The sequence below is a fragment of the Saccopteryx leptura genome, chromosome 1, assembly GCF_036850995.1.
Source record: "Saccopteryx leptura isolate mSacLep1 chromosome 1, mSacLep1_pri_phased_curated, whole genome shotgun sequence".
In the NCBI taxonomy this organism is placed as follows: Eukaryota; Metazoa; Chordata; class Mammalia; order Chiroptera; family Emballonuridae; genus Saccopteryx; species Saccopteryx leptura.
The window spans coordinates 248,252,953-248,496,907 of record NC_089503.1 but is presented as its reverse complement, the minus strand read 5'-3'; the positions used below and the strand labels follow the sequence as shown (position 1 = coordinate 248,496,907).

The window sequence follows — 243,955 nt, the reverse complement described above, 5'->3', positions numbered from 1 at the left end:
CACGGTTCTCAGCACCCCTCCCCATCACTACACTTGAGGATCTGGCCTTACTGTCAGACCCCCGGGTCCTGCCTGGTTCCCTTCGGAAAGCAAGGTCCCAAGGAGTCCTCTCACCAAGGAAGCTCCTGAAGGGAACCTTCAGAGCAGCACCCCTTTCAATTAGCTATTTCCCCACCTCGCTGCAAATGGCCCCACACCATTGATAAATCCGAGGCTCCCAGACTATTCCCCACATACCTCTCGGGACAATTAAGAGTCACAGTACTTCCCCCATCCCACCCCAGTGAGGATTGTGGTCCTGCCCCAGGCCTTCTTCTAGAAAGTTAAAGAAGCCTCTCCTGAGAAAGCCATTGTAGAAAGAGAACTGAAATTCAAAGTTTTTCCCTAAGACAGCAAGTGATGCCCCTAAGACAGACAGAGCCACAGAGCCCCCATCAAGTGGCAGTTCCCTCCAATCCGGTCTTAGAGCCCTGCGGGGTGGTCCCACCCATGGCTCGGGACGGCGCCCTCCTGGGCACCAAGATCCAGCGCTGCTCCCCAAAAGCCAGCGAGCCCAAACCCACCGGGTCCCGTCCCCGACGGCTCTGCGTTCCCAAAGCGCCCCCTGCCGGCCCCAGCTGACTAGAGGGACTGGATGGAGGGGCGGGGTGGGTGGAGCTGGAACCGTGGTGGCCCCGCCTCACCCCGGCCTATTTACCGAGAAACACCGCCCTGCAGCCCCGCCTTCGGTCCCTAGCACTCTGGCTTCTCCCTGCGCTGTCTTGGCCTGAGCCTGTGTTCTTGGAACCTGGTGCTCAGGTTTCCCATGCCCGCCGCCTGATTTCTTGGAGCCTTCTCACTCTGGCCAGGTTGCCTGCATTCCTCTGATAACAGCAGCTCAAGGTTATGAGCATTGGGCTCTCGTAGAACCCCACTTCCCACCCCCAACACACACATACCCCTGAGGCCCATACAACTTGCGCTACTGCCCAGTGTACAAGGTGATGGGGGACACTAGAGCAGACTCACTCCGTTGTACTCGAGCTTATACAAGTTTGGGACGGCTGAATGTGTGCACAGCGCGTGCGCACATGCAAGCAGGGATGTAGGTGAGAATGTGATTTGGGGGGCATGAGAGTGTGTTGGTCAGGGTAGTGGTGGAACCCTGGCTGCCTTGTTCCAGTCCAGGAGGGAAAGGACAGGGGCCTGTGCACTGTGTGGTTTTGAGCCAGTACCTCTCCTCTCCGTACCTCAGTTTCTCCATCTGTATTATTAGCAGATGCTCACAGCGTTGTAGAAAGGACCTGTGCCACGCGTGTGGTGAGCAATGTCCAAGTGTCCTTCATTATTGGTGTTGCCAAATGCTCAGTCCCAAAGACACCCACACCCTCAGGAAGGAAGGGCGTGACTCCATTGGCCATTCACACAAAGATTCCCCAAACCTTTGTTCCGGGCAGGGTCACACCCACTGCCATGCCTGTTCTCACTTAAGCACCATTCTTCCACACACAGTGGTCACAACCATCTACATACTCCCACGTGGACATGAGCTGATGCTCACATTCATACAGGTATTCTCACTTCACTCCCATCTGGACACACGCACACAGACACAAAGCTAACACTGCTGCAACACACACACACACACACACACACACACACACACACACACACACACTCACTTCCCCATAGTCACAGACCCACATGACATTCATACACTTTTCATCATCACTGGCCTTCAGAGCAGCTGTAGGGGGCAGAGTAGGGTTGCTGATGCACATGCTCACACACACTGTTACATACTCCCATGCTGCCTGGTGCCAGTACACCCGCTAGCACACACAGAGCTCACATAAAAAGCCATGACACTCACACACCATCCTGAGCACACGTTGCCTACCCCACAGCCACACACACAGAGGAATCATGGAGACTCTACAGCGTGTGCACACACACGCACTGGGCTAGTCTGGGAAGTACAGCTTCCCTACACACATGAAGCCCTGCCAGGAACCCCCCCAACTCCCCAGCCACATTAAGCCATCACCAGCTGCCCTATGGCCTCCTCCTGCTCAGCCCACACTGTCTGTGTCCCCCTCCCCCTTGCGGTTGGGGGCCTTGGGGGAGGGGGCTTGCAAGCACATGGGGAGCAGGACACGCACATGTGCCCACCATGTGGATGCTCATAAAATGGTTGTCCTGGCAACAGTGACTTGAAAGACTTGGTTCTTCCTCTGAGGTAGGTGGGACAAAAGATAAGAGGTGGGGACACCAGTATCTAGGCCCTCCTTCCACACGGGCTTGTGTATCACACTCATAGATACACACACTGCCTGACCAGGTGGTGGCACAGTGGATAGAGCGTCGGACTGGGATGCCGAGGACCCAGGTTCGAGACCCTGAGGTCACCAGCTTGAGCGCGGGCTCATCTGGTTTGAGCAAGGCTCACCAGCTTGAGCCCAAGGTCACTGGCTTGAGCAAGGCGTTACTCAGCCCGCTGAAGGCCCACAGTCAAGGTACATATGAGAAAGCAATCAATGAACAACAAAGGTGTGGCAACAAAAAACTGATGATTGATGCTTCTCATCTCTCTCTATTCCTGTCTGTCTGTCCCTATCTATCCCTCTCTTTGACTTTGTCTCTGTCTCTGCAAAAAAAAAAAAAAAGATACAAACACATATGGAGTACACCCCATTGCATTCAGACCCCCAGAGAACTGGTCCTCCTCAAAGCCAGCCCCACGTGGGTACATGAGGTATACCTTCACACACCAGTTTGCCACCTCACACAACCCAGCATCCCAGCCACTCTCTATCACCAACCCATACACTTTTTCACCCCTTTTTCTTTGTTTTTTTAAAAAAGCATTTACAATGCTTTATTTATTTATAAAACACTTGGAGGCATTTATTTTGTTTTATTTATTTGTTTATTTATTTATTTATTTATTTATTTACAGAGACAGAGAGAGAGTCAGAGAGAGGGATAAACAGGGACAGACAGACAGGAACAGAGAGAGATGAGAAGCATCAATCATCAGTTTTTCGTTGCGACACCCTAGCTGTTCATTGATTGCTTTCTCATATGTGCCTTGACCGTGGGCCTTCAGCAGACTGAGTAAACCCCTGCTTGAGCCAGAGACCTCGGGTCCAAGCTGGTGAGCTTTGCTCAAACCAGATGAGCCCATGCTCAAGCTGGTGACCTTGGGGTCTCGAACCCGGGTCCTCAGCATCCCAGTCTGGCGCTCCATCCACTGCGCCACCGCTTGGCATTTTTAAAGCTTCCTTGTCCCACACTGGGGCCCTTGTGAGGCAGAATGGGTGGAACCAAGCCTTGAATATCCTACTCTAAAAGTGTAGCCCAAGGGTCAGAACTGTGGCCTTCTTAGGGCACAGATGTGTGGAAACTGAGGCTTAGTGAGGGTATGGCTGATTTAAGCTTGCAGGCCCCATGGTCAAGGCTGAGGCAGGGGTGGGGCAGTGCAGGGAGGGGTAGCTGGAACCCAGGCACCTTCACCTGCCTGTGCTCAGGAATTAGTTCTGCTTCTTCACAGCTTCCTGAGATGATTCCCCCAGGTAGCTCCAGGCAATGCCTCCCCCTCCTCAGTCTGCATTGTGCCCACTTGGCAGTTTTGAAACTCAAAACTCAGAGAGGTCAAGATGCTAGCCCAAGGTCACATGGTAAGGAAGAGGCTCAAACCTAGGTTTGGATGACTCTAGAACATTCTGTCACTGCCCTCAGCCACTCTCCTCCCCAGCCCCCTGGGACTGGCTCCCTGCCTTCCCTGGCCAGTCACTGCTCCCAAGGGGAGTGTTCTGTTCAAGGGTGGAGACCCAGGCGGAGGTTGTGGGAGGCTGGCAGCCACAGGCCAAGACTTGAACTTGGCTAGTAGAAAAGTTTCCATCTTAGTGTCAGGAGTGGGTCCAGGCCCAGGACTGCACCTCAGGACCCCCAGGGACCAGCTGTATGGGGGTGGTAGTGGCCTGGTACCTTCTGTGCCCTCTGCCCTTCCAGCTGTCCCCAGCTGGAGTGTTGGCTATTCTCACACACTAAGAATTGCCCCATACCCCAAAGTGCTAGTGACCTAGCTAGCTGGGCCTCAGTTTCTCCATCTGTGAAATGGCTCTCATTTCTGTTTGTGCCCAGCACTGGCCCTCCATGGTGTGTAGTACCACTCCCCAAGAGGCTCTCCAAAACCAGGCTTCAGGGCTCTAGCCCGGAGCTAGATGATGCTGTGTGGGGAGAAAGGTCTCAGTGTACTGATGGGACAGGTGACAGCTGGACACACACACCCAGCTTGGGTCAGAGCAAGGGCCCCAGGGGCCAGAGGAGGAGCTGGCTGGCCTCAGCCAGGATGAGGCCTTTGAGGCCTGTGGGCAGTAGGAAGTTGACTGGTTCCAGGCAAGGATGGGAAAAGCAGGAATAGTGGCTGTCCTCACAGGGCCATTTACAGCCTCAGGTCACAGATTCCAGGTCAGCAAGGTGGGAAAGCCATCATGGTGGCTGTAGGGAGCCAAGTGGGGACAGGGCCTCAGACTGTGTGGGCAATGGCAGGGCAGGGCTGGAGTGAGGAGCTTCCTAGGCTCACAGAGGCTCAGATCCTCCCCCCAAAAGCCACAAATGTGTACACACTGTACACACACAGAGACATACAACAGGCACACCCCAAAGTCACTCGTACTTAGCAGTAACAGCTGCAAATATGCATATACCATCACACACACAAACACACATATGCAAAAGCCACAAATGTGCATACACCATCACAACTCAGAGACACGTAAACATGCTCATAGACACACATGCAGACACCTCCCGAATTCATTCATGCTCAGCAATCACAGCTGTAAATGTGTACACACCATCACCCCCACACACACACACACACACAGCAGCCCCAGCTGCTGAGGTTCAGCTGTCCCGCAGCACATAAACCCTGGCATCCGGCTCTTGGTTGTCCGCCTGCCCTGCTGTTTCATGTCCTTGGCCCCAGGCTGCCCTAATCCTGGTCTCGTGTCCTGAAGTCAGAAGATAAAGAGCAGCTGCAGCTCCAGATAAAGAAGGTGCAGCCACAAATCCGGAGCAGCCCTGGCAGCAGTGGGCACCAAGCCCAGCCACACCTGCCTCAGTGATGCCAACCCCATCTGGCCTGCCAGAGAGGGTCAGAAGTGACTGAGAGAGGGCAAGGGGAGATGGAGGAGAGGGATCAGGGAGGAGGAACAGAGAGATAGATGCAGAAACAGAAAGAGAGATGCCGAAAGAGACACACAGAGAGAAAGAGAAATATGAAAACAGATGAGACAAACATGAAGGGAAAAAGAAATGTAGAGAAATATAGAAAAGAGTCAAAGGGACACACAGATGAAATACAAAGAGAAAAAAAATTTGAGACATAAACATGAAGAATAAAAGACAGGCAGAAAGAGCTAGTGACTGAGTGGAGTGCCAGCTGCCTTCCGCAGGCCCTGACTCACCCCCATCTGGTGCCTCAGTCTCTCCACCTGCCTAGGGCCGCTTCTGTCTTTTTAAAAAAAATTTTTTTTTAATTTTTATTTATTCATTTTAGAGAGGAGAGAGAGAGAGGGAGAGAAGGAAGGAGGAGCAGGATGCATCAACTCCCATATGTGCCTTGACCAGGCAAACCCAGGGTTTCGAACTGGCGACCTCAGCATTTCCAGGTCGACGCTTAATCTATTGCGCCACCACAGGTCAGTATTTTTTCACCAGTAGCTAAACTATTATTGAGCACTTACTATGTGCCCTTTTCATGCATTAAGTAACTTATTCTCTCTCTGACATTGCATGGAAGGAACAGGAATTCATCCTATCTCCACCTAAGTCCACAGGCTGCAGTGGTCCCTTGCCCAGGGACTACTGTCTCCTTCTTGATTTGGAGAATGACCCAGGCTTGGTTCAGGGTCACCTTCCTCAATGTCCCTACCTTCTCCAGGGTGACACCTGGAAAGGCCTCAGCCCCAGCTGGCCTCAGTGAAGGTGGGATCCCTAGAGCAGGTCCCCCCGTCTGTGTTTCTGTTTCCCCAGCCATGGTAAGATATATTCACTCAGGAAGTGTTCATTGAACACCTACTGTGTGCCAGGCCCTGTACTGGGTGCCAGGAACACAGAGCAACTGAGGTAGACCAAAATCGACCCTCTCTGGGCTCACAGTCCAGTGGGGAAGATAGGTGTGGCCAGGTAGATTCCAGAATGACCAGAACAGTGATGGGGGACACTCAGGCAGCTGCAGAGTCTATTAGGGGTGCTAGACCTACCCTGAACAGGGGACCATCAGAGAAGCTTCCAGAGAAAAAGGTGAGAACTAAAGTGTAAATGTAATTAGCAAAGTGACTGGGAGCTGGGATCAGACTTCCTAGAAGAGGGAAGAGCGAATGCAAAGACTAAGAGGTAAGACTGGCTCATGGAAAGTCTGGCATAAACGTGGTGCTTGAGTTTAGAGAGTGAGAAAGTAACAAGGGATGAAGCTGGGGAAGGCAGCAAAACTGGGTCATGCAGGAACTTGGGGGCCATGGTCCAGGGGTGGGATACTAGAGAACCATGGAAGGTTTGGGAGCAGGGAAAGGCCATGGTCAGATGCATTTTAGAAAGAGCTGTGGTTGGCTGGGTTGTTGGGGTCAGGATGAGAAGACATTGAGGCCTGGAAGGCAGGGTGGGAGAGGAGACTGACTGGAGAGAATTGGAAAGTGAGAAGGAAGCTGTGGGGGGAGAGGCAGGAGGGGAGGCTGATGCACTGGTCTCTGGCTCAGGAAGGTGTGGTAGTCCCTGGGCAAGGGACCACTGCAGCCTGTGGACTTAGGTGGAGATGGGATGAATTCCTGTTCCTTCCATGCAATGTCAGAGAGAGAATAAGTTACTTAATGCATGAAAAGGGCACACAGTAAGTGCTCAATAATAGTTTAGCTACTGGTGAAAAAATATACTGTTAAAATAATATAATAAATAATAAGCAATTACTATTATGTTGCTAATATTAATACCATGGTTATTAATGGCTGGCCCTACACAGAGCGGGCAGGCCATCTCAGGGCAGAGCCAGGGAGACATAAGAAATCTATCCTTAGAGGCTGAGGCCCAGAGAGGGGAGGCCATATTCCTGAGGTTCCTTGCTGTGGGCCTCAGTTTCCCCACTTGTCCAATTGTCTCTCCAGACTGGTCGTGCATGCCTGTGGGACAACAGGCAGAGACTACTGGTAGAACCTCAGACGACCATGGGACAGGCACCTCCGGAAGAAGAGATGAGCTCTGTTCCTGGAGGTGGGTAAGGGTGTCTGGGCAAGAAGTCTCCCAATTCCAGTTTTATTCCCATATTGACCTACAGAGGGCAGCCGAGGCCAGAGATGGAAGACAAACACCCCCCCCCCCCCACCACCACCACCACCACCCGCGCTCACTTCCATTTTCTCCTCGGTCGGGTGAAAGCTAGTTCCGAGCCTACTTCGGCCTCAGGTAAATCCTTCTACTCCTAGGTCCTCAGTTTCCTCATCTGTTTCGCATGGAGTACAATCCCTGTGTCACGTCCCTCCCCAGGGAAAGCTCTTATCGAGTTTAGCAGTGAAATGCAAGGGAACCAAAGGGATTGGTTGTTCCCATTTGGCACTGTGTCCACGTAATTCAGGGCAAATAACAAAAATAAAGTAAAAAGAACAGTAGTCGTTAAGATTTATTGATTGTTGTTTATTAAGTTTACCTTCTAAAAGAAGTTTTGTGTTTTTTTTTTTTCATTTTTCCGAAGCTGGAAACGGGGAGGCAGTGAGACAGACTCCCACATGCGCCCGACCGGGATCCACCCGGCATGCCCACCAGGGGGCGATGTTCTGCCCCTCTGAGGCGTCGCTCTGTTGCATCCAGAGCCATTCTAGCGCTTGAGGCAGAGGCCACAGAGCCATCCCCAGCGCCCCGGCCATCTTTGCTCCAATGGAGCCTCGGCTGCGGGAGGGGGAGAGACAGAGAGGAAGGAGAGGGGTTGGGGTGGAGAAGCAGATGGGCGCTTCTCCTGTGTGCCCTGGCCGGGAATCGAACCCGGAACTCCTGCACGCCAGGCCGACGCTCTACCGCTGAGCCAACCGGCCAGGGCCTAAAAGAAGTCTTTTTAACAGTCCAATTTTCTGATTAGGAGATGGAGGCAAAGAGAAATGAAACAACAAACGTCCCAGCTGGTTAGTGGATGGGCTGGGATTTGAACCTGGCAAGCTTAGTACAGCGTCCTGAGGTCCCTGTGCTGCATCAAGCTTCTTCCAGAAACAGGGAGAGCTGTAGGTGAGGCACAACAGGACAGAATGGGAACTGTCACTAATAGTGACTTGATTCTGCCCTCCTTGTCTGATAGTAGATCCATTTCCTTCGGAGTAAAAGCTCAAGTCCACCCTGCAGTCCACAAGGTCCTGCACGATCCATCCTGCCCTTACTTACCTCTTCCCTCTCTCGCCCTCGCTCACTCTGTTCCAGCCACGCAGAGCTCGCTGTTTCTCCTACACGCCAGGCGCAGTCCTACCTCAGGGACTTTGCACTAGCTGGTCCCGCCACCTGGAACACTTTTTTAAAAAAACCCCAGCAGGAAAACAAAACACTTCTGTGGGCCGATTGCTGTCCGCGGAAGGCCAATTTGTGAGCTCCTTCAAGAATCACTGAACATTTCCAACACTCCCCCCCACAGAAGGGTCCAGTAGTAAAAGGGACCGGGGACTCCACCCCCACGCAGGCTCCGCCTCTGTTACGTAACGCGCGTACAATGGCGTCACTTGGAGCGACCCAGGCATGCGCACTTCCCCAGCACAAGCGGTGAGGACACAAGCGCGACCCGGAAGGCCTTCTCGCTGCACGACAAAGCAGGCGTGAGTGGGGCTGATGGCGGAGAGTGCAGCAGAGGCCCCAGCCGAGAGTGGGAGCAGTGGCGACTCAGGAGCGTGCTTGGTGGAACGGGGAGTGGCACCCATTAAACCTCGGTGAGTCGCCGGGACAGGAGGAGAAATAAAAACCTCACGGGGCCTTCCCGGCACCCGTAGGGCAGCTCGAGTGGTGCATGCCGGGAGATGGGGCAGCCCAGGGCGGGAAGCTCGCAGGCTTCTGGGCTGTTCCTCTGTGGCGGTACCTGATAGTGCACGTTGGCGGCTGTCATGAACATTAAGGAGGGCACAGGGCATCCAATCGTGGGCAGGGTTTGAGGCGAGGGTGGCAATGCAGGCTGGGGACCGTAGTCTCAGCGTATGTCAGGAATAGTGCATGTGCACCTTCAGGCAGCTGCAGTTGTATAGGCTGGAACTTGTGTCTGAAGCGATTGCCGCGAGGCGGGCTGGGGCTTGTAGGGCAAAAAGGTGTGCTGCCCAGTGGAAGCTGTGGTCCCGTTGTAAGGCATGCTGGGACATGTAGTTTTTTTTAGCCTAACGTGGCCAGGGACGTACATGCCTGATACCTGTAATTGGGGCAGTGGGAACTCAAAGACGAACTAGGCCCTACCTGTGGTCTTGAGGTGCTCCCAAACTGGCAGATGTCCAGTTCTAACTAGTGAGCTAGATCCCTATTAGCAAAAGCATGTAAGCAGAGGCAAGTGTTCTCAGTCCCTTTCCCCAGTGTCAGTTGAGTCAACTAGCGAGGGAATACATCAACAAGCCTTCTTTTATCCTACTTCTCTGCTGGCAGTTATCTCACCACCAAGGAGAAGTTCCATGAATTCCTGGAATCCGGAGGGCAAGAGAAGCCTAGCCGGGAAACTGAGGCAGGAAATGCTTATGGCTCTGACCTGACTGAGCCTGAGGCCAAGCGGATCCGACTGGAGGACAGGCAGCCAGGAGAGGGCCCCAAGGAGGAGGAAGCTGAGCCTGATGAGCAGCCTGAGGTTCAGAAAAGAGCCCGGGGCCAGAATAAGTTGCGGTCTCACATGAAACCCACCCAATATGACAAGAACAGGCTCTGCCCCTCCCTGGTGCAGGTTAGTATCTTTGTCACCAGAAAGTTCCAGAAGCCTTCAATTTGAGCCTCTCTGTCCTCCGATCATTCCTCATGGTGTTGTGATGTAAATATCATTATTGTTCCTTTTTCCAGTTGAAGAAACTGAGGCACAGTGAGATTACTGACTTTTCCAAGGGCACACAGCCAGGAGGGGAGAAATCTGAGGTTCAAAGCCTGGCTGCCCCCAGCCCATCCCTCTCCTCCCTCATTGCCTCCCTGTTTCCCTGCAGGAATCAGCTGCTAAGTGTTTTTTTGGTGACGACTGTCGCTTCTTACATGATGTGAGCTGCTACCTAAAGACCAAGCCAGCTGACCTGGGCCCCCGCTGTGTATTATTTGAGACCTATGGCAGGTGCCCATATGGTGTGACCTGCCGCTTTGCTGGGGCCCATCTGGGGCCCGAGGGCCAGAACCTGGTGCAGGAGACCGCAGTCCAGGCCCCTCCAGTCCGCAATGTCTTGGACAAGGCTCTGCAGCAGCAGTTGCGAAAGCGCAAGATCCACTTTGAGCGTGCTGAACAGGCCCTGTGCCAGCTAGGCAAGGGCCACCTGTCAGGCCCCACCCCTTCTGCCACTGTCCCGAAGGTTCCAGGCACTGTGAGTGCCCAACAGCAAGACAACTCTGACACCAAGCAGGCCCCCCTGGGGCCTGGCCCTGGTACCCCTCCCAGCAGCCCTGTGCAGACCTGCGGGCCCCTGACAGATGAGGACATAGTCAGGCTGCGGTCCTGTGAGAAGAAACGGGTATGTGTCACTCATGCTTCCCGTTGAGGACACTAGCATTGTGGGGAGCTGAAAGAGCTGGACACGCACTCCCAGAGTCAGAGAGTCAGGGCTGAGGCAGAAGGAAGCAGTGGGACTGGAGTTTCGATAGTTGACTAGACGCTATCCAGGAGAGAACATGGAGAAAAGAACATTTCTCACAGAGGAATTGATTGTCACGTACAGAGATCAAGAGATAAAAGGGGGCAAGGCCGGTGGGTCAGAGCAAAGAGTATTCTAGATTGTGAGAAGAGGCTGCAAAATCCACATTGGAGGGTAAAGCCTCACTGTGTTTTCTTTCCTTCTAGCTTGACATCAGTGGCAAATTGTACCTGGCCCCCCTTACCACGGTAGGACCCATGTGGGATGGTCTGAGTGGTGGCAGGGTGGTCACCTTGACTGCCCAATGCCTACCAGTTTCAAGGCTTTCAGCTGAGGACACTAGCTGTGGGGGGCAGGTGTTTGAGGTCCCTGCCTGTCACACCCTCATTTGTTTGTGTTCCTCATTGCTCCCAGTGTGGGAACCTGCCCTTCCGGCGAATCTGTAAACACTACGGGGCTGATGTGACATGCGGGGAGATGGCTGTCTGCACCAACCTGCTGCAGGGCAAGATGTCTGAGTGGGCCCTACTCAAACGTCACCAGTGTGAGGATATCTTTGGTGTCCAGGTTGGTGCTGCCCCGAGAGAGGGAGGAAGGGCTTTCAGCTGCCAAGATTTGGAGCAAGGTTCAGGGTTGGCTCTCCTGGATCCCAGGCCTGCTTTAATCACCTCTCAGATCCCTCTCACCTCCGCCAAGCACCTCCAAAGGCTGAGGACCTTGGCATGGGGCCAGGAAGGCATGGCCCCTCACTCTCTCTGCTCCAACACCTGCCACAGCTGGAGGGCCCCTTCCCTGACACTATGACCAAGTGTGCTGAGCTGCTGAACCGCACCATCGAGGTGGATTTCGTGGACGTCAACGTAGGCTGCCCCATCGACCTTGTGTACAAGAAGGTAGCAGCCATTCAGTTCTGGATCTCCAGAGCAGGCAGAGGGTGGGGTAGACGCCTGGGACCTGGCTCTGTTTCTGCTTGAGTCCTTGGGAACCTGCGGGGGCCCTGTGTCTCAGTTTCCCTATTTGCATAGCAAGGGCAATGATGTGCGTCAGGCCCAGCCTGGGTGCTGTCCTCCCTTGCTCCAGCCAGCCCATCTTTTCCAGGGTGGGGGCTGTGCCCTCATGAACCGCTCAGCCAAGTTGCAGCAGATCGTTCGTGGCATGAACCAGGTATGCCCCAAGATGTCCCCACCTTTTCCCCACCCAACCCTGGGCTCTGCTGACCATACTCATCCCTGTAGGTGCTGGATGTGCCTCTGACAGTAAAGATCCGCACGGGCATCCAGGAACGTGTGAACCTGGCACACCAGCTGTTGCCTGATCTGCGGGACTGGGGGGCAGCCATGGTCACGGTGGGTCTTGGGGTACAGTGGGTATCGGAGCCTTGGAGGTATACCAGCGACCCTTTCTAATGATCTCTCTTTTCTTCTTCCCTCTTTATCTCTGCTCTCTCTGTCTCCTGTCTCCGTCTGCCTGTCTGTCTGTCTCTCTCTGTCTCAGCCTGGGTCTCTCTCTATCTCTCTCTTTCTCTGTTTGATGCTCCACCTCCCTGGACCTTCCTACCCTCCCCATGCGGCTGCTTTTCCTCCAGCTCCATGGCCGCTCTCGGGAGCAGCGCTACACCAGGCTGGCTGACTGGCAGTACATCAAGCAGTGTGTGGCGGCAGCCAGCCCCATGCCCCTGTTCGGTGGGTGCCCTGCCACTCAGTTCAGACCTCCATGCCCTATCATCAAAGGCCACACAAGCCTGGGCCCACCCCTCTACCTGAGACCCCAACTCCCTACCTAAGATACCTCCCTGCCCCAGTGGGGGCTACTGGGCTGGCAAGAACTCCTCAAGAGCTGGCTTTCCTGCCTGCATACAGCTTCCTGAGGCCACTGTCTCTGTTCCTCAGGAAATGGGGACATCTTATCTTATGAGGACGCTAACCGCGCCATGCAGACTGGAGTTGCTGGAATCATGATTGGCCGGTAAGAGCGCCCAGTGCCTGGATGACTATAGACAGTTGAGGCCCAGCCTGCAGCTTAGGGAGAAGGAGAGTGCATCTGAGCTTTGTCACTCTTGTCATGGCCCAACTGCTTCACCTCCTGGTCCGTCTGTCCCCAGCAGGTGGCCCTGTCTGCATAGAGATGCTCGGGTTGCAGCTGGCAGGGGCAGGAAGGACTAGAAATTTCTACATTTGTAGGCTTGTGGTTTTGGGTTGGAACTCTTGGGCTTTGAAGGTTGTGTGAGCACAGCTGGAGAGTCTTAAGACTGGGTTTGGCAGCCTCTGACCACTCCCTGCCCTACAGTGGTGCCCTGCTCAAGCCATGGTTGTTCACGGAGATCAAGGAGCAGCGGCACTGGGACATTTCATCATCCGAGCGCCTGGACATCCTGCAGGATTTCACACATTATGGCCTGGAGCACTGGGGCTCAGACACTCAGGGCGTGGAGAAGACCCGCCGCTTCCTCCTCGAATGGCTCTCCTTCCTGTGCCGGTGGGCATGGAGCAGCTAGGGTGGGGTGCTGGTGATGAGGCCAGCCTAGTCCAACCCTGTCCCCACCTTCCCACAGGTATGTGCCTGTGGGCCTGCTTGAGCGGCTCCCACAGAAGATCAATGAGCGGCCCCCCTACTACCTGGGCCGTGACTACCTGGAGACACTCATGGCCAGCCAGAAGGCAGCTGACTGGATCCGCATCAGGTGCCTGGGGACCGAGGAGTGGGGGTGGAGGGTGTGTGGGGGTGGGGGTGGCCCAGGCCCCAGACCTGACTGGCCCTGCCCTCCATTCATTCTCCTCACAGTGAAATGCTGCTGGGACCAGTGCCACCCAATTTCGTCTTCCTGCCAAAACATAAGGCCAATGCCTACAAGTAGCTGCTGGGGTGGGAGGGGATGCTGGAGGGTCCCCATAGTGTGTGAGAATACAATAAACTTTATTCTTTTAAGTTTTTATTTATTTATTTTAGAGAGAGATGAGAGAAACATTGATTTGTTCCACTTATTTATGCATTCATTGAGTAGTAGTTTTTTTTTTTTTTTTACAGAGACAGAGAGTCAGAGAGAGGAATAGATAGGGACAGACAGACAGGAACAGAGAGGGATGAGAAGCATCAATCATCAGTTTTTCATTGCGACACCTTAGTTGCCCATTGATTGCTTTCTCATATGTGCCTTGACCGCGGGCCTTCAGCAGACCGAGGAACCCCTTGCTCAAGCCAGCGACCTTGGGTCCAAGCTGGTGAGCTTCGCTCAAACCAGATGAGCCTGCGCTCAAGCTGGTGACCTCGGGTTCTCGAACCTGGATCCGACGCTCTATCCACTGCGCCACCACCTGGTCAGGCCACTGAGTAGTTCTTATATGTGCCCTGATCAAGGATCAGACCTGCAATCTAGGCATATTGGGATGATGCTCTAACTAATTGAGCTACCTGGTCAGGACCTAAACTTTATTTTAAAACTCAGGCTTTTTTGTGACCCTGATGCTGCCCTTTATCCCACTCCCAGGAGCTCTCCCTGGATACCTGCTCATCCCTGTCCCTGTCGGCTCCTTACCTCTTTCCTCACTCATTCACCAAAGTTTCCTGATCTCTCCCAAGGTGGCCTTGACCACAAAGAAGCCACTGGAGCTTAAGGGGGGGGGCCTCGCCTGACCAAGAGGTGGCACAGTGGATAGAGCATTGACCTGGGATGCTGAGGATCTAGGTTTGAAGCCCTGAGGTTTGCCGGCTTGAGCATGAACTCACCAGCTTGAACATGGGATCACTGGCTTGAGTGGGGGATCATAGACATGACGCCATGGTCACTGGCTTGTGCCCAAAGGTCGCTGGCTTGAGCAAGGGGTCACTGGCTCGGCTGGAGCCCTTGGGTCAAGGCATGTATGAGAAGTAATCAATGAACAACTAAGGTGCCACAACTAAGAGGTGATGCTTCTCATCTCTTTCCTTTCCTGTCCCTCCCCCCACCTCCACTAAAAAAAGGGAGGGGAGGCTGGCCTGTTGTGTTATGGATCAGGGTGGGCTGCCTAGAGGAAGGGGCCTCAGCTGTCAGATTGGCATTGCTGGTAAAGGCAGAAGGCAGCATCCTAGGCCCAGGGTTTGTCCCACACTTTATGGCAGATGTCTTTGGTTACCTTAGTTTCCCCTCTGTCCCTGCTCACCAGCCCCCACACCTCCAATATCCGGAATCCTGACCAGTGGGCGGGCCACAGGCTGGAACCTGCTGCCCTGAGTAACCAGGCAAACAGAACTCTGCGGGACTTCTGAGCCTGTTTTCTGCGTGGGCTGCCTATGCTCCCACCCGGCCTGCCTCCTGTCTGGGCCCACTGCTTCCCCATGCAGCACCCCAAGCCCTTCTACACACCTCTAGCTCCCCAAGAAAGTTTCCTACCTGGAGGCCTGGATGGCAGCGAGGGGCCTGGCCGCCAGCCCGCTCCTTCCTGCACAGAGCCTCTTCCCATTGTGGGTACGAGTCAAGGAGTGGGGGGGTGGCCTGCTGAGGGGATGAGGACCTGAGCTCTACCCATTAGCTTTAGGACCACACGCACCCGCCGGCCTTTGTTCACAGGTTCCTCCAACCTGTATCCCCCAAACCTGGAGAAAGAGGTGTTTCCAGCTCCTCCAGCAGGTACTGGCCTCTTCCCAGCCCTTGATTAGGCCCCAGGAGTGGGTTGAAGTGGGCAGGGCCATCTTGTCTCCACCGTGTCCCTTGACAGCTCCCAAAGGCAAGGTTTGTGTACCTGTTTCGCGGAGGCACACACCCCATCTAGACAAGAACCTGATGACAAGGCCTGTGGCTCTTGTCCCCTGATGGGTCTCCCAACCAGGCTCGCCCACAGGCTCCCAGAGTTTGGGCCGTGCCTCCCCCACCATCCCACACTGCCTCCCCAAGGTAGGCGGGTCCCAGCCTCGTCCCTCTCAGGGCTGCCCTTCCTGGGCCCGCAGGTTTCCAGATGGCGCCCTGCGGCTGCTTCTTTGACCCCCGCATTTACCGAATTGAGTGGGCCACCACCGACTTCGGCCAGTCGTCCCTGTACAAGCTGGCAGCAGTGGGTGGCGGGATGCTGGCTGGGGGCCCCGCCTCACCAGGCACCTATCTCCTAGAGCCCCAGCACTACCTCAAGGCCCCAGCGCCACCTCCGCCATACCCCCATTTTCAGCCAGTGCTTGGGGGACCCCAGTACCTCATGCCCTACTTCCAGCCAGACAGACCTGGGCCCGAGGCCCAAGGCTTCATGGGGGATGGGGGGGGCCCTGCCTTTGTCGAGCTGCCCCCACCCCTGCTCAAGGAAGGCCTGGTACCCCTGCCACCACAGCTGCCCTGCAAGGAAAACAAAGGGCCTCCTCGTCTCATCACGCTGCCCACTGAGGCTGCACTGCCCCCTGTGGCCTATGGCCACCTCAAGGGTCGCCTGAACCAGTTCCAAAGGCCTGGGGAGCCCCTGGCCTTTCCCACCAAGGACCTGCAGGGCAGTGGCACTGGGCCGGGCCTGCTGTACCCGCTAGGCCCTGGGGACCTCAAGGTGGCTGAAGCAGAGGCAGCCCCACTGGGAGCAGGTGAGACCAGGTCCCCCGAGGAGGCCAGGGCCTTTGTGCTGCCTGAAAAGGTGCTGCTAGAAGACGCCATGAAGCTCTTTGACTGCTCTCCAGGGGTTGCCGAGCCTGAGGGTTCCTTGTGCAAGGCCCCTGGGCCAGCCCTGCCTGACAGCGGGGGTGGTGGGGATGACTCCTCTGGTGACATCCGCTCGCTACACCTGCCGGATGAGTTGCTGTCCTTCGACTACAGTGTGCCTGAGATCCTGGACACAGTGTCCAACGTGGAGTACTTTTTCAACTTCAAGGCCCTCGACGAGGAGCCACCCCCCTGCCCAGGCCCCCCTGCCACCACCACTGTGGCCCCTACACTTCGGGCTGACCCCTCCAGCAAAAGAAAGTCCAATGCCTCTGCCAGCAAGAAGGGGAGGCAAGGAGGCAAGAGTAAGCAGGCTGTGGGCCTGGCCAGCGCCCCACCCCCAGGACCCAGGCTGGACCTGGGAGCCACCCCCCATTAAAGCAGATTTGATCTCAGCCCAGTGTCTGCTCAGTGGCAATGGGACACATTAGGCTGGGGTGGACATGAAAGGTGGTCCCCCCACCTGCTCCACCATCCAGTGGGTCCTGAACCATGTAGGGAGGCCCTCCCTGCAGGACCGCAGCACCTCTTAGGTGCTAGGCTTCTAGACTGAGCCGAGAAGACCTTGATTCTGGATTCTGAATCCCTTGTTTTCCTGGCCTCTTGCAAAATCAAGAGTCAGCCAGCAGGGAAGGGGGGCTTTTGCAAGTTGAGGAGACGCCAACCAGGTTCCTGTAAGGATTCTTCACATTTATGTTTGGTGGGGGAAGTCAACACTGCCCAGACACAGGCAGAAACTTGCCTGGAGGGAGACATACAGCAAAGAACTCCCCCTCTTCTGTCCCCTTGAAGCCATAACCAGTAAAGGGAGGAGACCTTCGAGGGGTTTGCAGCCAAGCTCCACCTCAGTCTACTTGCCAGGGGTGGGTGAGAGGTATGGGTTGGGGGCATGGTGCATGAGAAGGACCACATGCTGGTTCATGCAGACACATGGGGCAGGGGCTGGATGGAGGTAAATGTACCAGGTGATCTGCACGTGGGGGCTGGTAGGGAGGTCAGAAGCAGTGCATACTTGGCAAACAGGCAACCTGAAATGGGCCGACCCATGATGGGGACTAGCAGAGTGCACCTAGGTGGTGGCCAGATACTAGAGTGGGCAAGTCTGTTCCAAAAAGGGAGTCCAGCCAAGCCCCAAATGCCGGGTTCCCCCACTGGGCCCCATGTGTGGCTTTTGCCTTTTAGTGGCAGAAACAGGAGAACCCAGAGTTTGCACGTCTATTCCTCACACCTGCACCTTTTTACCCTGTCTTCTCTTCCCCATGGAGCTTGTCTTCTGCTTGTCTGGTCTAGGCTGTCTTCACCCTTTCCAGATGGCCTCACCTTGGTCGAGAAACTGCAGCTTGCGAGCCACATGCGGCTCTTTGGCCCCTTGAGTGTGGCCCTTCCACAAAATACCACATATGAGCGCTACCTCAAAGAATGTACCTATCTATACAGTTTAAGTTTGAAAGATTTGGCTCTCAAAAGAAATTTCAATCGTTGTACTGTTGATATTTGGCTCTGTTGACTAATGAGTTTGCCAATCACTGGAGGGGCAGCTGCTGGCCACATCCTCCCCTGAAATGCTCAAGGTGAGCCTGATGGGGCCAACTTCATTTGCCAGGTAGCATGTAAGGAATTGGGAAGCAATGGGAGATGAAGACATGGCTCCAACCTGCACCCCTACCCCTTCAGAGTCCTTGGGCTGGGTGGTGGAGGTCAAAGGCTTGATTAAAACTAGGAGGTGGCTGGGTATGGAGAGGGCAAAGTCGGAGCTGAAAACTGGTACCTTCCAAGTACCCAGCACCATGTCACGCTACCTACCTGTGGTGTCATGGGCCTACATGGCCCATCTCCCTGAAACCTTATTCCTTTTTTTTTTTTTTTAGTTCTTAAAAAATTGATTTTTAACCCTGGCCAGTTTGCTCAGTGGTAGAGCGTCAGCCCAGCGTATGGATGTCCCAGGTTCGATTCCCAGCCAGGGCACACAGGAGAAGCGCCCATTTGCTTCTTCACCTTTCCTCCTCTCCTTCCTCTCTCTCTCTCTCCTCCCCTCCTGCAGCCAAGGCTCCATTGGAGCAAAGTTGGCCCGGATGCTGAGGACAGCTCCTCAGGCACTAGAATGGCTCTGGTTGCAACGGAGCAACAACCCAGATGGGCAGAGCATCGCCCCCCCTGGTGGGTATGCCAGGTGGATCCAGTCGGGCGCATGTGGGAGTCTGACTGCCTCCCTGCTTCTAACTTCAGAAAAAATAAAAATAAAAAATTTTTTTTGAGTTTTAGGGAAAGGAGAGAGATAGAGAGAAAGGGGGGAGAAACTGGAAGCACCAATTTGTAGTAATTGCTTCCTGTATGTGCCTTGACTAGGCAAGCCCAAGGTTTCAAACTGGCAACCTCAGCATTCCCGGTCGATGCTATATCCATTGTGCCATCACAGGTCAGTGAAACCTTATTCCAAAGCTCAGAAAAGTGGAGACAGCTGTGCTATTTGGGTGCTGGCCCTCCATCCCAGAGACTGTTTCACAGGCTATACTGTCATTATTTACATTTGTTCCCACCTCTTTCCATCCCATTTCTGTTCTGAACCAGACACAGGCCTAGAGAAGCCTGAAGCCCACTTGCCTTGGCTTCCCTTTGAGCCTTAAGGTAACATTTGGGGTATTTTGAGATAAAAATCAAGGTCCTGGCCGGTTGGCTCAGCGGTAGAGGATTGGCCTAGCATGTGGATGTCCCAGGTTCAATTCCCAGTCAGGGCACACAGAAGCTCCCATATGCTTCTCTACCCCTACTGCTCTCGCTTCTCTCTCTCTCTCTCTCTCTTTCTCTCTCTTCCCCTCCTGCAACCATAGCTCAATTAGAGAGAGTTGTCCCCAGGTGCTGAGGATGGCTCCATGGCCTCTGCCTCAGGCTCTAAGAAGAGCTTGGTCGCTGAGCAATGGAGCAATGCATCAGATGGACAGAGCATTGTCCCCTGGTGGGCTTGCCAGGTGGATCCCAGTCGGAGCACATGTGGGAATCTATCTCTCTGTCTCCGCTCCTCTCACTGAATAAAAAAAGAAATTAAAAAAATAAAATAAAATAAAATCAAGTGTCCCCAACAAAGGGAAGGTCCTGACAAAGGAGGTGATAGATGTAGGAGGATGACCTTGTTTTCCTTGAAGATGAACGCAGACCAAGGGACAGGAAGCCAGTGTGACCTGACAACCTAATAGGTCCCCTACAGAGAGACTGCAGGAAGAACAGGGGGCCCATCCAGCTCAACCCTGGAGGGCAGGGTTAATGGTCACTGCACTGTATGTGGGAGTGGAGGTTTCGATGATAGGATTGAGACTGCATTGGGCAATTTTAAATGATCATGAAATATGTCTTTTTAACTTAAGAGTAATCAGGAGAATGATGGGACCACCTCAGTTTCCATGTAGGATGAGAAGGCTGCTGTGTGTCACCTGGATATCTGATGGAGTGTTGTCCTCCCACTGATGGATAGGTAGATGGATAGAAAGAATATACATGTACACTGTATGAATACAGGGTGGCAAAAGTAGGTTTACAGTTGTGGGTATATGAAAGTTTATTCTTATATTATTACTTATTAATTATTGTATTATTTTCCATACAAACTGTAAACCTACTTTTGTCCCATCCTATACATGTAAACATTATCTATACATATGCACATATAGTCACATGTAAACATATCTACATGTGCACACATACATGTTTATCTATGCATTGAGTGCACATGTATATATTTTATATACACACATGCATGCATGTGTACACATAGCCTGTATACATTGTCTACATGTGTGCATGTTCACATGTGTATTGTTATTCTACACATACATGTGTGTACATGTGCACGATATTCATACAGGTGTGTGCACATGCACATAGGTATGCATGTTTATACATGTAAATATGCATACACGTGCATGGTTTTACGTTACCTATAGGTATATATGCATACATGTATATACACATCCATAATACAGTATGTATTTGCAAACATAGATATGTTTATTTATACACACACATATACTTGTATGTGTGTACTATATTTGTATACATATGTGTATGCATATTACACACAGGTATACACATGCATTGCATACATGTTATGTGCAGTATACCTTTTATGTATACACTTGCATATATGTACACACATAAGCCTACATATCATACACACATGTGTACATACATTCATATATGTACATAAATGTGTGTTCATATAGTCTATATGCATATGTATAAGTAACATGCATGTAATAAAATATATGCTTCCACATTTTTATTTGTGTGCACACCAAATACATGTATATGTCTGTACATGTGCTAGGGTTTATAAACATAGATATGGAATCCCATCAATCTGTCTTCTACAGACTCCCCTGCTTTCCCCTGGGCTCTTAATATTCTCTAACAGAACATGTTGCAGTTTTATCCTTTTCTGGGGCCCGCCTGTCACTACACTGTGTGCCTATGCTGGCCTCTTTCACCCACTCCCCTTAGAGGTTGGGTAGCCCTGTTCTGACTGTTCCAGCCCATGGAGGGGCTGTCATTCAGAGGGACTCTGGCACCAGCATGTTGAGGGAGGCAGAGCAGGGCAGGTAGGTGTCAGGAAAACATCACCCATAACTGATGCTCGTGCCATCTGCTTGTTTTACATACACTTTATTTTATGATAACTCTGAGCCTCTGGTGCACACTCAGTGCCTGCATCAGAAACGCACCCAAGACTCTCTACACCTTCCACAGAGACTGACTAAGCACCCTTTGACCCTGTTGCCGCGCTGTGTGTGTAGCAGTTTGGGGATCATGTAGGCCAGACATACAGACAGCAGGATGGAGAGCATGAGCAGGATGATAGAGGCCTCTTGCGGGATGCTTTTCAATGGGAAAGCCCCGTACACGTAGATGCTGAAGGTGGTCTCCAGGTGACAGTAGCTGCAAGTGGTGGATAGGGAGAGGCCATGGGGCACTGCCTGCAGGGGCCCTCCCTTCACCCAGTAAACAGGTTAAAACTGAGATCAGGGCCCCAGGCCAGTGACCCAGGGCACCAAGTTCCATCATATCCACTTTAACTTTTATCCATTCTGAGTCTGCCTTCCTCTTGTGTATTTTGGCAGCAGTCACATCCCCCCCCCCCCCCTGGGACCCTTGCACTCCTCTCCTCTAGGGACAGGGGGTATGTCCCTCCATGCCCAGGTTCCATCACAGCATGAAAGTGGAGTTGGGACAGGACAACAGCCACAGATGTCCAGAGGCTGGCAGCCAACAGGGGTGTGGCAAGATGCAGGATGGGTAAGAAGGGCATCACAGGAGAGGGCACCCAAGGGATGGGACAGCTCACTGAGGGCTCTGCCAGAAGCAGGGTGCAGAAAGAAGAGGTGACAAGTCTCGCAGGTAGTCCCCTCCTCTGGATGTCCCCACCTTGTGCCTTCTGCCCAGGGCCATCTCATAGCTAGGCTAGTCCCTCGAGTCTACGAGCCAGGACCTCTAGGGAAGGCATGGTCTCCACTGCTTTTGGGGGTGGAGTTCGTACCTGTCTTGATGGGATAGATGATGGGGGGGGAGTGGCCTCCCATAATCCCTCTCCCAGTGGGAGATGCCGATGATCTGGACAAGCACACTGCATGTGACTTAGGAGCTCCTCAGCCCTTGTGGGCGGTAAGTATTTAACAACTAGCTCTGGGGTAGGGGTGGGGGAGGTCTGGTTGGTAGTGTGTGCCGATTCTCCTGACGTAGATACAAACACCATGGCCGATTGTAGGTTAACTGGCTTGCAGAATCCCTGAATATTCCCAAGGCAGCTCCTTCATACCATCAGACATGGCATAAAAGGGTGACTCTGGTCCCCATGGGCAGGCCTGTGGCTGCTAGTTACCAATATTCCCCCAGTGCCTAGCATGGGCTCTTCATAGGATTTATTTAGTGAGTAAACAGATGTCATCCATTACTTAAAATCTCTCTCCCCCAGGGACTGTCTGGGCTATTTGGAGAATCTTGGTTTACACAAGACCTGCCAAGGTGAGGGGAGAAAGTGGGCCCCCCGCCCGTGTGTGACATGCCCCAGGAGAGCCAGCCATTCGCAGAGGCCCCAGCCTCAGGGCGGTTCCCCCAACCCACTTACCTGTAGTACGGATCCACGATAGAAATGAAAAAGATATAGATTCCATTCCTTTGGTTGAAAATGACCTTGTTTTCTGTTGGGCCTCCCAAGATCTGATATGGGGCATTTGGCCATTTCAAGGGGGCATTGTTGTTGGGGTCGTGACAGCTCACATAGTTCTGGAGAAGAGAACAGAAATATGTCTACTGGCCCTGGGGGTTGGGGAAAGCCATGCCAGGACCCACAGACACCCTCCACCCTGAGTCCAGCCCCACCCTCCCACCAAACCGCCATGGTTGGAGTCAGGGCCTCACGCTCGCTGGGTGAGCCAGTTCTTGATTCCCGTGAAGAGGCTGTGGACACAGTTTAGCCTACATCCCTCCCTGCATAAGATGCAAAAATGAGTTGTGCGCTTTTGAATAGTTAAGTGTTATGTGAATCACATCAGTAAAAAAAAAAATTGCATAGCCCTGGCCGGTTGGCTCAGTGGTAGAGCGTCGGCCTGGCGTGCAGAAGTCCCGGGTTCGATTCCCGGCCAGGGCACACAGGAGAAGTGCCCATCTGCTTCTCCACCCCTCCCCCTCTCCTTCCTCTCTGTCTCTCTCTTCCCCTCCCGCAGCCAAGCCTCCATTGGAGCAAAGATGGCCTGGGCACTGGGGATGGCTCCTTGGCCTCTGCCCCAGGCACTAGAGTGGCTCTGGTCATGACAGAGCGATGCCCCGGAGGGGCAGAGCATCGCCCCCTGGTGGGCAGAGCATCGCCCCCTGGTGGGCGTGCCCGGTGGATCCTGGTCGGGCGCATGCGGGAGTCTGTCTGACTGTCTCTCCCCGTTTCCAGCTTCAGAAAAATACAAAAAAAAAAAAAAAAAATTGCATAAAACCAATGTCACCAACAAAATAGATGATCAAACTCAAATGACAAAAGTGGGTGTAAGGAAAGGAGCCAAGAATTCCAAGGCAGGACTGGTCTCAGGTGCGGGGAGCGAGAGTGGCCTATTGGTAGCATTGCTACATTGCGTTGTGTTTGTGCCTTCGGTGCTGAAGGGCTCCGTTGATGGAAACTATGAATGTGCATCAGAGGCTCCCAAGAGGACTAATGTGATTTCTTCCTTTAACTGACATTGTGCCCTTATGTGTCAGTCATGTATAAACCAGTGTGCATGATAGAAATGTTTACTGAGCAGAACAGACGGTGAATTTTTTTTTTTCTGAAGTTGGAAACAGGGAGGCAGTCAGACAGACTCCCGCATGCACCCGACCGGGATCCACCCGGCATGCCCACCAAGGGGCGATGCTCTGCCCACCTGGGGCATTGCTCTGTTGCAACCAGAGCCATTCTAGTGCCTGAGGCAGAGGCCATAGAGCCATCCTCAGCGCCCGGGCCAACTTTGCTCCAATGGAGCCTTGGCTGCGGGAGGGGAAGAGAGAGACAGAGAGGAAGGAGAGGGGATGGGGTGGAGAAGCAGATGGGCGCTTCTCCTGTGTGCCCTGGCCGGGAATTGAACCTGGGACTCCTGCACGCCAGGCCAACGCTCTACCACTGAGCCAACCGGCCAGGGCCAGATGGTGAATTTAATCAGCCCCTTAGTAATGGGCATTTGAATGGTTCTAGAACATTATCAACAATGCCTACAGCTCTGAACATTTGGCCAATGCCCTTGGGAGAGATTCCCAAAGGATTCACACATCTTACATTCCCAGGTGCAGCCCACGACTTGCGATGTCTTGACACCCTTGCCTTTGGACTGAATGTTAGTGTCCCCCAAAAATTTATATATTGAAGCCTAACCCCCAAGGGGATGTTATTAGCAGGTGAGGATTTAAAGAGGTGATTACATCATAAAGATGTGCCCTTATAAAAGGGACTCCAGCCTGACTCATGGTGGCATAGTGGATGAAGCTTTGACGTGGGATTCTGAGGTTACTGGTTCAAGAGCCAGGGTTTGCCCAGTCAAGGCACATATGAGAGGCATCTGCTGCAAGTTGATGCTTCCCTCTCCTCCCCCCCCCCCCGTCCTCTCTAAAATTGATAAAATAAAATCATTAAAAATATATATATTAAAAGGAATTCCAGCCTGACCAGGTGGTGGCACAGTGGATAGAGCATCGGACAGGGACGCTGAGGACCCAGGTTCAAAACCCCATTACGCTGGCTTGAGTGTGGCCTCATCTGGTTTGAGCACAGCTCACCAGCTTGAGCCCAAGGTCGCTGGCTTGAGCAAGGGGTTACTCGGTCTGCTGTAGCCCCCCAGTCAAGGCACATATGAGAAGCCAATCCATGACCAACTAAGGTGTCTCAATGAAGAATTGATGCTCTCATCTCTCTCTTCTGGTCTGTCTGTCCCTATCTGTCCCTCTCTGTGTCACACACACACACAAAGATTCCAGAGAGCTCCCTCACCCCTTTGGCCATGTGAGGAGACAGCAAACACCAGATCCACCGGCACCTTGATCTTGGACTTCAAGCCTCCAGGACGGTGAGAAATAAATGTGTTGTTTTATAGGCCCCCAGTCTCTGGTATTCTGTGATAGCAGGCCAACCAGACTGAGATAACCTCCCAAATGGGTGCAATCCATTGTCACCATCTGACCAGTGACTTATTTTGGAAATAATTGAAGAGTAACTACTACCTCTCGGTCCCAGGAGAAGGGCCCCCTGTCACTGGTATTCTCCATGACGGTGGTCCAGTTCTGTGGCTGGGAACTGCAGAGTGCAGTCTTGGCTGTCAGGGAGTACGTGTATGTGAACAGCCCGTTCACCTCTAGCAAGACATACTCTGCCTTGATAACCTCCTGGAACTTTCCTTCCCGCCACCTAGGACACACACAAGGAGTGGCTGTAGGAGGCTGGCCCAGGGAGGCATGGCGGCCCTCATGTGTTAGAAGACCATTCTGGGGGGGGGGGGGGTGAGCAGGCAGAGCAAAGCAAAGCCCCCCACCCAGCCCCTGGCTGACACTTCATGGACAGTCAACACGAGAACACACAGCAGTGGCAGGTGGGGACAGAGCAGGGAGAAGAGATGGAGTGACAGCGGCATTGAATATGTTCCATGCAGAGGCAGATTTAAAGGCGGATGTACCAGGCGCGCACCCTGGGCCCCGACTTCTGAAGGGCCCACAAAACCCCAACTTTACACTTTTTTCTAATGACACCAAGTTTGGTTTCACATGTGCAATTTTAACATTAATAGTCATAATATTTTTTATTTATTAAAAAATATGGTTAAAAACATATGGTTAACATGTATTTTTATTTCCCTGTCTCTCTCTTTTTTTAAGGGGCCCAATATTTTCTTCTACGCCTGGGGCCTCAACTGACCTTAATCTGCCTCTGGTTCCATGGGGTGGATATAAAAGGCATGAGAAGGTGACAAATAAGCAGAGACTGTTGTGATGTCCTATAACCAAATAATGTCACTCATAAAGAAATTGATAAACTGAGGGGAGGAAGAAAGGGGAGTAAAGAGGGACAAATATATGGTGACGGGAAATGATTTGGCTTTGGGTGATGGGTATACAACATAATCAACAGTTCAAATGCTATAGAGATGATTACCTGAAACCTATGTACTGTTATAGATAAATGTCAGCCCATTAAATTTAATTTTCTAAATAAAATTTAAAAAAGAAATCAATAAGTTAATAAGCAAATAAACAAATAAATTACACCCTTCACAACAGTCCTCTGATATTTTTCTGATGAACGTCTGCAAACACACAAAAGGTATACATTTAGGGCTGGTAATTAGGGTTGTTTTAAATCATTTTGATGTGCGTTCTTTTGTCTCCTGCCAGCTTGGAACTTACACCCCTCCTCTAATGGGACCCTTTTCTGTCCCTCACCTGAGCTCGCACATCCCCCACCTGGCAGCTCTGAATTAGGGGGTTAGCCATTAGACCATGGATTCAATCCTGTGTGCCTGGCTTGTCATTCTACCTGGGCATGGGATTGAGGCCTGGTGGGACTAAGGCATGATGTTCTAATGACCTAAATGCTTACAGGTGTAAGCCTGTTCCCACCACCCTTCAGTCAGTGAACAACTATGTAGTCACATGACATGCCAGTCACAGAGCTGAGTCACTCATCCTTATGTGCCGATTTAATTAATTCCTATTAAAAAAAATGGAAAGCCAGTTCCTCAGGCCACATTTCCAGTGATCAGTTGCCACGTGGAACTCCTAGCTGTCCACTGGGTGGCCAGAATTGTGGAACATTTTCACTGCTGTAGAAAATTCTGGGGAGCGCTGGTCTGGAGCTACAATGTATTCAAGAAGGTGTGGTTCCAGCCCCCAAGAACCTGTGAGGAAGTTTTCCCACTGGATCCTCAATCACCCACAAAAATGGAGAAATTAGGGCCCTGGCCGGTTGGCTCAGTGGTAGAGCGTCGGCCTGGCGTGCAGAAGTCCTGAGTTTGATTCCCGGCCAGGGCACACAGGAGAAGCGCCCATCTGCTTCTCCACCCCTCCCCCTCTCCTTCCTCTCTGTCTCTCTCTTCCCCTCCCGCAGCCGAGGCTCCATTGGAGCAAAGATGGCCCGGGCGCTGGGGATGGCTCCTTGGCCTCTGCCCCAGGCGCTAGAGTGGCTCTGGTCGCAACAGAGTGACGCCCCGGAGGGGCAGAGCATCGCCCCTGGTGGGCAGAGCGTCGCCCCCTGGTGGGCGTGCCGGATGGATCCTGGTCGGGCGCATGCGGGAGTCTGTCTCTCCCCGTTTCTAGCTTCAGAAAAATAAATAAATAAATAAATAAATAAATAAATAAATAAATAAATAAATAAAAATGGAGAAATTACACTGAAACCTGTCTCCGCAAATTCAGGTGTTGGAGCCCTCCTAACCCCAGTGTGACTGTATTTGGAGGTGGGCCCTGATCCTATAGGAAAAGGAGCCTCCAGAGTGCACTGGCTCTTTGCTGGTTGAGGACACAGCAGGAAGGAGCTTGTCTGAAGGCCAATGAGGTAGCCTCATGGAAAACCAATCCTGCTGATTCCTTGATCTTGGACTTTGGACCTCCAGGACCATGAAACAATCATGCCTATTGTGTAAGTCCCCCAGTCCCTGGTATGTTGTAATAGCCACCTGAACTGAGACAGTGGGCAAGGGAGGGGCTGTCTGAGCTGAGAGCTAAGGAGGGAAAAGGCAGGATTGGTGTTGCAGGGAGAGGGCACAGCATGGGCAAAGGGCTGGTGAGGCTGGAGAGGGCCTGGGGTGTGGAGAGATGGGGTGGAGAGAGTGGTGGAGAAGAGTGAGCATTATCAAGGGTGATGGAGGACTTGAAAGTCCAGGCTGGGAGCTGGGGAGCAGGAAATGTGCCCCGGCTGCCACCCCCCAGCCCCACGGGAGCTTACAGTTCCACCACAGGCTTCCATGGGGTGTTGTAGTAGACAAGCAGGGGACAGCCCAGCCTCTCATAAGGGTAGTACACCAACAGGTCCTTGGTGGCCTTCTGTCCCCGGAAGTTGGGGTCGTAAGCTTCCCTAGCAGAGAGGGGCAGGGGCTGAGGTCCCACCAGGCAGCCCAGACATTTCCCCACTCTCGCACCTCCCAGGATCAGCTGCTTCCAGTGGAGGGGTGTCTGAGGTGGGGGTTCAGAGCTATGATCAAAATGACCTGGGACCCCCTGTGATGGTTAACTTTATGGGTCCACTTGGCTGTGCCACAGTACCTGGATGTATGGTCAGACATTATTCTGGATGTTTCTGTGAGGGTGCTTTTGGGGGGATGAAATTAGCATTTAAATAAGTAGACTTTGAGTAAAGCAGTGTGCTCCCTAATTAAAGGGCCTAATCGAAAAAAATGTATGAACTCTCTCTCTCTCCCTGCTCCTCTCCGTCTCTCTGTCTCTGTCTCTCTTTCTTTCTCTATCCCTCTCTGTCTCACACCCTCTCACACACACCTCTTATCATCTTTTTCTGAGCCCTCTGACTCACACACTTCTTTATGACCCCATGAAGTATGACTGCAGCCACACTGGTCAGCAAGCCCAACAGTGCCAGTCTTGGCTCATCTGTGGCCCTGGACAGTTGACCAACTTTGGCCTGTATCCAAGGGGCCATGTCTTCCCACGGGTTGGGGGAAGGACATGCACCATCATGATTCCCTGTGCCCAGTGGCAAGAAGGGCCGAGCCACATCCCATGCCTGCTTGGTGGCAAAAGGGACCAGTCCACTGCATAGAGGTTAACCTTGGCTCCACCCCCTCCTTCCTTGGTTGATAGTGTCTAGCCAACTCTGCTAGCTCAATCGAGCAGGTGGCCAGGCTCCATGAGTGAGCAGCAGGCTGGGGGGTGGCCACAGGAGGGAGGGGGAAGGAAAATCTCTGCTCACTTCTCGATGACATAGCTGTAATTGTCCTGAAGGGCCACAGGGTTGAGGATGCCTTTGTAACAGGCTGAGATATCGCTGCAAGCAACAAAAGGTGGTGAGAAGCTGATCACGCAGAACTGAAGCAGCATGAACTCTTCCCATTGGTTCGATGTTCAAGCACTTTCTTACTTTCTGGTTCTCTGAGATGCTCCAGGCTTATCTTGCGTCTTTCTAGCCCAGTCTAGAATCAACCATTTTTTTCAAGAAACCCTAATGCCTCATATTGGAGGCCAAGATCTCAGTGCTGGGTGTCCTGACATTTGAAACTATAATTTCCTTGTTCTTCTATGTACTCTGCCACCTGGGCATGCATCCCTAAGCTGTATAGTTGATTTTTGCCTGGTTTTGATTGCTAATGACTAGACTCATGCTATGTGTGTTCTCTTGTGTCTTTCATGCCATCTCTATATTTGTATGATCCACCTGGCTCATTCTGCCTCATTTATTTTCATTGCTACATTAGTCCAGTGTATCAAAACATTGTACCTGGTCTACCCAGCCTCCAGTTGATGCACATTTGAGTTGAAGGGCTTCCAGCTTGGCACTATTAAGAATGCTGCAGGCCCTAGCCAGTTGGATCAGTGGCAGAGCATCAACCTGGCATGTGGAAATCCCAGGTTCAATTCCCAGTCAGGGCATACAGGAGAAGTGACCATCGGCTTCTCTACCCTTCCCTTTCCCCTTCTCTCTCTCTCTTTTCCTCTCTGTCCTACCTTCCTTAAGCCATGGTTTGAATTGTTTAAACAATTTTGCCTCAGGTGCTGAGGATGACTCCATGGCCTCGCCTCAGGTGCTGAAATAGCTCAGTTGCTGAGCAATGGAGCAGCAGCCCCAAATGGGCAGGGCATCGCTGTGTAGGGGCTTGCCAGGTGGATCTTGGTCGGGCACATGTGGGAGCCTGTCTCTCTACCTCCCGGCCTCCCACATCACACTTAATGAAAAAAGAAAAGAATAATGCTGCAGGCCCTGGCCAGCTGGCTCAGTGGCAGAGCGTCAGCCTGGCATGTGAAAGTCCCAGGTTCAATTCCCTGTCAGGGCACACATGAGAAGCAACCATCTGCTTCTCTTCCTCTCCCTCTCTCCCTTCTTTCTCTCTTCCCCTCTCAGAGCCGGTGGCTCAACTGGTTTGGGCATTGACCCTGGGTACTGAGGATAGCTCTGTTGATTCAAGCATTGGCTCCAAATGGGGTTGTCATGTGGAACCCGGTCAGGGTGCATGTGGGAGTCTATCTTTCTATCTCCCCTCCTCTCACTTAAAAAAAAAAAAAAAAGAATAATGCTGCAGAGAACATTCTGGAACCTATGCCAGTGCAAATGTGCATGAGTGGAAATGCCAGACTGATGGATGTGTTCTTCCATAGCAGCTGAAAACTGTGCATGCCCATCAGCAGTCTGTAAGTTCCAGAAGCTGCCGGAGGATGGCGGGGTGGGGGGCATCCCTATCCTTCCCAGGACTTGCCACTGGCTAGGTTTTGCTAGATCCACCATGCTGGTGGGTAAGGGTCTCAAATAACAATTTTCATTTTCTTTTTTTTGTGTGTGTGTGACAGAGACAGAGAGAGAGACAAAGAGAGGGACAGATAGGGACAGACAGACAGGAGGAGAGAGAGATGAGAAGCATAAATTCTTTGTTGCGGCTCCTTAGTTGTTCATTGATTGCTTTCTCATATGTGCCTTGATGGCGGGGGGGGGGGGAAGAGGTGGTTACAGCAGAGTGAGTGACCCCTTGCTTGAGCCAGCAACCTTGGGCTCAAGCCAGTGACCTTGGGCTTCAAACCAGTGACCTTTGGGCTTGAGCCAGCAACCATGGGGTCATGTCTATGATCCCACGCTCAAGCTAGCAACCTGCACTGAAGCCAGATGAGCTCACACTCAAGCCAGCGACCTCGGGGTTCGAACCTCAGTCCTCTGCATGCCAGTCCAATGCTCTATCCACTGTGCCACCGCCTGGTCAGGCTAAAAGTTTTCCTTTTTATTTTTATTTCCCTATTAAGCGAGGTTGATCACCTCTTCAGCATCTTGTTTATCAACCTCCTTTTTTCTTTTCCTTTTTTAGTGAGTGAGAGAGACAGACAGACAGACAGATGGAAGGAAAGAGATGAGAAGCATCAGCTCAAAGTTGTGGCACCTTAGTTGTTCATTGACCTTAGTTGTTCATTGATTGCTTTCTCCTATATGCCTTGACTAGGGGGCTCCAGCTGAGCCAATGACCCCTTGTTCAAGCCAGAGACCTTGGGCTTCAAGCCAGAGGCCTTTGGGCTCAAGCCAGCAACCATGGGGTCATGTCTATGATCCCACGCTCAAGCTGGCAACCCTGGGTTCAAGCTGGTGAGCCTGTGCTTAAGTGGGTGACTTTGGGGTCTTTAACTTGGGTCCTCAGAGTCCCAGGCTCTATCCACTGTGCCACTGCCTGGTTAGGCGATCAGCATTTTTTCTTTTTTTGAAGTGCCTGTTCAAGCCCTTTGCCCATTTGGTCTTTCATTTCTCTTTCTCTCTCTTTTCTTAAATTGAATTGTAGGAATTCTTTATAAATTCTGGATTCAAGTCCTTTGTTGGTTACATATGTGGCAAATATCTTCCCACTCTCTATGGCAAAAGCTTTTTAAATATTGTGTTGACAAACTTTCCTGCACATATGTTCTAAATATATAATTTATTGATTCAATAAAGTGTTTCCATTGTGGAGGGAGAAGTCCCATCTAATCATCACCTGAGTGTGTGATTGCCTTGTGCAGGGAGCACTAAAGTCAGCTCCTTCCGGATTCAGGAGCTCTGTGGATGGGTCACGAGGCAGCCTGACATTGACACCGGAGGAGCATTCACACCATGACATTCGGCAGTGCTGCAAATTAGGGCTCCCTCTCTACCCAGATCCTGCTTGAAGGGCAAAAGGATGGTGGTTTGGCTAGTCTTCAGGCTTTGTTTTTTTCCTGGCCTCTCATGGCCTCACTTTCTGGGGTAACAATGGAACTGGAGGAAAAGTTCTCATATATATATATTTTTTTTTTTTTTTTTTTTTTTTTTTTTACAGAGACAGAGAGAGTCAGAGAGAGGGATAGATAGGGACAGACAGACAGGAACGGAGAGATGAGAGGCATTAATCATTAGTTTTTCATTGCGCATTGCAACACCTTAGTTGTTCATTGATTGCTTTCTCATATGTGCCTTGACCGTGGGGCTACAGCAGACCAAGTAACCCCTTGCTGGAGCCAGCGACCTTGGGTCCAAGCTGGTGAGCTTTTGCTCTAACCTGATGAGCCTGCGCTAAAGCTGGTGACCTCAGGATCTCGAACCTGGGTCCTCTGCATCTCAGTCCAACACTCTATCCACTGCACCACCGCCTGGTCAGGCAGTTCCCATATTTTTCAGAAAGCAATTTAAACAGAAAACCCTGCACGATGTTAACCAAAATGAGAAATTAAGGGATTATAAGGGAGAAATAAGATGAGCAAAATGACTAGGGAGGAGGGATTAAATGTAAATATCAGGCCCTGGCCGGTTGGCTCAGTGGTAGAGCGTCGGCCTGGCGTGCGGAAGTCCCGGGTTCGATTCCCGGCCAGGGCACACAGGAGAAGCTCCCATCTGCTTCTCCACCCCTCCCCCTCTCCTTCCTCTCTGTCTCTCTCTTCCCCTCCCGCAGCCGAGGCTCCATTGGAGCAAAGATGGCCCGGGTGCTGGGGATGGCTCCTTGGCCTCTGCCCCAGGCGCTAGAGTGGCTCTGGTCGCAACAGAGTGACGCCCCGGAGGGGCAGAGCATCGCCCCCTGGTAGGCAGAGTGTCGCCCCCTGGTGGGCATGCCGGGTGGATCCCGGTCGGGCGCATGCGGGAGTCTGTCTGACTGTCTCTCCCCGTTTCCGGCTTCAGAAAAATACAGAAAAAAAAAAAAGTAAATATCAGCGAATCGGTGAAGGAGAGGAGGTCACTGTGCCAGAAACTCAAACTTGACCTAATAATATAAGTTACTTATTATGTAAATAGTAAACCTACCAATTGCCCACTTCAGCAATTGTGAAGCAATGGTGGCCAATCTCACCCCATTCCTACACCCATTTCCCCCTACCCCACCCCACTGCTCCCCAATATCAACAACATACTTACTTCTGAATGACAATCTTTTTCTTCAGGTCACAACCAACTGAAATGAGTGCCGTCTGTAGAGAGCGAGACACACACAGGTGCTGATGGGGTCAGTGAGGGTCCTGCTAGCCCAGCCACAGTGCAGACCCAGTCCGGGGACACACTCGCACCCAGGAGGGACTACACGTAGTGCACCTGGATTCCCAACAAGGTGACCCAGGCACCTGGGACTCACTATGACTGTGCCTGGCCCATGGAGCTCATGCTGCCCCAGCACTGGGGCACAGCTGAGCCCCTCCCCCCACTGCTGACGACCTCTTAGCAGTTTCCCAGAGACCAGAACCTAATTTATAAACCCAGCACAATGCCTGGTATACAGAAGAAAGGGAATGAATGAATGAATGAATGAATGGGCTAGAATGAGCAAACAGAAAAGAGGAAAGAGAAAGAATGACTTGGGGTTAGCCTGACTGTCTTAGGGACATGCTTCTCAAACTGAGGTGTGGTGGCACCTCCAGAGAAATATAAGGGAGTCTAAAACCACAGGACAAGGAGACTTCATTGTTTGAAAAAGCAGCTTTATATTAAAACAAACATGGATTTACCATACAACAGAATGCAAAACTTGTATCATTTTTTTTAATTTATTTTTTTAAGGAGGAGAGAGAGAGGGATAGAGAGAGACAGAGAGAGAGAAAGGGGGAGGAGCTGGAAGCATCAACTCCCATATGTGCCTTGACCAGGCAAGCCCAGGGTTTCGAACCGGAAAACTTGTATCATTTTTAAAAATTGTAGTAAATAAACATAAAATTTACCATCTTAACAATTTTTTAAAAATAGGTGTATTTTATTTTATTTTATTTGTGACAGAGACAGAAAGTCAGAGAGAGAGACAGATAGGGACAGACAGACAAGAAGGGAGAGAGATGAGAAGCATCAATTCTTCATTGTATCTCCTTAGCTGTTCACTGATTGCTTTCTCATATGTGTCTTGATGGGTGGGTGGGGGGCTACAGTAGAGCGAATGACCCCTTGCTTGAGACAGTGACCTTGTGTTCAAGCCAGCGACCTTGGGCTTCAAGCCAGTGACAATGGGGTCATGTCTATGATCCCATGTTCAAGACAGCGACCCTGCGCTCAAGCTGGCGACCTCGGGGTTTTGAACCTGGGTTCTCTGCATCCCAGTCTGACGCTTTCTCTATCCACTGTGCCACCACCTGGTCAGGCCCATTTTAATAATTTTTAAGTATATACAGCTCTGTGTCATTAGCTACATTCTCAATATTGTACAACCATCCCCACCATCTACCTCTAGGACTTTCTTATCTTCCTCAACTGAGACTCTGTCCCCATTAAACTTCCCATGCCCCTCCCCAGCTTCTGGTACCCACCATCTACTTTCTGTCTCTATGAATTTGACTCCTCTAGGGACCTCCTATGAGGGAATCACACAGTATTCATCCTGTGTCTGGCTCATTTCACTGAGCATAATGTCCTAAGGGTTCATGTATGGTGTAACGTGTCCATATCAACTTTTCAAAGCAGCCACAGATCTTCAAAGGAAAGTCCTGCTATCTGACTGGTCCCACCCTCTGAACCCTCTCCAGGATGGTCCCTCACTTCGTCTGCCCTTAGGAATGCTTTGCTGGAACAGCTGGGAATTGCCATTTAGAGGATTCAGACCAAAGCCAAGGATGCATCCCCTCTCTGTACTATGCAGTTAGACAGAGATGAGCAGAGTAAGAATGATGGGCCAGGTACAGAAGGTCACCAGAGCGGAGAGCCCCAGGTGCCTCGCAATGGGGGAAACTACAAGCCCTTGCTCAACCACTCCCTTAAGCATGGATATGACATCTAGTTGTGTTTCAGCTCCAGGACCAGAAAAGCAGCAAAACCAGGTGGAACGCCTCGTGGTTGACATCAGGACTAGCTGCGATGACTAATGACCCCTCCCCTGGCGCCGACCAATCAGTGGAGGCAGTGACCCTGAGGACACACCTGGAAAGCTAATGAATATTCTATTGAGATCCTCCCCTGAGACCTCAGATAAAAGCCCTCAGGATGGTGGACCCAGCTAGGCTCTCCCAATAGAGTACTCCTAAAACTCTCCTCCCTTTTTTGTCTCTCGAGGCGCAATCTCTCTTTCTCTGTCTCTCTGTGTCTCCCTATCTCTATCTATCTCTTTCTTTCTCCCCTAAATTCCAAGGGCCCTTCTTTTGCTGTAACTTGTTTCCTGAGCCCATTTCTTCTACAGTTCATGTATGGCCAGTAGTTGCCGCCATGGTGGCCATGCACATGCAGGTTCCCATTGAATTTGGACAGATGGCAAAGAAACAGTGCAGCCAAAAAATGGTGAGCCATTCCTTTATTAAAGTGTCGCACTGGCCAATGAGCAACACACAGGGAAAACACTTCCCTTTCACTCAGGGCTCCCAAAGCCCTGACGCATTCTCTGGTTCTAAAACCATGAGAATCTTCTCCCGTTTCTCCTAGAATCAAAGGCCCTACCAGTCTCAGCAGAGCTCGCAAAAGCCCCTCAGCTCTGGTTCCCCATCTGCACACCTTCTCCCTTCTCTGCCAACATGGCTTCTCCTTCAGCACTCTGCATTCTCTCTGCTCTCACTCTGCAAACATGGCTTATTTCTCTTCTCTCACTCTGCAAACAGGCCTTCTCCCTCTGCCTCTCCTTCTCTTTCTTCAAAACTTTCTGGCGGAAAAACCTCTCCTCCAGCAAACATTAGCAAAACAAGAGCCCTTCCCAAGCAGGAAAGCAATCCACATTTGCAATCAACTGCCCTGCTCACACGTGTATGCCCAGCGCCATTTTCTAACAATAAAAGTGAGTAAACTAAAAAAATACAAATTTTACAAACTCATTTGCCCAACAGCTCACTTCTTCTATCTCTGTGCCTTTTTAAGTAAACTTTCCTTATAATTTGAGTCCTGGCTTTTAGTTCTTCTCTTAGCCAGAACCCAGCAACTGAGGTTGCTGAATCGAGGTTACCACCTGGTGCTGCTTTTCCACCCCTAACCCGTCTGCACCCAGAGAAAGGGGGTAAGACATGGTGGTGGGATGGAGGGTGGAACCCAAGAAGCCAGCTGGCACCAGTGTGTGGCTGAAAGACAAGGGGACTCCTGCCCCTGCCCCTGCCCCTGCCCCCATGAAACCTTTGGGCATCAGCCCAGCAAATGACATGTCCTCTCACCTCCACATGGCGTGGATGGTTCTGCAAGGGGATGTTGGTGTGGCCTCACAAACAAAACACTTCTTTCTGGTTTGCTCAGAGGTGGCTGTAGCCCAGATGGCCGTCCAATGGATAGCATCCAGCACCCAACCTCCCCTGGGGACCAAGTTGGCCAGGAGTACACTTCAGAGAGGAAGACAGTCCAACCCAAGGAAGGTGTGCTGTTTATCGGGTCCACCTTCTTCATGCCCTCACCCACTGCAGTAACTGTATTTTTTTATTTTTTGTAATCTTGATACTCTGGCACCTGGGGCCTTGCTGACAGGAACCTCCCTCTCCCAGACTGGCTAATTCATAGAGATGGTAAACATTCTCCTGAGAACAAAACCCTCCACTGTAAACCAACCAGCTCAGAACATACATGTTTTTCTCTTAGGAGCACTGAGGAGAGCTGTCACCTGAGTCAGCCAGAGGCTGACCATCTAAAAGCAACAAAGCCCAGAACTGATACACCTGTTCCGGGGATGGTAAGTCATGAGTGGCAGCCCTGGGGGACAGTAACGAAGGAGGGCAGTGACCCGGCAATGGGGAAAGGATCACCTGAGTTTCTATATGCTGAGTGTGGCCTTGGCCAGTTCCTCAGGGAAAAGTCAGCCGAGGTCTGCTGTCATTATTCTTAACACTAATGACAAAGAATATGGGAGAGCAGAAGTTTGGGACATACCAGTGGCTTGAGGTCCACACATGAAATTTCCTTGTTGGCTATGTCCAGAGTGATGGTGGATAGTGTGGGTCTCTTTATGCTGTAAGGCAATGGGACAGTATGTTATTGCACACTGGCATCACTGAGGAAATCACTGCTGATCCATTTATCTTTTCATTCATATTTTTCTATCTATCATCTGTCTATTTATCTATCTATCTATCTATCTATCTATCTATCTATCTATCTATCTATCTATCTAATCTATCTATCTATCTATCATCTATCCATCCATCTGTTCTGGAATGCCAGAATATTGTGTGTGTGTGTGTGTGTGTGTGTGTGTGTGTATAACAGAGACAGAGAGAGGGACAGACAGGGACAGACAAACAAGAGGGGAGAGAGATGAGAAGTATCAATTCTTCATTATGGCACCTTAGATGTTCATTGATTGCTTTTCTCATATGTGCCTTGACCAGGGGGCTACAACAGAGCGAGTGACCCCTTGCTCAAGCCAGCGACCTTGGGCTTAAGCTAGAGACCTTGGGCTCAAGTCAGCAACCTTGGGCTCAAGCCAGCAACCCTGGGGTCAAGCCAGTGACCATGGTATCATATCTATGATCCCTCGCTCAAGCCAGCGACCCATATTCAAGTCAGATGAGCCCACACTCAAGCCGGCAACCTCGGAGTTTTGAATCTGGGTCCTCCACATCCCAGTCTGATGCTCTATCCACTGTGCCACCACCTGGTCAGGCTGGAATGCTAGAATATTGACTGAGAACCTCTGTTTACATCTGGCAGCCCCACCTTCCCTGGCATTTCTACCTCTTCTTGAAATCAGTTTTGTTAATTTATATGTAATAACTTATTGAAAAGAACATCTGACATTCTTATTATCACTTAGCTGCATACATTTTCATCATTTTTTGAATAGCTTCTGTATTCAGAGGCAGATTTAACTGCGGATGCACCAGGTGCGCGCCCTGGCCTCAACTGCTGACGGTCCCCGCAAAACCCCAACTTTACACTTTTTTCTAATGACACCAAGTTTGGTTTCATATGTGCAATTTTAACATTAATAGTACACAGTATTTTTTATTTATTTAAAAATATGGTTACCATGTATTTTAATTTCCCCCCTCTCTCTTTTTTTTTTAAGGGGCCCAATATTTTCTTCTGCGCCTGGGGCAACTGACCTTAATCCACCTCTGCCTGTATTTATCCTTTTTATCTCCCTTTTCTATTCCTATTGTTCATCTTAATTCTGTTCTTTCTCCTTCATCAGGATGGTCTGATTTTCTTTATTACACCGGTCTTCCGAGGAGCCAGATTCATGTTTCGCTTTGACTTTATGTTGTCCTTTTGCATTCTGTTTAATACATTTCAGATTGGATCATTGTTCATTCCCTTCTCCTAATCTCTCTGTTGCCCCCCTGGTTCCTGAAGTTAGAGATTTAGTTCATTTATGTTTAGTCCATATCTTTTCATAATGATAAAAAGTGCTTGGGGTATAAACTTTCCTCTGAGTATAGTTTAGCTGTATTTCATGAATTCTTTTATTCAGGTGTTATCTCTAAGGGGCCTTCTTAATTTCCAAGTAAAGGGAGTTTTGTTATTATTATTATTATTATTTTGGTTGTCGGGTTCTAGTTCTGTTGGATTAAGGAATTTCTACTCAGAGAACTTATTTTTAATGGCCAAGTACATTAATAATTCAGTGGTGTTTAAACAAATTTACCATAAGCAAGAGAGAGAAGAACATAATCCTATATGAATAATATACAGGGTTTTTTTGTTTGTTTTTGGCAGAGACACAGACAGACAGACAGATGGACAGGAAGGGAGGGAAATGAGAAACATCAATTCTTCGTTGCGGCTCCTTAGTTGCTCATTGATTGATCTCTCATATGTGCCTTGACGGGGGGGGGGGGGGGGGGGGGGGGGGGGGCTACAGCAGACCGAGTGACCTCTTGCTCGAGCCAGTGACTTTGGGTCCAAGCTGGTGAGCTTTGCTCAAACCAGATGCGCCCGCGCTCAAGCTGGCGACATCGGGGTCCCAAATCTGGGTTCTCCACATCCCATTCCGATGCTCTATCTGCTGCGCCACCACCTGGTCAGGCAGTATACAAAGTTCTTTACTTTTCATTTATATTTTTCAGCTTTGTTGAGGTATAATTGACAAATAAAATGGTAAGATATTTAAGGTGTAGGATGTGATGACTTGTTTGATATATGTACACACTGTAAAAGTTAATTAACACATCTATCACCTCACACATTATTATTATTATTATTATTTGGTTAGAATATTTAATTATGCTCTTAAAAAAATTTTTTTTAATTCATTTTAGAGAGGAGAGGGAGAGACAGAGAGAGAGAGAGAGAGGAGAGACAGAGTGAGAGAAGGGGGGGAGGAGGTGGAAGGATCAACTCCCATATGTGCCTTGACTGGGCAAGCCCAGGGTTTTGAACCGGCGACCTCAGCATTTCTAGGTCGACACTTTATCCACTGTGCCACCACAGGTCAGGCTAATTATACTCTTGACAAATTTCAATTATATAATATAGTGTTACAAAGTTCTACATATAGAATTAAAACAAGTTGTTGAAATGCGTATATACTCTGGCAATGTCCTACAAGTGGAATCAAACAGTATTTGTCCTGTTATATTGGGCTTATTTCACTGAGCATAATATCAAGGTTTATCCACAATTTAGCAGGTGTCAGAATTTCCTTTGTTTTCAAGGCTAAATAATATTCCATTGTGTAAAAAACCCACATTCTGTTTGTCTATTCATCTGTCAATGAACATTTAGGTTGTTTCCACCTTTTGGTCATTGTGAATAATGCTGCTGTGAACATGGGGGTGCAGATAAATCCAGGACCTTGATTTTAATTCATTTGGGTATATACCTAAAGTGGGGTGCTGGATCATGTGGTAGTTGTGTGTTTAATTTTTGTGGAACTGCCATTTGTAAAGTATTTTAGCTATTCTTGCCTTCTCCTCCTCCATGGGAGAGTGTCCACCTCAGCCTTAAGGGAACCCTCCCCCACCCCCGCCATCAACAGCCTGGGACTGCCCACCACGGCACAGGTGATGACATACTTGGAGGTGAAGTTGCTGTCAGCCCTGCCCCAGTGTTGCTGCTGCTTCAGGGAAATGTTCTGTGGAACAAGAGAGAAAACCAAGCTGCCACCGTGGGTCAGCCAGGGTCAGTCACCAGATTGGGGTTCAGGGAGAGATGGGAGGATGGGGGTGTGCAAGGAGGAGCCCGGAAGCTGTCCAGGCCTCTCCTGGTTCTAATTCCACTGCCCAGGAAAGGCTACTGGAGGCCGTGGAAATGGCCACCCCAAGCTCCGTCATTCCCATGCTGCCTTTATCCTGGACCCAGTGTGAGGTGCAATTGCAATTTTGTTGCCTTTCTTATTTCTCTAGGAAGTGACAAGGACTGGTCCAAAGAGTTGCAGCCAACTCATGCCTCGTCCTACAACTCGATCCAGGCTTCTGGGCTCAAGTCCAGCTTCTGTGGTATGACCATGGGGCCTGGCTCAGCTCTCCAGATCTCCCAGACCTATGTATCCAAGCCGCTCCTGGCCCTTCTGGTTCCCCCCAAGCTGACCCCTCAGTTTGTCAGGCTAGTACAGATCTCCTGCCTTCCTTGGGGCTGAGTTAGGTTTCCTGTCACATCCTCTGTGCCTCTCCTGTGTGACATCGTACTGATGTCACTCAGTGGGGTGATTGCTGCCTGCCTGTGTTGGGGAAAAGCTGGGATGTGTTTCCTCCAAATTCTGCAGCACGTAATGCAGGTGCATGCAAGGAGAGGAGAGGAAGAAGGCGGGTCAGGCCCAGGAAATGACCATAGGCACTGGACCTGGCCAGGCTGATCAAGGTCATGCCCTTCACCTCATTGATCCCAGTTTGGGGCGTGGGCGCAGCTCACCATCCTGTGTTTGGTGTTCCCATCGTCAGTGTAGCCATCCTCGTAGATGATGGTCTGCAGCCCCAACGAGTGGGGATTGCTCACTATTGCCTGGGGTGGGAACAGGAGAGGCATTAGGATTGCCTGGAGTGACACCTGCACGTGACCACCATGCACTCTCAGAGTCAAATCCAAGGTTGCTCTGCAAATGCATCTGCCAGTGCTATCCCCAAATGTTCCCCCGCCTTATCCACAACCCCTAACTGTGGCCTCTCAGCCTCATTCTGCAGATGGCCTGGAGCTGTCGAGCTGCAGGACTCAGACTCGTCCCTCATGTGGGGAGAGGCCAGGAGGCCTGTCCTGCAAGGGAATTCAAGGTGGGAGACCTCTGGATGAGAGCTGGAAGCAGCCTAGTGGTCCGGGTCCTGGTTGGCTGGACTTTCTCTCACATCCTTACATTAATCTGCCCCCCAACTCAGTTTCCAAGCTTGGATGTTTGGGTTCCAGGCCCAGGACACCTGCAGTTTCCCAGGCACCCCAACTGCCTGGGGGAAGGCTGTGTGAGTCTACTAAGAAGAAAATGAACTTGTAGAAAGCATAGGGGTAACTCAGAAGGTAGAGAATGAGGTGCAGAGATAGCATGAAAGGAAGCTGGGCACATGGCTCTGTCTGCCCAGACATGTAGAGGCTAGTTGAGGAGAAAGAGACAGTTTCTACAGGCATCCTGAGTGAGTGTCTCTCCATACGAGAATGCTGGGGAGTTTCCAGAGTCTGGGAACAATGGGCACAGGGAATAAGGCCAAGGACACTGGGAACATCACGCATCAGAAACACTTGTCTGGCAGATAAGGAGATGTCCTTACGAGTGGGACTGGTGACGTGCCCGGCCTCGGTATCATCAGGGCAGTCAACTCCAATTCGCTGTTCATATCAATGATATACATTTTGTTTTCAAATTCTCCTTGCAGAAATTCTACCTAGTTAGAAATGCAAAAAATAAATAAATAAATTCTCATTTAAGTAAATTCTCTGTTCCCCCAAAAGAAAAGGGTAGGTAAGTGGGAGATGGCACATTCTAGTTTCATGGGTACAGCAGCCTGGGCTTCCCTTGTGCCTCTTCCCCTCCAGGTCCTGCACCCTCAGGGTGCCTACAAATTCCCCTTCTCTCTTCAGAAGTACCTTCTGCCGGACTTCTGTACTGATTGCCTTTCTCCTGTGGGTTGTGTGTGTGTGTGTGTGTGTGTGTGTGTGTGTATGTGTGAGAGAGAGAGATACAGACAGACAGACAGACAAGGACAGACAGACAAGAGACAAGAGATGAGAAGCATCAATTCTTTGTTGCAGCTCCTTAGTTGTTCATTGATTGCTTTCTCATACGTGCCTTGACTGGGGGAGGGGTGCCTCCAGTCAAGCCAGTAACCCCTTGCTCAAGCCAGCGACCTCGGGGTTTTGAACTTGGGTCTTCAGCACCCCAGGCCAACGTTCTGTCCATTGCACCACCACCTGGTGAGGTTCCTTCTGTGTTTCTTTCTAGAGTTATCACCACGTGAGCATCCCTAGATAATATATCTTAGTTTTGCCTATTTTCAAACAGTGTTACGTCCTTTAAATCTCTTTCCATACACAGCTTCCCCCTCCAGTTCAGCTGCTGGACCTGCAGACTTCCAACAGTGTGGATTTTCCTAGCACAGCTGACATATTCCTCTGCGCTCTGCATTTCCGGCAGACTGGTGGCGGGACACATCAGGTTGGGTTGAGTTGTGTTGGCAGGACTCAACAGGCGACTGATCTCACACGATGGCACATAATGGCTGGCTGCCTCTTTTTATTTTTTTTAATTTATTCATTTTAGAGAGGAGAGAGAGAGAGAGAAAGGGGGGAGAAGCAGGAAGCATCAATTCCCATCTGTGCCTTGACCAGACAAGTTCAGGGTTTCGAACTGGCGACCTCAGCATTCCAGGTTGATGCTTTATTCACGGCGCCACCACAGGTCAGGCCTGGCTGTCTCCTTTTTGATGTTGGTGGCCATTGATGCTCCACGCCCACACCCATTAATTTGCTGGGGTTGCCATGTAATGCTATCCCAGCATTTTGTTTTCAGAATAATTTTATCAGGAGACTGTCTCTGTCTTCAATTTCTTGGCCCAGTAGAACAGCATGAAGTAAAGGTGGGTGAAATGTCTGCGTGTTGCCTTTTTTTGTGTGACAGAGACAGAGAGAGATAGAGAGAGGAACAGACAGGAACAGACAGACAGAAAAAGAGAGAAATAAGAAGCATCAATTCTTTGTTGCAGCACCTTAGTTATTTATTGATTGCTTTCTCATATGTGCCTTGACTTGGGGGGCTACAGCAGATGAAGTGACCACTTGCTCAAGCCAGCGACCTTATGCTCAAACTGGTGAACCTTGCTCAAACCAGATGACCCCACACTCAAGCTGGCGACCTCAGGGTTTCGAACCTGGGTCCTCCTCATCCCAGACTGATACTCTATCCACTGAGCCACCACCTGGTCAGGCTGTGTGTTGCCTTTTATTTCTCCAGTTTTTAAGACAATGAATTGCTTTGCTGCCATGCCAAGAAGATGACCAATAAGTTGCTTCCTGGAGAAATGGCTGATTCCAGGTCCAGGGGGGAGAAATGGACAAGACACACTGGGACATCTTATCATAGTGACATGACTGTCACTGTCAATGTCAATCCTGATATGACTCTAACCAGTTTTGCAGTTTTCTCCACTATCAAGCTGCAATTTCTCTTTTCAGACTATTCTTCATTAGCAAGTCACTAAGGCCAGACCCCAGGGGGCTTAAGCCCAGCTTCCCAGAGAGGGGAGGATGTGGCCATATTATCTGGAATTCTTCTGTAAGGGAATGTGTCTCCTCTCCCTTTATGTATTCTACCATTTATTTACATCTGTATGGACTTGTGCATATTTATTTTATAGTTTGGCTATTATCCAAAATTTGGTTGTTTATTTTTGTTGCTTAAGTTGTTCCAGCTTTCATCCGTGGGTTTTTGTGGTGCTGTATCTTTTTGGTAGGGTTTTGGAAAAGTACTTGCTATTACCACAGCGGTCTTCCTCAGAATAGTTTAAGGGGCCAAATATTTGCATAAAAGTCTTACTATTTTCTCTCTCTCTCTCTCTACCCCTTCGACCTGTGCAAAAGATCAGCAGTTCTCACTTGTGTGATCTCAAGGACCCAAAAGAAAATCACAACGGCTAGGGAGTGACATCTTACTGTGGCCAGTAAGGAAAACTAGTACCATCCATTAGCACCATCATCTCCCCAAGCTCGCTTTATGGCACAGTTGCTTTTATTATCTTCTCATTTCACTCGGTGTCATCTATTCAAAGGCCATTTGGGTATGGACACTCTAAGATCTTGATCCCTTCAGAGGGGGATTGGCCCCACAGAGATACGTGACACTGAGGCAGCCTGGGCTCTGTGGAGCCCAGGACTCAGCTGATTTAGTGTATAAGAGCATCGAAGGGTAGGATGAGGTGACTGGACAAGACAGGCTCACCGATAGCATTCCTTGGGTATGTAAATGGCTGCAGCCACTATCAAAAAACAGGATAGAGGGTCATCAAAGAATGAAACCTAAAACTACCCATGACCTGCAAATTCCACTTCTGGGTATTTATCTGAAGGAAATGAAATCACTGTCCTGATGAGATGAATGCATCCCTGTGTTCACTGCAGCACGACTCTCGATACCCAACATATGGAAATATTCTGCGTCTATTAGTGAATAAATGCATAAAGAAGGTGTGGTGAATATCTCTCTATATCTACATCCACAATGAAATATTGTTCAGCCTCAAAAAGGAAGAAATCCTGCTATTTGTGACAACATGGATAGACCTTGAGAGTATGATGCTGATTATGCTGAGTGAAATAAGTCAGAAAGACAAACACTGTATGACCTCACACATATGTGGAATCTATAAAAGCTGAACTCATAGAACCAGAGAATAGATTGGTGGGTGCCAGAGGCAGGGGGCTGGGGTGGACGAAATGAGGGAAAAGGGTCAAAAGGTATAAACTTCCAGCTATAAGATACTGGGGATGTAATATACAGCATGATGACTAGAAGTAACAGCAGTTATTGCATATTTGAAAGTTGCTAAGAGGATAGGTCTTAAGAATTCCCATCACAAGAAGAAAATGTGTAACTATATATGTGTGCTGTTGGATGTTAACTAGACTTATTGTGGTGAGCATTTTACAATATAAACATATATCACATCACTGGAAACTAATACAATGTTATATGTCAATAAGATCTCATTCAAACTGGAAAAAAAAAACTTTAAAAATGAAAACTAACTTAGGAAAATCTTTCCTGTACTTTTCACCATGTGATTGCTAGGAACTGGGGGAGATGAATTCTGGAGGAGCCTAGTGAAGACATTTTACTATTTCTGCCCAGCAGCAGCTGCTCCCCCTCCCTAAGAGTCTCCCCAGTTTCCTTTGGGAAGATCCTGTTTCCTTTGGCAAAGTACTCTTTTGCACATTGTAAAGCCAGTAGCCGCGGCCACCATCATAGCCACTTTGCCCGTGCAGGTTCGCATTTGATTCTGACAGACAGTAATGAAACAACGGAGCCAAGAACTGGTGGGCCATTAGCTTTAATCCTAGCTCGCACCCGGTGGGTGAGAAATACACACAGTGGGAAAACACTTCCCTTTCCATTCAGGGCTCCCAAAGCCACTGACTTATCCGAGTTTCCTAGAATCAAAGATCTCTACCTCACCAGCCTTATTCACTTCTGTTCCCTATCTCCTCTCTGCACAAACTGGCTTCTCCCTCAGCACTCTGCCATCTTGGCGGCCTCTCCTCTCCTCCACGTGGCCTTTTTCTGCCCTCCTCTAGCACGGGCTCCTCTGCCCCATTTTATAGTGTAGAAATCAAAATCTTTAATCTAATATACAAACAAGGAAGTCTTTGATACAAAGTCACTTACCTGAGGCATAATGGGATTCCTCATGAGAGTGCACTACCCCCTATCATGCAATAATTAAGGGTGTGGGGAAAAGCTTAGTCTTAAAACTAAGCCTTAGGCTATAACAACCCTGCCAGTTTACAGCCTGTCCCCCACACCCAATGCAAACTATAAGCAAGCAAACATATATATCATACTTACAAACTTATTGACCAACACACATCCTTGGACATGTGTCCTGGTAGGTAAACTGACCAGTCACTGTCTCCAGGAGTGGGTTCTGATTGGCTCATCCCCAGCCATGTGATTGGTCCAAGAATGGGTGTGTTATCCTCCCTGAGCCAATGAGATGTGAGAGAAATGCTGGGATTTCTCCTGGCTTCTGTGGGGCTCTGATGAGACCCTCTCTCTTGCCTGGGATATAGTGGGAGGATGCTAGGTCTTCAGGGTCGGCTGCCCTCTTGCTGCCACAATGTAAGGACCTGGGGCTTCCCAGGGACATCTAGAGAGAGCTTCAGGATGGTGCATGAAACACCTTGGCAGGCAAAGTGGAGAAACGGAAAGAAGCTGGCTCCTGATGGCATGATTTTAATTACCAGCGCAAGCCTCACTTGAAGTCTTCCTCCTTTGAACTTTTTGGTCTTAGAGTCTGTAAAGCCAGTACCAAGGCCACCATCACAGCTGCCTGGGGTCCATGCAGGTTCGCATTTGACTTGGACAGACAGTAATGAAACAATGGAGCCAAGAACTGGTGGGCCATTAGCTTTAATCCTAGCTTGCACCCGGCAGGCAAGTAAAAACACACACTGGGCTCCAAAACCCACTCATTCAGTGCTCACAAAGCTACTGACTTATCGAGTTTCCTAGAATCAAAGGTTTCTAGCTCACCAGCCTTATTCACTTCTGTTCCCCATCTCCTTCCTTCTCTCTACACAAACTCTGCACAAACTGGGTTCTCACTCAACACTCCACCATCTTGGCTGCTTATCCTGGCCTCCTCCACGTGGCCTTTCTCTGCTCTCCTCTCTAATGCTAATCTCAGGAACCGAGAGAGCAAGCTCCCGTTCTGTCCCATTTTATAGTGTAGAAATCAAAACCTTTAATCCAATATACAAATAAGGAAGTCTCTGATACAAAGTCACTTATCTGAGGCATAATGGGATTCCTCATAAGAGTGCACCACCCCATATCATGCAACAGTCAAGGGTGTGGGTAAAAGCTTAGGGTTGAAAAGATTAAGTATTAAAAGGGTGGGAAAGGTTTAATCTAAAAACTAAGCCTTAGGCTATAATGACCCTGCCTGCTTACAGCCTGTCCCCCACACCCAATGCAAACTACTATAAGCGAGCAAACATATACATCATATTTACTGATAGATATATGAATTTACCAGAACTCCAACTGCCCTTCTGTTGTCCCACCAGGCTGCCTGACCTCACCCTTACTTACTGGACAATCGCCCCTGAGGTAGAAAAGTTTCAGAAAGCTGATTAACTGCCCAAAGAGGAGCATTGCAGAAAGCTGAAATCCTAAAACTGTAAAAGGGAACATACCAGAACTTCTGACTCAGTATCTCCTCAGGCTCTCCCAAGCCCTATAATATTTGCCTCATAGTCTGTAACTGGTGCCCTTCTCCCCGGAGAAGTGCCGGCAGGGTTCCTTTCTTCCTTTCAATAAAGCCTGTTACTCTGGTCTTTTCGGACTCCCATAGATTCCAACATTTGGTACTGAAACCCGGGACGGGGTACCGAAACCCAGGACAGGGTACCGGTTGCCTGGACGATCCCTCTTTGCTGTCCAAATGAAGCCTGGACAAGCAATTGTAGGTCAACTGGCCAGCAATCTGACCCTGTCCCGAACCCCTGCCAGACCAGAAAGGTAAGGAGTTTCTCCCTCTCCTTCCCCGGTTGGCCTCCAAATTTCTCTCTAAAAACACTCCCTCCTGGTCGGACGGTTTTGACTTCAGACCCCATATCTATGAGTGGTCTGCCTCTACTCCTTTATGGACTTCTACGAAAGTCTAGGCGCGCCTAGCCAGGCCCCTCTCCTATGTCCCGGGATCTCAGCCTTGGGATGACAACCTCCTGTCTGAGACTCTCTTTCTACGGAGATTTTCTCCTCTTGGAACTGTGACTGAAGGCGGGGATGCCCCCTTCTCTCACCAGTCTCCTCTACTGTGGGCTCCTCTCAGTCCAAACCATCCAGCCAGGCTCCCCTTGGAACATGGGCTCCTCCCAATCTCAGGCCTCAGAGACTACTCCTCTACTCCTTCGGGACTCCTCTACTCCTTCAGGACTCACTCTACTCTCTGAGGTTCACAGTTTGGGAGGTTTCTACTCTGAACAGCCTGCTTCTATGGACTTCCTCGAAAGTGTAGGCACCTAACCAGGTTGCTTTCTACTACTATTACAATATCCTAAGAGATCTTGACAATTTCTGCCACTGGACAGGGAGGGCATCAGAAATTCTTTACGTGCAGGCTTTCTTCTCCCTTCGCTCCTGTTCTTAATTTCTGTGCCGTCTGTTCTACATGCAAGTCATTTTTTGGCCAAAGAAATCTCACCTAAAGCTTCTGCTCCTAATCTTTCCTTCTCCACAGACTCCCAACTCTCTCCCCCTCCTGCCTGACCCCTGGGGGCACCCCTTTCTTGGGATCCCTCTTTGGTCCCTCTGCAAATTCCTTCCACTTGAGTCTCTTCCCTCCAGAAAGCCCCTCCCCTCTCTTTGCTGAATCCTCTTTCTCATTCACCTGCAAATACCATCCTCTCTTTCTCCTCCCCTGCTGGCCAGGGGCCCCTCCCTTCTCCACTGTGTTCTTAAACCCCTCTTCCCTCCTTACAGACAGGTGGCTCTTTCTCTTTTTTCTTCTTTGACCCATTTCCCCCTCCTCATCAGCTTCAGCTGTATCTTACCCATCCTCCCACCCCACCGGCCTCGGCTACAGCTATGCCCTTCTCCCCCTCATCCTCTCCCCTCTCTTCAGAACTCCTAATCTTTTTTTTTTTTTTTTTTTTTGTATTTTTCCGAAGCCAGAAATGGGGAGGCAGTCAGACAGACTCCCGCATGTGCCCAACCGGGATCCACCTGGCACGCCCACCAGGGGGCAATGCTCTGCCCATCCGGGGCGTCACTCTGTTGCAACCAGAGCCACTCTAGCACCTGAGGCAGAGGCCACAGAGCCATCCTCAGCGCCTGGGCCATCTTTGCTCCAATGGAGCCTCGGCTGCGAGAGGGGAGGAGAGAGACAGAGAGGAAGGAGAGGGGGAGGGGTGGAGAAGCAGATGGGTGCTTCTCCTGTGTGCCCTGGCCGGGAATCAAACCCAGGACTCCTGCACGCCAGGCCGATGCTCTACTACTGAGCCAACTGGCCAGGGTCAGAGCTCCTAATCTTTTTGACTCCTCTGACCACGTGGCATCACCACCAGCACTTTAACCTCCTCTTTCTCCTCCTGCAGATTCTGACCCTCTTCTTTCCATCCAGCTGTTCACACTGTCCATCTGTCTGCTTCCTCTCTTCCTCCCATCTATGCTGAGAACTGCCTGCCATCTCGAAAAGCTTAAAAAAGCACAGTTGTCTATTGAGCTGTGTGAATGAGTAATCTGTTTTGTCTCTTTGTTTGTCAGAAAATATCTCTAGTATAATTTTAATTGAAACAAGTAAAGCGTGCTCATTTAAATTTCTTAATTTATAATTTGTATGTGAAGTCTTTGTTTAATGTGTAACTGTGTCTGTTTCTAAGGCCTTAAACCAATAATTACCCACCTCTTCAATCAGGGGTCAGGAACCTATGGCTCACAAGCCAGATGTGGCTCTTTTGATTGCTGCATCTAGCTCACAGACAAATCTTTAATTAAAAAAATAATAACGTTCTCCCGCTCAGCCCACCCAGTGTAATTATAGCTCCCCGGTGAGAGGGTGAGGAGAGGGATTGGCAGTGTGGGGGTTGGGAAGGAGAGATTGCTCAGGAACCTTCCCTTCTGCCATTGTTGACCTTGTTAACTGCTGTGGTCACTAGTGGTTCCCCAGCCAGTGTCTGGCGTGTATCTCCTCTGCAGACTGTCACCTCCCTGAGCAGACCTGGCCCCAGCCTTGGCTGTTACACCCTCAGAGCCATTCTTTAAGCAGCTGCTACCACTTCTTTAAAAATAATAATAACCTAGCGTGCGGAGGACCCAGGGTCGATTCCCGGCCAGGGCACACAGGAGAAGCGCCCATTTGCTTCTCCACCCCTCCGCCGCGCTTTCCTCTCTGTCTCTCTCTTCCCCTCCCGCAGCCGAGGCTCCATTGGAGCAAGGATGGCCCGGGCACTGGGGATGGCTCTGTGGCCTCTGCCTCAGGCGCTAGAGTGGCTCTGGTTGCAACATGGCGATGCCCAGGATGGGCAGAGCATCGCCCCCTGGTGGGCAGAGCGTCACCCCATGGTGGGCGTGCCGGGTGGATCCCGGTCGGGCGCATGCGAGAGTCTGTCTGACTGTCTCTCCCTGTTTCCAGCTTCAGAAAAATGAAAAAAAAAAATAATAATAATAACGTTAAAAATATAAAACATTCTCATGTATTACAATCCATTCATTTTCTACCGTTCATGTTCATGGTTGCAAGTGGCTGGAGCCAATCACAGCTGTCCTCCAGGACAACACCAACTTTTTATTGGATAATGTGTAACGTACACGGGTTGTTGTATGGCTCTCACGAAATTACATTTTAAAATATGTGGTGTTCATGGCTCTCTCAGCCAAAAAGTTTCCCAACCCCTGTCTTAAATCAAGGCTTACTCATCCCCATTGACTCTCCCTGCAATACCCCCATCCTTCCTGTTCGAAAACCTTCAGGGGCTTATCACCTTGTACAAGACTTATGCCTAATCAATGAGGTGGTAGTTCCCCTCCATCCAGTAATCCCTACTCTCTCACCCTGACTCTCACTTTCTGTTTGCCTTTACCTGGACACTAATGCAGCCAGCAACTTACATGGACTGTCTTACCCCAGGGGTTCAGAAATAGCCCAAACCTGTTTGGGCAGGCACTAGCTCAGGATTTAGCAGCATGCTATCTTGAAACTAGTGCTCTCTTACAATATGTAGATAACCTACTCCTCTGCAGCCCCTCCCTGCCTGCCTCAAGGAGATACACTGCCACCCTTCTTAATTTTCTCACCATGAAAGGATATCCTCTCTTCTCTATTAAGGCTCAACTTCACTTCTAGTCCGTAGTCTATCTGGGCATTGCCTTAACCTCCACCACCTGAGATCTCACCCTAGATCAAACTCAGACCCTCCGCAGTCTCCAGCCACCTACAACTGCAAGTCAGATCCTTTCTTTCCTCAGTCTAATAGGCTTCTTTAAACACTGGATTCCCGGCCCTGACTGGTTGGCTCAGCGGTAGAGCGTCGGCCTGGCGTGCGGGGGACCCGGGTTCGATTCCCTGCCAGGGCACATAGGAGAAGCGCCCATTTGCTTCTCCACCCCCGCCCCCTCCTTCCTGTCTCTCTCTTCCCCTCCCGCAGCCAAGGCTCCATTGGAGCAAAGATGGCCCGGGCGCTGGGGATGGCTCCTTGGCCTCTGCCCCAGGCGCTAGAGTGGCTCTGGTCGCGGCAGAGCGACGCCCCCCGGAGGGGCAGAGCATCGCCCCCTGGTGGGCAGAGCATCGCCCCTGGTGGGCGTGCCGGGTGGATCCCGGTCGGGCGCATGCGGGAGTCTGTCTGACTGTCTCTCCCCGAATCCAGCTTCAGAAAAAATAAAAAATAAAAAAATAAACACTGGATTCCCAATTTCGCTCTCTTAGTCAAGCCCCTCAGTGAGATCTTCTGAGCATGGCTTTTAAGGTCTATATGGCCAAGGAAATAACAGAAAAGGCAAATAAGGCCCAAAAGAAGTCAGGAAATACCAGCTTTTGGCATATGCTCTTAAAGGCTCCAGCACCCTAAAGGGCTTCATAGGATTCCATCACGGCCCTACTTCAAGAGTAGAAAGAAAGGTCATTGAACTGAAGCGTGCCAGGCTTCCCAGCCCCACGGTTGACACGTCTGTGCTGTGGAAAAGGGACACGAGAAAGTAAGCTGCCCCCTTGCTCCATGGAGGGAAGGGTTCAGTCTCTTCTAACCCTGCTCTAGCTACCTGTGACCTGATCTTGCCCAGCATGCTGGGAATTGCCACTGAAGGCTCAAGGACATTGTTCACGGGCCTAAGGTGTTTCTTCCAAGTAGCAGATAAACTGATCTCATTTCTTGTGAACACAAGGGCCATCTACTATGCCTTGCCTGGATATTTGAATTTTATTTATCCCTCAAAGATCTCTACTGTAGGTATTGACAGTCTGATTTTGCTGCTTTATTTAATGCAGGGGTCCCCAAATTTTTTACACAGGGGGCCAGTTCACTGTCTCTCAGACCGGTGGAGGGCCGGACTATAAAAAAAACTATGGACAAATCCCTATGCACACTGCACATATCTTATTTTAAATTATTTTTATTTATTTATTCATTTTAGAGGGGAGAGAGAGAGAAAGAGAGAGAAGGGGGGAGGAGCAGGAAGCTTCAACTCCCATATGTGCTTTGATTGGGCAACGCCAGGGTTTTGAACTGGCAACCTCAGCATTCCAGGTCGACGCTTTATCCACTGTGCCACCACAGGTCAAGCCTGCACATATCTTATTTTAAAGTAAAAAACAAAACGGGAACAAATACAATATTTAAAATAAAGAAGAAGTAAATTTAAGTCAACAAACTGACCAGTATTTCAATGGGAACTATGCTCCTCTCACTGACCACCAATGAAAGAGGTGCCCCTTCCGGAAGTGCGGCGGGGGCCGGATAAATGGCGTCAGGGGGCTGCATGCAGCCCACGGGCTGTAGTTTGGGGACCCCTGATTCAATTTTTTTTTAATTTTATTTATTTATTTTTTACAGAGACAGTGAGTCAGAGAGAAGGATAAATAGGGACAGACAGACAGGAACGGAGAGAGATAAGAAGCATCAATTATTAGTTTTTCGTTACACGTTACAACATCTTAGTTGTTCATTGATTGCTTTCTCATATGTGCCTTGACTGCGGGCCTTCAGCAGACCAAGTAACCCCTTGCTTGGAGCCAGTGACCTTGGGTTCAAGCTGGTGGGCTTTTGCTCAAACCAGATGAGCCCACACTCAATCTGGCGACCTCGAGGTCTCGAACCTGGGTCCTCCACATCCCAGTCCGATGCTCTATTCACTGTGCCACTGCCTGGTCAGGCTGGGGACCCCTGATTTAATGTATAGTATCTCCTTTATTCCTCTTGTCTCAATGCCCCATGCCTATTGTAGGCTGGGACCTGCTGCTAATTCCAGCTAGAAGCAGTGGTCACTAGGACTTAAACTCTAACTACAAAGTGTAGAAACGTAACCACCCTTTTCCTAAGTACTTGCAGGATTTACAGGTTACTCAGCAAACTGTTCAAAACCGTCCAAGAGCCTGATCAGGTGGTGGTGCAGTGGATAGAGCGTCAGACTGGGATGCGGAAGACCCAGGTTCGAGACCCCGAGGTTGCCAGTTTGAGCGCGGGCTCATCTGGTTTGAACAAAGCTCACCAGCTTGGACCCAAGGTCACTGGCTCGAGCAAGGGGTTACTCGGTCTGCTGAAGGCCCATGGTCAAGGCACATATGAGAAAGCAATCAATGAACAACTAAGGTGTCGCAATGCGCAATGAAAAACTAATAATTGATGCTTCTCATCTCCCTGTTCTTGTCTGTCTGTCCCTGTCTATCCCTCACTCTGACTCTCTATCTCTGTAAAAAAAAAAAAAAAAAAAAAAATTAAATTAAATTAAAAAAACAAAACTGTCCAAGAGGCGCTTCCAGCACTATAGCACCCAAGGACTGACTTTCACCTGGACAGGTCCACACACTGTGATCCTGACAACTCCCACTGCTGCTAAAGTAGAAAAAACAGCATGCCTTACTCCAACCACAAACCGGAAGCTGGTTGGTCTACATATGGTGAATAAGGACTCTTTTAATCAGGCTTTGGGAAAATGGAAACTAGGGGCAGCTCTTTCCTCCACCCTGACCATCTGGAGCTCAGAAACAGAGAAACAAAACTGACCCCTTGTCCTTCTATTCTCTATTCACCTCTCAACCTGCCTCACCCAATCAGGGGCTTTCTACTCGTGTGGGACCAACACCTATATGTGTCTCTCTACTAATTGGACAAAAACCTGTACCCTGCCTGACCTGTGGTGGCGCAGTGGATAAAGCGTTGACCTGGAACACTGAGGTCACTGGTTCAAAACCCTGGGCTTGCCTGGTCAAGGCACATATAGGAGTTGATGCTTCCTGCTCCTCCCCCTACCTCTCACTCCCCTCTCTAAAAATGAATAAATTAAAAAAAAAAAAACCTGTACCCTAATCTATCTCACCCCAAATATCAACTTAATCCCACCCCAGGAGCCTCTTCCAGTTCCTAGTACACTACTCGTCAATCTAAGGACCAAATGAGTTATACAGGTAACTCTTCTTGTTGCTTTAAAATTTTCTATAAAAATAGGTCTAGGGGCAGGGGAACTGGCCACTGCCCTGTCTTATTCCACTCTCTCTCTCTGAAGCCCAGCAAATTCATAAAAAACAAACCGAGTCATGGAATCAATGGTTTCGCACAAACTGGGTGTCTTGACTATTGCCTTTCATTGGTGCACTCACTCTATTTATTTTTCTAACTTTTGAACCCTGCTTCTTACGTTTGTTCACTAGTTTGTTACAGAACCGCATGCAGACCTTCACCACTCAGAAAATTGGAAAAACCCCATGTTTTTGATGCTAACACCAATTATAAGACCAAGCCTAATTTTGTGCCTAATTTTTAAAAAAATTTTTTTAGACTTTATTTATTCATTTTAGAGAGAGAAGACAGAGAGAGAGACAGAGAGACAAAGAGAGAAGGGAGGGAGGAGCAGAAAGCATCAACTCCCATATGTGCCTTGACCAGGGAAGCCTGGGGTTTCAAACCCGCTACCTCAGTGTTCCAGGTCGATGCTTTTACCCACTGCGCCACCGTAGGTCAGGCTGTGCCTAATTTTAATGCTTGCCTCTTTCTTTATCAAGTTCCAGCAGGCTCGAATGAGGGAAATCTCCAGGATTACCTACAATCAAATGCTTTTACAACCCCTACTCCAAGTGCCCCAAGGGGAGGTTCACGAAGGGGCCCCCAATAGGTATAACAGCAGGAAGTAGCTCCAGAAGATGGCCAGTCTGAGACAAACCTCCTTCCTGAACCCCATACCCTCTCCTTCTCCCACCTCTTAATCATACCACAGAGTTGAGAAATGATAGATATATGAATTTACCAGAAATTCCAACTGCCCTTTGGTTGTTCTGCCTGGCTGCCTGACCTCACCTTTACTTACTAGGCAATCGCCCCTGAGGCAGAAAAGTTCCAGAAAGCTGATCAACCGCCCTAAGGAGGAGCGTTCCAGAAAGCTGAAATTGTAAAACCGTAAAAGGGAACATACCAGAACTTCTGACTCAGTATCTCCTCAGGCTCTCCCAAGCCCTCTAAAATTCGCCTCATAGTCTTTAACCAGTGCTCTTCTCCCCAGGAGAAGTGCCCGGCAGGGTTCCTTTTTTCCTTTCAATAAAGCCTGTTACCCTAGTCTTTTTGGACTCCCATGGATTCCAGCATTTACAAACTTATTTGACCAACAGGAGACTCTCCAGATAAGTTTCTGTGGAGCTATAACTGTTCACTTGAATCCTTGTGGGCCTTTCACTTACTTTTCTCTTCTGAACCATTTTGATGGTAGGTTGACTTCCTTGTTACAAAGTGCATCTACTAAAAGTGAAATGTGTTTCTCTTTGTATTGGTCAAATAAGTTTGTAAAATATGATTTTTATGTTTTCTGGCTTCTAGTTTGCATTGGGGGCTGGGCAGTGCCAGGTATCTGTGATCTGTGAAATTGCAAATTACTTTCCTATTTGGGAAGGGCCATTGTTTTGCTAATATTTGCTGGAGGAGAGGATGTCAGGTCAGAAAGTTTTGAAAGGAAAGAGCAGAAGGGGAAGAGAAATTCTGTCCCCACCCCTGAGAGGTGTGGTAGGATTTCTTTTTTCCTCCCTGATCCCTTGCCCTCCAGGGAAAAAGCTAGTTTCTGCATCTCCCTTGACTTCTCTTGTGGCTTGCCTGTCTTGGTGAAACACCAATAAACAGAATGGCCCACCATCCTCTGTCTCTGCTGTTTCTTTACCGTTGGCCGGAATCCAATAAGAACCTGCATGTGAAAAAAAAAAAAAAAAAAGAACCTGCATGTGAACGGCCACGATGGCGGCATCCTTTGGCCTTACAGTTTGAAAGAACAGAGAAAATTGCACAAGATTTACCAGCCTTTGGGGAAGTGGTGACTGGTTACCAAATTCAGTTGCTTATGTGAAGTTCAAATTAACTGGGAATCCTATGTTTTATCAGGCAACCAACCCTACTTGGAGTTCTACATGTGGTTGCTGGCCACAGATGGCCACTCTGGGTCTCTGGGATTTGATTTTTTTTAAAAAAGGAATGTCTTGCCTGACCAGACGGTGGCGCAGTGGATGGAGAGTCGGACTGGGATGCGGAGGACCAGGTTCGAGACCCCGAGGTCGCCAGCTTGAGCGCAGGCTCATCTGGTTTGAGCAAAAGCTCACCAGCTTGGACCCAAGGTCGCTGGCTCGAGCAAAGGGTTACTCAGTCTGCTGAAGCCCGTGGTCAAGGCACATATGAGAAAGCAATCAGTGAACAACTAAGGTCTCACAATGAAAAACTGATGATTGATACTTCTCATCTCTCTCTGTTCCTGTCTGTCTGTCCTTGTCTATCCCTCTCTCTGTCCCTGTAAAAAATAAAATAAATAAATAAATAAATAAAAATAAAAAAATAATGTCTTGAACATGGAGCTAAACAGTTACGATCACATACTTTGCAGGCGTCAACTTGGAGTTTGGTGTCCATGAGGACTGCCTGGATATTCACAGGACACTTCTGGAAATCAAAAGCTGGAAAAACCGGATCGGGAAGTGGGGTCAGAATTTCAAGCATTCCCAGGTTGGTGAACATCAGGGCTGCCTCTTGGGACCAGATGTTTTGGTGTGCAAACTAAAAAAAAAAAAAAAAAAAGTGATTTTTGAAATCAGGTCATTCTAATTCTTTTTTGAGGATTTAAATTTTGTCTTAGGATTTAGGTTTAAAGAAGATAGATCAAACACAAAAAAAGTAAAGTCATGATACACTTTGTTGAGACACCTACTTATCAGTTTCATTCATCCCTCAGTGTTTAAATTAATAATAAAAACTGTGTTTTATATCAGAAAGGATACTCAGGAAATTTATTTACAGGTAGGTCATGGACCTCTTTGGAGAGTCTGTAAAGCTACAAAATCTCTCTCAGAAAACAATGGTCATCAGAATGTCAGGGTTAAGACTTCAAAGAGTCAATTCTCATGCTGATGACCCACCCCCAGAGATCCTGTCCTAATTCCATTGTCAGGCAACTTTCAGGAAATACGTGGCTGTAGATCTAACAGGAAAAACAATGAAGTAGCAATCAGCACAGCTCGGGGACTCTTCTGGCTCAGTTTGCTAATGGAACCTTAAAAGAGAGAAACTTTAACTTAAGTTTTCTCCCTGTAAAATGTTGTATGACATTGACTCTTTCACAAGGGTTGTTCTGAGGATGAAATATAATTAAATATGCATGATGTATATGATAATGTGAGATACTTTCAGTGTCACTACTCACTACCTCTGTAACCTTGGACAAATGACTTTACCTCAGTTTGTCCATCTGTCCAATGTGGACAATATAATTGGTCTACTTTTTAAGACGATAGGGTTAAATGGGGTAACAGAAGATAGTTAGACCAGTACCTGCCATATTCTAAGTGCTCAGTAACTTTTAGCTGTAATTGCTGTTATTTTAATAACTATTAAAATTATTATTATGACTATAATTATTAAATTAATGTTAATAATTTAATATTAACTAAAACTATTATTACTACTACTATTAAAAATATGGTTACTATTTTAATAGCTGGAGCAATTTCTAGCCTTCAGAAACAGTACTGAAAGTTTGAGAACAAGACTGTTAACCTGACAAACCCAGCGATAACCCTAACTTTGATTTTACCTACTTTGATCAGGAAATTTGTCAGGATTCCTAAGCTGCCATAATACAAATCATCCTCCCGAGTTAAAACTGCCATTTCATTCTCACCTAAAAAAACAAACAAGATGAAACAAAAATTGAAATGAGGCTTGTTTCAATGGACAAATATATTAAAAATGTAAACAGATTTTTTTCTTAAAATTACCCCAAATTCCATCAGCTAGATTGGGGGTCAGCAAAATTCTTTTGTAAAGGACCAGATGGCAAATATTTTCTGCTTTGCTGGTCATGTGATGTCTGTTAGAAGTATTCAACTCTGTGAAAGCAGCTCTGAACAACTGGTAAATGAATGAGCATGACTGTGTTCCAATAAAACTTTATTTACAAAAACAAGCCATGGGCCACATTTAGCCCACAGGCAGGGGGTTACTGAGTCCTAACATAAATAACCACTCTTAACATTTTAGTAACATCTTTTCTGATAGTTTTATATACATGGGATATTTTGTAACCCTCCAAGCTGCTTTGTAATTTAATTTTTTTCATTCCTTTTGTGTACATCAATGTAATTGGCTGGTTGATGTTCTGGTGTCTGGATGAACTATAACTGATTTAACCAGTCCTCTGGTGATGGACATTGAGGTTGTTTATGATCTTTTGCACATACAAAGTTCCAAAGAACAAAGGATACCATTAAAGGGTTTTATGAAAGGGGGCAATGAGATCCAATGTATATTTTTATTCTTTTTTTTTAAAAAGCAACCGAAGAAGTTACGAGAAAAAGTGAGGCTTAAACTGAGCCTTGAGAACAGCATCTGATGTAGAAAAGTACAGTGTGCTTGCAGAGCAAGGACCAGACTGATGTTGTGGAATATTTCTCAACCTGGGCTCCACTGACATTAGGGGCTAGATGGTTCTTCGTGGTAGGGGCTGTCCCGAGCATTGTACAATGTTGGGCAGCATCCATGACTTCTACCCAGAAGATATGAGGAGCATCCGCAGTTGTGACAACCACAAATGTCTCTATACATCACCCAGTGTCATAGGTTGAGAACCATGGGGTTAGGTGGACAATAGGGATCCCTAAGGGCAGTGATGGGCAGTCAGATGAGGTACACAGACCTGAATGGCATTTTTTAAATGATTTTATTTATTGATTTTAGAGAGGAAAGAGAGAGAGGGAGAAAGGCAGGGATGAGGGGGGAGAAGTGAGAAACATCAACTTGTAGTTGCTTCCCGTATGTGCCCTTTTTTTTTTTGTTCCCTGTATGTGCCTTGACTGGGCAAGCCTGGGGTTTCAAACCAGCCATGTCAGCACTCCAGGTCAATGCCTTATCCACTGCACCACCACAGTTCAGGCTGAATGGCATTCTTGCAAAGATAAACTTTATTCTTTTTTTTTTTTTTTTTTTTTTTTTTTTTTTTTAGGTGAAAAGAGGGGAGATAATGAGGGAGACTCCCGCATGCTCCCTGATTAGGATCCACCCAACAAACCCATCTGGGGCTGATGCTCAAGTACTGAGCTATTTTTAGTGCCTGAGGTTGATGTGCTCCAACTGAGCTATCCTCAAGGCCCAGGGCCATACTTGAACCAATCAAGCCACTGTTTGTGGGATAGGAAGAGAAATAGAAGTGGGAGAGGGAAGGAGAGAAAAGCAGATGGTCACTTCTCCTGTGTGCTCTGACCAGGAATGGAACCCAGGACATCCATACACTGGGCTGATGCTCTATCCACTGAGCCACTGGCCAGGGCTAACTTTATTCTTTAGAAAATAAGAAAATATTAAGAATTCTAGACATGGGAAGTGATATGTGTGCAGTGGTTTTAAAAAAAGGAGTGAGAGCCCTGGCCTGTTGGCTCAAGTGGTAGAGCGTCGGCCTGACGTGCAGGAGTCTCGGGTTCGATTTCCGGCCAGGGCACACAGGAGAAGCGCCCATCTGCTTCTCCACCTCTCCCCCTCTCCTTCTTCTCTGTCTCTCTCTTCCCCTCCCGCAGCCAAGGCTCCATTGGAGCAAAGTTGGCCCGGACACTGAGGATGGCTCTGTGGCCTCTGCCTCAGGCACTAGAATGGCTCTGGTTGCAACAGAGCGACGCCCCAGATGGGCAGAGCATCGCCCCCTGGTGGGTGTGCTGGGTGGATCCCGATCAGGCGCATGTGGGAGTCTGACTGCCTCCCCATTTCCAACTTCAGAAAAATAAAAAAAATTAAAAAAAAAGGAGTGGGCCCAGCCTGACCAGGCGGTGACACAGTAGATAGAGCATCAGACTGGGATACGGAGGACTCAGGTTCAAGACCCCGAGGTCGCTAGCTTGAGCACGGGCTCATCTGGCTTGAGCATAAAGCTCACCAGCTTGGACTCAAGGTCGCTGGCTCGAGCAAGGGGTTACTTGGTCTGCTGAAGGCCCGTGGTCAAGGCATATATATGAGAAAGCAATCAATGGACAACTAAGGTCTTGCAATGAAAACCTGATGATTGATGTTTCTCATCTCTCTCTGTTCCTGTCTGTCCCTATCTGACTCTCTCTGACTCTCTCTCTCTGTCCCTGTAAAAAAAAAAAAAAAAAAAGGAGTGGGCCCTGGCCCAGTAGCTCAATTGGTTAGAGCAGTGGTTCTCAAAGTGTGCACCAGGGTGCATTGGTGCACCCTAAAAGATTTCCAGTGCGTTCTATGGTATTCCTGAGAAATATGTGCCTGTTGGGAACCAAAAAACCAACAGAGTTTTTGGAGTTTAGATTTTGGGGGGACAGAGATGTGGGAAATTGGCTGTAAGCTGACAGTCTGCCCAACCCCCCACCTCACTTGCCTGATTAGGTTGCAAAAGGCTGTTAAGCTGTAGCGCTAGATTGTTTACACTACCCCCCATGTTCCCTGGAAAAACTGGAGGCAAGTTTCTTCCATCCTTTGTTTGATGTAAAGTTAAGATGATATGTATGGTGGGGGTTTTCTGCACTTGGTAAAATTCTTGGGTTGCCTTGGAAACGTGATCAGAGACCATTGATTTGCTAATGGGCTCACTTTGTCCTATAAATAAAGCAAGATGCGGTTTTTGGGCAGCTTTGTTCTTGCCAGCAGCAGTTACAGGGCCCTCTGACTCCGTATTTTCTTAATTCTGCACCATTCCCACTCAGGACCTGGAATTACTAGCTGTGCTGGTTCACGGCATGTACCCAGATATAAAAATAAATATAGTTACTCTATTATACCATTTCATTATGAAAATACCGCTCCTTTTGTTAACACATCATTATTATATTTATTATTAACACATCATTATATTACTTTTAGATAAATACACCCAAATAAAATGGATAGATTTCTCAAAAAGAAGAGTGATATTGAAGAATCCAATTCTGGAAGTGAGCAAAAGTTAAGTGTAAATAAAATAGGACTTGAAGGCTGATGGGCAGACTTTATAGCATTTTCCATCACTTAACACTGAACAATACGATTGGATTAGAAACTCATTCATGGAAGCTGTAAGGTCAGTGGATAATGAGGGATGGTCACGTGGGGAACCCAGACCCACGAACTTTGGCTAGGACTGCCCACAACCAAGCGCGCCAAAAGAAACTTCCCAGGAGCCCTTTGGAAAAAAGTGACCATCTGCCAGCCAGTGAGATTTTACCACTTCATATTAGCTCGACCACCCTAGGGACCCTTTAAATATCTCCCACACGGGTCACCACTTGCAACTTCCCTGGCCTCCATCTTTCCTCGGGGCCAGGGAACCTCATCGGGCAGGATGTGCGCTGTACTCAATAAACACTTCGAGGCTCCGGCATCCTTCCTTCCTTCTCTGTGGGGAAAAATACCTTACATTTTGGTGCTGAAAACCCGGGAGGAGTTGAAATCCGCAAGAACCGCTCCTCTTCCCTTCCCCTCCGAGAAAGAACCAGGATCTCTGACCTTCCACCCACTTCGGCGCACGGTGTGGTAAGTCCCCTGCCTCCAGCCACCCTGAGTTCTTTCCACTAAGACTCCCTTCTGAAACCGTAGCTATGTCAGGGAAGTCTTTCTGTTCTGAGTGCTTGTGCTCGTGGAGACGTCCTGAGCATATCCACTTTACCTTATTCGTCCATGGCCAGACCTTGAGTTTTGGAACACTGATGCTCAAATCTGACCACTCCGAGGACTGAGGCCGGCCATGGGGGGACAGGAATCTCCCTCCTTAAAGAAGAAGAAACTGTTCTTCTTCTCCACTGTGGCCAAGCCACAGAACCCACTGAATTAGCCTCCTGAAGGGACTTTTGGTTTTAACACCCTCACCAATTTAACTATCGCCAAAAAACTGGGAGTTGGTTGGAGATCCTTTACATACAGGGCTTCTAGTTATTTGCGCTCCTGTCCTTAATCTCTGTGCCACCTGTTCCACCACACAGGCCCATTTTCTGACCAGAGAAACCTCACCTAAAACCTCCACTCCTGATCTTTCCTTCTCCGTGGACTCCCAACTCTCTTTCCCTCCTGCCTGACCCCTGGGGTTGCCCCCTTGTCTCGGAACTTCTCTCTCATCCCTCTGCGGACTTCTTTCACTCAGGTCTCTTCCCTCCGAGAGCCCCATCCCCTCCCTTTGCAAAATCCTGGGGTTTTTTTTGTTTTTTGTTTTTTTTTGTATTTTTCTGAAGTTGGAAACAGGGAGGCAGACAGACTCCTGCATGCGCCCAACCGGGATCCACCTGGCATGTCCACCAGGGGACGATGCTCTGCCCATCTGGAGCGTTGCTCTGTTGTGACCAGAGCCATTCTAGCACCTGAGGCAGAGGCCACAGAGCCATCCTCAGCGCCTGGGCCAACTTTGTTCCAATGGAGCCTCGGCTGTAGGAGGGGAAGAGAGAGACAGAGAGGAAGGAGAGGGGGAGGGGTGGAGAAGCAGATGGGCGCTTCTCCTGTGTGCCCTGGGCAGGAATCGAACCTGGGACTCCTGCACGTCAGGCCGACGCTCTACCACTGAGCCAACCGGCCAGGGCGCAAAATCCTGTTTTTTATTCACCACTACCAGTGTCTCCTCCCCTGCTGGCCAGGGGCCCCTCCCTTATCCACTGTGTTCTTAAGTTCTTCCTTTTTCAGGCCGGTTTGCAGGACCCCAAGACCCAACCACAATTTTTTTGCAGGAAGTTCTGGCCCTGTCCTGTCTGGCTCCAGCGTTTCCTGCCGGATCTGGGTGCCAGGCTCCCTATGAGCCCCCTTCCTCTTATTCTCAACCCCCAAACCCCTATCCGGAACCTGTGAACATGGCATTTAAAGTTTTTAACAGTCCCAACTAGTAGAAACAGGCTAAGGCTGTTGCCAGGCCCGCATGCAGCAGAAGGTAACGCTCCAAACCCTGGCTCTGGTGGCAACCCTGAGGTCCGCAGAGCAACAGAGGCAAGGCACAGGAGATGCCCCAACCCAAGTCCAAGCCTCAAAGAGAAATCCCAACAGCAGCTTGCTTTAAGTGTGGCAAGCATGGTCACTGGTCCTGGCAGGGCCCCTGCCCGCGGCTGCCCACTGAGCCCTGCCCTGACTGCAAACAGCCCATTCACTGGTGGAGCAATTGCCCCTTTGGGCAACAGGCTTTTCCTCAGCACCTCTACATGGAGGACAAGCCGCCCGAATGGGAAGGCCAATCCAGCCAGGTGGGTGCATCGCTCAAACTCCTAGGACATGCCTGGACTCGAAGAACCCAGGGTATGCTGCAATGAGTGGGTAAGTCCATCTCATTTCTTGTGGACACAGGGACTACCTTCTCTGTTTTGCCATCACACTCTGGACCTCTCGTTCCCTCACAGGTCTTGGTTATGGTCCCCTTTTACGCCACTCCTGACATGCAGTTTTGCCTCAAGGTTGCCTCCTTACAGGACCACTGGCAGTTGGAACCACTGGACTCCATCCATCTCCAGCTCACCAAAAGGCTGGACCCTACAAATCCCCCTTTTTAAAAAATCCTTACAGGACCGCATCCGCGAAGTTTCTCAACTCACAGCAAAACAGATGTTCCTTCTGACACCCTCAAAACTACCACCTTCCAATCTCCCCTTCCCCACGACACCCCTAATCAGCAGGAAGTAGCCAGACGAATAAATGGCGCCCCTATTCTATTTAACACAAAAGGTCAGAATGTAAGGTCAGTGGATAATGAGAGATGGTCACGTGGGGAACCCAGACCCGCGAACTTTGGCTAGGACTGCCCACAACCAAGCGCACTAAAAGAAACTTCCCAGGAGCCCTTTGGAAAAAAGCGACCATCTGCCAGCCAGTGAGATTTCACTACGTCATATTAGCTCGACCACCCTAGGGACCCTTTAAATATCTCCCACACGGGTCACTACTTGCGACTTCCCTGGCCTCCATCTTTCTTTGGGGCCAGGGAACTTCGTCAGATGGGATGCATGCTCTGGACTCAATAAAGCCTTTTATTATTCCACACTTCAAGGCTCCGGCCCCCTTCCTTCCTTCTCGGTGGGGAAAAATACCTTACAGAAGCTTCAAGTGATTTTGGTTTAACATTAAGAAGAAGAACTGGCAGCTATATCCACTGATCGTGGATTGATGATTAAACATAAGGAATTGTCTCTTGAAGACTTTTGGATTTCTATAAAAGAAGAATATGTGGCAATATCTAAAAAAGCTTTGAACACCCTGGCCGGTTGGCTCAGTGGTAGAGCGTCGGCCTGACGTGCAGAAGTCCCAGGTTCGATTCCCGGCCAGAGCACACAGGAGAAGCGCCCATTTGCTTCTCCAGCCTCCCCCCTCCTTCCTCTCTGTCTCTCTCTTCCCCTCCCACAGCCGAGGCTCCATTGGAGCAAAGATGGCCCGGGCACTGGGGATGGCTCCTTGGCCTCTGCCCCAGGCGCTAGAGTGGCTCTGGTCTCAACAGAGTGAAACCCCGGAGGGGCAGAGCGACGCCCCTGGTGGGCGTGCTGGGTGGATCCCCGTCGGGCACATGCGGGAGTCTGACTGTCTCTCCCCGTTTCCAGCTTCAGAAAAATACAAAAAAAAAAAAAAAAAAAAAAAAAAAAGCTTTGAACATTTTACTACAATTTTCAACATCCTATTTATGTGAATTAGGATTTTCTACCCTCAACACAATTAAGAGTAGAAAGAGAGGAATTCTTCAATGTATTGACGAGGAAATGAGAGTTTGCCTTTCAAATATATGCCCAAACATTGAAGAAATCGCTATGACACATCAGGCTCATGTTTCTCATAAACACAAGAATGAAAAAACTTAACACATTCATGCTGGGACTTGCCAAATTTACTAAATCTTACTAAGAATGTATCTATATATATAAAAAGATAACTTTTTGGCCCTGGCCGGTTGGCTCAGCGGTAGAGCGTCGGCCTAGCGTGCGGAGGACCCGGGTTCGATTCCCGGCCAGGGCACATAGGAGAAGCGCCCATTTGCTTCTCCACCCCTCTGCCGCGCTTTCCTCTCTGTCTCTCTCTTCCCCTCCCGCAGCCGAGGCTCCATTGGAGCAAAGATAGCCCGGGCGCTGGGGATGGCTCCGTGGCCTCTGCCTCAGGCGCTAGAGTGGCTCTGGTCGCAATATGGCGACGCCCAGGATGGGCAGAGCATCGTCCCCTGGTGGGCAGAGCGTCTCCCCTGGTGGGCGTGCCGGGTGGATCCCGGTCGGGCGCATGCGGGAGTCTGTCTGACTGTCTCTCCCTGTTTCCAGCTTCAGAAAAATGGAAAAGAAAAAAAAAAAAAGATAACTTTTTATTGTTTTTTTATTTTTTAACCCCTTTTTAATGAATTCTAAAAATCATAACTCAAAAAATGTAACATAAAAATGTTTTTTAATGTCAGAATAAATTTAATTTTATTGTATTTATTTTGTTTAATTACCATAAAAGCACACTTGGACTTTATATTTTTTCCTTAATATTTGACTTAATTATTATAACATATTTCTCAGAAATTTGTATATAGTGCGACTACAGTTATTTGTAGGATTTTAAATGCGCCCCGACTTCAAAAAGTTTGAGAACCACTGGGTTAGAGCATCATCCAATACACCAAGATCATGGGTTCAATCCCTGGTCAGAGCACATACAGAAATCAACCAGTGAACACATAAATAAGTGGAACAACAAATTGGTGTTTCTCTCCCTCCCTTCTTCTCTCTCTAAAATCAATAAATTTAAAAAAATTTTTAATAAAAAAGAAAAAAAGGAGTGGGAAAAAAAGCCACTGTCTAGAGAAAACATTTGCAGAGCCTATTTCTTTTATTTTTATTGATTGATTTTTAGAGAGAGAAGCATTCATTTGTTATTTATTTAGTTTTGTATTCATTGGTAGTTTCCCATATGTGCCCTGACCTCAGGGATTGAATCTGCAACCTTGGTGTTTTGGGAGACGCTCCAGCTGACTAGCTCTAGTTGGCCAGGGCTTTTCAGTTTATTTCTGATAAGAGACTTGCCTCTAGATTATATATATAAGGAAAACTTACAACTCAACAATAAAGAAATAAACAGCCTAATTAAAAAATGGGCTGAGGACCTAAATAGACATTTTGGCTAGAAATCTACTGGTAGGTTGAGCACGCACCGGCAGCCACGCTGTGGATGGTGATGTTGGCTTCCACAATGGAAGAATGCAGTGTGGTGCGTTTTTTTTTTCACCTGGACATTGTCGATGAGCTGACCTATGAGACAACAGGGCAGAATCACAAGACCTGAGCATGTGCTGGAAGGGGGTGTCCCCTGCTGAGGTACCACCCACCCCACCCCTTAGTTTGTGACTCGAGTGATAAAGATTCAAGGGAAACATAACATTGAGATGCAATGTTGTAAAACATCCTCTGAACATGCTTAGGTTTAAGGAAGATTTTTCACTGTCTGGAGGCTTGAACACCATGGTGCCTTTTACCATACAGGTTACATATATAAGGAATAGGACAGAGCTCTCTTTCTGAAATGGGGTCTCAAAACAGGTAGGCCAGCCCTGAGCCCTTTCCCTGTATTACAGGGAACATGGTGTTCAGTGCTGGGAAGCTGGCTGTCATGGCCGGTAACCTTGCAGCCACACCTATGCACAGAGTTTTCTGACAGCAACTTTTCCAGGGAGGGCTACCTTTTGTTTCTCTGTTTATGACAGCTGGCAGGTTGGGGCTCACATACCTTGGGCACTGCGAGGATTCCTTAGCTAAGACAGGTAGGGACGCTCAAGTGAGTGGCCCTAACCCATTTCCCAGAATCCCTAATCTCAGCCCCCAAACAAGATCTGCAGTTCCTGGACCAAAGACTTGGACCTTCTGCCCTTGGCATCTGCTGACTTTCAGAACCTGTTTACCTGTCCCTGAAGGTTTCACAAAGCAGGGAATGGGGTGGTATGGGGATGCAGTTAGGCCAGCAAAGTGAGAATGGGTTCCTCTCCACTCAAGTCAGGGGAGAGAAAAAATAATGGCCTGTGCTTTGAGGGCCTGAAGGGGACACTAAGTGGCAGCCCCAAACCTGGGCCTCACTCACCTGCATTTCGGGAAACTAACAGGTTCTTCTCAAACCAGAAGATCAGAATGCCTTTCTGGCCTGGGATGATGAGGACGTCCACGTTTCCACTGAAGTTAAAAGGCAGCCCAAAACTGCGGTTCAGCGGGTGGTCTGAGTACCAGAACTTGGCCTGAGAGAGAAAGACTACTGAATCTCAAGTGATAAAAGACACTATCAAGTCAGTGATGACAGGCTCATTTATTTACCTTGTAGTTGCTGCTTTCAGGGGGATAAATACTAGATGTCTAATAGAAGGATATGCAGATCTGAAAGGATAGCTAAGATTTTTTTCTTTAAGTTTCGCCATATCCTTCGTATGTGCAGAGGTCAAGTACAAAACACGATGAAAAGGTAGGTGTTGTCAATGATATCTAACTATTGGTCTCTGGGCACAGACAGCAGGGCACTGCCCTGATGTTCTCTGATGGAATGAGAGACACCAGCCCCAGGGTAACCTGAGGGGCATTGCAGGCAGCACGCTGGAAGCTGTGATTCCAGTCCATAGTGGGGTTTTACCGCGGCTGCAGCCGCAGCAACCTGACCCCACCAGACAGGCTAAAGGAGCCCATTTTGTAGCTCTCAAGTTTTTGTAGAATGCTGTAAACAATTGCCACGGTTTTTCAAGAATCAGGGTTGTAACTCCTTCCTTGTAATAGAACTTTTATAGTTGCATTTAATGTCTAACATTGCAGAAACAAAAAGGGCAAATGATTCTGGAAATGGTGGGCACAAATCTGAGAGAAAGTCTCCTGAAGAGAACCTACAAGGTGCAGTCTTTCTGCACACGTGCCTCAGGAACATGCTTGGATCCCAAAGGAGATGGTCATTATCTACAGAGATGTCCAGTGACCCATACCTGGGAGACAATTTATGCTATCTGTTCTGACTATGCCTTCCTCAATCAGGCAACCTCAATCTATAAAACTCCAAACCCATCCCATTCTTCTTGCCTCCTTGATAGTACCTCATTATCTGCTGGAAATAATTCAAGATAATCAGAATCCCATCTAGTACATCAGAAATCATCTACAGTGAGGAAAATAGCTTGGAAAACTTATCCAAGAGGTAGGCTGGGCAAGCTACCTCTTGCATGGGAAATTGGTAAGTGAATTTGATGGAGTGACTACAAATTTGAAACAAATCAGGCAATGTAAAAAACAAATTTCCAAGAAAAACTTCCGATAAAAAAGGAAGACATCAAAGGGAGTGGCCTCAATATTCTCTTGAAGATATTAAGCAGAGGAAAGTATTAGACCTCAGATGATGGTACTGCATAAGCTGACCATAATAAAAGACTTCTTGTAGTATTCTTCATTAATTTCTTGTTGGAATTTCTTTTTATTTTTTTTGTGGCAGAGACAGCGAGAGTCAAAGAGAGGGACAGACAGGGACAGACAGACAGGAAGGGAGAGAGATGAGAAACATCAATTTTTTGTTGCGGCTCTTTAGTTGTTCATTGATTGTTTTCTCATATGTGCCTTGACCGGAGGGCTACAGCAGACCGAGTGACCCCTTGCTCGAGCCAGCAACCTTGAGCTCAAGCTGGTGAGTCTTGCTCAAACCAGATGAGCCCGCGCTCAAGCTGGCAACCTTGGGGTCTTGAACCTGGGTCCTCCACATCCCAGTCTGAGGCTCTATCCACTACACCACCACCTGGTCAGGCGGAATTTCTTATATAGCACAATGGGAGTTGAAAATATTCTACCTGTTACCCAAGAAAAAGCATTAAATATTTTGGGCTTTTAATTCCCATTTGAAGATATTAGGTTTGGTTCTTTCACTGGAAATACAACATTTATGAGATGGTTTAGACAAATTAATGACTACTTCCATATAAAAAGATGCTCTAGCCTGACCTCTGGTGGCGCAGTGGATAAAGCATGGACCTGGAATACCTAGATGGCCGGTTCGAGACCCTGGGCTTGCCTGGTCAAGGCACACATGGGAGTTGATGCTTCCTGCTCCTCCTTCCTTCTCTCTCTCAGTCTCTTCTCTCTCTCTAAAAAAAAAAAAAAGCTCTATATGAGCCTCATGGGAAGAATAAAACAGCTGGAGAAAAGGTTTCAGGGGCCTTGTTGAAGTTAACTCACAGATTGAAAGTGATAGATACATGAATTACCAGGAATTACAACTGCCCTTTTGCTGTTCCGTTTGGCTGCCTAATCCCACTCTTAATTACCGGACAATCGCCCCGGGACAGAGGAATTCCAGGAAGCTGGTCAATCACTCCTAAAAGGAGTTATTCCAGAAAGTGGAACAGACCAGCACACCCTTGCTCGAGGCTATTCCCAACCCTATAAAGTTTTGCCTCAGTCTGTTTTTGGGGCCCTTCTCCCGGGAGAAGTACCTGGCAGGGTTCCTTTCTTCCTTTCAATAAAGCCTGTTACTCTGGTCTTTTCGGACTCCCATGGATTCCAACAGAAAGATGAACTGCTGGCTATCATATCTATCATTGCCAAAATCATTATTTTTGTCCATTTGGCTTTGAAGCAACTCCTGTTAAAGCTAATATAGCATTTAGCAGGGGTCTCCTATCACTACAAGAAGTAGAATATTGGATCTTAATTGGAGAATCAACTAGAAAATATTTGCTATTCACTGTAAAAAATGGGCAGATATTGTTACTGATCTAAATACTGAAAATCCAGAATATCTAGATATCTGGCACTTGGAGAGGGGGCTGCAGTATCGAAAGACCAGGAAGGCTGGGGGAAATTTGCATTGTATTATAGCATTCCAGAAACTAAATTGGCAAAGGTTTGGCCTTTGGAACTTCCCATTTGTAACTATTAGACAAGAGTCACAGCTTCCAACATATGGCCAGGGAATCACCAAAACTAAGAGTGAAGACAATGTCTCCAAGAAGCATCATAGGCATCTGGGTCGGTCTTGCAGTGCTAGTTTACATCAGGACTTAGCATGGAGAAAGATGCCAGGTATCCAGGAGAGAAGGAACAGCAGCTACCAGGGTTAAAGTAATCATTGTGGGAATGACTGATGTAAAGCCAGTAGCCAGGTCACCATCACAGCCGCCTGGCCCATGCAGGTTTGCATTGGATTCAGACAGTCGGTAAAGAAACAATGGAGCCAAAAACTGGTGGGCCATCATCTTTAATCCTAGCTTGCACCCAGCGGGCAAGTAAAAACACACAGTGTTCTCCAAAACCCACTCACATTCAGTGCTCACAAAGCTACTGACTTATCCGAGTTTCCTAGAATCAAAGGTTTCTAGCTCATCAGACTTATTCACCTCTGTTACCCATCTCCTTCCTTCTTCCTGCACAAACTCTGCAAAAACTGGCTTCTCACTTAACACTCCGCCATCTTGGCTGCTTCTCCAGGCCTCCTCCCCACGTGGCCTCTCTCTGCTCTCTCCTCTAATGTTAATCTTAGGAACCAAGAGAGCAAGTTCCCATTCTGCCCTCATTTTATAGTGTAGAAATCAAAACCTTCAATCCAATATACAAAATAGGGAAGTCTCTAATACAAAGTCATTTATCAGAGACATGATGGGATTGCACCACCCCACATCAAAAAGGGTGGGAAAGGCTTAATCCCAAAACCAAGCCCCAGGCTACAAGGATCCTGCCTGCCCATAGCCCGCCCCCAACACACATTAATATCACCTGGGCAACAGCTTCTATGTGGGCAGCGCCATCTTTAACAAAGTGAGCATAATATATTTTATCTGCCCAACAACTGACTATGCTGGGGGCTGCCCCAGAACTCAAATCAGTCACGTGAACATTACAAGGTGAATATGTTTATAACCATATTGCAATACATCTCAAGGAGAAGGTTCAGGTTTTTATTTTAAAAATATTTTCCTTTTCGCCTGACCAGGCAGTGACGCAGTAGATAGAGTGTTGGACTGGGATGCAGAGGACCCACATTCAAGACCCCAAGGTCGCCAGTTTGAGCGTGGGCTCATCTGGTTTGAGCAGAAGCTCACCAGCTTGGACCCAAGGTCGCTGGCTCGAGCAAGGGATTGCTTGGTCTGCTGAAGGCCCGTGGTCAAGGCACATATGAGAAAGCAATCAATGAACTAAAATGTCACTACGAAAAACTGATGATTGATGCTTTTCTTTCTTTTTTTTTTAGTTTTTTTTTTATTTATTCATTTTAGAGAGGAGAGGGAGAGACAGAGAGAGAGAGGAGAGACAGAAAGAGAGAAGGGGGGGAGGAGCTAGAAGCATCAACTCCCATATGTGCCTTGACTAGGCAAGCCCAGGGTTTCGAACCTGCGACCTCAGCATTTCTAGGTCGACGCTTTATCCACTGCGCCACCACAGGTCAGGCAGATTGATGCTTTTCATCTCTCTCTGTTCCTGCCTGTCTGTCCCTATCTGTCCTCCTCTCTGACTCTCTCTCTGTCTCTGTTAAAAAGAAATGTTTTTTTCCTTTTCTGTTTTGAATTTTATATTCGTTTATCCACTCAGACATGCCTAAGCCTATGAAAGGGGATATATACTGTATTATGAAATGGTCATTTTATGAAGGGAATAATTTGCTTGAATTGCAAAGGACTGAAAGATTTGTAGGTTGTTAATTTTGTTACTTCATACTGGAACTTTTAAGAATTTTTCATCAAATAAAGTTTTTATTCTGCTTTAATATTTTGTGTGTGGCAGAGACAGAGACAGAGACAGAGAGAGGGACAGATAAGGACAGACAGACAGGAAGGGAGAGATGAGAAGCATCAATTCTTTGTTGAGGAACCTTAGTTGTTCATTGATTGCTTTCTCATATGTGCACTGACCAGGGAGTTATAGAAGAGTGAGTGGCTCCTTGCTCAAGCCAGCGAACTTGGGCTCAAGCCAGTGACCTTTGGGCCTTGAACCAGCAACCATGGGGTCATGCCTATATACACTCAAGCCAGCGACCTCGCACTCAAACCGGCGACCTTGGGGTTTCAAAGCATGTCCTCTGTGTCCCAGTCTGATGCTCTATCCACTGCGCCACTGCCTGGTCAGGCTTTTTTTCTACTTAAAAAAAAAAAAGTCAAGCCCTGGACGGTTGGCTCAGTGGTAGAACGTAGGCCTGACATGCAGGAGTCCCGGGTTCGATTACCGGCCAGGGCACACAGGAGAAGCGCCATCTGCTTCTCCACCCCTCCCCCTCTCCTTCCTCTCTGTCTCTCTCTTCCCCTCCCGCAGCCAAGGCTCCATTGGAGCAAAGTTGGCCCGGGCGCTGAGGATGGCTCTGTGGCCTCTGCCTCAGGCGCTAGAATGGCTCTGATTGCTGCAGAGGGACTCCCCAGATGGGCAGAGCATCGCCCCCTGGTGGGCATGTTGGGTAGATCCTGGTCAGGCACATGCGGGAGTCTGTCTGACTGCCTCCCCGTTTCCAACTTCAGAAAGAAAAAAAAAAATCAGTGATGACAGTGCAACAGACAGGTGTAGGTCCATGTGCTTTGTTGTTCAAACATTCTTTTTTTTTTTTTTTTTTTTTTTCTGAAGCTGGAAACGGGGAGAGACAGTCAGACAGACTCCCGCATGCGCCCGACCGGGATCCACCCGGCACGCCCACCAGGGGGCGACGCTCTGCCCACCAGGGGGCGTCGCTCTGTTGCGACCAGAGCCACTCTAGCGCCTGGGGGGGAGGCCAAGGAGCCATCCCCAGCGCCCGGGCCATCCCTGCTCCAATGGAGCCCTGGCTGCGGGAGGGGAAGAGAGAGACAGAGAGGAAGGAGGGGGGGTGGAGAAGCAAATGGGCGCTTCTCCTATGTGCCCTGGCCGGGAATCGAACCCGGGTCCCCCACACGCCAGGCCGACGCTCTACCGCTGAGCCAACCGGCCAGGGCCTGTTCAAACATTCTTATCTGGTCCAGTGGCTCTCAGTTTGGGATGATTCTGCCCCCAGGGGACACCAGACGTGTCTGAGGATGTCTGGGGTTGTCACACTGGGTGTGCTCCTTGCATAGTGGGAGGAGTCAGGGATGCTGTTGACCACCTCACAGAGTCCAGGATGGGGTTCTCACAACAAAGAACTATTCACCAGAAATGTCCAGAGTGCTGAGACTGCAGTACCCTGCTCTCCCTTGTTCTCTTCCAGGCTTGTGTTGGTGTCCTTGCTCTTAAATTAATATTCAAGTTAATTTCTCTCCTCCAAACAACCTGTGTGCACACCCTGGATGCTTTTCCTAACAGCCTCTCCCATCAAGCCCCTTGGCATCAAGACCCTCCCTCTAAGGGGCCGGCTCTGTGGTCAAGTCTAAATTTTTCAGCATGGTTGTCAAAGTTCTCTCTTATTTGCTCTTTATCAAAGACTCCTGACAGCACTGTGGAATTTAAAAAACTCTGTCACAGGTTTAAAAGTAAGTCCCACCAAGACAGCTGCATCCCCTTCCCAGAAGATGCATGGTGGAGAGGAGGAAGAGACTAATGGTTTGTTTTCCAAGCACCTCCTGGGGAGAGAAATAAGTGCTCAGGGCAAGGATGGACTGTGCACAGGCTGCTGAACTTGACTTGTCCCGCCCCCCACTATGGACACCGGCCAGGCCCATCTTCATGAGGTGCCTAAGAGACAGTGGGTGTGAGTTCTCATTCCCCAGCTCATCTCATTGGGTTGTGAACTGGCTGGCCTTGGTCCCAGATATTAGAACTGCTCAGCTGAGCTGCCCGTGTAGGCACAGCCAATTAAGGCAACAAGGCAAATGTGGAAGAGCTCAGCCTGTAATAGCTTACTGCTGTGGGGTGAACAAGGGACCAGGCCAGAGGAAACAGCGAGCCCTCTGTCCTAGGACACGCCAGGGGAGGGTCGGCTTGATCAGCGCAGCTGAGGGGCTCTCTCACTGTGGAGGGAGCCCCCACAAAAGGCTTCTGCAGTCTTGTGCATCCAGGGGCCAGGGAGCAGGAGAAAGCCTAGGGCTGGAAGCAGAAACTACTGACTGCTGAGTCGCAGAGGAGAAAAGTGTCAGTCAGGTTTTCTCCCTCTCCCACCATAGGGAGGCTCCTGAAGAGGACTTAAGTGGAAGACAAAAGGTAAAGACCTAGGAATGGAAGCCAAGGGCAGAGCCTGGGGCAATTGCAAGTTCTTCAGAGCCTGCAGGGCATCTGGACTCATCCTGACCCCAGCCTGGACTGGGGAGGACAACACCCCGGACACCTGCCTGGCAAAGCTTTCTGATTGACTGTGGTCCGGGCTGAGACATCACATGCAGACGGTGAGCAGGAGCTGGACTCCTCAGCCACTGAATTCTTGAGATTTCCAGTGGGAGTGTCTCTTTAATTCAGGGTGGCCAGGCAGTTTATGCCAGTGAGGGGACTCTGGATGGGGGCCTAGAGGGTAGGGCTTTCAGCCACCAGATATCAGCCCAAACTCAATGCTTCCTGATGGTGGGTATCCCCCAAACTTCAGAGCTGTACACCCCACCCACAAGTTTTGCAATACCAGGTCCTGACTGAACTTAATCTCTTTTTTTTTTCTTTAAAGAGAGGGATAGACAGGGACAGACAGACAGGAACAGAGAGAGATGAGAAGCATCAATCATCAGTTTTTCATTGCGACACCTTAGTTGTTCATTGATTGCTTTCTCATATGTGCCCTGACCGCAGGCCTTCAGCAGACCAAGTAACCACTTGCTTGAGCCAACGACCTTGGGTCCAAGCTGGTGAGTTTTGCTCAAACCAGATGAGGCCACGCTCAAGCTGGCGACCTTGGGTCTCGAACCTGGGTCTTTCTGCATCCCTGTCCGATGCTCTATCCACTGCGCCACCACCTGGTCAAGCTGAACTTAATCTCTTTTTGATTTAATCTTTTTTCTTCAAATGCAGTTGAAATGGACTCTTCTTTTTTTTTTTTTCTGGATCAATAAGGAGTGCACAGATTTCAGGTAAACATCTCTATGGCATTTGAACCATTGATTGCATTGTGTGCTCATCACCCAAAGTCAGCTTATTTTCCATCACGGTATATTTGTGTGTGACAGAGACAGAGACAGTCTTGTCCTAAATTACATCTGTGAGGGCACAGGTTTTATGTATTGATTTTCTGAATATACATGAAAATAATTGTTTTTAAAAAGTTTGACGTGGCCCTGGCTGGTTGGCTCAGTGGTAGAGCGTCGGCCTGGCGTGCAGAAGTCCCGGGTTCGATTTCCGGCCAGGGCACACAGGAGAAGCGCCCATCTGCTTCTCCACCCCTCCCCCTCTCCTTCCTCTCTGTCTCTCTCTTCCCCTCCCGCAGCCAAGGCTCCATTGGAGCAAAGATGGCCCGGGCGCTGGGGATGGCTCCTTGGCCTCTGCCCCAGGCGCTAGAGTGGCTCTGGTCGCAACAGAGCGAAGCCCCTGAGGGGCAGAGCATCGCCCCCTGGTAGGCAGAGCATTGCCCCTGGTGGGCGTGCCGGGTGGATCCTGGTCGGGCGCATGCGGGAGTCTGTCTGACTGTCTCTCCCCGTTTCCAGCTTCAGAAAAATACAAAAAAAAAAAATAATAATAAAATAAAATAAAAAGTTTGACGTGAGGTATTTAAAATGATGTCATGCGCCATCAGTGAGATACAACCACATCTTGTAGATCACCTCTGGCGCTCAGCGCAGTGCTTTGTGCCTCCTAGACACTTCAATACTGCTGAGTGCATGACTGAATGAGCAAATGAGTGCGGGGTGGGGGGGAGGGAGGGAAGGAGGGTGGGTGAGTGAATGGTAGGTAGATGGATGGGTGGATAGATGAACTGGTCAGAACATAAATGGATGAATGGATATGTGGGTTGGATGAGTGGATGGATGGATTGTTAGGTGGATGAATACATGAGTGGAAAGGTCAGTGAAAAGCCAGATGGATTTCAGACATGAAAATCCAAGTCTGTCAGTTTTAATAAAAACCTAGCTTGGGGCAAAGGTCATTGAAATAATTCTTCCCAGTCCAAGTGACTCACCTTCCCTTGATCAATGAGAAGCTGCCCAACCTGTGACAAGGAGTGAAAGTAGAAGATCCCACCCAAAGACCCGACTAGTTCTGCCTGTGAAACAAACAAAAAGAAAGTGCATATGAATAAATTATAAATGTTTAATTCTAAATTTAACTAGATTATCCAATATAATAAAATAAAGAAAAATCTTTTTTTTTTTTTAATGATCTATTTATCCTCTATGGAAATATGGCATCTGGGGCAGAAACTTAAGTGAAGACAGCTTTGTTTGGGGGCACTGGAGAAAGTGGTATGACCCAGACTGCCAGATGCATGCCTACATCCTTCATCTCTGCCGAGGTTCCTCAGTCCAGATCGTGGCTGGTCAGCAGAGCACTGGCAGCCAGGCTGGAACACAAGGCCCAGCTGACCTCTTCCAGGTAAGGGAGAGACCACTACCTTAATTAAGCCTCTTTTTGTGTGTGTAGGGGGAGTTTCTATAATACACAGTGCTTGGACTGAATTGTGCCACCTGCCAAGTTCATCGGTCAAAGCCCTAACCCCCTGTCTTAGTCTGTTCAGGCTGCTATGACAAAATGCCACAGACTGAGTGCCTTATAAACAATAGAAATTTGTTTCTCACAGTTCTGGGGGCTGGAAGTCTAAGCTCAGTGTGTCAGCACAGTTAAGGGCCCTCTTTTGGTCAACAGATTTTTGCTGTGTCCTCACAAGGTGAAAGGGGCTAGTAAATTCTCTGGGGTCTCTTTTTAATCCCATTCATAAGGGCTCTACCAAGGTCCCACCACCACCAATAACCACACATACACACACATGCTTATATTAATAATTGTAATTTAGCCCTGGCTGGTTGGCTCAGTGGTAGAGCATCGGCCTGAGGTGCAGAAGTCCCGGGTTCGATTCCCGGCCAGGGCACACAGGAGAAGCGCCCATCAGCTTCTCCATCCCTCCCCCTCTCCTTCATCTCTGTCTCTCTCTTCCCCTCCCGCAGCCGAGGCTCCATTGGAGCAAAGATGGCCCAGGCGCTGGGGATGGCTCCTTGGCCTCTGCCCCAGGCGCTAGAGTGGCTCTGGTCGCGGCAGAGCGAAGCCCTGGAGGGGCAGAGCATTGCCCCCTGGTGGGCAGAGCGTTGCCCCCTGGTGGGCGTGCCGGGTGGATCCTGGTCGGGCGCATGCGGGAGTCTGTCTGACTGTCTCTCCCCGTTTCCAGCTTCAGAAAAATACAAAAAAAAAAAAAAAAAAAGTAAATAAATAAAATAATTGTAATTTAGATCCTGGTCGGGTTGCACAGTTGGTTAGAGAGTTGTCTTGATACCAAAGTTGTAAATTCAATCCCTGATTAAGGCGCATACAAGAATTAACCAATGAATGCATAAATAAGTGAAACAACAAATTGATGTTTCTCTCTCTTTCCCTCACTCTCTCTGTCTCCCCCTCCCTCCCTCCCTCCTCTCATCTCTCTCTTTAAAATTAATAAAAAAAAATTTTTTAAGGCCCTGGCTGGTTGACTCAGTCGATAGAGCATTGCTCAGGCCTGTGGACATCCTGGGGTTTTTTGTTTGTTTGTTTTTTTTTTGACATCCTGGGTTTGATTCCAGTCAGGGCACATATGAGAAGTGACCATCTGCTTCTCCACCCTTCTCTCTCCTCCTTCTCCCTCTCGTCCCCTCTTGCAGCTAGTGGCTCAATTGGTTTGAGCATTGGCTCCAGATGGGGGTTGCTGGGTGGACCCTTGCTAGGGCGTGAGAGTCTGTTTATCTCCCCTCCTCTCACTTAAAAAATTAAAAAAAAACATTGGTATTTAAGTGATGGGACATTAAGGAGAGGAGTGAACATTACTCTAGGACTTGACCTCCTCTCTTCAGGAAGAGGTAGTGCATTTTTTGTTGTACACAGGATGGTTGTATTGTGGCTGGAGGAATTATCACCTTGTTAGTGTCTTTATTTGGAGGTTCAGATAGAAAAAGATGTATGTGGGGGTCCACTTGGCTGGACTAGAGGATGCCTAGAGAGCTGGTAAGACATTATTTCCAGGTGTGTCCCTGAGGGAGTTTCCGGAAGAGATTAGCGTTGGATTCAGTGGACCCAGTCAAGGACACCCACGCTCATCAGTGTGGGTGCACATCATCCACTCAGTCAGGAGCCCAGATGGAACAAAAAGGTAGAGGAAAGGCAAATCTGCTCTTGCTTTTTTTTTTTTTTTTTTAAATTTTAATTTATTTTATTTTTGTGGCAGAGACAGAGAGAGAGAGAGTTAGAGAGAGGGACAGACAGATAGGAAGGGAGAGAGATGAGAAACATCAATTCTTCGTTGCTGTTCCTTAGTTGTTCATTGATTGATTTCTCATATGTGCCTTGACCGTGGGGCTACAGCAGACCGAGTGACCCCTTGCTCCAGCCAGTGACCTTGGGCTCAAGCTGGTGAGCCTTGCTCAAACCAGATGAGCCTGCACTCAAGCTGGCAACCTTGGGGTCTCGAACCGGGATCCTCCACATCCCAGTCCGACGCTCTATCCACTGCGCCACTGCCTGGTCAGGCTGCTCTTGCTTTTTGATCTGGGACGTCCATCTTCTCCTGCCCTTGGACATCAGAGCTTCTGGTTTTCCAGCCTTTGGATTCTGGGACTAAACCAGCAGCCTCTGGGTCCTTCTGGGTCTAACTTAGAATGAAAACAGGTGGCTGGTCAGGTTCTAGGCTTCATTGGCCCTCTTGGGCAGGGCTGAGAAACCAGATCTGAGACTGATCAGAATTTGAGTGTGCAGTAGATTTTGTCTGTCTTCCTTGGACATACTTCCCAAGGGTTTGGGGGGTGAAGCCATTCTCTGGGTCAGAATAAAATGTCCTCATTCTCTTAGCTACCCAAACATTCTGTCTGCTTCAGCTTTTGAAGTCCCAGTTCTGCCAGGCTGTGTGGCCTTGGCAAAGGCCCTGACCTTCTCTGGGCCCTCATCCCTCTATTAGTTTCCTAGGTCTGCTTTAAAAAGATACCACATACTGGAGGGGCTTAAAATGACAGAAATTTCATGTCACAGTTCTGGAAGCCAGAGGCTAAAATCAAAAGTGTCAGCCAGGCTGGGGTGACTGACTCCTTCTGAAGTTCTGAGGAAGGACCCACATCATTCTTCTGCTCTAGCATACGGTGGTTGCCAGCAGTCCTCAGCATTCCTTAGCTGGCAACTGCATCTATCCCTTCAGTGTAGCCTACATCTTCACATAACCTTCTTTTTTGTGAGCATCCTTGTGTCCTCTCCTTTTTGTCTTTTTCAAAAATTTTTATTTATTGATTATAGTCAGATAGGAAAGGAGAGAGAGAGAGAGATAGGAACATCGAGTTGTTTCTGTATGTTCCCTGACCGGGGCTGGAACTGGCAACCTCGGTGCTTCAGAACAATGCTCAACCAACCGAGATATCTGGACAGGGTCCTCTCCTCTTCTTATAAAGACACAAATCATTGGATTTAGGACCCAACCTAATCCAGTATGACTCTGTCGTCTTCTTCTTCTTTTTTTTTTATTAAAGATTTTATTTATTGATTTTATTTATTTATTAAATTTTTATTTTTTTGTATTTTTCTGCAGTTGGAAACGAGGAGGCAGTCAGACACACTCCCGCATGTGCCTGACCGGGATCCACCCGGCATGCCCACCAGGGGGCAATGCTCTGCCCATCTGGGATGTTGCTCTGTTGCGATCAGAGCCATTCTAACACCTGAGGCAGAGGCCATGGAGCCATCCTCAGCGCCCGGGCAAACTTTGCTCCAATGGAGCCTCGGCTGTGGGAGGGGAAGAGAGAGACAGAGAGGAAGGAGAGGGGGAGGGGTGGAGAAGCAGACGGGCACTTCTCCTGTGTGCCCTGGCCAGGAATCGAACCCGGGAATCCTGCACGCCAAGCCGACGCTCTACCACTGAGCCAACCAGCCAGGGCTATTTATTGATTTTAAAGAGAGATGATGGGGGAGGGGGTGGCAAGAAGTATCATCTCATCATTGCTTCACTTTAGTTGTTGCTTGTCATATGTGCCTTGATTGGGCAAGCCCAGGGTTTCAAACCGGCGACCTTAGTGTTCCAGGTCAACAATTCATCCACTGCATCACCACTGACCAGGCTTTTTTTTTTTTTGTGGTAGAGACAGAGAAAGTCAGAGAGAGGGACAGATAGGGACAGACAGACAGGAAGGGAGAGAAATGAGAAACATCAATTCTTCACTGCGGCTCCTTAGTTGTTCATTGATTGCTTTCTCATATATACCTTGACGGGGGGGGGGGGGGCTACAGCAGATGGAGTGACCCCTTGCTTGAGCCAGTGACCTTGCACTCAAGCTGGTGAGCCTTGCTCAAACCAGATGAGCCCGCTCTCAAGCTGGCAACCTTGGGGTCTTGAATCTGGGTCCTCAGCATCCCAGTCCAACGCTCTATCCACTGCGCCGCTGCCTGGTCAGGCTTTTTTTTTCTAAGAACACGTTTTCTTTTTCTTTTTACTTTACTTTTTTTTTTGGAGAGAGGTAGAGACAAGAAGGGAGAGAGATGAGAAGCATCAACTCAGAGTTGCTTCAGTTTGTTCATTGATTGCTTCTCATACGTGCCTTGACTGGGGGTCTCCAGCCAAGCCAGTGACCTCATACTCAAGATGGAGAGCCTGCGCTCAAACTGGATGAGCCCAGGCTCAAGCTGGTGGCCTTGGGTTTTCAAATCTGGGACCTCAGCATCCCAGGTTGATGCTCTTTCCACTGTCCCACCACCAGTCAGGCTGACCCCGCCTTAACAAATTACATCTGCAAAGACCCCATTACCAAGTAAGATTACATTCTGGGGTTCTGGGTGGACATAAATTGGGGGACACATAGTCAACCCAGTGCTATTCTTATCTGTAAAAAGAGGATGATGATGGTTACTGATCTCTGGTGGCCACAAGGTTAAGCATTATAATCAATGTGAAGCTTTTACTATGGTATCAGTTTTCATGATCTCTCCTTAAATGTGCTAGTATCTAAAATCTTTTGTCAGCCTGGCCTGGTAGCTCAGTTGGTGAGAGCATTGTCCCTATACATCAAGGCTGTGGGTTTGATCCCCAGTCAGGGCACATACAGGAATCAGCCAATGAATGCCTATATAAGTGGAACAACAAATATCTCTCTCCCTCTCTCTCTCTCTCTCTCTCTCTCTCTACCCTGCCCTCCTCCTTCCTCTCTAAAATCAATTAATAAAAATTAAAACCTTTCATCCCCTTTCTTAACTTCCTAATCTCCTTGGCCACCTCCTCTGACCTGAAATTTTCCCTTCCTTCCCAAGAAAGAAAAGCCCTGGTTCACCTACTGAGTGCTAATTACTCCAACCACACATAAGATATGTATCTTTGTTTTGTTCACTTTCTTTTTTTTCTTTTTCTTCTTTTATTCCTTGCATTTTTCTGAAGTTGGAAACGGGCAGGCAATCAGACAGACTCCCAGATGCGCCCGACCAGGATCCACCCGGCACGCCCACCAGGGGGCGATGCTCCGCCCATCTGGGGCGTTGCTTTGTTGCAACCAGAGCCATTCTAGTACCTGAGGCAGAGGCCACAGAGCCATCCTCAGCGCCTGGGCCAACTTTGCTCCAATGGAGCCTTGGCTGCGGGAGGGGAAGAGAGAGACAGAGAGGAAGGAGAGGGGGAGGGGTGGAGAAGCAGATGGGCGCTTCTCCTATGTGCTCTGGCCGGGAATTGAACCTAGGACTCCCACACGCCAGGCCGACGCTCTACCAGTGAGCCAACCGGCCAGGGCCTTTGTTCACTTTCTTAGCCAAACGAACATACCTGTCTTTCATGGACATACTTCTGAAACATATATCCCTGGTTATTTGAGAAATATATATTGGTCTGAGATATCTGATCTCCATACAAATAAGCAAAAACGGAATTAGTTATTACCTGGAAGAAAACACATACAGAATAGTCTCTTTAAAAGGAGATTTGGGGGGGTAGGGTTGGGGAGATGTTGTCTGAGGTCAGAAACTTGCAGCCAGTAAATAAGTCCTGCAGATCGAATGCACAGCAGAGTCGTTATAGACAATGATACTGCACTATAAACTTCAAAGTTGCTAAGAAGCTAAATCTTAATTGTTCTCAGCACACACACACACAAAAGGGCCCTGGCCAGTTGGCTCAGTGGTAGAACGTCAGCCTGGCATGTGGATGTCTCGAGTTTGATTGCTGGTCAGGGCACACAGGAGAAGCGACCATCTGCTTCTCTCCCCCTCCCCCTCTCCTTTCTCTCTTTCTATCTCTCTCTCCCCCTCCTGCAGCCATGGCTCAGTTGGAGCAAGTTGGTCCCAGACACTGAGGATGGCTTCATGGCTTTGCCTCAGGTGTTAAAGTAATCGGTTAACAAGCAATGGAGCACAGGCCCCAGATGGGCAGAGCATTGCCCTACAGGGGGCTTGCCGGATGGATCCCAGTTGGAGCACATGTGGGAGTCTGTCTCTCTGCCTCTCCCCTTCTCACTTAAGGAGGAAAAAAAAAAAGAAACAATAATGATGTGACATGATGGAGGTAACCCTACAGTGGTCACCATATTGCAGTATATAAATGTATCAAACCATTACATTGTATACCTTAAACTTACACAATGTTATGTCAGTTGTATATCAATAAAAAGAGATGAATGCCTAGGGTTAAACTCCTGAGCATTTATTCCTTATTCCGGAAAAATGAGAACTTATATTCACACAAAAATATGTACATAAGTGGTCATAGCAGCTTTTCTTGGCAATAGCAAAAAAGTGGAGGCAACCAAATTCTGGTACATTCAGACCATGGACTATGACTTGGCAATGTAAAGGAACAGATTGAGATATAGACAACAAATTAGATAAGTCTCCAGAGAATTTCGCTGAGGAAAACTTATCCTCAAAAGTTCCATATTATATGATTCTGTTTATATAATACTTTTTTTAAAAAAATTTTCTGAAGTTGGAAATGGGGAGGCAGTCAGACTCCCGCATGCGCCCGACTGGGATCCACCCGGCATGCCCACCAGGGGGCGATACTCTGCCCATCTGGGGCATTGCTCTGTTGCAACCAGAGCCATTCTAGCGCCTGAGGCAGAGGCCACAGAGCCATCCTCAGTGCCCGGGCCAAATTTGCTCCAATGGAGCCTTGGCTGCGGGAGGGGAAGAGAGAGACAGAGAGGAAGGAGGGGGGGGAGAAGCAAATGGGCGCTTCTCCTATGTGCCCTGGCCGGGAATCGAACCCGGGTCCCCCGCACGCCAGGCCGATGCTCTACTGCTGAGCCAACCGGCCAGGGCTGTTTATATAATACTTAAAATTTTTTTCCATTGATTTGATAGTTGTTCTTTTTTTTTATTTTATTTTATTCATTTTTAGAGAGGAGAGAAAGAGGGAGAGAGAGAGACAGAGAGAAAGAAGGGGGAGGAGCTGGAAGCATCAACTCCCATATGTGCCTTGACCAGGCAAGCCCAGGGTTTTGAACCGGCGACCTCAGCATTTCCAGGTTGACGCTTTATCCACTGCGCCACTACAGGTCAGGCCGTTTCCACTGATTTGAGAAAGAAGTATCAACTTGCTGTTCCACTAAGTTGTTTCATTTAGTTGTGTACTCATTGGTTGCTTCTCATACATGCCCTGATTAGGGATCAAACCCATAACCGTGTTGTGCCAGACTGACATTTTATCCACTTAGCCATCCAGCCAGGGCTATATAACATTCTTTTTTTTTTTTTTTTTTTTTTTTATAGAGACAGAGAGAGAGTCAGAGAGAGGGATAAACAGAGACAGACAGACAGGAACGGAGAGATGAGAAGCATCAATCATTAGTTTTTCGTTGCACATTGCGACACCTTAGTTGTTCATTGATTGCTTTCTCATATGTGCCTTGACCGTGGGCCTTCAGCAGATCGAGTAACCCCTCGCTGGAGCCAGCGACTTGGGTCCAAGCTGGTGAGCTTTTGCTCAAACCAGATGAGCCCACACTCAAGCTGGCGACCTTGGGGTCTCGAACCTGGGTCCTCTGCATCCCAGTCCGACGCTCTATGCTCTGCACCACTGCCTGGTCAGGCTATATAACATTCTTAAAATGAGAAAATTGTAGAGACGGGGAACAAATTAGAAGTTGCCAGGAGTTAGGGGTAAGGTGGGGACAGGGCAAGGAGGAATGGAGCTTTGGGTGATGGGACAGTAGTTTGGTGTTTTAATGGCAGTAGTGGCTCTATGACAATGTGATAAATGCTAGAACTACACATACTATAGCCAAGTCAGCACTGGTTTTATGTCTATTACTATAGTTATGTAAGATGCAACCACTGGGGAAGGCTAGGGGAAGGGTACATGGGACTCTGTATGGGTTTTCAACTTCCTGTAGTCTATGTATTTCAACATAACAAATAAAAAAAAAAAAAGGAAGGTAGATGGATATATTCATAGTATGCCAGGCAGTTGATCTGAAAGCAGCTCCAGAGCCCCACCCACACCTCAGGTTGTCTTCTGAGACCTTGAGTAATGACACTGCCCAGTCCCCACAGCTTAGCCTGTCCTTATTTCCATCTGTGCTCAGAGAAGAATAAAAAAATGACACACATTGATGACATCAGATCATTTACAGCAAAATGGTGGGATCTTGATAACATTATACAAAGTGAAATAAGTAAATCAGAAAAAAACAGGAACTGCATTATTCCATACGTAGGTGGGACATAAAAGTGAAACTAAGAGACATTGATAAGAGTGTGGTGGTTATGGGGGGAGGGGGAAAGGGAGAGGGAAAGGGGGAGGGGGAAGGGCACAAAGAAAACTAGATAGAAGGTGACAGAGGACAATCTGACTTTGGGTGATGGGTATGCAACATAAGTGAATGACAAGATAACCTGGACTTGTTATCTTTGAATATATGTATCCTGATTTATTGATGTCGCCCCATTAAAAATAAAATTATTAAAAAAAAAAAAGAAATCAAATTCAACGTTAAAAAAAAAAATGACACACTGTACTCACCAAACAAAAGGGATGTTCACTATAGCAACAATTATCACCAGAAATGTGCGAAACAGGGTGTTTTATGCCTGAAAGGAAAAGATCATTTGAAAACTAAATGAGTTCCTTGAAGCTCAGAGAAAAGGTTAGAGCAGGGTTTCTCAACTTACTGTTTACATTTGGGGCCAGAAGTTTTTGGTTGGGAGGGGGGGTTATCCTGTGCACTGCGGATGTTTTGTAGCAACCCTGCCTCTACAATTTTGGACTTCACCAAAATTGCAGAGAGAACTCCCTTCTCTTACCAAGGTGTTCTTTGATTCTATTTTGTTATTTTTAAAATTTTCATCCATTGATTTTAGAGAGAGAGGGAGGGAGAGAGAGAAACATCAATTCATTGCTCCACTTAGTTGTGATTTGGTTGCTTCTTTTACATGACTTGACCGGGGATCAACTGGCACCTTGTGGTCGAGCCGGCAACATGATGCTTAAGCTGGTGACCTTGGGCTCAAGCCTATGACTTCAAGATCATGTCAGTGACCCTGCACTCAAGCCGGCCACCCTGCCCTCTAGTCAAAGGCCTCCACTTTCAAACTAGCAACCTAAGCATTCTGAGTCAATGCTTTATCCACTGCGCCACCATAGTCAGGCCATTGGTTGATTCTTTTTTTTTGAGATTTTTTATTTATTTATTGGTTTTAGAGATAGGAGAAAGAGAGAAGCAAAGAAGAACAGGAAGCATCAACTTGTAGTAGTAGTTGCTTCTCATATGTGCCTTGACCAGGCAAACCTGGAACTTTAAATTGGTGATCTCAGCACTCCATGTCGACACTTTATCCACTGCACCACCACAGGTCAGGCCAGTTGATTCTTTTTTTTTTTTTTTTTTTTTCTTAACAGAGACAGAGAGAGTGTCAGAGAGAGGGATAGATAGGGACAGACAGACAGGAACGGAGAGAGATGAGAAGCATCAATCATCAGTTTTTCGTGGCGACACCTTAGTTGTTCATTGATTGCTTTCTCATGTGTGCCTTGACCACGGGCCTTCAGCAGACTGAGTAACCCCTTGCTTGAGCCAGTGACCTTGGGTCCAAGCTGGTGAGCTTTTGCTCAAACCAGATGAGACTGCACTCAAGCTGGCGACCTCGGGGTCTCGAACCTGGGTCCTTCCGCATCCCAGTTCGATGCTCTATCCACTGTGCCACCACTTGGTCAGGCGCCAGTTGATTCTTATATGTGCCCTGATCCAGAATGGTACCTGAAATCTTGGTATAGTGGGACGACACTCTACCCGACTGAACTAGCAGGCCAGGACAACTTTGATTCTGTTTTAAATGCAGAAAGTTTGGCTTGAAAGGAAGCAGAAAACAACCAGTGTTGCTGAGAATGTAAAGAATGTGGAACCTTTGTGCATTGTTGGGAATGGAAATGGTGCAGGTGTAGCAAACAGTGTGGAAGTTCCGCAAAAAACTTTAAAGAGAATGACCATATCATGACTAATAAGCTCTCATCACCATATCATGAGAAATAAGCTTAACACTGACAATGAAGACAATGAAATTTTTAAAGATTTTGTTTACTTGCTTCAGTCATCAATTCAGATGGAGATTACAGCCAAGACACCTAGAGAAGCCTGAGACTCAGAAGGGCAGCGATGGAAGAATTAGGAAAGATCACCAAGATTAAAGCTGGGTCATTAGAGACCAAGGTCTGTAAGCATCCACAACCTGGTATTCCCGGTTACTAAGTACAGTGAAGAAGGCTGATGGGAAGATATCGATCACTGAAATATGGTGTTGGAGGAGAGCTCTACAGATGCTCTGAACAACTGAAAGACAAACAATTAGGTCCAAGAGCAAATTAAGCCTGAAATGTCACTGGAGGCAAAAATGACAAAACTGAAACTGTCCTACTTTAGGTACATCATGAGAATGCAGGGCTCTTTGGAAAATACAACAATGCTGAGAAGAACAGAAGGCAGCAGAAAAAGAGAAAGACAAAAATATAAGATGGACTGACTCTATAAAAGAGACCACAGAGGCCCTGGCCGGTTGGCTCAATGGTAGAGCGTCAGCCTGGCATGCAGGAGTCCCAGGTTCGATTCCTGGCCAGGGCACACAGGAGAGGCACCCATCTGCTTCTCCACCCCTCCCCCTCTCCTTCCTCTTTGTCTCTCTCTTCCCCTCCCGCAGCCGAGGCTCCATTGGGGCAAAGTTGGCCTGGGCGCTGAGGATGGCTCCATGGCCTCTGCCTCAGGCCCTAGAATGGCTCTGGTTGCAACAGAGCAACGCCCCAGATGGGCAGAGCATTGCCCCCTGGTGGGCATGCCTGGTGGATCCCGGTCAGGCACATGCGGGAGATTGTGTGACTGCCTCCCCGTTTCCAACTTCAGAAAAATACAAAAAAAAAAAAAAAAAAAAGAGAGACCATAGACATGAGTGCACAGGAGCTGAGCAGGGCTGTTGAGGACAGGACATTGTGGACATCACTCATTCAGAGTGTTACCAGGAATCATAGCCACTTCTGAGTGTACCCTCCTTAAAAATATTAAAAAGTAAAAGCAAGGATTCAAGCCTGACCATTGAACATCAGCCTGGGATGCTGAGGCTCCAGGTTCGAAACCCCAAGGTCAGCAGCTTGAGCATGAGATCATAGACATGATCTCATGATCACTGGTTTGAGCCCAAGGCCGCTGGCTTGAGCAAGGGATCACTGGCTCTGCTGGAGCCCCCTGGTCAAGGCACACATGGGAAAACAATCAATGAACAACTAAGGTGTAGCAACAAAGAATTGATGTTTCTCAGCTCTCTCCCTTCCTGTCTGTCCCCGTCCCCCGCAAAGAAAAAAGAAAGGCAGGGATTCAGGAAGATATTTTTTTTAATCTTTTTTTATTTTTTTTTTTACAGAGAGAGTCAGAGAGAGGGATAGATAGGGATAGACAGGAACAGAGAGAGATGAGAAGCATCAATCATCAGTTTTTTGTTGCGACATCTTAGTTGTTCATTGATTGCTTTTTCATATGTGCCTTGACCATGGGGCTACAGCAGACTGAGTAACCCCCTTGCTTGAGCCAGTGACCTTGGCTCCAAGCTGGTGAGCTTTGCTCCAACCAGATGAGCCTGCGCTCAAGGTGGCGACCTCAGGGTCTCGAACCTGGGTACTCCGCATCCCAGTCCAACGCTCTATCCACTGCACCACCGCCTGGTCAGGCAGGAAGATATTTTTATACACACATGTTCAAACAGTGTTATTCATAATAGCTAAAACATGGAGCATGGAAGCAACACAAGTGTCCAATACCATGGAATATTGTTGAGCCTTACAAAGGAAGGAAACTCTGACACCTGCTGCAACATGGATGAGCCTTGAGGACATTATGTTGATTGAAATAGCCAGACACAAAAAAATACAAACAGTGTATGATTCTACTTATAGAAGCTCCCTAGAAGGGAACACTAATGAAAAGTAAGACTGAGGCCAAGTTGAGGTGTGACCCCTTTGCTGCGCTTCCTTGTCCCTCTCGGGGGGCTGTGGTCAGTTTGCCAATCAGTGTCTGGCCAGCACCTGGCAGGTGCCACACTGATTGGGGCAGGGAGCCATCTTGGGGGGCCCGCAATCTTTCCTCTAAACTAACACAAGTGAAGCAAAAGAATAACGAATTGCCAGGCGATGATCTGCCAACCTAGGGGTTCTCCACTGAGGGGATTTTGACCTCCCAGGGGACACTGGGTGGTGTCTGGAGACATTTTTGTCATCAGGACTTGGGGTGTCCTCCTGGCATAAAGTAGGTGGGGGTTAGGGACACTGCTCACACCTCACAGTGCCCAGAACAGCCCCTAACCAGAGGATAATCGAGCCCTAGATGTCAGCAGCGCCAAGGGGAGTGACCTTGTACTGCCCCTTCCTCATCATCACGAGTACCTGTGCTCACTCTCTGCCTCCTTCCCATCTTCTGAAAAAAAAAAAAGAAAGCCATCCCTCTCCTTTTCTAAAGAATAACATCTCTCATCTTCTTTCTGGACCCCATCTCCTTGCTTCCCAGCTCAGGGTTCTCTTCCTTCTCTTTCTTCATCAAACTAGCCTTCTCTACTGGTCCCTGTCCCTAACATGAAGTACATGGGACTGAATATCCCATCACCCAGCCTTATTAACTAGCATCTAGGAATCATCTAGCCCACAGCCAGTTTTTCTGGCTTGTAACTACAATCCCCAGTGGAAACACCATGTTCCCACACTTTGGGATGGGGGTTCAGGCCAACTTCCCTTTGAATGTTAAAGGACAAGGTAACATCCAGGGGCAGACATCCAAGTAATAGTATGTTCATTCTTCTGAAACTAAGAACTGTTTCTCTGGTGTTGGCTTAACTCAAACAAAATAAAGAACACACATATACAAAATATATATATACCTGTAGATGCATTCCAGGAATCAGCTTCATAATCATAAATATAGACTTTTTGATTCACTACTAACAGCAATACTGAACCAGAAAAATGTGCTGATGTCACTTCCGGTATGCCAACCTACAAATAATGACATATATGACATCAATAAACACATCATTTTAGGTATCAATTCGGGAAGCAATACTTCTAGACACGTATCCCAGAAACATTTGTGCCAGCAGAAAGTGTTTGGTTCCTAGATATTGGGGACCATGTATCCTGGGGTTAGCTGGAACCAAAATTAGGAGATTGGAATTGGTGTTTGGGCCCCTCAGACATCTAAATTCACTCCATCTCCTCTCTTATCAAAACCTTCTCTGAGGATAAAGCCTAAAGATAAATGATAAATGAGAAGCACACTGTTGATTCTAAGAGAAACAATGGTATCTTAACAGATAATAAAACCTCCTTAGTATAGGTGCTAATAGTAGAATTTCTCAAGATAATTATCGAGAGGGTAATAGTTTTTCGTTTTTGGCTTTAGGACAATTCAGGGAGGTCCTGAAATTAGCTCATGTAATCTATCTGTTCCCAACACACAACGAATTGTAGGGAGCACTGGCAACAATCCAGGAATAAAAGGTACCATTTTGGTAGTAAGAGCAGAATAGAATCAACCCTCCTTTTGGCTTAGCAATTGATCTTAGTGTGTGTGTATGTGTGTGTGTGTGTGTGTGTGTGTGAGAGAGAGAGAGAGAGAGAGAGAAAGAGAGACAGAGACAGAGAGAGGGACAGATAGGGACAGGCAGGCAGGAAGGGAGAGAGATGAGAAGCATCAATTCATTGCAGCACCTGCATTGTTCATTGATTGCTTTCTTATATGTGCCTTGACTGTGGGGCTACAGCAGACCGAGTGAGCCCTTGCTCAAGCCAGCGACCTTAGGCTCAAGCTGGTGAGCCTTACTCAAAGCATATGAGCCCGTGCTCAAGCCGGTGACCTTGGGGTTTTGAACCTGGGTCCTCTGCATCCCAGTCCGATGCTCTATCCACTGCGTCACTGTCTGGTCAGACTAATCTTAATGTCTTTAAGAGATATATTTTGTAAAATAACCCCCAAACTATCAAAAACAGACTAATGTGTCTGACCTGTGGTGGTGCAGTGGATAGAGCACATCGGACTGGAATGCTGAGGTCACCAGTTCAAATTCCTGGGCTTACCCAGTCAAGGTACATATAGGAAGCAACTACTATGAATAGATGCTTCCCGCTTCTCCCTCCTCTTTTTCACTTTCTCTTTCTCCTTCTCCCCTCTCCAAAAATCAATTTAAAAAATTAGACTAGGCCCTGGCCGGTTGGCTCAGTGGTAGAGCGTCGGCCTGGTGTGCGGGGGACCTGGGTTCGATTCCCGGCCAGGGCACATAGGAGAAGCGCCCATTTGCTTCTCCACCCCCCCCCCCTCCTTCCTCTGTCTCTCTCTTCCCCTCCCGCAGCCAAGCACCATTGGAGCAAAGATGGCCCGGGGGCTGGGGATGGCTCCTTGGCCTCTGCCCCAGGCGCTAGAGTGGCTCTGGTCGCGGCAGAGCGACGCCTCGGAGGGGCAGAGCATCGCCCCCTAGTGGGCAGAGCGTCGCCCCTGGTGGGCGTGCCGGGTGGATCCCGGTCGGGCGCATGCGGGAGTCTGTCTGACTGTCTCTCCCTGTTTCCAGCTTCAGAAAAAAAAAAAAAAAATTAGACTAATGTGATATTTTCAAACTATACCTTTACCCTCAGTATTAGGTATTTTGAGTATCCTTCAGATTGTTCCGTATAATAACTACCTTCATTGACGTAGGGATGGAAAATGGAAGGAGACTACTCTTAAAGTTGTTTCTTGTGAAAAAAAGTTGTCGTCTGAAATAAACAATAAAGTAGTTAAATTGGGGGAATTTCACACACAAAAAAATTAAAAATAGACAATGGCAGGCACTCTAAAAATGTTCTGCCCAAACAAAATTCCATTTTTAACAAGGAACCATTTAAGTTCTTTCCTTCTTTCCTTCTATAGCTATTTTTGCACGAGTAATTTGTATAGCCTGGGTACGTAGCTTCTTCAAATAACGTTATTTTAAAAGAGTGACCATGTCAAATATAATATTGTATAAAATGTCCATTAAGCCCTGGCTGGATAGCTCAGTTGGTTAGAGCGTTGTATCAATACACAAAAGGTTGCGAGTTCAATCCCTTGTCAGGGCACATACAGGAACAGATCAATGTTGCTGCTTCTTTCTCTCTTTCCATTCTCTCTCTAAAATCAATAAATTTTAAAAAATTTAAAAAGAAGCCTCTTAAAAAATATCCTGCCTTAGCCCTGGCCGGTTGGCTCAGTGGTAGAGTGTCGGCCTGGCGTGCAGGAGTCCCGGGTTCGATTCCTGGCCAGGGCACACAGGGGAAGCGCCCATCTGCTTCTCCATCCCTACCCCTCTCCTTCCTCTCTGTCTCTCTTCCCCTCCTGCAGCCAAGGCTCCATTGGAGCAATGTTGGCCCGGGCACTGAGGATGGCTCTGTGGCCTCTATCTCAGGCGCTAGAATGGCTCTGGTTGCAACAGAGCAACGCCCCAGATGGGCAGAGCATCGCCCCCTGGTGGGCATGCCAGGTGGATCCCGGTCGGGTGCATGCAGGAGTCTGTCTGACTGCCTCCCCGTTTCCAACTTCAGAAAAATACAAAAAATAAATAAAATCCTGCCTTGTTCAGGATAAACTTTAGTTTTGTCATTTATATGGCTCTGATCCCACTAAAGTAAAGAATTTCCAATCAAGAATATATATAGCCTGATCAGTGGTGGCACAATGGATAGAGAGTCGACCTGGGATGCTGGGACCCAGGTTTGAAATCCTGAGGTCGCTGGCTTGAGTGCAGGCTCACCAACTTGAGCTTGGAGTTGCCAGCTTGAGCATGGGATAATCAATATGATCCTATGGTTGCTGGCTTGAGCCTAAGGTCATGAGCTGAAGGCCCCTAGTCAAGGCACGTAAGAGAACCAATCAATGAATAACTAAAGTGACTTAACTATGAGTTGATGCTTCTCATCTCTCTCCCTTCCTGTTTCTCTCTCTGGAAAAAAAAAGTTTATATAAGAATAAAACCACTATTTCCCTCATGCAGGAAACTTTGAAGAAGTGAGAAAGGCTATCAATGAACATGGTATTTCCCAGTCATCTCCTCCCACCCTCTCCAGATGTTGAGCAGTATTCTGGTTTCCACTGACTAGATGGCAGTAGCGCACACCAGTCGTGACAACCACAAATATCTCTCAGTATAGCCCAACCTCCCCTTGGAGGGAGGAGGTGAATTGTCCTCAGTTGAGAACCACTGCCTGGCCTCCTCTTTTACCACCATGGCCTTGTGTTTGACACTTCAGCATCACACTCCATAATGTGTCTTTCCTTCATGCCCCCTGATATTGCTTATTACCTCCAAAGCCAACTCCCATTCATCCTGGAGGCACTCAGTCCTTATGTTAGAATTCAGGCAATTCAACTCTTAGACAAGTAGAGGAGCTTTGTGCCCTTCTTCAGGCTGATACTCTGCTGTTCTTCACTAGTGGAGGCCCCTCGTCTCAACTCATTGCGCTCCTGACCTTCCCCACCTAGTCATCCTGATGGGCAGAAATCCTATCTGGACCTCAACTAGTCCAAGGTGCCCCTTCCTCCACATAGCTTTCCTTGATTACCTCATGACCCTTCCTCTGAGTCACCAGACTGCTGTGTACCACTCTCGAAGACCTATATCCCTGCAACACAGCCTTCCCAGTCTCTTGCTAGACTACAGCTTCAGCCCCTCACTAGTGTCCTGCTCTCTCACCATTCTGCTTCCTGTTCTCTACTTAGCACTCAATGGCCCTTTAAAAGAGAAGTCAGACTGTGTCATTCCATTGCTTAATATCTCTGGTGGCTTCCCACCAGAGTTAAAATGGAACCCAAATTCATCAAGGCTTTACAAAGCCCCAAGTGATCTAATACCACTGACAGTTCCCTTCACTCTCCCTCTCAATCATTGTGCTTGAGGTGTTCCTCTAAAAATTAAAAGATCCTGCCTCAGGGCCTTTGCATGTGCTGTCCCTGCTGCCTGGAATTTTGTTATCCTTGTTTGTAAGAAGAAAGTACACTCCAGGCAGAGGTTCCAGTTGGAACAAAGGTCTCAGGAAGGAATGCACTAGGAATATAAGTTAAAATTGTAAGTTAACTCCATAGAAATGGGATCGTTGTGAGAATATGTGTTGAACATTTTGACAGATTCTGCCAAACTTTCCCTCCATAGAAGGGGGACCCATTTAGCCTCATGCTAATCGGTACCAACATGATAGGCAAAAAGTGATATCCCATAATTTTGTTAAGCATTAGAATTTCTCACTTCAGGAAGCTGTTGGTGTCTGACTCCAGTGTGTTCTGTGTGTCAGGGTACCATATAAATGTGTTGTGTTCCTTTTTTTTTTTTTTTTTTACAGATACAGAGAGAGAGAGAGTCAGAGAGAGGGATAGATAGGGACAGACAGACAGGAATGGAGATAGATGAGAAGCATAAATCATTAGTTTTTCGTTGCGACACTTTAGTTGTTCATTGATTGCTTTCTCATATGTGCCTTGAACGTGGGGATACAGCAGACCAAGTAACCCCTTGCTCAAGCCAGCGACCTTAGGTCCAAGCTGGTGATCTTTGCTCAAATCAGATGAGCCCACGCTCAAGCTGGCGACCTCGGGGTCTCGAACCTGGATCTTCCGCATCCCAGTCTGACGCTCTAGCCACTGAGCCACCGCATGGTCAGGCTGTGTTGTGTTCTAAGTCAGGTGTCTGGCAAACTTTTCCTGTAAAGGGAAAGAAAGAATATGTTTTAGGTCTGGCCTGTGGTGGCACAGTAGATAAAGCATTGACCTGGAATGCTGAGGTTGCTGGTTCAAAACCCTGGGCTTGCCTCGTCAAGGCACATACAGGAAGCAACTACTACGAGTTGATGCTTCCTGCTCTTCCCCATTCCCCTTTCTCTCTTTCTAAAAATTAATAAATAGTCTTTAAAAAAGAAAATATTTTAGGGACTGCATGGCCTCTATCTCAACCACTCAACTCTGCCATGGACAATATGTAAGTGAAAGGATGTGGCTGTGTGCCCATAAGATTTTATTTATGGACACTGAAATTTGAATTTCACATCATTTTCACATGTCCTAAAGATTATCCTTTTATTATTTAAAACTTTTTGAAATTAAAGTAGAGTTGGTATGCAATATTATATATAATATATAGTTATATAGCTATATTACATATAGTTACAGGTGTACAACATAGTGATTTGATATTTATATGCCTTGTGTGATCACCACGATAAGTCTATTGAAATCTATCACTGTGTGCCTGACAAGTGGTGGCAGAGTGGATAGAGTATCAACCTGGGACACTGAGGTCCCAGGTTCAAGACCCTGAGGTCACTGGCTTGAGCATGGGCTCATCCAGCTTGAGCACAGGTTCACCAGCTTGAGTGCGGAGTCACTGACATAATCCCATGGTCATGAGCCCAAAGGTCACTGGCTTGTAGTCCAAGGTCACTGGCTTGAGATGAAGTTTGCTAACTTGAGCAAGGGCTCACTGACTCGACTGGAGCCCCCTGGTCAAGGCACATATGAGAAGTAATCAATGAACAACTAAGATGCCACAACTATGAGTTCATGCTTTTCATCTCTCTCCCTTCCTCTCTCTCTCTTGCTAAAAAAAACCCAAAAAACAAAAACCACCAAAAAACTATCACTGAGCAAAGTTATTACAATATTACTATTCCCTGTGCTACATCTCCACAGCTTACTGACTTTGTAACTGCAAGTCTGTACCTCTTATTCCCCTTTAACTTCATCACCATTCCCCCACCCTGTCCCCTCTGGAAACCATCCTTTTGGTCTCTGTTTCTGTGAGTCAGCTTCTGTTTCCATCATGGCAGCATGATATCTCAGGCCACCACCCCTCTCCCTGATCTTTCCGCCAGAAACTTGGGGGCCATCTTAAACCACCTGCTTGCCTCTGTTCTGCACCCTGTGAATGGACAAGTCCTGGAGAGTCTACCTCCTCTTTTATGTGGCCTTTCCTTCTACTTAGGTTTTTTCATGTTGTGTTGTTTTGTTTTCTCTAACACTTTTATCATTTTTATTTGTTGATTTTTAGAGAGAGAGAGAGAAACATTGATTTGTTGTTCCAGCCATTTATTCATTCATTGCTTGATTCTTGTGTATGCCCTGACCAAGGATAGAACCTGAAATCTTGGTGTATGGGGCTGATGTTCTAACCAACTGAGCTACCTGGCTAGGACCTATATTGCCTGGCCATGTTTTTAAATCCTCCTAAATACAAAATATGTGGTCCCAAATCCTCCACTGCCTTTAGGGTGAATGATAAACATCTTGGTATGGTATACATATCTGGTTTTCTAACCTTGCATCCTGACAACTCCAAGTATATGCTGGGATGGTGTCCACTTCTTTGACTACTCTGCTCCAAACCCATTCATATTTTGGTCCTCCTCTCTCCACTGTGAACTCCTATTCATCCTTCAAAACTCAGTTGGGGCACTGGCCGGTTGGCTCAGTGGTAGAGCGTCGGCCTGGCGTGCAGGAGTCCCAGGTTCAATTCCTGGCCAGGGCACACAGGAGAAGCGCCCATCTGTTCTCCACCCCTCCCCCTCTCCTTCCTCTCTGTCTCTCTCTTCCCCTCCTGCAGCCAAGGCTCCATTGGAGCAAAGTTGGCCCGGGCACTGAGGATGGTTCTATGGCCTCTGCCTCAGGCCCTAGAATGGCTCTGGTTGCAACAGAGCAATGCCCCAGATGGGCAGAGCATCGCCCCCTGGTGGGCATGCCAGGTGAATCCCGGTTGGGCGCATGCGGGAGTCTGTCTGCCTCCCCGTTTCCAACTTCAGAAAAATACAAAAAAAAAACAAAAACAAAAACAAAAAAACCCAGTTGGGGCATCGATTACCCAGTGAAAACTTCCTAGGCATTTCCTCCTAGGGCCCCTCCTGAGTGCTTATCTCAAGCATTTGTAACAAGTGGTACCTCAGTATTATACTGAAATTAAGTACTTTCTGGTCTCTTCATCTCTTTTCCTCTAACCCCCCAGGCCAATTGTGGACTTCCCACAGGTTAGCAACTAGTAACACAGGACAGACCCATCTTCCTTAATGTTTGTTGACTGAATCAATGAGGGAAAATCTAACTTTTTTTTTTTTCACGAAATACCACACCATCCTGCACGGTTTTTTATTCTATTTTCTTTTCAAACGCTGATCCAAAAAATCCTTTAGATGGCTTCCAAATCTATAACGGGTGCCCATCTGAGACCTTTTTTTTTTTTTTTTTTTGTATTTTTCTTAAGATGGAAATGCGGAGGCAGTCAGACAGAGTCCCGCATGCGCCCGACCGGGATCCACCCGGCATGCCCACCAGGGGGCGATGCTCTGCCCATCTGGGGCGTTGCTCTGCCGCAATCAGAGCCATTCTAGCGCCTGAGGCAGAGGCCACAGAGCCATCCTCAGTGCCCGAGCCAACTTTGCTCCAATGGAGCCTTGGCTGCGGGAGGGGAAGATAGAGACAGAGAGGAAGGAGAGGGGTAGGGGTGGAGAAGCAGATGGGCGCTTCTCCTGTGTGCCCTGGCCGGGAATCGAACCTGGGACTCCTGCACGCCAGGCTGACGTTCTACCACTGAGCCAACCGGCCAGGGCTGAAATCTAACATTTTAATAAAAGGAAAGGTAAAATGGTTACTTACCCTAGGTACAGGGCTATGTTATTCTTGCAAGGATGTTTAATTAAGCGTGTTGTTGTAAATGAAAAATATAGGAGGACCTAGACAGATAATCACAAAATCTTAAAATCAGTAACAGTAAACACTTGATGAAAATAATGTTCTAATATGCAACATTAGAAACATAAAGTTGGAATTAAGCAGGTGCATTGTACCGATATCATTTCCATGTTTTGATATTTTACTCTTGTTATGTCAGATGTCACCACCAGGTATAGGTTCCCTGGGATGTCTCTAAACTATTTATGCAACTTGTCATGAATCTATTGTTTCAAAATAAAGAATGAAAAAAGATTCACAGGCTAATTCATAACACATCTCATTCCACATGTTATTGTTTATTTACAGACTGTTAGATATTAGAAAGAGAAGGGAGAGGACAAATAATTTAACCTTACAGGTGAGAAACCAGTCAGTTTGAGATTATTTAGAAATGCTGACACCTCTTCTGAAATGATGCAATGTCAATTGGCAACTTATTTTAACAGGTTAAATATTTTATCTTCATGCATTTTATTTTATTCTTTTTTATTGAATTTGTTGGGGTGGTACTGGTTAATAAAATTATATAAGCTTTTGGTTATACAATTCTATAATACCACCCCAATTTCTTAATGCATTTCAGGGACACATGGGGGGAAAGGAAGTTTCCTGTTGCACTATATCATCTAAACAAAGTAACGCTCTGCTTCCCATGGTATTGTGGATTTAAAATCTATCAACTAGAAGAATACTGGTGATCTGAGTTCTACACTCACTTCTGTCACCTGGCTTTGTCCACGTTACTTGGTCTCTCTGTACTTTTTTTAGTGAAATGGGAAAGGTAAAATCCCTTATATCAAAGGGCAATGGTAAGGATTAGATAATGTTCTATGCCTAACACAACACTGGCACTGCAAAAATACTGGGAATTTTTCTGATCCAATAAGTGAAGAATGAATATTAAATATGGAGCCACATACCCCTTGAGTTTGCTGTCCAACCTGAAATGTCTTTCCTGTCCTCATTGTGTGTACACTAGAGGGGAGAAGAGAGACCATCTGTTAATGTTTATTAAATATGCAGCAGAAATCCTAACAGGTTGCCTCTGGGTTAACTTTTTTTTTAAGAGACAGAGAGACAGGAAGGGAGACAGAAGCATCAACTCAAAGTTGCGTCACTTTAGTTGTTCATTGATTGCTTCTCATACATGCCTTGACTGGGGGGTTTTAGCCAAGATAGTGACCCCTTGATCAAGTCAGCAAACTTTGGGCTCAAGTCAGTGACCTTGGGATCATGTTGATGATCCCACGCTCAAGCCAGAGACTCTGCATTCAAGCCAGATGAGCCTGTGCTCAAGCTGGTGACCTCGGGGTTTTGAACCTAGGACCTCAGAGTCCTAGTTTCCGCTCTAGCCACTGTGCCACCACCAGTCAGGCTAGGTTAACTCTTATGTACCTGTTCTTGATGTTTTTCAGGTTATGAGAGTCCCTGAAAAATCTAATGAAACTGGGGGTTCTGCCCTGGCCAATTAGCTCAGTCAGTTAGAGTGTCATCCCGGAGCACCAAGTTTACAGGTTTGATACTCAGGAGGGCACATATCCGAAGCAATCAATGAATGCACAACTAAGTGGAACAATAAGTGAATGCTTCCCTCTCTCTACCTCTAAAAAAACCCCACAAAAATAAACAAGGGAAAAAATGAAAACAACAACAACTAGGGATTCCTCCCCTCCCCAAAACAGACTAATGGATATACAAAAATGGAGATATTTCCAAGAGCTCGTAAAGGCTCATTTGCAGACCCCAGACCTCAGATTAGGAATTCCTACTTCAAGGTTTTGAATTTTTTTGAGGGGGGTGTTGGTGGCTTAGAGGATGTTGATACAGTTTACAGCACAGGTTCTCAGTCTTGGACTTGGGCCAGAAACACCCAGAGGGCTTAATAAACTGTCCATGGCTGGGCCTCCCCAGCAGATCCAGGAACTGTAATTGTAACAGATTCCAAGATCATGCTGTGCCTGCTGATCCAGGGCCACATTTTGAGAACCCATATGGGGAAATGAGAAAAGTAGATAGAAATCTTTTCAGACTTTGAGAAATATACTCTTAGTAAATCTTACTGGAAAGCCCTACTCCTCACTGACTAGCTATGTCTTTAGGCAAGTAAGTGTGTCTTTAATTTCACTGGGTCTGTATTCACAACCATAAAACAAGGTTAAAGAATCACTACTGTGAACCTTGTTTTTTTGTTTTTGTTTTGTTTTTTTTAATAATTCTATTTTCTTTTTTTAAAATATTTTATTTATTGATTTTTTAGAGAGAGAGGAGTGAGAGAGAGAGAGAGAGAGACAGAGAGAGAGAGAAGGGAGAGGAGCAGGAAGCTTCGACTCCCATATGTGCCTTGACCGGGCAAGCCCAAGGTTTCGAACCCGCGACCTCAGTGTTCCAGGACAACGCTTTATCCCACTGCGCCACCACAGGTCAGGCCCTGTGAACCTTGTTATAAAGATTAAATGAGGTCCTGGCTGGATAGCTCAGTTGGTTAAGAGCATTGTCTAGATATGCCAAGGGTTGTAGGTTTAATCCCCAGTCAGGGCACATACAAGACTCAACCAATGAGTGCATAAATAAGTGGGAAAACAAATCAATGTTTGTTTTATCTCTCTCTTTCTAAAATAAAATTTTTTAAAAATGAGGCCATGCACCAAAGCACACATTCACTATTTGATTAGCAAACAGGGCCCTGCTAAATGTGACAGCTTACTCTGGCAAGAGCTCCCTGAGAACAGTAGCTGGGCTTTAGCATCTATCTAGCTCCTATAGCACCCTGCATAGCCTTTGCTAATATAACATTTATTAAAATCTAATAATGTTCTGGATATTGAGTGAATAAAATAAACACTCTACACTCAGGCTAATATTTATAGTGATAGCAACAGATAAGAAAAGAATTTCAAAAGAAAAGAATAACAAGTTAGTCACTGATAGTCAAAAGCAGCAATGAGGGGGCAGCTTAAATAAGGAAATATGCTACTGAAGACAGAATCTGATTGATGACGAAAAAGCTATGAAGAAACCTGGAAGCAAAGTGTGCCATTAGAAGGAGTAGCATGCACCAAGTCTCTTCCATCCCTAAAGCTGGACCGAGTTTGGCATGTTCAAGGGACAGCGTGGCTAGAGCAGTGACTCAGGGATGGGAAGTGACTCAGGGGGCACTTGACAATCTAGAGGCATTTTTTGATTGATGGTCAAGCCTGGGGAAGTTGGTTCTACTGGCATCTAGTGGGAGGCCAGGGATGCTGTTCAACATCCAACAATACACAGGACGACCCGACCCCAGAGAATGATCAGAACCCAAATGTCAGTACTGCTGCCAATGAGAAACCCTGAGCCAGATCATGAGAGGAAATGAAGGATGCTCAAGGAACCTGGGTTTTATTCTTGGTGTTGCAATCAAAGAAGGGGAATGACGAATTCAAATTCGTTTATCAACAATTTCTCTGGCTGCCAGGTGGGGGATGGACAGGAAGGCACAGCCCAGAGTGGTGGAAATGGAAGTGATTTGAAGGGTTTGGAATCAGGCCAAAGTTTTGAAGTGGCAATGGAAGGACTTATGATGGAGTGAAAAAGTTGGGGCGCGGTGAGAAAAAGGGAGGTACAAATGATTCATATAAGAGTAAACTGAAAAGCCTCAGTAAGGTTGGGGAGCGAAGTGTCTTTCCTGGATTCCGTCCAGGCCTCTCCGCTCAGATTAACCAGACCCCTGCCCCGACCCCTGGCAGCAACCCAGTCCCGGAGGGCAGCCCTACCGGCACAGCGGCTGAGCTCTGGCCAGAAGGCAGAGCCGCAAGGTCGCTTCCGCGACTAACATCAACACCACCAGCATCCGCTTAGAAGTAACGCCACCACCACCGGCCTCAACCGCCAAGAAAGCTATTCGCAGTCTAGGCATGCGCAGACTGGGAGCCTGAGCCGCGTCTGGCGTCTGTCACTGGGCCCGAGCACGCGCACCTTGTCTCCTAGGAAACCCTAATCCACCCACCTCAACACCACACCCCCCAGCTCTTGGATGTGCTCATCCAGACACACGGGCAAGCTCTCTCTGGAGTCTGAGCATGCGATCGTCGTCTCCCAGACTGGCCCCTAGAACCTGGGCATGGGATCAGGGCCACCAAAGCGCGGTCTACAACATGTGCACCGAGTCCCCTAAGTCCTCCTACTCCGCCAACCAGAACGCACCCCAGAGCTTGTGCATGGGCATATCAACCGCACGTCCAAAGTGCCTGTGTATGCACGAGCATGTCTACATGTTCCCCCAGCGGGTCGTTTTTCTAGTGGGTCATGGGGCGTCCTCACAATACTCCATGTGACTCGAAGGGGCGTTGAGCGCGCCAACTGGTTGGCTGGGAAAATTGAATGTCACCAGGGTTCGAACCCCGCCTCCGTTTTTCTTCCCGGCCTCTCCCCTCTCAATTCTCCTTTCCGGGCCACGCCCACACGGGCACCTGGGCAGTCTCCCGATGTCACGTGCACTCCAGTCTGGTGAGCGGAAATGACGCAAGCCCTGTGCGCCAGCAGGATGGCCGTGCTATGGCGGCGGTCACAGGCTACGTGCGGTTGTGGCGCGTTGCGAGGTGTTGGGCGCTGCGGCGGTCGATGTTGGCTGTCGCCGGGGGTCGGGTACCACCTGCAACCGGAGCGTGGTTGGCCAAAGGCAGACGGGCTTGCGACACTTCTTTTCCTTGGGCGTTGTGGGGCCGTGGCCCCGCGGCTGCGGGCCAATGGCGGGGGTTTTGGGAGGCGAACAGCCGCGGGGGCGGTTCATTCTCGGGCGGTGAGGATGCCCCTGAGGGGGGCGCGGAGGATGGCGCCGCGGGCGCTGGGGGCAGCGCGGGCGGTGGGGAAGGCCCCATCATAACGGCGTTGACTCCTATGACCATCCCGGACGTGTTCCCGCACCTGCCATTAATCGCCGTCACTCGCAACCCGGTGTTCCCGCGCTTTATCAAGATTATCGAGGTAATGAGATCGCCCACCTTGGCCTTCGTTTCCCTACCTCTGCAAGTAGCAGGTTGTACCGAGAAATCGTTTAGCACCCTCATTCCTCGAAAAATTTTCAGACATGAAGTTTCTCAAAGGCAGGAGTTGGAATTCTTGACTGCTCATTACTGGCTTGGTGTATTGGAGCCAAATCCGTCTTGTTTTAGGCTCTCTTAAAGGGAGTTGAACCCACTGAGCATAGGACTGTCCACTTAAGAGTCCTAATCATAGAAGGACCAGAAGAACAGTGTTGAGGTCGTTACTTTTCTGAAGGCGTTGTTAACTAATTCTCTCCAGGTGGTCTCACTTCTGGTTACAGCCCTTATGGTTTGAGGATTCTTTCCTTCCTTAAATTGTCCTTTACCATTTTCTACGGAGTACAGTACTGAATAAGACAGACAAAAATTCCTGCCTTTGGAACTCACTTTTAGCAGTATGCGAGAAGCAGTAACCAAGATTAATAAGTCAAGTATGCTGGAAGGCAGTAAGTACTATCGGAAATAATAGGGAAAGGGATGAGTGGCACCTGAGACTAAGGAGGAAGGTGAGAGAGGAATGTTCTCAGAGGGGTGCAGCTATAGTTTTTTCCATTCAGATAGTTTCTGTGCCTAAGGAACTTACCGTATTTCCCCATGTATAGGACGCACCTTAATTTTGAGGCCTGAAATTTGGAAAAAATGTATTCTATAAAGTTATTGAACTCAAGTTTTATTCTTCATAAAATTCATACAACTATTATCCACGCAAAAAAGCAGGAAATGCAATTAAAAAAATCTACAACTACTGTATAAGACACACCCAGTTTTTAGACCCCAAATTTTTTGAAAAAGGATGCGTCTTTTACATGGGGAAATATGGTATGTTCTAGTGGAAGGAGGCAGGAAACAAGACCATTTCAGACTAAGAACCTTTAAGGGAGGGGTAGGTGGGGAACTAGGGTGATGTAATAAAAAGCATTATAAATACAGGGAACTTGAGTTTTTATTGTAGGAAGGACCCAGATACCTCCCTCCCCCCACTCACCCCCGCCTTTTAATGATGTGGAAGTGAGTCCATAGAGGAGAAAGGTTATCTTTTAAATGTCTAAGCAAGGTCATACAATGCGTCAACCTCTGCATTCATCCTGCAGCCTTACCCCCTCACTCCAGTTTCTGCTAACTAAATCACAGGGATGCTTTGGAATAGGCACAATACCGAGGGGCAACAGCCAGCCACTGGGGAGGGGTCAGAAGGGGCCCACTCCACCTCCTGTTCTGCACTTCTGATTATGTTTGTCCCAGCTACCCTTCCAAGAACCTTTCTTGATGTTAAGTAGGGGTTATTTGGAGGCCCCAAGGTAAGACCCTGTGGCTGGCTTCACCATCCCTAGCTCTGTAACCTTGGGCAAGCTCTGTTCTGGACTTCCATTTTCTCATCTATGAAATGGATGTACTGGTAAGTACTTCCTGTCTTAGAGCTGTTGTGGGAGATAAATGAGGTCACATGTAAAGGATTTAGAAGGGTCCCTGGTGCTCAATAGTAAGCAGCTGCACCTGTTGTTTCTTATGTGGGCTCTTCTGACATAGAAGCCTGCCTAGGAGACCTCTTTCCTATCATTGACCCCAGCCTACCAGGCCTCTAGGGCCAGGACTATTCACCAGGTGTAGTCCCCTTAGCTCAGCAAAGTGGCGGTGTCTTGTCCCAGTGCCCAAGTAAAGATAATGATTCTTAGTAGAAATTCTGTCTGCTCACCTGGGCTAGCCAGGAGAGCTAAGTGAGTTGCTATGGATAGCATGAGACTGGCATGTGGTACTCATATTTCTGTTGCTGTTCCATTATAAATAACAAAGTTATCCTGCCAAAGGAAGGGGAGGTGCTAAGATGCAGCAGTCAGCTGTTAGCATAGGAGTAATAAGGAAAAATTCTGTATACCCAATAAATGTCTGAAATTGTTAACCAAGCTGTTTACTTTTTATTTTTTTGGAGCAAGACAGGGAGAGAGATGAGAAGCATCAACTCATAGTTGCATCACTTTAGTTGTTCATTGATTGCTTCTCATATGTGCCTTGACTGGGGCGCTCAAGGCAAGCCAGTTACCCCTTTATCAAGCCTGTGACCTTGGGCTCAAGCCAGCGACCATGGGATCATGTCGATGATCTCATGCTCAAGCTGGTGAGCCTGCACTCAAGCCGGCGACCTCGGGGTTTTGAACCTGGGTCCTCAGCCTCCCAGGTTGATGCTCTATCCACTGCACCACCACTGGTTAGGCAAGCTCTGTTACTCTTGATTTTGTCATTGACTGCATGAGGCTAACTTGCCCCAATAGGTTCTCTTTTCATCAGTGGTCTCTGAGTGTAGACTAGTGGCTCTTAATTTTTGTTGGGTCCTGTACTCTCTCTTTTTTTTTCTTTTTTTTCTGAAGCTGGAAACGGGGAGAGACAGTCAGACAGACTCCCGCATGCGCCCGACCGGGATCCACCCGGCACGCCCACCAGGGGCAACGCTCTGCCCACCAGGGGGTGATGCTCTGCCCCTCCGGGGCATCGCTCTGTTGCGACCAGAGCCACTCTAGCACCTGGGGCAGAGGCCAAGGAGCCATCCCCAGCCATCCCCGGGCCATCTTTGCTCCAATGGAGCCTCGGCTGCGGGAGGGGAAGAGAGAGACAGAGAGAAAGGAGAGGGGGAGGGGTGGAGAAGCAGATGGGCGCTTCTCCTGTGTGCCCTGGCCAGGAAACGAACCCGGGACTTCTGCACGCCAGGCCGACGCTCTACCACTGAGCCAACTGGCCAGGGCGGTCCTGTACTCTCTTGACGGCTGTCATGGGCCTTTCCCTTGGGGAAATGGATCTATAATGTCAGGAATTCCTGGACCATAAGTTAAGAGCCACTGTTAGGTGGTGAGTTAAAACACTGGTTCTCAAAACATGGGTTTGAACCAGCAGCATCACCTGGGAGCTTGTTTGGAATGCACATTCTCAGGTCCCTTTTAAACCACCTGCATGGGAAACTGCAGGGCTGGGGCCTGCCATCTGTTTCAACAGGTCCTCCAGGTAATTCTTATGCATGCTAATGTTTGAGAGCTGTTAAGTATAGTCAGGGTCTGGAAATTAACACGTTTGAAAGAAATTTAAACACTAAAGACATCTGTGCACCACTCCCCATTAGCTATTTTGTAGGAGACATCATTAGCCCTCTACTTGCCATTGAAATGACATTGAGAATATGGTGTGATCATGGGGGTTTCGAGAATCAGTAAGTAGGGCAGGCATGTGATTGGGAAATACTTTCCATGAAAATTAGAGGAGTTTCTGGCTGGGTAGCTCAGAGCATCATCCTGACATGTCAAGGTTGCAGGTTTGATGCCTGGTCGGGGTTCATGCAAAAATCAATCAATGATGGTGTGATTGAGTGGAACAATAAATCAAGGTTTCTCTCTCAAAACCAGTTTAAAAATAGAGGAAGTTACCACCCTGTGGGGTTGGCCATAATTGAATTTCACACATTTAGTGTTGTTGTTCTTACATTGTTGAAATTAGAGTAGTTTAGATTTTTAAGTCCAGATATTTTGCCTTTGAAACAGTTCTTGAAATTGAACCTTAAATCAATTTCTTGGTTCTGGTCATTTGTATACTTTAGTTTTCTTTAGAAAGTGGCAGGAGACTACTGAGGAATGCAGGTGGTTAACCCTCTAGACCAGGGGTCTCAAACTTGCGGCCCACCGAAAAATTTTGTACTGATTTTTTTTTTGTTTTCAACTGCAGTGAGAAAAGTGTTGCGTAACAGTTGCCTTTTGTAGACCTAGTGCGGCCTGCCGAACGGCTGTGATCTTGCTCTGCGGCCCACATGCTGAGTTGAGTTTGAGACCCCTAGACTCTATTTTTCATATACTTGTCTTTTGTTTTTGCTTTAGGGACTTCTGGAAAGCTTAATTAGTGTCCTAGATCAGATTAGCCTGTCCCCACAGAATAATACAGAAAACGTTAGAGCTAATGTCAAAACATCAGCTAAAATGGTCATTTTTAACCACTGGTCCACTAGAAATTTTGTGCCAGTCTGCGAAAGAGTTAACCACCCTGGTGTTTGATTCTGTAATCTTCATACAACATCAGGGTGGTTAACTCTTTTGTGGACTGGCACAGAATTGCTAGTGGATCAGCACCAGTCTGTGGACCAGTGGTTTAAAACCACTGAGCTAGAAAACCTACTCTGCATTTCACTTTGGGGTCATTGTCATGCTAGGTTAAAAATAAGAAGTTGGTTGAGCTGCTAAGAAGGAAAGTCCGTCTTGCCCAGCCATATGCCGGCGTCTTTCTAAAGAGAGATGACACGTAAGTGTAATTTTTCCTTCACTCCTTTGCTGAAATTGCCCTGGAGTGTAGCTCAGTACCAATCCTCCCCAAAGTCACCTGGACCTCTGACTTTTGACCTGAAAAAAAAACAAGCAAAACCTACAGGGGACCAGGCCAACAGCCAGGCATTCCTTTATAGCAGGGGTCCCCAAACTACGGCCCGCCGCATGCAGCCCCCTGAGGCCATTTATCCGGCCTCCGCCGCACTTCCGGAAGGGGCACCTCTTTTATTGGTGGTCAGTGAGAGGAGCATAGTTCCCATTGAAATACTGGTCAGTTTGTTGATTTAAATTTACTTGTTCTTTATTTTAAATATTGTATTTGTTCCCGTTTTGTTTTTTTACTTTAAAATAAGATATGTGCAGTGTGCACAGGGATTTGTTTATAGGTTTTTTGGGTGGGTTTTTTTTTTTTTTTTTTTTTTTTTTTTTGTATTTTTCTGAAGCTAGAAACGGGGAGAGTCAGACAGACTCCCGCATGAGCCCGGCACGCCCACCAGGGGCGATGCTCTGCCCACCAGGGGGCGATGCTCTGCCCCTCCGGGGTGTCGCTCTGGTGCGACCAGAGCCACTCCAGCGCCTGGGGCAGAGGCCAAGGAGCCATCCCCAGTGCCCGGGCCATCTTTGCTCCAATGGAGCCTCGGCTGCGGGAGGGGAAGAGAGAGACAGAGAGGAAGGGGGGGGGGTGGAGAAGCAAATGGGCGCTTCTCCCATGTGCCCTGGCCGGGAATCGAACCCGGGTTCTCCGCACGCCAGGCCGACGCTCTACCGCTGAGCCAACCATCCAGGGCCCATAGTTTTTTTTTATAGTCCGGCCCTCCAACGGTCTGAGGGACAATGAACTGGCCCCCTGTGTAAAAAGTTTGGGGACCCCTGCTTTATAGTCTAGACCCCTGGTCGGTAAACTGCAGCTTGCAAGCCACATGCGGCTCTTTGGCCCCTTGAGTGTGGCTCTCCCACAAAAGACCACGTGCGGGCGCTACCTCAATAAGGAATGTACCTACCTATGTAGTGTAAGTTTTAAAAAATTTGGCTCACTCTCAAAAGAAATTTCAATCGTTGTACTGTTGATAATTTGGCTCTGTTGACTAATGAGTTTGCCGACCACTGGTAGACTGACTGAAGGCTTGGCTTGCAGCCCTGAGCTTCGTGCATCGTCAAGATGTGGGGGGATATTAACCTCGAGGACCCTTGGTGTTAAAACATACACACCTGAAAGGGCATGTCAGAACAGAGGTAAATGGCAGATATTATAGCTTTGGGTACCTCTACTTTGACTCCAAGTAGAAATTAGTTCCACTTCTGAGTTAGAAGGGGTGTCCTGAACAGGCTCAGTCATGATATTGGGAATAAAAATTTCATCTGGGCTGCCTCACTCAGCCAGGAGCTACTCCTCTGTCCACAGTTACCACTTCTGTTCCTTAGCTGACAGGTACTTTACTGGGCTCCAGAGCCTCTTTGGTAGCGAGGAGGTCACTTTTAGTTTTTACTACAGGCTGGTTGGGGAGTTTTTCATCTCTCCTTCCTGTCTCCTAGCCTGAGACACCCCATGAGAATTGGAGCGCCTGTGCCAGTGTTTCTTTGTGTCTCTTCCTCAGTAACGAGTCCGATGTGGTCGAGAGCTTGGATGAGGTCTACCACACAGGGACGTTTGTCCAGATCCATGAGATGCAGGACCTTGGGGACAAACTGCGCATGATCGTCATGGGACATAGAAGGTTTGGGTCCTAAACACATGGGGTTGGGGGGGGGGCAGTGTTTGGTTCTGAGTGCCTCCAGGTCCCAGCACTGACCTACCCTTGGTCAGCCCTGTGGCTTGGTCAGTGCAGTGACCAGGCCAGAGCTGGAGATGGGGGCTGAGACATGTCACCTCTGGAAAACCTCAGAGGCCCCTTGTTAAAGTGGCAGTGTAGGTGCTCAGTGAGAAGTCATTTCTTCAGCGCATGTAACTCAGAAAAGCATCACAAAAACAAACTGATAAGTTGCCTCATGTCTCGTGTCTAGGTGTCAGCTTTTCAGAGTCAGGCTTGCCTTTCTTCCAAGTGCTCGTTTCTGTGTCTGCCTACAGATCGTGTTGTATTGTCATTCTTAGCAATTTTTTACTCAGACACATTTCCTTGTCCATGAATTTTTTCTCTCTGATAAAAATCTGCTGAAGAGCTGCATACGCTTACAAGCCCAATTTAAGCCCTTGTACTGTTATAATTAATAAAGAAAAATCTGCAAGGTCAGCTTAGGGTTGAAGCTCTCAATAGAGAAACTAACCAGCTTTTCAAATGTGTTCCAAGGAACATTGGTCCTCTGAGATGCTTCGCAAGAGTCCTGTGACCAAATATGTAGGAGAAACTTGTCAGAGTACAAGCTGTTAATGAGTAGTGAAGATGTAGTGGATGTTCTGAAAAGTTCCTCATTAAAGATGCTCAACAGTGTTTATTGAATCTAGAGTCTTCCAGCCATTTTCCTCAGAGCCTTTCTTTGAGTCAGTTTTTTCTTTTAAAACATGTACCCTACAGCCTGTGGTGACATTTATTTTTCTTTCTTTCTTTCTTTCTCTTTCTTTCTTTCTTTCTTTCTTTCTTTTTCTTTCTCTTTCTTTCTTTCTTTCTTTCTTTCTTTCTTTCATTTTTTACAGAAACAGAGAGAGAGGGATAGACAGGGACAAACAGGAACGGAGAGAGATGAGAAGCATCAATCATTAGTTTTTCATTGTGTGTTGCAACACCTTAGTTGTTCATTGATTGCTTTCTCATATGTGCCTTGACCGCTGGCCTTCAGCAGACTGAGTAACCCCTTGCTGGAGCCAGCAACCTTGGGTTCAAGCTGGTGGGCTTTTGCTCAAAGCAGATGAGCCCGCACTCAAGCTGGCGACCTGGGGGTCTCGAACCTGGGTCCTATGCATCCCAGTCCGACGCTCTATCCACTGTGCCACCGCCTGGTCAGGCTCTTTGAGTCAGTTTTGCAGCAACTCTAAAACATACTCAGAGGAAAGGGCCTGCGTTAGGCCCTGATTCTGTAACATCCTGGTAGCAGTCCCCTGCACTGAGCACCCATTCCCCTTCATCTGTTCCCACTAGAGTCTGCTTTAGGGAAGAGGCTGCTCCTCTATGTCCTGGAAGGACTCATGAGCCAGAGGGAACAGAATAAGAAGTAATCAGAACTAATAAAAACAGTGGTGGCTATTAACTTCCCTGCCAGCTCTGAGGTGCCTTCTAGAATAAGTCCTGCTAACTCCTGTGACCAGGTCTACCTAGGACTTACTAAGGCCTGATCTTTTCTCTTTGCACCTTGCTGACGATAGCTGGGCATGGAATCTGCATCTGACGTGGCTGTCAGGTCCTCCATCTGAGGAAGGCACCATTGTTAGTTACCTGTGTGACAGGAGAGCTGGCAGGTGGAACACATCCTTTAACACTTGGTTGCCTGGTGTCCACCAGGTCCTCAGGTGTGAGTGGAGAGACAGGTGAGATGCTGCCTTGGGGAGCACTCCTGAGTGGGGCAGATATCAGGGGCATGAAAACAGGTCACAGACTGAATTCAGATGGTGGTGGGTGCTTTGGGGAGAAATGAAGATGGACAGGGTGATGGGGGTGTGTGGTCAGAATCTGGTCTCTGAGGAGGTGCCTTTGAATTGAGACCTGAATAATATGAAGGAGCAGCTCTGTGTTGAGGTCCAGGGAGAGGGAGGAGTAGACAGAGTCTACTCAGGAGAGACAGGCTCTCCTAAGTTGGCAGCTCATGATGGTCTCCAGAACCATCTCGTTCTGAGGAAGTGGCTCAGTCTCTAGCTCCAGAGCTCATCGTTGCCCTGCCCCAGAGGCCTGGTCCCAGCAGGACCCTTAGTTGTCATCACTCGGGGGCCTTACCAGGGCAGGCCCCTGCCAACCTCAGAGGCTTTACGTTTGCCTCACTCCTGGTTTCAGGATTCATATCAGCAGACAGCTGGAGGTGGAGCCAGAGGAGGCTGAGGCCGAGAACAAACAGAAGCCCCGCCGGAAGCCCAAGCGGAGCAAGAAGGAGGTGGAGGACGACCTGAGTGTGAGGCGGCAACTGGAGGTGGTGGAGCCCAGCTCAGGTGCCCCCAGCGAGGTGCTCATGGTGGAAGTTGAGAACGTTGTCCATGAGGACTTCCAGGTCACAGAAGAAGTGAAGGTAAGTCAACACTCCTGAGTGAATGTCATGCGTTGAAAGTCTGATCTATTGCGGCCTGACCTCTGGTGATGCAGTAGATAAAGTATCGACCTGGAACACTGAAGTCGCTGGTTCAAAACCCTGGCCTTGCCTGGTCAAGGCACATATGGGAGTTGATGCTTCCTGCTCCTCCTCCCTTCTTTCTCTCTCTCTCTAAAATGAATAAATAAAATTTTTTAAAAAGCCTAATCTGTTGCAGCACTCAAATTGTTTTAGAGTGAAAAGCATACTTTTCTTCCCAAAAGTCCTTGGGATAAACTGGGGTGAGAAAAGTAAAGAAAATCCTCTGAGGCTCTTAGCTCTCAAATAAGGCAGGGTTTGAACCCAGGTCCAGTCCCAGCCTGTTGATATCTGGAGAGGTGTCTCCAGCTATCCGCCCAAGCCTGGGGTATGGAGGAGGAGAAGCAGGGTTCCTTCTGGAAACCAATGAGGTGTGGGTTTGTACGTCATAAACTGCCTGTGGTCCTGCCAGGAGCAAGGTCAGCCTGTGGCAGGGGAGGACAGCAGAAATGAAAGTGCCCATGGCGCCCACGGCAGAGGGCCCCTGCCTCTGCAGGGACTGGGGTAAGGTTCCAGGAGGGAACACGCTGAGAGTCCTGGCAGCTCACAGGCAGGTACCAGACAAAGAAGTCACAGCCTGGGTGTGCTACGGCTGAGGTGGAGGAGTGTCAGTTGTGAGGATAATGCTTAAAATAAAGGAATAAAGAAGCCACTCCACCCTTTTTCTTCCAAAAGACCTCGTTCAGTGGTCAGAGTGGTATAAGGAAACAGGGTTGGTTTTAATTTTTGCTTACTTGGTCCTGTGTCCCTGTGACTGGTGAATTCAGGCTCTGCTCCTGGGCCTCTAAGGCTGTCCTTGGCCAGGGCCAGTTGAGAAAGGCCACTGACTCCCACCCTGGCCCCAGTGACCGATGGCAGCCTTCTTGCTTGCCAGGCCCTGACTGCTGAGATTGTGAAGACCATCCGGGACATCATCGCCTTGAACCCACTCTACAGGTTGGTGTCCAGTATCCTCCCCACCCTGAGTATGTGGCCAGCCCTTCCTGAGGTCAAGCTGGTCTCTGGCACCTGAGTTAGCAGAAATTTTTCTTAAGAGTATCCTGGTAGAAAACCTTGTGGGGACAGGAATTAAGGGCCTGGGACCCAGTTCTGTACAGGTGTGGCTGGTTTACCTGGCCCAGGTTCTTTGCTTCCTTCCTGCTAACGGGGGCCTGGATTTGTCTGAAGCCTTTGTTGTCATCAGCTGGGTTGAAGGGGGTAATCTCATGGAGGGTTACTACGTGGCTGCTAGAGGGGGCTTGCATCTGGGCTCGGGGGCGTTAGTCTCATGACTCTAGGACAGGAGGCCCCATGCAGTGCTTGCTCTTGGCGCTGCTAGGAACAAGGAGACTAAGGTCAGGCAGGAGTGAGTCCCAGCTGTTGCCATGGTCTTTATGCCCTATGACAACGTTTCTTCATCCTTTCCAGGGAGTCTGTGCTGCAGATGATGCAGGCGGGCCAGAGGGTTGTGGACAATCCCATCTACCTGAGCGACATGGGTGCTGCACTGACTGGAGCTGAGTCCCACGAGCTGCAGGACGTTCTGGAGGAGACGAACGTAAGTGCTGCCGGTTTACATGTGCCCTATCCTGGTCCTGTTTTGGCTGCTTCCCAACCTGGCTGGTGTCCTTAGCTTTGTTTTTGATATGATTTCACATCAACACATGTCCTTCAGTCCACATTCAGTTCCCTCATTCTTCTTGTCCTTTTTTTTTTTTTTTTTTTTTTTCATTTTTCCAAAGCTGGAAACGGGGAGGCAGTCAGACAGACTCCCACATGCGCCTGACCGGGATCCACCCAGCATGCCCACCAGGGGGTGATGCTCTGCCCCTCTGGGGTGTCGCTCTGTTGCATCCAGAGCCACTCTAGCGCCTGGGGCAGAGGCCACAGAGCCATCCCCAGCGCCTGGGCCATCTTTGCTCCAGTGGAGCCTCGGCTGCGGGAGGGGAAGAGAGAGACAGAGAGGAAGGAGAGGGGGAGGGGTGGAGAAGCAGATGGGCGCTTCTCCTGTGTGCCCTGGCCGGGAATCGAACCCGGGACTCCTGCACGCCAGGCCAACGCTCTACCGCTGAGCCAACCGGCCAGGGCCCCTCATTCTTCTTAATGGCTGTTTAGTATTCTATCAGGCGGTGTCCTTCATTCAGTGGGTGGCATACTTGGGTTGTTGCCAGTCTTTTGCTATTATGAAGAACACCTGTATAGTCATCCTGGTCCACACAGCTTATAGACCTGCCAGAGTTTATCTGTAGATGGTAGTTCTAGAACTGGGCTTGTTGGAACAGGGGTGCATGCTTTTTTGGTAAGCCGTGGTGGGCCATCTGTCCCAGTTTAGGCTCCCTCCAGCAACAGCTTACAGAGTGCCCCTCCCCCTGCCCCCCATTCCCACACAAATGGACACCGACTTCTGATTGTTCTCTTATGTCTTCCCTTTTCTGGCAGATTCCTAAGCGGCTATATAAGGCCCTATCTCTCCTCAAAAAGGAGTTTGAGCTGAGCAAGCTGCAGCAGCGCCTGGGGCGGGAGGTAAGTGGGGTGGGGGCAGCCCACAGCTGAGAAGGCACCTGTGCTGCGAGGGCTGCCCGGCTGGGAAACTTCATTAGGTTAAAACTTACAACTGATCCCAGCAGCTGAACCCAGAGAGAGGTGTCCTCTGTCCTCCAAGGGAGAGGAGTTCTCTGCCTTGAGTCCTGAGGAAAGTACTTGAAATTGGCACCCAGCCTGGGAAAGATTGCAAAGCTCTTTCCCAAAACTCTACTGTTTGAAGCCCACTTTCCCATTTTGGGCAAATCCACAGACCACCTGGTTGGTCAGTTACTTAAAAGTCATGTCATTTTCCAGGTGTGAATCAGTTTTTCAGTTAGGTTTTACATTAGAAAAAGATTTCACATGACATCTTTAATTGGAGAGCCTTTAACACTTGGTTATTAATACATGACAGTTTGCAAAGGGAATGCAGTGGGACATCAGGTGGGCACTGGCGCTGGTGCAGGTGTGGGGCTGTGTCCTGCTGCCTGCCTGTCAGCGTGGGGGTGTGCCGGCATCGGGCTGAGCTCCCCTAATTGTTTAGGATGGAAACGTGAATTTTTTTATTACCATTATTATAAGGCCCACACTCGGGGAACCTTTGGTTAATTCCTTTCAGAATTAGAGGCCATGTGCACTGGGTTTCTTTTTCCGAGTCCTGAGGAAGCAGCAGCTCTACTGGGCCTTGTTGGCCTGTGGACGCCTTGTGTGCTGGTCTGATGGCAGCTTCTCGGCCTTTCAGGTGGAGGAGAAAATCAAGCAGACGCACCGCAAGTACCTCCTGCAGGAGCAGCTGAAGATTATCAAGAAGGAGCTGGGCCTGGAAAAGGAGGACAAGGACGCCATTGAGGAGAAGTTCCGTGAACGGCTGAAGGAGCTTGTGGTCCCCAAGCATGTTATGGATGTGGTGGATGAGGAGCTGAGCAAGCTGGGCTTGCTGGACAACCACTCCTCAGAGTTCAAGTGAGCACCTAGGGCGGGGTGCTGGTCTCCTGTTACATCTGGCCCTCAGGAAAGCCTGTGACTGACCCTGAAAGCCAAAGGGCGCCAGTGGTTGTATTAAACAGCATGTGATGCGTGTTAGTCCTGTCATCTCAAACTGTGTGAAACCCTGCCTTCGCCACTCCCACGGAGAAATCAGGGCATAGGATAATTAAATTAGAGTGACGAGGGCCTCTCAGCTAGTAGATGGGGACAGAGATATGACCCAGGGACATATGGCTATAAGCCAGTGCTTCCAGCCAGGACCAGCAGTCTCTGAGCCATCACCACGAGGCCACCTTCCTCCCCTGGATTCCCTCTTGTGGCTTTGAGAGTTAGCCTAGAAATGAGTGTGTCTTGCTATGGACTCAGCCTTGCTCAGAGGTCCTTGTCCCTCACACATGGACTGTGAGTTAAGATGGCTGCCAAGAGTTTGGGTCAAGGGGCTCAGGGCCTGTGGTGTCAGATGTCAGGGACTGGCATTGCTCTTTGGCAGTTTGTAGGCTGGCCAGGTCCCAGAATAGCCCTTTTGAAGGGAGGACCCAGGCACTGGACCCTGAGTTCCTGCTGCACCAGGTCCCTCCGTGGCTCAGGATGTGTGGAGAAGGCTGGGCTCTTCCACAGGGACCCTGGGAGACGCTGGTGCCTCATTTCCAGAGACACCGCAGCATTTCTTAGGCAGTGAATGAACTTTTCATATGGCTGTTGCCAGCGTTTGTAAACCAAAGTCTTAAAATAACACGTACTAACGTCAGTCTCTCTTATAAAGATCCTTGGGAGGGACCTCTGTCTCCAGGTGGCTGCTGTCCCTGGTATGCAGCTCCCAGCCCGGGGGTTACTTTCTTGGTAGTACTGACCTGCCACCATCCAGGCTTCAGCCTCCCCACTTGCCCTGGGTCGGGTTGTCTACCCTGTTCTAACCCTGCCCTCTTTATAGTGTTGGGCCCTGAGCAGGCCCCATGCTCACTGTGTCTAGTCTGGGAAATGGGCTTGGCACTTGTGCCAGGAACTAGGCTACTTCGCAGGTGTGGCCCACACTGAGACAGCTTTCCAAAGTGGTGACCGCCTATCAGCCAAGGTGCACATGGTATAGTTCATGCTGTGGGCTCAGTGGTTACCAGCCACGTGAATTTGTAGCATCCGGGGTCAGGTGGCTCTTTGGGCCCCATTCACCCCTCTGGTCTGTCCTGTGGCAGCGTCACTCGAAATTATCTGGACTGGCTGACGTCTATCCCATGGGGCAAGTACAGTGACGAGAACCTTGATCTGGCCCGGGCCCAGGCAGTGCTGGAGGAGGACCACTATGGGATGGAGGACGTCAAGAGGCGCATCCTGGTGAGGCTGCCTGTACCCCCCTCCTACAGGCCCTGGGGTCCTGGGCATGGACTACCCTAACCCTCCCCTGAGCACCACGCTCTTACATCCTGGGCACTTGGTCATTGCGCCCAGGGTGGGTACTAAGAGGCATAGTCTTTAGTCATCTGCATTTGCACATGGGTGGTAGACACCTCTGAGCCTGGGGCCCAGGATCTCTGCTGCCCCCACTTCCCATGCTGTGGGGGAGACCCAGAGGAGCCCTCTGGTGAATGTGGGGGTGTGGGGGTATGGAGTGACTCAGAAAGGTAGGCAGAAGGCCCTGGCCAGAGGTGTTGGATTGGCTCAAGAAAAGTCAGTGGCTGCTTGAACAGTGCTGGCCTGCCCTGCTCCAGGGGTTTGAAGATTTACAAGGGGGAGAAAACGGGCCTGGTGGAGGACAGTGGGGCATGGCAGACCTGAAGAGAAAAGAGAGAGAGAGAGGCCATTGTGATCCAGGTGTGGGAAGAAGGGCCCTGTTAAGTGGGGGAGCTGCATGGGCCTGTACCGTGGTCACACATAGCTGATTGTCACCCATGTTCTCCTAGCACCTGCTTGTCTTGTTGGTGCCATGGACTGTTCTTCCTTATAGCAAGTAATACCTGCAGTTATTTTGGCCCGTCCAGGACAAGACTTGTCCCTTTTCCCAGCCCCCCAAAACCTAGACAGGTGTCCCCAAACTATAGCCTGCGGGCCACATGTGGCCCCCTGAGGCCATTTATCCAGCCCCCCGCTGCACTTCTGGAAGGGGCACTTCTTTCATTGGTGGTCAGTGAGAGGAGCGCTGTATGTGGCGGCCCTCCAACGGTCTGAGGGACAGTGAACTGGCCCCCTGTGTAAAAAGTTTGGGGACCCCTGACCTAGAAGATGAGAGAATGTGGCCATACTCATGTTGTGCACAGCCTTTGTTCTGCACAAAGGTGGCAAGAGTGACTGAATGTCTTATGGGAGCTCACCTCTACCTATAGGAGTTCATTGCTGTCAGTCAGCTCCGAGGTTCAACCCAGGGCAAAATCCTCTGCTTCTATGGCCCTCCTGGTGTGGGCAAGACCAGCATCGCCCGTTCCATTGCCCGCGCCCTGAACCGCGAGTACTTTCGCTTCAGTGTCGGGGGCATGACCGATGTGGCTGAGATCAAGGGGCACAGGTAGGTCTGGACTCTCCTTGCCTAGCTCACACTAGCCTCCTGGGTCTGCCTCTACCTTTGTTAGAGTGATTTTGTTGGCAAGTAGTGAATTTCACTTACACTGGAATAAGTAACTGAAAAGTTTAGGCATGGATCTAACACCAGGCCTGGCTGAATCCTAGCAGTCAACATTGGATCAAGATCTCAACTTCATAGGGAAGACCAGTTAGCAGTTCCAGCTTGTGTCCCATGATCAATTCCTTTAATACTGCCAGAGTTCCAGGGATGATATTTGCCTAGGTCATCTGATTAGTGACTGTGGACTAGAGGGAGGGGCAAGATAGTCTTGCCAGTGAGAATGAGACAGTGTACACTTGTGAGACCTGAGCACAGCACCTGTCTCAGACCCAGAGCAGGGGCAGGTATCTTCTGTGTCCGGGGTCTTAAAGCCACCTAGCCCTGTGCCTGGCAGTCTTCCATGGGGCAGTCAGAATTGTGTTCTGGGGCTTCCTGCCACACTGGCCTCTGCAGAGGCTAGTTCTTGAAAAGTGTAAACCTTTGTTAGGCACAAGGGTAGCAGATACACAAGTATCTGTTCTGTTTGCCACAGTGTCCAAAGGTGGGGTGGGAAGTGGGATGGGGAGAAGATGGTGCTGTCATATGCTGTCCTTGGTATTTCTGCTCGTGATTGATAGATGTGTGATCTCCACAGACCCCCCCCCACACACACACACACACAGGATTTCCCAGCCTTCTTGTTACCTGGCTGTGTGCCCCTCTACCTGCCTCCAAGGCCCTGGCAAACTAATGTTCAAGGAAGATTTGAGTCCATGTTAAAAGTTACATTTTTGGCCTGACCAGGCGGTGGCACAGTAGATAGAGCGTTGGACTGGGATGCGGAGGACCCCAGTTCGAGACCCTGAGGTCGCCAGCTTGATCGTGGGCTCGTCTGGTTTGAGCAAAGCTCACCAGCTTGGACCCAAGGTCGTTGGCTTGAGCAAGGGGTTATTTGGTCTGCTGAAGGCCCGCGATCAAGGCACATACAAGAAAGCAATCAATTAACAACTAAGATGCCGCAACGAAAAACTAATGATTGATGCTTCTCATCTCTCTCCGTTCTTGTATGTCTGTCTCTATCTATCCCTCTCTCTGACTCTCACTCTGTCTCTGTAAAAAAAAAAAAAGTTACATTTTTGTTGTCTCTAAAAACATGGAGCCCTGGCTGGTTGGCTCAGTGGTAGAGCGTTGGCCTGGTGTGCGGGAGTCCTGGGTTCAATTCCCGGCCAGGGTACACAGGAGAAGCGCCCATCTGCTTCTCCACCCCTCCCCCTCTCCTTCCTCTCTGTCTCTCTCTTCCCCTCCCACAGCCAAAGCTCCATTGGAGCAAGGTTGGCCCGGGCGCTAGGGATGGCTCTGTGGCCTCTGCCTCAGGCGCTAGAATGGCTCTGGTTGCAACAGAGCATCACCCCCTGGTGGGCATGCCTGGTGGATCCCGGTCGGGCGCATGCGGGAGTCTGATTGCCTCCCTGTTTCCAACCTCAGAAAAATACAAAAAAAAAAAAACACCCAAAAAACATGGATACTGACCGGGTGGTGGAGCAGTGGATAGAGCATCAACCTGGGATGCTGAGGACCCAGGTTCAAAACCCTGAGGTTGCTGGCTTGAGGGTGGGGTCATCTGGCTTGAGCATAGGCTCACCAGCTTGAACACAGAGTTGGATGATTTGAGCGTAGACGACCCCATGGTCACTGGCTTGAGCCCACCCAAAGATCACTGATTTGAGCAAGGGGTCGCTGGCTCAGCTGAAACCCCGTGGGAAAGGCATGTGTGAGAAGCAATCAATGAACAACTCAAGTGCCTCAACTAATGAGTTGACCTCTCATCTTTTCTTCTTGTTTGTCTCTCTTCTCTCACTAAAAAACAAAACAAAAATGGATACTTTTGATTACCTGCTAGGAAGGGCGATAGCATCCCAGTTAGTTGCAGCACCTGCTGCTCCTCACTGTCTCGAGACCCCAGGGAGATGGACAGTCTCTTGACTTTCCTACCCAGAGCCTGCTGTGAGGGTCAGGAAGGGACAGGGCCCACACAGCGTTGGGTATAGGGTTGTGAGGAGGCCTGTAGACTGGGTTGGTGCAGGTATCTCTAGGAGGCCTGCCTGAGGGTAGAGGGGTACAGGGAGCTGACCTGGTTCATTGCTTTCCTCTGAGCTGGGTAAACAGGAGGATGAAGGTTAGCAGAGGGACATGAGGGAAGGCAGAGATGACCCTGGTAGCCCTTGTACTCCAGGGCTGCCCAGGAGCTGTGGACACAGACCACTGTCCAGGTAAGAAGAGGCCTTGGCTGAATTGCTGAACATGTGCAGGTGGTCTGTACCATTGGGGGAGCAACTGGGGAGAGGGCCCAGAGGATGGGGTAGGGTGGTGCTCTGTGATGCTGGGCTGGGATTTCAGACGAGGAGGGGATGGATGGCTGGTACCATATTGAAAACGACCACACCCTCCTCACCCCATAGCCCTACAGGCCCCTGCCTCCCTCAGGGTAAAAGCACAAAGTTGCCCCCTTGGCCCACATGTCCCTTCATGACCGACCAGCCACAAAGGCCTCCTTGCTGTTCTTCCAACAATAGGCCTGGTTCTGCCCCAGGACATTTGCGTGGGCTGCTACCTCTGGTCAAGAAATTCTTTCTCCTAATATCGAGACAGCTTGCCTCCTCACTTCCTTTGCTCAGTGCCTCTCCCTAAAACCTCTTTCTTATTCTCACCTTAAAATATTGCCCTTCTCTAAGTGCCATTCCAGATTTCCTCATCCCTACTTTTTTCTTTTTCATAGTATATACATCATTTTTTTAACTTAGTGATTTTTTTCCCTCTACCTCTGCCCTGCTGGGCCTTAGCTTAGAAGCACAGGATTTGTGTCTGGTATGCTTCCTGCAAATGCCAGGTATATGTAGCTGAGCTGGGACAAAGCAAGTGGGTTGTCAGAGAACCCTTCTGAAAGAAAGTACCAGCTTGGACAGGCCCTGTCCAGTGACCCCAAGGCCTAATGGGCCCTGCCTGCTGTCCCTTAGTGAAGACCCAAGCATCAGAAATGATCCTGCTGCTGGGGCCTGGCTGTTTCCAGCCTCTCTGTTTTGTTGGGTTTCACTGGCTATAAGGTGCTGATGGGTGGGGGGTGTCTGAGTGAGACTTGGCTGTGAATCTGTCCTTTGCCCTGAATCTAAGTTGTGGGGGAGGTTGGTGTGACTAAACACTCTGCAGATCGGCATGGCCTGAAGCAGCCAGCATTTCCCCTAGAGGGTGCATGGCACCCTGAGGTCCTGGATCTCCAAGGAAGCTGGGCCTCGGAGTGCTCATGTGGCCAGACCCTGGTAGAGGACACACTGCCCAGCTGTGCCCTCTTCCCCAGGCGGACATATGTGGGCGCCATGCCCGGAAAGATCATCCAATGCCTGAAGAAGACCAAGACAGAGAACCCCCTGATCCTGATAGATGAGGTGTGTGTGGGCCAGGTTGGGGGGTGGGCTGAGTTGCAGCTCTGCTTCCCTGAGGTCAAACACTGTGCCTTGGGCCCTCCTAGCCCAGAATTTCTGGCAGTCTTGACCAGGCCGTCTATGTTCAGAACAAAACCGATGGTCCTTGTGGTTTTGATGGTCCCTGAGTCACCAGGGGTGGCTTAACTGCAGCAAGGCCATCCCATGACACTGGCCCCCCTCCTGCCTACAGCCATGCTGTGTGGTCAGCCCTCCTGTCTTTACTTAGGGCTTCTCCAGTCCTGGTCCCTGGTGCTAGTGATCAGGTGCAAGGAGCAGGACAAGGTGCCAACACCATCTGCCTTTTCACTTCCTTCCAGGTGGATAAGATTGGCCGGGGTTATCAGGGGGACCCCTCATCAGCACTGCTCGAGTTGCTGGACCCTGAGCAGAATGCCAACTTTCTGGATCACTACCTAGATGTGCCAGTGGACTTATCCAAGGTATGTGTCCTGACAAGGGTCTGGCTCTGGCAGGGAGAGACAGGGTGGTCAGTCCTCCAGCACCTCCTCACCGCTTCCCCTAGGTGCTGTTTATCTGCACGGCCAATGTCACTGAGACCATCCCGGAGCCGCTGAGGGACCGAATGGAGATGATCAACGTGTCAGGCTATGTGGCTCAAGAGAAGCTTGCCATTGCAGAGGTAGGCCAGGCCCCTCATTTCTAAGCCCCGGGAAGGGGTGCCCCACTGTGGCCCAGGCTCAAGGGATATCTGAGTGCCTGCTAAGTGCTGGGCACTTAATCTAAGTTGGGAGTACAGTCTGTGATGTATGTCCCTGCTCTTGGAGCTCCCATTTCAGGAGGAGACAGGATAAATACATGATCCTTTGTGTGTGTATCCAAATGACAAATGAAGCCTGTTGTAAACTGTATAGTCATACCTTTGACACGAAGAGTGGGTTGTTACCCTGCACCAGTCAGTTCTCTGGCAGGGTGTCCCCTAGTTCAAATAGATTGTGACACGACCCAGGGTTTGCAGCAGACCTTACAGGTACAGGGCTCATCCCACAGAACTGCCCCAACTTTTGACGCCGCTTGCAAGTCCTGGCCTCGCTTACTCTGACCAACTGGCTATAAACCTGGGGTTCTTACAAACGCCCTCTCCTCAGGTTTGATAGGTTACTAGAATAGCTCACAGAACTTAGGAAGACAGTTTCGTTACTACTTACTGGTTTATTTGAAAGGATACACCTTGGAAACAGCCCAAAATGAGAGCCGTAGGGTGAGGCACAGGGAAGGGGTGCAGAGGGGAGTCTTGTATTTTTTCTTTTTTAAGTGAGGGGAGATAGACACCCGCATGCTCTCCAACCGGTATATACTCGGCAATCCTGTCTTGGGTCAACATTCGAATCAACTGAGCTATTTTTAGCACTTGAGGTTATACACTCGGACCAACTGAACTATCCTCAGTGCCTGAGTCTGACACTTGAACCAACTGAGGCACTGGCTGCAGGAGGTGGGGAGGGAGAGAAGGGGCAGAGGAAGGAGAGAAGCAGCGGTCACTTTCCTGTGCCCTGACCAGGAATTGAATCCAGGATGTCCATACACTGGGCCAACGCTCTATCCATTGAGCCAACTGGCCAGGGCCAAGTCTTGTATTTCTATCACTGTTTTCTTTCTGGAAAGGGGTTCTCCTTGATGCCTTTGCAGCCCTGTGATGTGCGTGGATCTTAGCCCTCGGAGTCCAGCAGGTGGGAGGGGAAGAGGAGCTTGTAGCTGAGGTGAAGAGGGGGTAGTGGGACTCCCTGCCATATCCATCCTTCATCCCCAAGTACTTGACCGGTGAAGGATGGGCCGACTCAGGTCTAGGCAGGAACTTACTTTAGACCTCTAAAGGGATGACAGGAGAAACATGAGGACTTCTACTCAGAGTTCCAGGGCCCACCCTAGTGTTAGTCAGCTCTGTCTCCTTAGTACTCAGGACTGTTTGACCAGTGATGGCTATATAGCAGGAGCTGTACTGGGTTATGGGTGACCATGGAGCCTCTGGACTGCTGCTGCCTGTTTGTTCAGGGCAGCAGCCACATACCTGACACAAAGGCCTTTGGTCTGTATGTAAGGTGAGCACAGGCATATGGGAGGCTGTCCTGGAAGAAGTTGTATCTAAGGTGACATCTGGAGGAAATATAGGAATCAGATCTGGGCAGAGGATTCAGCAGGAGCAGGGGTGGCTGGCTGGGGGTCTATAGTATGTGGGCCCACTGTTTAGGGTCCTGGCACCAGCCCAAATACTCTACCATTGCTCCAAGCCTCACTGGCTTCTCACCCATCAGGTGACACCATTCAGCCTACCCTAATATCCTGTGTATGTTGGATGACCCCAACTCCCCAGGGACCAGAACTCTGTGACAAAGGCAGGCTGTGTGTACACCTCAGTGCTCATTACCAGCCAGGGATCTGTGGTTGGGTGGTGGGCGCTGGACCCTGAGGCCCGGCGGTGGGGTCCCAGGAGGGTCCTGACGGAGCGCTCTTCCCTGCCAGCGATACCTGGTGCCTCAAGCCCGTGCACTGTGTGGCCTGGATGAGAGCAAGGCCAAGCTGTCCTCGGACGTGCTGACTGTCCTCATCAAGCAGTACTGCCGGGAGAGTGGTGTGCGCAACCTGCAGAAGCAGGTGGAAAAGGTGAGCCTGGAGGACAAGATGGGACTGAAGTGAGCCAGTCAGGACAGATGTCTGATCCCACTCATGTGAGGTCCCCAGGAGTCAGACTCGCAGATACAGAGTAGAATGGCTAGTGCCAGGGCTGGGGGTTAGTGTGTGTTTGGGAAGCTGAAAGTTCGGGAGGTGGGTGGTGGGTTGCATGACAGAATGAATGTAACTAACATCATTGAGCTCCACACTTAGAAATGGTTACAGTGGTACATTTTGTCATGTGCATTTTACACAATTTAAAAATGAAAGGGGTCCTGGCTGGATGGCTCACTTCGCTGGAGCATTGTCTTGCAATGCAGAGGTGACTGGTTCAGTCCTTGGCTGGGGCACATACAGAAACAGATCAATGCTTCTGTCTCCCCCTTACTCCCTTCCTCTCTCTGTATTCAATACAAATAAAAAAATTAAAAAAAAATTTTAAAAATAGGAAAAAATAAAGACAAAAAAAAAAAAAGAAAGGGAAAAGAGCAGATGGAGGTGGGGGGGTATCTGTGGCTGGGCTGCCCACCAACATGCCTCACCCACCACAGGTCTTACGGAAGTCCGCCTACAAGATTGTCAGTGGTGAGGCCGAGTCGGTGGAGGTGACACCTGAGAACCTCCAGGACTTTGTGGGGAAGCCGGTATTCACTGTGGAGCGCATGTATGATGTGACACCACCTGGCGTGGTCATGGGGTTGGCCTGGACTGCCATGGGTGAGTGCTACACGTATTTTTAAAGATTTTATTTATTGATTTTACAGAGAAGAGAGAGGAGGGAGGAAGGAGTGTATCAATTCAGTTGCTTCACTTTAATTGTTAATTGCTTGTCGCATGTGCTTTTACTGGGCAAGCCCAGGGTTTCGAACCAGCGACCTCAGTGCCTCAGGTTAGCACTCTGAACTAGACTACCACAGGCCAGGCCACCACACATATTTTTGTTTGTTCTCTGGAAGAAGTCTGTACTTAAGCCTTTAGCTTGTTGCTCTGAGTGCTCCTCTGGCTGCTGACTGGTGCCATACAGCCCAAGGGAACTGAGGCTGCTGGAGGTGGGACCACAAGGTGGCAGACATAACTCCGTGAGCTTTTAGGTGATGCTTTGATAGGTTTGCATGTGGGAGAATCCCTCAAAGCATCCTTATGAAACCACCCAGGAGGGTAGGGGGTGAGAGGGGAACTTGTGTCCAGGTGACATTGCGCTAAGCCTGGGGTACAGGGTGTTTATAGCCCAGGGATGGTTCCTTCAGTGGCTAGCAGAGGTTGAGTGCTGTTTTATGGGGTTTATAAAGGAAGTAGGCTCTGGCTGGCAAAGTTTGCTTATTTGGGCTCTATTTATTTGAGAGGTGGGGAGGCAGAGAGACAGGCTCCTGCATGTGCCCTGACAGTGATCAACCCAGCAAAGCCCCCACCAGGCAATGCTCTGCCCATATGGGGCCCTTGGCTCTGTTGCTCAGTAACTGAGCTATTTTAGCACCTGAGGCAAGGCCACAGAGCCATCCTCAGTGCCCTGGAGCCAACTTGCTGCATGGGGGGGGGGGGGGGGTTGAAGGAGAGGGATGGAGAAGCAGATGGCTGCTTCTGTGTGCCCTGACTGGGACTCAAACCTGGGACTTCCACATGCCAGGCCGACACTCTACTGCTGAGCCAACTGGCCAGGACTAGGCTCTATTTAAAGACATGTGTAAGAATTTGATGCTGGAAGGCCATGTGGAGGTACATGACATAGGGCCAATGCACAGTGGCTGTCTTTGGTTCCTGCAGATGGCATGATCATTGACATGAAGTGTTATAGACAGAGGAACAGAATGGTTCTGAGTAGCCTGGCATTGAAGAGAGTGCCTATCCTGGGAATCTGAAGTGTCCCAGGGCTCATGAGCTCTACACACCGGTGTCTTCCAGGAGGCTCCACACTGTTTGTCGAGACATCCCCAAGGCGGCCACGGGAGGATAGCAGGGCAGACAAGGATGGGAGCCTGGAAGTGACAGGCCAGCTGGGGGAGGTGATGAAGGAGAGTGCCCGCATTGCCTACACCTTCGCCAGGGCCTTCCTGATGCAGCATGACCCCACCAATGAGTACCTAGTGACTTCGCATATCCACCTGCATGTTCCTGAGGTGAGCCACTGCAACTCCCTCCCCCAGCTCCAGGCCTGCCCATTTCCCAGTCTTCCAACAGGCCTGCCCACCACCCACCTGCCTCTCCCCACCAGGGTGCCACCCCCAAGGATGGTCCAAGTGCTGGCTGCACCATTGTCACAGCCTTGCTCTCACTGGCCATGGACAGGCCCGTGCGGCAGAACTTGGCAATGACAGGTGAGGTCTCCCTCACAGGCAAGATCCTGCCAGTGGGCGGCATCAAGGAGAAGACCATCGCGGTGAGTGCTGGGCTTCTCCTGCCCTGGGGCTCTGCAAAGAACTCTACACTGCTATCTAATCAGGCAACAGACAAGGGTGATGGCCCATTTTACAGAGTGGGCACAGGATTTGGATCCAAGGCTAGGTGGCCTGGAACCCATGCTGAACTGTCCAAGATGCCTTCTCCACAGTGGTTCCTAGTCTTTCAACATGTTGGAGAATGCTCTAGGTCTCACCACAGAAAGCCCCCATCTGACCTCCTCAGTGGGGCTATGTGGGATCCCTGAAGGAAGGAGTGGGGTCTCCAGCTTCTCATTGCTCACTTGGCCTGGTACAAAGAACCATGGATGCAAAAAAGGCTGGAGAGGCTGGCCTCAGGATGCTGTGTAGGTTAGAGGGTTGTGGATGTGAGGGAGAGAAAGATGCCTGCCCTGGGCAGGACCCTTCATCCCCAACATGTCTACCCCTTGGCATAGCCCCACTACCTTCAGACTCCTGGACAGGATGGTCAGTGAGACTGGTCAATTTTAACGTGTTAGCTACATTTTCTTGTTTTTTCTCCAGCTTTAGATGCCAGATTTCTAAAGGTAAAGTAGTAACAGGTGCTACGATTAATTCAGACACAGGGGCTGAGGGAGTGGCACTCTAGGAAGCGGCCCAGACTTCAGCTGAAGCAAGTGGTGTTTCCTTGGGCTTCAGGGCCACTGTGAACAGGGTTCCCACCAAGCTCTTTCCCTCGTGGAGCACAGTGGGCTCCTGCAGCCTTCCAGACTGACCTATGGCTCCCTGCATCCCAGGCCAAGCGTGCCGGAGTGACATGCATCATCCTGCCAGCAGAAAACAAGAAGGACTTCTGTGACCTGGCTGCTTTCATCACTGAAGGCCTGGAGGTCCACTTTGTGGAGCACTACCGTGAGATCTTTGACATTGCCTTCCCTGAGGAGTCAGCAGAGGCCCTGGCTGTGGAGCGGTGATGGTGGCCTAGACAGTGCTAATGCTGATAGGCCTGCCCTAAAATGAAACTGCTCTGGGGTGAGGGAGCAGCTCTGGGCATTTGAGCCATCGGGAGGCTCAGCAAGTGGCCTGGGGCCCTGGGACCTCAATCATGGCTTAATCACAGAATCTGACACACAAACTAATTATGATTAAAGACCATTTCCAGTACTGCTTGTTACTTCATTCTGTGCCTGCCCCCATGCCTACATCACTGTGCAAGAGACTATCTCAAACAAAAATAATGGACCAGATGCAGTGCCACCACAAGGACCCCAAGTTCCTGAACAGAATTTATTATATCCAGAGATGGGGCTCAGTCCTTCTTGGCTGCCGCCTTCCTCATGGCTGCAAGGACGTTGCTCAGCTCCTCTCGCTTCCTCTTGGCACGGATGTGTGTCCCTACCTGCCAAGCAAGTAGGACCATTAGCCTGGCCACAATTCCAACCTTGCCCCCACTACCCTCTTCACTCCCTCTTGGCAAGGATGTGCTCCCACCTGGCTGGCAAGTGGCCAAGTGCTTCTGCCCCAACCCCACCCACCACCAACAGCCCACCTACCCTTTTCTTGATGAATTTCAGGGCTCTCTTGTCCTTGGAGACCTTGAGCAGCTCCATGGCACGCCGCTCATAGGGAGCAAAGCCACACACTTCTCGGATCATGTCCCGCACAAACTTCGTGTGCTTGGTGAGGCGCTGGGGTTGGGGGAGGGGGGGCAAGCAGTCAAGAAAGCCATGAGAATTAAGCACTCCAGGCCAGACCACTTTGGGTCATGTCTGGTACAATGGCTGCAGGAAATCCTCCCCATCCCCCCAAAGCCATCAACATGGCTTGTCATGCCTGGCCCTTTGTATGGGTTGTTCCCTCTGCCTCAAATCCTTTTCCCGCCTGACCTGTGGTGGCGCAGTGGGATAAAGCGTTGACTTGGAACACTGAGGTTGCCGGTTCAAAACCTTGGGCTTGCCTGGTCAAGGCACATATGGGAGTTGATGCTTCCTGCTCCTCCCCCTTTTCTCTCTCTAAAAATCAATAAATTATATAAAAAAAAAAATCCTTCCCCAGTGGCTGCAACTGTGGAGTTGAGGTTAATGAAGTGTAGACAAAAAAGGGGTGCTGTAACAAATCATAAATTCCTAACTAGGGAAGTCATTGTGGGTCTGCTGTTCTTGTGCATCTAGGTTAACACATCACTGAAACGACAAAGTGATACCCTCAAAGGTGTTACCACTCCAGAGAACACACATTCTTAACTATTCTGGAACTCAACCCCCTGAATGCATTTGGACCAGGATCCACCCAACAACCCTATCTTGGGCTGATGCTTGAGTACCTAGCTATTCTCAGTACCCAGGGCCACAAGCTGTTAAGAGTGGAATTGAAGCAGATGGTCACTTCTGTATGCTGTGACCGGGAATCGAACCCTGGACATCCATACACAGGGCTGCTGCTATATCTAATGAACCACTGGTCAGGGCCAACACCACCACCTTTTCAAATGCATAAATTGTAAAACTATTAAACTCTGGAGAAAATTGTAGATCTTGCTTCCAGGCAACTGTCACTATGGCCCAAATAAACTCATGAAAATTATAGGTTTGGATGTTTTTTTTGTTTTTTGAGAGAGACAGGAAGGGAGAGAGATGAGAAGTAGCAACTCATAATTGCGACCTTAGTTGTTCACTGACTATTCTCATATGTGCCCTGACTGGGGCTGGGGTGGGTTGGGCTCTAGCTGAGCCAGCGACCTTGGGCTCAAACCAGTGAACGTGCGTTCACGTCTATGATCCCACGCTCAAGCCGGCGACCTCGAGGTTTCGAACCTGGGTCCTCAGCATCCCGGGTCGACGCTCTATCCACTGTGCCACTACCTTGTCTGACTGGACATTTCTTAGGTAACCAAAAGGAGACCACATATCTCACTGCTCAAGTGTCAAAACCCGCTCCCAAACTTGTTCCACCTGCCCCAGTTTTCATCCCACGGGGCGTTGGGGTCCAGGTGCAAGCCCCTGGTGGCGTTCGCCGCGCAGGCGTATTAGGTCGTTTTACTCACGGCTCTGGCCAGCCGGGCATCCCGCTTCTCCCGCTCAGCCCACCGCAGGGCTCTCCACTGCCTTCTGCCTGGAAGGCCCCTCCCTCCTCCCTCCCAAAAGCCACCCAAGCGTGCGCCCCCGGAACTCACCCCTCGGCGGCGGCTGTGCCTCGGCTTGCTCACATTCTTGGTCACCTTGTGGCCCTTATTGAGGCCCACGGCCATGGGGTAGCGCAAGGCCATGGCTGCAGACATGGGTGGGGAAAGGAGGTACAGGTGATTTCCAGCTCGGCCACTGCCGCCCAGAACCCCGCGTTGTGGCGCCCCCGCGGTCGCTCGCTACACTCAAACATGCTCTAAAGCCGCACCGGGACCCAAACTGTTCGGATGGCAGCGGATCCTGCACGCGCTGGGACCTACTAACCTGCTCGTTCTCAATGGCTGCCGTGGCGGAAGGGCCGAGAAGGCACGGAATTCTGGGATATGTTTTCCTCGCGGGTTGCGCGGGCCAGAGAGGCGGGGACGCTGCGAGCTCCCCCTGGCGGCGGCGGTTTCCCTGAGGTCTCCGTGAACATGCGCGTTAATCTTAGCGGGCTCTAGGGTGGGGTCGGAGTTGGTGGGCGTACCTCCCTATTCCGTTGGGTGGAAACTTGGAATCTCACCTCTGCTGGGTGAATCTCACCTCAACCGCTAGGTGGTGCCAGGGACTTCACTTCCCAATACAGGTAGCTGAAATTTTCCATTTATAGAATGAGAACAATAAAGGTCATATTCCAAACTTAACAAGATACAGTGGTATCTGGTCAGAAAATAAAAGTTCCGTAAACGGAGGTATTTTATATGAGGCCAAACTCTGAGTCAGGGCTGAGGAAGGCAATGTAGTATAGTGCCCACTGGTGGAATTTGCTATAATTTAATTTTAGGTTGTACAAAGAGGCATGATAAAAACAAAAAATTTTTTTTCCTGGTTTTTACTTTTCAATCCTAATGTCATGTGCGTAGTGCCTGATGCAAATTATCATTATTGGTGCACAAACCATGTACTTTGTGCGGCAAATAAAGCCTTTGGTCCACATTCAGTACTCTTTCTTCTGCCCCTGACTTCCTGGGTGAATGTACCTCTTTCCCAGCCTGCTTTTCCACCTGTGAAATGAGGTTGAGAGTTCTAGTACACACATCCCCTCTTCCCTGCCTGCTGCCAGCAAATTGATAGGCCCAAGAAATTTGAACAACAGATGTGCAAGGGAGAAAGGACTTTTATTACAAGGAGGAGGCTGGGTCCGGCGCAGAACATGCAATTTCCCTCCTCCCCCTTCTCAGACCCGACTATCGGGTAGGTAGCTTTAGGCTCCCCTTGCTTGGGTTGAGCGATGCTCTGAGACTGAGCAAGTGGAAAGAACAAATAAGGTCTTTCCAGGTAGGAAGGTTCCAAGGGTGGCTCGGCAGTTGGTATGACCTGTTGGAGGTGGCCAGGGCCCTGGGGCTGACTTGCCACACCACATCTCTGAGCCTTATTTTTTGCATTTGTGAAATAGAAGCAGTCATCACAACACGGAAGACCGAGAAAACTGAGGTAAAGTCCCTGACAGGGTACTGGCACACAGTAGCAGCTCTCACACCCAGACATTTCATTGTTTCCAGGCGCTAGTGGTTTTTCTCAGTTTTCCTTCCCTGTCTTTTTTTTTTTAACCTAAAGGATTTATTGACTACCTGATCAAAGTTGTTTTTGTTTTTTTTATAAATAAATTTTTATTTTAATGGGGTGACCAAGAAATCAGGGTACATATATTCAAAGAAAACATGTCCAGGTTATCTTGTCATTCAATTATATTGCATACCCATCACCCAAAGTCAGATTGTCCTCTGTCACCTTCTATCCCTTCCCTGTCTTGATGACACCCTCACAGAGGTGTCTCTGTTTGTGTTCCGCCTTCAGGACAGCTGAATGAAGGGCCCTCCTCTGAGAAGATGAAGGGGCTTCACCCCTAGGAACTCAGGCAGCAGCAGTGGCAGTGACATTGAGCTCCTGGCAGATGAACCAGGCCCTTGGGCGAAGCAGCCAGGCTCGAAGCAGACATAGCGCGTGGAAGTGCCAGGAATAGAAGACGCGGGAGGTATGCGTAGCACCCCGCGAATCACGGCCAGAGCTGCCTTGGGCCCCAGGGCCTCCTTGGCCCTTGTGACACCCCTGAGGGCAGGAAGGTATGGTGGGATTGTGGCTGGGGTTCAGTGGCCCCTCACAACCCCCACCTCATGCCACTGGCCTTACCTGACTCCCTCAGCAGCCGAGGCGTGATCATGGAGGCCCAGAATACATATGGTGATGGCCACGTTCACATCCTGCACGTCCAGCTCCTGCTGCAGAGAGCTGAAGAAACAGTCCAGTGCGAACTTGGCCACTGAATAGGGGTTAGAGAAGGACATGGGCACCCGGCCTGGGAGGAGGATGCAGGAGGGCGGTGGCTGAGCTGCCACATGCTGCTACCCTCCTTGAGGAAACCTTCCTGCCCCATCCAGGCTCTGCTGCATTAGGCCTGTGGCCCCCCACTCTGCACCCCCCCCCCACCATGCACGCACCGAACAGTGAGGACACCACCACCAGGGAGCCCTTGCTGTTTGTCAGACTGGGCAGCGCCAAAGAAGTCAGTTGCACGTAACTCGGGAAGTTCACCTGGAGGCGGTGATTGCAAATCACACACAGCAGAGGAAGAACTCAAGCCCAGGTGGGGCAGGGACAGAACCTATAAACCCGGGGGTGGGGCTGGTTAGGAATGGGCAAGCCCAAGGACTGGGGTGAAGGCTTGGATGGAGAGGCTGGAGCCCAAGCCCAGTGCCTGGGCCCCAAGCCCAAGGCCCCAACCAAGGCCTAGAGAGGGTGGAGCCTAGAACCAGGAGGGTTGAAGCCTGGGGCAGGGGCCCAAAGAGGAATGGGGGAGAGGGTAGAATCTGGGAAGGGAGGACTGGAGTGCCTGCCGCGTGAGGAGCCAAAGTCAAAAGCAGGCGAAACCTAGCAACTTTCGATGTAGGACCTGAAGATAGGAAGGATGGAGCACCCACCCAGCCGAGGGGGACAGGGCCAGGGAGGGACAAAGCACCTGCATGAGCCATCTTATTCCCTGGGCACTGTGGGCCCATGTGCCTGCTGGGGCAGCACCAAGGTGGTTCAGCATGAGGTAGTCCAGCCTGCCTGCCTGTCTGCCTGTCCAGGAGAGGCCCATCAGCCAGGAGATTGAGGCTCGGCACCCTGGACCCATCCTAGTCCCTTCCCTTAAACTAGCAAACTCCGCCCAGAGCATAGACCCAAGGAGATCCGCCCTAGGTAGTGACCCCTCCCCCCAGATTAAGAGACCCAGCCCTACTCCACAGATCCTGCCAGGTTCAGCCCCCAATCCAATTGGGCCCCATGGATGCAATGAAGCTCCACCCCTAGTTACGCCCTAGACACTTATAAATCTCACCCAGACACCCTCCACTGTTTTTATTTTTTATTTATTTTTATTTTTTTTTACAGAGGCAGAGATAGACAGGGACAGACAGACAGGAACAGAGAGAGATGAGAAGCATCAATCATTAGTTTCTCGTTGCGCGTTGAGACTTCTTAGTTGTTGATTGATTGCTTTCTCACATGTGCCTTGACCACGGGCCTTCAGCAGACCAAGTAACCCCCTGCTGGAGCCAGCGACCTTGGGTCTAAGCTGGTGAGCTCTTTGCTCAAGCCAGATGAGCCCGCGCTCAAGCTGGCGACCTCGGGGTCTCGAACCTGGGTCCTTCCGCATCCCAGTCCAACGCTCTACCCACTGCGCCACCACCTAGTCAGGCCCTCCACTGTTTTTAGTTTGAGAACATTACTACCACACCCCCACTCCAATTCAGGTCCTAGCCCTGAGGCCTAGGCCAAGGTCCCAGACTCCAGGCACCACCCCTCACCCAGCTTGTCCATGGCAAACTGCACCATGCGCTTGGGCACCTCACAGGAGGCCGTGTCCGCAGCGATGTAGAAGACCTTGGGAGCACCCAGCATCCGGCAGTTCCCTATCACCTCGGGGGCCAGAGCTGCTCGTGGGCACCTCCACCCCAGCTGGCTCCTGCTACCTGCTGGGCGCATTGGGTCCCCAGCCTGTAGCCCCCTCCCCTACTCTGAGCTGCCTGTTCTGTTCCCAAAGCTTTACCAGTGGGGTCGCAAACTGATAGCCCATGGACCAGAAGAGGAGGTATTTTATTTGCTCAATCAACAACATTTAAAACTCTGGAGATTTCAAATAAATCTGAAGGTTTCTGGCCCCTCTTGAAATTCTGAAAGGTTTGTCTCAACTGTACATTTCCTTGGAACATTCTGTTCCTAAGAAATGTCCACCCTCCACTGTTTTTAGTTTGAGAACCCTGGCTATCATCACAGGCTTTGGGCACTACTGATACTGCTGTTTATTGAAGAACACTCCCTGTTTTACATTTACTTGTCTTATTGCATTCACCCAATGCCATAGCCCACAAGAAGGTACTTTTATTGTCTCCATTTTGCAAACGAGGAAATTAAGGCTCAGAGAGGTTAACTGAGTTGCCCAAGGTCACACAGGAAGCCTGGATCTTTGCAGGGATTCAAGGCCCTATTTTCCACCACACTCCTGCCCCCACCATTAAACTCAAAATGGGTGTCTCACCTTCTGCAGAAGATCCTTGGTGTGGGCAGTGAGTACCAGGTGGGAGCCCAGACGGGCATAGTGATATGCTAGCTCCTCCCCAACGCCTGCACTGGCCCCTGTCAGCAGCACACGGGCTCCCTGTAGGCTAACTAGCAGTGAGCAGGGGTGGTTAGACTAGGGGGTACAAAGGACAGCCAGCCCGATTCCTCCCTGTCCCACCCCAGGCACTCACCTGGGTTGAAGTTGTCAGCCCAATAATAGGTGAAGAACAGGGCTCCCAGCCCAGTGAGGAGCAGCACCTTTATGGCCCTTCCTGGGTCTGCAGTGAGAGAGAGGGTGGCCCACAGCCACACCTCTTTCCTCATCTGCGCCTTGTTCAAAGAAGATCCTCCTGGCCTCTAGACCTGTCCATCTTCTTCATCTGCACAGCCACCACCTGGTCCAGGTCACCATACAGCAGCGGTTCTCAACCTGTGGGTCGCGACCCCAGCGGGGGTCGAATGACCAAAACACAGGGGTTGCCTAAAGCCATCGGAAAATACATATTTATTATACAATACATTTATTATAAAATACATATTTATTATACATTTTTAAATACATATTTATTATACATTTATTATAAAATACATATTTATTATACATTTATTATAAAATACATATTTATTATACAATACATTTTTAAATAAAATATGTATTTCCGATGGCTTTAGGCAACCCCTGTGTTTTGGTCGTTCGACCCCCGCCGGGGTCGCGACCCACAGGTTGAGAACCGCTGCCATACAGGTTACCTGAACCACTGGCCCAATCTTGAGGGCTTTCTCCCTCAAGGCAACAGCAGAATCACATCTTACCTCCCCTGCTGAAAATCCTACCCAACTCATTTAGGACAAAAGTCACTCTCCTCGATGGCCACAAAGACCCTCCATAGACCAACCCTTCATCCTCCAGCTTTTTGCCACACCAGCCTCCTTGCTGATCTTCAGAATCAGCCAGTCACTGCCTCAGAGCCTTTGCACTGGCTGTTCCTGCTGCCCAGAATGCTCTTTTCAGGTAGAAGCCAATGGTTTGCTCTCTCTTCTTTCAGTTTCAACACAAAAATTACTATTCCTGGGGTGCTTCTCTGGCTTCTTTTTCTAAAGCACCTGCCTTTCTGGTCCTTCCCTCTTCCTTACCTCTGAATTTTTATCTCGTTCTCAGCACTTAACATCACCTGAAGTCACCTTAATGATTTGTTTCATGTTTACTTCGCTTATAGACTGTTAGCCCGATGAGGGCAGGAAAGAAATAGAAACTTACTTATGTTTCTTCACCATTATGTCTTCAGCGCCCCAAACTGTGTCAGGGACACAGTAGGTACTAGGCTGGCACAGGAATATGGGAGGCAAGAGCTGGGGGAGCCCAGAAAGACCACTCTGTCTGGAGATGCCCAAGACGAATCAGAAGGTCCTCACGTCATAAGAGTTAAGATATTACTTTAGTTGTGGGGAGTGATTTACCTGTTCTAGGGAGAAGGCAAAAGAGAGAAACAGGCTGAGTGCTTAAAAGTTTGGGGAGTCATGGGTCTCCCTCGAAAAGGGCACAGGCACATTACATTTTGGGGTTTCAATCCCCTAGACTCGGTGGGACAAAGGAGAGGAGGACTTTTAGGATCCAGGAGGCTTAGAGATGGTGCTATTGGGTAGTTCCCATATCCCCAATCTCTAGAAAAAGCCCTGTCTTTTGCCCCAACAACAAACTTCCAGCTGCCTCCTCCTCAGCTCCTGCACCTTCACACTCCCTTCCTCCCATCTTGTCCTATCCATGCAGCCAAAGGAATCTTTGTCAAAAGAAATCAGGCGTGCCCCATCCTGCTCTAAACCTTCCCAAGGGCTCGCCACTGCTTCAGATGGAGACCCATCTCAACAGCCCACAAGGTCCAGCGAGTCTGGCCTCTGCCACCTGTCTATTCCCATCTTCCCCAGCTCCTATCTATGAGTCAATTCTCATAAAAGTGAACTTCTTGCCCTTCTTCAGTCACACCAGCTGTTCTCCCAGCAGGGAACGCGCTGCCACCTCCTTCACTTCTAGAGAAACCCATGAAGTCCCTCAGCTCAACACTTTCCCCACCACTGGCCTTGTGTCTACACATCCCCAAATACATAGGCGGATTAAGGTCGGCTGAGGCCCTGGGCGCAGAAGAAAATACTGGGCCCCTTACATTAGAAAAAAGTGTAAAGCTGAGGTTTTGCAGGGCCCTTCAGAAGACAGGGCCCAGGGCGCGCGCCCGCTGTGCCACGTTAAATCCGCCTCTGCCTGCCTGGCTGGCCAGAACAGCCGGGCTGAGATGGGGAAATGGGGGAAACCAGATCTTCGCAGATTCCAACGGCCCTCTGACCTCGCCGAGCCTCAGTTTTTGCGCAGGACAAAGGGGGCGTGGCACCCGCTCCGCGCTCCCAACCGCTCACCCATCCACTTGGGCCTCAATTTCTCCCGCCATCCACCTAGGCTGGAGTCCCTGCCTGGAAGTCACCCGCACCGCGGTCGGACCTTCCTTGACGGCCTCTGCGGGTCCGGCCTCCGACCGCGCCCCCTCCCGTAGGGCCTGAGTCACGTGACTAAGAGCCTGCTACTTCGTGGGGTGGGACCAGGCAACCCAGCCTCTGTGCCCGGGTCTTGCTGGGCAGTCAGCCTCCCTTCTCCCTCTGGGCCAGCAGAAGCCCAGGCCCGCTCCCTGAAGGAAAAACCGTCCCACCCTTCGAATCTTATCACGTAACTTAAACCCGCCTCTCTCGATTAAGTCCGCCATTGAGTTGCAGTGACAACTGGCTTCTAGGCACATTCTTAGTCCGGTGATCTGAGTCCCCCGTGCGGGCGGGGGTGGTCTCTTACATTTGGGTCACTCTCAGGACTCACTCCAGACAGATATCCGGCTCCTCTTTCCAATTTCGCCATAGATAGGACTACATTTCCCAGTAGCCTTGGCGGCTAGGCGAAACATCTGGACCTCAGTGGGCGGTGCCGACTACATTTCCCACACAGTTTTGTAGCAGCCCGCCCCGAAAGATTAATTATAGTTCTCTGCCAGTTGTCTCAGTGGTAGAGCGTCAGCTGGACGTGTGGATATCCCACGTTCGATTCCCGGTCAGGGCACACAGGAGAAGCGCCCATCTGCTTTTCCACCACTTCACCTCTCCCTCTCACTTCTCTCTCTTTCTCTCGCTCATCCCGTTCTGCAGCCATGGTTCTATTGGAGCGACTTGGCCCTCTAGGAGCAGAGGATGGCTCCATGGCCTCTGCCTCAGGCACTAAGAGCTTGGTTGCTGAGCAACAGGGCAGCAGCCCCAGATGGACAGAGAGCATTGCCCTCTAGTGGGCTTTTGGGTGGATCTCGGTTGGGGCTCATGCGGAAGTCTCTCTGTCTTCCTTCTTCTCACTGTATAAGAATTAAAAAAAAAAAAAAGATTAATTACACTTCTCAGCGTCCTTTTGTGGTGGGACCACAACTTCTGGAGTTTCTGAGCGTTTAGGAGACTCCGACTCCCGGAGGCCTTTGCGGCTAACAAGAAAAACTACGTTTCCCAGAGGCTTCTGCGGTGCCACGACCGGAAGTGGCGGGCGAGCCGAGTGTCCTTTCGCACGGAGTGGAGCAACTATGGTATCCCGAATGTGGTCGTTGATGAGGTGCGTGTAGTCGCCGGGCGGGCCCGAGCCCCCGAGAAAGTCGTCTACTGGAGACATCCCTTTTTGGTTTGCTCCCGAGCTGCTCTTCGTTTCCCATAGTGTCAGATGATCTGGGCTCACATGGGGAAACTTGAGTTTCAAGAGGAGAGGTGATTCCCGAGGTCGCGCGAGTTCTTGCCTTGTGACTTCCGGAATATAAGATCTCTACGAGGTTCAATTGTCTTCTCTGGAAAGTGGAAGTGGCGCACGCCATTTATTGGGAGGTGAATGCGCGCCCAGAGCGGCATAGGGCATACAAGAAGCGACCAGACACTCGTGGAAAACCCTCGCAGATCGCTCGCGGAGTCTCCTTTCTCGGGCCTTAAGGCAAAAGTTAGGGGACTTAAAAGTCTTCCCTGTTCCGTGCTGTGTGCGGAATCATTAGTGACCGACTGTCCTTTTCAGGGCTTCAGTTTACCGGTTGAATAGGACGGAGTACTTCTGCTTTGCATACTGTAAATGGAGTGCTGTGCCAAGTAGGGGTCAGGCATGCCCCTGGGCTAGCAAGACGCCCTTTCATTCTCCTATTACCTGCCTGGCTTCGGATTGTGGGACTCCCTGGGGGTCTAGCTCCTTCTCCCACGGGCCTAGGCCTTCGAGGGTAGCTAGCGGTGTCCCCTGAGCTGCTGTCGTTACCTTCCTTGCATGCAGGTTTCTCATCAAAGGGAGTGTGGCTGGTGGCATGGTCTATCTCGTGTATGACCAGGAGCTGCTGGGACCCAGCGACAAGAGCCAGGCGGCCCTTAAGAAGGCGGAGGTGGTGGTCCCTCCTGCGATGTACCAATTCAGCCAGTATGTGTGTGAGCAGATGGGTCTGAAGATACCCCAGGTACTCCATGCTGGGAGTGAGGCTGAGGTTTGGCAGGAGTCAACTTTCAGGTGGTCTTCAGTCCCTGGTCCCTCCAGCCCTGGTGCTATCCTCCACACTGGGGCATGTACTGCTGCTCTGCCTGCATTTGGAGGTGCTTGGGACTGCCAGGCCTTTCCTGTTTCACCAGTCTTTTCTCTCTGTTTCTTCCCAGCTCCCAGCCCCTCCAAAACTTAACTTTCACATCCGCGAGTACTGGAATTCAGGTAGGCCCTTGTCTCTCTCTGCTTGGGGTGGTGGTGGCCCAGGTACCCCAATATAGATAGCACCCCTGAATTTGCTTCATGGCCATATCTTTTCATCACTCCCCTTACTACTGGGTATGTCCTTCATGCATCTAAAAGAGAAGGGGTGGAGGTTCCAGGGTAGTGGGAGCAAAATGGAACCTCGTTTTGAGGGTTTGGGTCACATTGGAGCACATCAGCATCAAGTGGCCTCAGAGAAGGTGAGACTCTACCCTTTCTCTGCCTCAGTTTTCCTGTTTAGAATTGACAGAACTGTGTCACTTCTAAAAGCATGACTGAGTTGGGTGTCTTGGGAGTTGGACTAAACCCTTGGTTGTAGGTGGGGAGCCTTACCAGGTACTGGGCCCTCTTTCTCTCCCACAGGCATCATTGTGGTGATGTCAACACTGTCGGTGGCCCCTTCCAAGGCTTGTGAATACACCAAGGAAGGCTGGGAATACCTGAAGGAGCGAATCAAGTAGCCTGTCAGAGGAAGCCGCCTTCCCTGGTTGGGCACAGGGGCAGGGGTGCCCAGACCTCAAGGCTCCAGAGTGGGACCTGACTTCTAGGGCAGCTCCCAGCTTTGCTGGTCCAATAAAGGACTTCAGAAGTGTTCTTCGACCCGTGTGCTGGCATGGGGTGGCCCAACTGACCCTCAGCATGTGGGCCTGGGCTTCTGGTTCCTGGGGGCTCCTTGGTGACTGAATTTGGTTCATACCTTTTCTTTCTGGTCCTTACCCACTGGGGCCCTCACTCTGTATGGAAAGTGGGAGCAGACAGTTGATCCCAGTGCTCAGTGTCCCGGGAAAGGGTTGAGAAAGTGCTGAAGGCCAAGCTGCGCTGGGGGCACCTGGGTTGTTGGAGGGCTGAGTCCAGAGGGCAGTCTGGGAGCCAGGGCTCAGTGGAATGGGAAGAATTCATCTCTTCCATGTCAACTAAACACCCAACCTTGCCTGGTCTCTATTTTCATTCCATCCATTCCCCACACTCTGGCATTCCTTAGGAGCACAGGCATGGAGGTCATTGCTATGTATTGGGGATTCTCCCCAGCCCACAAAGGCCTTGCCCTCTCAACTGCATCTTCCAGAGGTGCTCTGCTCTCTTCAGAAGCCTTCCCCAAAACCCCTGTCCCACAAAGGATCAGTTGCCTAGTGACTTGTGTCTGCTGCCCCTTTGGGCTGGAGCTCTGGGAGGGGAGGCTGTCCAAATGCTTCCAGCTTCTCTACCATTGAGGGCGTCCCATTGTGGTGCGAGAAAGAAACGTGCCCCAGTCAGGGTGGGCAGTGGGCGTAGGAGCCAGAGGCTGGCCCAGGAGGTAGCCCTGGGAGCAAGTAGACCGTAGTTATGAGGCAGCATGGGAGCCTCTGTTTCCAAGAGTTCAGGGGTGTATGTCCCTCAGTTCAGGGGACAGAGCTCACCTAGGCTCATGATCCTGGGGGTGATGAAAGGGGTTACACATGAGGAAAGCAGAGACCAGAGGAGAGAGTGTTTTCCCAGAGAAGCCAATGTGCGTCTGTCTACCTGGTGACAAGGAGGGGTTGTATCTGAGGATGGGTGGCTTGGCCAGTGATGCTTGCAGCGAGAGAGCCCACCATGGCAGGTCTCCCATGTCCGTGGGAGGCTGCCTGGCTCCCTGTGCTCCCTCTGACCTTACTGGACGTCAGCTGGGTGGGAGCAAGTCTAGGATGAGAACACAATGGGCAAGGCCAGGGAGCGTTCCTGGTCCTTGGTACTGCCTGAGAGCTGGTACAGTGCTGGCCTCTCGGAGGCCAGGAGTATGTGTGGCCCACGGTCAGGACCTGCGCAGCCTGGCTCTCCATCCACTGAGCCATTCCAGCAGCCCATGGACTCATTTTACAGATGGAGATACTTGCATGGCCAGGTTCAAAGTTTATTCTGTCTACCAGGATCCCAGATGGTTCTTAAATCCTACCTAGGACAGAATTTCCACTTGTCTAACCTGGGCCTTTGCATATAGGAGGAGTTTGTACTCTGGTTGTGCCATGTATTCTACTAGGCTCTGTGAATGCTCATGACTCTCCTGTTATTACCATTTTATTGAGGGAGGAGAGACCTGCCAAGCCCACGCCACCACACTGGAGCAATTGTTAAAGGTCTATTATTGGTCCAACAAAACCTGCAGGAAAGGAAACCAGCCTTAGCAGGTCTGTGAGGGGTTTCCCTAGGGATTTGCTTGACCCTTCCAGGACCTTACCTCCAGCAGACTGTATCCTGTGTGATTTGGGCATAAAGTTGAAACTGAATTCAAAACCTGGTCTCTATGGTCCCTGTGATAGTTACTGCCCACAGGCTGGGCTTAGGGTCAGCCACTGGTTCCTAACGCTCGTTGGCACTTTCCATGTTAATCTAGTTGTCAGCCCAAACCAGGGTGCCACTATTGACTGCTCCATTTCCTCACCTAGTCAGACTTCCAGTTCTCCATCCACTTGCATCATCGCCAGTGTCGAGACCACCTCCCTGGTCTCCTACTCCAGGTTGGCCCCTATCAATCTTTTCCCCAAAGTCCAAGTCTGATTATGTCACTACCCTGCTCAGAAACTTATGGCTCCCCACTGCCCTTCCCATGAGCCCAGATTCCTCAGAGGGACCCTTACTCCCCTAGGTTCCTTCTAGACATTGAGTGGCCCTCAGTTCCTCAAACAGCTGGGTTGTGTGTGTGTGTGACAGAGTCAGAGAGGGACAAATAGGGACAGAGGGAGAGAGATGAGAAGCAAAATTTCTTTGTTGCAGCACCTTAGTTGTTCATTGATTGCTTTCTCATATGTGCCTTGATGGGGGGGGGGGGCTACAGCAGACCGAGGGACCCCTTGCTTGAGCCAGCGACCTTAGGTTCAAGCTGGTGAGCTTTGCTCAAACCAGATGAGCCTGCGCTCAAGCTGGTGACCTCGGGGTCTCGAATCTGGGTCCTGTGTCCCAGTCCAACGCTCTATCCACTGCGCCACTGCCTGGTCAGGCAAATAACTGGTTTTAACCACCAGTTATTTTTATCTTTCCCAGCAACTCACAGGCTTCCTCACCAGGCCACCACCCTTCCTTCTGGTTGCCTCCTGCTCACTGCACAGATGCTGCCTCCCACGACCCCTTCCTCCTACCTCTAGACTGAGTTGAGTGCTCACTCTGGGCTTCCTTGGTTCCCTGGGGGTGCTGCAACACAGCACTACCTCAGGGCAGGGTTTTCTCACCTCAGCATCACTGACATTCCGGCCAGAGAAGTTCTGGGGGGCCATCCTGAGCACTGTAGACATTGAGAAGCATCCCTGCCTCCATACCTAAATGCTACTAGCGCCCCTCTACCCCCATGTCATGACAACCACATAGGTGTCCAGGTATTTGAGGGGACAATCACCCTAGTTGAGAATGGCCTTGGAGGGTAGTATGAGTACCATGTGGCTACTCCAACAAATGAATAGACTTAGTGTCTAAAACAACATAAATTGCTCCTCACAGTTCTGGAGGTTAGGAGCCCAACATGGGTCTCACTGGGCTGAAATCCAGATGGCAGCAGGTCTGGCTCTTTCCGGATGCTCCATTAGAGAATCTGTTTTCTGGCCTTCTCCAGCTTCTAGAAATTGCTGCATTCCTTCGTCCATGGGCCCTTTCTCCATTTCCAGCAGTGTTGTCTCTCAAACATCTACTCTGACTCCCCTGCTGCCGTATTTCTTTTATAAGGACCTTTGTAATGATATTAGGCTTATCTGGATAATCCAGAATCATCTCCCATCTCACGGTTCTTAATTTTGAAAGTCTCACCTGCCAAGTCCCATTTGCCACGAGATTGTTTTGTCTGCCCCTGCTCTGGTGGGTCTGGACTAAGATGGTGAGGAGGGATGGTAAGTTCTCCTGAACCAGAGGTGACTGAGAGACACAAGCCCCAAGGATCCCAAGACACTGGCTGTAGTGCGCTGGGTTCAGTGTCTCCATGTCACCTGCTGAGAACAAAGTCCAGTTGATGCTTTGTGCTCTCCACCTAGGAGCCACATGGGCTGCAGCAGCCTAGGCTCTTTCCCTAGGTGGCTGAGGGCCAAGCCAACCTTCGTTAAATCTTTTTTCTTTTGTATTTTTCCGAAGCTGGAAACGGGGAGAGACAGTCAGACAGACTCCCGCATGTGCCCGACCAGGATCCACCAGGCACGCCCACCAGGGGGCGATGCTCTGCCCCTCTGGGGCGTCGCTCTGTTGCGACCAGAGCCACTCTAGCGCCTGGGGCAGAGGCCAAGGAGCCATCCCCAGCGCCCGGGCCATCTTTGCTCCAATGGAGCCTCGGCTGCGGGAGGGGAAGAGAGAGACAGAGAGGAAGGAGAGGGGGAGGGATGGAGAAGCAGATGGGCGCTTCTCCTGTGTGCCCTGGCCGGAAATCGAACCCGGGACTTCTGCATGCCAGGCCGACGCTCTACCACTGAGCCAACTGGCCAGGGCGCTTTCGTTAAATCTTTTTTTTTTTTTTTTGTTAAATCTTAACAGTAGCGTGACCAGGTGGTGGCGCAGTGGACAGAGCGTCGGACTGGGATGCGGAAGGACCCAGGTTCGAGACCCCGAGCTCACCAGCTTGAGCGCGGGCTCATCTGGCTTGAGCAAAGAGCTCACCAGCTTAGACCCAAGGTCGCTGGCTCCAGCAGGGGGTTACTCGGTCTGTTGAAGGCCCGCGGTCAAGGCACATGTGAGAAAGCAATCAATGAACAACTAAGAAGTCGCAATGCGCAATGAGAAACTGATGATTGATGCTTCTCATCTCTCTCCGTTCCTGTCTGTCTGCCCCTATCTCTGCCTCTGTAAAAAAAAAAAAAAAAAAAAATCTTAACAGTACAAGGTGACACATTCAAACAGTCAACAGCAGGTATGTTACTCCAATGTGACCCTGGAAACAGTTTTGTAGTCAACAGAGGTCCTGGTGGACTGGAATATGGGAGTTACTCTGTGGTCTTTGGAGAATTAGGATATTGTAGCTGAGGTGGTGGCAGGATAGAGGGGGCCACAGCCCTACAGTGGTACTGAAGCTACTCAGTGGAACAAATGGAGACTCAGAACGGAAGGAACTTGCCCCAAGGCAGGCTGTAAAACTGGGCCCCCGGGTCTCAGGCTGTGTCCTGACTGGGATTTTTGATCCAGTTCTTATGGATCAGGTGTTGGTCTCTGGCAGAAGGAACAGTGAGCCCCAGCTGGCCAAGGCAAGATGTCTCCTTTGAGGCTGAGGTTGGGAGGGAACTGCCAGGCTGCAAACCCCGAGATTCCATGCAACACTTGTCCCTGAACACACCTGCGTCACACTGTCCAACCATACGGCCCCTTCCTTTCTTGGTGTTAACAGTTCTTCTCTCAGCGCCCTGCTCTGTTGTGACCTTGTCCTCACCATACTAGAAAACAGAAAGTAGATGGTGGGTGCTGGGGGAAGGGGAGTTAGTGTTTAATGAGTTCCAGTTTGGGAAAATAAAACTTCTGGAGATGAGTGACAATTGTACAGCAATGTGAATTAAATGCCACTGAATTACACGTAAAAATGGTTAAAATAGTGAATTTCCTGTTATGTTTATTTTACCATACACACACAAAATGACAGCATATTCAGCAAAGGCGACAGGAATGCCGGAAACCCCAATAGACCCTCGAAGCTGCCCCTTTCAGCCCTCCCCTGGAGGAAAAGCTGTGGCTCAGCAATGCCGAGTATAATTTCATTTTACTTAAAGACGGAGATAAAAAGATGATGCTTTAAATAAAGGGTATGTGAACAGAAACACATTTATTACAAAAAAAAAACAAACCAAATTCACATTGTATTGAGCTACAATATGGCAGCAGATAAAAAAAAAATTTTGTACACAGTTTAAGATAACTCCTAACAGAACATACTCTGGTTGCCATGTGACGGAACACAGGATTCCAAGCACTTAGTAACGGCGAGTGAAGCGGGCATCGTTGGGTCGGCTGCCTCGGTTTTGGCCACCAAATCCGCCTTGCATTGCACCACGTGGAATCACGTGGCCTCGAGAGGCCCCTCTTGGGGTAAAGTTGCTGCGCCTAAAACAAACACAGATACTCATGTCCTTGGAACCTGTTCAGTGGGATGTGCTGGGTGCCTGTGGGACACATGCCCTTCGGGACTCTTCCCTCTTAAGCAGCAGCCCCAGGGGACTCTTGAGCGCAATGACAAGCAACAAAGCACAACAGAGGGCAGCATACGTTAGAAAGACTTGGCTGTTTCTAAACCTTCAAGCAAGCCACGTGCAAAGAGACTGGTACAGACTAACAGAACACCTTACCCTGACATCCCTCCTCGGTCCATCATGTGACCTGGCCCAGAATGACCAGACATACTTCTCTCACCACCTAGAAAACAAGACACACTGTTGGCAAGGAACCTCCAAGCACAGGATGTAGTTTAGAAGACACCAACACAGGGCTCAGGCAAGTCTAGTCCCTTTTCATGCCACCCAGTCAACCCTGTGAATGTGTAAACACAAGAATGACACACAATTGTCCTAAGTCACAGTGGGGAGGTGTTACCAGCATCCACAGCACTTTTCTACACCAACCCTCACTCCCACCCACTACCCAGTCATGTCCTCTGCCTGGCCCTGAGGAGAGACAGCAGGGCGATGAGCAGTGACGAGGGAAGAACAGGTGTAGCCTGAGCTTTCCAAATACTTCACAGCTGCGTCCAAGAGCCAGTCCTTACCTTGCCATCTCTTGTGGTCCCTGTCTATCATGCCTCCATCAGCAGCACCCTGCCATGCACGGTCATCCTCTATTCTTCGGCCATGGTCCCCCCAGTCACGTCTGCCCCTTGGAAAAAAGACATCTCTGATATGGATTGCCCCCACCTCTGCCTCTCAGAACAGTAACTGCAGTAGGTTCTGGAGTGTGGGTCTAACATTCTGTGTTCCCAGCCCCCTCATCCCTTCCGGCAGTGGGTACTGCAAGAAACAGGACTAGCTCTGGCCCCATGCTACTCAAAGAGCTCCAAGGAGGCCTGAGTCAAAGTCAATGCACTGAGTCACAGGGCAATGCTCACTGCATCCCCAAAACTGGGGTCCTCAGTCTGTCAGCTATGTGTGAGGCCCACAAGGGCACTGTGTAGTGTGAGACACAAACCTGGGTGGAGGAGGCAGCCCCCGGCCCTCACTCATTCTCTTGTCAGAACCGTATCCGCCCCACCTGTCACGGGAGTCCCGCCCATGGCGTTCTGGTCCTCCGTGGCGTTCAGGGTAATGCTGGATATTAAAGAACCAAAATGAGAAGGCTTTAGTATTAACCCTCATCCCAAAGCCTTTGGAGCAACAAGGTAATAAAGACAACCACTCGGAAGCATATGCTGCCAGGCACTCTGCACACTGTCGCATGCCACATGTTCCACTTTCTCTCGCCTGACACAGCTGCATCCCTGAAGTCTGCTCGTGGCCTGGTGAGGAAAATGTGCTCGAGTCAAGGAAAGAAGAAAGAAGTTTAGGGCCGAGTGTCACCCTAATCAGAAGGAAGATAATTGAGGGACTGAGGGCTACTGGGACCAAGCAACTACTCCATGCCAAGAACAGGTCCCTGTACTGACAATATAGTCAACACCCCCACAGAGCCACTAGAGCAGAAGGGCAATGAGGAATCCTTTAACACAACTCACTAGTGGCCCTGGCATCATGCCCCTACTTTGCCCTGGAAATAAGACATCTGTCTGCCAGAGCTGGGTACAGTCAACACGTGGCCAGAGCCACCAGTGCTGCCGACTCTGTACAGTCACTGTGTCAAGTGTTGGGCAGACATGGTCCCAAGAGTGCCTGACCCTGTTCCACATGCTCTGTGAAGGACAGATGACAGAAAAAACCCCTGTCTACAGAGTTTGCTTTCACTCCATGGTTTGCCATTCCACATACCAACCTGTGACTGGGGGGCATTTGCCCCAGGATGATATTTGAAGTGAGGAGAACTAGAAGGTAGCGCCTGGTCACAAAGCCCCTTGGATGCCTGCTCCAGTGGCCTGGTCACTGTCTGCAGCCATGCTCATCTTCCCCTTAAGCTAGAACCCTCCAAAGTCAGGGTGAGCATACCCTTACATGGAGTCCTAACTGCCAACTGCCTGCTTTGGTCTCTTACTCCAAAATGTACATGACACCTCCTCTCAACAAGATAAGGGGGTCAATTTAAAAGATGGACAAAATGGAGCATCGTTCCTTCAAAGAGCAGAATCAAAGGCTAAAGTGTCCATGGACTTTAGTCAGTGGTACCGTATGTAAGAAAAGCTGATTAAATGGGAAAATAACACTTCAAAAAAAAAATTTATAGCACAGGATTTACAGAACATCCAGTTTTGTACAAAGACAAACACTTAAGGAAATTTTTTGGTGTGACAGAGACAGAGAGAGACAGAGGGAGGGAGAGGGAGGGACAGAGAGAAGGACAGATAGGGACAGACAGGCAGGGAGGGAGAAGCATCAATTCTACATTGCAGCACCTTAGTTGTTCACTCATTGCTTTCTCATATGTGCCTTGACTGGGAGCCTACAGCAGAACAAGAGACCCCTTGCTCAAATCAGTGACCTTGGGTTCAAGCTGGTGAGCCTTGCTCAAACCAGATGAGCCCACTGCTCAAGCCGGCAATCTCGGGGTTTTGAACCTGGGTCCTCCATGTCCCAGTCCAACGCTCTATCCACTGTGCCACCTCCTAGTCAGGCAAGGGGGAATATTTTTAAGAGAAAGGGAGGGAAAAAGAAGGGAGAAGCATCAAAGCGTAGTTGTGGTACTTTCAGCTGTTCGTTGATTGCTTGACCAGGGAGCTCTGGCTAAGCCACTCACCCCTTGCTCAAGGCAGCAACCTTAGATTTCAAGCCAGAAACTCAGGGTTTTGAACCACTGTCAAGAAGTAATTTTTTATCAATTGACTTCTACACACAACTGGACGGAGGGGCATTTAATACAGGGAAGTTCACAGCGTGAGACCTGGTTCTTAACTAACGCCCATTTCTCCATGGTATTTTAAAGTTTAATGAACATTCTTCCATCCAACCAACCAGCCCTTGTAACAGTTCAACAAGGCCCTGAAGGTCTGTGCTATTTTCTCTGTGTCAGCTTTCACCATCTGCTGTTTGAGGCAGCCTTGGGGTCTTTTTCATGACTGTATATGTGAGAAAACAAACTCAGAATGGTACTGTCTGGTCATAAGCTGAGAAACCACTAGCATTAAGAGTCACCTGTGAGGGACTGTGGAAACACTTTCTGTAGACATGTATGTAGTCGCATTTACTTATGTGGTGTAATAACTGCCCTCATTTCAGGGCTGGAGAAACAGGTTTGGCAGAAGTGGTGGCATCAGGACAGTTTAGCTAGTATGTTCAACTTCTCCACTAAAGAGAAAACAGAAGGCTAGATCTAGATTTAGCCGCACGTAAGATTATTCTCCAAGAATAAAGAAAAAGGACTTGTGAGGATCACAGAATTACTCCTGAAGTGGCAGAAGAACACTCAATATACCAAGGAACAAAGCAATCCTCAGCCACATTCTCAGGAAATGAGGGAGGAGGTTGGGAACAAAAAGTTTCTGCTGGGGCCTGACCTGTGGTGGCGCAGTGGATAAAGCGTTGACCTGGAATGCTGAGGTTGCTGGTTCAAAACCCTGGGCTTGCCCGGTCAAGGCACATATGGGAGTTGAAGCTTCCTGCTCCTTCCCCCCTTCTCTCTCTCTCTCTCTCTCCTCTAAAATGAATAAATAAATAAATATTAAAAAAAAAAAAAAAGTTTCTGCTGGGGGCAGGGAAAGGACAGACCCATGGGGCAATTCTGCTGAACCCTGACCACAAACTTCCCTCAATTCCCTGGACTTTGTAAGTAAATGCACTTAAGAGTCCAGGCTCTAGCCCAGGGGTCTCAAACTCAACTCAGCATGTGGGCCGCAGAGCATGATCACAGCCGTTCGGAGGGCCGCACTAGGTCTACAAAAGGCAACTGTTACGCAACACTTTTCTCATTGCAGTTGAAAACAAAAAAAAAATCAGTACAACAAGCACAATCGTACATGCAGTTTACTCAGTGTCACAAAACGACCAGAAACTGTAGTTCGCATCACAATTGCTGTTAACTAAGCTAATATCTAGCTAGGATGCTAGAGAAATGAAAAATACAAGTAGGCCCCTAGGCTTACTTAATTTTATCCAAAATATTTTGAACTTCGTGGATTAGTCTGCGGGCCGCACAAAATTGTTCGGCGGGCCGCGAGTTTGAGACCCCTGCTCTAGCCTGACCTGTGGTGGCGCAGTGGGATAAAGCGTTGACCTGGAACGCTGAGGTTGCCTGTTCGATACCCCGGGCTTGCCTGGTCAAGGCACATATGGGAGTTGATGCTTCCTGCTCCTCCCCTTTCTTTCTCTCTCTCTCCCCTCTATGAAAATTGAATAAATAAAAAATCTTAAAAAAAAAAAAAGAGTCCAGGCTCCAAGCCCTGGCCAGATAGCTCAATTGGTTAGAACATCCCTGATACACAAGGGTTGGCAGTTTGATCCCCGGTTAGGGCAGGTACAGAAACAGATCAATATTTCTGTCTCACTGTCCCTTCCTTTCTCTCTAAAATCAAGTCAATAAATTAAAAAAAAAAAAAAAAAAAAAGTCCAGGCTCCTTGGGGAAGTTCTCAATACACATGTAAATAAGACATGGGAAAAAGAAGGAAACTGCCTAGCCTGTGGAGGCGCAGTGGATAAAGCATCAATCTGGAACACTGAGGTTGCTGGTTCAAAATCCTGGGCTTGCCCGGTCAAGGCACATCCAACAAGCAAACAATGAACTAAAATGAAGCAACTATGAGTTGCTATTTCTTGCTCTATCCACCCTCCACCCGTAAAATCAATAAATAAAATCTTAAAATTTAGCTTATTTTCTAATGTGTTAATTCTGCAAAGAGAACAAGCATGGACCAGAGATTGAGTTGCTGTCTGGGGCTCAGCAGAGTGGGCCACAAGGTATATTCCAACAGAGCCTGTCAAACCTACCCAAGGCTCTCTAGCACTTTACTACCTGTGCTTTAGTTACTAAGGTATATAGCACTTCAGGGCAAGCCTAAAAAGGGCTTCAAAAAACCTGTTTAGATTTCCCACCAAGCCCTGGCCAGATAGTTTGGCTGTTAAGAGCATCATTCCAGAGTGTAGAGGTTGCCGGTTTGATTCCCAGTCGTGCATACAGGTACAGATGTTCCTGTCTCTTTCTCCTGCTCTCTTCCTCTAAAAAGTCATTAAAATAAAACATTAAAAAAAAAATTTCCTGCCAAGTCTAAGTACAAATCATTCAAACTGTTATCCCACAAACACTGAAGGGCTGACCATTCTTTTGCTAGTACAAACGAGAGGAGGAGAAAGGCAGGTAAAGGGTAAATAAACTTGACAGGAAAACTGTTGACTACAATCCTAGCTTCTGACTTACCTGTCCTTCTCTTTCTCCCATCATTGACCTTGAACCTTCTCTCCTGAAAGAGACGATTGAAAAAAAGCCATAGGAGAGGAAGAGTAAATCAGAGTCAGACCCCCAAATGGAATACATCTTCCAAATTAAACCCAGTACTCCATATACACCGATGGTTTGAGCATATTCACAGAACCTAGAAGGGTCAACTTCACTTTCTTGTTATTAAGAATGACCCAGGATAAAGACCTCCTACATAAGTGGGCAGGGTCATGGGGGCCTGGCTGACCTGTCTACTGAGTGGTCGGGGTAGCGGCCTCGGTCCCTGTGGTCAAAGTCATGGAAGCGGTCCTGGCGGCTGAAGTCAGAATGGTAGCGTTCATCCAGGGCAGCTCGCTTGGCGTCTGGCCAATAGGCATTATCTCTCCTGCAAGTGGAAGAAAGGGATGAATGTACTTCCTCCCCCGCCAAATATATCAAACTGTGGAAGCTGGTGAACTGCACCGAGACTGTCCCTGGCCCCACCACTTCAGAGAACAATCCACTTTATCAACAGAGTCTTCTTTACTGCATGAGCTAAGAGGCCGAAGCACGAGACTGAATGACTGTTCCATTTTGTCCAACATGCCCACTTCCTCCACATAGGAGCGCTTTAGTTTGCCAAGTAAAGGTGATTAGTGAAGTGCGCAGGTTGGCATCTGCAGAATGGCTACAGGGTTGGCCTCATTATAGTTCTGTATTGCACTTTTGTGTCTCTTTTACCCTGTTCTCTGACGTCCAGTAGAGATGGACATTTAGAAAAGACATCCAGTAGGGAGGACTTTTAGAAGCACTTGAATGTACTGCTTCAGACTCCTAGCATCAGTATTTTGCACAAAGGCATAAAAAGTCCTAGGAGGAAAGAAAAAAATCCTAGGAGAGTCTAAAGACCTTTTATAGAAGTCACACTGTAACCACACTACGGAAACCTAGCTTCAAATTGCAATGTATTTGGGCCCTGGCTGGTTGGCTCAGTGGTAGAGTGTCGGCCTGGAGTGTTGATGTCCAGGATTTGATTTCTGGTCAGGGCACACCAAAGTGCCCATCTGATTCTCCACTCCTGTTTTCTCTCTCCTGCATCCCTTTCCTGCAACCATGGTTGGATTGGAGCAAGTTGGCCCCAGGTGCTGAGGATGGCTTCATGGCCTCCGCCTCAGGCGATAAGAAGAGCTCAGTTGCCAAGCAACATAGCTATATCCCAGATGGGCAGATCATCACGCCCTAGTGGGCTTGCCAGGTGGATCCAGGTCAGGGTGCATGTGGGAGTCTGTCTCTCGTCTTCCCCTGCTCTCACTGAATTAAAAACAACAAAACAAAAAAACACAAAAAAAAGCGCAGTGGATAGAGCTTCGGACTGGGATGCAGAGGACCCAAGTTTGAGACCCCGAGCTCATATGGTTCGAGCAAAAGCCCACCAGCTTGAACCCAAGGTCACTGGCTCCAGCAAGGGGTTACTTGGTCTGCTGAAGGCCCGCAGTCAAGGCACATATGAGAAAGCAATCAATGAACAACTAAGGTGTTGCAACGAAAAACTAATGATTGATGCTTCTCATCTCTCTCTGTTCCTGTCTGTCTGTCCGTCCCTGTCTATCCCTCTCTCTGGAAAAAAACCCAAAACAAACAAAAAAACCCAACAAAAAACAAACAAACAAAAAACCCAGACAGGATCATACTTAAGACAGATTATATCAACCAGACTCCTCACAGCAGGGTTTAAATTTAGGCCTCTTTCTCACTGGTGGTCATGACCTTAGTATTCACACATTATATCAACATCTAGAGAATTAAAATTAAATCTTATTATTGAAATAAGCAAAAACAAATTACTGCAATGATTACAAAGCCTGGAAAGGGTCCAGAAGGAGGCACTTTATTTTTAATATTCAGTGAGAGGAGGGGAAGCAGAGTGACAGACTCCCCCCATGCGTCCCAACTGGGATCCACTTGGCAAAACCCCTAGGGGGTGATGCTTTGTCCATCTGAGAATTGCTCCATTGATCAGCAACTGAGGCAGAGAACATGGAGCCATCCTCAGCACCCAGGGCCAACTCGCTCCGTTTCAGCCATGGCTGCAGAAAGGGGGTTGGAGAGACAAGCAAAAGGGAAAGGGCAGAACAGATGGGTATTTCTTCTGTGTGCCCTGACCGGGAATAGAACCCGGGACATCCACAGGCCCATCTGATGCTCTACCACTGAGCAAACCTGCCAGGGCCAGGAGGCACTTTTTGGTTTGGCTGCCTGCCTAGCTGCTCTGGGTGCCTGAACTCCTTCCTCTGGGAATCTGCTGGAATCGGAACCTAGTGACTTCATCAATACAACGTGACCCAACCATTTATTTCTCCACCAACCTGAGCCCACTGCAGATTTCCCCAGCCAAGTACAGAATATTGAGTTGGGCTATAACAAGTACTTGCTCTTCCTTGTAAATAAAAATCTCAAGTTAACATGATTTGGGGGACCATAAAACAACTCTAAGTGCCATGGGCTATCTAAGGCAGCCAGTAGCAGCAGCTTGGCTTACCGGCCATCCACATCGTAGGGCCTCCGCACAGCAGGCCGCCGCTCCTGCTCATAGCGCAACTCCTGCTGGCGCCGCAGCTCCTCACGCTCACGATGGATACGCTCCTGCTCCTTCCTGCGCTCATGCTCCACATGCATGCGTTCCCGCTCTAGCCGTTCCCGCTCCATGCGCTCCCGCTCTAGACGGTGCCGATGGTAGGCCAGTCTCTCACGAGCAAACTCCAGCTGTTCCCGTTCCTCTTGCTCCCACAGTGCCTGCATGCGCTGTTCCCGTTCACTGCGCTCACGCAACCTGTGCAATGAGAGCACAGCTGCTGGGGCCCACAGGCTGCAATGCTGGCAGCATCACCCAGTGTAGCAAGCTTTACGATTGCAGAGCAGTAGCTCTCATGGGGAAGTGCAAAGCCGCCATGGAGCACTTGGAAATGCAGACTGCAGGGCTGGGCCTCAACCTGCAGAACTGCTACTCTACCCCTGAGAGTTAGGGTGGGGCCCATTGTCTCTGAAATATCATCCAGAGCCCAGAAGTACCAGCAAGGGTTCTGCTTCCCACTGAGTCTGAGACCAGCCAGGTAAAAGCAAAGGGGAGTGTGTGTATGGTTAGCTATATGAACTGAAATCTTTCTGGAGTTCAACATCTTATTCCGTAAAATACCCATTAAAAATAAGAAACAGGACATACTGTTCATAGCACATAAAGCTGAATTAGAACCTTTGGTCTTTAAATCATAAACTTCAATAAGTCACCATGAAACCAAGCTAGTACACTGTATCAAGATCCTTTGATGATATTATGTGCATTTCCTTTATTTATTTAAGAGAGGAGAGAGAAAGAGAAAGAGAGAGAGAGAAGGGGGGGGGGGGAGAAGCAGGAAGCATTAACTCCCTTATTGCCTTGACCAGGCAAGCCCAGGGTTTCAAACTAGTGACCTCAGCATTCCAGGTCAATGTTTCATCCACTGCGCCACCACAGGTCAGGCTAAATTCAGGTGAATTTAAAAACAAGCAAGGGCCTGTAGCAGCTGAGTGGTGAAGTGCCAACAAGGCTATGCAGGGCCCCTCCCAGGCTAAGGGCACTGAGAGCTGTTCTGATAGTGAGACTGATCAGATTGCAGCACATTTCCTTCCAGTCTCTGTACAAGTGCCAGGCTGTCTCCTTTCCATCCTTTGCTATGCATTTACAGGCACACCTATACCAGCAGAAACACATTACCGTGCATTGTTTCGTGTCTGCATTTTGGACAAAAATGGTCACTTCCTTGGTTCATGTAGCACACCCTGAGCGCCCCCACCCCCACCTCTGCAGTTCTATGACGCACTCTCAAGGAGCCCATAGAAGTAGGCAGGTTACATAACCAGCACCCACCCCAGAGGCAGACCTCATGGTTGTTTCAACCTCACAAAAACAGACACCCATGCCTCCATTTTCCTCCAGGGCAGGTTTGAAGAGGTGTTATTTCTCTGTCCGGGGCACTAGAATTCAGAAGTACATCTATGTAGAATGTCTCTCTAGGCTATGTGGCTATGTACACTCCCATCCTCTACTAATACCAGTCTCCCACACTATAATTCAAATGGTGGATCAAATTCCAGTCATGGCCATTTGTATCATCTTTTGTCCATCAGGTTATTTTTTCCTTATTACATTTACTTCAAATCACCTTTATTCTTACCTGTCACATGTCTTTGACTTTCTCTAGTCTTTTATTGTAGAGTTTAAGTTTTGATTTAGTCTACTTCTCCTTTATTATTTTTCAGGCCTTCCAAAGCTCAAATTCATAAATATCTTTTACATTATAAAGATTTTATTTATTCATTATAGAGAGGGGAGAGAGAGAGAGAGAGAGAGAAGGGGGGAGGAGCAGGAAGCATCAACTCCCATATGTGCCTTGACCAGGCAAGCCCAGGGTTTTGAACCGGCAACCTCAGCGTTTCCATGTTAATGCTTTATCCACTGCGCCACCACAGGTCAGGCTCTTTTACATTATATAGGTAATTTTAGTTTTTATGCTTGTGTTCAGTCATCAGTTTGACTATTTTGTCAAATTATTAGACACCAAAAGGACTATCCAAAGGAACAGCCAAAAGACCTTAAGCCATTTTGGAAGAGTCCATCCTTTCATCACTAGTGGGAAATGTCATTTTTGTCATGTTAATTTTTCACATGCTCATGGGTCAGTTCTACTGATTTATTTGCCAATTACTTCAGCAAAACTAAACTTTCCTTTGCCCAATGCCTTTCCCTCTTAGGCATAAAGATCTGTATGGGGCATTAAAAAAACCCAGCACACCCTATCCCCTTTCTCACTCTTATTTTGCTAGACATTTTTACCAACAGCTATTTTTTAAACAATAGTTTAAAAGCTGTTACTTGAAAAAACAAACAAACAAACAAAAAAACCAAGTTGTTACCTGATAGGAATAATTAACTATCACTCAACATGATTGATATCATTTGTGTTTAATTTTTTGAAAATTATAAAGATATTTTTTCTCTGGCTTATTTAAGGATGAGAACTTCTCGACTCACTTAATAGATCTGTCCCACTGTTTTCCTTTTTCACGGTTTCTGGAGCAAACTGGTATGTTTTTCTAACTAGCACTAACTACTGTACCAAGAAGCATCCCATCTCCTGCCTCTGTTCCCTTCCATAATATTTATGAGATGAGTCTATTTGCATGAAATAATCATTTGAAAAAGCTATAGGTTGAAATTCACAGCACAGCAAGTCTATGAGCTAAAAGCCAAAGGGGCAAATAGGTATAAAGCAGTTCCCCACCTAAAAGGGACTCTGAACAACCCCCAACCCCTGGATTCAGTTATAACCAGTTGAATGAAAACAACCAATCCAAATCTTTCAGGACCCTGACTCACCTACGGGACTCAGAGTCTCTCGACTTCCGAGGTTCTTTGACTTTATCAAAGGACACGACAGACAGCTTCTCTCTGCTGGCTGATTTGCGATCCTGGCTCTTGGAAACCTGGTTCACCAAGGAATATTATTAAGAAGTTAAGATAGAAATGTCAACAGGAGGAATCAAGTTACATCCAGGTTCACGCATCCAACATGAAGGCCAAAAATGAAGATTAATATTTAATGAGACAATTAGGTAACATGTTCTTGCCTAATCAACTTCACATTTCGCTTAGCATAATTCAGTCACAGATCTTCGCCTGACCAGGTGGTGGCGCAGTGGATAGAGCGTTGGACTGGGATGCAGAGGACATAGGTTCAAGACCCCGAGGTTGCCAGTTTGAGCACAGGCTCATCTGGTTTGAGCAAAGCTCACCAGCTTGGACCCAAAGTCACTGGCTTGAGCAAGGTGTTACGTGGTCTGTTGAAGGCCCACAGTCAAGGCACATATGAGAAAGCAATCAATGAACAACTAAGGTGTCGCAATGAAGAACTGATGATTGATGCTTCTCATCTCTCTTTGTTCCTGTCTGTCCCTATCTGTCCCTCTCTCTCTCTGTCTCTGTATTAAAAAAAAAAAAAGTCACAGATCATCATCATTTAATGCTAACAGACAGAGTATGGCAAAAGTAGGTTTACAGTTGTTCAAGTAGAAAATAACATTAATTAATAAATAATGCCCTGGCTAGATGGCTCGGTTAGTTGCAGCATCAACTTGAAGCCCAGAGATTGCTAGTTAGATCCCTGGTCAAGGCATATAGAGAAACAGAGAAATGTTTCTATCTTTCTCCTTCTGTAACATCAATAAAAGTTAAAAACAGAATATAGAAAAATAGAATATAAGAATAAACTATTTTGCATACTCCCAAATGTAAACCTACTTTGCCACACCCTGTACAATGCAAGTATTCAATAGGATTGAAATGGAAAATAAGTACTATTTCCCAAAAAACTTCAAAAATAATTTAAAAAATTATTTTTACACTTTCTTTTGCCCTTCTCCTAAATAATTAAATGTGCAGAAAGTGTCCAATTGAGGCCATTTCTGGTACGTTGAAAGAGTCTTTATTTGTGCTGACTGCATTCTTTCTAAGATCTACCCATCTTAGCCCTGGAATCCAAGCTTTCGTTTTGTACTTTTCCAAACATTTTTTATTAAACATTTTTTATTAAGTAGGGGTAAAGGCTGTACTGTATTAAAATATTTGCACAAACCATAAACACATGCCAACTTCCATAATCAAAATGTTGGCTTGCAACTGATGCACACTATTCAATAGCTGATATGGTTGTCACCTGTGTAGCACGGATTAACAAGACAGCCTGAGGATGGAGTCCAGGAAGTTGATGCTCAGTGTCCCCCCTGGACAGTTAACTGGAATGGGTGGTTCACTATGTCTGTACTATGCAAACTATAGTTTACAGTGAACACCTACTTCCCTTCTGGGAGCTGGGGATTATGGTACTTGGCAAGTTATCAGCTCCCAATAGAAAGGTTGGCTGAGCCTAACTTGTGGTGGCACAGTGGATCAAGTGTCGACCTGGAATGCTGAGGTCACCGGTTCGAAACCTAGACTTGCCTGGTCAAGGAACTTACAACAAGCAATCAATGAACTAAAGTGAAAGGTCAAAGAACTATGAGTTGATACTTCTCGCTCCTCTTCCCCTTTCTCTCCTCTCTCTGTAAAATCAATAAATCTTTAAAAAATAAAAAAAGGCAATGTTGGCTGAAGTTCTAATGGGCTTCCCTGGGCAGAAGCATCACTCATGTGTTGCTGCATTTTCATTGCTGTGTGAGCCTATGGGAGGGAGAGAATACAAAGGAGCCCACAAGGGTTGGTTCCCTCCACATTCCACCTGTGTCTTTCCCTCCATGATCTATCTACTCTGCATCTGTATCTACAATGATACTCACTGCATCATTGTAGCCAACTGTAGCTGTGAGGACAACTTTATGTTCAATTCACTGGTCCCTATAATAGTGAATCACTGAATGTGAGTGATCCTGGGGATCCTGGACCCACATCTATCAAAACTATTAAGGCCGTCGTCAAAATCTGAATGTATGAACATCAATATTGCCCATGACCCTAATGGCAGTCACGCTAAAGTGGTAAGAACCTAAGACACGTACTTTGTGGGTCCTGTGTTCTGCACAGCATCTGCAAGGAGACAGTACAGGATGAAGCTAAGGTGGAGGCCAGCGTAAAGGCAGCTGGGGAAGCTGGCTGGATTATGTCATATGTGCATTAGGAATGCATGATAAAGCACTGCTAGAATTTTCAGGACAGGCAATAAAAATGGATTGCTCAATACAGACTGAGTTAAAAGGTCAACCACTCCAATATTTGAATTTTAAAATTAGCTTTAGGGAAAAAAAGGAACAATTCTCATCAGAACAAAGTTAACTATAAAGGAAAGCATTTACTATACTGCTCATAAAAATAAGGGGATATTTTGTCACTTCATATTCATTTTGAAATTATCCCCTAATTTTTTTGAGCAGTATATTTAGAATTTTTATCAGTTTACTGGAGGCAAACTGATGGCATATGCCAGGGAGCAAGATCTCAAGTACTCCTTAAGGAAAAGCTTTAAGCTTTCTCATGTTGTTTTTTTTTTTTTTTAATATTTTATTTTATTTTTTTGTGGCAGAGACAGAGAGAGAGTCAGAGAGAGGGACAGACAGACAGGAAGGAAGATGAGAAACATCAATTCTTCGTTGCGGTTCCTTAGTTGTTCATTGATTGATTTCTCATATGTGCCTTGACCAGGGGGCTACAGCAGAGCGAGTGACCCCTTGCTCGAGCCAGCAACCTTGGGTCCAAGCTGGTGAGCTTTGCTCAAATCAGATGAGCCTGTGCTTAAGCTGGCGACCTCAGGGTCTCGTACCTGGGTCCTCCATATCCCAGTCCAACACTCTATCCACTGCGCCACCACCTGGTCAGGCTGTCATGTTTTTTAGTTCAAGATAAATATATTTTGAAAAGGTAGACAACCACTCTCAAGTTAAGCTCAATAATTTCCTAAAACACACTTAGAAATGTAAATATTAAGAAATTTCAAAGACAAAACTGCTAAACACCCTAATCAGAAAATCAATACTTACTCTCTCTTTGGATCCCGATGTTTTGACACTAATAACAGGCACACCTTTAGATTTATCCATTACTACAGTCCGCTCAGTTCCTCGACTTCCTGCAGGAAGAAAAGTTGGCGTGAGGTAAGAAATAAGAAACATCCAAATGAGAAATAATACTCAATTCTATGAAAAGAAATCTAGTTTGTGTTGCCAAATGACTACAGCAAACCAACAAACCACACCAGCAAGGACCAAAGCACAAGGTGAACTCTTGTATATAAATCAGTAGGTGGGCTACCTGATTTTGTGGTTCGAGATCGCTCTGTGGGACCAGGTTTCTGATCATCTTGATCTTTAATCTTTTCCCCAATTCCGTCTTCACCCTTTTTAGCTTCATCTTTTCTGTCGGCTTTATCTTCCCTTTTATGGTTTGCAGATCTAAGAAAGACCATGGAACAGAGAAACGTGTTAGGTCAGATATTTAGATAAACCAGCCTTGACCAGATTCTTGCCATGAGCTCCAAGTGCCACAGACAAGGCTGTCTCAGCTGGAACTGACAGGACGACAGAGAAACAAGGAGCCCATCCTGCTTTTTCCAAATGCCCTGGGATTAAGGAAATCCTTCCCAATGATTGGTGGTGGAACCTCCTTCTAACAAATAGGAAAAAGAAAGGTCAGGGGTCTCATGTTCTTCCCTATCTATGGAGAACCTGAAGGATGTGAAATAAAGAAAAGGATCGTCTTGGCCAACACTTCCCTCAAATAAGAGTAATACATACTTGTCACTGGTGCTGGACTTCTCTTTTTTCCCTTCACCCTCTCTTTTGTCAGAGGTTTTCTTTCCAGCAGGTTCATTTTTCGCCTGAAAAATAGAATCAAGTATTAACGTAAACAGTTTCTTCAAATGGTCACAGATTTGGAAGAAAATGGCCCCTTACCTTTTCCACTGAGATCATTTTCCCATGGAGCTCTGTCTTATGCAGGTGGTTAATGCATTTTGTGGCTTCCTCTGCTGTGGACATTGTCACAAAGCCATAGCAGCGAGCTCCAGGACTCCGAGCATTTGTCACAACCTTGGCACCCACCACCTCAAAGGAAAGAACAGAACTATGTCTCAGATACGAGGCCCCCACATACAGACCTCAACACTCACCACTCAAAACACACAGGTCATTATGGTTCATGCTGCTTTCCTCTGATCCACCCAAGTCCTGGCTCCCCCTGGTATGAGAACCCATGGGGAAACACTCTAACCAGATCCCAAAAAGAGGCAGTTGACTGGGGAATGTAAAGCTTTTGTCTTGCAGCTACTATTCCAAGGACCTCCTCTACTTCTGGCTATTTCTCCAGGAAACCAGGATGGCAGCGTGGAGGAGACAAGTAAGATGAAGGCAGAGTTCTGCCAGCATCCCTTTAATATTAAACTGAAATTTGCAAGGAAATTATTCCAAACATACAATCATAGATGTAAGCAGTAATACAGAACAAGTTCACTAAGATGTTTGAGGCACTAGGTACGTCCATCCTCACACGCTGTGTAATTCCCCCAATGACTCCTATAAGCTGATGTCGGGAAAAGCCCACAGGAGCCAGTATGCATCCTCATTGTTCCACACGAAGTCTTAGCCCCAAAGAAAGGTTTCAGAGTGGTCTGATCCTTTGCTTTATTGGAGCCCAACAGAAAACCTGCAATGCACCCAAAACCCCATAGGCTTCAGTGACGTTTCCCTGCTGAGAGAGTACCCATCAGCTCTGAGGATCACAGGTGAAATCAGGAAAGGGCCCACATTGTACTACTGAGGGTCCAGGGAGTCAAGTTATTTCTATCATCATGGCACAGTTTCCCCCTTGTTAGCTCTTAGACATCAATAACCAAGGTAGCCTGACTGGTGGTGATACAGTGGATTGAGTGTTGGCCCAGGACACTGAGTGCCCCAGTTGGGAAACCCTGGTGCTGCTAGCTTGAGCGTGGGCTTATCAGCTTGAGTATGGGGGTCACCGGATTGAGTGCAGAATCACAGACATGACCCCAAGGTTGCTGATTAGAAGCCCAAGGTTGCTGGCTTGAACAAGTGGTCACTGGCTGGGTTTGAGCCCCCCGTCAAGGAATGTAGGAAAAGCAACAACTAAAGTGAAGCAACTACGAATTGATGCTTCTTATCTCTCTCTTCCCCCTGCTTTTCCTCTCTCAAAAAAAACCCCAAGGTAAATACTATTAGTTTTCTTATAATTTGCTAAAGCCTTAATATAAACAAAGGTCTGTGCCAAGTCTCACTTTGGTTTGCCCCAAAAGCTGACTGTAAGAGACAAGGAACCCTAGATGCAGTTTATTTGGGAGCTAAGTTCAGGAGGTACAAGGAAAAAGGGGAGAGGGTGAGACAGAGATGGGAAGAAAGCCAACACAGGTGCCCTAACAAACAAGCAATTGTAGTGAGAACCCTGTGGGCAGGCTGGTGCATGCCCATTTGTTCTTCACTACTGCATCCAAGGGTCAATGAGGGAGTGGGGGACAGAAGGGCAGGTGCTGCAGAGAGGAGGTAGCCATAGCTACCCTGGCTATGAGTAAAAGCAGGCAATGAGTGAGGGCCACAGGCACGGCACCCATAGCTCTGCTACAGCTGCACAAACCATCTTCACGAGGCAGCAAATGAGTGCCTGCAGGTGTAGAGATGTTGTTCCCATAGGTGAGGCAACATGCTCCAGGCCATACAACTGTGAGTGGTGGCAGAGCTGGAACTGGCTGCTCGTCCAAAGGCAAAGGCCCTGTACGTGCACAGCCTTCACTTGTGCTCTCCTGTAGTTACCACAGGCTCACAGAAGTGCTGAGCACCTCCATGCTCTCAGCTACAATCCCTGCAGCCAGCTCTTCCTGGGTTTATGTCTCAGAGCCATAAAAACGGATTCCAGAAGTCCTATAAAGTCTAAGTAATGGCTCAGGGGGCAAAGGAGGACAAGAAATACAAAGTAGATGGGGACTCTGGGAGCTTTCACAGATCTGTGACCTCTACCCATGGAGGGGTAGATGACCCTGAAAAGGCCATGAGCAGTGCTCAAAGAACAGCAAGGTATCAAAGTGGTCACTAAGGGAATAATCATCTGCAAATAAAGGCTACTGTATGTTGGCTTACAGACATCTTCTCCAGAAAACCATTGGTCTTACCTTTCCATATTTGCTGAAAAGATTCTTTAAATCTGTAGCTCTGGTGGTAGAAGAAAGTCCACTAACCCAGAAATTTCTGCCACAGCTGCTACGACCTATTTAAGAAAAAAAGGTTCTTGTCAAAAATACAATTCATACAATAGCAGGAGTTTCCTCTATTTTTTATTTTAGTGAGAGGAGGGGAGGCAGAGACAGACTCCCGCATGTGCCCCGACCAGGATCCAACTGGCAAACCCACTAGGGCAGGCATCCCCAAACTACGGCCCGCGGGCTGCATGCAACCCCCTGAGGCCATTTATCCGGGCCCCCACTGCACTTCCGGAAGGGGCACCTCTTTCATTGGTGGTCAGTGAGAGGAGCACTGTATGTGGCGGCCCTCTAGCGGTCTAAGGGACAGTGAACTGGCCCCCTGTGTAAAAAGTTTGGGGACCCCTGCACTAAGGGGTGATGCTCAGCCCATCTGAGGCTGTTTGACCTGAAGCCATTTTTTAGCGCCTGAGGTGGAGGCCATGGAGCCATCCTCAGCACCCAGGGCCAACTTGCTCCAATTGAGCCATGGCTGCGGGAGAGGAGGAGGAGAAAAGACACACACACACACACACACACGAAGGGGAGAGATGCAAAAGCAGATGGTGGTTTCTCCTGTGTGCTCTGACCAGGAATTGAACCCGGGACAACCACATGCTGGGCTGACACTCTACCGCTGAGCCAAATGGCTAGGGCCCACAATATCAGGAGTCTTAAAGATTAATGTCATTCCAAACCACACATGTTCCCCTCTTTTCCAAGATGCCAGCAGCCCTTAAAGCCTGCTATCCTCACGTAACTGCAGGACTGTCACACTAGGCCCAACAGTTCAGCAGCAATGTCACATAAAACGTGAGCTGAGATGTTAGGAACATGGGAAATTCTCTCAAAAGTTACCAAACGGCATCATGCAACACAGTGAGGTAGCATTTGAGGAAAGAAACCTGACATTCGTATCAAACCACTTTGGGGCTTTTTTCTGGTGGTAGAGCTTTGCACCCACCCCCAAATTTTGTTCTATTTAGAACAGTGATTATGAATAAATCAAGATCAGTGAAATTCCTTCTCAAATGAGAAAAGAAATGAGTCTGACCAGGCAGTGAAGGTAGTGGATGTGGATACAGCATTGCCCTGGGATGCAGAGGACCCAGGTTTGAAACCCCGAGGTCACCGGCTTGAGCACAGGCACATCTGGCTTGAGCGTGAATCATAGACATAATCCTATGGTGCTGGCTTGAGCAAGGGGTCACTGGCTTGACTGAAGCCCCCCAGTCAAGGCATGTATAAGAAAGCAATCAATGAACAACTAAGGTGCCGCAATGAAGAATTTGATGTTTCTCATCTCTCTCCCTTCCTGTCTGTCTCTGCCCCCACTCTTTATTTTATTTTTTTATTTATTCATTTTTTAGAAAGGAGGGGGGGAGAGAGAGAGGAGAGAGAGAAGGGGGGAGGAGCAGGAAGCATCAATTCCCATATGTGCCTTGACCAGGCAAGCCCAGGGTTTTGAACCGGCGACCTCAGCATTTCCAGGTCGACGCTTTACCCACTGCGTCACCACAGGTCAGGCCACTCTTTATTTTTTTAAAAAGGAAATGATAATAAAGAACTAAGGTGCTGATAAAGCTGAAATATCAGGTAACCCAAAGATCTCTGACATCAGAAACATTTTTCCATTTCCAAAGCACCCTCATGAAAGCAAATGTTGGTATCCCATCAGTAAATCAACCCTGAGGAAAAGGCCTGCTCTGCACAACCAAGACCTGCAGAGTGAAGGCCAGGAGTGAATATAGGCCTCATGAAAGATAAACATAGACATCTGGGTGAGAAATCCACTATGCAAAAAACCAGACTCAAACACCCCACCACTGCAGGGGCCACACACACTGCAAAGGACTGTCATAGAGACCTACCCTTGTCCTCTTTAGAAAGCCGTTTTGTATCAGAGTCATCTTCGACATAACTAGAGAGAAAAAATAATGTCACTCCAAGAAGGAAAAAACAGAGAGGAAACAAACTAAAAATTATAAAATACGTGCTGAGGTTGCATACCTACCCGAAATTTAGTTCTGAAAAAATGATACCCCGACAAACATGTATTGGAAATCTGACCTAACCATAAGATTTCAGACCCACAGGAGTTAATTAATTCTGCTGGGCTAAAGATAATTAGGAAGGATTAAAGAAAACAACCATGACAGGTTGAGAAAAGAAAAAAGATTATGTAATCACTTTAAAATAAACAGAGAAATAAAACGTTCTTTAGAGGTAAACTACAATTTCATCAGTCTGGCTGGCCAATTGCAGAAAAAACAGCTTATATGTGTCATTAAACGACCAATGAAAAGGAGATAGCGTCTGGTCTAAAACTGAGAAAAAACAAACCTCATTTTCTGATCAGCGCCCTCACTGGCTGAGGACTCTTTAGGAGCCGGAGGGACTTCATTACAAGCTTCAAAAGCAAACTTCTTCACGTCTTCTTTGCTATCTCTGGGGTCTGGGCTTGAGGCTTCCCGGGGTGCTTCCACGACCTCCTCGCTAGAGGCTTCTGCGCACTCTGAGGCTTTACTACTCTGCTCAACTGGCTCCTCTAGCCCTACAGGCTCACAGTCCGTCCTCTCGTCACCGCCTGTCTGCTCCACGGGCTCCCTTTTCACTACCGCTAACAGGGTGTCTGCCTTGCTCCACTGAGCTTGTGCTGTTGACTCGCTGGCCAAATCTAAATCACCCTCCTCCGGATGGCCGCTGCCAAAAAGGTCCTCTTCCTCCGCAAGCTTTCTGTCTGGCCCCACGCTACTTGTATCCTGTGCAAATGGCTGCTCCAGCTCGGAACCTTCTTCTTTTACTGGCTCAGATTTACAAGTTTCCCCCAAAATGTCGAGTATTTTCTCATTTTCTACGGATTTAACAGGAATAGAATGGCACAAGGTTTAATTACCAGGGAAATAAAGCAATCACAAATGTGGAACTGGCACGGCTGCCACACTAACATGAAGAGAACCGCTAGCTACACAGAGATTGGAAAACCCACGGGTACACATGTTACACTAGTTACACTACCTGCACTCCAACCGACTGCTCGAGTAAGCTGCTATGATACATGGAAGAGAAAAGCATCCCAGAGATTTAACCCTCAAAACCTTCTGGGTGATTCTTGACAGTCTTCATTCTGTCGTCGTTTATAAATGACTCTTCCAAATTTAGCTTCCAAAGTCCAAGTTGCTTAACTGAATGTATCACCATTCACTGAACAGCTCAATTTCCAAATTTCTTTGAATTTCTTTTAATAGAACAGTCCAACATGAAAACCAGAATCTCTTCCATCGGTGCTCTGAGATATTTGAAGTCCAGAAAGTGAATAGTGTTTGTTTGGAATTCTCATGAAGAAACTCTTTCCTCTTCTGGAATCCAGTATGTCTCAATGTTTTAAAATTTATCTCCCTACCTCTACCTACACTGCCTGAATTAAAAACCACAAAGTTAAGGTACTGCCCAATATCACAAGATCTGTTTTGTGGAATATAGCAGTATTAGCTCTTCAAAGGCATGCAAACTTTTTCTACATATGTTTAAGTGCCATTTATATTTAAAAAGTAATGAGATTGGGTCATCTCACCAGTACATTTTAAAAATTAGAAGTTAGCCACTTTCACAGATCTGGTGATATGGCTGGGTTTCCAATCTCTATGGATCCTGGTATGTTCTGGATCGTAAACCTTTAGAACAATGTATACTACAGTAAGGTAACTTTTTAAAATTTAAGAATTCAAATTAGAGAAGGTGGAAAACTAGAATGGTTCTAAACCCCCACTGGTAAATTTTTCAATGAACAGTACCTGGCTCCAAGGATGGCTCTTCAATTTCCTACAAAAACAAAACAAAACAAAAACAAAACAAAACAAAACAAAAAAACAGAAATAAGATTGTGCCAGATGGACAAAACCTACAGTTTATAACAAAACTACAATAACTAAAGGGAAAATTTAAAAACATAGATTAGAAAACTCATAAATACAGCAGGCAGAGAACTTCCTCATGAAGAAAAAGAGCTCAAAGAGCTGGCACTCCAGCTCCTTCCTCTGGGCTCCTAGCCCCATATTTCAGACTACTCCAGGGGCCTGGTACCTGGTTTCCAGTTTTTGCTGTGTTTCCCCAGTGCCCGGCAACATTATACTTTTCATGAACTGATCACATGCTTGTCTGTCCCCTAGATTAAACTCTTATAATGTTTCATTAAATGCAAAGAGAGCACCATTTTCATTTTTCTTTTAGTGTTGAACAGAACGCCTGATTCATATCAAACAATCAGGTTTTCACTTAATTAATGTAGCATTACTTTTAAACCTTCACAAGACCATGGGCAAATAGGCTCAGGTGGTTGGAACCTGTTCCTGTTTCACATGGTTGTACCATCCCAGCCCCAGGGTCACCTGAGAGTGCTCCAGGGTTACATACTCCTCCTCCTATAATCGAGGTCCTCACTGGGTTGCTCTAATTCCTAAGTATCTCTCTAACCCTTTCCAGGAAACCTACCAATTCAGACCATTGCTATCCCTTACCTACTGTAGCCTCTGGTTTACTATTTCCATCCCCAAAGTGTTCTGTACTTTGCCACCATGGTGAGCAAATGCCCCTCCGTGGACTAAAGTCTCTAGCAATGGCCCCTCACACCACCTCCCTACCCACCCCACCAAGTACTATACCTATAGGTAAGAGGCCATTTGCTTGTAGAAAGGCTTCCCTGAATGGCTTCAGAGACTGCCCCATTAATGAACAGCCTTTCTCTCAATATGTAGCCCCCGGCCTCTACTCTATACCAGGTACATTATCCTGGAATTCTAGCCAATACTGATGAGTACACCTTATATATACATACATGTTAATCATCAGACAGTTCGAACCGGTTGGAACTATTAGCATCATTTTCATTTCAGATTAGGAGACTAGCACAGAGTGGGTGGCAAACTTGCTCAAGGACACACAGCAGGTAGAGACAAGTTCTGAGCAAAGGCTGTGTTACAGGGAGTCTGAATCAGTCAGGCTTCTTCTGAGTGCTCTGTTTATGTGTGTACTTCACGTGTGTATGACAGCCTCCATGCAGATGTAGTCCAGCCTTTCTTTTCACTCATGTCTGACACATTGCAGGTAGTTAATGTATATGCCTTAAATGGATGTGGATGGTCTATATACCTTCCACTAGGGACTGACCCACCATTCTAGGAAGACCTAGGAAGTTGTTCTCTTTCCCCAAAGTTTCATTTAAATGTAATCAATATATTTTTAATATGTACCCCACTATGGGAAGGAAAACTCTATGACTGAAACAAAGGATCACTCTAGTACCTGACCAGGCGGTGGCGCAGTGGATAGAGCGCCAGACTGGGATGCGGAAGGATCCAGGTTTGAGACCCCGAGGTTACCAGCTTGAGCGCGGGCTCATCTGGTTTGAGCAAAAGCTCACCAGCTTGGACCCAAGGTCGCTGGCTTGAGCAAGGGGACACTTGGTCTGCTGAAGGCCCGTGGTCAAGGCACATATGAGAAAGCAATCAATGAACAACTAAGGTGTCGCCACAAAAAACTGATGATTGATGCTTCTCATCTCTCTCTGTTCCTGTCTACCTGTCCCTATCGATCCCTCTCTCTGACTCTCTCTGTCTCTGTTTAAAAAAAAAAAGGATAACTCTAGGCATAATAATTCAATTTTTTCTAGACAAATAAATATAGCAGTCCTGGTCGGTTTGCTCAGTGGTAGAGCCCACTGTGTTGATGTCCCAGGTTTGACTCCTGGTCAGGGCAGCCATCTGCTTTTCTACCTCCCCTTCCCCTCTCTTCTGTTCTCAGAGCCAGGTTCCATTAGAGCAAGTTGGCCCTAGGCCCTGAGGATGGTTCCATGGCCTCGCCTCAGGCACCAAAATAACTCACTTGCTGAAGAACGGAGTAATGCCCCAGATGGGCAGAGCATTGCTTGATAGGTGGCTGGCCGGATGAATTCTGGTCAGGGCGAATGAAAGAATGTCTTTCTGCTTCCCCACTTCTCAGTTAAAAAAAATATAAATTAATGTACCCCTTTTTGTCTCTGGGAGGGGCTATATGCTTTCCATTTCAACTTGCAAGCTCCTTTCTTTTCAGAGGGAGAAACGGATTATGTCTCTTCACAGTTGGGAGAGACATCAACCCTAAACTGAGCTGTGTTCTAACAAGTTTTTTTCTTTCTGAGCCTGGGGTTCTGGCTTGCTAGTTACAACCAACCTTGCCCTGCCTGGCAGAAGCAAATGTTGACCATGTCTGCAAGGTAATTTCTAATTAAACAATATAGGTGACATTAAAAAACAATAAAAAAGAAATCACCACCTGACTGGTGGTGGGGCAGTGGATAGAGCACTGACCTGGGATGCTGAGGTCCAAGTTTCAAAACCCCAAGGTCGCCAGCTTGAGTGCAGCCACATGGGCTTTAGCCCAAGATCACTGGCTTGACCCCGGTCAAGGCATGTACGAGAAGCAATCAGTGAACAACTAAAGTGCCACAGCTAAGAGGCGTTGCTTCTCATCTCTCTCCTTGCCTGTCTCTCTCTTTCAAAAAGGAAGAAAAAAATAAAAAATCACCAACTGGCATAAGCTGACTATATTTTCATTTCCTCACAAAACTTTTCATTAAAAATTATACAGGCCCTGGCCGCTTGGCTCAGTGGTAGAGCATCGGCCTGGCGTTCAGGAGTCCCAGATTCGACTCTCGGCCAGGGCACTCAGGAGAAGCACCCATCTGCTTCTCCACCCCTCCCACTCTCCTTCCTCTCTGTCTCTCTCTTCCCCTCCCGCAGCCGAGGCTCCATTGGAGCAAAGTTGGCCCGGGCACTGAGGATGGCTCTGTGGCCTCTGCTTTGCAACAGAGTGATGCCCCAGATGGGCAGAGCATCGCCCCCTGGTGGGCATGCCTGGTGGATCCCGGTCGGGTGCATGCAGGAGTCTGAGTGCCTCCCTGTTTCCAACTTCAGAAAAATACAAAAGAAAAAAAAAAAAAGTTTTAAATAAAAATAAATTATACAGCTACCCAAGGAAGTTTATTCCAACAACAGTTTACATCTATGTAGTCTGGCAGAAATATTACAAGGAAACTCAAGATTACGTAAATCATACCTAAAAGTCCACATCTCATTTGTTCTCACCTAAGATTTAATATTTATGCAGAGAGCAACAAAACAGCCAAGATGGTACAATCATAAAAGAAACCTGTGAATTTTCCATAAGGAAAACTTCCCAAAACCAAACCAGCAGCCCTGGAATCCACCTGTCCCAGCTGTGATGTCTGTGCTCTGCTTGTCCTATGCTCTACATCCTAATCTAAACCCCATCAATCTCCTAGGTGGGGGTATCCCCCCCTTGCTGTCTCATCTAACAGTTTTTCTGTGGAGGATGCCTTCCATAATGGGTCCTAGTCTGGGAGCCTTTCCCTCAGTGATCAAATCAAGAATTTCCCCAAATATGCCCCCTCAACTGCAGGGAAGCCACAGTAACTTGGGGGTGGTAAGATTGTAAGTCCTTTGCAATAACAATGATGTATTTATGGAAAGAGGAGCCAAACCCCCTCTATAGATGCTGACAAAGTAGGCAATGCTGACAAATTTTGCAATGACTTTTACTTGAAAGTGCTACACAATATCTGCAGTGGTTTCCAGAAACTAACCTTTGATGCTAAAATTACTGAGGCATATAACAACTTACCTGTAATATAGTGAAGTCAGATGATGAAGTATCTAAATTGTTTATAGTTTCTCTGTCCTCTAGCTGTAAAATAAACAAAAAAGACAGTTTATTACATCAATAAGGTAACATAAAGGTACAATGAAAAATAAAAGCCATGAGGTCCTAGCCAGCTGGTTCAGTGGACAGAACAATGGCCTGGCATATAAATGTCCCAGATTCAATTCCCAGTCAGGGCACACAAGAGAAGCGTCCACCTGCTTTTCCTCCCCTCTCTCTCCCCCTTTTCTCCTCCTGCAGTCAGTGGCTCAACTGGTTGAGCGTCGGTCCCAGGCATTGAGGATAGCTTGGTTTGTCTGAGCATATCAGCCTCAGGTGCTAAAACAGCTTGGTTGGTCCAAGCCCCAGCCCCAGTCTGGATGGATCGTGGTTGGGGTGCATGTGGGAGTCTATCTCCCTTCCCTCGCGTGTTTAAAAAAAAAGTTTAATAGCCACGAACCACTTATGACAAAATTCTAAACATAGTGCAGGAATCAAAATAGCAATACAGTATGATTCTGTGATTCTACTGGGAGTGTTGTAGATTGGAATATGGGGTTTGGGGACTATTCCAGAAACAATGTCCAGCATCACACTTTGGAGTGGATTCTTGGACTTTGGTGGCCACCTCCACTTCCCCAGGCTTGTATGCTAATGATTCTGGGACTGCTGCCCCTGAGGTACCTACTGCACTGAATGAAATGGCATCTCTGAGAACCCTGCTAGCAACATTATCAAATTCCAAATCGAGTATGGGGACAGGAGTACAGGACTGGCAAAGCCTAGGATATCCACTGCCTTTTCTGTATACCAAGCAAATTTATCCTAATAAAAGTAAACCTAATAAATTAAAGGCACCAAGACAACACAGTATATGAGTTAAGTACACAAACTTTGGAATTAGCCTGGTCTCAATTCCTGTTCTCCTGTGATCCTGGAAATATTTTCTTACCTCTAATTTCCTCAAATGGAAAATGGGCACAAGAGCATCTACGGTATATGCCATACTTTTGATAAAAACAGTATTAAAAAACATAATGCCTAATGCCTGGGAGACTGGTCTTGAACAACATCCTGTAACATTTAATGCTACGTTACACAAATGGTTAGCATATACTCTTGTACCTCACAAGACATCACTTCTCAGCAAAGCAATCACCTGAATTTTATGTTTAAACAGGTCACTCATTATCCTACAGAACTAGCACTGAAAGAACTTATTCTAAGTACAAAACTCATTTATTAAGATACTTGAAGAATTGATACATTCAGGGTACATTCTAGAGACTGCTGAGTACCTACAGCATGTTCTTGAAGCTGCTCAGGAATCTCTTTCATTTCTCCCTCTAGCTCTCTAGAATCAGACAGGGACTCTGGGAGATTTTCAGCATCATCGTCTTCCACACAATCTGCAACACTCCCATTATCGATTTCTGCTTCATCTAAAACACTGATATCCATCATGTCAATATCCTGCAAGTTCTCCAAACTGGTTTCAACATCCTCCTGTGACATAACAAAACACAACTATCAATGGACTGCCATTGGTCCAGCATCTAGCAAAATTCACTGGCAAGGTTACACATACCTGTCCATCCCCAGAATTTTCCTCTAGTCCATTATCTTCCACACCTTCTTCTTCTGGTTTACGTCCTGAAGAGATAATTGTCAACAGCATGAGCTCAACAATTACATTTTACAGAACTGCATTTTACAGAAGCAATAAACTTTACTTTTATAGGCCCTCAGAACTACAGAAGTGGCCACCTGATATACCGTGGCACTTCCAAACTGAGGAATACTGTGTAATCCAGGAATGGTAAGGCCATTCTAAACAAGCTCCTCTCCCACTCAAGCAGAAGATGTTCTGTTCTTATCCAGTGGCTGTGGAAGTACAAGAGTTGGAAATAGGTTCTTAGTAAGGTGAAGGCAGACCAAACCTTTTTCATGTCTAGCTTTCTTACATAGTAAGTTTGGTTATAGGGAGAAGGGTATCTCATACAAACAAGCTGCTTTTTACATAAGGAGCATAAAGTATGTTTTCCCACAGAAACAATGACATAAAGCAAAACATAAACAAGCAAAGAGAAAATAAAAGCCACTCATAACTACCACTTAGCCCTCATGTTATCACATACTAACATATATTTTATGTATATACATGTGCTATGCTTATAAAAATGGTAATGTACTGTCGTTCTATAATCTTTTCATTTAATATGTTGTGAATATATATATTTTTTACAAATATATATATTTTTAATGTTTTCTTTTTTATTGATTTTTAGAGAGAGAGGAAGGGAGGAGAGGAGAACATCCATCTGTTCCCATATGTGCCCTGATTGGAGACCGGCAACCTCTATGCTTCAGGATTATGCTCTAAACAACTGAGCTAATCAGCCAGGGCATGAATATATTTTCATATTCTTTAATAGCTTTGCATCAAGATACCATCATTGATCTAACACCTATGTTTGGAAATTTAAAAAAAATGCTTATAAAGTAAACATTCTGGTGATATTTTTTTACCTACAGGCAATTACTCTTTTAGAACATGTTTCTAGAAATAGCACCTCCAGGACAAAGAGTATGTAAATTTTTAAGGCTTATTTTAAAAGGGGGAGGGGGGAAGCCCTGGCCTGATAGTTCGGTTGGTTAGAGCATCGTCCAAATTGCAAAGGATGCAGATTTGATCTCCAGTCAGGGCACATACAGCAACAGACCAATGTTTCTGTTTCTTTTTCCCCCCTTCCTTTCTCTAAAATCAATAAATAAAACTAAAAACAAAAAACATTACACATTATAATATCTCAGAGGAAGATTATTTCAATTCATACACTTCTATCAACAGTATGAATAAAATGCTACAATCTTTCTGAATCTTTGTTAAAACCAGCCATTTTTCTTTACCCCTGCTGATCTGCTAGGCAAAAAGGAATTGTACTTGTTTTAACCTGAATTTACTGATTATTGCTTACACTGAAATTCTGTTGTTCCATCATTAGTAGTTTTATAAAACTCTCATTTATATCCTTTCCCCACTTACAAACTTCTGTTCCATTTCTCATTTTATATTTGCACATCATCTACACAACACATATTTTCTCCAAATTCTTCACCTTTTAATCTTATTTATGAGTTTTAGATAAATTTCATTTTGATGTAGACAGTTATTAAACAGTTTTCATGTATAAATGGGTTTTCTTAACTTCATGTTTAATAAAACCCTTCTTTATACTAAGACTAAAGAGATACTCCCCTGTATTTAGTTCTTTGCAGGTTTTCAATTTAATACATGACTGTTTTGTGTAGAGTGAGACTTTTCCAAATAGCTACCCCATCTAGAAACTGATTTTCCTATACCATTTACTAATCTCCCGACCCCGATTTGAAATGTTGGTCCTACCAACATTGGTCATTATCATATTTATGATAATTGGTCATTATCATATTTTTATATATGCTAGGACTAAAGTTTCTAGTCTTTTCCACTGATCTTTTTGCTCCAGTTATAATTCTTCAATTTTTAAAAATCAGTTTCCAGAGAGCCTGACCTGTGATGGCGCAGTGGATAAAACATCGACCTGGAACGCTGAGGTCGCCGGTTCGAAACCCTGGGCTTGCCCGGTCAAGGCACATATGGGAGTTGATGCTTCCTGCTCCTCCCTCCCCCTTCTCTCTCTCTCTCTCTCTCTCTCATTCTATTTCCTCTCTAAAAATTAATAAAAGAAAAATAAAAAAATAAATCAGTTTCCAGAGATTAGTAATTTAAGATTAAGAAAAAAATAAACATTTATTAAGCTACACACATATTTTAGGCTTGCATTCACTTTTTAGACAACTTGGGTGTAGCACTTTAAAAACTGAGGAAACCATTTCCCTTAACTCCCGTTATCCAATGTCACACTTTTTCCTTTCTAATAGATATTTGAGTTTATAACATTCATAATCTGTTCTGGAGCCAACAGTTCACAGCAGGTGGAATTACTGGCACTGTCATCCCAACAGCAGTGTATATGTGGTCATTTAAAATGAGTAAAATAGAAACATGCAAATGATAATAGAAATGACAGAGCTGAAGCAAAATAGAAATTACTCAGTATGACAAAAATAAAAAAATTCATTGTAAATATAAAATTTTTGGTTTCCAAGTAGGCTCGCTAAGAACTGAGTGACTATTTTCTTAATTTTTACTTTTCTATTACAGTTGACATTCCATATGATATTAGCTTCACGTGTACCTGACTGACAATTTTCAATGTGAATGAAGAATAAAATCATACATATGGAATATACAAAATATACTATGGAGACCATGTCTCTCAAAAGCAAAGCGTAGTATATAGTACAGCAGTGTGTCACAGAGCTACTGTCAGAGAAGCAGCTTTCTATAGCTCTTTATCAGGAAGGTGGCGCTCAGCTTCTGGAAGGACGTGGGAAGGGACCCTGATCTGCCTGCCACACAACCTCAGGAAAACTCACTTCCTGCAAGGCCTTTTTCCTAGTGTGAAAATCAATTTAAGCCTACTGTTTCAATATAAAAGAACCAGACATTAATTCACCTATATTTAATAATTAAGCTTTTATGTAAGTTATACAAAATACGCAACATTCAGAGCAAAATAAAATAAAATACACAAAAGACAAAAAAAATAAAACCCAACCCCAAATCTAATAATTTACACCATAATGGAGGCTTTAAAAATACAATCCTCTCTCAGGGATAAGAATTTTCTTGTAACATGTTCCCTGATTTTTATTTAGGAACATAGGAGATTATCACACTAATACTAGAATTCAATACACATGTACAAATAAGACTTGGTGGCCTGACCTGTGGTGGCATGGTGGATATAGTGTTGACCTGTAACGCTGAGGTTGCTGGTTTGAAGGCCCGGGCTTGCCTGTTCAAGGCACATATGGGAGCTGATGTTTTCTGCTCCCCCCCTCTTCTCTCTCTCTTCCCCCTCTAAAATGAATAAATCAAATCTTAAAAAAAAAAAAGAAAAAAATAGACTTGGTGGCTGGCTTAGAACCTGTTACCCATTTATGATATATTTCATTGGGATGACATTGGTTAATAAAATTATATAGATTTCAGTTGTACAATTCTATACATCATCTGTATTATATTATGTGTTCACCACCCCAAGTCAAGTTTCCTTTTATTTTATGATAGTCTTACAGCAAAACATGCTTTGGGCTTTAAAGTATATTAGGCCCTCAACCCAGCAGTCTTTGCACATAAACTAGGAAGATGTACCAGCAGCATTCCCCAGCTTTACTAGATTTGATAAAGTACCATCATCTGGAATATATACACTGGTTATTGTCCAATTCTATTTTTTTTAATTGAGAAGAGGGGAGGCAGAGAGATAAGACTCCCACATGAGTCCCCTACCAGTCAATGCTCTGCCCAACTGGGGCAACCAAGCGATCTTTAGTGCCTGAGGAAGAGGCTCCAGGCAGCCACCTTCAGCAATCAGAGCCATTCTCAGTGACTGGGGCCAACTTGCTCAAACCAATTGGACAATGGCTGTGGGAGGTGAAAAGAGGGGAAAAGAGAGAGATGGAGAAGGGGGAGAGGGACGGGTGGAGAAGCAGGTGGCCGCTTCTCCTGTGTGCCCTGACTGGGAATAGAACCCGGGACCATCCACACACTATGCTGACACTCCATCACTGAGCCAACCAGCCAGGGCCCAATTCTAATCTAATTATGAAAAAAATTCTGACTAGGTTACCACCCTTTGTACCATATTTCTCCCTTTTGCAAGAAAAGCAGCAGAATTTCATCAGCAAAATCAGGACTATTCTCACCACCCCCACCCCCACCCTGTTTTGAGAGAGAGAGAGAGAGATAGGGAGGGAGGGAGATGAGAAGAATCAACTTGTAGTTGTCACTTTAGTTGATCACTGATTGCTTCTCACAAATGCCTTGTTGAAGAAGGGGGCCTTCAAGCTGAGCCGGTGACCCTTGCTCAAGCCAGCAACCTTGGGACCATGTTAATGATCCCACGCTCAAGCCAGCAACCAAACAATTTTGAACCTGGGACCAAGTCAATGCTCTATCCACTGTACCACCACAGTCAGGCAGGGGTATCCATTCTTATGACCAACTATTCTTCTGAACAGCAACACAGGCACACTGCAACCCAAATCTCTTCCAGGGGAGAGCTCTCTGGGTAGGACATGACTGGAAATGTCAAGAGAACATGTGGAACGTTTAGTTTTCATATAGAAAACATATCCCCCCACTAAGATGCTTCTTAGCAATCACTATTTGGGAAAATACATCCTACCTTCCAAAGATGAAAAAAAAAAAGTTTAAATCAATTCCAAATTAAGGTGAATAAAAAATATTACTCCCTGGCAAAAAATATGGCCTCATCCCACTTCCACTAGGACTCCCCCACAGCATCTGCATGGCGTGGGCAGGCCACTGTTTATTTTTATCTAACTACACAAACACAGTTACACAACTATACAAATACACTCATTAAAAGTCAGCCCTGGCCAGTTGGCTCAGTGGTAGAAGGTCGGCCTGGTGTGTGGATATCCTGGGTTCAATTCTCAGTCAGGGCACACAGCAGAAGCAACCATCTACTTCTCCACCCCTCCATCCCCTTTGCCCCCCCTCCCCACGCAGCCATGGTCCCAGGCACTAAGGATGGCTCAATGGAGCCTCCACCTCAGGTACTAAAAATAGCTCAGTTGCAAGCATGGCCCCAGATGGGCAAAGCATCAGTCACAGACCACGTTTGCCAAGTGGATCCCGGTTAGGGTGCATGCAAGAGTCTGTCTCTCTATCTTTCCCTCCTCTTACTTGGAAAAAATAATAATAAAATTAAAAAGTCATTCTCCTTAAAAGACACGAAAAAAGCTAGTCTCCCTTCTCCTCACTGTACTCAAATAACCATTGTTATCAAGCTTGGTGGGCCTTCAAAACATTTTCTTGGGCCTTTATATATGTACATTACATAAACGGAAATAAACTTGTTATATCATACAATCATATTGTACATATGCTTGCTGTGTCACGCTTTTGTAATGCAGTAACAGGCCCTGGTATCTTTTTTGCACTATACATTGATCTGCCACATTTTATTCCAACCTGTGGATACCCCCAACAAGAGGCTTTATTAGTTTACCATCTCCAACAACTGACCATTTCCTCATACCCTTGCCAATGTGAGATTCTAGGAACGATATAAATCAGTGTTTTTCAATGTATGATCTTTAATCTTCACACAACAACTGGGTGGTTAACTTTTTTAATTTAATTTTTTAATTTTTTTTTTGTAGCAGAGACAGAGAGAGTCAGAGAGAGAGACAGATAGAGACAGACAGGCAGGAACAAAGAGGGATGAGAAACATCAATTCTTCGTTGATTTCTCATACGTGCCTTGACTGGGGGGGCTACCGCAGAACGAGTAACCCCTTGCTCGAGCCAGCGACCTTAGGCTCAAGCTGGTGAGCCTTGCTCAAACCAGATGAGCCCGTGCTCAAACTGGTGACCTCGTGGTCTCAATCCTGGGTCCTCCACATCCCAGTTCGACGCTCTATCCACTGTGCCAGCACCTGGTCAGGCAGAGTGGTTAACTCTTTTGTGAACCAGCATGAAATTTCTAGTGAACCAGCACTGGTCCATGGGGCTATGGTTGGAAACCACTGGTGTAAATTTTTGACAGTGTGACAGGCAAAAATGGTATCTCATTATTTTTGTTTTCCTTCAATTGCTATGAGGGAATCTTTTGGTTTATAAGTTATGTTTGTTTCCTTTATTTGTGACCTGCCCATCCACAGTCTCTACTCTTTGTCATATGGATCACTCTATTTTCCTTAGTGATTTGTAGAAATATTTAATGCTTTCTGGATATTTATAGGCTGCAATACTTTCTCCCAGTCTGATGTGTGTCTTATTTGTGGTGTCTTTATTGGAAAGCTTAAATATTTTACATAGCAAAACTTAATTTTTCTTTCTTTTTAGATTTTATTTATTCATTTTTAGAGAGGGGGGGTGAGAGAGAGAGAGAGAGAGAGAGAGAGAGAAAGGGAAGGAGCAGGAAGCATCAACTCCCATAAGTGCCTTGACCAGGCAAGCCCAGGGTTTTGAACCAGCGACCTCAGCATTCTAGCTTCATGCTTTATCCACTGCGCCACCACCGATCAGGCCAAACTTATTTTTCTTTTTTTTTTTTGTATTTTTCTGAAGCTAGAAACGGGGAGAGACAGTCAGACAGACTCCCGCATGCACCTGACTGGGATCCACCCGGCATGCCCACCAGGGGGCGATGCTCTGCCCCTCCGGGGCGTCGCTCTGCCGCAACCAGAGCCACTCTAGCACCTGGGGCAGAGGCCAAGGAGCCATCCCCAGCGCCCGGGCCATCTTTGCTCCAATGGTGCCTCGGCTGCGGGAGGGGAAGAGAGAGACAGAGGAAGGAGAGGGGGAGGGGTGGAGAATCAGATGGGCGCTTCTCCTGTGTGCCCTGGCTGGGAATCGAACCCGGGACTTCTGTATGCCAGGCCGACGCTCTACCACTGAGCCAACCGGCCAGGGCCTTATTTTTCTTTTTTGAAGGAGGTAGGAATAGTTTGCCCCACCATCAGATAGCCAACTGTTCCATTATCATTATTGAAAAATTGTCAGTGTTACCTTTAAAACAAACATATCGTCAAAATTTTCCACCATTCCAATAGCCTACTACTAAAATTAGAACAAGTCTGCACCTGCACCACCAGTTTTTCAAAATTTTAATTATTCTTGGGCATTTTCATTTCAAATTTTAAAAATAAATTCCAAAGTTTCTTTTTAGGTTACTTTTAGGGGAAATTGACAACTCTTTGATATGAAGTCATTATATCTAGGAAAACTTCCTCAAAATTAGTCATGTCACTGATCTTGAATAATTCCTTTTAGTTCCATTTACTATTTAAAATTTTCTTTTTTTTAATTTTAATGAGAAGAGGAGAGGCAAAGACAGACTCCCACATGCACCCCGACTGGGATCCACCAGGCAATCCCACTAGGGGGCAATGCTCTGCCCCTCTGGGGCCCTTGCTCTGCGGCAACTGGAGCCATTTTTTAGCTCCTGAGGCAGAGGCGATGGAGTCATTCTCAGTTCCCGAGTCCAATGGAGCCATGGCAACAGTAGGATAGGAGGGGGGGAGGGAGGGGCGGAGAGGGGAGAGAGAGAGAGAGAGAAAGAAGAGGGAGAGGGGTGGAAAAGCAGAAGGGCGCTTCTTCTGTGTGCCCTGGCAGGGAATTAAACCTGGAACATCCACATGCCGGGCCAATGATCTACCATCGAACCAAACGACCAGGGCCCATTTACTGTTTCCTCTTGTACCAGAAAGAATTGCTCAAATAATGATATGGACGTGTCAAAAAGACAGGGGGAAACAAAAAAGACGGGGATGCTGGCCAAATAGCTTAGTTGGTTAGAGCATCATCCTGATGTGCAGAGGTTGCCAGTTTAATCCCTGATCAAGGCACACATGTTTCTGTCTCACTCCCTTTCTTTTCTCTCTAAAACCAATCAATAAATTTAAAAAATAAGGACAGGGGGGTCCTTATTGGACTCTCAATGGGACAATTTGAACTTAAAAATAAATAGTAATCATAGAATCTTATAACCTATTTGAACAAAATAAGAATATCTAAGTTCCTACTGACAAATGGGGAAACGGCAAACTATCCCGTATGGTACAAAACCAACTAACAGATGGAGAAAAAATAATAAATTTAGAAAAACTACAGGGACCCTGGCCGGTTGGCTCGGTGGATAGAGCATCAGCCTAGCATGCAGGTGTCCCAGGTTTGATACCCTGTCAGGTCACACATGAGAAGTGACCATCTGCTTCTCCCCCTTGTCTCTCTCTTCCTCTCTCGCAGCCACTGGCTCGACTGGTTCGAGCATTGGCCCCTAGGCGCTGAGGATACCTTGGTTGATTCAAGTATTGGCTCCAGACTGGGGATGCCGAGTGAATCCCAGTCAGAGCACATGCAGAAGTCTGTCTATCTATCTCTCCACCTCAAGAAAAGGAAGGGAGGGAGGAGGGAAAGAAAGAAAAAGAAAGAGAAAAGAGAAGGAATGAAAGAAATTAGAAAGGAAAGGAAGAAAAGAAGAAAAGGGAGAGAGGGAGGAAGATGAAAAAGAGAGAAAGAAAGAGAAGAAAGGAAAAGAAGGAAGGAAAGAAGGAAAGAAAGGAAGGAAAGAAAGGGAGGGAGGGTGGGAAGGAAGGAAGGAAGACTAACTGACTACTAGATAAGAATCAGTGGTAAAACTAGTGGAGGATGAACAGGATGTTTACCTAAGTCTCAAAGTATTGTCCCTGTAGATATAATTAAAAGGATAAGACAGTTCACTTTCAGGTGGAGAAATCTGACCAATACCACTTTAAGTCAGTTACTTAAATGGACTGCATGTGCCTCTGGAAAGGATACAGTGAGAATACTTCCCCTGGTATTGCTGACAAGTGTATAATCTGAACTTAATCATAAGAACAGGCTTCAAAATAAGTGGTCTATACACTTCAAAAACGGCAATGTCATAAATACAATACCTTAGAAACTATTCCATATTAGAGGAAACCGAAGAAGACGTGACAAATGAATGCAGTATATGATCCCAGATTTTCCTTCTTGCACTATGAACTTTACTGCAAAAAATGTCTAAATCAAATAAGATCTAAGCTTAGATAATACCATATCAATACTAATTTCTTGATTTTGATAGCTAATGCTATACAATGTCCTTGTTTCTAGGAAATACTGTAGTATTTAAGGCAAAGGGGCACATGGTTGCAACTTATTCTTAAATAGTTCAGGAAAACATATACATACATAAACAAAAGCCTCAGTAGCACAGGCACAGCAAACATGCTGTTGGGCAGATAAAATATATTATGCTCACTTTGTTAAAGATGGCGCTGCCCACATGGAAGCCATAGCCCAGGTGATATTAACGTGTATTGGGGGCAGGCTGTAGGCAAGGAGGATCCTTGTAGCCTGGGGCTTGGTTTTGGGACTAAGCCTTTCCCACCCTTTTTGATGTGGGGTGGTGCAATCCAATTATGCCTCAGATAAGTGACTTTGTATTAGAGACTTCCCTATTTTGTATATTGGATTAGTTTTGATTTCTACACTATAAAATGGGGACAGACCGGGAGCTTGCTCTCTCTTAGTTCTTGAGATTAACATTAGAGGAGAGAGCAGAGGCCATGTGGAGGAGGCCAGGAGAAGCAGCCAAAATGGCGGAGTGTTAAGTGAGAAGCCAGTTTGTGCAGAGTTTGTGCAGGGAGAAGGAAGGAAATAGGGAACAGAGGTGAGTAAGTCTGGTGATCTAGAAACCTTTGATTCTAGGAAACTTGGATAAGTCAGTAGCTTTGTGAGCACTGAATGAGTGGGTTTTGAAGCTCAGTGTGTGTTTTTATTTGCCTGCCAGGTGCAAGCTAGAATTAAAGATGATGGCCCACCAGCTTTTGACTCTATTGATTCTTTGCCGACTGTCCGAATCCAATGCGAACCTGCATAGGCAAGACGGCTGTGATGATGACCGTGGTCCTGGCTTTACACATGCTTAAAAAGCAAACATACTGACTTTGTTTTTCAAGTTAAATTTACTAATAATTGTTTTTAAGACTCTGCTAAACAAATTACTGCTGTAAAACTACTTTAGAGAAATGATGAGATTACTTGAGATATGTTTTCAAAGATTCTACTCAAAATAATCAGTATGGCCTGACCAGGTAGTGGCGCAGTGGACAGAGCACTGGCCTGGGACCCAGGGGACCCAGGTTCAAAACTCCGAGGTAGTGTTGTAAGGTACCAAAAGCTACAGAATTAATATTGATATTTTAGGAAGTTTAAAGAACATTTTACTAGTTTGGGCAGGTGTGCAGAAAGATTTTATAAGGGTGATTTCTATGCTTGTGTGATTAGCATAAGACCAAGATGGCATTGTGTTGTAAATGCAGAAAAGGAAGGAGACTTGGATTCCCTGACCTTCCCCCATTGGGGGAAGGGTCAGTGGCTAGCCAGGTGTAGGGAGCAAAGAATTAAATCTTTTCTTTGGCTGACAGATCATTTACAGGCATTTGCTCCAATGGGAACCACCCCTCCCCTCCTGAAAGCATGTAATTAATGTATGTATCTCTAAACAAAAAGTATAAACTTATGCCGTGATGTCAGGTTTTCTCCCCTCCCATGTGTGATTAGGAGTATATAAACAGCCCCTGAACTGTTTTTGGGGTCTGCACAATTTGGATCTGTTGCCCTGTGTCAGCCATATGCGGCTGGCATATTTAATAAATTTCCTTTAATAAAACTTTTCAAAAACTTATTTGGACTACATGCCTCTACAAACACCCGCAGATTTGTGGATTTAGCTACTTTACAACAGAAGCTGGCTTGAGCACCAGATCGTGAACATGACCCCATGGTCACTGGCTTGAGCCCAAGGTCACTGACTTGAGCAAGGGGTCACTGGCTCAGCTGTAGTGCCCCCCTCCACCGCAAGTCATATATGAGAAAGCAATCAATGAACTAAGGTGTCACAATGAAGAAGTGATGCTTCTCATCTCTCTCCCTTCCTGTCTGTCCCTATCTTCTTTTTCTGTCTCTGTTGCTTAAAAAAAAAAAATCAGTGTTGGGCAGATAAAATATATTATGCTCACTTTGTTAAAGATGGCGCTGCCCACATGGAAGCAGTTGCCCAGGTGATGTTAATGTGTGTTGGGGGCGGGCTGTGGGCAGGCAGGATCCTTGTAGCCTGGGGCTTGGTTTTAGGACTAAACCTTTCCCACCCTTTTTGATGTGGGGTGGTGAAATCCCATCATGTCTCTGATAAGTGACTTTTGTATTAGAGACTTCCCTATTTTGTATATTGGATTAAAGGTTTTGATTTCTGCACTATAAAATGGGGGCAGAATGGGAGCTTGCTCTCTCAGTTCCTGAGATTAGCATTAGAGAGCAGAGAGCAGAGAAAGGCCACATGGAGGAGGCCTGGAGAAGCAGCCAAGATGGCAGAGTGCTGAAGGAAAAGCCAGTTTGGGCAGAGTTTGTACAGGGAGAAGGAAGGAGATGGGGAACAGAGGTGAGTAAGTCTGGTGAGCTAGAAACCTTTGATTCTAGGAAACTCTGATAAATCAGTAGCTTTCTGAGCACTGAATGTGAGTGGGTTTTGGAGCCCAGCGTGTGTTGTACCTGCCCGCCAGGTGCAAGCTAGGATTAAAGTTGATGGCCTACCAGTTTTTGGCTCCACTGTTTCTTTACCGACTGTCCGAATCCAAGGCGAACCTGCATGGGCCAGGCTGCTGTGATGGTGGCCTTGGCCACTGGCTTTACAATCAGTATGTTGATTTCAAACCATTTTGAGTTCATTCATCAAATGGGTTAGAACTCAATTTTCAGTTAAAATCTAGACACAATCTGATACTGAAAATAATTCATTAGAAGTATAAACTTACCATACCAAGTATCAAAATGTACGATAAAGTTCTAGATAGAACTAATTACAGAGCAAAGAAACCAGACACAAAAGTGATTATAGTAAATGGTTCTGTTTTACATGATGTTCCAGAATAAGCAAACGAACACATGTTGACAATCACAATTGGGGAGTGGGCTGGGAAAGGGCAAGAGGAATCTTACAGAAATATAGAAATTTTCTGTTTTTTGATCTCTACCTACCTCACAACATATGTGAAAATTAATTTCAAGTGAATTAAAGATCCAAATGTAAAAGTAAAACCATGATTATTACTCTACAATGTAGAATATTTTCTGTATTTTAAAGTGGGGCGAAGGGCCTTTTAAAATACAACATAAAATCTAGAAAACATAGGTTGACAGAACTGCCTATATTAATGATTAAAACTTTAATGACCAAAACACAACAAACAAGGTAAGTTAAATGACAGACTGAGGAAAAAATAAATTGCAACATTTTAGAGATAGAACTTAAATCGACAAAACAACTCAGTACAAAAATGGGCCAAGGGCATGAAAAGGCAATCAGGAAAATGCAGAAGGCCAATTATCAAAAACTGTCTAAAAAAAAAAACCTGTCTAATTAGTAAAGTGCAAATGAAAACTTTACCTATGAAAAAATGCAAATAAATACAATAAAAGGCCATCCTTCTATATAAAAGGTAGTATTTAAAAACACAACATTCAGTGTTAAGTGAGTTCCTCTCACACTGTTGGGTGAGAGTGTGAGCAGACCAGCATGTTGGAATAGCTATTAGAAAATGTACATATCCTTTGACCGCAGAATTCTACAAAGACGTTTCGGATTCACGGCACACTGAAAATTGGAAATGTTGAGTGAAAACTAGAAAATAATTTCAACAGTTTAGTACCATGGAGACTGAAGAGCTAAACTGTGGTACATCAGACGAAGTATTATTATTAAGCTATTAAAAAACATGAGATCTTTTACTTGTAGAATTATGGAAAGATGCCCTTAACACAGTGGTTCTCAAAGTTTTTGAAGTTGGGGCACATTTAAAATCCTACAAATAATTGTAGGCACACTATATACAAATTTCTGAGAAATATGTTATAATAAATAAGTCAAATATTAAAGATCTTTAATATTTGTCTTTAATTACCATGCTCTTATGGTAATTAAACAAAATAAATATGACAAAATTAAATTTATTCTGACATTAAAAACATTTTTGTGCCTGACCAGATGGTGGCGCAGAAGATAGAGCGTCGGATTGGGATGCTGAAGGACCCAGGTTCGAGACCCCGGGGTTGCCAGCTTGAGCGCGGGCTCATCTGGTTTGAGCAAAAAAAAAACCTCACTAGCATGGAACCAAGGTCACTGGCTCGAGCAGGGGGTTACTCAGTCTGCTGAAAGCCCACGGTCATGGCACATATGAGAAAGCAATCAACGAACAACTATGGTGTCGCAACGAAAAACTGATGATTGATGCTTCTCATCTCTCTCCGTTCCTGTCTGTCTGTCCCTATCTATCCCTCTAACTGACTCTCTCTGTCCGTATAAAAAAAATAATAATAATTAAAAATTAAAAACGTTTTTGTGCCTGACAAGGCTGTGGCGCAGTGGATAAAGTGTCGGACTGGGATGCAGAGGACTCAGGTTTGAGACCCTGAGGTCACCAACTTGAGTGCGGGCTTATCTGGCTTGAGCAAAAAAAAAAAAAAAAAAGAAGCTAATCAGCTTGGACCCAAAGTCGCTGGCTTGATCAAAGGGTTACTGGGTCTGCTGAAGGCCCGAGGTCAAGGCACATATAAAAAAGCAATCAAAGAATAACTAAGGTGTCGCAAGAAAAAACTAATTACTGATGCTTCTCATCTCTCTCCGTTCCTGTCTGTCTCCCTATCTATCCCTCTCTCTGTCCCTGTATAAAAACAAACAAAAAAAAGATTTTGTTACATTTTTTGAGTTATGCTTTTTAGAATTTATAAAAAAGAGGGGTTAAAAAATAAAAACGACTAAAACGTTATCTTTTTATAAATATAGATACATTCTTAGTAAGATTTAGTAAATTTGGCAGGTCTCAGCGCGAATGTTTTAAGTTTTTTCATTCTTGTGTTTATGAAAAACAAATAATATAATGATGTATTAATAATATAATAATGATATGTTAACAAAAAACAGTATTTCCGTAATGAAATGGTGTAATAAAGTAACTATATTTTTATATCTGGGCACATGCTGCAAACAAGAGCAGTTAGTAATTCCAGGTCCCAAGTGGGAATGGTTAAGAATTAAAAAAATACGAGGAATTAAGAAAATACGGGGTCAGGAGGGCCCTATAATTGCTGCTGGCAAGGACAAAGCCGCCCACAAACCACATCATGCTTTATTTATAGGGCAAAGTGAGTCCATTAGCAAATCAATGGTCTCTGATCACGTTTCCAAGGCAACCAAGAATTTTACCAAGAGCAGAAAACCCCGACCATACATACCATCTTAAGTTTACACCAAAGGATGGAAGAAACTTGCCTCCAGTTTTTCCAGGGAACATGGGGGATAGTGTAAACCAGGGGTCCCCAAACTTTTTACACGGGGCCAGTTCACTGTCCCTCAGACCGTTGGAGGGCCGCCACATACAGTGCTCCTCTCACTGACCACAAATGAAAGAGGTGCCCCTTCCAGAAGTGCGGCGGCAGGGGGGGGGGGGGGGGGCGGATAAATGGCCTCAGGGGGCCGCATGCGGTGGGCCATAGTTTGGGGATGCCTGGTGTAAACAATATCCAGCACGACAGCATAACAGCCTTTTGCAACCTAATCAGGAAAGTGAAGTGGGGGGTTGGGCAGACTGTCAGCTTACAGCCAATTCCCCACACCTGTCCCCCAAAAATCTAAACTCCAAAAACCCTGTTGGTTTTTTGGTCCTCAACAGGCACATATTTCTCTGGAATACCATAGGGCTCACCTGAAAATCTTCTAGGGCACACACTTTGAGAACCACTGCCCTAACATGTTAAGTGACAAAAAGGAAATGTAAAATATTTTATATAAGCCCTGCCGGTTGGTAGAGCGTCGGCCTGACGTGCAAGACTCCCGGATTCAATTCCCGGCCAGGGCACACAGGAGAAGCACCCATCTGCTTCTCCACCCCTCCCCCTCTCCTTCCTCTCTGTCTCTCTCTTCCCCTCCCGCAGCCAAGGCTCCATTGGAGCAAAGTTCGCCCGGGTGCTGAGGATGGCTCTGTGGCCTCTGCCTCAGGCACTAGAATGGCTCTGGTTGCAACAGAGCAACACCCCAGATGGGCAGAGAGCATTGCCCCCTGGTGGGCATGCCGAGTGGATCCTGGTCAGGCGCATGCGGGCGTCTGATTGCCTCCGTTTCCAACTTCAGAAAAAAAAAAAAAAATTTTTTTATATAAAACCTATTTATTTTATTTTATTTTTTTATTTTTTTTTAGGCACACTCTTAGGTAAGAGGTGCCTTTTTTTTTTTTTAATTCATTTTAGAGAGGATAGGGAGAGACAGAGACAGAGAGAGAAAGAGAAGAGACAGAGAGAGAGAGAAGGCGGGGAGGAGCTGGAAGCATCAACTCCCATATGTGCCTTGACCAGGCAAGCCCAGAGTTTCGAACCGGCGACCTCAGCATTTCTAGGTCGACACTTTATCCACTGCGCCACCACAGGTCAGGCTAAAACCTATTTTTTTTAAAGCAAAGGAAAATACATGCATGCAAGTGTGTTCGCATCTTTATGAGTTTGTGTATATATATATATATATATGTATTTTTTTTTTTTTTTGGTATTTTTCTGAAGCTAGAAACGGGGAGAGACAGTCACAGACTCCCGCATGCGCCCAACAGGGATCCAACCAGCACGCCCACCAGGGGGTGACGCTCTGCCCACCAGGGGGCGATGCTCTGCCCCTCCGGGGTGTAGCTCTATTGCGACCAGAGCCACTCTAGCGCCTGGGGCAGAGGCCAAGGAGCCATCCCCAGCGCCCGGGCCATCTTTGCTACAATGGAGCCTCGGCTGCGGGAGGGGAAGAGAGAGACAGAGAGGAAGGAGAGGAGGAGGGGTGGAGAAGCAGATGGGCACTTCTCCTGTGTGCCCTGGCTGGGAATCGAACCCGGGACTTCTGCACACCAGGCCGACGCTCTACCGCTGAGCCAACCGGCCAGGGCCTTTATGTATATATTTTTAAATGACTGCGTACACATAGAAAAGTCTAGGAAAGTATGCTCAACCTTCAAATAGGATTCCTCCTGACTGGGAAGGAACCTCCACATTTTAGTTAATATGTTTGTATTTCTGAAAACCTTAGTACAAATATGTATGTACGTATGTATGTATGTATTTTACAGAGACAGAGAGTCAGAGAAGGATAGATAGGGACAGACAGACAGGAAGGGAGAGAGATGAGAAGCATAAATTTTTTGTTGTGGCACTTTAGTTGTCCATTGATTGCTTTCTCATATGTGCCTTGACTGCGGGCCTTCAGCAGACCGAGTAACCCCTTGCTCAAACCAGATGAATCCGTGCTCAAGCTGGCAACCTCGGGGTCTTGAACCTGGATCCTCTGCATCCCAGTCCAATGCTCTATCCACTGCGCCATCGCCTGGTCAGGCAGTACAAGTATTTTTTAGAGGAAAAAGAAAGCAAAAAGAAGATCCACAGGCTCCACTTCCCCCCTAGTACAACTGTCTTTTTCTCTGTTGATTTTCCAGTCCTCTTTGTTTGGCAGAGGCAAAAATGCACAATTTATTATGGACAACAGAAATAAATGACTTCATTCCAAGGTGAGGTTAGGACTGCTCTTCTCCCAGAGGTCAGACTACACAGTATGGCTGACATTGGTACCCAACCTAAGTCTTTCTTCAACACCGGTCTGGAAATATGACTTCCATTTTGTTTTAGAGCCTGAGCAACAAAGCCTCCAATCACTCTAAGGACCTTTTAGAACAGTCCAAATGCCCAATTTTAGTTGATTCTTTCTTAAAATAGTAGTTGAATGTTACTAAATTACTGAGTAATTACCAAGGTGTAAGAAAAACAAGATACAGCTCCTACCCTCAACCATCTGGTTATGACATGAGGCAGAATGACATAAACGAGAGATAAGGAACTAGACCATGGCAGAGGACCCAAGGAGACACAAGTTGCTATTGGTAAGATCGGAAGTTGTCTCTTGATAAACTAGGACGTGAATGCAGACAGATGGGGAAGAAGAGTGGGCCAGAGTGCAGAAGGCCAAGAGAGTGAACCACATATCTGTGACTTGACAGAAGCCCAGAATATAGTAGAGGAACGCACTGGGAGAGGAAATGGGAAAGGGAGGTTTGGATCAGATGATAAGGATCATTAATGCTATGTGGAGATGGCTTTTATATAGCAGGCAGTTCTGACAGCAATGTCTGTAAAAATGACAACTATATCTTGGACAAGAAGCATTTAAAAAGGAAGTTAAGACTCAAGTCATCCTAAATACTCTCTACTTAAGAAAGGTTAAGGATCTGGATAAGCAAAGGCTACTGAGAAACCTACAGAGGAAAAGAAGTGTAAATAATCCCTTTTATCCTCTGAATTCCTAAACAGCACAGAAACAAGATATTTTCGAATGGTCTTAAAATGTCAGGCTTCATTCCAGGTCCCAAACACAACCAAGTAAATGAGGCATATAAGCATAGAAAGTAGTTTTGAAGAAAGCTCTTAACATTAGCAGTGCTCATAAAATCCTTGATACCTTTGCTAGATCTCTTTGATGTCTTCTTGTTTCCTTCAGAGGTAATTTCAATTTCGTCAGGATTACCCCCTTCATCTTCAATTGCCTAAAGGGAAGGCAAAAGAAAAGTTCACCACAAAAGTCATCACAGCCTACCCTGTGATGGCACAAAGCTTTGACCTGGAATGCTGAGGTTGCTAGTTTGAAACCCTGGGCTTGCCTCGTCCAGACACATACAAGAAGCAATCAAAAAACAACTAAAGTGAAGCAACTATGGATTGATACTTCTAACTCCACCTCCTCCTATCTTAAAATCAATAAATAAATAAAAAAAATTTTTTTGAAGTGAGAACAGGGGAAGCAGAGACATACTTCTGCATGCATCCCAACTGGGATCCACCTAGCAAGTCCCCTATAGAGCAATGCTCTGCCCATCTGGGGCCACTGCTCAGCAACTGAGCTATTTTAGCAACTGAAGCGAGGCCATGGAGCCATCCTCAGTGCCTGGGGCCAACTTGCTCCAACAAGCAATGGCTGCAGGAGGGGAAGACAGAGACAAAGAGATACAAGGGAAAGAGGAAGGGTAGAGAAGCAGATAGTCATGTCTCCTGTGTGCCCTGACCAGGAATCAAACCTGAAACACCCACATGCTGGGCCGACTCTCTACCACTGAGCCAACCAGCAAGGGCCAATAAAATCTTAAAAAACAAACAAACAAACAAACAATAAAACCCCACAGAGTTTTGACTTTCACAGACACTTTGGGCTGCTGATCTGGAAATGCATCATACCCAACCCCACCATTCATTCTTTCTCTTGCTCTGTCTACATGGTGAAACAAAGGCTCTGGAATTAGACTCTTTCAGTTCTAAGCTGTGCAGTCTTAAACAGATCACTCTTTGAGTTTTCTACTTGATAACATGGGGCTATATAAAAGTACTTACCTTAAGAGCTGTGTGAGAACTCTACAAAGCAAGCACTGATCCTTCAGCTTATTTTTAATATTATCACCACAATCTGGTTCACCCTATATCCAGGCTCAATGGAAATCAAAAAGGGAAAAACATACTCTTCAATTTCCTAGACTTCAACCAGCAATGTGCTATCTGACCTTCTCAGAACCCCCTCTCTATGCCATGCATGCACTCAGCAATGCCTGTATAGAATACTAACACTCATAGACTAATTTCCCACTGTGTATGGCATGAAACAAGACATGACATGTATTTCCCCATCTATGACTGATTCCCAAGGTCTTGCTCTCAACCACTAGGGGATCCACCTTAAGGGATACAGAATTATAGGAAGCACTTGGCAAACCCAGCCTCCACCCCAAGATCTTGTCATTCACTTCAGCAGCCCCATCCATGCTCAGCAAATCAGTACTGAACATGTCAATGATGTAAGTACTGAGCTTCGTATTTAGGTTTTACAAGTAACTCCTTCTCTTTTTACTGTACTATCCTCTGAGCATAATTTTCATTTAAACCCACTTCAAATATTGCGTTTTATTTGTAAACAGTATCATATTCTCCCAGGAGTTTCCAGTTTGCTATCTGAACTCAGAATGGGACTTGGGGGTCCTGTACCTATGCACGTAATCTGTATCAGACTCAAAGAAAATCTCTTCCTTCCCTCTGAAGGCAGAGCCAGGAGGTGGAGTGGGAGCTCTGGCCCGGAATCAGGGAACAAACAACCAGAAAGTTCCCTACCTCTTGCTAGGAACAGACAATTCTGACCACTAAGAGAACAGAAGAACTGCTGCAGACAGGAAGTGTATACATTTCATCCTCAGGATATCTCTGGGGATACAGTGTTTACAGGGTCATCCCTATGGAAACTGAGGGCTCTGAGTCATCCTTACAAACCTTGGCCAAATTACACTTTGTGTGTTCTCTCCACCTTTTCCTCTTTTGCCCTTCCAGGAAAAATAAACCAAAAAAGGGACACACACTGGATGACAGAAGTGAAGAGAAAAAGAAGATTAGTAATTCCAATCTTGCTTGGGTAGGGTAGGAGATGAGCACATCAGCTGACAGTATTTATACAGTGCCCACATCCCTAGAAATTAAGAGGGAGAAGTCAGGGTGGATTTGTCCCCTCAGATGACAGTGATGAAAGATTCCTGAAGTCACACACCAGTCTCAGCCACCAGCCTGACAAGAGGGTTCAATGTCAGCTTATCAGCTTTGCAGGCTTACAGACTGTCTGAGGGGAAAAAAGATAAAACGTCCAATTTGGTTCTGATGACAGGAAACCTCGGTGGCTAAGAATATGGACTGTATCTCCCCAAGTGCCAACCTTCAACCTCCTTGAGTTTTGTCCAGGTAAACGTTTTGGGTGAGTTAGGATCCACAGTAAATTAATAGAGGAAATTAGTATATGTAGTTAAAGAAATACAAGCTCTAGTTATAAAGGTCCCAATTGGCCTGGGCATATCAACTCATGAAGCTCCAGCCTCCTTATCTGAAAAATAGGAAATACAGTTGTCCCTTGCCATATCGCGGTTCACTTTTCGCAGTCTCACTATGTTGCTGATTTAAAAATTGTATGTATCTAATTTTGTGTGGCAGATTTTTTTGCTATATCGTGGGATTTTGCGATATACAGTATGTTCACTGGTGAGTACCCATATAGAAGAGTGTAGGGAGGGTTTACAAAACCTTAAAATATAAACAGGCCCTGGCCAGTTGGCTCAGTGGTAGAGCGTCAGCCTGGTGTGCAGGAGTCCCAGGCTTGATTCCCGGCCAGGGCACACAGAAGTGCCCATCTGCTTCTCCATCCCTCCCCCTCTCCTTCCTCTCTGTCTCTCTCTTCTTCTCCCGAAGCCAAGGCTCCATTGGAGCATAGATGGCCCGGGCGCTGGGGATGGCTCCATGGCCTCTGCCTCAGGCGCTAGAATGGCTCTGGTTGCAGAGGAGCATCGCCCCCTGGTGGGCATGCCGGGTGGATCCCGGTCGGGTGCATGCGGGAGTCTGTCTGACTGCCTCCCCGTTTCCAAATTCAGAAAAATACAAAAAAATATATATATATATTATATATATATATATATATATAAACAAAATAAATATAAGGTCGCTACTTTGTGGATTTTCACCTATTATGGGGGCATTTGGAACCTAACACAGGGACGGAGGAGGGGACTCCTTTGTAATCCCTACTTAACAGCAATTGTTAGGGAGCTGGGGTGCAATGAGCCATACACTACATTATCTGCAGGGGATGGGAAATATGTGTCAAGGCTGAGAGGTCCCAAGACAAGAGGAGCTAAGAGAAAAAGAGATAGAAAAACCACCAGAAATAAGGAAAACGTTAAGGAACATAAACATTTACTTAACTCATGTTTTTCATACCTATCCTTCAGTACCCCTCGAGGTAGTGATTAGAAGCCATTTGGCAAATGATACATAGTGGCACACAAAAAAATTAATTGTAACCATGTTCATATTCTCAGTGTTTACATGTGCCAGGCAACACGCCAAACCCATTTCTGGCCATCTCAGTTAACCCTAAAATTAGGCACTATTTTTTTCCGTATTTTTACATAAGAAGAAACAAGCTCAGAAAAAATTAAACGTCTTCCATGCCAAAGATCAGGCCACGGAAATCTGATAGTACCCTAAGTCCTGTCTCACACTCTGCCTGCCTCTTGGGAAAGTCCTGAAGCCACCTCTGTATCCTCCCCCCGTCGGTCTTTCAAGGTTCTTGGTCACCAACGTAAATTACACTTTCTCTCCCGTCTCTTACACCCCAGTCAGTGATGGTCAACCCCAAACTGGCTTTTTTCCTCCTTTAAATATTTTCTTGACACGCTTACTTTATAAGTTAGTCTGCTCGAGGTTTGTTGACCCTAATGGAACAACGAATATCTGTCTTTCCAAAAAAGACCCCCGCGGCTAGCGGGGCACAGGGAATCAACCAGTTTGGGTTCAAATCCCGTTGGCTCCTCTCTCCGAACGTGTGACCTTGGCCGAGTCCCTTGCCTCACCTAGGAAGTAAGGATTTCAGGGCTCCCCATCCACTCTTAGAGGCTGGAAAGAGACAATAAAAGGAAAGCCCTCAATGAAATGGCTGGTACGCAAAATAGAATCAATGTAACTCGCCGTTTAGAGTTGCGAGGCTGCGGCGGCTTTCCCTTTCCGCGTTTAGATTTTTATTTTTCTCGCCCAACTGCGGCGCTGGGATTTGAACCCGGGCCCTGCTGGGCTCGCAGCTCCCTCTGGGGCCTAGGAGAAGCGCGGAGCGCCAGGCCGAAGGCAGGCCACAAACGGGGCCGAACGCGGGCCCCGAGGCCAGAAGAACTCAGTCGCGGTCGCAGGTATCACCCGACCCAACTCTTGCCAATCCCGAGGGCCCCAACTTCACCTTTCTGAGCCTCTCCATCAAAACGCTCTTATTGCCGCTCGAGTCCAGATTCCGTTTCTTCAGCTCCGCCCGCAGGTCGATCACCCGCAGGTCGCTGAGGCGCCGCGTCCCGGTCTCGGACGAGGCGGAGCTCAGAGCCGTTGTGCCCGTCGCACCCGAATCGCCTAGGCCTGAGAGAGTCTCCGCCATTCCAGGGACCCTGGTTCCGCCACCCACTTAACGCAGAACCGGGCCGGTGTCCTCTCAGCTACTAGCACAAAATGGCGCTGCCTGCCAGAGAATTGCTCCAGTCTCCCCGCTCGCCTAGCTTCTGCGCAGGCGCACCTAGCGGAGGACCCACTCTCGAGCATCTGCAAATGCATGGTGAGAGCCCTGGGACATGTGCGCAGGCGCGTTGCGTCTTACGGCCTCCCGCCGCGATGGTTGGTACGCATGCGTGCTGCAGATATGGCGCCTGCGCGTTGTTGCTGGGAACTTGCGGTTGGTCGACGCGCTAGCCCGCTTGCTGCTAAGAACGCATGCTCAGCCGGAAAGCGGGGCGGGAGGAAGTGAGTGAGTTTTCCTCTTAGGCGGCGCCATTTTGTGCTCAGAGCCGCTACAGCAGCTGGCGCTGTAGGAAGTAAGTACTGGAGACTGGAAACTCGGCATGGCGGAGACTGTTGGGGGGCCCGGCGACTCAGGTTCTGGTACGGCTGCTGTCGGTCCGGTCACCTCAGAGGCGGGGACGCGGCGGCTCAGCGAATTGCGGGTGATCGATCTGCGGGCGGAGCTGAAGAAGCGGAATCTGGACACAGGCGGCAACAAGAGTGTCCTAATGGAGCGACTCAAAAAGGTAAGGTGGATCAGGGCCCGGGACCCGGGGGTGGCTCAGGATATCGGAGTATGCCCCTGCGTGGACCTGTCATCGCGATTCTTGGATCCGGGCGTCTGCGACCCGCCTCCGTCTTGGCCGACCCCTAGCCCGAGGTGTCGGGGACCAGGGGGCTGGGTTGTGTGACCTTGACCCATCACCGCCTCTCTCTGTATCTTGTTTATCAGCCAGTTGCTTCAAGTGCGCTGACAGCCCACTTTTTTAACCATAAGGTAGCCCGTAGACTTCTTCCAAGGTTCGAGTTTTAGACTGGGCTTTGTGACCTTGGACAAGTCCTCTTTGAGCCTCAGTTTCTCTCTCTAGAGAACAGTTGACTGAAGGACCTTTGCGACCTTACGGGAAAAGGAGCTGTGCTTGTACCTGCCCCCAAGAACTTTGCGTTTAGATGCCCTGTCCCTGACTGCTTTTTTTCTTAGGTCTTCTGGCTAACTCCTTGTCATATTGGATATGTTTGAGATATCACCTCCCCAGTCACCATCTCTAAAGTGCAGCCCCACCTGCCTGTCCCTCTTTCTCCGTCACATCATTCTGTGTTTGTGCTCCACCTCACAGCACATAACGTAAAGTTGAAAATAGGGGATTGTCATCTCTCCAACCAAAACAAGCTCCTTAAGCGGAGGGAACTTGTGAGTTCACTGTTGAGTGCCTAGACCTGTGCCAGGCATGTAGAAAGCACAGCAGTACCTCCCTCCACCCAGTCTGTTTGGTCTTTCCCCCAGAGGTAAAGATGGCTGTGGAACACCACTCAGCCCTTTGCCCATACAGACTAGATACAAGCCTCTTGTTATTATTTGCTACATTGTTAACTTAAAACTAGAAAGTTGGGCAACTGTTTCAAGGTTAGGGGCCGTTTTAGAACTGGTCATTGACCCTGATTCTGGAGACCCAGTTCTCACACCCCTTTGTCTTTTGGGCATGGGGCCCAGAGAGAACCATGTTATGCTGGTTTTATCCTTTGCCTTTTGGGCTTGCAACCCAGATAGCAGAACCAGGCTTGCTCTTTGCAAGGAAGGGTTTGCCTTTGTGTGCCTGTAAGTTGTTACTTACAAAGAACAATGTGTGCCCTGCAGCTCTTGATAATGTAAGATTCATCTCTTCCTGACAGGCAGTTAAGGAAGAAGGACAGGATCCTGGTGAAATTGGTATCACATTGGACACCACAAACAAGAGGACGGCGAAGAGATGTGTTAAAGGTATCCACTGTGGTTATTGCTACTTGAGGCCTGAGTGTGTGTTTTGAAAGCTTACTTAGAGAACTGGTTTTTTTAGCGCTCTTTACTGTTCTCTAGGGCAGGAGGAGAATGTCTTTGTGTGTCATTGTTCTCCATCTCATAATTAGGCTTGCTTTTCACCAGCTAACAAATAGCTCTGTCAGGGTGCTGGAGGAGGATGCCAAATAATATTAAAGTATATACTAAAATCATCTCAACTCTTGCCATTGGTATTAAAAAAGAACTAGAGTAAGACACTTTAAAAGCTGCCCCAACTGGTTTGAGCAACTGAATGCACCTGCTTGGCTTCCTTCCTGGTTCATAAACAAAAAATAGGACTTAAATCAACATCTCAAGACTGAATAGAACCCTGCTTCTCTAGGATCCAAAATAGATCGCAGTATTTGTACCCAGCCTATGTTTAACCAGTGTGATTTTTTTAAATTGAGATATAATTCAAATATCGTGAAATTCACCTGCAGTCATCACCAGTATTTAAGTCTAGAATATTTTCATCACCCCAAAAAGAAACCCCCATGCCCATTAGCAGTGACTGCTTATTTCCCCAGCCCTCAGCCCTTGTCAGTATCGAATCAACTCTGTCTCTGTAGATTGGCCTATTCTGGACTTTTCGGATAAATAGAATCATACAATACGTGGTCTTCTTTCTATGACTGCCTTCTTTCACTGAGGATTACGTTTTTAAGGTTTATTTATGTTGTGCCATATATCAGTTCCTTTTTATGTCAGATACCAGTTATTTTTGGAAGAATTTAATTTCATAAGATTTTGAAACATTGCTACCCTCATTGGGTGTTGTCCTCATTAGATTTTTACAGTGACAAGGACAATATAATTCAGGCAGTGGAGAATATTTGCTTAGAAAGAAAAAATAAATTTAATTTGTAGCATTTTAGCAATCTTAGTTTACTTTTTTAACAGCTTTTCCTAGAAGGGCTTTTCTGTAATTCATTGAACTTGTTAAAACTTGTACAATATGAAGGAAAAGAGAAAATAAATAATAAACTTATACAATATAAGTGTTTTGAAAGATAAAAATTTTTAGTTAGGTTCCATAAAGGTATTTACATTACATTTAATTTTAAAACGTCAATGTGTTTTATTCTGCTCTTGTATTGATCTAAACTTAAGCTATAGACACTAAGTGAATACAAACTATTAGAGACTGGTAGACTAGTCTACAGCAGGAAAAATACAAATATCTCTTTGTGCTTCACCATTAAGTTATCTATGGTCTGAAAGTCTGGTTTATGAAAGCTATGAAACAAATTAGTTTAAGATTTTTTTTTTTTTTTGGCAGAGAGAGTCAGAGAGAGGGACAGACAGACAGGAAGGGAGAGAGATGAGAAACATCAATTCTTCGTTGCAGTTCCTTAGTTCATTGATTGATTTCTCATATGTGCATTGACCCGGGGGGCTACAGCATAACGAGTCACCCCTTGCTCGAGCCAGTGACCTTGGGCTCAAGCTGGTAAGCCTTGCTCAAACCAGATGAGCCCGCACTCAAGCTGGCGACCTCGAGGTCTTGAACCTGGGTCCTCCGTGTCCAATGCTCTAGCCACTGCACCACCGCCTGGTCAGGCAGTTTAAGAATTTTTAATGAAAGTTTTTAATGTATATGCTCATTTAGAATTGGTGAAATTCAAGGCTTACTAATGCAAATATTCTTGACTCCTAACAGGGCTCTTTACATCATTAGACAAACTGAGCCTTAGCTGGGTGCTCTAAACACCTGTCTGAAAGTCTGGATTAAAACTTAGGTCAAATCAAAACTATATGGAGTTAGCATTTTGTCTGGAAAGTTCTGGTAATCACTTTCATTGGTATGAAAAGAATGTTTGTACCAGTATAGCTCTAGCCCTGGTCCTTCCCCCTTCCTTTTTCAGAGAGGTCTCCAACACCCAGAGAAGGCATTGGTGGCTGAAGTCTGGGGGCAGAAATAGCACCTGCCGGTTGTTGAGTTAGCATATTCTTTGGAGGTGTCTGGGCTCATGGTTAGTGATATAAAGTGCTAGATCCTTATTGGTACCCTGGTTGAAATTGGGTCCTCGAGATAACATAAAAGTGATCAGGAGGGATTAACCATTCATTTTCCAGAATCAGTGCCACAAGGTGGGGCTAATTTTGGTAATTCGTGAGTAACTTGCCTTTTCAAAGTAAAAAGTAGCTGAACTTAGAAAAAACTTCCTCCTTTAACTCAGAACAAGAGATTACTCCCCTTACTCATATAAACAGGTAAAATTGTGGAAGACAGGTGGATGTGTTTTGAAAGATTAAAATTTTGAATTAGGTTTTATGTGGGAAACTAAAATCTGATTTTCTGGTTTCTGCCCTCTTGCCTTCCAGCCCGTTTCAGCTTTTAGTTAGCAGAGCCCAGGCTTTTGGGCCTGGGGTGCAGCCTGTCTGCCTAGCACTTGTCATTCCACTCTTTACTTAGGGCACTTTTGGTGAAGCTTTAGGGTGTGCATCTCTCCTGTTTACATCCTGTGTGGGCACTGCAGGCTACTATTTAGAGGCCTAGAAATTGAGTGCAATTGCCAAACATTTTTAAACAATGTATATCAGCTTATGCTGGGTTTAAATATAATGGGAAATTAGACAGCTGAGTTTTTGAGTCCCAGCTGTGGAGTGGAACCAAATTCTTACCTGCCAAATGCAGATAACAAACCTGCTAGTGTTGCGGGGAGTGTTTTTTTGTTTCTTTGTTTTTTGTTTTTTTTTACAGAGACAGAGTCAGAGAGAGGAATAGATAGGGACAGACAGACAGGAACAGAGAGAGATGAGAAGCATCAATCATCAGTTTTTCATTGCGACACCTTAGTTGTTCATTGATTGCTTTCTCATATGTGCCTTGACCGTGAGCCTTCAGCAGGCCGAGTAACCCCTTGCTCAAGCCAGTGACCTTGGATCCAAGCTGGTGAGCTTTTGCTCAAACCAGATGAGCCCACACTCAAGCTGGCGACCTTGGGGTCTCGAACCTGGGTCCTCCACATCCCGGTCCGACGCTCTATCCACTGCGCCACCGCCTGGTCAGGCTTGTGGGGAGCATTAAACAATAAAATACAGGGAATACAGTTCTGACATGTAAGAAAACCACATTTTTTGAGTGATTACTGATAATAATGGTGAATCAGATAAAGTGTAGACATTATAGTTTGACTCTTTAGTCAGATGTTGAGGATTTTTTGTTTTGTTTTGTTTTTAAATTTTTATTTATTTATTTATTCATTTTAGGGGGGGAGAGAGAGAGAAGGAGGAGGAGCAGGAAGCATCAACTCCCATATGTGCCTTGACCAGGCAAGCCAGGGTTTTGAACCGGCAACCTCAGTGTTTCCAAGTTGGCGCTTTATCCACTGCGCCACCACAGGTCAGGCAGATGATGTTGAGGTTTTGTATGTTGAATTTTCTCATTTCAAGTTATAAAAATAATACTCTAAGATATTTTGGGAAATGTAAAAAGTACATGTGTGAAAATAAAATGATCTCTAATTATACCTTCCAGTATTTTAACCAGCATTCGTGGTTGCCTCAGTCATCTTCATCTACATGCATCGTCACACTTGATTGTATACAAACATACATGTGCTTTTTAATAAAAGCATATCTACATGTTTCTTTTTAACTTTTTGGGAATTTTACCTTATAATTAAATATTTTTTTTCATTGATTTGAGAAAGAGAGGGAATGAGGGGGAGAGAGAGAGAGAGAAAGAAGCATCAACTCGTTTCAGTTAGTTATTTGCTCGTTGATTGCTTCTCATATGTACACCGATTGGGGGTCAACATGAGACCTCTGGCGAACCTGTTTGACACTTTATTCACTGAGCACTTGGCCAGGGCTATTTTTCTTTTTCCTTTTTTTTTTTTTTTTTTTTTTTTTCATTTTTCTGAAGCTGGAAACGGGGAGAGACAGTCAGACAGACTCCCGCATGCGCCTGGCCGGGATCCACCCGGCACGCCCACCATGGGGCGACGCTCTGCCCCTCCGGGGCGTCGCCATGTTGCGACCAGAGCCACTCTAGCGCCTGAGGCAGAGGCCACAGAGCCATCCCCAGCGCCCAGGCCATCTTTGCTCCAATGGAGCCCTGGCTGCGGGAGGGGAAGAGAGGAAGAGAGAGACAGAGAGGAAAGCGCGGCGGAGGGGTGGAGAGGCAAATGGGCGCTTCTCCTGTGTGCCCTGGCCGGGAATCGAACCCGGGTCCTCCGCACGCTAGGCCGACGCTCTACCGCTGAGCCAATTTTTTTTTTTTTTTTTTTGATTGCAAGACATTGTATGGTGTACCACAGGGTTTCTTAACCATACTGTTGAATAATTCTTTGTATTAGGGCGCTGTCCTGTGCAATGTGGTTTGTTGAGCAGTATTCCTGGTCACTCCCTACCCACTAGATAGATGCCCGTAGCACACACCACAGGTGTGACACCCCCCCACCCAAAATGTCTCCAGATATTGCCATATTACAGTTCATTCTCTCCATGCTGGTATCCCACAGATGAAAAAAATGTGCTGTGAAATTTATTTCCCTTTCAGATGTTTAGGCTGTATATACTTTCTAGATAGAATAAATACCTATGTTTTGAATTCCTTGTCAGACATTTTAGTGCACATCCTAAGGGAAACACCTGGAATAAAGAGCATGTACATTTTTTTTAAGTGAGAGGAGGGGAGATAGACTCCTGCATGCGCCCAGAATGGAATCCACCTGGCAACCCCCATCTGGGGCTGACACTCTAACCAACCAGTGCCTGAGACCAGTACTCGGACTGAGAATCCTCAGCGCCCGGGGTCAATGCTCAAACCAATCAAGCCACTGTCTGCGAGAGGGGACGAGAGAGAGAAGGGGGAGAAGGAGGGAAAGAGAAGCAGATGGTTGCTTCTCATGTGTACTCTGACCGAGGATTGAACCCAGGATGTCCACACACTGAGCCAGCACTCTATGCACTTAGCCAACCAGTCAGGCTTTCAATACATGTGGAACCTCTCCTTTCCATCTAGCTCCCCTTAGGAATACCTAGCATTAACTGGAAATAGTTCTTTTTGCAATCATAACACTCAGGATGACCATGGACTTGATGGTAGCCTTTGCCTTGCAGAAAATAGTTCTTGAGGTGAAAACTGATAAAAAAAAGCAGTTGGCCTGATCGAAATGGTGCAAATGGGAAACCAAGTTAATAATTCAGAATGTTATTTGAGATTGCAGATTTTTGATTACTGGATAGATGTTACATTTTTAAAGTTATGTTTGTTGAAAAATGTTTGTTATTGGAGTGGTTTTGAAATCTTTTGAGACTCTTAGGTATTTTATGCAAAATCAGACCTCTTTGATAGTATTACAGAAATCCTAGATATCATTGTCTCGATGGAGACAAAATTACACACAATAGAATAGGGGGACCTCTTCTAATTTCCTTGTTTCTTGTTCTCAACAAGACTGAAAGCCTATCGTTCTGAATAAACTATGAGGCCAGACCTGAGTGTTATTTGATTGAACAATTATTTCATAATTAGGACAGAAAACGGAAGAAGAAAACACAGAAGACAATGGGCTGGAAGAGGATTCCAGAGACGGGCAGGTATGTAGTATGTCGGTGGAGCTGGCGGCAGGAGCTTTGGGTCTTGGTCCACTAGATCATTGACACCTCTCATTCTTCTTTATAGGACGATGTGGAAGCAAGTTTTGAGAGTTTGCAGAATATTGATATGATGGATGTTAGTATGCTAGAAGAAGCTGAAGTCGAGAACAGCAGTGCCCCAGACTTTGGGGAGGATGGCACGGACAGCATTCTCAATTCCCTTTGTGATAGCAAAGAGTATGTGGCCACACAGCTGAGAGAGCTCCCAGCTCAGCTCACAGAACATGCTGTAGGTAACGCCAAGACGTGGAATGTGCCAGGAGCTCCAAGGCTCCCAGTGCTGTGTGCTGTTTATATGAGCAAGAACATGCTAGGGGTTGATAAAATAGCAAGCAGCGAAATTACCAGTCAGTCACCCTGAGCACTGATTTAGGATCTGAACTTTGGTAGTAAATTTTGTCCATTTCAACTCCATGTAGGTCAGATATTAATGGATGACTTTTCTGTGGTACTGAAGAATAAATGGGTGGGGGATACTTTTTAAGCATAAATCATAAAATAAAAGGTTGGCATAGTTGATAAAAGTATTTTCCTTTATAAGAAATACATTTGAAAAACCTAGGAAGAGAAACAGTTAATGAACCCTCATCATCTAGATAATCCTGTTGAAATTTTAGAAAGTTTACTCCATGCACAAGGGTAGACAGTCATTAAAAGTTGTGAAGTATAGTGAATAAAAGTATTTGTTACTCTAGAAGAACCTTTTAAAGGTTAAAGGGATTCAATATTAATGTCCCTGTGTGTGAGGTAGTTCTTTAATTCTGTTATCAGTGTCACTTTGTCAGGTTCTACCAGTATTTTGGCATAGAGCTCTCTGTGGTGGCCATCCTAGAAATGATGGCCATTTTAATATTACCAACTTGGCATGCCCAGCCATTCTAGTTTAGTGGTGGTATGTACTTAAGGCATTACAACTTTAAATGGAAAGAACTGCCTTTGTAGGACTGAACTTTAAACCTTCAAGGTCAAAAGTCACAAACTCTAAACATCACCACACCCTAACCTGGAGTAGTATTAAGCAACTGATCTGTCCTTTCTAGGCATGATCCTGTTGTGTCATGTTAATTATTTTCAGAGCGTGTACTTGGTTTCTAACTTCTTGGTTAATAGAAGCATCCAGGTTATAAGGTTCAAACCTAAAGGAGAAAGTGTCTGGAAAGGGATTTTTTGTGTTTCACTTGAAAAGTATTAACCTTTAAGATAAATTGGATTTGTTTTGTTTGTTTGGTTTATTTATTTTGGGGGCCTTGTAGTAAACTGGAAAGAAAACAGCCAAGTTAACCAAATAAAGTATTTCAGAAGAAAGTGCCCAGTTACTGTGATTTTAAAAATGTAGCAACCAGGTGAAATTGGAGCCTGGTTTTGAGCTCTGCTTTGGAAATTCTATGGCTAGGTGGTATATGTTGACCAAAAGTTTGTGGGAACTGCCTGGGAAATGAATTCATTCATTTAGACCAGGGGTCTCAAACTCGCGGGCCGTGAGTTTGAGACCCCTGATTTAGACAATGCTGACAGAATACCTACTATCTGCAGGTCTCTGTCAGCCGTGCTGGTGTTACCCAGTGGTGGAGTAGGTGTGGGGGCAGGGAGGCACGTAATAAACCAAATAATTTAACAGTTGACTTGCATATGGCAGTAGAGATATGAAGGAAATAGACACGTAGATTGCCTGGAACATAGTGAGGAATAGGCCTTGCCATTCACTGCTCTGTCCCCACAAAGTGACCTTCCATCATCTTTCAGGTAGATGGGGAAGGCTTCGAGAGCACTTTGGATGCTTCATCATTGGACTTCAAAGTACCTTCAGTAAGTGGCCATCTATTTCTGCATGGCTGGAAACTTTATGTGAGGGGTTAACTTGAGCAGGAAAGGATGTGTGCATGTATGTAAAAACAATTCATTGAACTAAGGTGGGTGCTAGGGTGTAAGATTGAGAGCTAAACCAGTCACTTTCAGAGTTTGCAGTCTACTGGAGGCAGGGTTAATAACCTACAAGAATGTAACTGGAAGAGAAGTTCTGTGAGGGAAAAGTTCAGGTAGTTGGCCAACAAAAGCATCTAAAAGGCTTCCTAGAGCAGCGGTTCTCAACCTTTGGGTTGTGACTCCGGCGGGGGTCAAACAACCAAAACGCTGGGGTCGCGACCCACAGGTTGAGAACCGCTGACCTAGAGTAAGTAGTCCTATTCGAATTAAGGTCTGATAGGAGTTAGCTCAGGAGTTAGCCTGGTGAAGGGGAAAAAGAGACTTTGGGGCAGAAGGGAGCATGGCTTAGTATGGGGATAGAGTGTGCAGGGTAAGGGCAGAGGTGCAGGGGTGGTACTGCAGAAGCAGGTGGGCCTAACTGCCAGAATTGACAGGCTGGGAAAGGATTTGGCAGCTGATCTTACGTGTGTGGAGGGGGTGGAGTTGGGGAGAGGTTTTAAGCAGGGTAGAGAAGTGGTTTTGTTAATAGGTTCTAGCTTCTAGTTTTAAGTAATAGCTTATATGGGAAAAAAACATTTCTTCCTCTAGTCTGTTGTGATATACAAAGCAGTGGCCATCTATGTGACCTCTGCCTTGACTGTTGGAGTCTGCCAGCTGCAGAGGCCATTAGATCAGCCTGAATTTGGGGTGAGGTGGCCCAAATCTGGGGGGAGAATTGAGCAGGCTAAATAGTCCCACTACTTTTCTGCTTTTGCTAGGGAGAAACTGACAAAATGATTGCATTATGGAATACATTGTTTTGAGTGAAGGTTTCTGGAAACAGACATTTTATTTGTACTTCAAGGAAAGCTATAGCTGCCCAGTTTTTAAGTTCCTTATGGTTTTTCTTTCTCTTTTCTTTTTTAACTAGGATATTGAAGAACCACTTTTGGAGCCAGGTACTGATAAGAGAAATACAACAGTTATGGTTTGAAAGTTTTCTCACTACTATTTTTTTCAAGCCGTCTATGTTAAGCTGTATTATAGTCTTGTAAATGTTTTTAATGGTGGACAATCCAGATCGTACAAGGATCAGAGATTGGAAACCCTTCATATCACCAGATCTGTGGAACAGCTGTTCTGGTTTCTAGAGGTCGTATATATGTGGTGAGATGTAGTGATTATGTTCTCATCTCTTCAACCATAGAGTGGCATTTTTGTAATTTCTCCATGTGATTCTTCCATGTGTTTCTACACATGAAACAGATCTTGTGATATTTCTTTGCAGTCGATGTGATTAATGCAGTTAAGGCAGGATAAAGCGGTTGTCAGGGTACTTATAACCTGAGAAGTGACTGGATTCCAGAAGAGGAAACAGAGTTTCTTCATGAAAATTTCCAACATGTTATTCCCCTTCTGGACTGCGTTTATCTCTCGCCATCTGAAGAGTTTCTGGTTTTCAAATATTGGACTATACTTTTAAAAGAAATTCAAAGAAATTTGGAAATTGAGCTGTCATTGAATGGTGACTGCATTCGGTTTTCAGCACCTTGGACATTGGAAAAATAAGTCAGAAGACCCAGACTTGAACAAAACATGAAGAAGACTATTGAGAAGCAGCCAAGTGGTTGTAGGTGTTTAAATCTGTGGGGGCCTTTTCCATGTAGTGTACTGGCTTACTCAAGCAGTCGGTTGGAGTGCAGGTAGTGTAACTAGTGTAACATGTGTACCCGCGGGTTTTCCAATCTCTGTGTAGCTAGCGGTTCTCTTCATGTTAGTGTGGCAGCCGTGCCAGTTCCACATTTGTGATTGCTTTATTTCCCTGGTAATTAAACCTTGTGCCATTCTATTCCTGTTAAATCCGTAGAAAATGAGAAAATACTCGACATTTTGGGGGAAACTTGTAAATCTGAGCCAGTAAAAGAAGAAGGTTCCGAGCTGGAGCAGCCATTTGCACAGGATACAAGTAGCGTGGGGCCAGACAGAAAGCTTGCGGAGGAAGAGGACCTTTTTGGCAGCGGCCATCCGGAGGAGGGTGATTTAGATTTGGCCAGCGAGTCAACAGCACAAGCTCAGTGGAGCAAGGCAGACACCCTGTTAGCGGTAGTGAAAAGGGAGCCCGTGGAGCAGACAGGCGGTGACGAGAGGACGGACTGTGAGCCTGTAGGGCTAGAGGAGCCAGTTGAGCAGAGTAGTAAAGCCTCAGAGTGCGCAGAAGCCTCTAGCGAGGAGGTCGTGGAAGCACCCCGGGAAGCCTCAAGCCCAGACCCCAGAGATAGCAAAGAAGACGTGAAGAAGTTTGCTTTTGAAGCTTGTAATGAAGTCCCTCCGGCTCCTAAAGAGTCCTCAGCCAGTGAGGGCGCTGATCAGAAAATGAGGTTTGTTTTTTCTCAGTTTTAGACCAGACGCTATCTCCTTTTCATTGGTCGTTTAATGACACATATAAGCTGTTTTTTCTGCAATTGGCCAGCCAGACTGATGAAATTGTAGTTTACCTCTAAAGAACATTTTATTTCTTTTTGTGTATTTTTAATGGCTGATTTGATTCCTTTTCTTTTTCTCAACCTACTATGGTTGTGTTCTTAAATTGCTAAGTGTTCTCTTCAGTTAAATTGAATTTATTTAAAAATATGACATTGTATTTTGGGGGGTCAGTTTATTCAATATAAGCTTGCAAAGATGTCTTAAAATTTTATTTCAGAATAATTTTCTGGTAGGTATTCAGTTTTAGCACATTATATTTTTAATTTAGTTCTCGTTTTCTTCTGTATGATTAACATTAACTTTTGTCTCTAGTTCTTTTAAGGAAGAAAAAGATATAAAGCCAGTCATTAAAGATGAAAAAGGTATGATTTAACTTATGTGTTGGGGAGCCACCTGTGGATCCCTTAGCCTAGGAGGGAGGGGCCTGGAAGTTGCCACATTCTAGATCCAGTAGTTTGTTTTATTGCGGATTACTGGAATAAATCATCTTATTGTCTCTCAAGAAATTAGTTTTAAATGTTGGTGAATTGTGCTTTATATTTCTCTTGTGGTTGTCATTTATGTGATAATAAAAATTCTAATATACTGCATTCTATTACGACTCTGTTCATTGAGAAATGTAACAAGAGTTATAGAAGCTATCTTGATTGAGATATGATCATTGAAAGACATTTCAGTTTATAACTGAGCTGGACATGATTATTCCTTAACTAAGAAAATTTTCTGACATCCAAATTTTTCATATTCTGTCGTAGGTATTGACAGATTAAATTCTTGAATCAGAACAGTTGAAATTGGATGTAGTTAGGGTTTATGAGAGTGCATCTTAGGAGTGGTTGTGCTTCCTTTTCTGCCTGGAGCAAAGCATAATCTTCTCTCTCCTGCTCCAGGTCGTGTCAGCAGCAGTTCTGGTAGGAATCTGTGGGTCAGTGGGCTGTCCTCCACAACTCGAGCAACAGATCTGAAGAATCTTTTCAGCAAGTATGGCAAGGTATTCTCTCCTTTCTGTCTTACTCCCAGCCTTAGCATTAAAAATACTTGAGTTTGGAAAACTGTTTCACACTAATTTTATTGGTGATCATTTCTGGTTTTAAAAAAAGGGGCCTGGCCCTGGCCGGTTGGCTCAGCGGTGGAACGTCGGCCTGGCGTGCGGGGGACCCGGGTTCGATTCCCGGCCGGGGCACATAGGAGAAGCGCCCATTTGCTTCTTCCCCCCCACCCCCTCCTTCCTCTCTGTCTCTCTCTTCCCCTCCCGCAGCCGGGGCTCCATTGGAGCGGGGATGGCCCAGGCGCTGGGGATGGCTCCTTGGCCTCTGCCCCAGGCGCTGGAGTGGCTCTGGTCGCCCCCTGGTGGGCAGAGCTTCACCCCTGGTGGGCGTGCCGGGTGGATCCCGGTCGGGCGCATGCGGGAGTCTGTCTGGCTGTCTCTCCCCGTTTCCAGCTTCAGAAAAATACAAAAAAATTAAAAATTAAAAAAAAGGGGGGGGCCTGACCAGGTGGTGGCGCAGTGGATGGAGCACCAGACTGGGATGCGGAAGGACCCAGGTTCGAGACCCCGAGGTCGCCGGCTTGAGCGCGGGCTCATCTGGTTTGAGCAAAAGCTCACCAGCTTGGACTCAAGGTCGCTGGCTCGAGCAAGGGGTTACTCGGTCTGCTGAAGGCCTGTGGTCAAGGCACATATGAGAAAGCAGTCAATGAACAACTAAGGTGTCACAACGAAAAACTGATACTTGATGCTTCTCATCTCTTTCCGTTCCTGTCTGTCCCTATCTATCCTTCTCTCTGACTCTCTCTCTATCCCTGTAAAAAAAAAAAAAAAGTAGAAGAGGGAAACCCCATCTAGTTTTGGAAAATAGGCCTTTTTTATTATTATTATTATTGATTGATTTTTAGACAGAGAGAGAGAAGCATTCTTTTTTTTTTTTTTTTTTTTTGTATTTTTCTTAAGCTGGAAATGGGGAGGCAGTCAGACAGACTCCCGCATGCGCCTGACCGGGATCCACCCGGCACGCCCACCAGGGGTCGATGCTCTGCCCATCCGGGGCATCGCTCCATCGTGACCAGAGCCACTCTAGCGCCTGGGGCAGAGGCCAAGGAGCCATCCCCAGCGCCCGGGCCATCTTTTGCTCCAATGGAGCCTCGGCTACAGGAGGGGAAGAGAGAGACGGAGAGGGGGAGGGGTGGAGAAGCAGAATGGCGTCTCTCCTGTGTGCCCTGGCTGGGAATCAAATCGGGACTTCTGCACGCCAGGCCGACACTCTACCACTGAGCCAACCAGCCAGGGCCAGAAGCGTTCATTTTTTGTTCCACTCAATTGTATGTTTATCAGTCACTTCTCATATGTACCGACCAGAGATTGAACCTGCAACCTTGGTGTTTCAAGAAGACACTCTATTTTTTTTTTTTTTTTTTACAGAGGCAGAGATAGACAGGGACAGACAGACAGGAACGGAGAGAGATGAGAAGCATCAATCATCAGTTTCTTGTTACACGTTGCGACTTCTTAGTTGTTCATTGATTGCTTTCTCACATGTGCCTTGACCGTGGGCCTTCAGCAGACCGAGTAACCCCCTGCTGGAGCCAGTGACCTTGGGTCCAAGCTGGTGAGCTCTTTGCTCAAGCCAGATGAGCCCGCGCTCAAGCTGGTGAGCTCGGGGTCTCGAACCTGGGTCCTTCCGCATCCCAGTCCGACGCTCTGTCCACTGCGCCACCACCTGGTCAGGCTCGAGAAGACACTCGAATCAACTGAGCTAGTTGGCCAGTGCCAAGTATGTCTTTTTCTGGTTGAGAGTAGATAACAGGCAGAGCAGATTATCATGGCATAGAACACTACAGAAAATATATGTAAATAGCTACAATCTGAATGTTTTTTGGTTCTAACTTCTCTTCAAGGACTGATGTCCTTTGGCGTATACATAGCTTGAAGCTGGTGTGATGAGTTTTTTCTTTTTATCTTTTTCTTTTCTTTCTTTTCTGACAGAGAGAGGGACAGATAGACAGGAAGGGAGAGAGATGAGAAGCATAAATTCTTCATTGCAGCTCCTTAGTTGTTCACTGACTGCTTTCTCATACGTGCCTTGCGCGCGGGGGGGGGGGGGGTGGCTATAGCAGATTGGGTGACCCCTTGCTGAAGCCATTGACCATGGGTTCATGTCTATGATCCCACACTCAAGCCAGTGACATTGGGGTTTTAAACCTGGGTCCTCTGTGTCCCAGTCCAATGCTATATCCACTGCACCACCGCCTGCTCAGGCTTCTTCTTTTTTTTTTTTTTTAAATGAGACTTGATTCATTTTAGAGAGGGAGAGAGAGAAACGGGAGGAGCAGGAATCATCAACTCCTATACGTGCCTTGACCAGGCAAGCCCAGGGTTTTAAACATAGACCTCAGTGTTCCAAGTTGCTGCTTTATCCACTGTGCCACCACAGGTCAGGTTATTTTTTTCTTAACAATAAGTGTTGACTTTTTATATGTTACAGCATCTCAAGTATGTAGTTTGAGAGCTGCAACATGGTGGTGGTTTACAAATAAGTCACCTAAGATGCTACTCACGTGGTCAGGAGGAGAATCATACAGATCAGAATTTGAAGGACTTTTAAAAATGATTCTGTTATTTTGGAATTAGATGATGAAACAGTCTTTTTAATTATTTTTCATTGATTTGAGAGAAGGGGGAAGTGGACAGAAAGAATCAACTCATTGTTCCACTTAGTTCTATTTAGTTGTGCACTCATTGGTTGCTTATATGTGCCCCAACCAGGGATCAAACCCACAACCTGGGCGTGCCAGGACGAGCAAGCCAGCCAGGCCCTATGAAGCAGTCTTACAAGCCATAGGGACTACTACTCTGGTCTCCGGGGTGCCTATGGAAAGTGGCCCTTTGAGGGCGAGTTAGGAGGTGATGCCTCGAGGTGTTGAAAAGTTGTAGGGATTCCAGACAGCGCTTCTGCAGCTATCTCGTCCTGCTTCTCAGGTGAACCTTTGCTCAGGTCTCTGTCACCCAGTTAGGTATTGTTGAGTGTGTTACTGATTTAAGCAGGCAGGATCTAGAAGCATTTAGCTTGGAAAATTTAAACCATAATCTACTCATTTGTATGTACCTCTTTCTGGACTCAGGCACTGATTTTTAAGCCTGAACAAACACATACTATATAAAGTCCTTGTCATCATAGATCTTACAGGCTGGTGGAAAATTGATTTTCAAAATAAGCACAACACGGCCCTGGCTGGTTGGCTTAGTGGTAGAGCGTCAGCCTGGCGTGCAGGAGTCCCGGATTCGATTCCCAGCCAGGGCACACAGGAGAAGCGCCCATCTGCTTCTCCACCCCTCCCCCTCTCCTTCCTCTCTGTCTCTTTCTTCCCCTCCCACAGCCAAGGTTCCATTGGAGCAAAGTTGGCCCGAGTGCTGAGGATGGCTCTGTGGCCTCTGCCTCAGACGCTGGAATGGCTCTGGTTGCAACAGAGCAATGCCCCAGATGGGCAGAGCATCGCCCCCTGGTGGGCATGCTGGGTGGATCCCGGTCAGGCGCATGCGGGAGTCTGTCTGACTGCCTCCCCGTTTCCAGCTTCGGGGGGGGGAAAAAATAAGTAAGCATAACACGTCCAGAAGTATGTTAAGGATAATTACAACAGGCCAACCATGTATGGTAGGGAGACCAAACTTAGATTTGAGAGGTAGGTTTGGCAAAGCTTGCTGAAGAGGTGATATTTACGGACAAGGCTTGAGTGGAGTTGCGTATGCCTGTGGAATAAGGCTTTGTAATTTGGATGAACTCAAAGGCTGCTATGAAGAACCCCAGGGCAGAGAACAGAGATGGGACAGGGATATGTGAGCTTCTCATGGTATCTGCCCTCATTTGGGTTTAATTGTAATTGAGAGTGATGCCCTTGCAAGGAGAAGTAGTGTGATGGAAAGGTCAAATAACCCAATTATTGGCTCAGTCCCCTGAATTTAAGAAGAGGTAAGAATGTGAAGCTTCATCGCTGCTTTGAGAACTGATACCTGTGTTCTCAGTGGAGGCTACTGTCCCCTTTGACCTTGTATGGCATGCTCTGGGGTTTTCCTATGCAGCCAGAGCAGGACTCCTCCATCCTGAGGAGGGGCAGAAACACAAACACAAATGTCAGGGTCTTCAGGGAACCAAGAGAGCATGAACCGCTGCCTCCTGCCCCCTTGTCACAATTGGGAGCACAGGTCCAAAAGACGAGATGACTTGTTCAGGTTGACCCATTTAATCAGAGGTGGTTAGAGAGCCAGAAGCCAGGTCTCCTATGTCTCAGGGGCTCTTGGCACTTCCAAAGGGCCTGACCCTACCCTCACCTCAGATGCTCTACAGCAGTGGTCCCCAACCCTCAAGCAGGGAGGGGTTACTCGGTCTGCTGTAGCTCCTCAGCCAAGACACATATGAGAAAGCAATAAGAAACTAAGGTGCTGCAACAAAGAATTGATGCTGCTCATTTCTCTCCCTTTCGGACTGTCTGTCCCTATCTGTCCCTGTCTCTGACACACACACACACACACACACACACACACACACACACACACACACAAAATCAGGCCAGAGCTCAGGTCTAGCTTCATGTACTCCAGGGGCAGCACCATTTTTGAGCACTCTTCCCGACGCCCATAAATTACAGGCTTTACCACCCAGCCATTGGGTTTATTCTGGAGAAAATGGACCTTTTGCAGTCCTCAGTGAGCCCCAGGGGTTGTTCTCTCTGCTTCTGCAGGTTATCCTCTCCCTAGCCTTGGCAGTTTTCTCACACACATGTGCTGCTTGGGAGCCTTGTGCAGCTCTCTGTAGCTGTCTTTGTATGGCTTCCTCTTGTAGTATATGATTGCTCACTGCTTTGAGCTCCTCAGACTCTGACCTCTGCTCACCTCAGAGACACAAGCCCCTTCAGTTTTTTCTTTTCTGCCCGTGGCCTGGAACCTCTAGGCAGTAAGATGGTAAGCATGGGGCTGCTTTGTGTGTTCCCATTCTTGCAGGTGTCACCATCCTGTGTAGCCTGATGTCTGACAACCCTTGTTCCCTGCATTTTTTCCTGTTTTTTAGTTGTTCCAGGCAATGGGAGGGTTAATGCTTTGTGTTCCATTCTAGCTACAAATGGGAGTTGACTATGCATCTGTGTCACAGGCCTTCCTATCCTTGGTCCACATAGATTGGAGTGCATTTCTGAGTAGATATCCCCTCAATTATCATAGATACAGTGGAATTGGAGAAAATGATCTAAGTGGGAAGGGTTTTTGATTAATTAACAAGTTGTGGTTAGTGAAGTTTAACTGTCTTTAGCTTTTTCTGTTTGTTTTTTGTCACAGTGAGAGCTAAACTTGTATCAAAAGCAATTGTATTTTGGCCCTGGTCGGTTGGCTCAGCGGTGGAGCATCGGCCTGGCGTGCGGGGGACCCAGGTTCGATTCCCGGCCAGGGCACATAGGGGAGGCGCCCATTTGCTTCTCCACCCCCCCCCCTTCCTCTCTGTCTCTTTCTTCCCCTCCCGCAGCCAAGGCTCCATTGGAGTGGAGATGGCCCGGGCGCTGGGGATGGCTCCTTGGCCTCTGCCCCAGGCATTAGAGTGGCTCTGGTCGCGGCAGAGCGAGGCCCCGGAGGGGCAGAGCATCGCCCCCTGGTGGGCAGAGCGTCGCCCCTGGTGGGCATGCCGGGTGGATCCCGGTCGGGCGCATGCGAGAGTCTGTCTGACTGTCTCTCCCCGTTTCCAGCTTCAGAAAAATACAAAAAAAAAAGCAATTGTATTTTGATAGGTCAGGATTAGTTAGAACAATTTTAATAACTAACAACTGATAATTTTTAAAGAAGTAAAAACTAGTGGAAATGAGTTTGGTTTTGGTTTGTTTTTGTTTTTTTGATAAAGAGAGGGACAGCTAGGGACAGACAGAAAGGAAAGGAGAGAGATGAGAAGTTGCTTTGTTGCAGTACCTTAATTGTTCATTGATTAGTTTCTCATATGTGCCTTGTCTGAGGGACTACAGCAGAGCGAGTGGTCCTTTGTTCAAGCCAGCAAGCCAGCAAGCCAGTGTTCAAGCCAGATGAGCTCGTGCTCAGGCTAGCGACCTTGGGGTTTCAAACTTGGGTCCAACGCGTCCCAGTCTGACACACTATCCACTGTGCCACCGCCTGGTCAGGCATGGAAATGAATTTGATCAATTAACTGCTAATAATTTTTGACATTGTGTGGTTATTTGTATGAAAAAGTAAGAGTGCTCTTTCCCATGAAGGTTGTCGGAGCCAAAGTGGTGACCAATGCTCGCAGTCCTGGGGCTCGGTGCTATGGCTTTGTTACCATGTCGACATCCGATGAGGCCACAAAGTGTATCAGTCATCTCCACAGAACTGAGCTGCATGGAAGAATGATCTCCGTAGAGAAGGTAAGGAAGTCCTTGCCTATTGTAACTCATGAACTTCACGTGGGAGAAGACCTGGTGTGTGAGCCGTTTCTGTCTGCATTATATTTTAGGCCAAAAATGAACCTGCTGGGAAAAAGCTCTCTGACAGAAAGGAGTGTGAAGTGAAGAAGGAAAAAGTATCCAGTGTTGACAGACATCATTCTGTGGAGATCAAAATTGAAAGGTAAAGTGATTTTTTTTAAACTTTCTCTTGGGGCCCTGGCCGGTTGGCTCAGTGGTGGAGCATCGGCCTGGCGTGCAGGAGTCCTGGGTTCGATTCCCGGTCAGGGCACACAGGAGAAGCGCCCATCTGCTTCTCCATCCCTCCCCCTCTCCTTCCTCTCTGTCTCTTTCTTCCTCTCCCGCTGCCAAGGCTCCATTGGAGCAAAGTTTGCCCGGGTGCTGAGGATGGCTCTGTGGCCTCTGCCTCAGGCACTAGAATGGCTCTGATTGCAGCAGAGCGACGCCCCAGATGGGCAGAGCATCGCCCCCTGGTGGGCATGCTGGGTGGATCCCGGTCGGGCGCATGCGGGAGTCTGACTGCCTCCCCGTTTCCAACTTCAGAAAAATACAAAAAAAGGAAGAAAAAAACACACTAAAACACTTTCTCTTGGGTTGGTGGCTGGGAAGAGAGCAAGTGACAGCCATAGGGTCATTCATGAAACTTGTCTCTTGCATAGGCAGGCTTACCAGCTTCTCATTCATGTCGTGGGTGATTTTGGCATCTTGCTGCCATGCCACTTTGGTATTCAGCTCTCAGTAGATGTTCATTGAATTAATCTTATGACTCAAAAATGGATTCAGATGATCTTTAATAAATATTTACATCCAAATAACTTAAAAGTGCATTAAAAAGTAACACAAAATGAACAAATAATGTTTCTTTTTTATTTTTTTTTAATAGAGGCAGAGAGAGGGATAGCTAGGGACAGACAGACAGGAATGGAGAGAAATGAGAAGTATCAGTCATCAGTTTTTTGTTGCAACACTTTAGTTCATTGATTGCTTTCTCATATGTGCCTTGACTGTAGGGCTATAGTAGACCGAGTAACCCCTTGCTTGAGCCAGTGACCTTGGGTCCAAGCTGGTGAGCTTGCTCAAACCAGATGAGCCCGCACTTAAGCTGGCGACCTTGGGGTCTCGAACCTGGGTCCTCCACATCCCAGTCCAACGCTCTAACCACTGCGCCACTGCCTGGTCAGGCTCTTTTTCATTTTTAACATTCTCGACGACCCTTGCGCAGTCTCTCAAACCGAGGACTCCTTTCAGGTTCCAGGTTGATTTTCGTGTGTACTTGCTTTTTATCCCAGCAACAACAAAAAACCAGCTTTGTAAAGAGCATTATCCAAGGGAATGTAGCCAGATTGAATATTGTAATGAATGACCTCGAGCTAATACTTTGTGCAGCATCTGACAGTTGTCAACTATTGCTGTATTTCCCTCAAAAACTTGAAATATCCCAGAGTACCTGTGATTTCTCTGTGTTACCTTAGGGAGTACTTTGGCACAGTAATTTGAGAACTGTAGGTCTGACATACTGTTTTTATAAAGGAGGTGATTTATAGCTTTAAACAAGATGTAAATAGGGACCAATCTTTCAGAGCAGTCATTGCTTATTTATGCTTTTATCCAAATCATAGGCTTGTTTTGGGGAGGGTAGACTGGTGATGTGCTTGATAATGGTGTGATTTTCAGAACACTGTGTCAGTGTTAAGTTTATATTGTCAACACAATTTATTTCCACTTTATCCACTCACACTCTAAAAGTTAAATGCTTTGCTGAGAAACTGTTAGTCTCAGAGTAATTCCATTTTGCTGCTGTTTTTTATGTAAAAAAAACTTATAGTTGAGTAAATATGGCTGTGGAACATCAATACTCATAAGTTGGACTTGGTTTCTTTTTTTTTTTTTTTCTTTTAAGTGAGAGGAGGAGAGGGAGACAGAGAGATAGACTCCCGCATGCACCCCAACTGGGACCGGGATCCATGTGGGAATCCAGGCAAGCCCCCTACAGGTGACGCTCTGCCCATCTAGGGATGTTGCTTAGCAACTGAGCTATTTTTTAGCATTTGAGGCAGAGGCTCCACGAAGCTATCCTCAGCTCCCAGGCCAACTCGCTGGAGCCAATTGAGCCATGGCTGCAGGAAGAGAAGAGAGAGTAAGAGAAAAGGGGAAGTAGGGTGGAGAAGCAGATAGTCACTTCTCCTGTGTGCCCTGACTGGAACTCGAACCCAGGACATCCACATGCCAGGCCAGCGCTCTATCACTGAACCAACCAGCTAGGGCTGGACTTGGTTTCTAATGATATAATTGTTGGAAATTGTAGACCTGTTAGAAATGGCTGTCAGATGATTTTTTGTGTACTTAAAAGTGAGACCCATGATTTTGTTGGCAACTTCTCAACAAAAAGAGATACATCCTTTAGCAGTGCTAAAAAAATCTGTACTGTTAGAATATGGGAAGCTATTGAGCATTCTTGGTGTTCTTAGTGTCTTGAGATGCTTTTCATTCATTGATTTTTCAAATCACAAAAGTGAGGTGTGTTTATGGAAAAAAGGAAAGGGATAACAATCAGCTAACGTTTCAGGGGGTTCCCTTAGTCCCTGGAAGAGTTCTGTGAGGTCTGTGCTCTGTGTAGAAGAGGAAAGTGGCTCCGAAGGGGGATATGCCGACCCAAGGTCACACACTCAGCCAGCAAGCAGCAACGTCAGGAGTTAATCCTGGGCTGTTGCTCCCAGTGCTGGGGCACGTAACTGGGTGATGAGCTTAAGATATTTGAAACCAAACTGCCCTCAGGTGGTTTGCCAAAAGGCTGAACATTTAAAACTTTTTTTAACTTTATTTTTTTACTTCAAATAAATACCTTTATTAACCTTTCCTTTCATTTTGTGAATTCCTAGGCTTAGTCATCAGCCTAAGTGAAATAGCAAAGCTTGTCCACAGAGATGGATGATCTTGGCTGTCGTGAATGAGTGGTGACTTTTCTGTAATTGCCATTGGGAAAGCACACACTGAAGTCAGGCATACTCCCACTACCTAGTGGGAGAAGTTTTTGATTTGTGTCCCTTCAGCCTTTTGTTCTGTGTGCATGTGTTTTGTTTTGTTTTGTTTTTTAGAAATTGTGTCTAGGAGGTACTGTATGAGTACAGAACAAATAGGGAGTGGTGTCCTGTTGTGACATTTTTCAGGTCTCCTTGGAAGGAAAAGGCACCACCCCAGAATAGTGGAAGAGACACATCAGAGGTCATTCATGGTGGCTTTATTTGCAGTAATATAATCACTGGAAGCAATGTCTAGTCTATCAGAAGGGAAATGGTAAATAACGGTATAACTGAGAACTGTTGTATAGCAGTTGAAAGGAGCCAGGTCTGTACATATATATCCACATAGATGAACTTTGAAAGCATGAAGTGAAAAGCGCTGGAGAGCAACGTATCAGAGGTCATCCCATTATATCAGTTTCCAGAAATGTCATAAAACATCCCTGAAGATTGTCTGGGTTATGTGAAAGTGCCTATTAAAGGATCTAGAGGTGGGGCTAAGTGATTGACAGTTATGGCACCGTAGGCAGTGGGGTGTTTTTTTGTTTTGTTTTGTTTTTTTTGTTTGTTTTTTTTTAAATACTTTATTTATTGATTTTACAGAGACAGGAGAGAAAGGGGAGCATGGGTTGGGAAGTATCAACTCATAGGTGCTTCATATTAGTTGTTCATTGCTCGCTTGTTGTATGTGCCCTGGCCAGGGCAGCCCAGGGTTTCGAACCGGCAACCTTGGCATTCCAGGCCGAAGGTTTATCCACTGCGCCACCACAGGCCAGGCAGTGGGGTTTTTTTTAATTATTTTTATTAAATTTAGGAAGGGGAGGAGAGAGAAACATCGATTTGTTGTTACACTTATACGTTCATTGGTTGATTCTTTTTAAAACAAAAGATTTTATTTTAAGAAGAGGAGAGAAAGAAAGAGAAATGGGTGGGGAAGAGCAGGAATCATCAACTCACAGCAGTTGCTTTCATATGTGCCTTGACTAGGCAAACCCAAGTTTTGAACCAGCAACTTCAGCATTCCAGGTCAACACTTTATCCATTGCGCCACCACATGTCAGGCACATTAGTTGATTCTTATATGTGCCTTAACCAGGAATCAAACCCATAACCTCAGCATGTCAGGACAACACTCTAACCAACTGAGCTATTCAGCTAGGGCAATGGTGTTTTATTTATTTTAAAAAAGGGAAAGCAATATGTAAAAACATTTACAGTTGTCAATTTTGTTACACACCATTGATGATTATTGTGTATACTTACTTTTTTTACATATTAAAATTAAAAGTTTTTTTTTTCTTTTTTTAAGTAAGAGGAGGACAGATAGAGAGACTCCCTCATGTGCCCCAACTGGGATCCACCCCCATCTGGGGCTGAGGCTCAAACTAACTGAGCCATTGGCTACAAGAGGTGAAAATGGAGGGGAAGAGAAGCAGATGGTCACTTTTTTTTTTTTCTTTTTTACAGAGACAGAGAGAGAGTCAGAGAGAGGGACAGACAGGAACAGAGAGAGATAAGAAGCATCAATCATCAGTTTTTCGTTGCAACACCTTAGTTGTTCATTGATTGCTTTCTCATATGTGTCTTGACCACGGGCCTTCAGCAGACTTAGTGACCCCTTGCTCGAGCCAGCAACCTTGGGTCCTAGCTGGTGAGTTTTGCTCAAACCAGATGAGCCCGTGCTCAGGCTGGTGACCTTGGGGTATGAACCTGGGTCCGCCACATCCCAGTCCGACACTCTATCTCCTGCGCCACTGCCTGGTCAGGCAGATGGTCACTTCTCATGTATGCCCTGACCAGGCATAAAAGTTTTTCTTAAAATGAATATTAATGTAAAGATGACAGTTCTGTTCTGTGCAGGGTTAGAAGGAAGGAAGAGTGAACTGGGAGAGGTTTCTTTGGCTGGCGTGAGCTCTTCTCCAGACGTAGGAAAGAAGTATTGGTGAGAGAACCCAGCAGGAAGGACCCTGCTTTCCTGTCCTCAACCTCGGAGCCTAGCAGACATTTAATGACTAGAATTTAATTGCCTGAGACAAACAGCATTAGGAAATATGGAAGACAAATTTGAGTGGCAACAATGATTTATTTCACTGCTTAGAATAAAACTGCGTTTCTTTGAAATGTGATGGTTTCCATATTTGCTGGTATATAGCAAAGCCTTTTAACTCTTCAAAGGATGCAGAAGTTACCAGGTGCCAAATGTTGGCGGGTAGGTAGTTCACTGCTGCATGCTGTTGGAACTTCAGTCATCATACTGTACCTATTTGGGGGGAAATTTTTTCCCCACAAAACTTAATACTCCACACATATAGAATGTTTCAAAAAATGTTTAACACCTGACCTGTGGTGGCGCAGTGGGTAAAAGCATTGACCTGAAACACTGAGGTCGCTGGTTTGAAACCCCAGGCTTCCCTGGTCAAGGCACATATGGGAGTTGATGCTTCCTGCTCCTCTCTCTCCCTTCTCTATCTGTCCCTGTCTCCTCTCTCTAAAATGAATAAATAAAATAAATTAAAAAAAAAAGTTTAAGGCCCTGGCCGGTTGGCTCAGCGGTAGAGCGTTGGCCTGGCGTGCGGGGGACCCGGGTTCGATTCCCGGCCAGGGCACATAGGAGAAGCACCCATTTGCTTCTCCACTCCCCCCCCTTCCTCTCTGTCTCTCTCTTCCCCTCCTGCAGCCAAGGCTCCATTGGAACAAAGATGGCCCGGGCGCTGGGGATGGCTCCTTGGCCTCTCCCCCAGGCGCTAGAGTGGCTCTGGTTGCAGCAGAGCGATGCCCCGGAGGGGCAGAGCATCGCCCCCTGGTGGGCAGAGTGTAGCTCCTGGTGGGCGTGCTGGGTGGATCCCGGTCGGGCGCATGCGGGAGTCTGTCTGTCTCACCCCGTTTCCAGCTTCAGAAAAATACAAAAAAAAAAAAAAAAAGTTTAAAATTAGTTTTTCGCAGTGAAGCTTTCGTAGTGTCCACTTGCATGCTTCTTGTATGTACGAGTGTCTAGCATTTTGGAAAAACATTCTCGTGAGCCTGCAGTTTTATCCTGCATATTTCTAGGTGTAGCACATAAGTAGGAATAGGGACTGTGTCTGAAGAGTGCATTGTTGCAACAGGTTTTGGGTTTCTTTTTAATTGATATTTTAGAGGGAAGGGAGAGAAATATCAATTGTTCCACCCATTCTTTGGTTGATTTTTTTTTTTTTTTTTTTTTTTTTTTTATTTTTCTGAAGCTGGAAACGGGGAGAGACAGTCAGACAGACTCCCGCATGCGCCCGACCGGGATCCATCTGGCACGCCCACCAGGGGCGACACTCTGCACACCAGGGGGCAATGCTCTGCCGCGACCAGAGCCACTCTAGCACCTGGGGCAGAGGCCAAGGAGCCATCCCCAGAGCCCTGGCCATCTTTGCTCCAATGGAGCCTTGGCTGCAGGAGGGGAAGAGAGAGACAGAGAGGAAGGAGGGGGTGGGGTGGAGAAGCAAATGGGTGCTTCTCCTATGTGCCCTGGCTGGGAATCGAACCCGGGTCCCCTGCACGCCAGGCCGACACTCTACTGCTGAGCCATGGTTGATTCTTGTATGTGCCCTGACTGGGGATTGCACCTGCAATCTTGGCATGTTAGGACGATGCTCTGACCAACTGAGCTACTCAGCCAGGGTTATGGCAGTTTCAAATAATTCTCCCCATCCACTTGCCGCCATGCTGGTTTGCTTTTTTGCAGCAGTCTGAGCAAGCAGACTGCTCCTGTTAGACTCTTAGGAACTCAAGTTTGATAACCATGTTTTTTACGTAGAACCGTAATTAAGAAGGAAGAGAAGGTTGAGAGAAAGGAGGGGAAAAAGCCTGAAGACATTAAAAAGGAAGAAAAAGATGAAGACGAGCTGAAACCAGGAACCACAAATCGGTCCAGAATCAACAAATCAGGTGATTAGAGTCTAAGTGTTCACAAGGAGGGAAGCACCAGTCATGGTGGGCTGGTGAGCATCCTAGATCAAGTAAGTACAGAGAGCTTTTTGGTGATTTTGCTGAATTTTGCTGCTTATTGGAAGTCATTAAAGCAAAAGAGCCTTGAGTGATGAGGTTACTTAAAGGAGTTACTATATGACAGCAGGAATTCTGGTCAGGGATTTATATTTACTGGCAGCTCAGTGACCTGCGTTCTTGTTTTTCCTGAGTATTTAGCAGAAAAGAGTGTGGGATTTGCCAGAGATAGGTGTCCTAGTTCTTATAACTAATCTAGTGCAGTGATGCAGGTGTGTAATCCCACTCTCCTCCATATATGTTAAAACCAGATCTAATAAAAAAACTGAAAAAAGGAAAAGCTCACAACATCTATACCCTGTGAAGCAGTTAGTTGCACTTGGAGCATGCCAAAATGCCACCTCTGCTGTCATTTTATAAAAATTCCTTGCGTTCTGCACCTTCAGATTTGCATGAGGCTCCACAGAATGTTTTGTGACTGAAAAATTTAAATGCCCATCCTCTCCCCCTTCCAAAACTAGAAAACCAGAAACAAAACCTGACCATCTGGAGCTCTAGGATTTGGTGCAGAGCATTACAAGTTAGATCTTAATCATTGGGGTAATTTGCCAGCAGTCTCGTGAGGAACTTATTTTTAAAATGTTTCTCAAGTATTGCAAATCTCTCTTAAATCAGTGATTGTTCTGGCGCTTAGAGCAGGGGTCCCCAAATTTTTTACACAGGGGACCAGTTCACTGTCCCTCAGACCGTTGGAGGGCCAGACTATAAAAAAAACTAAAAAAATCCCTATGCACACTGCACATATCTTATTTTAAAGTAAAAAAACAAAACGGTAACAAATACAATATTTAAAATAAAGAACAAGTAAATTTAAATCAACAAACTGACCAGTATTTCAATGGGAACTATGGGCCTGCTTTTGGCTAATGATGGTCAATATGCTCCTCTCGCTGACCACCAATGAAAGAGATGCCCCTTCCGGAAGTGCAGCGGGGGCCGGATGCGGCAGGGTCTCCCTCAGAGCCAGTAGTGTCTTGATTCAGAGCACAAGAACCTGTGTTCTGCAAAGCATTCTAGAATGTGTGGGAGGGATGAAACTCAAAATTGCTTATCCTATAGGCACAGGACTGAGTGTCAGCGTAAAGGAAACCTGCAGGTGGCATGTTTTTGTGTACACATTGCAGAATGCACTTTGACTCAGATTTAAGTGGTAAGATGTGAGCAAGTCACATCTTACTTCATTCCAGATGAGCAAAGACCTGTCCAGGTCTGCCAGCTGTTTTCTGCCGAGAGTGGCTGTATTGGTAGTGCTTACTTTATATCATGATGAGGACAGGGATGAGGCACAGAGGTTCCAGCGTATCAGTTACTTGATGGAGAAGTGAGAGTCCCCAGCTGGCTCATGTGCTTCATGCTGAAAGTGAAGGTGTCAGCATGTTTTCACAGATTGCTCTGTTTTTTCCTGAAGGAAGCAGAGGAATGGAACGGACGGTCGTGATGGATAAATCAAAAGGAGAGCCTGTCATTAGTGTGAAAACCACAAGCAGATCAAAAGAAAGAGTGAGTATTCTGCCATCTCAAGTCCAGCCATTTTTGAATACTGTGATTTGCAATATGAAAACATTGTTTGGCCTTTATAAAGTCTCAGGAAGCATATTGTAAACTTTTCGATCATATGTACAGGCACAAAATTAGGTTTAGAACTTATTTCAGAACAATACTTTCCCATGTTTGCTTTCCAGAAATGGGTTTGCCCTTCTCTGATTGTTTTGTCAGGTTTCCCACCTTCAAGGAGAACTGATTCCCAGGGATAGCTCACCGCAAAGCAGGGCAAGCAAGACCCAAGCTTTCCAAGTCAGAAAGCAGCTTCTACTCTTTGGTTAACCTAATAGCAGTTTATTCATTTTTAGTTGATTTTCTAGTCTTTCAAATAAACCAAAAAGAGAAGTGGAGTCCACCCTAAAATTGAGTGTCATGTCATCAGAGAACAAGTTACACTGCTTATTAACTTGTGCACACAGGGACAAACTAGGGCCTACTCATTTTTCTCTTTCTACTCTGGAAAACAGACCCTCTGCTTCCCGGATGAAGGTTCCAGCTAACACGTTAATGAGAACAGCGCTTTTTCAGTGAATGTACTTTTTATGAATCATCCAAGAACACTGTGTGTTGTTGAGATTTAAGTTTTAAGTTAATATTTGGGTTCTATAAGAAGCAGTTCCTCATGACATTTTTTTTTCTATGGGTTACATAAAAATAAAATACAGAGAAATCTAGAGAAGAAAACAAAAAGGCCAATAAACTTATAACCCAGATAACTGATGTTAAGAAACATAGTAATGCACACATGCTTAGAGCACTCATAGTACAGCAAGCTTCTTTGCTTCCATGTGGACTCCTCACACTTCCTCCCATGGTATGTTACACAACACACATGTATGCTCTGAATCATCACTAAAGGGGCTCCTATAACTTGCTCTTAGACACCTTTTGTATGTAATGTGTCTTGGAGAACTTTATATACTGAAACATACAGTTCAACTTTCTAATTTAAAAAAAATTTTTTTTTTTTTTAAATTTTAAAATAATTATAGATTTGCCTTGGCTGGGTAGCTCGGTTGTTAGACTGTTGTCCTAATGCTCAGAAGTTGCTGGTTTGATCCCCGGTCAGGGCACATACTGGAACAGATCAAATGTTTCTGTATTTGTCTCTTTTTCTCTTTCTCTCTCCCTCCCTTCCTTCCTTTTCTCTTTAAAATCTGTGAATAAAATTTAAAAAAAAATTTTTTTTTAAAGAAAACAATTATACATTTGCAGGAAGTTGTAATGCATAGGACAGAGGTTCTGTGTGTCCATCACCCATTTTCCCCCAGTGGCTTTATTTCATAACTGTAGCACAGTATCAAAGCCAGGAAGGTGATGTCAATATTGGTGATGTTGACCCTAGTGAATGAAGGTGTGGCATTGGGTACATGTGCCCCATGGCTCTGCTACACTGGAAAAACTTCCTGTAGGTTTCCTGGGGTTTCTTCCCATCTTTTCTCTTTCCTTAATGCCTTTTGTTTACAGCATTTAAAAGCCAGGCTATAGGGTAAGCAGTGTGACTCAGATGTGAAGAGCTGCAGTCTGTGCTGGGACCTCTACATTATCCATGTGCAACAGAAGAACCTTAGTTTAATCCAGATGTGTTTAACTTTTTTTTTTTTTTTAAGATTTATTTAGTCCCTGGCCTATTGGCTCAGCAGTAGAGTGTCGCCCCGGCATGTGGAAGTCCCAGGTTTGATTCCCCACCAGGGTACACAGGAGAAGTGCCCATCTGATTCTCCACCCTTCCCCCTCTCCTTCCTCTCTGTCTCTCTCTTCCTCTCCCACAGCCAAGGCTCCATTGGAGCAAAGTTGGCCCGGGTGCTGAAAATGGCTCCATGGCCTCTGCCTCAGACACTAGAATGGCTCCAATTGCAACAGAGCAATGCCCCCTGGTGGGCATTCCAAGCAGATCCCAGTCCGGGGCATGTGGGAGTCTGTCTGTCTGCCTCCCCTCCCCTACTTCGAAAGAATAAAAAAAAAAAAGATTTTATTTAGTGATTTTACAGAGAGAGGAAGGAGAGAGAGCGAGTGGGTGGAGTGAGAAGTATCAACTCATAGTTGCTTCACTTTAGTTGTTCATTAATTGATTGCTTGTCATATGTGCCTTGACCAGGCAAGTCCAGGGTTTTAAACTGCAACCTCAGCATTCCAGGTCTGTGCTCCATTCAGTGCCCACCACAGGCCAGGCCAGATATGTTTAACTTTCATTGTGCATTTGTCATGATTATTTTTCTGACATTAATAAAACTCGTTTTGGTCAACAGAGCTCCAAGAGTCAGGATCGCAAATCAGAAAGCAAAGAGAAGAGAGACATTTTGTCATTTGACAAAATCAAGGAGCAAAGAGAGCGAGAGCGCCAGAGGCAGTGGGAACGGGAAATCCGAGAGTCGGAAAGGCGGCGGTGAGTGGGGGCTGAGCCAGGCTGCCTAGATGCTGCTCTCTTCTGGGAATGGTCGTCCTTTCTCCCCAAACCAGTCTCCTGTGTGGCCTGGGCTGCCTTGTGTGTTTCCACTGGGGTCAAGAGGCCTATCGTGGATAGCAGCATGATATTCATCAAAAGTCCATTTCTGCTGACCATTTCCTCTGGTTGTACCCTAGCCCATGGAACAAGCTCACCTGGGGTGGATTTGATAGGAGGGTCCCAAGTGTCGAGGCCTCAGTTTCTCTCTGGAAACCTACATACATAAGGTAAAAAATGGCAACTAAGAAATGTGGCAGTTTTATTGGAGGTGTAATCAGAGAACTGGCCTGTAACCCCTGGTGTCTGCATTTTGTGACCTTCTCAGCAGCAGTGGTCACATGGCCATCAGTCTTCTTTGCCCCTCTGACTTTCTGTTAAGATAGTTTTGAAGTGAGCCTGTCATTTTCACTTCTGTGTTCTCCCATTTCACATCAGGACATCTGGAGCCCCCTTGTCATTTCCTTCCAGTGTTCTGTGAAACAAAAGCTTTGTATCATGGTGTTTGAGTAACTTTCTTGAGCTAAAGCAGATCACATAGAAATTTCTTAAGTTATCCTACATTTGTTTTTCTCTGAAGTCATGTGATTTCAGCCCCTGCCTACATTGCTTTAGAAAATAAAAGCACATTGAGAAGCTTTATGGCCCTGGCCGGTTGGCTCAGCTGTAGAGCGTCGGCCTAGCGTGCGGAGGACCCGGGTTCGATTCCCGGCCAGGGCACACAGGAGAAGCGCCCATTTGCTTCTCCACCCCTCCGCCGCGCTTTCCTCTCTGTCTCTCTCTTCCCCTTCCGCAGCCAAGGCTCCATTGGAGCAAAGATGGCCCGGGCGCTGGGGATGGCTCTGTGGCCTCTGCCTCAGGCGCTAGAGTGGCTCTGGTCGCAACATGGCGACGCCCAGGATGGGCAGAGCATCGCCCCCTGGTGGGCAAAGCGTGGCCCCATGGTGGGCGTGCCGGGTGGATCCCGGTCGGGCGCATGCGGGAGTCTGTCTGACTGTCTCTCCCTGTTTCCAGCTTCAGAAAAATGAAAAAAAAAAAAAAAAAAAAGAGAAGCTTTATGATCCCATTTAGGGGTCTTTTGCTTCTGACTGGCTCACACTGGTTTAGCGCCTTTCTGGGCACTGGTGGAGTATGTTGAGAGTGACAGCAAGACCTTTCCTCAGATGCAGAGAGGAGTGAACCCAATGTCTGCTTATGTCCTGGTGTGCAGTGGCTGAGGACTTGAGACCTTGGCCCTGGCTATAGGTGCCAGACTAACGTGATCAGCCCACTAGCCTTCCTGTCCCTACACTTTCCCAGGTCTGTTCAAAATGCAGCCTGTTTTCTAGGTAAGATGTGAAAAAGAGATGGCTCATTGTACAGAGTGAACCTATAACATAGTATCCTTCACCTTCAGGGAAGACTTCTGTAATTACTTCTTAAGGAGTTTCTCTGTATGCACAGCAATTACCCTTTACTCTTCTTGTTTTTCTCCCTCTTTCTGACATATGGGTTTATTTGGGGGACTTTAAGCCAGGTCTTCCGAGTATGGAACTGAGGCATTGGGTGTCCTCATCACCTGCTCCCTTCTAGCCCACCTTTGCCTTTGCTTTTTGTGAGAAAGGGAAAGTTTGGAGATTGAGACTTCTAGTTGATCCAAGCAAGTCACACCTGCTCCCTTGTTGCCTGGGGTCCAAGCCAGTGAGCACCTGTGAAACCCAGAATGGGCAGCGAGAGGCGTCCAGGCCCCTTTGGAGGGCAGTGGCTCAATGGCCAGGTACCTCCATGTCAGGAAATCAGAGTGGCCTTGCTGTGTCCCTGCAGAGAGCGGGAGCAGCGGGAGCGGGAGCAGCGCCTGGAAGCCTGGAAGGAGAAGGCACGGCTGCAGCGGGAGCGCATGGAGCTTGAGTGCCAGCGGCATCTCCTGGAGCGCGAGCGCATGGAGCGGGAACGGCTGGAGCGGGAGCGCATGCGCGTGGAGCGGGAACGCAGGAAGGAGCAGGAGCGCATCCACCGCGAGCGGGAGGAGCTGCGCCGCCAGCAGGAGCAGCTACGACGCTATGAGCAGGAGCGGCGGCAGGGGCTCCGGAGGCCCCATGATGATGGGCGGTAAGGATCCAGCCTACTTGTGGCCAAGGGTTGGTACCTCTCCTTCCATTCCAGTAGCTGCTTCTGTTCCTGTTATCTGAGCATGGAGAATTGGGACTATTTTACGTAGAATCTTGATGCCTTTCCAGAACTCATTGCTGCCACCACTTCGAGTGTGTGTAGTTTAATGTCCCAATCATGTGGCTGTGCAACTGTTTTTAATGTTTGTTTATTGAGTTTAGTGAGAGAGAGAGGAATATTAATCTGCTCCTGTATGTGCCCTGGCCAGGAATTGAACTGGCAACCTCTGCACTTCGGGATGATGCTCTAACCAATCAAGCTCTCCGGCCAGGGCAGAACCATTTTCCCCAGCTGAGTTTTTGGAGAATCTTGATAGCCCCACTGCCGCAGGGTTTGTGATGCTTTCGCCTAGGCTGTGTATCGTTATCCGCACTGTGATTCGTAGTGGAGAATAACCATCCTCCAAGTGCTGTCACAGTTGATGACTGAGCGTGTTAGGCCTGCACTGACCACGGCCTCCACTCTGTCTCTTGTCCTTGTAGGGAAAAGACATTGCCTTCCATTTTTTATAAAGTAAGATTATTGGTCTCTAGCTTCTCTGAGCTGCTTCACTGGCAGTCACCCATTACCCCACCACCCAAGAACCTAGTTTTCTGGTAAAAATCAGGAAATAGATAATTGGATTCTGTCCTGAGCTGTATATAATTCACTATCACCTGATCTAATTCCCTTACTTTTTTGCAAAAATCTCAGAAGGAGTTTCAGGTTATCATAAAAGGTATGAAGGTGAAAACGTGGCACCTCAGAATACCAGTCCTGAAAATTTTGGGTTCAGGTGGGGATCAAGGTATTAACAGACTCGTAACACAATTAGCTCATAGCTATCTGTTTTTTTCAGGATTGTCAGATGAGAATATTCATATGCTCTTGGCAGTTTGGGGGATATTAATTTATCAAATCAAAGCAAGAATGATTGAGTCTTTAGAGATTTGCTCTACAGGACATTTCAAATGATGCTGGGTCTGGAAAAAGAGCCTCTTCCCCCACCACTCTGTCTTTTATTTTCTTGTTTTTATAAATGAAATTTGCATCCTTTTTATAACAGGCGAGGTGATGCCTATTGGCCAGAAGGAAAACGTGTGGCCCTAGAGGACAGGTACCGCCCAGACTTCCCTCGGTATGATCATCGCTTCCATGATGTTGACCATCGAGACCGAGGCCAGTACCAAGACCATGCAGTCGAAAGGTCAGCATCTCACCCCCTTGCTGTAGTAGGGGCAGGTCTCCATCTGTTTTCTTAATGTCTGATTTGCTTGTGAGAGTCCTAGTGAGTAAAATTAGACCAGCCAAATATGGGATTTAGAAATGTAGACCTTGGGCAAGGTGTTGGAATCCACAACACTTGCAACATCTGCAACTCATTTGGCAGGAAGGCTCCCCGCAGAGCTCATTTTATGCACTGTCCTTTGCACAGATAGGACAGTTGGGTCCATGGGCAGGGCCTGAGCCTCAGCATCCCCCAACACTTAGCTCTTTTGGGTGTGACCCAACCAAGCTCTGGGTTTCACACTTTCCTGGGGTTTCCTCCCTATTCCTCCCATCAGAATCAGCCCACCCTATCATCACAGGGATTTGTTAATATACAGGGTTGGGTAAAAGTAGGTTTGCAGTTGTTTCTATTGAAAATAGTATGATAATAAATAATAATATAAAAGTAAACTTTTGTGTACTCAACAACTGTAAACCTACTTTTGCCCCAACCTGTAGATGAGAAAGCAGTTTTTAGAAGGGGTTTGACCTGCCTGAGCCAACAGAGGCAGAGGCAGAGTTGGCAGGAGCCCCCATCTTTGGGGTTCACTGACTAGTGTAGGTTTCTGTGCTGGCAAACTTCAAGGAAATTGACCAGAGACTGTGGGGCTTTTCTTATTGGGCCTTCTTTGTGTTTCAAAGGTTAGAGTGGGTTTGTTAGCTAGTGTCCTTTCTTTTCTTTGCCAGTACCTTGTTTAATGAAGATTTTATCTACTTGATTAGAAAGATAGCCCTCACTTTTCCAGTTGGAGAGTTTTCTCTGAGAGAAATCTCATTGAGCTCCCCTGGGCTGCATATCCTGGAGCCGTTTCACTGTTCATTAGCTCTCTGTAAGGGAAGAGAGAACAGGGGTAAGACGACTAAGAATCCACTCACTTAATTCATTGTGGCTGGAGTTGGTTTGAGATTTTGTGTGAGTTACGTGTGTTGAGCCAAACCAGAGGTTAGGCTTCCTTGTTACCTTGACTGTTGTTACCAGGCCTCAGGTAAATGAGGCCTTAGTTTCATTCAGGGTTCTCTGCTTCTGAGATACCTTCCTCTAAGGCAGTGGTAGTCAACCTGGTCCCTACCGCCCACTAGTGGGCATTCCAGCTTTCATGGTGGGCAGTAGCAGAGCAACCAAAGTATAAATAAAAAGATAGATTTAACTATAGTAAGTTGTTTTATAAAGATTTATTCTGCCAAATTTAGCAAAAATCCGACATAAAGTCCTTGGTAAGTAATTATTATTATATGCTTTAACTTGCTGTCACTCAGCTTTATAAATTTTTTTTTTTTAAGATTTTATGTATTCATTTTAGAGAAGGGGGGAGAGAGAGGAGGGGGAAGATCAGTAAGCATCAACTCCCATATGTGCCTTCACTGGGCAAGCCCAGGGTTTCGAACCGGCGACCTCAGCGTTCCAGGTCGACGCTTTATCCACTGCGCCACCAGAAGTCAGGCAGCTTTATAAATTTTATAAAGTAAAGTTACTTCACTACTTTATAAATCACCATTACTGTGGAACTGGTGGGCGGTTAGAAAATTTTACTACTAACAGAGATACAAAAGGGAGCGGTAGGTATAAAAAGGTTGCCTACCCCTGCTCTAAGGGGTTACCGTAAAATCATTATGCCTACCTTCTTAGGGTCTGACTTCACTCCCACCCCCAGGAAAAGATATGAGCCAGCTTGTATTTTCTTTTTTTGTGACAGAGGAACAGATAGGGGCAGACAGACAGGATGGGAGAGAGGTGAGAAGCATCGTGTCTTTGTTGCGGCACCTTAGTTGTTCATTGATTGCTTGCCCATATGTGCCTTGACTGGGGAGCTACAGAAGACTGAATGAGCTCGCGCTCAAGCTGGCAACCTCGGGGTTTGAACCTGTGTCCTCCACATCCCAGTCCAACGCTCTATCCACTGTGCCACCGCCTGGTCAGGCTTTTTTTTTTTTTTTAATTGATTGGTTTTAGAGAGACAGAGAGAGGGAAGCACTCATTTGTTGTTTCACTTAGTTGTGCATTCATTGGTCACTTCCCATATGTGCCCTGACTGGGGATCAAACCTGCAATCTTGGTGTTTCAGGATGACCTGCCAACTTTTTCTTTTTTAATCAGGCAGTTCTAAGTATCCCAATCGTGGAACTGTTGTGTGGAGCCTGCAGAAATGTTATATGATACCATCAGCTACCATTGAAATTAGATATATTTTTTTCCAGGAGGGAAGGCTCAAGGTCAGTGATGGGAGAACGAGATGGGCAGGTGAGTAACACCCAGACACCGGGTTCCTCCTCTGTGTCTGGGTGGGTGGGGGAACATGGACACAGTGTTTCTGGCTAACAAATAGAGAAGTATATAGAATTGCGTGTTTTTCTGATGAGTAGAGTCTGTGTTCAGATGTGTAGGGCTTGTTCTTGCTTCATTTTATCCAGCAGAAACTGCAAGTGTCTCTGTTGTCTGCTTGCTTAGAGTGCCTCTGGGTCTCGAAACTGTGGGATGCACCACTGTACCCAGAATGGGGCTTGGCGGCCTGTTGGGGGTCATTTAGCCCATGTTTTGGGGGTGTCGCTCTATATCAGATGCTGGGGAAGGTCCTCTTGTCTCTACTTTGCTGCCACCTAGTGAGGGGTGCATCAGGTGTCAGCTTAGAGAAAAGGGGAGCCGGCCATGAAAAAGGGGGGGCAGAGCATCATAATTGTGGTTTTTAAAGTAGAGGTGTGTGTTCTCTGAGAACAGTTGGCCAGGGCACTAAAGTTCATTTCTTCAGCACTTGCCTCTATTGTCAGCTACTGTGAGGCCGCGCCATGCCGACTCCATAGATTGATGGCAGAGGAGGAAGTTTGGGGGTGTGGGAGGGGCCCTCCTGCCATCACCAAGGAGGACAGTCCCAGTTCTTTGGGGAAGATTCTTAAGTGACTTTTTGCAGTGGACCCTTCAGGGGAAGCATTGAGTGCCATGAAGCTTGGCTCTCCTTACAGGGCCAGAGAGGCTTGTGCTGACACTTTGTGTGGTGCCAGTGTTGGAGCTGTAGAGCCACTCAGTTCTCCAACAAGGAAGCAAAGGGTTCTTCCAGGATCTCCAGTAACATTGTCAGGGTCTTAAGCAGAGCATCCAGCAAAGTGAGATTCAGAGGGGCCTGGGCAAGTCCTCAGAGTGACCAGAGGTGCTCCACCTCACCCCAGCCCACCTTAGCCCACCTCAGCAGTGTATACAGGTTGATAGGCTTTCCAGAAGGTGAGCCTGCTCAGCCCTATAGGGGATGACATGGCTAGAGTCACCCTGTCCCTCTTCTGCCTTCCAGCACTACTCAGATGACCGCCACGGCCATGGAGGCCCACCAGAGCGCCACAGCCGGGACTCTCGAGATGGCTGGGGGGGCTACAGCTCGGACAAGAGATTGAGCGAGGGCCGGGGACCACCACCTCCACCTAGGTTAGTGGGTGGTCCATGATGGGTGGGCATCTTCTCTGGTTTGAGGGCCCCCCCCCCCCAAAGAGAACTGGTTGTTTGTACCTTGCCAGGTCACCTACGTCACCCCAGGTGTGCATGTCTCTGTCTCTGGGCCCTTGCCTGCTAAAGGAGATATCCCTGCCACACACCCTCAAAGTTGTCTTTAGGCATTTTGATGACCATTGTTGTGGGTATCAGAAAGTTCTTTTCATCTCTTTTAGTGTTCCAGGTGTTAGGCAAAGACTGCAGTGCCAGTCTGATAGGTTAGTGCAAAGTGTGCTTTCCCAAGCAACCTACTGAGTGAGCACTTGGTCCTTTAACATTTAAACCACTTTTCTTTTTTTTTCTTTTTTTTTTATTTACAGAAAGAGAGGGATAGATAGGGACAGACAGACAGGAACGGAGAGATGAGAAGCATCAATCATAAGTTTTTTGTTGCAACAGCTTAGTTGTTCATTGATTGCTTTCTCATATGTGCCTTGACTGTAGGCCTTCAGCAGACCGAGTAACCCCTTGCTCAAGCCAGTGACCTTGGGTCCAAGCTGGTGAGCTTTGCTCAAACCAGATGAGCCCGCACTCAAGCTGGCGACCTCAGGGTCTCGAACTTGGGTCCTCCGCATCCCAGTCCAATGCTGTATCCACTGCACCACTGTCTGGTCAGGCTAAACCACTTTTCTTAAGTACCTGTGGGAAATGGAATTGGAGGACTCTCAGACAGGAAACAGCCCTGAGCAGTGACATTATGTGATTGGGTGGCAGTCAACTTGCCGACAGACATTAGAAACATTCAAGTTTCACTTTTGGGGAGCAGTGTTGCATTGTCCCTTGCAGACAGCTGTTGTGGGTTCTGATGGGTTCCTAGATCTTGCCTCTAAGCACCAGTCAGCCTAGTGGCCAGTGCACTGGTCATTCCAGGGTGAGCCTGGAATGCTCAGGTCTGAGAAGCTTTCCTGGATGGCCATGGTGACTGCAGGTGCCCACACGCTGGGACCATATTTGGAGTTTAATCTCTCAGAGTTTCTGTCTGAAACTTTTTTTCGAGAGAGAGAGGAAGGAAGAGAGATGAGAAGCATCAACTCATAGTTGTGGCACTTTACTTTTTCGTTGATTGCTTCTCATACGTGCCTTGAGTAGGGGTCTCAAGCCAAGCCATTACCCCTTGCTCAAGCCAGCAACCATGGATCATGTCAATCCCATGCTCAAGCCGGCAATGCTATGCTCTAACCGGCAAATCTGCACTCAAGCTGGTGACCTCAGGGTTTTGAACCTAGGACCTCAGCATCCCGTGTTGACACTCTATCCACTATGTTACTGGCAGTCAGGATGAAACATTTTTCTTTTTTATTGTAAACAGCTTTTTAGAGACATGGTTCACATGTCATACAGTTCACCCATTTAAAGTGTACAATTTGATGGCTTTCATTATGTTCATAGCAATTGTGCAGGCATCACCACAGTCAATTTAAAATGTCTTTAGCATTCAAAAAGAAACCCTGTCCCCATCAACAGTCATTCCTCATCCCCCTTCCCTAGCTCCTAGCAACCAGTAACTCACTTTCTGATTTTCTGATGTTCTGGACATTTCATATTAGAATCACACACTGTGTGGCCTTTTGTGTCTGGTTTCTTTCACTGAGAGTTGTGATTTCAAGATTCATCCACATTGTAGCGAGTGTCTGTGCTTCACTCCCTTTCGGGGTCACATAATGTTCCTCTGTGGATGAACCAAGTCTTGTGTATGTATTCATGAGTTAACATTAACAGATCAACACTTGCAGTTGTTTCCATTTGGGGGCTATTATGAATCATGCTGCTAAGAACATTCATGTACAGACTCCCACATGCACCCCAACCAGGATCCACCTGGCAACCCCTGTCTGGGCTGATGCTGGAATCAACTGAGCTATTCATAGTGGCTGGGGCTACACTCGAACCAATTGAGCCACTGACTGCAGGAGGGGAAGAGAGAGAAAAGGAGAAGAGGGAAGGGTAGAGAAGCAGGTGGTCGCTTCTCGTGTGTGTCCTGACTGGGGATCCAACCCGGGATGTCCGCATGTCGGGCTGACCCTTTATCCACTGAGCTAGCCAGTCAGGACCATGTTCAGGTTTTTGTGTGAATATATGTTCCCTTCTCTAGGCGTCTAGAAGTGGCGTTGCTGGTTCCTGTGTCACTCTTAAGTTAAACCTTTTGAGGACTGCTGCTGTGTTTTCCTTCCCTCAAGGCTGCCCCATTTTCATTTCCCACCAGCTTGTGTAAGGGTTCCGATTTCTCCACGTCCTCACCAGAACGTATACTGTCTGTCTCTTTCTGATAAGAGCCATGGGGATTGGGTATCTCATACTTCTCAGTCATGTGGTTGTGATGGTGCTGAATGCCACCTCGTGTTTAGTCACATACACCTTTAGAGAAGTGCCTGTTCCATCTTCACCCAGTTCCCTCAGAAACCATTGGTATGGGGTATAATGAGCCACTCCACAGCCTCCCATAGAGGCATACTGGGATTGTGGTGTATCTGCTTTTATTTGTTTTTGTTTTTGTTTTTCCTGGTAAAGGGGTGGACGTGACTGGACGGAGCACAGTCAGAGGCTAGAAGAGCACCAGGAGCGTGTATGGCCGGGCATGGTCGACACAGGCACGGCCGGCCGGGAGCACGCCAGGTGGCTAGGTATGGGCTAATTCTTGCCCATGAGTGTGGGTGGGGCATTCCCGGGCAAGGGCAGCCAGTCCTGAAACTCTACAGGCCAGCCTCCCCCAGCATTTCTAGAGGCCAGAGGCTTCCATGAAGGGATTGTTTGCAGACTCTTTCTTCTCCTTCAGGTGGTGAGAGGAGCCTATCTGGGCCCTCAGGGCCAGGGCACATGGCCAGTCGGGGTGGAATGTTGGGGTAAGAAGTATTGTCCCTGGATCAAATTGATTTGTTCCTGTCCTCGCTTCTCCCCTTTTTGCATGTTTGATCAACTTGGCTGGTTTGAATGTTTTGAAAACAAATCCAAAAGGCAGCTCTTGGCAACTTACTGCAGTAATGCTCACTAGTGGCCTGGAATGTGGTTTGTGATTGGGATATTTCTCACCTGGAAAAAGCCACACGGGCTGTAAAGGCTGCATGTACTGTGCCACACGGTGGTGAAAATATAAAGCACTTCAAGGGGACAAACGTGTGCCTTTGTTCCTAGGCGAGGCGGCTTTGCACAAGGTGGGCATTCCCAGGGCCATGTGGTGCCCGGTGGAGGACTGGAAGGTGGAGGACTGGCCGGCCAGGACCGGGGCAGCAGAGTCCCACCCCCCCACCCCCACCCATACCCCCACTTCACTCGCCGCTACTAAACCCCACTCATTCCACGTGTTCAGGTAGGCAGATGCACTGTTGAATCTCTTAGCCAGTTACCTTGAACTTGTGGAATCTTTTAAGAAACAAAAAACAAATCCTGCCACCATGTTGTAGCTCTGTAATATGTGAACTCACTTTTTTAAAAAAATAAATAAGCGTGTTCTTGTTCTGCCATTTTTGAAACAAGGTTTCTGTAACAAGGCATTCCATTTTCCATTAATAAAAGTTTACGGTTCACATTCTGGTGTGTGTGTTGTGATTACAGAGCAGAGAATAGTACCAATCTACAGCATCACCATCGTGCGCTCAGTTTGTGGCTGCTGGCTCATCATACTGATTTCTCCCAACTGTCAAAGTGGGGTGTCATCTCCCTATCTGAGAGAAAAGGAGCCAGGTGCAGAGGTCTGATCATGTGCCCAAGGTCTTAGAGCTTGTAGGTGTCAAAGCAGGAATGGGAATTCCAAATTCAGGGTTTTTTTTTAATTTATTAATTTTAGAGCAGGGGGAGAGTGGGAAGCATCAACTTCGTTGCTTCTTGTATGTGCCTTGACTGAAGCCCTGGGTTTCAAACCTGCGGCCCCAGCATTCCAGGTTGATGCTTCATCCACTGTGCCACCACAGGTCAGACTAGAATTCTTTATTGAGGGGAGGGGTGTATGCATTGTGGAACCCCTGACCAGTCACTTCACCCTGTGTCAGAGTGCCTAGGACAGTGTCCCGCAATGGTGTGCAATTGGGGCCTGGCTAGAGGTAGGTGTGTGTGGCCAGCTCTGTAGTGCTTAGTCTTGGCCTCCCAGAGCACAACTGGAACTTCTAAAAAGGCAGCCATTTTTTTCTTGATATGCAGATTCACATGTGAAGTCTCTTCATCTGTGATAGAAATGTTCCAGTTTTCTTTATTAAAGCCTACTGAACAAGCCTGGCCTGTGTTGGCACAGTGACTAAAGCTTCAACTGGGAATGCTGACGTTGAAACCCTGAGCTTACATGGTCAAGACACATATGATAGGCAATCAATGAACAACTAAAATGAAGCAACTCTGTTAATACTTCTCACCCTACACCCCTCTATAAAATCAATAAATAAAATCTTTAGCCCTGGCCAGATAGCTTAATTGGTTAGAGCTCATACCAAAGCACAGAGGTGTCTGGTTAGATCCCTGGTCAAAGCACATACAGGAGCTGATCAATGTTCCTGTCTTTCCCTAAACATTTTTATAGATAAAATTTTTTGGTTTTTTTTCTTTTTTTAAGTGAGAAGGACAGGGACAAACAGTAAGGGAGAGAGATGAGAAGTATCAACTCATGTCACTTTAGTTGTTCATTGATTGCTTTCTCATATCTGCCTTGATCTGGGGGCTCCAACTGAGCCAGTGACCCCTTGCTTAAGCCAGTAACCATGGGGTCATGTCTATTATCCCATGCTCAAGCCAGATGAGTCCACACAAGCTAGCGACCTGGGGGTGGTGGGGTTTGTTTTTGTTTTAGTGAGCGAGACAGAGAAACAGATACGGACAGACCAACAGGAAAGGGGAGAGATGAGAAGCTTCAGTTCTTTTAGGCACCTTAGTTGTTCATTGATTGCTTTCTCATGTGTACTTGGGGGAGGAGCTGCAGCCAAGCCAGTGACCTTGGGCTTTAAGCCAGCAACCTTTGGGCTCAAGCGAGTGACCCTGCACTCAAGCTGGTGACCTTGGGGTTTTGAACCTGGGTCCTCAATGTCCTAGGTTGTTGCTCTATCTACTGTGTCATCATCTGGTCAGACAAATATCTTTTTAAAAAGACTAAACAAGGCACCTGGCTGGCCAGAGGTGCCAGTTCACAAGCCCCTGATCAGGCTCGTCCAGGGTGATACCACAGTGAGGTGCTGCTCTTTTGTGAGAAGAGTAGCTACACAAGCAGAACTGCCAGCAGGGAGTGAGTAACTGAAGGTGTGTTGGGCAGCAAGAGGCCAAGTCTGGCACCTCTTGAGTGAGAGGTTAGGGTTAGGGTTAGGGGCCTGTATGGGAGTTTTGGTTTTGGGGCAGGAGGGAGGGCTCATTTCCCACCATTCCTAACCCTGGTTGGGTGTGGTAAGAGTTAATCTGCCATGCTACCTGGTGAGAACCTCAATTGCCTGCCCTTGGTAACTAGGACAGCCACCCCACAGGCCCACAAACAATTGCCAATTCTCCCTCAGTACCCTGTGTTCCCACTGGGCTGTTTAGTTTTAAAAGAGCTATCTGAAAATCCTCCCTAGCATTAAAGGCAGGTCAGTGTTGGCCCTCTGTGTCCTGTCTGTCTGAATTGCTGCAAATAAACACTTTGTAAGCTTCCCCCACTCTAGGGACTTGTAGAGTCATTTCCCAATGACAGGTTGACAGGACACTGACTTCTTGTTGCACATGGGCGGGCATGGCATATTGCCTCCTGCATGGAGGCCTGTCTCATGCCTGCAAGCTAGAGTCTAGAAATTGGGGTATGGGCTTTCCAAGTTGGTGAGAAAAGCCAGACTGAGCCTTGGTCAGTGGGTAAGACCAGTTTTCAAATATTGTCACATAACTGCAAGGGAGCAACTACTCTGGCAGGCAGGAGTGACAACCTGGAGTGCCACCAAGCCTCTCAACTGGGGTACCACCACCAAGCTACCCAAAGGAGCTTTAGAAAACGGTGCAGGCTGGTCACCCTGGAGTTGAAAGAACAGCCCCTTCTCAGCTGAACCTAAAACTTGGTTCAGTTTTGTTTTTGTTTGGGTTTTTTTGGTACCTTTCTGAAGCTGGAAATGGGGAGAGACAGTCAGACAGACTCCCGCATGCGCCCAACCGGGATCCACCTGGCACGCCCACCAGGGGCGATGCTCTGCCCACCAGGGGGCGATGCTCTGCCCCTCCGGGGCGTCGCTCCACCGTGACCAGAGCCACTCCAGCGCCTGGGGCAAAGGCCAAGGAGCCATCCCCAGCGCCCGGGCCATCTCTGCTCCAATGGAGCCCTGGCTGCGGGAGGGGAAGAGAGAGACAGAGAGGAAGGAGGGGGTGGGGGTGGAGAAGCAAATGGGCGCCTCTCCTATGTGCCCTGGCCGGGAATCGAACCCAGGTCCCCCGCATGCCAGGCTGACGCTCCACCGCTGAGCCAACCGGCCAGGGCCTGGTTCAGTTTTTATTTTTTATTTTTTTTTACAGAGACAGAAAGAGGGATAGATAGGGACAGACAGACAAGAACAGAGAGAGATGTGAAGCATCAATCATCAGTTTTTGTTGCGACACCTTAGTTGTTCATTGATTGCTTTCTCATATGTGCTACAGCAGACCGAGTAACCCCTTGCTCGAGCCAGCGACCTTGGGTCCAAACTGGTGAGCTTTGCTCAAACCAGATGAGCTCGTGCTCAAGCTGGCGCCCTTGGGGTCTCGAACCTGGGTCCTCTGCATCCCAGGCCGACGCTCTATCCACTGTGCCACCTCCTGGTCAGGCTTGGTTCAGTTTTTTTTTTTTCTGAAGTGAGAAGTGGGGAGGCGAGAGATAGACTCCCACATGCTCCCAACCAGGATCCACCCGGCATGCCCACCAGGGGGCGATGCTCCATTGTACCTGGAGCCATTCTAGCGCCTGAGGTAGAGGCCATGGAGCCATCCTCAGGCCCAGGCCAACTTTACTCCAATGGAGCCTAGGCTGTGGGAGGAGAAGAGGTAGGAGAGGGGGAAGGGTGGAGAAGCAGATGGGTGCTTCTCCTGTGTGCCCTTTCATTCAGTTTTATATGGAGACCAAAAATACATTAGTTTGCTAGTGCCCTAACACAATATTGCAAACCATGTGATTTGAAATAAATTAGTTCTCTCCCAGTTACAGAGGTCACAAGTTTGAGATCAAGGTGTCAGGCCTGGTTCCCTCTGAATCCGTGAGGGAAAATCAGTTATACAGGCCTCACTCCTAGCTTCTGGTGGCCACTGTCAATCTTTGGCATTCTTGGCTTGTGGAAACATCTTCCCATCTCTGCCTCTTACACCCAACCTCCCTGTGTGTTTGTGTCCAAATTTCCCCTTTTTACAATGATACAGTTGTACTGGATTAGGGTCACCTTAATAACTCTGTTACCTGTGTAAAGACTGTCTCCAAATGGAGTCACATTCTGAGGTCCTGGTCACCAGGAATTCAGTGTGTGAATTAGGGGGACACAGTTCAGCCCCCTAATAGCACTCTTCACAGTTTTCATATATAAGGATTTTTTTAGGTATGGAACTTCTGGGTAAATTGAGAGAATTGCTTGTCATTCAGTCCAGAACCTTACCAAGAGTTGTTCACCATTTCTGTAAGCAGAGCTGCTGAGATCTCAATGCCTCCTTGCTGGTTCCATCTGGTTGGCATCGTCTGAATAAGTAGATCCTCATCATCATGTTCACTTACAGGCTGGCTTAGACAATATTGGACATTCATTTTATTCTGTCTGTATCTGATAAGGCATCATCATACTGATTGGGTTGCTCTTTTTTTTTATTTATTACAGGGACAGAGAGAGAGTCAGAGGGAGGGATAGATAGGGACAGACAGACAGGAACGAAGAGAGATGAGAAGCATCATTCATCAGTTTTTCGTTGCGACACCTTAGTTATTCATTGATTGCTTTCTCATATGTGCCTTGACCACGGGCCTTCAGCAGACCGAATAACCCCTTGCTCGAGCTAGCAACCTTGGGTCCAAGCTGGTGAGCTTTTTGCTCAAGCCAGATGAGCCCGCATTCAAGCTGGTGACCTCGGGGTCTCAAACCTGGGTCCTCCCGCATTCTAGTCCGACACTCTATCCACTGCGCCACCGCCTGGTCAGGCGGGTTGCTCTTTTTTTAAGTTGTAGGCAGTTATGTTATATTCCCTCTTATTTTTATTTAAGGAGTGAAAATGGAGGTAGAACAAAATGTTTTATAAGAGGGGCTGCAGCCCTGGGTCAGATAGCTTGGTTGGTTAGAGCATTGTCCTGAATCACAGAGGTTGTAATTTTTTAAAAGTTATTGATTTTAGAGAAAGAAAAAGGCGAGAGGAGCAGGAAGCATCAACTTATAGTTGCTTCCGCATGTGCCTTGACTGGGCAAGCCTGGGGTTTCGAATGAGCGACCTCAGTTCATTCCAAGTCAGTGCTTTATCCACTGTGCCACCAAAGGTCAGGCAAAAGCACAAATATTGTATGGTTCTACTTATATGAGGTCCCTAAAGGAGTTAGATCTTTAGAAACAGAAAGTAGGAGCCAACCTGACCAGTGGTGGTGTAGTCAACAGAGCATAGACCTGGAACACTAATGTCCCAGGTTTGAAGCCCCGAGGTCATCAGCTTGAGCACAGGCTCTCCAGTTTGAGTGCAGGGTCACCAGCTTGAGTGTAGAATCAACATGACCCCATGGTCTCTGGGTTGAGTCCAGGGTTGCAGGCTTGAGCAAGGGGTCACTGGCTCAGCTGGAGCCCCCCAGTCAAGGCACATATGAGAAGGCAGCTAAAGTGATGCAACTACAAGTCGATGCTTCTCATTTCTCTCCCTTCCCCTCTGCACACACACTCTCTCTCTCTCTAAATAGGAGCCAAGGCCTGGGGCAGTGGGATGGGGAGTTAGTGTTTAATGGAGACAGTTTCAGTTTGGGAAAATGAGAAAACTCTGGAGATGGATGGTAGGGATGGTTTCACAAAAATGTGAGTGTGCTTAATGTCTCAGAGCTGTACACTTAGAAATGGTTACATTTTATGTGTATTTGATCACAATTTTAAAATAACTTTAGGCCCTGGCCAGTTGGCTCAGCGGTAGACCGTAGGCCCGGTGTGTAGATGTCCTGGATTCAATTCCCAATCAGGGCACATGGGAGAAATGACCATCTGTTTCTCTACCCCTCCCCCCTTCTCTCTCTCTCTCTTTCTCTTTCTCTTCCCCTCTGGCAGCCAAGGCTTGAATGGTTCAAGTAAGTTGGCCCCAGATGCTGAGGATGGCTCCATGGCCTTGCCTCAGGTGCCTCTGGGCCTCAGTGGCCCAGATGGGCAGAGCATCACCCTGTAGGGGTTGCTGGGTGGATCCAGGTCAGGGCACATACAGGAACCTGTCTGTGTGCCTCCCTGCCTCTCACTTAATAAAATAAATAAAATAAATTTAAGAGTAGGGAGTATAAAAGAAAACAAAAAAATGAAGGTAGGGGTTCTGTTAGGGATCAGGAGTGAGAACCACTGCAGTATAAGCTGAGGGTAGGCTCAAGAGACAGAGGTAACCCACCTCTCTGCCCACAGGGAGTTACTACTTTTTTTCTACTTTGACTTCCTTAACTGGAAGAAGGGAATAATGGTAGTATTTTCTATAGAGGGCCTTTGCTATGATTATATTAGTTAATATACTTATAAAGCTCAGAATTGCTCCTGGCATATAGTAAGTGCTTAAAAAATGTTGACGGACACTGGGAGGCCCTGCAGGAATAGGGCCTAAGGTGCTCATGCTTCACAAGAGACCTGTAAAATGTGAGGCCTGGCAAGGATGAGGGAAGAGTTTATTGGCTCCACAAATACAAAAAAGGAAACTATAAAATCAGAATTAATTCATTATCAAATGTCTCCACATCTACAAAAATGTGTCAACTTCATCAACTGCTAAATTTTGTATTCATAGATTTCATTACATTTCAAAACAGCTCGGAGGTTAAATTTTCTCACTTAGTAGGAATTCCCACGCCTGCACTGTGATTGCCAGGCTTACATTGCATGTGTTACTTTTAGTCAAATAATTTCAAGTGCAATGTTATAAAAAAGGCTTTTGATTTTTTAAAAACACAGCCACAAAGTCGTTGGTTAGCCTTTTAATTGGCTTGCAGGATGAAGGGCAGGGTCTCCACTGTGAAGTAAGACTGTCCCTAGCATCATCACACAGTCCAGTCTGGTGAACCAGTATGAAGCCCACATACCAAAGCATCAAAAACCCAAAAATAAAGACATGGCCAATACACCTAAAATGTAGTAGATACAGAGTATACCAAATTTATGAAGACGGGAAAGAAAATACATTATAATCCTGTATTTTCAAGTCTTCCAATTCCTTCATTCCTTGCATGGTAGAAAATTCCTCTAGTTTTAAATAAGTTTTTTATTTATTTTTATTCATTTTAGAAAGGAGAGAGAGAGGGAAAGAGAGAGAGAGAGAGAGAAGGGGGGAGGAGCAGGAAGCATCAACTCCTATATGTGCCTTGACCAGACAAGCCCAGGGTTTCGAACTGGTGACCTCAGCATTTCCAGGTCGACGCTTTATCCACTACGCCACCACAGGTCAGGCCTCCTCTAGTTTTAAGTGTGAACCTGACCAGGCAGTGGCGCATTGGGTAGAGCATTGGCCTGGAATGCTGAGGACCCAGGTTTAAAACCCTGAGGTCGCCAGCTTGAGCACAGGCCCACCAGCTTGAGCATAGGATCACCGGCTGGAGTATGGGATCATAGACATGATCCATGTTTGCTGGCTTGAAGCCCAAGGTTGCTGCCTTGAACCCAAGGTCACTGGCTCGGCTGGAGACCATCAGTCAAGACATATATGAGAAAGCAATCAATGAAGAACTAAGGGGCTGCAACTAACTATGAGTTGATGTTTCTCATCTCTCTCCCTTCCTGTCTGTCCCTGTCTGTATGTCTATCTCTCTCACACGCACGTGCACACTAAAAACTAAAAAAATAAAGTATGCTGGGGCTGCCAGATCCTGCATCTTCTGGTGGCTTCAGGAAACACCAAGTGGCAGACAATCTCTGCTGTGATTCAGAGGGAGCACTGCAAACATGTTTGAACATGTACAGTAGTAAGGCTCCCATTACTACTGAGAAAGGACTGAAGAGTTACCTGAGGGTGGAGGGAGGTGCTTCTTCCTCTTTTTTTTATTCAGTGAGAGGAGTGGAGGCAGAGACAGTTTCCTGCAATGTGCTCTGACTGAGATCCACCCGGCAAGCCCACTAGGGGGCAATGCTCTATCCATCTGGGGAGTTGCTCCGTTGCTCAGCAACAGAGCTCTTCTTAGCTCCTTGGGCGGAGGCCATGGAGCCATTCTCAGCGTCTGGGGCCAACTCACTCCAATTGAGGCATGGCTGCAGGAAGAGGAGAGAGAGAGAGAAGCCAGAGGGTAGGGGTGGAGAAGCAGATGGGCGCTTCTCCTGTGTGCCCTGACTGGGAATCAAACCCAGGACATCCACATGCCAGGCTGACACTCTACCATTGAGCAAACCAACCAGGGCTGAGGTGCTTCTTAAAAATGCAGGTTTCCAGGCCCCATCTCAGACCTGCTGATTTTTTTTTTTTTGAGCAGTCATCTTTTATTTATTCATTTTAGAGAGGAGAAAGAGAGGGAGAGAGAGAGGGAGAGAGCGAGAGGAGGAGGAGCAGGAAGCATCAACTCCCATATGTACCTTGACCAGGCAAGCCCAGGGTTTTGAACCGGCGACCTCAGCATTTCCAGGTTGACGCTTTATCCACTGCGCCACCACAGGTCAGCCCTGAGCAGTCATCTTATTTATAAAAAGATGCAACAAATTTTAAAATGACACAAAATATCATTTTCAACATAACATCAAAGAGTGAGTGTATTTAACCACACTCAGCTCATAACAGAGCAAATGGGTGAGGGGAGCAATAACTCATGCCGGAGCATGTTTCATACACTGAGAAAGGAGAGTTGGTTGAAGGAAAGCAGAGGAACTTTGCCTTTTAAAAGTATTAGAATCGAGGGGCTCCATAATCATCTGGCATCCGCTCAATGTTTTCCCTATGGTTAGAAATGTACATGATGGGAACGCCAGGGGTCTTCCTGATTCTTCATTAAGGTCCTGGTCAACTGTGGCTACAATGTAGCACTTGTGCTGAGTACTCTCTGTACTAAGCAGTCATCTGCATAGGTACCTTTGTGTGTGCCTGGTAATCGTTCAAATCTTGGATCCTTGGCGATCCTTAGAGCCACTCGATACTTCTGCCCCAATTTCTCAATTTCAGCCATGACACAGTCAGTTATACAAAGAATACACTGGCATAGAGACAGTCCATCATTGACTGCACTAAATCCAGTTTGGCTTTAATGGAAAAGTTGATAAAGTTGGTATCAACCAGGACGTGGTAAGGTGGGCCCAGCTGTGTGTTATATTGGAAGAACAAGCAAGAAGGGTATTGGGGGACTTCTCTTTCCTTGAGTGCACTAGGATCTTTCTTTTCTTTCTTTTTAGGTTTTAATCTATCCTTTTCTTTAAGTCTCTAAGACTAAGCATTAGCTTCATGGTCGCATACTTCCTTGTTTTCTTTTGCTTCCCCATGTTCACACCGCACTCTTGTTTCTCCAGACCTGCTGATTTCATTCAGGCCCTACCTGTAGCTGCTCCTTGGATCCTGTTGGTTGAGAGGTGCTGGGATGGTTGAAAAGACCTCCATGAATGTTAGGTGACTTTGAGACCAAACCAGCAGGAGAGTTCCAATCCCAGTTCTGTCCTTCACCACCTGGATAACCTTGAACCAGTGACCTTGAATCCTCTGAGTTTTCTTGTAAAATGGGTAGGGTGATTCCAAGGATGTGAGATGATGCATTGAAAGTAGTTAGGACAAGCCTGACCAGGCGGTGGCGCAGTGGATAGAGTGTCGGACTAGGATGCAGAGGACCCAGGTTCGAGACCCCAAGGTCGCCAGCTTGAGCACGGGCTGATCTGGTTTGAGCAAAAGCCCACTAGCTTGGACCCAAGGTTGCTGGCTTGAACAAGAGTTACTCAGTCTGCTGAAGGCTCATGGTCAAGACACATATGAGAAAGCAATCAATGAACAACTAAAGTGTCACAATGAAAAACTAATGATTGATCATCTCTCTCTGTTCCTGTCTGCCTGTCCCTATCTATCCCTCTCTCTGACTCTCTCTCTGTCTCTGTAAAAAAAAAAAAGAGGACTTCTGCCTCATTGCCAGAAAACCCTCCCTCTGAGGATTAAGTGTGGCATTTGGATCTGGGGTCTGCTTGGCATCCATGTCATCATGGCTGTAATCTATGATGTTGCATTAGCAATCTTTAAAACCAGAGGCTCAGGTTGGGCTTCTTGAATGCTGCACACTGTGGGGTTAAGTGCTGGGAGCTGCTGCTGATGTCTTGTGGCTTCTTCCAGTCCTTACCTACCACACACCAACCCGCTGTGAAACTGCCAGGGTGCCCCACATAACCAGCCACAGAAACTCCGCGTTAGGCACCACAGGGAGGCTCATAAAAGGCACTGAAGCTTCTCCTGCGTGGCTGTTGCCAATCACAGTGGACCACATATTTACAGACTTAGTTGAAATGAGACCCAGGAGGGTAGATTTCACAAGTATCCCAGAAAATGTCCCTTCACCCCCTGTCCTTAGCAAAACAGGGCACAGAGAGGGAAGAAACCCACTTAGCCAAGTCCCTTCCTACCCCCAGCAAGGCAAGATCAAAAGATCTGGGCTCAAGAGCATGCCACTGAGCCTTTTCTAGCTCATTCATTCATTTCGCAAACACTTCCTTAGGCACTTCCTATGTGCAAGGCTCTGTGCTAGGGTCACAGCTGTGACCATAACTGACACAGACCTGCTCTCTGGAGCTCAGTGGGTGATTTCAAGGAGGTGGTGTAATAAGGTTGGCTTCCCAGGGAGGGTGATTGGAAGGGAATTCTGAAAGAAAGAACATAATGTGCAATAGTTCCCAGGAAAGAAAGGGGACAGCACCTCAGAGGGACTGAGCAAGCCAGAGCAGGGGAAACACGGGGTCAGACAGTGGTCTCTGAGGTCTGGATGGTCGGGGATCAGGCTGCCAGCCAGCAGACTATGGACAGACCATGGTGGGTTTTGAAATCCCTGCCCTCCTAGCAAGGTTCAAGGGTGATTGTCACTGCCTCTCTGTCTCTCTGGGGCCTTCCATGCTTGGGAGTCCAAATCCTTACTCTCCCGCACCTTCCCCCCCAATTCAACCAGAACTTGCCACCTTCAGGGAGCCAGCAGCAGCTTGCCC

At 47.5% G+C, this 243,955-nt stretch overlaps 9 protein-coding genes, 1 non-coding gene and 2 pseudogenes across 14 annotated transcripts; 7 read left to right on the top strand and 5 right to left on the bottom strand.

Moving 5' to 3' along the window:
* The first annotated feature begins 8,759 nt into the window (after positions 1–8,759).
* On the top strand, positions 8,760–13,730 carry DUS3L (dihydrouridine synthase 3 like). The gene is made up of 13 exons (XM_066344833.1): positions 8,760–8,939; positions 9,634–9,922; positions 10,173–10,685; positions 11,012–11,053; positions 11,220–11,372; positions 11,582–11,698; positions 11,904–11,969; positions 12,041–12,151; positions 12,391–12,487; positions 12,695–12,770; positions 13,092–13,280; positions 13,357–13,485; positions 13,587–13,730. Exons 1-13 carry the CDS (start codon positions 8,842–8,844, stop codon positions 13,657–13,659), a joined length of 1,953 nt encoding a protein of 650 aa, XP_066200930.1. The 5' UTR covers positions 8,760–8,841; the 3' UTR covers positions 13,660–13,730.
* Positions 13,731–15,116: 1,386 nt separating this feature from the next.
* On the top strand, positions 15,117–16,831 carry PRR22 (proline rich 22). Its single transcript, XM_066360995.1, has 3 exons — positions 15,117–15,246; positions 15,349–15,408; positions 15,726–16,831. The coding sequence occupies exons 1-3, from the start codon at positions 15,117–15,119 to the stop codon at positions 16,829–16,831; spliced, it is 1,296 nt and encodes a 431-aa protein (XP_066217092.1).
* A 4,321-nt stretch (positions 16,832–21,152) lies between these two features.
* CATSPERD (cation channel sperm associated auxiliary subunit delta) lies at positions 21,153–101,784 on the bottom strand. Its single transcript, XM_066360201.1, is given in 23 exon segments — positions 21,153–21,378; positions 22,565–22,722; positions 25,174–25,357; positions 27,887–28,015; positions 28,865–28,939; positions 33,002–33,054; positions 36,890–36,968; positions 39,976–40,034; positions 40,811–40,900; positions 41,653–41,766; positions 56,651–56,827; positions 57,865–57,947; positions 66,372–66,441; positions 66,443–66,468; positions 67,292–67,442; positions 76,190–76,273; positions 81,971–82,084; positions 85,163–85,230; positions 89,548–89,662; positions 91,342–91,414; positions 97,305–97,381; positions 98,303–98,357; positions 101,562–101,784. Coding segments are annotated over 22 exon segments (2,250 nt in total). The 5' UTR covers positions 98,348–98,357; positions 101,562–101,784.
* LOC136389202 (basic immunoglobulin-like variable motif-containing protein) lies at positions 67,989–70,310 on the top strand (annotated as a pseudogene).
* TRNAL-GAG (transfer RNA leucine (anticodon GAG)) lies at positions 77,020–77,095 on the top strand. Its single transcript has one exon. It is a non-coding gene; the product is annotated as a tRNA-Leu (tRNA).
* A 104-nt stretch (positions 101,785–101,888) lies between the features above and the next one.
* LONP1 (lon peptidase 1, mitochondrial) lies at positions 101,889–126,581 on the top strand. Its single transcript, XM_066344826.1, has 18 exons — positions 101,889–102,341; positions 106,581–106,669; positions 108,288–108,407; positions 110,610–110,838; positions 111,812–111,873; positions 112,345–112,474; positions 113,356–113,439; positions 114,182–114,402; positions 115,617–115,755; positions 116,742–116,920; positions 120,309–120,396; positions 120,753–120,875; positions 120,959–121,075; positions 122,914–123,054; positions 123,615–123,780; positions 124,963–125,177; positions 125,273–125,437; positions 126,215–126,581. Exons 1-18 carry the CDS (start codon positions 101,913–101,915, stop codon positions 126,389–126,391), a joined length of 2,874 nt encoding a protein of 957 aa, XP_066200923.1. The 5' UTR covers positions 101,889–101,912; the 3' UTR covers positions 126,392–126,581.
* A 104-nt stretch (positions 126,582–126,685) lies between these two features.
* On the bottom strand, positions 126,686–128,952 carry RPL36 (ribosomal protein L36). The gene is made up of 4 exons (XM_066344827.1): positions 128,864–128,952; positions 128,590–128,684; positions 126,971–127,105; positions 126,686–126,816 (listed from the first exon to the last, which is right to left on the bottom strand). Exons 2-4 carry the CDS (start codon positions 128,680–128,682, stop codon positions 126,727–126,729), a joined length of 318 nt encoding a protein of 105 aa, XP_066200924.1. The 5' UTR covers positions 128,683–128,684; positions 128,864–128,952; the 3' UTR covers positions 126,686–126,726.
* Positions 128,953–130,204: 1,252 nt separating this feature from the next.
* On the bottom strand, positions 130,205–136,711 carry HSD11B1L (hydroxysteroid 11-beta dehydrogenase 1 like). Its single transcript, XM_066344822.1, is given in 8 exon segments — positions 130,205–130,569; positions 130,572–130,627; positions 130,709–130,874; positions 131,017–131,110; positions 133,098–133,228; positions 133,312–133,601; positions 134,379–134,583; positions 135,951–136,711. Coding segments are annotated over 6 exon segments (717 nt in total). The 5' UTR covers positions 133,445–133,601; positions 134,379–134,583; positions 135,951–136,711; the 3' UTR covers positions 130,205–130,432.
* MICOS13 (mitochondrial contact site and cristae organizing system subunit 13) lies at positions 136,644–138,488 on the top strand. Of its 2 annotated transcripts, none has more exons than XM_066344823.1 (4): positions 136,644–136,742; positions 137,433–137,610; positions 137,804–137,855; positions 138,258–138,488. In XM_066344823.1, exons 1-4 carry the CDS (start codon positions 136,714–136,716, stop codon positions 138,353–138,355), a joined length of 357 nt encoding a protein of 118 aa, XP_066200920.1. In that variant the 5' UTR covers positions 136,644–136,713; the 3' UTR covers positions 138,356–138,488. The 2 variants fall into 2 exon arrangements, with proteins under 2 accessions (XP_066200920.1, XP_066200921.1); XM_066344824.1 differs by lacking the exon at positions 136,644–136,742 and adding an exon at positions 136,805–137,005.
* A 4,904-nt stretch (positions 138,489–143,392) lies between these two features.
* SAFB (scaffold attachment factor B) lies at positions 143,393–192,601 on the bottom strand. 4 transcript variants are annotated; one of them, XM_066344817.1, is made up of 21 exons: positions 192,272–192,601; positions 187,928–188,012; positions 170,329–170,393; positions 170,043–170,246; positions 168,723–168,785; positions 164,840–164,867; positions 163,389–163,899; positions 162,917–162,966; positions 160,980–161,074; positions 158,758–158,907; positions 158,599–158,681; positions 158,117–158,256; positions 157,846–157,934; positions 154,697–154,803; positions 151,823–152,113; positions 149,552–149,689; positions 149,284–149,326; positions 144,981–145,099; positions 144,565–144,671; positions 144,149–144,215; positions 143,393–143,906 (listed from the first exon to the last, which is right to left on the bottom strand). In XM_066344817.1, the coding sequence occupies exons 1-21, from the start codon at positions 192,458–192,460 to the stop codon at positions 143,777–143,779; spliced, it is 2,754 nt and encodes a 917-aa protein (XP_066200914.1). In that variant the 5' UTR covers positions 192,461–192,601; the 3' UTR covers positions 143,393–143,776. The 4 variants fall into 4 exon arrangements, with proteins under 4 accessions (XP_066200914.1, XP_066200915.1, XP_066200916.1 ...); XM_066344818.1 differs by having other exon boundaries at positions 144,565–144,665; XM_066344819.1 differs by having other exon boundaries at positions 145,044–145,099.
* Positions 192,602–192,807: 206 nt separating this feature from the next.
* Positions 192,808–233,234, top strand: SAFB2 (scaffold attachment factor B2). Its single transcript, XM_066344798.1, has 21 exons — positions 192,808–193,103; positions 194,248–194,335; positions 199,881–199,945; positions 200,031–200,238; positions 201,753–201,811; positions 202,839–202,866; positions 203,775–204,285; positions 204,704–204,753; positions 205,282–205,382; positions 211,628–211,777; positions 211,867–211,979; positions 218,621–218,751; positions 220,277–220,368; positions 222,660–222,796; positions 224,657–224,941; positions 226,047–226,187; positions 228,446–228,488; positions 229,528–229,658; positions 232,230–232,342; positions 232,495–232,561; positions 232,851–233,234. Exons 1-21 carry the CDS (start codon positions 192,918–192,920, stop codon positions 232,999–233,001), a joined length of 2,850 nt encoding a protein of 949 aa, XP_066200895.1. The 5' UTR covers positions 192,808–192,917; the 3' UTR covers positions 233,002–233,234.
* An 8,445-nt stretch (positions 233,235–241,679) lies between these two features.
* On the bottom strand, positions 241,680–242,524 carry LOC136378140 (rRNA-processing protein FCF1 homolog pseudogene; annotated as a pseudogene).
* Between the last annotated feature and the right edge of the window lie 1,431 nt (positions 242,525–243,955).

Bases quoted from the DNA above. Each gene is read 5' to 3' on its own strand.
- DUS3L (XM_066344833.1), top strand. From the start codon at position 8,842: ATGGCGGAGAGTGCAGCAGAGGCCCCAGCCGAGAGTGGGAGCAGTGGC. The intron at 11,054-11,219 runs GTAGGACCCATG...CATTGCTCCCAG, and splicing joins ACCTGGCCCCCCTTACCACG to TGTGGGAACCTGCCCTTCCG. The intron at 12,152-12,390 runs GTGGGTCTTGGG...CTTTTCCTCCAG, and splicing joins GGGGGGCAGCCATGGTCACG to CTCCATGGCCGCTCTCGGGA.
- PRR22 (XM_066360995.1), top strand. From the start codon at position 15,117: ATGCAGCACCCCAAGCCCTTCTACACACCTCTAGCTCCCCAAGAAAGT. The intron at 15,247-15,348 runs GTACGAGTCAAG...CTTTGTTCACAG, and splicing joins AGAGCCTCTTCCCATTGTGG to GTTCCTCCAACCTGTATCCC. The intron at 15,409-15,725 runs GTACTGGCCTCT...CTGGGCCCGCAG, and splicing joins GTTTCCAGCTCCTCCAGCAG to GTTTCCAGATGGCGCCCTGC.
- LONP1 (XM_066344826.1), top strand. From the start codon at position 101,913: ATGGCGGCGGTCACAGGCTACGTGCGGTTGTGGCGCGTTGCGAGGTGT. The intron at 116,921-120,308 runs GTAGGTCTGGAC...CCTCTTCCCCAG, and splicing joins GCTGAGATCAAGGGGCACAG to GCGGACATATGTGGGCGCCA. The intron at 120,876-120,958 runs GTATGTGTCCTG...CGCTTCCCCTAG, and splicing joins TGCCAGTGGACTTATCCAAG to GTGCTGTTTATCTGCACGGC.
- RPL36 (XM_066344827.1), bottom strand. From the start codon at position 128,682: ATGGCCTTGCGCTACCCCATGGCCGTGGGCCTCAATAAGGGCCACAAG. The intron at 127,106-128,589 runs GTGAGTTCCGGG...CCCCAACCCCAG, and splicing joins GGCACAGCCGCCGCCGAGGG to CGCCTCACCAAGCACACGAA. The intron at 126,817-126,970 runs GTAGGTGGGCTG...CTTGCTTGGCAG, and splicing joins TGAAATTCATCAAGAAAAGG to GTAGGGACACACATCCGTGC.
- MICOS13 (XM_066344823.1), top strand. From the start codon at position 136,714: ATGGTATCCCGAATGTGGTCGTTGATGAG. The intron at 137,611-137,803 runs GTACTCCATGCT...GTTTCTTCCCAG, and splicing joins TGGGTCTGAAGATACCCCAG to CTCCCAGCCCCTCCAAAACT. The intron at 137,856-138,257 runs GTAGGCCCTTGT...TCTCTCCCACAG, and splicing joins CCGCGAGTACTGGAATTCAG to GCATCATTGTGGTGATGTCA.
- SAFB (XM_066344817.1), bottom strand. From the start codon at position 192,460: ATGGCGGAGACTCTCTCAGGCCTAGGCGATTCGGGTGCGACGGGCACA. The intron at 161,075-162,916 runs GTAGGTCTCTAT...TTTCTTAAATAG, and splicing joins GCTTTCTAAAGAGGACAAGG to GTCGTAGCAGCTGTGGCAGA. The intron at 158,682-158,757 runs GTAAGGGGCCAT...TCTATTTTTCAG, and splicing joins AAATGATCTCAGTGGAAAAG to GCGAAAAATGAACCTGCTGG.
- SAFB2 (XM_066344798.1), top strand. From the start codon at position 192,918: ATGGCGGAGACTGTTGGGGGGCCCGGCGACTCAGGTTCTGGTACGGCT. The intron at 201,812-202,838 runs GTAAGTGGCCAT...TTTTTTAACTAG, and splicing joins TGGACTTCAAAGTACCTTCA to GATATTGAAGAACCACTTTT. The intron at 211,778-211,866 runs GTAAGGAAGTCC...ATTATATTTTAG, and splicing joins GAATGATCTCCGTAGAGAAG to GCCAAAAATGAACCTGCTGG.